This window comes from Pinus tabuliformis, chromosome Q (genome assembly GCF_031772625.1).
Source record: "Pinus tabuliformis cultivar Carrire ecotype Pingquan chromosome Q, CPIR1, whole genome shotgun sequence".
In the NCBI taxonomy this organism is placed as follows: domain Eukaryota; kingdom Viridiplantae; phylum Streptophyta; class Pinopsida; order Pinales; family Pinaceae; genus Pinus; species Pinus tabuliformis.
Genome location: NC_142296.1, coordinates 664,642,000 through 664,861,662, shown reverse-complemented (window position 1 = coordinate 664,861,662; position 219,663 = coordinate 664,642,000). Strand labels below are relative to the sequence as shown.

General features: G+C 36.2%; 1 protein-coding gene across 3 annotated transcripts; it reads right to left on the bottom strand.

The window, feature by feature from the left end:
- Positions 1–15,429: 15,429 nt before the first annotated feature.
- LOC149221297 (acyl carrier protein 1, chloroplastic-like) lies at positions 15,430–206,257 on the bottom strand. 3 transcript variants are annotated; one of them, XM_089382948.1, is made up of 4 exons: positions 205,986–206,257; positions 204,095–204,187; positions 203,753–203,890; positions 15,430–15,580 (listed from the first exon to the last, which is right to left on the bottom strand). In XM_089382948.1, the coding sequence occupies exons 1-4, from the start codon at positions 206,052–206,054 to the stop codon at positions 15,434–15,436; spliced, it is 447 nt and encodes a 148-aa protein (XP_089239074.1). In that variant the 5' UTR covers positions 206,055–206,257; the 3' UTR covers positions 15,430–15,433. The 3 variants fall into 3 exon arrangements, with proteins under 3 accessions (XP_089239074.1, XP_089239073.1, XP_089239075.1); XM_089382947.1 differs by lacking the exon at positions 15,430–15,580 and adding an exon at positions 203,333–203,656; XM_089382949.1 differs by lacking the exon at positions 15,430–15,580 and adding an exon at positions 203,333–203,656 and having other exon boundaries at positions 203,753–203,887.
- Between the last annotated feature and the right edge of the window lie 13,406 nt (positions 206,258–219,663).

Sequence of the window (219,663 nt, the reverse complement as noted above, 5' to 3'; positions counted from 1 at the left end):
AAAAAAAATTAAATAAATAAGGAAGTATAGAATAAGAGATTTTATTAATGTAAAAATTATTTGAAAAATATCATCATATAAATTTATTTTATTATTTTATATTAATTTTCATATTAAATAAAGAGTGTTTATTTTAGGTGTTTTAGAAAAATATTTGCATTTGCTCCATCTCAATACAATATTTGGATTCAATTTTTTTGTATGATAAGTTGTAATGAAAGTATTGTTTACATAATTTCTTAAAAATTTATATATATATATATATATATATATATATAATATAAAAATACTGGTCATAAACAAAAATCATATTCAATTTAAAATCAATTTTATTTTATATCCATAAAAATAAATCTATATAAAATCTCCATTCTCCAATCAATTCTAAAACAACCAAGATCTCTAACAAAATATCATAAATTAAAATACCATTAACTAACCCACATTCATCCATTTTAATAATTATACTGTTACTAGGTTTCCATTGAATCAGCCCACTTCATTCATGCACAGCTTAGGTGATGAGTCTTACCAATCCATTAGTAATTTACAAGAAAAAAAACTATAAATTAAAGTTTCAAATAATCATCCAAATAAATCAATAAAAACTTCGTAAAATTTATAATTTTATTATTTAAAAAATTAAAATTATATATATATATATATATATATATATATATATATATATATTAAAATATTTCAAAACTTAAAAAATAATAAAATTTATCCTTTTCAAGATATCGAATTTAATACATTAACAATGAAAAATCCATTTATTTATTCTACAAATAAATGCTTTTTCATGACTCCACTTGGACTATTTTAGAATAAATAAGATACAACTTTAATGTTCAAAAATGCCTAATTTTCATGATAGAGATATGCTTTAAAAATAAATATGACTTTAATATTTAAAAGTAATTAGATCATGATGTGTAATCTGATTTTGAAGATTTGATTCTGAAGGCTAGTTCTTATATTTTTTTAACTACTACTAGATATTGCCAGTAATACACGCTAGCTGCAACGATGTATTGATCAGCGCAACCAGGGTGACAAGTTCACTCAAACAACCTCTCAAAGCAGGATTCCCATTAGCGAAATTTCTGATTGGGTCATAGGTTCGATCCACTGACTGATGCTTCAATCCATACACCACGTTTCAAATACACCATGCAAACCATACAACCTCACCCAAATAAAAATTTGAGCTGAATGCGTTTTAGCAAACAATACCCAATCATCTTTGACCCAAAACCTCGATTACACATCAAATAAAAGGTTCAGAAACTCCAAGAAACCATGCAGAACGGAAGGTTCTAAACTTCATAAAACTACGCAAAATTTGAATCAAAATAGAACTACATATATTATAGATTGTGTTCTAATTCTTCAATTATTTTTCAATTATTTAAGAATGTCATTGACAAAATTCTTGCCTGGTTTTGGTGGGTGGAAGGAATCAGAGTAGCCCCGGTCCTGATCGAACTGGTCAAAGTAGTTGCCATGAATCTTCAGATAAAAAATCACAATATGAAAGTAATGAAAATAGAATGCCTGCAAGATCAGATACAAGGAACACGAATTGGACTTCAAGAAAATGAGCAGAACCAAGGACCAGCCAGAGAAACGCAGACGCTTCAGAGGTGAACTCGTTTGAGCTGCTAGGTACATGAATTCAATATAAATACACGCAGGCTTTTTCTGTTCATTTATTGCTGTGGGAGCGCGTTGCTGTCAGAGAGCGTTGGGCCAACCTGACAGTAACCCATTCCTACTAAATTGTCAATATAATCAATAAAAATTTGCATAGGGTGGTCCGGTTTGGAACACATGATCCTATAGCAGTTTATTTATTCATGTTGCAAAAGTCCCAGCTGATCAGCTATCGCTGTTTCGATACAATGAATATAATTTTGGCATGTTTGTAACTTAAAAAAATTCATTTAAACAATTTAATATTCATAATTAAAAAAATGGTAATTAAATTAATTGTAACATTGTAATTCTGACTACTAAAACTTACAATTTTAACAATTCATTTAAAAAAATTCAATCAATTTTCTTAAAATAATTATGTTGAAAGCTATATAATTGGAAGGGTTAAATTTGGTATAGTTATTATTACTAGCAAAATCAAATTAATTATGTGGTTGATAAGTAAGGATAAACCACATTTATAAATACATATCAATATACAATATTGTATATGAAGTTATACATTTATATGCAATGTATAACAATATATTGAAATGTGCATTAATGTACTTAAGAACATATACATTAATATTATGCACACAAATGTATATTAATGTATATACGTATAGTAATTTTACACAAGACAACAATAATGACAAGGGACATTATTGCAATATCAAAATCGCAATAAATTTAATATAGGGTTTAATATTATTCCCTTGAGTTTATAACATTGTTCTTTGGGATTTTTATACTAGAAACCCAATGGATTATAATACGAAGTGAAACACAAACCAAAGGGGTTTGTGAATGTCTAGTGTTAAAAACCCAGGGACAAGGGGTTAATAGCATTATAAACCCAAGTGAATAATAATAAACCTAAGGGAGAAAGATTATAAACCCAAGGTACATAAATCCTAAGATAAATATTATAAACCCTTAAATGAACATGCAAAGCCTTAAATATTTGCACAATCCTTCATAGGTTAACAAATGTTGGCTTTATAATACCATGTAGTTTTACAATATCAATCCCTTATGAAACCGTTGTTATTATTAATAAATATTATTAACCCAGTTGATTAAATCTACAACCCATACATTTTGTGAACCTAAGGAATTAATATTATAAAACCAAGCTATATAAACCATAGGATAAATATTATAAACCAAAATAAGTAATAAACCCAAGGGATCAAAACGAAAATAAATTATACTAAACCCAATGGATAAATGTGGAAAACCCAAGACATACATATTAAAACCCTTAAATTAACATGTTTGACCAGAGTTCACCATTGTAGATTTTGGACAACATAAGCCTTTTAAGAATGCAAAGGTTGCCTATTGTTGACCACCTTTGGGACAAGCTTTGTCACAATGCGACATCACAAAATGGTTGACCATGGTTGAGAATGTCAAGCTGTACAAAGATACAATCCTTCACACAATAACAAAAGTAGGGTTTATAATCCTTTGGAATTCTAATTCTAAAAACCCAAGGAATTATAAAACCAAGGGATTATAATCAAAAGGGAAATATAAACCGAAGATGTTGATAAAAACCCCTTTGCTTTACAATATAAATCTGTTGGGTTAGTAAATATATACTATTATAGAATTATTAATGCATGCAAATAATCATAAACCTAAGGGACAAATATTATAAACTCAAGGTATATAAACCCCAAGATAAAAGTAATAAACCCTTAAATGAACATGTAAACCCATAAATATTCGCACAATCCTTCACAGAATAACAAATGTTGGCTTTATAATACCTTACGGGTTAATAAACCCAACGGGTTAATAAAAGGACTGTAGGTTTACAATATCAATCCATTTGTTAACCACTATTATTATTAATAAATATTATAAACTAAATTGGTTAATTATACAACTCACATGTTTTGTGAACCCAAGGAATTAACATTATAAAACCAAGATATATAAACCCTTGAACAAATATTATAAACCCAAAGAAACTAGAAATGAAATGGATCAAAACCAAAAACCCAAGGGATTATAAACCCAAGCGAATAATACTAAGGCCAATGGATTTTTGTTATAAACCAAAGACCTAAATATTAAAACCATTAAATAAACATGTTTGACCAGAGTTTAGGATGACACATTTTGGGAAACATAAGCCTTTTTACAATGTAAAGGTGGGCCATGTTTGACTAAGGTTGACTACCTTTGGGACAAGCTTTATCAGAATGCAACATTAGAGAATGGTTGACCATGGTTAATTTTTCTACTGAGATAATCTTGGTCATTGTGTGACATTGAACCATGGTTGACCATGGTCAAGAATGTCAAGTTGTATAAAGAGACAATCCCTCTCACAATTAAAATAGTTCAGTTTATAATCTTTTGGCATTCTAATACTAAAAAGCCAAGGAATTATAAATCCGAGGGATTATAATGGAAACACCTTGGAATTATAATCCCAAGGGGTTGATAATAACCCCTTGGATTTACAATACCAATCCATTGGGTTAGTAAATATGCAGTAAAGATATTACTACTATAGCATTATAAACCCAAGCAAATAAAAATAAACCCAACAGACAAACATTATAACCCAATGTGTATAAACCCCAAGATAAATATTATCATCCCTTAAACAAACATGTAAACCCTGAAATATTCGTACAACCCTTCAAAGACTAAGAAATGTTGGCTTGATAATATGATGGGGTTAATAAACTGAATAGGTTAATAATAACCCTGTAGGTTTACAATATCAATGTCTTCGCTCACCAATATTACTATTAATAAATATTATTAACCCAAGTGATTAATTTTGCAATCCATACATTTTGTGCACTTAAGGAAATAATATTATAAAACCAAGCTATATAAACCCTTGGATAAATAATATAAAACCAAACAAATAATAAACCCAAAGGATCAAAACCAAAAACCCAAAGGATTATAAACCCAAGTGAATAATACTAAACCCAATCGACAAATCTTATAAACCCAAGACACAAATATTAAAACTATTAAATAAACATGATTGACAGAAGTTTAGCATGGTAGATTTAGGACTATAGAATCCTTTATACAATTCAAATCTCGGCTATGGTTGACTACCTTTGGGTCCAGCTTTGTCAAAATACGACATCAGACAACGTTTGACCATGGGTGATTTTGCTATTGAGACAATCTTTGTCATTATATGACATTGAACCATGGTTGACCATGGATGAGAATGTCAAGTTGTACAAAGAGGCAATCCTTTTTAGAACAAAAAAAGTTGGGTTTATTATCCTTTGGTATTTTAATACCAAAAATTGCAAGGAATTATAAACCCAAGGGATTATAATTGAAAGGGAAATAAAAACCCAAGGGATTGACAAAAATCCCTTGGCTTTACAATATCAATCCATTGGGGTAGTAAATATACAGTAAAGATATTACTACTATTAATAATAAATATTATTATTTATTACTACTAAAATTAAAGCAAGTTAGTTACCACAATAGCGCCAATGAATTATAAACAAAACAAAAAAATATTTAACCTAAGGGAGAGATATTATAAAGCCACGTATACGGACCAAAGCAAAAATAAAGAAAGCCCTTGCCTATTATAAACCAAAATGCATTCAGCAATACTAACAAGAAAGTAGAATGTTTCACAAACGCACGAAAACAATATTCAATAGAATGGAATAATATTAAACACTATGAAAAAATCAACTATGTAAATATAAAAAATCAAATAAAATTGACAAACCATATAACGCATGGCAACAACAATGACAAGGAAATCAAATTTCCTCACATTTAAAGCCAAAAAATAAATTTTTTATTGCCATTTTATTGAAATCTCTATATAGATAGAGATTTATTTCACATTTCTTATATCTGCAAATTGTACAACAAAAATGAAATCCAAATACTCAACCATAACAAAACTATTTCATGCGAACTTCTTCCAAAAGAGACCGTGAATGTTGAAAAAAGCATCACCAATTCAAATCAATAGGATAATGCTCATGATATTTAATGCTCTGCAACCAATCCCTTCTCGTTTTCCTCCAAGCTTCTCTTTGGTGCAAATGATACAAGCTTTCCACATATGGTTTCATTACATCCATCACGTGGATATGCTCATCATTAAAACAAGGATGGAAGACATGTTTCTTATCTAGCCTTTTGTGAATATATGAAACAAAACTTATGGTTGCAGCAATATATTTAATCATTTTAATGTAATAAATGTCATCATGGTTGTCTATATATACATTTCAATGATAGAAAGAAAGAATAAAAATTAGTATATAAAAAAGAAAGAAACAAATATATAGAAACACAAAATAGTTTGAGTTTTATCATTTTTATATTTACTTTTATAGCTAAAAAATAATTTATTGAACATAAATCTAATACAATTCAAAATAAGGAGAGAAGAAAGAAAAATGACATTATAATTATAAAACCAAGGTATATAAACCCTTATATCTTTTCTTTTAAAACCATAAAAAATTAACGGTAAAAAATGTAATAGCATTAAAAGAAAGGAGAAAAGATACTAGAAACATGTTAAATGTAATCAATCAAACACCCACAAAACCACCAACAAATTAAAGACCCATGCAATATCTTCCAAACACTCAATTTACTAACTTTATCAATCAACAAATCTATTCAAATGATGAGTAAGCAAGACAAAGAAATTAAAGTTGCATAAAAAAAATTGCAAAAAACAACACCAATTATATAGAACTAAAAACATTTTACTAAAAGGCATGCACATACACTAAACATTCGAACAATATTATAACCTTCGAATATGAACCATAACATTAATAAAAAAAACAAATTGATAATATAAAACAAGTTATATTAACCGTATGATAAATATTACAAATGCAAAGAAATAATAAACCAAAGGGGTTAGTAATAAAAACGCAAGGCATTGCAAATCGAAGGGAACTATATTAAACCAAAGGGACAAATATTACAAACCCAAGGTATATGAACCCCAAGGCGCACATGATATTTTTTCCAAGTATTCAACATGACAACTTTAACAAGAAAAAACATAAACTAATAACTAAATCATGGTATGAAAAAAAAAGCCATCAATAGAATTTCCAACCACTTTGCCACACCAGTGAACTCAGTTCTGGATCAAAATCCTCAAAATGATACAGACTTCAATCACTCCTTCTTCTTTTTTATCCATAGTGGAATAGAAGCATTGTTTTGCACGTTTCCATAACGTTTATAAGAAAAATGTTATGAAATATGTAAAGCATCAATTGATATCACTCTTGATATAGCTATAAATGTCAAACCCTGCCTCTTTCTCTCTCTCTCTCCAATATCTATGGTGGATCGTTGCAAAGTCAACCCTTCTGACTTGTGTATAGTCAAGCTCCATGCCATTTTTATAGGCATCTGTCTAAGGTTCCCTCTAACAACAGGTGTTATGGGCACAACATTAGGACACTTGTTTTCAAATGGAACAACAATATAATTCTAAAAAAAAACTATAGAAAACTGTGGAAGTTGAAGCCATTGTGTACCAAGTGAATAAAATATATCTTCTACAAACCCAACAACACCATTTACCAAACCAAATTCGACCCACAAATTACAAATAAGCATGACATGCTGACCATGATACAAAAAAACCTCACGATCCAAGACATCATCACACTGTCAACAATATCTGATCTCCTAGCACATTTTGAAACACATCTTGCAATTAGGCAATTCAAGGATTTGAACATTTTGCAATTGTGCAAATTAATGAGATCATTCGTTGCAAAAAGTGAACTAAAGAACCAAATAAATCATTTTCATCGCAATCCAAACAACTATCGACACACGTGATTGGAAGATCCCATTTATCCAAATAAGGCTCTGCAATTTTTATATTCATTAAAATATTGCAAAAAGATGTCTACCTAGGATCATCTCCCTATTGCCTATAAATTTTATCCAAAGTAACAACAATGTTGAATCTTTCCCACAACACTTTCCATGTTGTTCTTCCTACATACATGGGGTTTATCCTTAACTCGAGGAATCTTTCCAATATCACCCACAAGAATCAACAACCTGCCACCAAAAGGAGAATCTTTCTTTTTTGGAAAGGCTTCTCGCAAACGTGAATCTATTTGCATAAACAACCTTAGCCAAAAAAATCTTATTTCATGAATTAAAATATAACAAATGTGACTCATTTCTTCATGGAAACTTGATAGAGCTTGAACATTTAGTGGTTACATATCTTTAATATGTACTTTAAAAGCAGAGTGTATTGTTTTTCCATGTATATTAAAAGCAGCTAAACGAGTTGGAGCAAGAAATAATATTGGATTGTTTTCACCCATTGCTTAAGATGAAAGAGCAAGAAAAATACAATGAATATGAGCATACTTTCCAGTTCCAACAATTTCTTGGGCATTATAAAGTGGCAAAACAAAATTTTAAAAGCAACATGTTGTTTCTCTGATAAATAGAAAGGCAAGAAAATTGTCTCCCTAACATAATTCATATTTAGAACATTAGGCGACTTTGCACCTTGTATAAAATCGATTTCGTGTTCAATAATTTCATCTGACAACATTGTTTGCTACCAATTATGGTGAATATTAAAGTCCCTTCTACCAAGGTTATGAATATTTTAAATGTGCACATTGTTTGGGGAACTATTCAAGAAAAATTTCCACTCTTTAGAATCATGATAAACATTCTCCTCATGCACTACGGGCTCAACATCTTCTTCATTATTTTCATTTTGCAAAGGAGTAAGATAAACATTCCACACATTATATCTGATATTCCTCTAGTTCTCAATGATTATTTCTCTTGTGATCCCAATATCCAAAGCAGTGTTACGAAATGGCTTGCACAACAACAACTTTCTCCAACAAAATGTTTCAAACCCTTGAGAGTCTTCATCGGAAACAACATAAAAACATGACTAGACATGAACAACAACATGGGCATATCGTGTTTCCATTTCTCATGTCTATGCCTAACATCAAAACTCCATGATCTTGTCATTTCAATTAGGCACAAATGGGCCAAAAGAGGGGCCTCGTTTGATACATCTCGACAAAATTGTTCCCACAATAAATGTCATTAGAATGTACTATACGCCTTTGGTAAATGTTTTTTCCCAACGTTCAAAGGGAAGAATAAATGACTACAAACAACAAGAGGCAACTTTAATAACATATGGAAATTTTCATGTGCTCCAATATCATGCTCCATAAGTGTTTCAGTAAGGAACCTTCTCTATGCAGACAATGTAGCAACATCGCATGCACTACCAGAAGAAATTGTTTTCAACATATCACGATAGCTTTCATATCTTCTTTCTTCCTTTGAAGAATACTTTGCAAGATTGAACACATCATAAATAGAAACAAGCGGTTGACAATCAACATTTGCTTGCCACATAGTCAAAAGATTTGCATTGTGAACATTTAAACAATCATCGTTCTAAGAAGGTTCATATTTTTTTCCCTTTTCCATCAATATTAAAAAATTACTTTGCACGAATCTCCAATGGAGATTCATACCGATAGGAAAGGATCAACACTTTCTTCCTCAAACACAAATCTACACTAAATTTCATATGCCTATGCAGTCAATTGACCAAATGCTCATAATCTTCTTCAACATTGCAGGAAAAAAATTGATGGGTATTTAAGAGGCATGTATATTCATTTACACTTCAAGGTATCATGACATCCCAACAATGTATGCCATGTAGATTCAAAGTTGTCAGATCTTTTCCAAAAAACTTCTTTGTTGCGTCAAGACTCAAAGGGTTCGACAAATCCATTCTCTCCACATCAGGGGATCCATGAAACCATATGAACTTATGCATGTGTGCAAAGCCTCTATGTTTCCACTCATATCTGACAAAATGACACATGCAATCAAGAAATATAAACATAAAACAATTCAAAACATTATGTTCAAAATTCAGCTAATGACAAAACAAAAAGAAGCGAGAACAAACCTGTACCAAAAATCACTTGCCCCAATATATTAATGTAAGAAAAACTCACAAAAAATAGTGAATCTTTGGTGCATATAATTAGCAACAATATGCAGATACTGAATAACATTGGAAACTTTTCTCCCATGCTCATTTTGATGTCAACGTTGGTTATTCAAAGGCATAACCCTATGCAAGTTTGGCCAATTCGTGTCAACTGCAGTTACTGCAAACAACAAAGTAGGGAAACCCAACTAGGTTCTCATGTTAGTGAGCTTAGACCGACACCTTATCTAATATTGCCTTATACCCCTAAGAGATGAACCAAAATGCATCAATTTTTCTGCCAATTTATTGTTTGGCAAATCATGAAGTTCTTGACGCAATTTTTCAACGGTAGAAGGTGCATTTTCATGTAAACCCTTTATAGAAAGAAAACCTATTGTTCCCTGACTACGATGCTGAATAATCATATTCAAAAGAAAGTACTGAAGTCTAGGATGGTTTCCAAATATTTGATCATAATATCTAAGCATGTGAAAATGATATTGATGCATTTCAATGTTGCAAATACGTGGATGCAACCAATCAGAATCTCTAGTCAGGAAAAAATTTGGGAATGCCATGTCTAGTAACCCTTCCATATTGTATTCATTAACAGGAAACATTTCAATATCTAGCCATTCTAAAGATTTTGTGTCTATAGCTTCTACATTTTTGATCAATCTTCTTATTCGATCATCCTCCCTACAATCATTAGGCAAGCACAATGGAAATAATGATAGATGGAAACAAAAATAATTAGAACCCTCTCTTTCTATGTCCTCCTTAACCGTACTTGTTTCATCTAAATTTCTATTGACATGCTGTAGCATGATAGACACATCGGTAGGTCTTTCTGGGAGAGTTCCAACTGAATCCATATCAATTTCAACATCCCTATAATATTTATCCATTTGTATTTTGTAAATAAATACATCCATCACATGTTGTCTCGTCACGTCGCATTCATAATATCTCGATTAAACACCACATCTTCTCACAATACCATAATCAAGTTATTCAACATGTCGAGAAAGTTTCTTTGCAATCGTAGATATATTTTGCAGAAAACTTATTATATGAGCACTATATTTATATTGAACACCACGAGCATGTGACATTTGCAGCATTGGATTCACCCTTGTTATAATCATTTCTTCCACTTATGTTAAAACTCTTATAACTTCGGATTGCTCACCTATATCCATGTTGTTAAAATGAGAAAAAAGATTTGAGCCTTTTTCCCTATACACCCTTTTACACATGGGTCCTTCATGCCATCTTAGAACTTGTATACATGGATAGAATTCATTTCACACTTGGCACATTTGCACAATAGATGGATCCTCAAACCTGGAACGAAATTTTCTATGTGCTTCAAGCATGTCACCGCTAAAGAAAAAACAACAAACTATGTTCCACCTACGAAAAGGAATTAAAACATGTTGATGATCTGAAATAATGGGGATGGTTGTGACATGAGCAATGTCATTTTTTCCCATGGAATGATGAACATCCATTCCACAACTTCATTTAAAAAAAATTCATTCTGCAAACAAAAATATAAAAACCATTATGTAAAAACGAAGAACGTTAACAATGAAAACATAATTTCTCCAACTCAAAAACCATTTGAAAATAGAGAGAATATACATTTCAGTCATTACTACATTCCCAACCACAAGTTGAGGAACCGACATAGATTGTGATGCCTGGAAATAAGGTTGTTGTCACATATTGAATTCAACATTGTTATAAACAACATAAAATATTGATTAAACAAAACATACCAACTTCTTTATTGAAATATTCAAAACGCAAGAAAATCAAGAAAGCACTTTCACATTCCTCAAAGGACAAGTTTGGAAACTTTCTTTGTGGCGAACAACATTAGTAGAAAAGATACATGAAGGGACATTATGCTCAACATCCACAGTAGATTATCGAAAATTGTTAACCATCCTAGAAATCATGCTACTATCAACAAAGAAATCAGACCCAAGAAGTTGTTGAAGGCCTTCATTTCAGCCGCTTTCCATTATAGAAATTCCCCCATCATTTCCACACTATCGATAATTCCCACTTCTTTGAATGCAAGATTTGTAAAGATAACGCACCGAAATAACACAAAAAAGTGCAAAACAACATAGAAGTGGTAAAAAAATATGGAACGAAGCATGCACTAGAATGAATATTTCAAAAAATTATTGTCGTAAAAGGACACCAAAGCTTCTATACTCGCCATATTTAGCAGCACCAGGCTTACCATTTGTTGCTATTTCACAACCCAATCCACAAGGTTCAAATCTAACATATGATGCTCTCTACCACACCATTGAACACGAACAAACAACAAAATTCGTTACCAAAAAATTAAGGGAAAACAATTAAAGAGAAGAATACCACTCAATGGAAAATGTTTTTGATCAACACCAAATAAGAATTGAAAGTAAAAAAAATTGGACTACCTATACTGCTTTAATAGAGACATCATGCAAAGATTCAGGGAGACTGATAAAGTTGACTATATAACTACTATTAGCAACACCACAACCAACATTTCCAGTAGATTGCTCTAAATTGTAGCAAATTCGAGGAACCATATCGTTATCAACAAACAAACCAGGCGCCACAATTTTTTCCATTCGTAGCTGACAACTCTTCTGGCAATGATGAATTTCCTCAATTGTGTTCTGACAACGCTTCGTTGTTTGTCGCTTGGCCAGTTTCTTAGAGAATAGGAAGGTGCATAAATAAGTCAAATTTAAACAAAGTTATAAAGAGAAACAATTGTCCACAATAAAAATCAATGAAAGAAACATTCAAATAAATTATCATTTCAAACACAATTCTCCTATTTTGATACTCACGAACGTCAACCCCAACATCTCTATGGTTTGTTGAAGCATTTCTCCTTCGTTGGTAACCATCCTATTTGCGATAATTTATAATTTCCTTGTCTATTGATAATTGTGCCTCTAATATTCATTTTTTCTCTCACTAGAGGAGGGCAAGCAAACTCTTTTACCTACACATTTTCTCCTTTCTTCGCTCAACATTTCTACAACCATTTTAAACTCTATTTTCTCACTTTCTTTTTTAAAACACCCAACGACGGTAAAATAACCATATTCACAACATAATGAACCCCCAATAGTTTCAGAAAATAAATCTATAAATGAAACGAACACTTCCTAAATAGAAAAAAAAAACCAACAAACTAAGAAAGAAATGGAAAAAAAGTAAGGATATACTAAAAAACTCACAAAAAAATTGCCACCTTTTCTTTCCAAACAACTAATGCTCGAAAATATATTTTTCCTACAAAAATGTTAAGAGAGATTATAGAACATGAAAAGAACATATAAAGTAGTATTTATGTCCAAAATAAAAAATCAATGTCAACATAGATATGTGCTAAGTAAAACATGAGAATTCAAAACACAATGATTTCAAATTCAAATTTGAAAATATTGCACAAATATACCTTTTCAACAATATGTAATAACAAACATCTTCAACGCTCAAACACTATATAACGACATACACAGTTACAGGTGGTATGTCTACAATAGAATCAAAATTTGGAAGAAGCGAGAATACATTCCCATTTTCGATGTATTCATTAAAACGATTAATAGTGAAAATGGGACACTGATGTTCACAACATGGAGACACCATTAGCAATTGATTCTGTGCAAACCCCACTCACGAAATCATATAACTTTAATTGCACTTCCATGGAACCCAAAAGAAGCACTTCATCGTGCGCAACACGAAAAGGAAGGTACCCTGTGAATTTACTATTTATATCCACAAACATCTCTTCAAGAATGTCCAACTGAACCCCCAATCATCTTCAAAATACTGAATAGTTCGTTCATTTGAAGGTTGTCCAATTTTGAAATTATATATTTCTTTTAGCGACCAAACAGACATAACACCATTATTCACAAAACAAAGAAGTTGGTTCTTGTATTTCCCTATTGCGATATATCGTATGTCTGAAATACGCGCAATTGTAAAACCCCGACTATTCCTTTCTAGGCCTAGCTAATATATAGTGTACCCATATGTAGGATAATCATCATAATATTTGTCCAAATACAACAAAAAAAATCCCTTATAAAATATAGCCTGCTTCGATGATGGCACACCACCATAAGGAAGTATTGTTCTCCTCCAAACCAGTCACTCATTGCCATAAAGTAAAAAAATTGGATCCATCTCATAGGACACATGTTTTAAAACAACCCAAACATATTTCCAAGGGCTACATTTTTAAAAAATAGATAAGAATCCTTGCTTGCCAAGATGAAGAAAAATAATATTTCTATATGTCTTTGTAAAATGGTTGAAAAAAAAGAAACTTTTAAAACCTAAATAATTTTGAGGCGAACTAAATAGAATCGTCGATCCAACAACACTTTCAATTTGAAATCCAGATTCAAGAAAAGTGAAAAGCATGGAAGATATTACTCCCTTATCACTAAGATAAGACACAATAAAACAACCAGGGTCCATATGAATTGCTAAAGAAATAAAGCCAAATTCTTTGACACAACAATGATCGAAACGAGAAAGAAAGACCAGGTCCTCCAACAAAAGACACAATTGTGTGCAAACAAGATTAAATCTCACCAACATAGACAAAGGAAGGCAACAAAAACAAGTGCAATAATTTCAAACAATAAAAATTCCCAAATAGTCGCATCCATGGTTATAGGAAGAACTATTCTAAAAGCAAAGAAAATGTTGCAAGTTTTATGACATAATAAAACAAAAAGGATGTCAACAAAATGCAAAAAATATTCAACATTGAAACATCTTAAAATAACACTATAAACCCAAGGGTTAAACCGAAGAAATAAGAATAGTCAATAATACAACAATATAGCTATCTTTATAGCAATTTGAACCAAATGGATTGTAAATGTAAAGAAAATTAATATCTCTATTTCTCAATTTATATGATAAGTTAGTATGCCATTTCTCCATTGATATCATAATTTTCCAAATACATATTTCTTTACCACTTCCAAATATTATAAAATTTTGAATTTGTAGAAATTTCATATTTCATCTCAAATATTTCCTTTTTCAAGATTTAAATTTTTCAAAGTTGTCTACACATATTTAATATTTGATATATCAACTGTAATTTTGTTAAAGATATATTATACAATTGTAATAATTTTATAAGTTTTTATTTTGACTTTTGTTTAATTAATTAATTAAACATCAATTAATTAAAGAAAGACATTATGGCTCACAGGGGTTTGGTCTCGTGGTTAGCGAAGGGTCTGTTAAGTCATACGTGTTGTTGTGCGGGTCATGGGTTCAAGTCTCATCTTATCTTTAGGGGCCATTCTTTGCAGGTTGGGTGGTTCCTCCTAGCTGTTATTGCGGCAGCCAGTGGGATTCGACCCCGTGTAACGCGAGTATGATACCTCGACCCCGTGTAACGCGAGTATGATACCACTGCCGTTGCTGATTCAGCAAGATATCAAAAAAAGAAAAAAAGAAAAACATTATGAAAAATCAATAACATGCCATGTCAAGCACACACCTAAATGACATCAACATATATAAATTCATTAAAAATTAAGATGTATTTGAACTTTGTGTAAATCCCCTAAATAGCCCAACTCCCTAATAAATAGATAAAAAATAGTGTAAATCCCCTACTAAAGAGTGACGGTATTTGGGTGGCTATGCCCTCAAGCTACTTTTACTTTCTTCCAAATATTTCTCTATCTTATCCGCTACCGCCCGCACGGTTATGATATTGTCTGAACGTCCCTTCTCCTCCTGTACGATGATTTCAAATTCGTCCTCCAGAACCATTAGTATCTCCAGCTGAGAGTAGAACATGTGATTGTTAGTGCAGAAACACAAAATTATGGTCTAAAACACCAAATACTTGTTGTGCACAAAAGAAAAAAGATACCATACCAAGGGGATGGGCCCCCATTTCAGAAAAGTTAGATTCGGGTGTCACCGAGACATCGTCGGACAATGCCAACATCTTTTTCACAACTTCACATACTTTTCTCACTGTCTCCGGTTTGGCCTGTTCAAAAAGTGGAGCCGATCATTTTAAATTGAAAATTGAAATGAATTTAATTGTAAATTTTAGAGATATTTTGAAACTTGATTGATAAAAATCAAATCAAAATATTAATTTATCTATGTGATTTAAAAATATTTAGAAATCTACGCTTAAAATAAAAAATCAGTAAATGTAAATTCTGTTTAGAAATGGACAAATCATAATTGAAGAAGTGCAAAGGAACCACCATACAAATAAATAGTTAGAACAGGATAATTATAAGAGTACCACACAGAAAGGAAATAATTAATCATACCACACAAAACACACGGGAAGCAGAGGAAGAGGTTGAGGTCGATTGCAGTGAAGGAAAAGCCCGTTTTTGTGGAGTAAAAGACACCGCCTTCAGTCCCACGAATCTACTGCCAACCTGACAAGAAGTCATGAAGAATCTGTTAGAAAGTACTATGCACGGAGTAGCTTTTATGTAAATAGATACTTACAGATTCATAACAAAGAAAATCAAGAACAACAATGAATATAGAAACAAATGCCCTCTCAAAGATGACATAATTTCTAATGAAATCCTAGAAAATATATATTATTTTCTTAAATTTCTGTTAATAGTAAATTTCAATATCCAATTAAGAGGGAGAACAGTCAACCATTTACTTTAAATACACAAAAACTAATTTACATACGGCAAAAATGTAAATGATTTTTTTTCCGTGTACATGAAGTGTTTTTAGATTTATCATAATTAAAAAATCAATAGTAAAAATAAGCTTAGACTTTTAAAAAAGCTTCGAGGATAGACTTTAGTGATTTATTGTAATTAAATAATTCATTAAAAAAAATTAAATAAATAAGGAAGTATAGAATAAGAGATTTTATTAATTCATATTAAATAAAGAGTGTTTATTATAGGTGTTTTAGAAAAATATTTGCATTTGCTCCATCTCAATACAATATTTGGATTCAATTTTTATGTATGATAAGTTGTAATGAAAATATTGTTTACATAATTTCCTAAAATTTAATATATATATATATATATATATATTATAAAATATAAAAATACTGATCATAAACAAAAATCATATTCAATTTAAAATTAATTTTATTTTATATCCATAAAAATAAATCTATATAAAATCTCCATTCTCCAATCAATTCTAAAACAACCAAGATCTCTAACAAAATATCATAAATTAAAATACCATTAACTAACCCACATTCATCCATTTTAATAATTATACTGCTACTATGTTTCCATTGGATCAGCCCACTTCATTCATGCACAGCTTGAGGTGATGAGTCTTACCAATCCATTAGCAATTTAGAAGAAAAGAAAACTATAAATTAAAGTTTCAAATAATCATCCAAATAAATCAATAAATACTAAATAACTATACTTCATAAAATTTATGATTTTATTATTTAACAAATTAAAATTATATATATATATATATATATATATATATATATATATATATATATATATATATATATATATAATTTAAAATATTTCAAAACTTAAAAAATATTAAAATTTATCTTTTTCCAGATATCGAATTTAATACATTAACAATGAAAAATCCATTTATTTATTCTACAAATAAATGATTTTTCATGACTCCACTTGGACTATTTTAGAATAAATAAGATACAACTTTAATGTTCAAAGATGCCTAATTTTCATGATAGAAATATGCTTTAAAAGTAAATATGACTTTAATATTTAAAAGTAATTAGATCCTTATGTGTAATCTGATTTTGAAGATTTGATTATGAAGGCTAGCTCTTATATTTTTTTAGCTACTACTAGATATGGCCAGTAATACACGCTAGCTGCAACGATGTATTGAACAGCGCAACCAGGGTGACGAGTTCACTCAAACAACCTCTCAAAGCAGGATTCCCATTAGCGAAATTTCTGATTGGGTCATAGGTTCGATCCACATTGACTGATGCTTCAATCCATGCAGCACGTTTCAAATACACCATGCAAACCATACAACCTCACCCAAATAAAAATTTGAGCTAAATGCGTTTTTAGCAAACAATACCCAAGCATCTTTGACCCAAAACCTCGATTACACATCAAATAAAAGGTTCAGAAACTCCAAGAAATCATGCAGAATTTGAAACGGAAGGTTCTAAACTTCATGAAACTACGCAAAATTTGAATCAAAATAGAACTCCATATATGATATATTGTGTTCTAATTCTTCAATTATTTTTCAATTATTTAAGAATGTCATTGACAAAATTCTTGCCTGGTTTTGGTGGGTGGAAGGAATCAGAGTAGCCCCGGTCCTGATCGAACTGGTCAAAGTAGTTGCCATGAATCTTCAGATAAAAAATCACAATATGAAAGTAATGAAAATAGAATGCCTGCAAGATCAGATACAAGGAACACGAATTGGACTTCAAGAATATGAGCAGAACCAAGGACCAGCCAGAGAAACGCAGACGCTTCAGAGGTGAACTCGTTTGAGCTGCTAGTTACATGAATTCGATATAAATACACGCAGGCTTTTTCAGTTCATTTATTGCTGTGGGAGCGCGTTGCTGTCAGAAAGCGTTGGGCCAACCTGACAGTAACCCATTCCTACTAAATTGTCAATATAATCAATAAAAATTTGCCTGGGTTGGTCCGGTTTGAAACACATGATCCAATAGGAGTTTATTTATTCATGTTGCAAAAGTCCCAGCTGATCAGCTATCGCTGTTTCGATACTATGAAAATAATTTTGGTATGTTTGTAACTTAAAAAATTCATTTAAACAATTTAATATTCATAATTAAAAAAATGGTAATTAAATTAATTGTAATATTGTAATTCTGACTACTAAAACTTACAATTTTAACAATCCAATTAAAAAAATTCGATCAATTTTCTTAAAATAATTATGTTGAAAGCTATATAATTGAAAGATTTAAATTTGGTATAGTTATTATTACTAGCAGAATCACATTAATAATGTGGTTGATAAATAAGAATAGACCACATTTATAAATACATATCAATATACAATATTGTATATGAACTTATACATTTATATACAATGTATATCAATGTATTCAAATGTGCATTAATGTACTTAACTATATATACACTATTGTGTATATTAATGTACTTAAGAACATATACATTAGTATTATGCACACAAATGTATATTAATGTATATATGTATAGTAATTTTACACAAGACAACAATAATGACAAGGGACATTATTGCACTATCAAAATCGCAATAAATTTAATATAGGGTTTAATATTATTCCCTTGAGTTTATAACATCGTTCCTTGGGGTTTTTATACTAGAAACCCAACAGATTATAATATGAAGTGAAACACAAACCAAAGGGGTTTGTGAATGTCTAGCATTAAAAACCCAAGGGACAAGGGGTTAATAGCATTATAAACCCAAGTGAATAATAATAAACCTAAGGGAGAAAGATTATAAAACCAAGGTATATAAATCCTAAGATAAATATTATAAACCCTTAAATGAACATGCAAAGCCTTAAATATTTGCACAATCCTTCACAGGTTAACAAATGTTGGCTTTATAGCCAACCGCCTCAAAAAAATCCTACCTTCCATTATTCCGGAAAATCAAGGTGGTTTCATCAAAGGGAGGAAAATTCTTGACAATATAGTGCTGGTGCAAGAAGCTGTTCATTCAAGCTATCATCGAAAGGAGAAAGGTATGGTGATTAAGCTTGACCTGGCAAATGCGTTTGACAGGGTAAAACATGAATTCCTGTTTATGGTTATGGAAAAAATGGGCTTTTCTCCAGCTATCATTAATTGGATAAAAGCCTGCATTGCCTCTCCTTGGATTGCGCCTTTAGTAAATGGGCGTCCTTCAGACTTCTTCCAAGCCTCTAGGGGCCTCAGACAAGGTTGCCCTTTGTCCCCGCTTCTTTACGCGATCCAAGCCTCAGTTCTCAGCTTTCAACTGGACCATAACCTCCAGACTCAAATCCTTCCTGGACTCCGAATGGTTCATCAGGTCAAAGACATAAATCATGCTCAATTTGCCGATGATACGCTTTTGTTGGGTGGGGCAAGCATAAACTCTGCAAAATCCTTCAAGAAGGAGCTGGACAGCTACAGAGAAGTCTCGGGCAGCAAGATCAATTATACAAAAAGCACAGTCTATGGCTGGAATTGCTCGGTCAAGGAACTATCTGATATTGCAAGGATTCTCCATATGGAAGGGTCCTGGGACTGGGACTCCTTCAAATACCTGGGGATCCCTATCTTCAGGACCATTTCCAAAGTTTCCCATTGGACGCCCTTGCTGGACAAGATCAAAAACAGAATTCATGCCTGGGGAGCTTCATGGCTGAATAACGCGGGGACGATCATTTTGATGAAAGCGGTCCTCTCAAGTCTACTGTTATATCAGCACTCTATCCTCCTGGCCCCTAAAACCTTCATCAACAAGATGGAAGTTCTTCTCAGGCACTTCCTGTGGGAAGGGGGGAAAAACAACGAAAGAAGGCTGCACCTTGTTAAATGGGATACTATTAAAAAACCATTTATGGAAGGAGGATTACAAATCCGCGATCTGGCTGCTCAAAATCTGGCCTTGGGAACCAAGCTGCTCTGGGACATTATCTCTGGGAAAATTAGTTGGAGCAAGAAGGTCCTGTGGAGAAAATATTTCCATGGGAAGCGCCTCAGATGTCTGGATCATCCGCCTCGCTCCACCAAAGGTTCTCCTGTTTTTAATCTCTGCATCAAAGCTTGGGAACATTTTAGTCATAAACTGTATTGGATTCCAGGTAATGGGCGAAAAATAAGAATTTGGGATGATCCTATTCTAGGTGACCAACCGTTGAATCAGGAGGAAGAAATCTCCAATATCAGAGACTGGCTTCAAGATCGCAACCTGAACACTCTTTGGGATATCTCCTCTTGGTCGGAGGATGGTCTCTGGGAAAGCTGGCATTTGGGGGAGGTCCCTCAGTGGCTGGAGGGTGAAGCCTCTGTTCTATTGGATAAGCTACAAGGGAAAGCCCCTGTAAAAGCTTCAGCAAAAGACAAACGAGGGTGGGGATCTGTCACAGGCTCGTATTCTGCTGCTGAAGGATACAAAAGCATCATGGCCATCCCGAATGTTCCCCCAAACCCGGCTCAATGGCATTTTATTTGGGACTCCCCCTCTCTTCCCAAAATTGATTTCTTCTGCTGGACATTAGCCCACAATAGTATTCTCACTCGAGATAATCTCCGTAGGCGCGGAATGGAAGGACCATCCTGGTGTAATCTGTGTAAGTCAGAGGAAGAAACAGCTGATCACTTGTTCTTAACATGCCCTTTTGCATCAGAAGTCTGGAGGGGAGTCCTCATGCTAAATGCTGATAATTTCGAGCTCCCCAGGAACATCCAAAACCTTTTCCAGTCCTGGAGCAAATTGTCGCCGTATGGTCTCTCCAAAAATATCCTCCTCAAAAACTGCTGGCTCTGGATCCCCAAGTTCGTTTGTTGGAAGCTGTGGCTGGAAAGGAATAACAGACTTTTCAGAAATGAAAGCTGCAATCCGCTCAAAGTCATCACCAAAATTAAAGCTCTTTTAGGAGAAACTCTGGATGCCAACACTGCCAAAAAATCTGGGAAAGCCCTGAATAGAGAAGAGGAACTCTGGCTGAATGGTTTGGTCCCAAATCATAAAGATTGTGCTACCATCGCTATCAACGTTCCCTCCAATTGGGAAATCAGGCTGGAGGAGCAAGAGTTCATTAAATGGAGGTCGGCTCTGAATGAGCATTGCCTGTTTTTTGATGGGGCCTCCAAAGGCAACCCCGGTTTCGCAGGAGGAGGCGGAGTTCTATTGTGTCCGGATGGCTCTGAGAAGTTAAGGTTTGCTTGGGGATTAGGCAAGGAATCCAACAACAGAGCGGAGGCTCTGGCTCTGTGGCAGGGGCTCTCACAAGCGATCAAAGGCAACGTCCGTTCCATTTCAGTCTTCGGGGACTCCAGAATTATTATCCAGGCTCTGCATTCCAAAAAGAATCCTTCTCAGCTCCACTTATCAACCATCCTCAGGAGAATCAGATTTATTTTGCCCAAATTCCACAAGATCTCCTTCTATCACATCCTCAGGAATTTAAACTCCCAAGCAGATATGGAAGCCAACCAAGGCGTTTTGCGAAGCAAATGTTCGCTGTCAGTTAACCAGGTCGATTGTTTCTGCAACATCCCCTAAAAAGAGCTCTCTGGATTTTTGCTGCTGACTTGTCGCCCTGCGTTTTTTCTCTGCTGTAAGGGCATCCAAAGGATTAATAAGAAGAACGATTATTGAGGAGTTCTGGGACTGATGAATCCGACTGCGGCTATGGAGAGAGCTATTGCCTCCGGGCCCTTTCAGCAACCAGTGAACGGCTACAAATCCGAAAGGGCAGCGCTATTGGATCCGTTGATTTCTAACAGTGTTGTGTAATAGCTGGAGAAACAGGTCCTCGGTTATACTCCAGGAAAGCGTTGTATACACCAATTGCCTTATTGCTGGCGCCTGATAATAAAATTAACCGTTTTTGTCTAAAAAAAACAAATGTTGGCTTTATAATACCCTGTAGTTTTACAATATCAATCCCTTCTGAAACCGTTGTTATTATTAATAAATATTATTAACCCGATTGATTAAATCTACAACCCATATATTTTGTGAACCTAAGGAATTAATATTATAAAACCAAGCTATATAAACCATAGGATAAATATTATAAACCAAAATAAGTAATAAACCCAAGGGATCAAAACGAAAATAAACCGAAGTGAATTATACTAAACCCAATGGATAAATATAGAAAACCCAAGACATACATATTAAAACCCTTAAATTAACATGTTTGACCAGAGTTCACCATTGTAGATTTTGGACAACATAAGCCTTTTAAGAATGCAAAGGTTGCCTGTTATTGACCACCTTTGGGACAAGCTTTGTCACAATGCGACATCACACAATGGTTGACCATGGTTGAGAATGTCAAGTTGTACAAATATACAATCCTTCACACAATAACAAAAGTAGGGTTTATAATCCTTTGGAATTCTAATTCTAAAAACCCAAGGAATTATAAAACCAAGGGATTATAATCGAAAGGGAAATATAAACCGAAGATGTTGATAAAAACCCCTTTGCTTTACAATATCAATCTGTTGGGTTAGTAAATATATACTATTATAGAATTATAAATGCATGTGAATAATCATTAACCTAAAGGACAAATATTATAAACTCAAGGTATATAAACCCCAAGATAAAAGTAATAAACCCTTAAATGAACATGTAAACCCATAAATATTTGCACAATCCTTCACAGAATAACAAATGTTGGCTTTATAATACCTTCCGGGTTAATAAACCCAACGGGTTAATAAAAGGACTGTAGGTTTACAATATCAATCCATTCGGTAACCATTATTATTATTAATAAATATTATAAACTAAATTGGTTAATTATACAACTCACATGTTTTGTGAACCCAAGGAATTAACATTATAAAACCAAGATATATAAACCCTTGAACAAATATTATAAACCCAAAGAAACTAGAAATGAAAGGGATCAAAACCAAAAACCCAAGGGATTATAAACCCAAGCGAATAATACTAAGGCCAATGGATTTTTGTTATAAACCAAAGACCTAAATATTAAAACCATTAAATAAACATGTTTGACCAGAGTTTAGGATGACACATTTTGGGAAACATAAGCCTTTTTACAATGAAAAGGTGGGCCATGTTTGACTAAGGTTGACTACCTTTGGGACAAGCTTTGTCAGAATGCAACATTAGAGAATGGTTGACCATGGTTATTTTTTCTACTGAGATAATCTTGGTCATTATGTGACATTGAACCATGGTTGACCATGGTCAAGAATGTCAAGTTGTATAAAGAGACAATCCCTCTCACAATAAAAAAAGTTCAATTTATAATCTTTTGGCATTCTAATACTAAAAACCCAAGGAATTATAAATCCGAGGGATTATAATGGAAACCCCTTGGAATTATAATCCCAAGGGGTTGATAATAACCCCTTGGATTTACAATACCAATCCATTGGGTTAGTAAATATGCAGTAAAGATATTACTAATATAGCATTATAAACCCAAGCAAATAAAAATAAACCCAATAGACAAACATTATAACCCAATGTATATAAACCCCAAGATAAATATTATCAACCCTTAAACAAATATGTAAACCCTGAAATATTCGTACAACCCTTCAAAGAATAAGAAATGTTGGCTTGATAATATGACGGGGTTAATAAACTGAATAGGTTAATAATAACCCTGTAGGTTTACAATATCAATGCCTTCGCTCACCAATATTATTATTAATAAATATTATTAACCCAAGTGATTAATTTTGCAACCCATACATTTTGTGCATTGAAGGAAATAATATTATAAAACCAAGCTATATAAACCCTTGGATAAATAATATAAAACCAAACAAATAATAAACCCTAAGGATCAAAACCAAAAACCCAAGGGATTATAAACCCAAGTGAATAATACTAAACCCAATCGACAAATCTTATAAACCCAAGACACAAATATTAAAACTATTAAATAAACATGATTGACAGAAGTTTAGCATGGTAGATTTAGGACTATAGAATCCTTTATACAATGCAAATCTCGGCTATGGTTGACTACCTTTGGGTCCAGCTTTGTCAATATACGACATCAGACAATGTTTGACCATGGGTGATTTTTCTATTGAGACAATCTTTGTCATTATCTGACATTGAACCATGGTTGACCATTGATGAGAATGTCAAGTTGTACAAAGAGGAAATCCTTTTTAGAACAAAAAAAGTTGGGTTTATTATCCTTTGGTATTTTAATAGAAAAAATGCAAGGAATTATAAACCCAAGGGATTATAATTGAAAGGGAAATAAAAACCCAAGGGGTTGACAAAAATCCCTTGGCTTTACAATATCAATCCATTGGGGTAGTAAATATACAGTAAAGATATTACTACTATTAATAATAAATATTATTATTTATTACTACTAAAATTAAAGCATGTCAGTTACCACAATAGCGCCAATGAATTATAAACAAAACAAAAAAATATTTAACCTAAGGGAGAGATATTATAAAGCCACGTATATGGACCAAAGCAAAAATAAAGAAAAACTTGCCTATTATAAACCAAAATGCATTAAGCAATACTAACAAGAAAGTAGAATGTTTCACAAATGCACGAAAAAAATATTCAATAGAATGGAATAATATTAAACACTATGGAAAAATCAACTATGTAAATATAAAAAATCAAATAAAATTGACAAACCATATAACGCATGGCAACAACAATGACAAGGAAATCAAATTTCCTCACATTTAAAGCCAAAAAATAATTTTTTTATTGCCATTTTATTGAAATCTCTATATAGATAGAGATTTATTTCACATTTCTTAACATCTACAAATTGTACAACAAAAATGAAATCCAAATACTCAACCATAACAAAACTATTTCATGCGAACTTCTTCCAAAAGACACCGTGAATGTTGAAAAAAGCATCACCAATTCAAATCAACAGGATAATGCTCATGATATTTAATGCTCTGCAACCAATCCCTTCTCGTTTTCCTCCAAGCTTCTCTTTTGTGCAAATGATACAAGGTTTCCACATATGATTTCATTACATCCAACACGTGGATATGCTCATCATTAAAACAAGGATGGAAGCCATGTTTCTTATCTCGTCTTTTGTGAGTATATGAAACAAAACTTATGGTTGCAGCAATATATTTAATCATTTTAATGTAATAAATGTCATCATGGTTGTCTATATATACATTTCAGTGATAGAAAGACAGAATAAAAATTAGTATATAAAAAAGAAAGAAACAAATATATAGAAACACAAAATAGTTTGAGTTTTATCATTTTCATATTTACTTTTATAGCTAAAAAATAATTTATTGAACATAAATCTAATACAATTCAAAATAAGGAGAGAAGAAAGAAAAAATGGCATTATAATTATAAAACCAAGGTATAAAAACCCTTATATATTTTCTTTAAAAACCATAAAAAATTTAACGGTAAAAAATGTAATAGCATTAAAAGAAAGGAGAAAAGATACTAGAAACATGTTAAATGTAATCAATCAAACACCCACAAAACCACCAACAAATTAAAGACCCATGCAATATCTTCCAAACACTCAATTTACTAACTTTATCAATCAACAAATCTATTCAAATGATGAGTAAGCAAGACAAAGAAATTAAAGTTGCACAAAAAAAATTGCAAAAAACAACACCAATTGTATAGAACTAATAATCTTTTACTAAAAGGCATGCACAAACACTAAACATTCGAACACTATTATAACCTTCGAATATGAACCATAACATTAATAAACAAAACAAATTGATAATATAAAACAAGTTATATTAACCGTATGATAAATATTACAAATGCAAAGAAATAATAAACCAAAGGGGTTAGTAATAAAAAGGCAAGGCATTGTAAATCGAAGGGAACTATATTAAACCAAAGGGACAAATATTACAAACCCAAGGTACATGAACCCCAAGGCGCACATGATATTTTTTCCAAGTATTCAACATGACAACTTTAACAAGAAAAAACATAAACTAATAACTAAATCATGGTATGAAAAAAAAAAACATCAATAGAATTTCCAACCACTTTGCCACACCAGTGAACTCAGTTCTGGATCAGAATCCTCAAAATGTTATAGACTTCAATCGATCCTTTTTTTTTTTAATCCATAGTGGAATAAAGGCATTGTTTTGCACTTTTCCATAACATTTATAAGAAAAATGTTATGAAATATGTAAAGCATCAATCGATATCACTCTCGATATAGCTATAAATGTCAAACCCTGCCTCTCTCTCTCTCTCTCCAATATCTATGGTGGATCATTGCAAAGTCAGCCCTTGTGACTTGTGTATAGTCAAGCTCCATGCCATTTTAAAGGCATTTGTCTAAGGTTCCCTCTAACAACAGGTGTTATGGGCACAACATTAGGACACTCGTTTTCAAATGGAACAACAATATAATTCTCAAAAATAACTATAGAAAACTGTGGAAGTTGAGGCCATTGTGTACGAAGTGAATAAAATATATCTTCTACAAACCCAAAAAAACCATTTATCAAACCAAATTTGACCCAAGAATTACAAGTAAGCATGACATGCTGACCATGATACAAAAAAACCTCACGATCCAAGACATCATCACACTGTCAACAATATCCGATCTCCTAGCACATTTTGAAACACATCTTGCAATTAGGCAATTCAAGGATTTGAACATTTTGCAATTGTGCAAATTAATGAGATCATTCGTTGCAAAAAGTGAGCTAGAGAACCAAATAAATCATTTTCATCGAAATCCAAACAACTATCGACACACATCATCAGAAGATCCCATTTATCCAAATAAGGCTTTGCAATTCTTATATTCATTAAAAGATTGCAAAAAGATGTCTACCTAGGATCATCTCCCTATTGCCTACAAATTTTATCCAAAGTAACAACAATGTTGAATCTTTCCCACAACACTTTCCATGTTGTTCTTCCTACATACATGGGGTTTATCCTTAACTCAAGGAATCTTTCTAATATCACCCACAATAATCAACAACTTGCCACCAAAAGGAGAATCTTTCTTTTTTGGAAAGGCTTCTCGCAAACATGAATCTATTTGCATAAACAACCTTAGCCAAAAAAATCTTATTTCATGAATTAAAATATAACAAATGTGACTCATTTCTTCATGGAAACATGATAGAGCTTGAACATTTAGTGGTTACATATCTTTAATATGTACTTTTAAAGCAGAGTGTATTGTTTTTCCACGTATAGTAAAAGCAGCTAAATGAGTTGGATCAAGAAATAATATTGGATTGTTTTCACCCATTGCTTAAGCTGAAAGAGCAAGAAAAATAAAATGAATATGCGCATACTTTCCAGTTCCAACAATTTCTTGGGCATTATTAAGGTGGCAAAACAAAATTTTAAAAGCAACATGTTGTTTCTCTGATAAATACAAAGGCAAGAAAATTGTCTCCCTAACAGAATTCATATTTAGAACATTAGACGACTTTGCACCTTGTATAAAATCGATTTCCTGTTCAATAATTTCATCTGAAAACATTGTTTGCTACCAATTATGGTGAATATTAAAGTCCCTTCTACCAAGGTTATGAATATTTTAAATGTGCACATTTTTTGGGGGAACTATTCAAGAAAAATTTTCACTCTTTAGAATCATGATAAACATTCTCCTCATGCACTACGGGCTTAACATCTTCTTCATTATTTTCATTTTGCAAAGGAGTAAGATCACATTCCACACATTATATCTGATATTCCTCTAGTTCTCAATGATTATTTCTCTTGTGATCCCAATATCCAAAGTAGTGTTACGAAATGGCTTGCACAACAACAACTTTCTCCAACAAAATGTTTCAAACCCTTGAGAGTCTTCATCAGAAACAACATAAAAACATGACTAGACATGAACAACAACATGGGCATATCATGTTTCCATTTCTCATGTCTATGCCTAACATCAAAACTCCATGATCTTGTCGTTTCAATTAGGCACAAATGGGCCAAAAGAGGGGCCTCGTTTGATACATCTCGACAAAATTGTTCCCACAATAAATGTCATTAGAATGTACTATATGCCTTTGGTAAATGTTTTTTCCCAACTTTCAAAGGGATGAATAAATGACTACAAACAACAAGAGGCAACTTTAAAAACATATGAAAATTTTCATGTGCTCCAATATCATGCTCCATAAGTGTTTCAGCAAGGAACCTTCCCTATGCAGACAATGTAGCAACATCGTATGCACTACCAAAAGAAACTGTTTTCAACATATCACGATAGCTTTCATATCTTCTTTCTTCCTTTGAAGAATACTTTGCAAGATTGAACACATCATAAAAAGAAACAAGAGGTTGACAATCAACATTTGCTTGCCACATAGTCAAAAGATTTGCATTGTGAACATTTAAACAATCATCATTCTAAGAAGGTTCATATTTTTTTCCCTTTTCCATCAATATTGAAAAATTACTTTGCACGAATCTCCCATGGAGATTCATATCGATAGGAAAGGATTGACCCTTTCTTCCTCAAACACAAATCTACACTAAATTTCATATGTCTATGCAGTCAATTGACCAAATGCTCATAATCTTCTTCAACATTGCAGGAAAAAAATTGATGGGTATTTAAGAGGCATGTATATTAATTTACACTTCAACGTATCATGACATCCCTACAATGTATGCCATGTAGATTCAAAGTTGTCAGATATTTTCCAAAAAACTTCTTTGTTGCATCGAGACTCAAAGGGTTCGACAAATCCATTCTCTCCACATCAGGAGATCCATGAAACCATAGGAACTTATGCATGTGTGCAAAGCCTCTATGTTTCCACTCATATCTGACAAAATGACACATGCAATCAAGAAATATAAACATAAAAAAATTCAAAACATTATGTTCAAAATTCAGCTAATGACAAAACAAAAAGAAGCGAGAACAAACCTGTACCAAAAATCATTTGCCCGAATATATTTATGTAAGAAAAACTCACGAAAAATAGTGAATCTTTGGTGCATATAATTAGCAACAATATGCAGATACTGAATAACATTGGAAACTTTTCTCCCATGCTCATTTTGATGTCAACATTGGTTATTCAAAGGAATAACCCTGTGCAAGTTTGGCCAATTCGTGTCAACTGCAGTTACCGCAAACAACAAAGTATGGAAACCCAACTAGGTTCTCATGTTAGTGAGCTTAGACCGACACCTTATCTAATATTGCCTTGTACCCCTAAGAGATGAACCAAAATGCATCAATTTTTCTGCCAATTTATTGTTTGGCAAATCACGAAGTTCTTGACGCAATTTTTCAATAGTAAAAGGTGCATTTTCATGTAAACCCTTTATAAAAATAAAACCTATTGTTCCCTGACTACGATGCTGAATAATCATATTCAAAAGAAAGTACTGAAATCTAGGATGGCTTCCAAATCTTTGATCATAATATCTAAGCATGTGAAAATGATATTGATGCATTTCAATGTTGCAAATACGTGGATGCAACCAATCAGAATCTCTAGTCAAGAAAAATTTTGGGAATTCCATGTCTATTAACCCTTCCATATTATATTCATTAACATGAGACGTTTCAATATCTAGCCATTCTAAAGATTTTGTGTTTATAGCTTTTGCATTTTTGATCAATCTTCTTATTCGATCATCCTCGCTACAATCATTAGGCAAGCACAATGGAAATGATGATAGATGGAAACAAAAATAATTAGAACCCTCTCTTTCTATGTCCTCCTTAGCCGTACTTGTTTCATCTAAATTTCTATTGACATGTTGTAGCATGATAGACACATCGGTAGGCCTTTCTGGGAGAGTTCCAACTGAATCCATATCAATTTCAACATCCCTATAATATTTATCAATTTGTATTTTGTAAAGAAATACATCCATCACATGTTGTCTCGTCACGTCTCATTCATAATATCTCGATTAAACACCACATCTTCTCACAATAACATAATCAAGTTACTCAACATGTCGAGAAAGTTTCTTTGCAATCGTAGATATATCTTGCAGAAAACTTATTATATGAGCACTATATTTATATTGAACACCACGAGCATGTGACACTTGTAGTATTGGGTTCACCCTTGTTATAAGCATTTCTTCCACTTATGTTAAAACTCTTATAACTTCGGATTGCTCACCTATATCCATGTTGTTAAAATGAGAAAAATGATTTGAGCCTTTTTCCCCTATACACCCTTTTACACATGGGTCCTTCATGCCATCTTAGAACTTGTATACATGGATAGAATTCATTTCACAGTTGGCACATTTTCACAATAGATGGATCCTCAAACCTGGAACGAAATTTTCTATGTGCTTCAAGCATGTCGCCACTAAAGAAAAAACAACAAACTACGTCAAACCTACGAAAAGGAATTAAAACATGTTGATGATCTGAAATATTGGGGACGGTTGTGACATGAGCAATGTCATTTTTTCCCATGGAATGATGAACATCCATTCCACTTACTTCATTTAAAAAAAATTCATTCTGCAAACGAAAATATAAAATCCATTATGTAAAAACGAAGAACGTTAACAATGAAAACATAATTTCTTCAACTCAAAAACCATTTGAAAATAGAGAGAATATACATTTCAGTCATTACTACATTCTCCAACCACAAGTTGAGGAACTGACATAGATTGTGATGCCTGGAAATAAGGTTGTTGTCAAATATTGAATTCAACATTGTTATAAACAACATAAAATATTGATTAAACAGAACAAACCAACTTCTTTATTGAAATATTCAAAACGCAAGAAAATAGAGAAAGCACTTGCACATTCCTCAAAGGACAAGTTTGGAAACTTTCTTTGTGGCGAACAACATTAGTAGAAAAGCTACATGGAGGGACATTATGCTCAACATCCACAGTAGATTATCGAAAATTGTTAACCATCCTAGCAATCATGCTACTATCAACAAACAAATCAGACCCAAGAAGTTGTTGAAGGCCTTCATTTCAGCCGCTTTCCATTATAGAAATTCCCCCATCATTTCCAGACTATCGATAATTCCCACTTCTTTGAATGCAAGCTTTGTAAAGATAACACACCGAAATAACACAAAAAAGTGCAAAACAACATAGAAGTGGTAAAAAAATATGGAACGAAGCATGCACTAAAATGAATATTTCAAAAATTATTGTTGTAAAAGAACACCAAAGCTTCTATACTCACCATATTTAGCAGCACCAGGCTCACCATTTGTTACTATTTCACAACCCAATCCACAAGGTTCAAATCTAACATACAATGCTCTCTACCACACCATCGAACATGAACAAAAAACAAAATTCGTTACCAAAAAATTAAGGGAAAACAATTAAAGAGAAGAAGACCACTCAACGGAAAATGTTTTTGATCAACACTAAATAAGAATTGAAAGTAAAAAAAATTGGACTACCTATACTACTTCAATAGAGACATCATGCAAAGATTCAGGGAGACTGATAAAGTTTACTATATAACTACTATTAGCAACACCACAACCAACATTTCCAGTAGATTGCTCTAAATTGTAGCAAATTCGAGGAACCATATCGTTATCAACAAACAAACCAAGTGCCACAATTTTTTCCATTCGTAGCTGACAACTCTTCTGGCAATGATGAATTTCCTCAATTGTGTTCAAACAATGCTTCGTTGTTTGTCGCTTGGCCAGTTTCTTAGAGAACAGGAAGGTGCATAAATAAGTCAAATTTAAACAAAGTTATAAAGAGAAACAATTTTCCACAATAAAAATCAATGAAAGAAACATTCAAATAAATTATCATTTCAAACACAATTCTCCTATTTTGATACTCACGAATGTCAACCCCAACATCTCTATGGTTTTTTGAAGCATTTCTCCTTCGTTGGTAACCATCCCATGTGTGATCATTTATAATTTCCTTGTCTACTAATAATTGTGCCTCTGATATTCATTTGTTCTCTCACTAGAGGAGGGCAAGCAAACTCTTTTACCTACACATTTTCTCCTTTCTTCGCTCAACATTTCTACAACCATTCTAAACTCTATTTTCTCACTTTCTTTTTTAAAACACCCAACGACGGTAAAATAACCATATTCACAACATAATGAACCCCCAATAGTTTCAGAAAATAAATCTATAAATAAAACGAACACTTCCTAAATAGAAAAAAAAACAACCAACAAACTAAGAAAGAAATGGAAAAAAAGTCAGGATATACTAAAAAACTCACAAAAAAATTGCCACCTTTTCTTTCCAAACAACTAATGCTCGAAAATATATTTTTCCTACAAAAATGTTAAGAGAGATTATAGAACATGAAAATAACATATAAAGTAATATTTATGTCCGAAAGAAAAAATCAATGTCAACATAAATATGTGCTAAGTAAAACATGAGAATTCAAAACACAATGATTTCAAATTCAAATTTGAAAATATTGCACAAATATACCTTTTCAACAATATGTAATAACAAGCATCTTCAACGCTCAAACACTATATAACGACACCCATAGTTACAGGTGGTATGTCTACAATAGAATCAACATTTGGAAGAAGCGAGAATACATTCCCATTTTCGATGTATTCATTAAAACGATTAATAGTGAAAATGGGACACTGATGTTCACAACATGGAGACACCATTAGCAATTGATTCTGTGCAAACCCCACTCACCAAATCATATAACTTTAATTTCACTTCCATGGAACCCAAAAGAAGGACTTGATCCTGTGCAACACGAAAAGGAAGGTACCCTGGGAATTTACTCTTTATATCCACAAACATCTCTTCAAGAATGTCCAACTGAACCCCCAATCATCTTCAAAATACTGAATAGTTCGTTCATTTGAAGGCTACCCAATTTTGAAATTATATATTTCTTTTAGTGACCAAACAGACATAACACCATTATTCACAAAACAAAGAAGTTGGTTCTTGTATTTCCCTATTGCGATATATCGTATGTCTGAAATAGGCGCAATTGTAAAACCCCGACTATTCCTTTCTAGGTCTATATAGTGTACCCATATGTAGGATAATCATCATAATATTTGTCCAAATACAACAAAAAAAATCCCTTCTAAAATATAGCCTGCTTCGACGATGGCACACCACCATAAGGAAGTATTGTTCTCCTCCAAACCAGGCACTCATTGCTATAAAGTAAAAAAATTGGATCCATCTCATAGGACACATGTTTTAAAACAACCCAAACATATTTCCAAGGGTTACATTTTTAAAAAACAGATAAGAATCCTTGCTCACCAAGATGAAGAAAAACAATATTTCTATACGTCTTTGTAAAATGATTGAAAAAAAAAGAAACTTTTAAAACCTAAAGAATTTGGAGGCGAACTAAATAGAATCGTCGATCCAACAACACTTTCAATTTGAAACCCAGATTCAAGAAAAGCGAAAAGCATGGAAGATATTACTCCCTTATCACTAAGGTAAGACCCAATAAAATAACGAGGGTCCATATGAATTGCTAAAGAAATAAAACCAAATTCTTTGACACAACAATGATCAAAACGAGAAAGAAAGACCAGGTCTTCCAACAAAAGACACAATTGTGTGCAAACTAGATTAAATCTCATCAAGACAGACAAAGGAAGGCAACGAAAAACAAGTGCAATAATTTCAAACAATAAAAATTCCCAAATAGTCGCATCCATGGTTATAGGAAGAAATTTTCTAAAAGCAAAGAAAATGTTGCAAGTTTTATGACATAATAAAACAAAAAGGATGTCAACAAAATGCAAAAAATATTCAACATTGAAACATCTTAAAATAACACTATAAACCCAAGGGTTAAACCCAAGAAATAAGAATCGTTAATAATACAACAATATAGCTATCTTTATAGCAATTTGAACCAAATGGATTGTAAATGTAAAGAAAATTAATATCTCTATTTCTCAATTTATATGATAAGTTAGTATGCCATTTCTCAATTGATATCATAATTTTCCAGATACATATTTCTTTACCAGTTCCAAATATTATAAAATTTCGAATTTCTAGAAATTTCATATTTCATCTCAAATATTTCCTTTTTCAAGATTTAAATTTTTCAAATTTGTCTACACATATTTAATTTTTGATATATCAACCATAATTTTGTTAAAGATATATTATACCATTGTAATAATTTTATAAATTTTTATTTTGACTTTTGTTTAATTAATTAATTAAATATCAATTAATTAAAGAAAGACATTATGCCTGGCAGGGGTTTGGTCTCGTGGTTAGCGAACGGTCTGCTAAGTCGTACATGCCGTTGTGCAGGTCATGTGTTCAAGTCTCATCTTATCCTGAGGGGTTGTTCTTTGCAGGTTGGGTGGTTCCTCCTAGCTGTTATAACGGCAGCCGGTAGGATTCGACCTCGTGTAACGCGAGTATGATACCACTGCCGTTGTCAATTCAGCGAGATATCAAAAAAAAAAAAAAAAGAAGAAAGAAAGAAAAAAAGACATTATGAAAAATCAATAACACGCCATGTAAAGCACACACCTAAATGACATCAACATATATAAATTCATTAAAAATTAAGATGTATTTGAACTTTGTGTGTCTAAAAAATTATATATAAAGTTAATATACATAAATGGTTTATATATATATATATATAAGTGTTTGCTAACATGACATTCACCCAACATTATCCACCTTATTTATCACAAAGGTTCAATATTATTAAATGACTTTCTCTTTTTTAATAGGAACTGTTTGGTCAGTAATTATATAGTGCATTAATATTTTAACATTTTAAATTAATTCTTATTATATGTTTCTTAGTTTTGAATTGTTAACCACCTTTCCATGTTTATGGCATAGTAAAATAACTTTTTATCTAAATTTAAAATCAAATAGTAGTGAAAAGTGTTAATTGTAATTATATTTAAAGTTATTTTCAATTTTATAATATATTTTTAATAATATTTAATTTAAAAATAATTTTTTTTATGTTCCCAAAAATTAAATTATACTTACATATTTTTAATAGTATTTCGTTTGAAAAGTAAATTTTCATCTTCACTAGGAATTAAATAATACTTATACTTAAAATTATCATCATTTTGAAATATTATTAAATTTCATATATTAAAAATATCACATAATTTAGAAGTATTCTTTCTTATTGTACTTAAATTTATCATTAATTTGATTATATACCTTTCAGTAACATTAGTTTTATACAATATGTGAAAAATAAATATAATTCTAATCACTATTTAATATTATAAAAAATATAAATAAGATGTTAAAGTACATTAATTTGATGATTGACACTATGTGATTCATTTTACTAGTTTCAATCTCACTTTTTCATCCTTTGAGTATCACCGGATGCAATGAGTGTTAAGTGGACTATTCAAAATTCATGAGAAATTAGTGAGTTATGACTATTTCTTATGGAAATGGGCCTACATGAATGACTTACTTAAAGTAGTGGAATCCCAAAAATTGATCTAATATAATACACTGTGAAAACCCTTTAATACTTAAATACATTAATCTTATTTTCTTCATATTAAAAACTTAAGTATTTCAATTATTCAAATTATTACCAATATTATTAGTGATAAATAAATGTAAAAATTAATAAACGTTAGAACAATGAAATTGTTAATTATGATACTTGGTGTTGGCTTCGCCTCGACTTTTCTCAGAAACTCTCATATATAAAAAAAAAAAGGTTGAACACTAAGATGATGATAAAACCATATTTACTTTTAACAATCATATTATTCTAATACTACTGTATAATTATAAAATTTTAATTATAATATTGTTAATAATTTTTTATTAAAATTAAAAAATATATAATATAAAATATGTTTTTTTATGGAATTTAATTAAAATAGTTTTGCAATAAAATTATTTTATAAATGCTATAATCTATAGCATTTAATTTATGGTTCGTTATAAACAAATTGTTTATTAAACTATTTGAGTTAAAAACTTTTGGTTCAGAAAATATTATATAAAAATAATATAATTTTTTACATTTTACATATTTAAATATTATATCATCGTTTTAGTGGAAAATAGAAATAGACGAATCACACTCAAGTCAGCAAAATCTTTGACTTAAACTTATAATGTTTATCTAGACTTGAATTTATAATGTTTATTTAGAAACCAATTATATTACAATGTCATATGAGGGTGATTTTACTATGTCAGCATGATATTATCAATGTTATGCCATGGTATAGCACGATGATATTACATGCGCACCAGCTGTCTCATACTACAGACAAATTTCTTGAGAGTTGAGGTGAACTGATCATACGCGTCGATCCTCTAGGGTTAGGATCCTATAGTCAGCAATTTTCAGAAGGAGATAAGGGTAATCTCTAGTGTTTTTATCTCGTAGAGGTTCAGTGAGGGCTTTGTATTCCGCTTCGTAGAGGTAAACAGACCGTAATAGATGAAGCAGGAAATCTGCCAATTGCTCCATATGTCTTATTTAGAAACCAATGATATTACAAAATCTACCGCAATGTAGGTTGCGGTAGAGTTTGTTATATATATTAATCAATAGTTTTCTCCTTTGCGTTCCAATGGGATCATTTTTACTGTGTCGACCACGCCTTTGGTCTCTGTTCTTATTTTTACCAAACATTTGGGAGCAAAATTTTTGTAATATATGCGGTTCTTAATTCCCTGTGTTCCAGCGATAATTTCCATACTTTTTAATGTTAATATAGTTCGTTCGAACTATTGTTTCTTACTCAGTTTTGCATGCATGTTTTGATTCCATGCTTATCTCAATTTTCTTGCATTTCATAAGTTTTGAATATGTATAAATTTAAAAATGGTTTCATGTATATATACTGTATCTGTAAAATGATATTCTTTCCTGCCAAATTGCTTTAAATATATGGTTCCATTTTTTTTTGTCTATTCATTAGGTCAGTTTGTTGCTCCCTAGGTCAACATGATATTACCAATGTTATACCATGGTATAACATGATGATATTACATGCAATTCTCCCGAGTTGGGTGGGCACCAGCTATCCAGCACTATAGACAGAACTTCTGGAGAGTTTTTTGGACCCGACAGGTGGAACGATCATAGGTGTTGAACCTCTAGGGTTAGGATCCAATGGTCAACAATTTTCAGAATGAGATAAGGGTAATCTTTAGGGTTTTGTCTCGCATTGTAATGCTCAATTTCCCGAGGAACCATGACCACTCTGAAGCGAAAACCGAAGCTAGTTGTTCCAACGACAATTTACATACATTTTAATGTTAATACAGTTCGCTCGAACTATTAGTTCTTACTCAGTTTTGCATGCAGCTTTTCTTTTCATGCTTATGTTAATTTTCTTGTAGTTCGTAAGTTATGAATATGTATAAATTTTAAAAAGGGTTTCATGAATATATACTGTGGTCGTTTGTTGTTTTCACTTAAATTAGAGGACCGCTTTAGGATTCCCCCGCTGAACAAATACTGAGGCCTTGCCCAAGAACTAACTTAAAACTTGTGTCATAACATAGGGGCGAAATTGCAAGGAGACCTCCCCTTAATCTTACTCGCATTCGTCCAGCTCCACGTAAGCCGACTCTAAATCCTCATTTTAAAACAACGTTGTTAATACTTGTTTCGTGCTTGCGCAATATGAGCGTTTCTTATACTGTAATTGTTTATATGTGGGTTGCAGAGGTTCCATGATGGTTGTGCTTATGACATGCCAGAGGTAAACAATCCTCCTTATTCTCTTTTTTCTATTGTTATTTTTTCTCTCTAACATACTTGTACTACTACATAAAGGGGGTTTAAAAACAATTTTTGGGTAAATTGTTTTAACTTGACACAAAACAAAACTTGTGTATTGTCTTAAATATTGTCTTTAAGCTAGTGTATTAAAAATTATTGTCTTCAAGTTTATTGTCTTAAAGATTATTGTCTTAAACAACTCTATGTAAATACAATATATAACACAAGCATTATTGTCTCTTACCAGACAATTTCATTTTTGTCTCTCTAGAGACAACACTAGATTAGAGACAATATGTCTTTAATACTAGCTATTGTATCTCTAGAGACAATAAAATTTTTAAATATCACTTTTGTCACAATATAAAACAATGAATCTAGAAATATCTAATCTCATCATCTAAATAAACGAGTATAAAAAACATTTAATTAAAAATAAACTATAAAATCGTTGATTAATTCATGCTAGAGCACAGTGGAATCGAACCACCAACCTGCTTCTAAGGGAGGCACTCTCCCATTGACCTAGTACACTTTAAAGAATTACATGAAGAGTTATGTTTTTTCTATCTTGATTTATTAAAATATAATTCCAATCTTAATTTCATTTGAAATTTCAAGTTTCCTACTAATTTCATAAATTTCTAGCATATTTGGGATACAATTCTCTGTGGTGGTCCATTCATAGGAGAGTTCTTGAGAAGCACCATTTATAAATAATTCAATGTTTCCATAGCTTCAGACTCTTGTTTACAAATATTCTGTCATTGGGTATTGTGACCAACAAAAAAAGTGAAGGCAAAGATGAAAATTTTTAACAACTCCCCACTTCCATAAAAACGTTGTTTCACCTAAATTTGAGGATGTTGGGTCCCTATAATACTAGTGATTACCCCATTACTATTGTAGTTATACCCCTTATTTATATTGTTGTGCCCCTATTACCCCCATATTGTTATTTCTGTGCCCCATAGAATCCCTCTATTGTTATTTTTGTAGCTTTATATTATTATTGTTAGGTCGGCTCGATTATATTGTGACTCCTTAGACTCCTATATATAGAAATGAGGTTTTGTCATTTGAATCATCCAATAATTGTTCATTTATGTAATGTAAAGGAGGTTTCGAAGAGGCTGAATTCTAAGGTGTTGATCTATCTTTTCTATCTTTTCTTGAGCTGGTTTCATAACATTTGGGCTTTGGATTCTAGGGTTTCGCTGCTCGAAACAGGTCATCATGGAATTTTCGCTATAACGTTTTTTCTGTGATGTTTCAGAAGTCACAAAAAAAACCCATTTGAGAAGAAATCGCGTTGAACCTTGGGTCCGAATTTCAAAGCTTTTCGCGTGATATTTGCGGAGATATGATCTGAGGAAGTTGGTCTTTTTGCAGACTCCTGAATTACATTCAAAACAGGCGACCTGGGGAAAATCGTCATAACTTTCGCTCTATGTATCAGATTGAAATTTCGTAAGAAGGTACAGAAAGAGGACGGACTTTAGTTTCTTGTATATATTTTTTAGAACCAAAAATTGAAAATTGTACACGTGGCACCTCATACAAGTTCGCTCTTCTAGAAAGGTCTATAATGAGGTCACCTTGGGAGATTGTGCATAACTCTTTTTTGGAGAATCCAATTTGGATCAGACTAGTGGCATTGGAAAGAGGAAACATAGAGCTACTACAGGTCACAAATTCAGAACTAGATGATTGGAAAGTACAGAGATACATCAGAGGCAATATTGAGCTCCTACAAATTGAAAAAGGGTGTGTAGATTTTTTTAAATTTTTGCTTAAGCTTGGTTTGAAAATTTATTTTGAAGGAATTCAAAGGTCATAGTAGAGCATTATTATCAGTAACTAATGCCCGAGGAAATAAAATGCAAACACCTAGTAAGGAACCTGAAAGCTCTAGCATGACTCATGAAGAAGAGGAAGAAATGCTACATGATATATCAAAATTACAAGAACAAGTGCAACAAATGTCACGCTCACAAAAGTTAACAGAAGCTAAGAAAAATGGCGTGGAAGCTAAGATGAATGGCATGGAAGCTAAGATGGATAATTTGAAGATAGATTTGAACACAAATTTGAAGACAGGCATGGCAGATTTGAAAACAGATTTGACAAATTTTCTACAAGAAATACTTACTAATGGTGAAAAGGTAGTAAAGGAAACTCATGATGAGAACAAAAGAAATGTTAATCATGATTCCATAGACGCTAATGTTGGATCGAAGAATCACCATATTCCAAAAATCGATATGAGGAAGTTTGATGGCAAGGATCCCGCCACATGGATATTACAGATGGAGCAATTTTTCGATCTCAATAATGTACAAAACACACAAAAGGTACGTATGGCAACTGTATATTTGGAACCAAATCAGTTTGTATGGTATCAATGGTTTTGTTCTCGTAAACAATTTATCACTTGGGCAATTTTTACGGAATAATTGATAGCACATTACGAGGATACAAAAAGCAACACTTTTTTTAGCCAATTGATAAGTCTCAAACAAAAGGGTTCAATAATGGAGCACATTGAGGAGTTCCAAAAATTGAACATAAGGGTAAAATATATTCCAGAGGAGCATAGGATTGATGTGTTCATAGGGTCTTTAAAAGATAATATCCAACATGATGTTTGCCTTTGGGAACCTGATTCATTAGAGAAAGCATTCAGGTTAGCAAGAAAAATGGAAAGCAAAATTATGGCAACTAGGAAGCATACCACTCACAACTATAAAGAAGGAAGTGTTGTTGCCCCTAGTCTTCCACAACCTACAAGGTTGAAACCACAACAATTGGAAGAAAAAAGAGCAAAAGGGCTTTGTTACAGTTGTGATAGAAAATACACAAAAGGTCATAAGTGTGCTGAAAAGAAATTATTCTACATAGATTGTGAAGACGAAGAAGAAAAGGAGCAAGAAAGGTCAAAACAAGAGGATAAACTCCAGGAACAAAGCCTAGATGAAGAACAAATAAATCCGACCATATCTTGTAATGCATTGGCGGGAATTACCACTCCTCAAACCATCAAGATAGAATGAAAAATCAAGAAGAAAAAGGTAATAGTGTCGATTGATTCAGGAAGCACCCACAAATTTATTCATTGTAGGGTAGCAAAAAAATTGAATTGCTTCCTATATCCAGCACCAGAGTGTCAAGTGATGATTGCAAATGGAGGAACAACAAATTGCTCTGGAAAGTGCCATAATATCAAGCTATCCATGGGAGAATATGTATTGACTAGCCCAATGCTTTCCATTCCAATGGGAGGTGTTACGCAGTAATTTGTCACTGTCTCCATGTCAGTCACCCTACTGTGTCAGGAATTCACAATAATCAAGTCCATGCCTTCTGAACTAGCCGAAAACCCACTTTTCCAAAGTTTTCCTCATCAGCGCGTCTGTTTCTAAAATATCCGCGATGACTGGCGCTTCATAACAGACCACGTGCGCTGCCAGCGCGGAAGCACACGACTTTTCCGCGCTGATCGAATTTCATGACCAGCGCAGCCTCTGTTTGTATTTACCCGCGCTGACATGGCCTTTTCCATTATGTCTTTGCGACGTCAGTGCGCCAAACCAGTTATGCACCCGCGCTGATCCAGTTTAGGCGAATTTGTTCCAACAGCCAGCCTTCCAGATAACTCCAGAATTGGTTGTTGGCCTTGTGAGTATCGACTCCCTTCTATGGCATGTCTGTTCGACCCTTTGCAACTGCTTCCCTTGAAGATAAGCTCATCCTTCCACCCTTTTAGGAGGCTCCTTCTCCTATATAAACTTCCACCATTACCATGAGCAGCTAGTTTGGAATAGCTTGGATTGTGCAGAGCTTATAGTGCTTAGATTGCTGCTACTATAGGTAGTTGGTGTGATAAGTGTGGAAGTGTTTGATAGCTTAGGGAAGGTTGTTTTGTGTTGCTTGTGTGAGAGAGAGAGTTTCTTGTCTTGGGAGAATCTTTTCCAAAGGTGAATGCTTGAGACACTTGCTGTTTGGCCCCTCCTGAGAAGGATACCGACGTCAGAACATTTGGTTGTACTCTTCTCCGCTTGATTAATAATAGATGACTGCTATTATTGTTCCATTCTCATTTGTCTTTGCAATGGTTAAATGTGAATTACATCCTTTCTGACTGATGTATGGTTGCTTTTATTAGATTTCACGCTTGTGTTTGTTTCCTCTTCGTGTGTGCAGGTGTCTATTCGCGGAGATCGCGGAGGATCGTGACCAGCCAGAGCGAAGGAGCGAAGGTGGCATCTCTTCATCAAACAACAGCGCTGGAATCCAAGTAGGTGCTCTTTGCCTCTTGTTTAATTGCAATTAGGAACTTGCATAGTAGCATTGACTGATTGTTGCTAGACCCGTTCTGGGCTAGTAGGGATCGCCTCTATCCGTAGAGGGGATTTACCTCTCCAACAGGAGGTGTTGATGTTGTACTAGGAGTCCAATGGCTACAATCTTTGGGTATAATAGCTTTTAATTTTCAAGAACTTTTCATCAAATTTTCTATGGAAGGAAATGAAGTTGAATTAAGGGGTATTGCAGGGAAACCAGGAAAGATAATCAGCTCTAATGGCATGACAAAGCTTCTAAAAAAGGAGCAAAGAGGTGTAATTGCACAATTATGTTTGCTAGATGTTTCCACATTGGAATCATCTATTTCTCCAGATCTCCAAAAAGTCCTGGACAATCATTCCAAGGTATTTGAGACTCCCAAAGGTCTCCCACCTATGCGTGATCATCATCATGCTATCCATATGATTCCAGGAAGTGTTCCTCCAAACATCAGGCCGTACAGATATCCCTATGTCCAAAAAAGTGAAATTGAAAGTATGGTTGCAGAAATGGTAGAGGCTGGTATAATTCAACCGAGTCAAAGTTCTTTCTCAGCTCCAGTAGTATTGGTGCACAAGAAGGATGGATCATGGTGCATGTGTCCGAATTATAGGGAGCTCAACAAGCTCACTATTAAAGATAAGTTCCCCATTCCTGTCATTGATGAATTACTGGATGAATTGCATGGATCAATTTACTTCACCAAGTTGGATCTTCGTTCGGGATATCATCAAATCAGAATGAAGATTGAAGACATTCCGAAAACAACATTTAGAACTCATGAGGGTCATTATGAATTTTTGGTCATGCCTTTTGGCCTTACCAATGCACCTTCAACATTTCAAGGTTTGATGAATTCAATTTTCAAACCATTCCTTAGAAAATTTGTGTTAGTATTTTTTGATGATATACTAATCTACAACAAGTCTTGGAAGGATCATGTTGAACATGTTGACAGGGTGCTACAACTATTGGAGGAGAAACAATTATATGCAAAAAGATCCAAATGTTTTTTTGGAGTCCAGGAGGTGGAATATTTGGGTCATATTGTATCTCATGAAGGAGTTAAGGTAGACCCTAGCAAAATTAAAGCCATTAAGGAATGGAAAATCCCCACATCCATAAAGCATCTGCGAGGATTTCTTGGGTTGACAGGGTATTATTGCAAGTTTGTTAAGAATTATGGGAGAATAGCAGCACCTCTAACAACATTATTGAAGAAAGATTCATTTTCATGGACTCTGGAAGCAACAAAGGCCTTTAAACATCTTAAAGAGGCAATGTGCCAAGCACCGGTCTTAGCTACACCGGACTTCACAAAAACCTTTATTGTGGAATGTGATGCTTCAGGAAATGGAATTGGTGTTGTTCTAATGCAAGATGAAAGACCCATTGCTTTTGAAAGTCATCCAATCAAGGGAAAGTTTTTAAGCAAATCTATTTATGAGAAGGAAATGTTGGCAATACTCCATGCACTTAAGAAATGGCGACCCTACCTAATGGGAAGACACTTCAAGGTAAAAACGGATCATGATAGCCTTAAATACTTTTTAGAACAAAGATTATCCTCTGAAGAGCAACAAAAGTTGGTCACAAAGATGTTGGGTTATGACTTTGAAATCATCTACAAAAAAGGGAAGCAAAATGTGGTGGCAGATGCACTCTCAAGAAAGGATGAGGATGTGGAAGCATTGTTGTGCGCCATTTCTATTATCCAACTAGATTGGATAAACGAAGCAAGGGAGGAATGGAAAAATGACGAAGAAGTGTGGGCACTTATTCAAAAGTTAAAACAAGATTCCAGTATGTCTGATACATTTAGCTGGAAAAATGATTTGTTATGGTACAAAGATCGCTTATACCTTTGTAAGAATTCCCAGCTAAAACAAAAGATTCTTATGTAATTGCACACTTCTCCCTTAGGAGGGCACTCGAGATTTTTAAAAGCTTACCACAGGGTTAAGAAGGATTTTTTTTGGGATGGCCTTAAATCAGATATTCAAAAGTTTGTGGCAGAATGTTTGGTTTGCCAACAAAATAAAGTTGAAACAATTAAGACATCGGGTCTATTACAACCTTTATCCATTCCAAGCCAGCATTGGGAGGAGGTTTCAATGGATTTTATCACAGGTTTACCCAAGTCTGAGGGAAAGAGTGTCATCATGGTGGTAGTTGACAGACTTACCAAGTATGCACACTTTTGTGCATTATCACATCCATTGAAATCCAGTACAGTTTCTACTGCGTTTATGGAAACAATTCAAAAGCTACATGGAAACCTAAAGATAATTGTAAGTGACAGAGATCCCATTTTCACTGGAAATTTTTGGACAGAATTATTTTCTTGTCTTGGTACTCAGTTAGCTCATAGCTCATCTTATCATCCTCAATCTGATGGGCAAACTGAAATAGTAAACAAATTTTTGGAAGGATATCTTTGTTGCTTTGTATCTGATAAACAGACACAATGGGTCAAATGGTTGCCTCTAGCTGAATGGTGGTATAACACTTCCTTCCATACAGCAACAAAAATGACCCCATTTATGGCACTTTATGGGTATCAACCACCATCCATCACATAGAACATCAACAACAAGTCCTCCAACTCTTAAAGGATAACCTCGTGTTGGCACAAAATAGAATGAAACAATAGGCAAATCAACATCACAGTGAAATAAGTTTTGATGTAGGTGATTGGGTATTCCTACGGCTACAACCATATAAGCAAATGTCCCTAAAGCAAGCTAAGAAGGATAATAAATTATCACCAAAGTATTATGGTCCGTACAAGGTGTTGCAAAAGATTGGTACTATGGCATACAAATTGGAGCTTCCTGCAGCTTCTCGATTGCACCCAGTTTTCCATGTTTCATGTTTAAAGAAGGTTATGGGCGACAAGCTCCCAATTCAAACAATATTGCCAGAACTTGATGAGGAAGGAAAAATTATATTGGAACCGGAAGCAGTCACAGAAACAAGAACTCGACAGCTACGAAATCGATCAATTTCAGAGTATCTTATCAAGTGGAAGAACTTATCCGTTGAAGATTCCACATGGGAGGATGAGAATTTTATGCAGAAGTATCTAGAACTACTCAAGCGTTGAGGACAACACTTTTTTGAAGGAGAGGGGCATGTTGGGTCCCTATAATACTAGTGATTACTCCATTACTATTGTAGTTATACCCCTTATTTATATTGTTGTGCCCCTATTACCCCCATATTGTTATTTTTGTGCCCCATAGAATCCCTCTATTGTTATTTTTGAGGCTTTATATTATTATTGTTAGGTCGGCTGGATTATATTGTGACTCCTTAGACTCCTATATATAGAAAGGAGACTTTGTCATTTGAATCACCTAATAATTGTTCAATTACGTAATGTAAAGGAGGTTGCCCCCTCGAAGAGGCTGAATTCTAAGGCGTTGATCTATCTTTTCTATCTTTTCTTGAGCTGGTTTCATAATAGAGGACTATTTAAAACTGATATTCTAGCTTTGAAACAGAACATGCTAATTTGTTTGCAAACAATATATCACAAATTAGTTCAAAATATCAAGGAACAGATTGCATGTATGAACTTTATGCTAGTACCATGCTAAATTTGTAAAAGTCATATAATGATGTCTAAGACAAGTCAATTATGAGTTCTGAAATTACATCCTTCAGAATTTATTATCCCTCTTCTGCTTTCAAATAAATTTTCACTTCCTATCCTCTGCAATCAAGAGTAGTTTTAGTTATGACACAATTTTAATCTACCAGACTTAATCCTATCATAGCATGTATCCATATATTTTGTTACTTCACATCTGTTCATGAAATCGACATACACAACAAAATGCAGAGGCAACAAGTAGTTTACCTTGAGCAGAATGGGATGCAAGACTTATGTTTGTGCACTTGCATGCGACCGCCATCAAACCTGCACTCAACAGTAATTTCTTTCCCTTTCATCTAAAACATGGGACAAAATGATCAGAATGCCGAAAAATCCAATATATACTGGAACAAAGTTTAAACTGAGAATTTATACATTATAAGTTTTAAACACAATTTGTATTTGGGCAATATAAAACAAACATTCTTTACATAAACGATGCATACGAAAGGCCTTATTTCCAAGGGGAAGGTAGAAATCTCCATAGTAAGATTATTATAGGGAGTGACCACTGAAGGCATATTACACTTTGATACCAACTTTCAAGTTATGCCTTTGCAAAAAATGGGCAAAAGATTAATTATCTTTGTAGAAGAAGATGGGATGCTATTTCCAGCACATGTCTTCAATTAGCAACTTCACATGACAACTTGTACAATGTGATTCCATTCTGAATGTGGATCACAAGGTGGGAATGAGAAGATAATATTTCTAATCCACATAGACGTTAACAACTACCTTATGTAGTTCACTATACGCATAAACACTTGAATTTGAGAGCAAATTTACATCCACTTAATTTGCTTAGTTAAGGACCAGTTTTAAGGATGCTAGGATTTTCCACATTTGAAGTTTCATAGACTATTTGGTCTTGTAGATGCTAGTCAATCTAGTATTGGCATCCCCTCATTGAATTAGTAATGCACAACCATATATGTAACAACACATTGTGTGTGTATTTGATATCTATGCCTTGGGAGATAGCATGTGTTTTTGGTCCCAAAGGCATGCCCCCAAGACTTCTAGCAAATCATAGCTTACTGCTAATTTCTAACTGTTTTCATCAAAAGAAGAATGTTTTTCCTTTCCAATTTATCCTATATCCATTTGATGGAGGATTGGGTAGCCCTTCTACATCTGTGTGACGAAGGATCTTTCATCTTTGTGGTATGCCTAGACACCCCACTGACATTGCCCCTCACTTGGACAAACAATGGATTGCTAAGGATTCTATGGCTTGCTGGTTGACAAGGTACTAGTCCACCTCAAAATAACATTCTTATAAGCACAAAGTTTGGAGATAGATTCTACGACTACAAGGGTCAGTTGTCAAGAGGTTGGGGATGGATTTTTCTTGTGCTTTGTGTCACAAAGATGAAATGGAAGCTACAAAAATATTTATTTTGGACATGGTATCAAGCTGATTTTGATTTCTTTAGCCCTACCCTACTTTCGTGGAAAGATCCTCTTATGGGTGAGAGTTGGATTGCTCAGAATAGCTGCAAATCTCTATGGAATCTAACACAGTTGATTGTTATTTCCTTTCTGCCAAAGTATCTGTTGGAATTATGATACAGGTATGATAAAAGTGTTGTCCTTGATGGCAACTCTCTCAAAGGTATGATGCAGGTGTTGTCCTTGATGGCAACTCACTCAGATGACAGATCATAGTGTAACAGGTCAAGAGCAAAGAATTAATGATCAGAGAGAGGTATACGCATGTTAACCTTGATGAAAGTGTGTATACACGTAGGTTCACCATATACCAAGGCATGTATACATACACACGTTGTTTCACAGAAGGAAAGGCGCGTACATGTCGGAAAACTAACTTTTTGTCCGTGGTATTTGGTTCGAGGTATTGACCCCAGGTATTGGGTCCAAGGTATTGGTCCTATATGGTTTTGGACCATGGTATTGAGAGAGGTCAAAACCCATATAAGGAGAAGATCATTAGGCCAAGAAGTGAAGTGTGCAAGGATTGAATATCTGATGAAGTGTGAGATCTAGTATGTTGGTTATGGGTTTGTGATGCTTTGCTTGATATGAACCAAGGAAGCACTTATGCAGTTGATGATGGATCGGGATCATAAGGCTTGGAATGTATTATCATTATGTGGTTTGATCATGGATAGACTAGATTTGAATTATTGACACATGTTTTATTGTATAAATGCTATGATATACATATGACCGATGTCTGGTATAACTGCAAAGTTCTAAGTTAATATTTGCAGATGTTTATGCAGGTTCGCGTTGGTAAAAGCACATATACACCCAAGTTCGGCTCATCAGAGTCGCGTATACAGTATGAAGTATGATATTTGAAGTTTTAGTTGGGTCTAGTTGTTGTTGCAAAGTTCCGTGTTCTGCTCTATTTTTTGGTCACTATGTTTTGATGACAGGGTTTCAGTGATTCTGTTTTGGGTGATTCAGAGATTGATGATGTAGGTGTAGTTGATGATTGTCTTGCAGTAGTGATTGTTTTGTATTTATGGATCCAGTCTGAAAATTTATGAAACATGGTCCCTAGAAGAAAAGAGAAGGTAGTATCCTTTTGTAGGTCGGTGCTTACGTACTAGTAAACAGATCGACTAGTACAAGAGCTAGGGTGTTGCAACTCCCTTCCAGTGGTAGTTGGAGAATGAGAAATGGTTGTAGCCTTCTGCAGGTGGGTGCCTGCGTACTGGTATGAGTCTGCACTAGTACAAGATTGTAAACAGGTTTTTCTTATCCTAAAGAAAATAGCAGTAGGTGGTTTTTGTCACGCATTGGGTTTCCACTTTATATCATGGTGTTCATGTGTGCTTCTTATGTGTGATGATATGTTCTATTTTACTGCACCTGTTTACTATTCATATGGTGAATGAAGTTCTAATGCACTGATTAAAGATCAACATATCATGGATTAACTCAATCATAAGTTTACTGGATATATGATAGTTGCATTAAACAGAGTTGTGTGTACACGCGGGTTCCCTTAACTGAAGTAGTATATATGAATCTAAGTATGGAAAAGAAAAAGCTAGTGATTTGCTAATACTGATTCAGCCCCCCTCTCAGTATTGTTTCCAACAATTGGTATCAGAGCAGGTCCTTTGGTAGAAGCATGATCACTTGAAGGCGATTCGTAGAACAAGGGGAAAGAAAGCACGTCAGAAAAGGAAGATAGCTCAAAGGAATAGTGACAACCTACCATTAGGTGAACGTAAGTATTCAGATTCTGAATCACCTCAGATTGACGATGAACAAGCAAATGGAGTATCAAACAAAATCATAGATCAACAAGATCTACTTAGCAAAAGGGAGAGTGCCCTCAAAGAAGAAGTTATCAGCTTAAAAGCTCAGCTGGAATGTGCCTTCAGAATTTGTCAAATGCTGCAGGAGCTGAATGAAGAACAAGAAAAAGAGATTCTCAAACTAAGGCAACAAGTGGAAGAAGGAAGAAAGTCTGAAGAAATTTTGAAGAAGCAATGTCTGGAAAAGGAAGAACAACATCAGGTTGAGGTACATATCTTGAAAGGTAAATTAGAAGAAAAGGATAAACTATTATGATTTGGATTTTGGATAATATTCTTAGTAGTCAAAGGTCACCTGCTGTCAAAATTGGTCTTGGTTTTTATGAATCTGTTGAAGCTGAATCTAGCTCACAAGGTGAGGCAAGGACCTCAAATAAGAAATCTGAAATGCTCAAACAACCAAGGAAAGGAATTCCTCAAAGAAAATCTTTTGCTCCTAACTGTGGAAGTGATAGATGATTATTTCCTCCGATGAATAATGTTGAATGTTATGTATGTCATAATCTTGGACATGTTGCAGTCAGATGGAAAAGTAGAATGGTTCAAGACTATCACACAGAAAGATCATCACATTCTAGGTACTTCAAGGGATATTGTTTTGCTTGCAATATGTTTGGTCACAAAGCCATTAACCGCTATAGGAGGAATATGAGGCATGTAAGATGTTATGCATGTAAAAAGCTTGGACATATAACAAAGGAATGTAGGAGAAGATTTTGGACACCATACCAAAAGGAGAAAACATCATCACAATTGAAGATATGGAAGAAAAAGGAAGTACAGCGAGAAAGATGTGGCATAGCAAAATATACAAACATCACAGACTTAGAGGAAGCAGAGAGTGTGGAACATCCATGTTCTAAATCTCATACATATGTTTCATGAACAAAAGTCGTGTATATACGCGAGTTAGATGCTGCACAGTCGCATATATGATGTTCTGAAGAAAAGCAACAGTTCAGAAGTCTGATATGGTTCAGTCACTGTTTGATGATGGCATGACAACGGTTCAAGGGGAGCATATACTTCAAATAATGCATTGTTGGCATTATGGTTGGAAGTCTTTGGTGATGATACTTATGAGGCTAAACGATACATCTTGCTGGTTGGTCACAAGAATGGTATTGCAGGTTACAGGGTTGGATGCTGATGTTTATGGTGCAGATCATATATGGTGTATGATAGTTGCTAATGACTATCATGGTCTTGATTAGATTGCTGGTCTTTGATTTGTAACCCCACTATGCATGGGATGGATGATGTAATGTTTCTTATTTTTGAGTCATGTATAAACTTTTGGTATATCCCCACTTGGTTGGGTGGATAAGTAAAAAATGGTGTATTCCCACTTGATTGGGAGATTGATGTATGTATGAGTGTTTAGGAAGGTCATTCGCAATGTATGTATAGAGTCACGTTATACTTTTGCAGAACTTGCATGTGCTCAGGGGGAGCATGGATGGATTGGTACATCTTGGCATGTACAAAGCGGGAGCTGAATCAAAGATTTCAGTAGGTACTCAAGGGGAGTATGGACAGCAGAATGTATATCAAGGAAGAGAATATCTTGGTCTACCCTTTGCCCTTGATGTCAAAGGGGGAGAGTGACTTGGTGTGGTTGTTGCCTTCAAGTCCAAAGGGGGAGATTGTTGGCATTATGATACAGGTATGATACAAGTGTTGTCCTTGATGGCAACTCTCTCAAAGGTATGATACAGGTGTTGTCCTTGATGGCAACTCACTCAGATGAAAGATCATAGTGTAGCAGGTCAAGAGCAAAGAATTAATGATCAGAGAGAGGTATATGCATGTTAACCTTGATGAAAGTGCATATACACGCGGGTTCACCATATACCAAGGCACGTATATGTGCACATGTTGTTCCACAGAAGGAAAGGCATGTACATGTCGTAAAACTAAGTTTTTGTTCGTGGTATTTGGTCCGAGGTATTGACCCCAATCATTGGGTCCAAGGTATTGGTCTTATATTGTTTTGGACCATGTTATGGAGAGAGGCAAAAACTTATATAAGGAGAAGATCATTAGGCCAAGAAGTGAAGTGTGCAAGGATTGAATATCTGATGAAGTGGGAGATCTAGTATGCTGGTTATGGGTTTGTGATGCTTAGCTTGATCTGAACCAAGGAAGCACCTATGCGGTTGATGATGGATGATGGATTGGGATCATAAGGCTTCGAATGCATTATCATTATGTGGTTTGATCATGGATAGACTAGATTTGAATTATTGACACATGTTTTATTATATAAATGCTATGATATAGGTATGACCGATGTCTGGTATAGCTACAAAGTTCTAAGTTAGTATTTGCAGATGTGTATGGGGGTTCATGTTGGTAAAAGCACATATACACGTAGGTTTGGCTCATCAGAGTCGAGTATACAGTATGAAGTATGATATTTGAAGTTGCAGTTGGGTTTGGTTGTTGTTGCAGAGTTCTGTGTTTTGCTCTGTGTTCTGGTTACTGTGTTTTGATGATAAGGTTTCAGTGATTCAGTTTAGGTGATTCAGAGATTGATGATGGAGGTGTAGTTGATGATTGTATTGTAGTAGTGATTTTTTTATATTTATGGATCCAGTCTAAAAATTTATGAAACGTGGTCCCTGGAAGAAAATAGAAGGTAGTATCCTTCTGTAGGTCGGCGCTTACGTACTAGTAAACGGATTGGCTAGTACAAGAGCTAGGGGGTTGCAGCTCCCTTCCAGTAGTAGCTAGAGAACGATAAAAGGTTGTAGCCTTCTGCAGGTGGATGCCTGCGTACTGGTATGAGTCTGCACTAGTACAAGATTGTAAATAGGTTTTTCTTATCTTAATGAAAACAACAATAGGTGGTTTTTGTCCCGCATTGGGTTTCCACCTTATATCATGGTGTTCATGTGTGCTTCTTATGTGTGATGATTTGTTCTATTTTACTACACCTGTTTAATGTTCATATGGTGAATGAAGTTCTGATGCACTGATTAAAGATCAACATATAATGGATTAACTGAATAATAAGTTTACTGGATATATGCTAGTTGCATTAAACACAGTTGTGTGTACACGCAGGTTCCCTTAACTGAAGTAGCGTATATGAATCTAAGTATGGAAATGAAAAAGCTAGTGATTTGCTAACACTGATTCACCCCCCCTCTCAATATTATTTCCAACAGTACCATTGTAAAGTTATTATGTAGGACCCCTCTTCTTTTAGCCTAGGGGATTTTAGAAGCTTTAAACAAGAGTTGGCTCTGCTTATGAGAGTCACTCTATCCATGTCATGATGTTGAGTTTCTCTCTTGGTGTGCAAGCCCATATGCTTTCCTGTTTTGGCAATTTTTCTGGAAGGATTTTTATAAAATCAACAACTATCACATTGCACGCGAGAGAGAACTAGGAATGAGGTTGTTATCCCTCTGAAGTCCTTCCACTTTGCTGTAATCTAGAATATTGGGGAATTTTTAGTTATAACTACAAATTTCGTATGGCACATGTTATGGCCTGCTGATTCATGAGCTGCATGCTATAATTTGAAAACTAGATGGGTTTTTCATTCATTAGAAGGCTCACTACCTAATCCTATTTTCTTATAATCTCATGATATAATTTTCCTTCATCATTCTATGGTTGCACATTATCTTTTGGCTACATCTTCATAATGTCGACGGTGCATCTTACAAAAGGGCCCTCATGTACTCTTATTAACCTAAATGATCTACTTGCACTAGTCATGATATATCAGTGTGTGGCTTGACTACAACTTCTCCATATAAATGCAATCCCTCTTTGTTTGTATTACTTTACTTCATATCAGGAATTCGAGAGATGCCAATAAACAAAGACCACCATCCAAGCATCTGCCTGCTTCCTTTTTGTAATTCCAGAGGGTAAGGAGGGGTAGTGATATTGTCAGGGAGGGATAGGTAGCTTGGGATATAGTTGACAGAGAAAAAATACTGCATCACCGAGTACCCTGTGTCTTTTCTATCTTGATTTATTAAAATATAATTCCAATCTTAATTTCATTTGAAATTTCAAGTTTCCTACTAATTTCATAAACTTCCAGCACATTTGGGATACAATTCTCTATTGCTTCCAGCTGTAATTCTAGAGGGTAAGGAGGGTAGTGATAGGATTAGTGAGGGACATGATATGGTAGTTAGAACAGAAAGACTGCATCACTGAGTACCTTGTGTCTTTTCTATCTTGACTTATTAAAATATAATTCCAATCTTAATTTCATTTGAAATTTCAAGTATCCTACTAATTTCATAAATTTCCAGCATGTTTGGGATACAGTTCTCTGTTGTGGCCCATTCATAAGAGAGTTCTTGAGAAGCACCATTTATAAACAATTCAATGCTTCCATAGCTTAAGACTCTTGTTTACAAATATTTTGTCATTAGGTATTGTGACAAACAAAAAAAGTGAAGGCAAAGATGAAATTTTTTAACAACTCCCCCACTTCCATAAAAAATATGTTACACCTAAATTTGAGGACTATTTAAAATTGATATTCTAGCTTTGAAACAAAACATGCTAATTTGTTTGCAAACAATATATCGCAAATTACTTCAAAATATCAAGGCAAAGATTGCATGTATAAAATTTATGCCAGTACCATGCTATAAATTTGTCAAAATCATATAATGATGTCTAAGACAAGTCAATTATGAGTTCTGAAATCATATCCTTCAGAATTTATTATCGCATTCCTCTGTTGTCAAATAAATTTTCACTTCCTATCCTCTGCAATCAGGAATAGTTTTAGTTATGACACAATGTTCATCTGATAGACTTAATCCTATCATAGCATGTATCCATATATTTTTTTCACATCACATATGTTCCTAAAGATCGGCATACACAACAAAATGCATAGGCAGGAAGTAGTTTACCTTGACCAGAACTGGATGCAAGACTTATCTTTGTGCACTTGCATGTGATTGCCATCAAACTTGCACTCAACAATAATTTCTTTCCCTTTCATCTAAAACATGGGACAAAATGATCAGAATGCCTAAAAATCCAATATATAGTGGAACAAAGTTAAAACAGAGAATTTATACATTTTAAGTTTTTATAAACACAGTTTGTATTTGGGCAATAGAAAACAAACATTCTTTACATAAATGATGCATACAAAAGGCCTTATTTCCAAGGGGAAGGTAGAAATCTCCATAGTAAGATTACTATCAGGAGTGACCACTGAAGGCATATTACGATTTGATACCAACTTTCAAGTTATGCCTTTCCAAAAAATGGGCAAAAGATCAATTATCTTTGTAGAAGAAGGTGGGATGTTGTTTCTAGCAGAAGTCTTCAATTAGCAACTTCACATGACAACTTGTACAATGTGATTCCATTCTGAATGTGGCTCACAAGGCGAGGATAAGAAGATAACATTTCTTATCCACATAGAGGTTAACAGCTACCCTATGTAGTTCCCTATACAGATAAACATACGCTTGAATTTGAGAGAAAATTTACATCCACGTAATCTTCTTAGTTAAGAACTAGTTTCAAGGATGCTAGGATTGTCCACATTTGAACTTTCATAGACTAGTTGGTCTTGTACATGCTAGTCAATCCAGTATTGGCATCCCCTCATTGAATTTGTAATGCACAACCATAGATGTAACAACACATTGTGTGTGTTTGATATCTATGCCTTGGGAGATGGCATCTGTTTTTGGTCCCAAAGGCATGCCCCCTAAGACTTCTGGAAAATCACAGCTTACTGCTAAGTTGCTAACTTTTTTCATCAAAAGAAGAATGTTTTTCCTTCCCAATTTATGTTATATCACTCTAACTCACTACACAATAAAACTACTAGTAAACATTATACACGTATAGCATAATTGGTAAATATTATTCTCTATCTCTACATGCAAATTGAAAAGACAAAACAATCTAGATGTCATAACAATATTAGCATATATAATCACACTAGCCGTAAACAAAAAATAGGAAATAGTAGCATTATACAACAAAAAATAGCTACAATATTGGCTAAATTAAGCAATAAAGGTTTATGTCTTACAAATTCCCAAGTAGTGTCAGTAGAATTCATTCGCTTGGAGTGTTGAAACTTGTTTGTCTTGCCTACCACAAGATCTTGATGAAGCTTTGACAAGATAATATATTAACTCAAGAACAAAATATAATAAGATTGCAATTAATATGATAATGAACAACATGCCTTGTTTGAAACAGAAGGAAAACCTTTAAAATGAGCTAGAGAAAGCAAAAATAATGAAAATGGTGAACATCCACCACGACTTAAATGACTGGATCGAAGACATATTTATCGGTTTTGATGGGTCAAAAGAAGTGCTGATAGGTATCATTCATATCAAAGATCAATGGAAGATCCAAAACAAACCTGGCGCAGATATCGAACAGAATGACTTTGTAGACGTAAGCAGACATTTTTTAAATCTACACAAGCAACCATCATGTCCCGAGCATGAGGGTGAATCTCATCAAGAATAGAATTTTCTCCAAACCCAATCTTGTGGTTTGAAAATATGGATTTTGAGTAAGAGATTGGTTGGAAAAGAAGATATTAATAGAAACCAAAGACGATGACCTGATGAAATAAACACCATCTCTGCCTCCTGATTCGTAAAGAGTAAAATGCAGTTAAATATTACATAAGCCATGTCTGTTCTAGAGAGACTGGGGATGGAGGATTAGGTAGCCCTTCTACATCTACATGACTAAGGATCTTTCATCGTTGTCGTATCCCTAGACACTCCACTGACATTGCCCCTCACTTGGAAAAGCAATGGATGGCCAAGGATCTTATGGCCTGTTGGTTGACAAGGTACCAGTCTACTTGAAAATAACATTCTTATAAGCACAAAGTTTGGAGATAGATTCTACTCCTACAAGGGTGAGTTGTCAAGAGATTGGGGATGGCTTTTGCTTGTGCTTTGCATCGCAAGTATGAAATGGAAGCTGAGAAAATATTTAGTTTGGATGTGGTATCAGACTTATTTTGATTTCTTCAGCCCTACCCTGCTTTTTTGGAAAGGTCCTCTTATGGGTGAGACTTGGATTGTTCAAAACAACCACAAATCTCTATGGCATCTAACACAGTTGATTGTTATTGCCTTTTTCCGAAGCTGTTGGAAATAATACTGAGAGGGGGGGGGGGGGGTGAATTAGTATTATCAAATCAAACACTTTTTCATTTCCATATTCAGATTCATATACGCTACTTCAGTTAAGGAAACCCACGTGTATACACAACTGTGTTTAATGAAACAAGCGTATATCCAGTAAACTTCTGCTTCAGTTAGTTGATCTTTAATGAGTGCATCAGAACATTATTAACCATATAAACAGTAAATAGGTGCAGTAATACATAATAGATTATCACACATAAGAAGCACACATGAACACCATGATATAAGGTGGAAACCTAAAGCGGGACAAAAACCACCAGCTACTGTTTTCTTTAATATAAGAAAAACCTGTTTACAATCTTGTACTGGCACAGACTCATACCAGTACACAGGCACCCACCTGCAGAAGGCTACTACCTTCTCTCATTTTCCAGTTTCTACTGGAAGGGAGCTCCAACCCCTTAGCTCTTGTACTAGCCGATCCGTTTACTAGTACGTAGGTGCTGGCCTACAGAAGGCTACTACCTTCTCTTTTCTTCTAGGGACAACATTTCATAAATTTTCAGAGTGGATCCATAAATACAAAACAATCACCACTGCAGTACAATCATCAACTACACTTGCATCGTCAATCTCTGAATCACCCAATACTGAATCACTGAAACCCTGTCATCAAAACACAATAACCAAAACACAGAACTCTGCAACAACAACCAGATCCAACTGCAACTTCAAATATCATATCTCTCTATGTATACGCTACTATGATGAACCAAACCAGCATGTATAGGCGCTTTTACCAAAGCCAACCCGCATACATATCTGCAAATATTTACTCATAACTTTGCAGCTATTCCAAACATTAGTCATACCCAGATCATAACGTTTATACAATAAAACATGCATCGATAATTCAGATCTAGTCTATCCATGATCAAACCACATATTGATAATACATTCCAAGCCTCATGATCTCGATCCATCATCCATCATCAACCACATAGGTGCATCCTTGGTTTAGATCAAGCAAAGCATCACAAACCCATAATCAACATACTAGATCTCACACTTCATCAGATATTCATCACTTTCACACTTACCCCCTTGGCCTAATGATCTTCTCCTTATATAGGTTTAGGCTTCTCTCAATACCATGGTCCAAAACCATGTAGAACCAGTACCTTGGACCCAATACTTGGGGTCAACACTTCAGACCAAATACCATGGACCAATACCAAAATACCATGGACCAAAACTTAGTTTTCCGACATGTACACCTTTCCTTCTATGAACCTACGTGTGTACGTATACACGTCTTCTGTTATGCTCATGCGCATGTATACACACTTTCATCAAGGTTAACCTGCGTATACCTCTCTCTTGACCTGATGCACTATGATCTGTCATCTGATTGAGTTTCCACCTGTATCATACCTTAGAGTGAGTTTCCATCAAGGACAACACCTGTATCATAATGCCAACAATCTCCCCCTTTGGACTTGATGGCAACCACCACACCAAGTCACTCTCCCCCTTTGAAATCAAGGGCAAAGGGTGGACCAAGATATTCTCTTCTTTGATATACATTCTGCTGTCCATGCTCCCCCTGAGTACATGCTGGAGTTTTTGATTAAGCTCTCCCTTTGTACATGCCAGGTTGTACCAATCCGTCCATTCCCCCCCTAAGCACATGCAAGGTCTACAAAAGTATAACATGACCCTATGCATACATTGCCAATGACCTTCCTAAAGACTCATACATACATCAATCTCCCAACCAAGTGGGGATACACCATTTTTTACTCAAACACAAGAACCATTACATCATCCATCCCATGCATAGTGGGGTAACAAGATACATCATATGATTCACAAATATCAAGGATGTTATGAAACTAGCTCAAGAAAAGATAGAAAAGATAGATCAACGCCTTAGAATTCAGCCTCTTAGAGGGGGCAACCTCCTTTACGTTACATAAATGAACAATTCTTCGATGATACAAATGACAAAACCTCTTTTCTATATATAGGAGTCTAAGGAGTCACAACATAACCCAGCCGACCTAACAATAATAATATAAAGCCACAAAAGTAACAATAGAGGGATTCTATGGGGCACAGTATTAACAATATGGGGGCAATAAGGGCACAACAATATTAATAAGGGGTATAACTACAATAGTAATGGGGTAATCACTAGTATTATAGGGACCCAACATGCCCCTCTCCTTCAAAAAAGTGTTGTCCTCAACGCTTGAGTAGTTCTGGATACTTCTGTATAAAATTCTCATCCTCCCATGTGGAATCTTCAGCAGATAAGTTCTTCCACTTGATAAGATACTCTGAAATTGATCAATTTCGTAGCTGTTGAGTTCTTGTTTCTGTGACTGCTTCCGGTTCCAATATAATTTTTCCTTCCTCGTCAAGTTTTGGCAATATTGTTTGAACTGGGAGCTTGTCGCCTATAACCTTCTTTAAACATGAAACATGGAAAACTGGGTGTAATCGAGAAGCTGCAAGAAGCTCCAATTTGTATGCCATAGTACCAATCTTTTGCAACACCTTGTACGGACCATAATACTTTGGTGATAATTTATTATCCTTCTTAGCTTGATTGAGGGAAATTTGCTTATATGGTTGTAGCCATAGGAATACCCAATCACCTACATCAAAACTTCTTTCACTGCGATGTTGATCTGCCTGTTGTTTCATTCTATTATGTGCCAACACGAGGTTATCCTTTAAGAGTTGGAGGAATTGTTGTTGATGTTCGATGCGATGTTCCACTGCCTGAACTTTAGAATTTTCTCTTAAATATGATGTGATGGATGGTGGTTGATACCCATAAAGTGCCATAAATGGGGTCATTTTTTTTTTGTATGGAAGGAAGTGTTATACCACCATTTAGCCAGAGGCAACCATTTGACCCATTGTGTCTGTTTATCAGATACAAAGCAACGAAGATATCCTTCCAAACATTTGTTTACTATCTCAGTTTCCCATCAGATTGAGGATGATAAGATGAGCTATGAGCTAAATGAGTACCAAGACAAGAAAATAATTTTGTCCAAAAATTTCTAGTGAAAATGGGATCTCTGTCACTTACAATAATCTTTGGGTTTCCATGTAGCTTTTGAATTGTTTCCATAAATGCAGTAGAAACTGTATTGGCTTTAAATGGATGTGATAATGCACAAAAGTGTGCATACTTGGTAAGTCTATCAACTACCACCATGATGACACTCTTTCCCTCAGACTTGGGTAAACCTGTGATAAAATCCATTGAAACCTCCTCCCAACGTTGGCTTGGAATGGATAAAGGTTGTAATAGACTCGGTGTCTTAATTGTTTCAACTTTATTTTGTTGGCAAACCAAACATTCCGCCACAAACTTTTGAATATCTGATTTAAGGCCATCCCAAAAAAATTCCTTCATAACCTTGTGGTAAGTTTTTAAAAATCCTGAGTGCCCTCCTAAGGGAGAAGTGTGCAATTCCATAAGAATCTTTTGTTTTAGCTGGGAATTCTTACAGAGGTATAAGCGATCTTTGTACCATAACGAATCATTTTGCCAGCTAAATGTATCAGACGTACTAGAATCTTGTTGTAACTTTCGAATAAGTGCCCACACTTCTTCATCATTCTTCCATCCCTCCCTTGCTTCGTTTATCCAATCTGGTTGGATAATAGAAATGGCGCACAACAATGCTTCTACATCCTCATCCTTTCTTGAGAGTGCATCTGCCACCACATTTTGCTTCCCTTTTTTGTAGATGATTTCAAAGTCATAACCCAACATCTTTGTGACCCACTTTTGTTGCTCTGCAGAGGATAATCTTTGTTCTAAGAAGTATTTAAGGCTATCATGATCTGTTTTTACCTTGAAGTGTCTTCCCATTAGGTAGGGTCGCCATTTCTTAAGTGCATGGAGTATTGCCAACATTTCCTTCTCATAAATAGCTTTTCTTAAAAACTTTCCCTTGATTGGACGACTTTCAAAAGCAATGGGTCTTTCATCTTGCATTAGAACAGCACCAATTCCATTTCCTGAAGCATCACATTCCACAATAAAGGTTTTTGTGAAGTCCGGTGTAGCTAAGACCGGTGCTTGGCACATTGCCTCTTTAAGATGTTCAAAGGCCTTTGTTGCTTCCAGAGTCCATGAAAATGCATCTTTCTTCAATAATGCTGTTAGAGGTGCTGCTATTCTCCCATAATTATTAACAAACTTGCGATAATACCCTGTCAACCCGAGAAATCCTTGCAGATGCTTTATGGATGTGGGAATTTTCCATTCCTTAATGGCTTTAATTTTGCTAGGGTCTACCTTAACTCCTTCATGAGATACAATATGACCCAGGTATTCCACCTCCTGGACTCCAAAGAAACATTTGGATCTTTTTGCATATAATTGTTTCTCCTCCAATAGTTGTAGCACCTTGTCAACATGTTCAACATGATCCTTCTAAGACTTGCTGTAGATTAGTATATCATCAAAAAATACTAACACAAATTTTCTAAGGAATGGTTTGAAAATTGAATTCATCAAACCTTCAATGTTGAAGGTGCATTGGTAAGGCCAAAAGGCATGACCAAAAATTCATAATGACCCTCATGAGTTCTAAATGTTGTTTTCAGAATGTCTTCAGTCTTCATTCTGATTTGATGATATCCTGAACGAAGATCCAACTTGGTGAAGTAAATTGATCCATGCAATTCATCCAGTAATTCATCAATGATAGGAATGGGGAACTTATCTTTAATAGTGAGCTTGTTGAGCTCCCTATAATCCAGACACATGCGCCATGATCCATCCTTCTTGTGCACCAATACTACTGGAGTAGAGAAAGAACTTTGACTCGGTTGAATTATACTAGCCTCTAGCATTTCAGCAACCATACGTTCAATTTCACTCTTTTGGACATAGGGACCTTTGGGAGTCTCAAATACCTTGCAATGATTGTCCAGGACTTTTTGGAGATCTGGAGAAATAGATGATTCCGCTGTGGAAACATCTAACGAACATAATTGTGCAATTACACCTCTTCGTTCCTTTTTTAGAAGCTTTGTCATACCATTAGAGTTGATTATATTTCCTGGTTTCCCTGCAATACCCCTTAATTCAACTTCCTTTCCTTCCATAGAAAATTTGATGAAAATTTCTTGAAAATTAAAAGCTATTGTACCCAAGGATTGTAGCCATTGGACTCCTAGTACAACATCAGCACCTCCCATTGGAATGGAAAGCATTGGGCTAGTCAATACATATTCTCCCATGGATAGCTTGATATTATGGCACTTTCAAGAGCAATTATTGTTGCTCCATTTGGAATCATCACTTGACACTCTGGTGCTGGATATAGGAAGCAATTCAATTCTTTTGCTACCTTACAATGAATAAAATTGTGGGTGCTTCCTGAATCAATCAACACTATTACCTTTTTCTTCTTGATTTGTCCTTCTATCTTGTTGGTTTGAGGAGTGGTAATTCCCGCCAATGCATTACAAGATATGGTCGGATTTATTTGTTCTTCATCTAGGCTTTGTTGCTGGAGTATATCCTCTTCTTTTGACCTTTCTTGCTCCTTTTCTTCTTCCTCTTCACAATCTATGTAGAATAATTTCTTTTCAGCACACTTATGACCTTTAGTGTATTTGCTATCACAACTGTAACAAAGCCCTTTTGCTCTTTTTTCTTCCAATTGTTGAGGTGTCAACCTTATAGGTTGTGGAAGACTAGGGGCAACAACACTTCCGTCTTTATAGTTGTGAGTGGTATGCTTCCTGGTTGCCATAATTTTGCTTTCCATTTTTCTTGCTAACCTGAATGCCTTCTCTAATGAATCAGGTTCCCAAAGGTGAACATCATGTTGGATATTATCCTTTAAAGACCCTATGAACACATCAATCCTATGCTCCTCTGGAATATCTTTTACCCTTATGTTCAATTTTTGGAACTCCTCAATGTGCTCCATTATTGAACCCTTTTGTTTGAGACTTATCAATTGGCTAAAAGAAGTGTTGCTTTTTGTATCCTCATAATGTGCTATCAATTATTCCGTAAAAATTGCCCAAGTGATAAATTGTTTACAAGAGCAAAGCCATTGATACCATACAAACTAATTTGGTTGCAAATATAAAGTTTGCCATACGTACCTTTTGTGTGTTTTGCACATTATTGAGATCGAAAAATTGCTCCATCTGTAATATCCATGTTATGGGATCCTTGCCATCAAACTTCCTCATATAAATTTTTGGAATATGGTGGGTCTTCGATCCAACATTAGAATCTATGGAATCACGATTAACATTTCTTTTGTTCGCATCATGAGTTTCCTTTACAACCTTTTCACCATTAGTAAGTATTTCTTGTAGAAAATTTGTCAAATCTGTCTTCAAATCTGCCATGTCTGTCTTCAAATCTTCCATGTCTCTCTTCAAATCTGTCTTCGAATCATCCATCTTAGCTTCCATGCCCTTTATCTTAGATTCCACGCCATTTATCTTAGCTTCTGTTAGCTTTTGTGAGCGTGACATTTGTTGCACTTGTTCTTGTAATTTTGATATATCATGTAGCATTTCTTCCTCTTCTTCATGAGTCATGCTAGAGCTTTCAGGTTCATTACTAGGTGTTTGCATTTTCTTTCCTCGGGGCATCAGTTACCGATAATAATGCTTTACTATGCCCTTTGAATTCCTTCAAACCAAGCTTACGCAAAAATTTAAAAACAAAAACTACACACCTTTTTTCACTTCGTAGAAGCATGATATTGAATCTGATGTATCTCTGTAATTTCGGATCATCCAGTTCTGAAATTGTGACCTGTAGTATCCTTTTGCGTCTTCTTTCCAATGCCACCAGTCTGATCCAAATTGGATTCTCCAAGGAAGAGTTATGCAAAATCTCCCACAGTGACCTGCTTATAGACTAGTTCAGTAGAGCCAACTTTTATGACGAGCCACGAATCATTGTTTCAACCTTTGGCTCTGAAAAAATATATATAGGAAACTACAGTCCGTCCTATTTCTGTACCTTCTCACGAAATTTCAATCTAATGCTCAGAAAGAAAGTTATGACGATTTTCCCCAGGTCACTTGTTTGGAATGTAATTCAGGAGTCTGCAAGAAGACCAACTTCCTCAGATCATATCTTCGAAAATATAGTGCCCAAAGTTTTGAAATTTGGAACCAAGATTCAGAGCGATGTCTTCTCAAATGGGTTTTGTTTTTAGCTTATGAAACATCACAAAAAAAATGTTATCGTGAAAATGCCACGATGACCTGTTGGGAGCAGCGAAACCCTAGAATCCAAGGCTCTGATACCAAATGTAATGAAACCAGCTCAAGAAAAGATAGAAAAGATAGATCAACGCCTTAGAATTCAGCCTCTTCGAGGGGGCAACCTCCTTTACATTACATAAATGAACAATTCTTCGATGATACAAATGACAAAACCTCCTTTCTATATATAGGAGTCTAAGGAGTCACAATATAACCCAGCCGACCTAACAATAATAATATAAAGCCACAAAAATAACAATAGAGGGATTCTATGGGGCATAGTAATAACAATATGGGGGAAATAGGGGCAGAACAATATTAATAAGGGGTATAACTACAATAGTAATGGGGTAATCACTAGTATTATAGTGACCCAACAAAGGACCTCGACAAGACCATGATAGTTATCAGCAACTATCATACACTATATGATCTGCACTATAAGCATCTTAACCTGCAATCCATTCTCTTGGTTAATCAACAATTAGTAGAAAGATATGTCAATAAACATCATCACCAAGGACTTCTAACCATAATGCCAACAATGCATTATTCGAAGCATATGCTCCCCTTGAGCCTGTGCCAACCACCATTTCGTGAGTCTGTTCTGTTGTTTTTCTTCAGAGTTCCATATACGCAACTATGTAGCGTCTATCTCGTGTATATACGTGACTTATCTTCATGAAACCTGCGTATGATATTTAGAACACGAATGTTCCACACTTTCTGCTTCCTCTAAGTCTGTGATGCCACATCTTTCTGGCAGTATTTCCTTTTTCTTCCATATCTTCAACTATGATAACGTTTTCCCCTTTTGGTATGGTGTCCAAAATCTTCTCCTGCATTCCTTTGCTATATGTCCAAGCTTGTTACATACATAACATCTTACATGTCTCATATTCCTCCTATAGCAGTCAATGGCTTTGTGACCAAACATATTGTAAGCAAAACGATATCCCTTAAAATATCTAGAACGTGATGATCTTTCTGAGTGATGGTCTTGAACCATTCTACTTTTGCATCTGGCTGCAACATGTCCAAGATTATGACATACATAACATTCAGCATTATTCAGCGGAGGAAATAATTGTCTATCACTTCCAAAATTAGGAGCAAAAGATATTCTTTAAGGAATTTCTTTCCTTGGCTGTTGATGGGGTTGTCTTCTCATCTCCTTGTTGAGCATTTCAGATTTCTCATTAGAGTTCCTTGCCTCACCTTCAACAGATTCATAAAAACCAAGACTAATTTTGATAGCAGGCGACCTTTGACTACTAAGAATATCATCCAAAATCTTAGTACTGTCTTGAAATCGTAATAGTTTATCCTTTTCTTCTAATTTACCTTTCATGATACTTACCTCAACCTAATGTTGTTCTTCCTTTTCCAGACATTGTTTCTTCAAAATTTCCTCAGAATTTCTTCCTTCTTCCATTTGTTGCCTTAGTTTGAGAATCTCCTTTTCTTGTTCTTCATTCAGCTCCTGCAGCATTTGTCGAACTCTAAAGGCACATTCCAGCTGAGCTTTTAAGCTGATAATTTCTTCTTTAAGGGCACTCTCCCTTTTGCTAGGTAGATCTTGTTGATCTATGATTTTATCTGATGCTTCATTTGCTTGTCCATCTTCAATCTGAGGTGATTTAGGATCTGAATACTTTCTTCCACTCAATGGCAGGCTGTCATTGTTCCTTTGTGCTGTCTTCTTCTTTTGACGTGCTTTCTTTCCCATTGTTCTGCGGATCTCCTTCAAGTGATCAAGCTTCTACCAAAGGACCTGCTCTGATACCAATTGTTTGGAAATAATACTGAAAGGGGGGGGGTGAATTAGTATTATCAAATCAAACACTTTTTCATTTCCATATTCAGATTCATATATGCTACTTCAGTTAAGGAAACCCGCGTGTATACGCAACTGTGTTTAATGAAACAAGCGTATATCCAGTAAACTTCTGATTCAGTTAGTTGATCTTTAATGAGTGCATCAGAACATTATTAACCATATAAATAGTAAACAGGTGCAGTAAAATAGAACATATCATCACACATAAGAAGCACACATGAACACCATGATATAAGGTGGAAACCCAATGCGGGACAAAAACCACCTGCTGTTGTTTTCTTTAATATAAGAAAAACCTGTTTACAATCTTGTACTAGCACAGACTCATACCAGTACGCAGGCACCCACCTGCAGAAGGCTACTACCTTCTCTCGTTTTCTAGTTTCTACTGGAAGGGAGCTCCAACCCCCTAGCTCTTGTACTAGCCGATCTGTTTACTAGTACGTAGGCGCCGACCTACAGAAGGCTACTACCTTCTCTTTTCTTCCAGGGACCACATTTCATAAATTTTCATACTGGATCCATAAATACAAAACAATCACCACTGCAATACAATCATCAACTACACTTGCATCGTCAATCTCTGAATCACCCAATACTGAATCACTGAAACCCTGTCATCAAAACACAGTAACCAGAACACAAAACTCTGCAACAACAACCAGATCCAACTACAACTTCAAATATCATATCTCTCTATGTATATGCTACTATGATGAACCAAACCAGCGTGTATACGCACTTTTACCAAAGCCAACCCGCGTACAGATCTGCAAATATTTACTCATAACTTTGCAGCTATTCCAAACATTAGTCATACCTAGATCATAACATTTATACAATAAAACATGCATCAATAATTCAGATCTAGTCTATCCATGATCAAACCACATAATGATAATACATTCCAAGCCTTATGATCCCGATCCATCATCCATCATCAACCGCATAGGTGCATCCTTGGTTCAGATCAAGCAAAGCATCACAAACCCATAACCAGCATACTAGATCTCATACTTCATCAGATATTCATCACTTGTACACTTACCCCCTTGGCCTAATGATCTTCTCCTTATATAGGTTTAGGCTTCTCTCAATACCATGGTCCAAAACCAAGTAGAACCAATACCTTTGACCCAATACCTGGGGTCAACACTTCAGACCAAATACCATGGACCAAATACCACGGACCAAAACTTAGTTTTTTGACATGTATGCGCCTTTCCTTCTATGGACCTGCATGTGTACGCATACGCGTCTTCTGTTCTACTCATCTGCTTGTATAAGCACTTTCATCAAGGTTAACCTGCGTATACCTCTCTCTTGACCTGTTGTACTATGATCTGTCATCTGATTGAGTTGCCACCTGTATCATACCTCAGAGTGAGTTTCCATCAAGGACAACACCTGTATCATAATGCCAAGAGAAGCATCATTTTAAAGTTATTATTTAGGACCCCTATCCTTTTAGCCTAGGGGATTTGAGAAGCTTTAATCAGGGATTGGATCTACTTATGAGAGTCAAACTTTGTACATGTCATGATTTTGAGTCTCTGTCTTGTTGTGCAAGTGATGGGAATAAGACCACAAGCAACAGAACCCAGTTCACGGAGGTCACCAACCTATCTAGTTGTTAACCATGAGTTAGATTCTTAATTTTTGCGCATTTGTGCCTCAGACTAGTCGAACTGGGCATACCTGAGATAAAAGAAAACACTTGTGTCAGTAATATGATTGAAAAATGAAACTGACTAACGATGAAGAAATACAAACCCTATCCTAAGGGAGAAATCATGGGCAAAATGGGTTATCTGTAAAATCCATGTGAACATAGTGCCACCCATAAATCCTACATGATGAATCAAAGAGAAAAGGGTCAGAACGGTAATTAAAACAATTAGACGCCAGAAATGGATTTTCATAACTACCCGGGTAGTACTCACCTGAGTCTAGGAAAGCGCCTAACCAAGGAGAGACAGAATAGCGAGGAAGTCTGTGTATTCCTCTGTCAATAGAAGGAAAAAGAAATAATTAGCCAGAAGTGGATGTTAAACATTGCAGGGAAGAAAACATTAGAGTTCATGGATATAATGAATAAACAAACACAGAGTAAATGTATTACCTACTTCGCCTGGGGTGGTAACCTAGCAGAGCCATCGTGGGGATTATCTACACTCTGTTATACACCAAGGGTAGACAGAGGTCGGGTAGTTGTACACACAAGTCCAGCATTGTGACAAAAGTCGAACCTTCCTCTCCACTTCTGCACTGTAGATTGCAGCAAGAAGCCGAACCCTCCTCTCCACTTCTGCATTGTAGATTGTAGCGAGAATGACAACCTCAACACAGAAGATAGGCAAACAAGGGTAGGGTTTATTCAGTACAATTTGAACCGTAGATCGAGCATAGTGCATCCGGGTGATGAGAGGCTTCTCGACCAACTAAATGCTTGGGTTGTGTGCCCACTGGACAGGTGTACAACGTACAGGTCGGTGGAAATAAATGACAAAATAGTTGGTATGGAGGTAGTACACATCCTGCTAGGTTTGTGGTACAAGTTAAATAGATACAACAACTATGTACTAAATAGAGAGTAGTAGATCTCACTATCATTATAACTAAGGTATGGATGAGATACGGAGGGTATTTAGAGTAGTATACATGTCATTATTTATCAAGAGTGGTTGCACAGAAGCTAGTCCCTACCCTATGTTGTTGTTGGTTCAAGTTGTATTTAGCACAAGTAGCATAGAAAGCAAAAAAAATACTAGCTAGCTAGCTTTTATACTTGCAGGTTCATGCTCGTTGTCCTCGTTGCGTTGCATCAATTAAACTAATGGAAGCACGACTAATAGTAGAGTAAGTAGCAAGGGTTATAGTACCTATTGCAAGACCCATTCCAGAGGCTGTGAAAGAGAGTTTCTGAAGATAGCGAGTCTCTACAGTTCTCACCATGGTCCAAGTTGAGAGCAGGAGCATACTGGTTGTAGTTCTGGTGAAGCTCTGTGCTATGAAGCATGAACCTAGTACTTTGAACATTGAACTACCTATTTTTTTCACGAACCAACCATCTTACATGAGAAACTCCTTTATTAAACCAAAGGGCTTTTATAAGACTAACAAAAATGAGGAACCGGGTTATAAGAACTTTTGTATGCCCGGGTCTTAGAGAGGTATACCCAGCTTTTTAGCACCCACTAACAGCAGAGTAATTACAGTGCCCCAAAAATATCCAGGATACCTTCAGTCAGTTCAAGATAATGAGTGAAATCGTAGAAAAGGAGGCCGCTGGAATCTCGAAACCCTTGAGTTTCCTGTCCACGGTACTTGCCTATTGAATAGAGAAAGTCTGCAGCTGTGTGAGGCATAAGTATGTCATAATTGTACTCGTGAAAATGGGTAACAATATCAACATTGATTTTGTTTCCTCTACCTGTGTGACTATGCAAAGTTTACATTGACTTCTGCAGTTGAGATCCTTCAATCCAGCATTGTTGTCAAGGATAGTCGCCTTGTCCAAAAACTGAACCATCACGACAAACCTTATACGCATTAGGTATAGATTTTGTAAAACAAAATTACGCTTCAATTCATACATCGTTCACAAATAATTATTTTCCTGCTACATTGTGTTGTTATCTGCCAATATTTTATAACAATTGCGATTACGTTTAAAAAAGTATTTTTATTAGGGCAGATTTGGCAATATCTAGGAATTCCATGGATAGTAGTTAGGTTGAAAAATTGATCCACTATGAGAGCTTGTTCCCTCTATAAGCTTCTCTTAATGTTGAAGTTGTGGATGCTTTTAGGAAGGTAGGTTGGCTTGATTTCTTTGATAAGTTAGAAGGATATGACAATGCAGTAGCATTGGAGTTTGCCCAGAATTCTTAACATCCCCAAGAGAAAGACTCTAAAAACAATGAATTCTACATGACTTTTAGGGGATTTATGATATTTGTAAATGAAGAATTTCTCAGTGAAGTTACTAGAATTCCTAGGGTTCAGCCTTGGGATAAGGATGATAGAGTACTCAACCTCAGAGACAAGACCAACTTTTTACAGATCCTTTGATAAGCAATGTCACATGGCTCGGGTTCAAGTTCGGGTTCGACAATGATTAGGTTCGGTTTGAGTTTGAATGTTTTGATGAGGTTCGTCATTAGGTTCATATATATATATATATATATATATATATATATATATATATATATATATATATATATATATATATATATATATATATATATATATATTAATTTAAAATGAGTTGTACTATAAAATAGTAAGAAATCAACACTAGTAAACATAAAAATTCTATCACAAAAATGGAAACTGCAAGGATAAATTACAAGCTTGAGTTGTAACAAGAAGTTATGATTTTTGATCTATGGACTTGGTCAATGGCTATGAGGTTCAATGACATTCACTGAACCTCAAATTTTTTTAAGGTTTGCCAAAATTCGAACCTCAAGGTTAAAGTTCGATGAACCTTGTGACATAGATGATAAGTATGAAGAAAACAGAAATGGGGTGAAAAGGGAGTCTCTTCCATATGAACAGGGAGAGATAGCATATCATTTCATTAAATATTGAACCTATGAGGGAAGGCTAAGCATTGTATATGCTTACTATTTTTGAATTTTGCCTAAAATTTGAAACCTGAGCCATCAAAAACCACAACAAAGGATAAGTGTCCCCCATTTCCTACTCCATTCCCGGTAATAAATTTGTGTTAGAATTTGAAAGGGGAAATTGGATGTTGTAGCACATTGCTTCCTAGTTAAGTTGATCATTTGTCATGATTTACAGAAAAAAGTCCCTCATTTGTCATGGGACCAATTTGTAACTTTAGGGACAGGGCATTATAAAATCTAAGAAACAAAACACCCCACAACACCTCCTTTAGTGAGAGTAGAGGGTCATAAAAGTGGGAATATGTTTGGTCAGAAAGAGTCCAAAATGACAAGGGTAGCAGTTTCAAATGAATAAATTGCTCATACATTAATACATCTATCCACTCCAGGATTTATACACCCAAGATCCAAGAATCCCAAGGCTTTATTTTTGGTAGTTCAAATGCTCAGGAAAAGAAAAATGATTCTTTAAGCAACATAGAAAATGTCAACCTGATGACCAAACAAATTCAGTTCATACATTACCTGTTCATAAATTCAAATTGACCATTAGATTGAAGTACAATAAGAACTCAACAAATCATATCAATTAGACCATGTTAAATAAGGACCACATCCAAATGTAGATTAAAAAAGAAAGTGAAATTTGGGCAATTCTAGAACAAACTATCTTGAAAATTGGCCATGTGAAAATAAAATGACAGAACACAACTAGAATCTGAAAACTTTGAACTATTGTTTATTGGGAGTGCAAAATCATGTGCTTAATTGCATTATGAATAGAAAGTATGATAAGAAATCAATACCAAATCATATCAAGTGCAAAATCTTGTGCTTAATTGCACTATGAACAGAAGGTATGATAAGAATTCAATACCATATCATATTAATTAGACCATGTTAGATAAGGACCAGTTCCAGATGCAGATTAAGGAAGAAAGTGAAATAGGATTAATTCTGGAATCGGCTACATCGAAAATTGACCAAACTGAAAATAGAATAATGGTACAGGGTTTGAAATTGAAGAATTTGAGATATTGTTTATTTGGAGTGCAAAGTTTTGTGCTTAGTTGCACCATGAAGAGAAAGAAATTAAGGAGTTCCCTTTTGTACAAGAGATGTTGCTCTATCTCTAGTTGTAGATTTTGTACAAAAATTTCGGTTCTATTTCAGCCTGGTCTCTGAAATGGCAATAGCCACACTATATTTTCCATTCTATCACCTAACACTAAATATTAATTAACTCTTAACCATAAGTAAGGATCCCTTTCAATGCAGCGTCCTAACTCTCCAGGTTGTGGCAAAACCTCCATAACTGAAAAACTGCCAAAATGGTAATAATGGAAAACATAAAAGATGGTGCAAACAAGAAATAACAAACAATAGAACCTCTCACAGAAGCCCTCATATTTGGCACTTTAAACATACAATTTAGCAATGCATGTCTGCCAAGGATAATTTTAGGGGCGGATGTTCGCCATTTGCCGAAATTAAGGGGTTTTAAATTTTTAGTGGGCGAATATTTTGTATCATAGTACATTTTTACAAATCACCTCAAATAGCCCACCTTATTTTAAGGGAGAGGGTAAAAAAGGTAAATTTAGCCCTTGAAATTAGGACTTACAATCTTCCATTCGCCCATTTTCAAGAATAGGTTTTATTTAAGTGAATCCATTCGCCCATTTTTAAGAATAGGTTTTATTTAAGTGAATCCTATGGGCCAAATACCATATTTATAAAAGAGGTATGGTGAATTAATAAAAATATAAATAAATGAGAGGTATGGTAAATAAATAAAACATTTTTTATATTTACTCCATAAGTCACCTTATATACATGTAAGGGTGTAAACAAATAAAAATATAAGTAAAGTGGAGGTATGGTAAATAAATAAAACGTCTTTTTATACTTACTCAAAAGGTATCGTAAATAAATAAAAATATAAATAAACTAGACGTATCGTAAATAAATAAAACCTCTTTTTATATTTAGTCCATAACCCTCGTTCTATTTATGAAGGCTCAAGAAAGAGGTTTTATTTAAGTGAATCCTATGGGCCAAATACCATATTTGTAAAAGAGGTATGGTAAATTAATAAAAAATATAAATAAACGAGAGGTATGGTAAACATTTTTATATTTACTCCATAAGTCACCTTATATTTACGAACACTCAAAAAATGGGTTATATTTAGGTGAAACCTATGGCCAAAATACTATGGGACAAATACCATGGACTAGATTCTTATTAATACGATGCAAAAAACCATTATTAACCCTAATATTAGAATTAATAAAAATAAAAATGGCACATGGTATTGACCCATGGTATTCACCAAAATGGCACATGGTATTGACCCATGGTATTCACCTGGAATGTAGCCTATTTAAATGGGGGAATTAAACCAGCATGTAGCCTATGCTAAGATTCACTAGAACTTTACAAAGTTTTATTATTTAGTGAAAGACTCGCCAAGATCTTACAAGATTTTATAATTGAGTAAAATATTCGCCATGCCTGGTGAGAGATTCGCCAAAAAATTATATATACATATTATATTATTGATAAAATTGCCTTCCATTTTTCCTATATACCATGGAGATTCACCCATTTATTATATTTATAAATTTAGGGGGGGTTCTTAAAATTTTCCCTGATGTCTGCTTCTCTATATAGAAAATTTCAATAATACTACAAGAATGGAGTTGCCATGTGGGAAAGACAAGTCTATTAGCTTTTGAAGAATCTAAGCAACAATGAAGTTGATTAGGTTAGCTCAAAAACAAAATCTGTGGGGTGCAACATGATTGAAAGATCAAACATACAAGCTACTTTCCAGTTTGTCCAAAAATGCCCTCTTTCAAATGGTGCTATCTAGATCCTTTCAATGAGATACCTTATAGAACTGTTCTGCACAATAAATTACTCACTTTGTGCTGGATATGTGCTGAACAGTGAATAATGTCCATGGTTTGTTGATGGGGATGCACACTATGACATATATACCCAATGCAAATTAGAAATTTGGCCTCCTCTGCCACTATCATGGCTTGCATATAGGCATTTTGAAAATCATCAATGTTATGTCACATTTTTGAGCTCACACACATTTTTAGATACAATTAAGTTAACCACAAACTAATATTTTAAGTACAAAATCTAAACAATCTATACTCAGAGAGGGCTCTCTCTTTATGATTTAGTTATATTTGAAAAGATTTTAGACTAGATATAAATGCTCAGGATTGTTTTGTTTGAGAGTGGTGGAATTCTGAAACAAATGGGCAAACTAGGCTTCAGGCCATTGGGCTATGGAGTCAATCAGGGATAATTCACTAGATTAAGTCAAATTGTTGAGGTAGGATTTCAACAAGCATGATAACAGAGTAAAAACAAATCCAGGGCTTGAATGGATGATATTTATGTTCAAAACAAAAGGGTAATTAAGAATCCTCAAGTTAGGATTAGAAAGAAGAGGGGAAGATAGGTCAACCAGCATAAGGCAGTTAAGAATCTTGTACCAGGGACTTATTAAAGAAAACTACAGGGATAGAGGAGCAACTAAGGATTCCTTTACCGAAATAGTTTAGAAGAAAACATGTAAATGGCATACTGTTGATAGCAAAGATCAATGAAGGTAATTCTGATATACTTTGACTACTTTACCATTTAGTTTTAAGATGCATGGAACATTAAAACATGTATAGAACACATAAATCACAAGGATAGAATACTTATTTGCTATTAGACTGCAGATGAATATGACGAAATTTCCTCAACTTTTATTCCTTTTCCCGAAACATCCAGACTTGAGTACAAAATATTTCTTCGCTTCATAGTGTAGAGTTACAGAAATGTTATAGAATCCACCCTCAACACTTTGGATGGAGAAGTATTTATACAAAAATTATATCAAAATATCTCATAACTAAATGATATTTATTCTAGGAAATAGAAATATGTTTACAACAATATAAAGACAGATGGTCTAAAATATAGAGACAGATGGTAAACAAACTATTGTTGTCCCTTGATTTGCTGAAGGAGCTGGAGGTTGAAACTTGATTTTGGCTGTCGTTGTTGCTCTGGTAATTGTGTGTTGGATCTTGATTGACTTTTCCCTACTGACACTCTTTCACATGTTTCTGATACACTTTACCTGTCCACCAGCTTTCATATTTTTTACCAAAATTTAATGTCATAATTATTTCTATTTACCTTGCTGTTACCATAGTAATTTAAAGGATGCCTGTCATGTTAGTCCACCATTCTTCCTTTGGTATTTTCCTCCCTATCAACTTCCTGTAAATTTTATCGTCCTCAGTATATTTCACAAAATTAGGCTGGACTGTGAATAAGTGCTTTACTTCATGTTGAATGAAGAAGAGGTTCTCTAAACCATCATAAAGCACTTTTCCTATGGGTAGTGCCTTTGCTAAGGATGAACTAGCTTGACTATCATCTTGTTGATGTAGTTTGTTGATGTAGTCTATCTTAACCATTAGCCTATCATTGATGACTAAAGGGCTTGGGAGTCCTTTACCCCTTAAGATGTCAAACTTTCTCATGAACTCATCTATGTCTTCCTGCATACTTTGACATCTTCGCTCTAGGCCTTGCATTAAGTTCCTTTTTGTCAGAACTTTCTTTAGTTCGAGGATAGTAGCAGTCCTATCCTCAATGTCCAGTTGCTCCAACTGTTGCTTGCTTTTACTATTTAGAAAATTTATTAACTAGACTGCCTCTTCAGGTTTTCCACCCAGTTCTTCACTGGTCTTCTGAATTGCCTCAAGAGCAAGCTTAACCAAATCAATTTGTTCAAAAATAATTTGAATGGATGACCAAATATCATTGATGGAATCAATGATATTGGTCCACAATATTTTCTTGATCTCTGCTAAAGGCCTGTCAAATGTCATGTCCTTCTCTAATGTGTTGATTTGTTTAGCCATGCCTTTGTTTTTTCTTTTCTCCTCTACATAATTGATCTTTGAAAGATCATACTTTTGCTCCAAGCTAGTAAATTTCTCTTTTACCTTCTGTAGCTCTGTTACTTGGAGGTGCATTTCTTCCATTGACTTAATTAAGTCCTTAGCGCTTTGTGTTGATGTACCTACCTATGTTGTACCTGTTGCTTCCATTAGTGTGGCTGTTGCCAAAGGAATGCTTGGCGCTAAAATAGTTGCCATAGTGGAAGGGATTGTTGTGGAAACTATTGGCACTACAGTTTGAGGCTGGGAGGTTTCTTCACTTTGCCCTGACTACAATGATTTCTCTAATTCCTGCTCAGTTTCCTTTAATTGCTCATTCAACTTAAGGACCAAGTCCATAAGTTCCTCATCATTCTTTTTCTCAATAACCTCAGAAGTTTGAGGGTGTATGAGGGGTGGAAATTTCATTTGTTTTCTAAGTGCAGATATATCTTCATTTTTCTTATTGATTAAGCTTTCTATTGCCTTAACATCCTTTGGGTCATGACCCAATTCAATTACTAATTCTTCCAATGATTTTATTCTATTATCTTTAGCTTGTGATGAGGCTTTTTCCAGCTGCAATTGAGCTGTAGTGTTGCTCAATGAATTTTGCAACCTATGAGCCATCATTGCTTTGCTGGTCAGTGTTGAGTAGACCATCTCACCCGTTTGCTTATGAAGCTCAATCTGGTCGATTGGGTGGATGTCCTTAGCTAAAACTTCAAAATCAGTTTTAAGATAATCAACCAAGGATTTTGGCTGCTGCACTGTGGGCTTCAGGAAACTCATCTGCATTTTACCCTCTTTGATGTCAAAGGCTGACATCAGTGTGGTCTGGTTTGTGGGGACCATTTTTAAGTATTGAGCATAAGCTTAGGCCTTCAATTGCTCATTATTTGTTTTAATCTCCTTGTATTTCCCCTTTATATCTATGATCTTCTCTAAAAAATACCTAAAAGATGATACTTTGGTGCTGGGTTTCCTTTCCAGTTCTTGCCTGTGTGAACTAGAGGGTATCCCACCTGTTGAGGAAGTCTGTAAGTTATCTGTTGCTTCCCTCCTTATGATATATGTAGTTTATCCAATGAATTCTTCCTCCAAATGAGGATTAAACCTTTGCCTCTTAGCAAAGGGTTGATCTGTGGGTCTGCTAGAAGGGGTAGCTACTTCCCTTTCTCTTTTCAAGTTTCTTTCCTCATTTAGAGGAATCTGTAATACTGGAGGATCACCCATGTTTGTTTGAGCTAGATGTGGCTGTGATGGAGCTAAATCTACAGAGATTTCAAGCTTTTATGATCTCTCACGTTTTTCTTATGCTTGTGGTTGCCCTTATGTAGGGGCACTTATTTCCTGTGTTTGTCTCTATGATGGCCTGGTTGTAGGAGCTGTGGGTTCTTGTGTTGGCCTTTGAGAAGATTCAGCTGGCACCTATACAAAAGAGTCCAGGTCAAGTCTCTTCTCCAAATATTTCATCACATTTTCAACTTGCACCTCATCACTATCTTGTTCTATCAATGTCCCTTCCCTCCATTCATTTAAATTGGCATATTTTTCTATTTCAGGAATTCTGTGATGGAGATACGATGACAACTTGTGTTTCATCCTTCTATCACAGATGAAACTATGAGGATCATATGTCCAGATAAAACTTTTTTTCAATTTCATTCTCTTAAGGATTTCTTCTGCCTCTTTCCCTGGTTTTTTTTTGTTACAAACAAATGGTCCTAGGTGACCCTTTATCCTTAACTGAGCTTTCTTTAGGGCTTTCATGAAGTGTATTTCATCAGAGTTGATTATTTGTCTATAGTACTCCAGGGAAAATAATATCATGGGGACATACTTGGGCAATTTGTAGGGAGGCAATTCACACCCATAGACTCTGATCTCAGTATGATTCTTGTATAAGTACCAATCAACAATCCTATACTACTTTGACAACTGAAGGATTCTTTTGAAGTCATCACTGATTCTAGGGGGGACATCCTATCAGCATGGTAGTCACAGGATGGACAAATTGATCGATGAAATCTATATATGAATAAGGAGAAGAGGGCAAGTAGTGAAAAATAGACGTCTAGAAAATGGCTAACCTAGGGTTCCCTTTGGTATCAAGCTTATGCATAGAGAAGGGGAATTTGTCAGTTTGGTAGTAAAGGAAGAGGTGATATAGAACTGTGGAATATTTTCACACTCTCTCATTCTCTAGCCTCATGAATTGGTCATGCATCTTGTCAGCTATGAATGTAGCATAGTCATATTTGGCAACAAGAGGCTGACCAGGGGTAAATATAGTCATGTATGCAAAGGTCAGTTCATCTACATACTCATCAGTTGTAAAACCTAGAATGCAAGCAATCATGGAGATAATGTCCCTACCCAATCCAATAAAATCACATGTCATGTAAGGAGGGGGTTCCTTTGTTATGTATCTTTCTTTCATGAAGGTCTAACAAACTCAAGTGATCTCTGAGCTAGATAGTTTTGAGGATTTCTCCAGTAAATCAACAATGGATAGAGAGGCAAGGTCTTGGCCAGGCTGTAGTTGCAACATGTTATTGATAGATTCTGCTATAATGGTGAAAAGGATTTTTTGGTTGGGGGACATCACAACTATCAGATTAGGATTATAGTTTGCATAACATTGATGGACAATATCTCGGAAGATATGGACAGTGGGAAATTGGTATTTAGGGAGGTTTGATTCCCAAAGACCAATTTTATCATCTTTATTTAGATAATTGTCCCAGTATTTGCAGTGTAGCTTTAGGGGGGAGTCACCAAATGTAAGGTCTTTAATTTGGAAATCCTTATCAGCTAAGGGAAGGTGGTCCAAATCCCTGTGAGGAGTAGTGATTGGAGCAACGTTTAGGGAAACTGGGGTTTCCATCCCTGGTTCTTGTGTGTTTAGTGACAAAAATGGGATTTTCAATGAAATTGTTTAATACAGAGGTGCCTGGGAAGTTTTGGACTAAGCTTAGCAACTCAATTATACTAAAAACTTTGGGTTTTTAAGCAATTTCAGAGGAATTTCAGTATACAATAGGGTTTCCAGGAGAAAATATGGTAAATACTTGTTCCTGGGCAACTGGCTATGATGTTTATGCTCGCAGGATGCACACGGTGGACTGGAGTGGCGTTGAAAGGTAGTATTCAAGGTAGTTGACAATTGGGGGACGAGCTGGTTGATTTTGGACTTACTACATTCATGCATGGAATTGTTCTGGATAAATGGAAAAATAATAGATTACACTTGTTTTTTATGCAAAGTCAATGTTTTTTCGGGTTAGCGACAAGGACAGATGGTGTCAACTTGATGATATGACATTTTGTTGCTTATACGAGGCGGTAAGCGGGTTTCATCGCACCTGTTGGGTCCCTATAATACTAGTGATTACCCCATTACTATTGAAGTTGTACCCATTATTAATATTTTTGTGCCCCTATTATCCCCATATTTTTATTACTGTGCCCCATAGAATCCCTCTATTGTTATTTTTGTGGCTTTATATTATTATTGTTAGACTCCTATATATAGAAAGGAGGTTTTGTCATTCGAAACATCGAAGAATTGTTCATTTATGTAATGTAAAGGAGGTTTCCCCCTCGAAGAGGCTAAATTATAAGGCATTGATCTATCTTTTCTATCTTTTTCTTGAGCTGGTTCCATAACATTTGGTTTCAGAGCTTTGGATTCTAGGGTTTCATTGCTCCAAACAAGTCATCATGGAATTTTCGCTATAACTTTTTTTCTGCAACGTTTCAGAAGTTGAAAAAAAAACCCATTTGAGAAGGAATTGCGCTGAACCTCGGGTCCGAATTGCAGAGCTGTTTGCACTATATTTGCGGAGATGTGATCTGAGGAAGTTGGTCTTTTTGCAGAATCTTGAATTACATTCCAAACAGGTGACCTGGGGAAAAGTGTCATAACTTTCTCTCTGGGGATCGGATTGAAATTGCGTAAGAAGGTATAGAAAGAGGACGGACTCTAGTTTCCTATATGCATCTTTTGGATCCAAAGGTCGAAACAGTGACTCGGGGCACGTCGTACAAGTTCGCTCTACTAAACTAGTCTATAATCAAGTCACTGTGGGAGATTTCACATAACTCTTCCTTGGAGAATCCAATTTGGGTCATAATTGTGGCATTGGAAAGAGGACACAGAGGGCTACTACATGTCACAAATTTAGATCTAGATGATTGGAAAGTACAGAGATACATCGGAGGCAATATCGAGCTCCTACAAAGTGAAAAAAGGTGTGTAGATTTTCTTAAATTTTTACTTAAGCTTGGTTTGAAAATTTATTTTGAAGGAATTCAAAGGGCATAGTAGAGCATTATTATCGGTAACTGATGCCCTGAGGAAAGAAAATGCAAACACCTAGTAAGGAACCTGAAAGCTCTAGCATGACTCATGAAGAAGAGGAAGAAATGCAACATGATATATCAAAATTACAAGACCAAGTGCAACAACTGTCCCTTGCACAAAAAGCAGCAGAATCTAAGATGGATGGTGTAAAGAAAGGCATAGAAGCTAAGATGGATTGTTTAAAGAAAGGTGTAGAAGCTAAGATGAATGACATGGAAGCTATGATGGATGATTTGAAGATAGATTTGAAGACAGACATGGAAGAATTGAAGATAAATATGAATAAGTTGCTACAAGAAAGGGTCACTAATGGTGAAAGGGTAGTAAAGGAAACTCATGATGAGAACAAAAGAAATGTTAATCATGATTCCATAGACTCTAATGTTGGATCAAAGACCCACCATATTCCAAAAATCGATATGAGGAAGTTTGATGGCAAGGATCCCGCAACATGGATATTACAGATGGAGCAATGTTTCGATCTCAATAATGTGCAAAACACACAAAAGGTACGTATTGCAACTTTATATTTGGAACCAAATCAGTTTGTATGGTATCAATGGCTTTGCTCTCGTAAACAATTTATCACTTGGGCAATTTTTACGGAAGAATTGATAGCACATTATGAGGATACAAAAAGCAACACTTTTTTTAGCCAATTGATAAGTCTCAAACAAAAGGGTTCAATAATGGAGCACATTGAGGAGTTCCAAAAATTGAACATAAGGGTAAAAGATATTCCAGAGGAGCATAGGATTGATGTGTTCATAGGGTCTTTAAAGGATAATATCCAACATGATGTTCGCCTTTGGGAACCTGATTCATTAGAGAAGGCATTCAGGTTAGCAAGAAAAATGGAAAGCAAAATTATGGCAACCAGGAAGCATACCACTCACAACTATAAAGATAGAAGTGTTGTTGCCCCTAGTCTTCCACAACCTATAAGGTTGACACCACAAAAATTGGAAGAAAAAAGAGCAAAAGGGCTTTGTTACAGTTGTGATAGCAAATACACTAAAGGTCATAAGTGTGCTGAGAAGAAATTATTCTACATAGATTGTGAAGAGGAAGAAGAAAAGGAGCAAGAAAGGTCAAAAGAAGAGGATATACTCCAGGAACAAAGCCTAGATAAAGAAGAAATGAATCCGACCATATCTTGTAATGCATTGGCGGGAATTACCACTCCTCAAACCATCAAGATAGAAGGACAAATCAAGAAGAAAAAGGTAATAGTGTTGATTGATTCAGGAAGTACCCACAATTTTATTCATTGTAAGGTAGCAAAAGAATTGAATTGCTTCTTATATCCAGCACCAGAGTGTCAAGTGATGGTTGCAAATGGAGGAACAATAAATTTCTCTGGAAAGTGCCATAATATCAAGCTATCCATGGGAGAATATGTATTGACTAGCCCAATGCTTTCCATTCCAATGGGAGGTGCTGATGTTGTACTAGGAGTCCAATGGCTACAATCCTTGGGTACAATAGCTTTTAATTTTCAAGAACTTTTCATGAAATTTTCTGTGGAAGGAAAGGAAGTTGAATTAAGGGGTATTGCAGGGAAACCGGGAAAGATAATCAGCTCTAATGGTATGACAAAGCTTCTAAAAAAGGAACAAAGAGGTGTAATTGCACAATTATGTTCGCTAGATGTTTCCACATTGGAATCATCTATTTCTCCAGATCTCCAAAAAGTCTTGGACAATCATTCCAAGGTATTTGAGACTCCCAAAGGTCTCCCACCTATTTGTGATCATGATCATGCTATTCATCTGATTCCAGGAAGTGTTCCTCCAAACATCAGGCCGTACAGATATCCCTATGCCCAAAAGAGTGAAATTGAACGTATGGTTGCAGAAATGCTAGAGGCTGGTATAATTCAACCAAGTCAAAGTTCTTTCTCTGCTCCAGTAGTATTGGTGCACAAGAAGGATGGATCATGGCGCATGTGTCCGGATTATAGGGAGCTCAACAAGCTCACTATTAAAGATAAGTTTCCCATTCTGTCATTGATGAATTACTGGATGAATTGCATGGATCAATTTACTTCACCAAGTTGGATCTTCGTTCAGGATATCATCAAATCAGAATGAAGATTGAAGACATTTGAAAACAACATTTAGAACTCATGAGGGTCATTATGAATTTTTGGTCATGCCTTTTGGCCTTACCAATGCACCTTCAACATTTCAAGGTTTGATGAATTCAATTTTCAAACCATTCCTTAGAAAATTTGTGTTAGTATTTTTTGATGATATACTAATCTACAGCAAGTCTTGGAAGGATCATGTTGAACATGTTGACAGGGTGCTACAACTATTGGAGGAGAAACAATTATATGCAAAAAGATCCAAATGTTTCTTTGGAGTACAAGAGGTGGAATATCTGGGTCATATTGTATCTCATGAAGGAGTTAAGGTAGACCCTAGCAAAATTAAAGCCATTAAGGAATGGAAAATCCCACATCCATAAAGCATCTGCGAGGATTTCTTGGGTTGACAGGGTATTATCGCAAGTTTGTTAAGAATTATGGGAGAATAGCAGCACCTCTAACAACATTATTGAAGAAAGATGCATTTTCATGGACTCCAGAAGCAACAAAGGCCTTCGAACATCTTAAAGAGGCAATGTGCCAAGCACCGGTCTTAGCTACACCGGACTTCACAAAAACCTTTATTGTGGAATGTGATGCTTCAGGAAATGGAATTGGTGTTGTTTTAATGCAAGATGAAAGACCCATTGCTTTTGAAAGTCGTCCAATCAAGGGAAAGTTTTTACACAAAGCTATTTATGAGAAGGAAATGTTGGCAATACTCCATGCACTTAAGAAATGGCGACCCTACCTAATGGGAAGACACTTCAAGGTAAAAACGGATCATGATAGCCTTAAATACTTTTTAGAACAAAGATTATCCTCTGAAGAGCAACAAAAGTGGGTCACAAAGATGTTGGGTTATGACTTTGAAATCATCTACAAAAAAGGGAAGCAAAATGTGGTGGCAGATGCACTCTCAAGAAAGGATGAGGATGTGGAAGCATTGTTGTGCGCCATTTCTATTATCCAACCAGATTGGATAAACGAAGCAAGGGAGGAATGGAAGAATGACGAAGAAGTGTGGGCACTTATTCGAAAGTTACAACAAGATTCCAGTATGTCTGATACATTTAGCTGGAAAAATGATTCGTTATGGTACAAAGATCGCTTATACCTCTGTAAGAATTCCCAGCTAAAACAAAAGATTCTTATGGAATTGCACACTTCTCCCTTAGGAGGGCACTCAGATTTTTAAAAACTTACCACAGGGTTAAGAAGGAATTTTTTTGGGATGGCCTTAAATCAGATATTCAAAAGTTTGTGGCGGAATGTTTGGTTTGCCAACAAAATAAAGTTGAAACAATTAAGACACCGGGTCTATTACAACCTTTATCCATTCCAAGCCAACGTTGGGAGGAGGTTTCAATGGATTTTATCACAGGTTTACCCAAGTCTGAGGGAAAGAGTGTCATCATGGTGGTAGTTGACAGACTTACCAAGTATGCACACTTTTGTGCATTATCACATCCATTTAAAGCCAGTACAGTTTCTACTGCATTTATGGAAACAATTCAAAAGCTACATGGAAACCCAAAGATTATTGTAAGTGACAGAGATCCCATTTTCACTGGAAATTTTTGGACAGAATTATTTTCTTGTCTTGGTACTCAGTTAGCTCATAGCTCATCTTATCATCCTCAATCTGATGGGCAAACTGAGATAGTAAACAAATGTTTGGAAGGATATCTTCGTTGCTTTGTATCTGATAAACAGACACAATGGGTCAAATGGTTGCCTCTGGCTGAATGGTGGTATAACACTTCCTTCCATACAGCAACAAAAATGACCCCATTTATGGCACTTTATGGGTATCAACCACCATCCATCACATCATATTTAAGAGAAAATTCTAAGGTTCAAGCAGTGGAACATCACATCGAACATCAACAACAAGTCCTCCAACTCTTAAAGGATAACCTCGTGTTGGCACAAAATAGAATGAAACAACAGGCAGATCAACATCGCAGCGAAAGAAGTTTTGATGTAGGTGATTGGGTATTCCTACGGCTACAACCATATAAGAAAATGTCCCTCAAGCAAGCTAAGAAGGATAATAAATTATCACCAAAGTATTATGGTCCGTACAAGGTGTTGCAAAAGATTGGTACTATGGCATACAAATTGGAGCTTCCTGCAGCTTCTCGATTGCACCCAGTTTTCCATGTTTCATGTTTAAAGAAGGTTATAGGCGACAAGCTCCCAGTTCAAACAATATTGCCAGAACTTGACGAGGAAGGAAAAATTATATTGGAACCGGAAGCAGTCACAGAAACAAGAACTCGACAGCTACGAAATCGATCAATTTCAGAGTATCTTATCAAGTGGAAGAACTTATCCGCTGAAGATTCCACATGGGAGGATGAGAATTTTATACAGAAGCATCCAGAACTACTCAAGCGTTGAGGACAACACTTTTTTGAAGGAGAGGGGCATGTTGGGTCCCTATAATACTAGTGATTACCCCATTACTATTGTAGTTGTACCCCTTATTAATATTGTTGTGCCCCTATTATCCCCATATTGTTATTACTGTGCCCCATAGAATCCCTCTATTGTTATTTTTGTGGCTTTATATTATTATTGTTAGGTCGGCTGGGTTATATTGTGACTCCTTAGACTCCTATATATAGAAAGGAGGTTTTGTCATTTGAATCATCCAAGAATTGTTCATTTATGTAATGTAAAGGAGGTTGCCCCCTCGAAGAGGCTGAATTCTAAGGCATTGATCTATCTTTTCTATCTTTTTCTTGAGTTGGTTTCATAACAGCACCACTTATGGGAGGTTGGTGGTATTGAGGGAGGGCCGCGTGATTCCATTTATCAATTGACACGTAGCATCGGTGCTTTTTGGAAAACCACTCATATTGCACGCTTAACGTTCGACCGAAGGGCCCGCGCGATATGAGCGATGGCCATCAGATCTAGGAAATCTAATCGGATGGTAGTCGGTAAGGTGAAGTGGCAGGGAGTTAAATGGAGGAGGCCCGATGTTAATAAAAGGGGATTTAATTACATCGGGGGTGATGTGATTGGTCAAAAAGTTATTAATTAATCCTGTTGATTAATTAATCCTTTATTTAGCATGGCGGGGGTCGGGGTCCTTAATTAGTCACGGGTTGACTAATTAATCCCATTTATCAAACATTATTAAGGTTATTTCACAACCGCAGGGCACGATATATATTTACTGGGATTTTAATAATAATATGGATAATGGGTGATTTTTCAGGAGTTAAATAATAATACAAGTTAATGGTTAATATGACTTAGTAGGATACGAATATGTGCTAAGTTAAAATGTTTCCGAAAAAATTTCATCATACAACATTCATGACTTAGGCTAGTAGAACATGAGGGTTTTTATATAGAAAATGTTTTAATTTTCCTAAGTAAAATGAGATCTTACTTAGGAAAACATTATAAAGGGGATGGATGAATTTATGAAGGGGTAAATGTTGATGAAGGGGATTTAAGTACTTTAGGTATTTCAAAATATTGGGTTGAGGGTCCGGTCCCTCCAGAAATCATAGAAATGCTCTGATCGCCTCTAACTTTGTAAATACCTTTAGCAATTAGGGGAAATTATTGAAAATTTAGGGGAAAATGAGTGAGGAAGTTAATTAATTTGACTTTGGTTCCTAATGTAAAATGTCTTCATTGTCATCCATGCTTTTTCAAGGTGATGAAAGAAAGAGATTTAAGCTTTTAACTTAATCATTCATCATACATAATTCTGCAACCATCATCTACTTACCCTATCTACACATCCTACCATTTTTCCCACTTTTATTAGGGTGCAATTAAACTAGCAAACCCTTATCAAACTTTTCTTTTCTTTTACATATAGCAATCTATCTAAATTTACACTTATTACATCCAAGGGCTCAGATTAAACTATTGAGCTCCTTCTATTCACTTTACCAATCTACTTATTTGCCAAGATTAAACAGTTTGGTCAGATTTTACTCTCTATCTCTATAAACATGAAATTGAAACATGGATTAACCAAGATTACACTATTTGGTCACCATGGATTGTGGCCTAAGTAACAAGTTGCACACAATCATTATTATATATAAAAAGTAAATAGGATTGGCATTTTCACTTGCTCACTTTCATGGTCATTTTTATTTGTTGGGGTTCATTTTATTTTATTTTTTGACCTTTCTTTTTTCTTTTTGCCCTTTGATTTTTCTTTTAGGGCATACCCTCTTTACATTTTTTAATTTTTTTGATTTTTTTACAAATATGGAAAACATTTGCAACAAGCAAAGGTATTTACATATTTCAGAACCAAACCAAGTCAATCATGATATATGACACCTATTGGTATAGGAACCTAACAATGGCTCCACATGGGAATGGCTTTCCTTGGTGGAAAGTCAAGAACTGTAGACCAATGGCCCTTGAAAGATTTTGATTTTGCTCTACAATTTCCTTTTCCCTGTTGCTTTGTTGGTATGTATGACAGTAATATTTTTGAAGCTTAGGGCCTTCTCTTCAGGCTTCAACTTCAAAACTTTTACAATCCAATCAAAACTGAACATTATGAAGGATATAGTATGTACCACTGAACTTGTAAAATTAGTAAATGGCATCAATTTAGTGCTTCAAAATCCTACCATTGACTGGTCCTCCTTCAATCTCTTCACCATTCAATTCTTTCAAAAAATATGCATTATTTCCTCCGAAGGCATAAATTATATATGGTCCTTTCCACAGGAAGTCAAACTTCCCATGTTTCTCCTTGTCCTCTCTTCTTGAATCCCACTTTAACACTTTGTCTCCCAGATAAAGGTATTCTGTTTTGGTCCTTTTGTCAAAGATTTTATTAAGTTTTTCTTGTAGTACTTGGGATATTTGGTATACTTCCTCTCTGGTTTGTTGTAAATGGATAGTCTAGTTAATTCTTCTCTGTATATCATTTGGTTCCACTTGAGCTTCTTGAAGTAGTTTCATGATAGGAACTCCTAAAGATGAGGGGAAAACTGCCTCCATTCCATACACTAGCTCATAAGGACTCGTTCCAATGGATTTATTTGTTGTAAGCCTATCTTCCCACAAAGCATTGGTCAATTTTTTGTTCCAAGTTTTCTTATTTTCTTCCAATAGTTTTTTGATAATATTGATTAGACTTTTGTTGGAAGATTCTGCGAGTCCATTCCCTTGAGGATAGTAAGTTGTGGAATGACCAAGTGTTATATGATACTTGTGACATAAATCAATCATTTTCTTTGACTTGAAGGCTGCAACATTATATGTGATAATTTTGTCGGGACAACTAAACCTAGAAAGGATATTAGACTCTAGAAAACCTATTATCATAGTCTCAGTGGCCTGTCTAGAGGGAATGGCTTCTATCCATTTAGTGAAGTAATCAGTTGCAGTAAGGATCCATTTATGCTGAGCAAAAGAGGGTGGATGGATTTCTCCAATGAAGTCAAGACCCCATTGTTGAAAAGGTTTTTCTATGGAAATTGGTTTCAAAGGCAAGGGTAAAAGTTTTGTTTTGCCTTCGAAGATCTAGCATTTATGGTAGGAAGTTACAAATTTCTTCACATCTACAAACAAGGTTGGCCAATAAAATCCAGCTCTTAGAATTTTTTCAGTAGTTGACTTCCAATGTAGATGTCCACCACAATCCCTTGCAAGAAAATCTTGGAGTACTTTGTCAGATTCTTCTTTTAATAAACAGTTTAACAAAATGACTTCATGATTTTTCCAAAATAAAGTATTATCCATAACACAAAATTTTAATGCTTTCATTTTCAAAAACCTACTCTTAGTTCTGGATAGCCCTGGAGGAGCCTGTAAGTTTTGTAGAACATATATTATGTTAGCATACCAAGGCGAATCTAAAAAAGACTGGTTGATCTGTGGAGTCTCCATGTCTTGTTCGTTATCTAGCTCTGCAATAAGATTGATGTCTAGGGCTTGGCAATTTGTTTCTGCCATGAGTTTGGCCAACCCCTGACCTTTAATTAACTTGGTAGGTTTTATCTCTATATCATATTCTAAAATAGTAACTATCCATTTTCTCCTTTTTCCATCGACTCCATCCTGTGTCAGGATATCTTTGACTACATCATTTGTAACATAAGCTACTACATGAGAATACAAAATATAGACCCTGAAATCCTTAATAGCCTTTACCAAAGCAAAAGCTTGTTTCTCTATTATTTTATATTTTAATGAGGCATCTCTAAGAGCTTTACTAAAAAAGGCTATTGGTTTTTCACATCCTTGATCATCCTTTTGTAGTAAAACTGCAGCTATGGTGTGTTCTAATGCAAAAGAAAAATAATGAAGTCTCTATCAAATTTTGGACTTGTGAGGACTGGTGTTTGAGTTAAGGCTAGTTTAATTTCTTCAAATGATTGTTTAGCCTCAACTGTCCATTTAATGGTTGAATCTTTTTTCAACATGTTATTCAATAATCTAATTAATTCAGCTAAGTTAGAGATGAATCTTCTTAAAAAATTTATCTTTCCTAAAAATGCCTGAAGTTCTTTAATGTTTCTTGGGTGAGGTATTTGCAAAATAGCTTCAATCCTGGAGGGGTCAATTCGGATGCCATCTTTAGAAATGATGTGACCTAACAACTTTCCTTCTTCTAAACCAAATAAAGATTTCTTTGGATTTAAGGAAATACCATATTTTTTGCATTTTAGAAAAAAATTCCTGAGATGCTCTAAGTGTTGTTGATCTGATTTGGAAAAAACAATGAGATCATCAAGATATATAACAAGAAAATCATGAATCTCTTGTGTGAAGGCAATGTCCATTGCTCTTTGAAAAGTTGCTCCTGCATTTTTTAGTCCAAAGGGAATTTTAATGTACATGAAGGTACTCCATGTTGTAGTGAATGCAGTTTTCTCTTAGTCATCAGGATGAACTAATATTTGGTTATAACCTGAAAACCCATCTAAAAGTGAAATTCTAGTAGAACTCATGACCCTTTGTAGTATATGGTCCATTTTGGGTAAAGGATAGTTATCTTTAAGACCTTGTTCACATTTCTCAGGTCAACACACAATCTTATTTCCCCCATTTTCTTCCTAGTAGGTACTAGGTTAGATACCCATTCCGACAATCTAATAGGGGTAATGATTCCTACTTCATACATGCATTTGATTTCTTTGTCAATTGATGGTAATAACATAGGGTTAATTGTTCTGAGTTTTTTCTTAAAGGGTTTTTGATTTTCTTTCAAAGGGATAGTGTGATGAATGATAGATGTGTCATAGGATTTCAAATCTTCATAACCCCAGGAAAAGACATCTTGTAATTCCCTCATAAGTTCAACATACTTTAGCTTCTGATCAGGAGGTAAAGATTTGGACAATTTTATCAATTTGGGATTATCTTGTGTTCCTATGTTATACTCTTCAATGTATGCTTTTAAAGGCTTCATTTTAGGTTTCTTCAGAATGTCATTAGAGTCAAACAAATCCTCCAAAGGAGTCAATCCTTTGGGTAAATGATTATGCTTCAAATTTATAACCTATGTTTCTTCTTCAATTATCTCATCTAGGTCCATTTGTTTCAGGTCTTTGATTTCTGCTTGTGAGAATTTAGTAGGGTGAAGCATGTTTATTGAATTCTCTTCCAGATTGTTAATGTCTACCTCATTAGTGTGATGAAAATATGAAACTAGGTCTACATCTATATTAAGGTTAGAAAATTCCTCATTTAAAGTTAGAAAATTATTAATATTCTTATCACTATCAAAGACTTGCGAGTTCTTAAGATTATCAGGGATGGTTGGCCTATGCCTAATCTCAGTAGTATACTAGTGATTGGGCTGGAAAGGAAATTTGCAGGTGCTGGCAAACATAGCCAGGCTATGAGCTTGCATCTTGTGTTTTCTAGTAATAGTTGCAAGTTGGGTCTCTAAGAAAGTATTAAGGATTTCTATGACTGTACCTCTATAATGTCCTAATCAAGGATTCCTAGTTATGTAAACTCCTTTTATCTGTTTAACTATCATTTCAGAATTTCCCATGATTGATACCCTTATAGCTCCTAATTTTTTGACTAACTTGAGGCCTAGCAGGAGTGCTTCATATTCTTCCATATTGTTTGTACATTTAAAATTCAACCTATAGGCATGTTCTTCTGCATGATCATTCTGTAAGTTATAGATCCATACCCCTACACCTGCACCTAGTTTGTTTACCGAACCATCAAATTCTAAATACCATAAAATTTCATGTTCATAATTTGTATCTGGGGTAGTGTAGTCTTTCTTAACTAGGGCATCTGGATCTTTTTTATCATTTGGTTTTTCATTGTCATCATATATCCCTTGAATTTGAACAGTTGACCTTTCCTTTTTCAATTTCTTTTGGTTCTATAGCTAAATCTTTAGGATTATCAATTTCTGGATTTATTTCAGCTTTATAGAGAATAAAGGAATCCATATCAGAATGTACTGAGTAAATGGGAAAGTTTTGAGGCTTCTCCTGACTACTCACTACATACTTCATTAAAGTTTCTCTATATAACTTATTTGGTTGTCCAAAACCAGATATGGTAGTGTATGACATGTCTAGTTGTAGAGATCCTTGAAGTTTGGCACCCCAGAATCTGGACAAAAACATGCCATACTTGGGTAGAATATCTCCTATCACTATGTCCATAAGTATAGTTTTGGCAGGGTATTGAACCAATGAAACACATAAATCCTTTATAAGACCCAAAAATCTCACTTGACTCGAATAAAAGGAAAATAAATCCTTATAGGGTCTAGTGATGTCTAGGTTGATTCTCTCCATAACAGATTTGGGCATGAGGTTGTGAGAAGCACCAGAGTCAAACATGGCATTATGAAAAATCTTATCATGAATATTGAGACTGACATAGAAAGGTGGTATCCCTCCTTCCAGTGGTTTCCCATTTACTTCAGGGCCAAAAATCAACTTGGGCTGGTCATCAAAGAGATTTACAGAATCTGCATTTTCAATGATATTTAATGATTTTCTTATTTGAGACCTGTAAACATCATGTTTCACCAATTCTGTCAAAGGAACCGAAATTTTAAGCTTTGCTACTTCTTCTCCTAGATTAAAGGGCAGCACTGTTTTGTCAGTTCTCACCTTTGGGTTTCTGGCAGAAATGTTTTCTACGTTTTCTTCTATTTCAGGATTTGAAACATCCTTTGTTGATTTCTTTGATGTGATCTTTTGAGGTTCCTTCACTGTTTCATTGGAGGAATTGAAGTGGAAGGTTGTTCATTGCTGGGCTGGTTATCAACCACATCTTCTATGGTGGGGCTGGAAGGGTTTTGATTAGTTCTTGAAAGGATCTAAAGAATTTTCGTTACTAGACCTGTTTTACCCTTTTTAGGTTGATTAGGGGCTGTTTTCTGGTTTGTTTCAGGGTTATCAGTACTTTTTCTACTTCTCAAGTTATATTGCTTGTGCACCTCAAAGATGGCAGAGTCATACCCCTGTCTGAAATCAAATGATTCTCCTATTTGGGTTTTGAATTGTTGCAGCACATGGGATTCTTGGTCATCCTGACATAAAAATACATCTTTCTCTCCCTCTAGACCCATTAAATTTATCTGAGTGTCTTGCTCAGGGTCTTTTGATTGAGAGGCTTCTGCATAGTTTTCCTGGAAAGGTGGTCTGATATTCTAGTCAGGAATATTCTTACCAGTGTTTTGATTCTGATTTTTCATAAAATTGGGATTTCTCCCTAAATTGGCCTGATGGCCATCCCACGGGGATTTCCTTTCAATTGTATCAACTCTGTCAAAAAATTTGTCCATTCCTTTAACAATGGCATCAAGCTTTTGTTCAAAGGGTGAACTTTCGTCATTTGTAGGTATTCTTCTCTCATTTCTAGCTTTAGCTCTTTTGGAGGGCAGGTTGGCTTCAACACTTACAGCTACACTTTGCATTTCTTCCAAAGTGGGGGGGATTTCTTTCTCTCAGCTGAAAAGCCATGTCTGAATCAAATCCATCAGGAAATTTGATTAGGGCTAAACTAGGAGGGGGTCTAAGGTCAAGTGGAATGACACTATAAACACTACTAAATCTAGTGCAATAGTCCTAGACGGTTTCATGGGGTCCCATTCTAAGGTTCTCGTATTCAGATAAAATCTGAAGGGGATCTTTCCTTTTTTCCACCTGTTCAAGAATTGTTGGTAGAGATTTATTAGGCTATCTATGCTATTAGGTGTTAAGGCTCTAAACCAGGTTCTAAGTTTTCCAGGCAAACTTTGAACAAAAATTCGCATTTGAACATCAGCAGTGTCTATCTCATATATTTCAAGGTAATCGGTCATTTTCTTAGTGTGCCGCTGAGCAATGTAGGTTCCAGTGCCATCAAAGGTGGTAATATTACTCTGATAGTCTTGAGGCATTGCACCTAGGTTAGCAGGTAGCACAAGGGGAGCATATCTGTTGGACATTGTTCTGGGATGGGTGAGAGTAGAACTAGGGGTTGGGGTAATGGGAGGTGTTTGGGTCATGGAAGAAGAACTAAAGGTAGTAGCAGGTTGTTGAGTGATGATAGATTGAAGAGGGAGTGAAGGGATGAAAGGAGGAGTGCAATGGATTTCAGATGAATGAGGGAATAATGATGAACTAGCATAAAGAGAAGTAGTCTCAGAATGTTCGGGTGTTCTATCGGTGATAAGAGATGACTGAGTGGAATCCTCCAGATATTGATCAATTGACAAATTGGCTCTTTGGATTTCAAGTTCTCTGAAGAATTCTGGATCTTGGACTAGATCTAATAATTCATTGTCAGATGAGGTTCTAAACAGAGAGAGTTCGAAGTGTTCATCAAAAGGAAGATCTTCTAGGGAAATCCGTTTAACAGGACATGAATGTGATCTAAACAAAGGTCTGGGACTTACTGAGCTTTCTTACCTTCTAATGATTCTTGGAATCAGGTTAGGATTTTCAAACACAGGTGGTGGATTGGGATCAGGATTAGCCCTAGTGTAACAAGTCCTTTCTGAAGCCAGATTTTAAATTTTTATGAATTTTCTTATATAAACTTTCCAAAATAACTTCTAAAATCCTCTAAGATGCTTTAAATCAAACTTTTCAGTTTCTTAAAGGTTTATTTCAACTGAGGAATTATTCATTCCCCAGTATGGTCGCCACTATGTTATCACTCATATTTTCCTTAGAAGTTATGGGAAGAAGGAAAGGGGTCCGAGGTAACCACAAACCAATCTTTTAAGTATAGAATCTAGCCAATTTGTACTTAGAGAGGGATCTCTCTTTATGATTTAGCTATATTTGAAAAGATTTTAGGCTAGTTATAAATGCTCATGGTTGTTTTATTTGAGAGTGGTGGAATTCTGAAACAAATGGGAAAAATAGGCTTCAGGCCATTGGGATATGGAGTCAATCAGGGATAATTCACTGGATTAAGTCAAATTGCTGAGGTAGGAGCTCAACAAGTAGGATAATAGAGTAAAAACAAAATCAGGGCTTGAATGCATGATATTTCTATTCAAAACAAGAGGGAAATTAAGAATCCTCAAGTTAGGATTAGAAAGAAGAGGGGAAGATAGGTCAAACACCATAAGGAAACTAAGAATCCTATACCAGTGCCTTATTAAAGAAAACTACAGGGATAGAGGAGCAACTAAGAATTCCTTTACCGAAATAATTTAGAAGAAAACATGTAAATGGCATACTGTTGATAGCAGAGATCAATGAAGCTAATTATCATATACTTTGACTATTTTACCATTTAGTTTTAATATGCATGGAACATTAAAACATGTAGAAAACACAATAATCACAAGGATAGAATACTTATTTTCTATTAGACTGCACATGAATATGGTGAAATGTCCTTAGCTTTTATTCCTTTTCCAGCAAAAATCTACTCTTGAGTACAAAAGATTTCTTCGCTTGATAGTTTAGAGTTACAGAAATCTTATAGAATCCACCCTCAACACTTCAGATGGAGAAGTATTTATACAAAATTTATATAAAAATATCTCATAACTAAATGAGATTTATTCTAGGAAATACAAATATCTTTACAACAATATAGAGACAGATGGTTTAAAATATAGAGATAGATGGTAAACATATTGTTGTTGTCCCTTGATTTGTTGACAGAGCTGGAGGTTGAAACTTGATTTTGGCTCTCATTGTTGCTCTAGTAATTGTGTGCTGGATCTTGATTGACTTTTTCCTACTTATACTCTTTCACCTATTTCTAATACACTTTACCTGTCCACCAGCTTTCATCCTTTTTACCAAAGTTTATTGTGGTAAATATTTCTATTTACCTTGCTGTTACCATAGTAATTCAAAGGATTTATGTCATGTTAGTCCACCATGCTTCCTTTGGTATTTTCTTCCTTATCAACTTCCTGTAAATTTCATCGGCCTCAGTATATTTCACAAAATTAGGATGGACTGTGAATAAGTGCTTTACTTCATGTTCAATGAAGAAGAGGTTCTCTAAACCATCGTAAAGCACTTTTCCTGTGGTAGTGCCTTTGCTGAGGATGAACTAGCTTGACTATCAACTTGCCGATGTAGTTTGTTGATGTAGTCTATCTAAACCATTAGCCTATCATTGATGACTAGAGGGATTGGGAGTCCTTACCCGTTAAGATGTCAAACTTTCTCATGAACTCATCTATGTCTTCCTACATACATTGACATCTTTGCTCCAGGCCTTGCATTAAGTTCCTTTTTGTCAGAACTTTCTTTAGTTCGAGGATAGTAGCAGTCCTATCCTCAATGTCCAGTTTCTCCAACTGTTGCTTGCTTTTACTCTTTAGAAAGTTTATTAACTAGACTACCTCTTTAGGCTTTCCACCCAGTTCTTCTCTGGTCTTCTAAATTGGCTCAAGAGCAAGCTTAACCAAATCAATTTGTTCAAAAATAATTTGAATGGATGACCAAATATCATTGATGGAATCAATGATATTGGTCCACAATATTTTCTTGATCTCTGCTAAAGGCCTGTCAAATGTCAAGTCCTTCTCTAATGTCTTGATTTGTTCAACCATGCCTTTTTTTTTCTTTTCTCCTCTACATAATTGATCTTTGAAAGATCATACTTTTGCTCCAAGCTAATAAATTTGTCCTTTACCTTCTGTAGCTCTGTTACTTGGAGCTTCATTTATTCCATTGACTTAATTAAGTCCTCAGTGCTCTGTGGGTATGTACCTGCTTGTATTGTACCTGTTGCTTCCACTTGTGTGGTTGTTGCCAAGGGAATGCTTGGTGCTAAAACAGTTGATATAGTGGAAGGGACTGCTGTGGAAACTATTGGCACTACAGTTTGAGGCTAGGAGGTTGCTTCACTTTGCCCTGACTACAATGCTTTCTCTAATTCCTGCTCAGTTTCCTTTAATTGCTCATTCAACTTAAGGACCAAGTCCATAAGTTCCTCATCGTTCTTTTTCTCAATAACCTCAGTAGTTTAAGAGTGTATGAGGGGTGGCAATTTCATTTGTTTTCTAAGTGTAGCTATATCTTCATTTTTCTTCTTAATTAAGCTTTTTGCTGCCTTAACATCCTTTGGGTCATGACCCAACTCAATTACTAATTCTTCCAATGATTTTATTCTATTATCTTTAGCTTGTGATGAGGTGTTTTCTAGCTACAATTGAGCTGTAGTGTTGCTCAATGAATTTTACAACCTATGAGCCATCATTGCTTTGCTGGTCAGTGTTGAGTAGACCATCTTACCTGTTTTCTTATGAAGCTCAATCTGGTCGATTGGGTGGATGTCATTAGCTAAAACTTCAAAATCAGTTTTAAGATAATCAGCCAGGGATTTTGGCTGCTACATTGTGGGCTTCAAGAAACTCATCTGCATTTTACCCTCTTTGATGTCAAAGGTTGACATCAATGTGCTCTAGTTTGTGGGGGCCATTTTTAAGTATTAAGAATAGGCTTGGGCCTTTAGTTTCTCATTCTTTGTTTTAATCTCCTTTTATTTCCCCTTTATATCTATGATCTTCTCTGAAGAAGACTGAAAGATGATACTTTTGTGCTGGGTTTCCTTTCTAGTTCCTGCCTGTGTGAACTAGAGGGTGTCCCACCTGTTGGGGAAGTCTGTGAGCTATCTGTTGCTTCCCTCTTTATGCTCTATGTAGTTTCTCTAATGAATTCTTCCTCCAAATGAGGATTCAACCTTTTCCTCCTAGCAAAGGGTTGATCTGTGGGTTTGCTAGAAGGGGTAGCTACTTCCCTTTCTCTTTTCAAGTTTCTTTCCTCATTTAGAGGAGTCTGTAGTAATGGAGGATCACCCATGTTTGTTTGAGTTGGATGTGGTTGTGGTGGAGCTAACTCTCTAGAGATTTTAGGCTGTTATGATCTCTCGCATTGTTTTGATGCTTCTGGTTGCCCTGATGTAGGGGCACTCATTTTCTTTGTTTGTCTCTGTGATGGCCCGGCTGTAGGAGTAGTGGGTTCTTGTGTTGCCCTTTGAGAAGATTTAGCTGGCACCTATACAAAAGAGTACAGTTCAAGTCTCTTCTCCTAATATTTCATCACATTTTCAACTTCCACCTCATCACTATCTTGTTCTATCAATGTCCCTTCCCTCCATTCATTTAAATTGGCATATTGTTCTATTTCAGGAATTCTGTGATGGAGGTAGGGTGACAGCTTGTGTTTCATCCTTCTATCATAGATGAAACTGTGAGGATCATATGGCCAGATAAATTTTTTTTGAATTTCATTCTCTCAAGAATTTCTTTTGCCTCTTTCCCTAATTTTCTGTTGTTACAAGCAAATGGTCCTAGGTGATCCTTTATCCTTAACTGAGCTTTCTTCAAGGCTTTCATGAAGTGGATTTCTTCAAAGTTGATTATTTGTCTGTAGTAATCCAGGGCAAATAATCTCATGGGGACATACTTGGGCAATTTGTAGGGAGGCAGTTCACACCCATATACTCTAATCTCATTATGATTCTTGTATAAGTACCAGTCACCAATCCTATATTGCTTTGACAACTGAAGGATTCTTTTGATATCATCACTGATTCTAGGGGGGGGGATATCCTATCAGCATGGTAGTCACAGGATGGACAAACTGATCGATAAAATCTATATATGAATAAGGAGAAGAGCATAAGTAGTAAAAAATAGAGGTCGAGAAAATGACTGACCTAGAGTTCCTTTGGTATCAAGCTTATGCACAGAGAAGGGGAATTTGTCAGTTTGGTAGTAAAGGAAGAGGTGATACAGAAATGTGGAATATTTGAAAACTCTCTCATTCTCTAGCCTCATCTCTAGCCTCATGAATTGGTCATGCATCTTGTCAGCTATGAATGTAGCATAGTCATATTTGGCAGCAGGAGGCTGACCAGGGGTAAAGATAGTCATGTATGCAAAGGTTAGTTCATCTACATACTCATCAGTTGTAAAACCTAGAGTGCAAGCAATCATGGAGATAATGTCCCTACCCAAGCCGATAAAAGCACATGTCATGTAAGGAGGGGGGTCCTTTATTATGTATCTTTCTTCCATGAAGGTCTGATAGACTCGAGTGATCTCTGAGCTGGATAGTTTTGAAGATTTCTCCAGTAAATCAACAGTGGATAGAGAGGCAAGGTCTTAGCCAAGCTACAATTACAATATGTTATTGATAGATTCTGTTGTAATGGTGAAAAGGATTTGCTGGTTGGGGGACATCACAGCTCTGAGATTGGGACTATAATTTGCATAACATTCATGGACAATATCTGGGAAGATATGGACAGTGGGAAATTGGTATTTAGAGAGGTTTGATTTCCAAAGACCAATTTTATCAGCTTTATTTAGATAATTATCCCGGTATTTGCAGTGTAGCTTTAGGGGGGAGTCACCAAACGTAAGGTCTTTAATTTGGAAATCATTATCAATTAAGGGAAGGTGGTCCAAATCCATGTGAGGAGTAGTGATTGGAGCAACGTTTAACTGGGGTTTCCATCCCTGGTTCTTGTGTGTTCAGGGACAAAACTGGGATTTTCAATGAAATTGTTTAAAATAGAGGTGCCTTGGAAGTTTTGTACTAAGCTTAGCAGCTCAATTATACTAAAAACTTTGGGTTTTAATGCAATTTCAGAGGAATTTCAGTATACAACAGGGTTTCCAGGAGAAAATCTAGTAAATACCTGTTCCTGGTCAACAAGCTATGATTTTTACACTCACAGGATGCACATGGTGGATTGGAGCTGCGTTCAAAGGTAGAGTTTAAGGTAGTTGACAGTTGGGGAATGAGCTAGTTGATTTTGGACGTACTGCATGCATGCATGAAATTGTTCTGGATAAATGGACGAAGAATAGATTACACTTGCTTTTTATGCAAAGTCAATGTTTTGGTGGGTTAGCGACAAGGACAGATGGCGTCAACTTGATGATGTGACATTTTGTCACTTATGGGAGGCAGTAAGCGGGTTTCATCACACCGCTTATGGGAGGTTGGTGGTATTGAGGGAGGGCCGTGCGATTCCATTTATCAATTGACACGTAGCATCGACGATTTTTGGAAAATCGCTCATATCGCGTGCTTAACATTCGACCGGAGGGCCCGTGCGATATGAGCAATGGCTGTCGGATGTGGGAAATCTGATCAGACAATACTCGATAAGGTGAAGTGGTAGGGAGTTAAAGGGAGGGGGCCTGATGTTAATAAATGGGGCTTTAATTACATTGGGGGCGATGTGATTGGTCAAAAAGTTATTAATTAATCATGTTGATTAATTAATCCTTTATTTAGCATGGCAGGGGTCGGGGCTCTTAATTAGTCATGGGATGACTAATTAATCCCATTTATCAAACATTATTAAGGTTATTTCGCAACTGCAGGGTAGGATATATATTTACTGGGATTTTAATAATAATATGGGTAATGGGTGATTTTTCAGGAGTTAAATAATAATACAAGTTAATGGTTAATATGACTTAGTAGGATATGAATATGCACTAAGTTATAATGTTTCCGAAAACATTTCATCATACAATGTTCATGACTTAGGCTAGTAGAACATGAGGGTTTTTATATAGAGAATGTTTCAATTTTCCTAAGTAAAGTGGGATTTTACTTAGGAAAACATTATAAAGGGGATGGATGAATTTACGAAGGGGTAAATGTTGATGAAGGGGATTTAAGTACTTTAGGTATTTCAAAATATTGGGTCGAGGGTCCGGTCCCTCCAGAAGTCAAAGAAATGCTCTGAGTCCCTTTAACTTTGCAAATACCTTTAGCACTTAGGGGAAATTAGTGAAAATTTAGGGGAAAATGAGTGAGGAAGTTAATTAATTTGACTTTGGTTCCTAATGTAAAATATCTTCATTGTCATCCATGCTTTTTCCAGGTGATGAAAGAAAGAGATTTAAGCTTTTAACTTAATCATTTATCATACATAATTCTGCAACCATCATCTACTTACCCTATCTACACATCCTACCATTTTTTCCTCTTTTATTAGGGTGCACTTAAACTAGCAAACCCTTATCAAACTTTTCTTTTCTTTTACATACATCAATCTATCTAAATCTACACTTATTATACCCAAGGGCTCAGATTAAATTTTTGAGCTCCTTTTATTCACTCTACCTATCTACTTATCTGCCAAGATTAAACAGTTTGGTCAATTTTTATTCTCTATCTCTATAAACATGAAATTGAAACATGGATTAACCAAGATTACACTATTTGGTTACCATGGATTGTGGCCTAAGTAAAAAGTTTCACACAATCATTATTATATATAAAAAGTAAATAGGATTGGCATTTTGACTTGCTCACTTTCATGGTCTTTTTTATTTGTTGGGGTTCATTTTCTTTCATTTTTTGACCTTTCTTTATTCTTTTTGCCCTTTGATTTTTCTTTTAGGGCATACCCTCTTTACATTTTTTAATTTTTCTGATTTTTTTACAAATATGGAAAACATTTGCAACAAGAAAAGGTATTTACATATTTCAGAACCAAACCAAGTCAATCATGATATATGACACCTATTGGTATAGGAACCTAACAAAGTGTACCTTATAATTCAACTGTTTGGTGAATTACTTATGTCACTAGGGTGAGGAAATTTTGAAGTATTTTAGCCTCTTTGATTAGTTATTGAGCATTATAATTTCAGCCCTTCGAGAAGAAAAACAAAGGCTCTTTGATCATTTGTGGAATCTCTTCAGATCCACTGTCACATTAAGGCACTCTTGTATTTTGTTTACAACATAGTCATTATCTTAAGACTTTCATTAAGGAAGCACCCAGATCAATTCGACCCTCCTAATCCTCTGAGTTATTCAGTAGCAACGTTAGACTATTGATATCTTGTGAAGATGGAAATCTGTTCAGTGGCCCAAATTAATCCTGTGACTTTTTTAATTCTGACTCAAAGGATCCCCTTCATACTTAGAATCATTATTAAATGAAGATCTAATCAAAGACTTCTTCAACCTAAGAACTTAATGTCCAAGCATGCTCTTAGATCGTCAACCTTTGAAGAATTGAATGAATACGGTTCAGTATTGATTCTAAGAGACCAGTATGCACATAACTATGTGAAAGGCATTTGGCAGAGACAATATTTTCTTAATATTAATGAATACCTGGAATAGATAGGACCCATTTGTTAATAGACCTCATCATGGTCTTTGTTTGTGTTTTGTATACAACTTCCTTTTAAAATAATAATGTAATAGAAAACTTCAGGCTGCTAACTCCGTTGTCTATCTAGTGAAAGATCAGCTGCTTATATAGATAGTCCAGAAAGGCCCATCAATATACATATACTATTGCGAGAGAGCTTAAAGACTAGAAATTAGAAGCTGGACAGAAGGACGTCAATTGGAGCCCTATGAAGTTGGTGGCCAGCCCATCAATATACATATACCATTGCAAGAGAGCTTAAAGACTAGTAATTAGAACCTGGACAGAAGGACGTCAATTGGAACCCTATGAAGTTGGTGGCTAGCCTTCATGATAAAATTTCTTCCACATTAAAAATCAATGCCATGAAAGGTGGAATAAAATAAAAACAACCCGAGACATATGAGGATCATTATTTGAACGAACTATTATCTACTAACACTGGGATCATTAGTTAAGGATCTAGTGATCAGTAACAAATCTATGTTCTAACCAATTGTACAACTCTCTTTCACTTTCTTGTTCTTGTCCATAAGTTTGTGCATAGTGACACAAAGGAACTTCTTCAAATTATTCACCATCTATAGGTCTAGGAGGAGGATTTATCAAAATTTGAAAGAAAGGGGGCAGTGAAATTACTCACTATCCTTTGCAAAAAGGAATTCTTCAATTTAGCAACTACTCAGCTCCAATATAGTAAAGGCCATCAATTATACTCATGAATGGATTATATTTCAGGGATGCTTATGGATAGTAAGATAGTATGCCTACATACCCTTAAGGGTCTATTGTCAAACAAAGATCTTACTAACAATGGATCCTGTGATCAAGTGAAATAGTGCCAATTTCAATCATGAAGAGAGTGAACGAGTAAAGTGTGAACTAGGATTAATCTTGGGTTATATGCTTGTGATCTTACTAACATCAATTTAGTACACCTGAAGCATGGTTATCATAACATCTTGGTAAACATTGTAATAGAAAGAGAGCATAATAATTCAAGGTCATTTTTTCTTTTTTGTAAGTTGCGATGGTGCCTTTCTTTTTCTATTTATATAAAATCATGTTGATCCATATACATCATTTTGGTGGCCTCAACTTGCCCATATGGGAAACCAAGTCTGTTGGCCACTTGAAATTATTATAGGCCATCCAGTAGCAAAACTTCATAAGTCTTTCCATCCACGCTAATTAAACCTCACAACAAAATTCACTAATCAAGTTCCAACCTAACTTAAAACTATTGAAAAGAAAATGCTATCCTAAAAGATAAGCAGACTATAAACTACATGAATTAATCCTTTCAATCTTCCACATTTTCAGGTGCTGCTACAGAGTCCCCCAGTGCTAGAGATAGCTTCTTTAGTTGTTGCTGGATTTCATCCAGCTTGTTGTCCTGCATAATCATAATGATTTGTAGGTTTTTCAGATCTTTCTTGATATATGGCATACTTTGGGAGATTTTTGCCATTTCGCCCGCCACTTGCTCTAGTTCCCTGGCAAGTAAGTGCTTCAACACCCAATACACGTGTAAGGCTTGCTTGTAGAGTGTCATCCTTCCTCTAGTGTGCCCTGGGTCAGGGATGATATCTCCCCATTCCTCCATCTTGGGCTCAGAGTCTCCTTCCATGACATTGTCTTCCATTTCCTGTATGAGCTGATGAATCTCAGTGTCTATTCCTTATTTGTATGCACTTTTGGCCTCTTGCATAGTTGTCCTCATGGTTTTCCTACTACACCTCTGATATACAGGCGTGGAGGTTGCCGGGTCGTTTCTTCCTATCTGGCTTTGCCCCCCTCTTCCTCCACGACCCCTCCCTCTGTCCAGGCGAGTCATCTTTCCCTATACAGCTGCCTATTTACAATGAACAACATCAAAAGATAGTTTATCAGAAATTACACTTATCCCCAACGCCTACATATCCTTGTCGCTGGGCTTGCCCTCCCCACTCCGGTTTCTCCCGTTGGTCTGGATACTCCTTGGCCAATCTCCCCTTGGGCTAGACATCGGCAGGTCCTCAGTTGTCTTATCTCCCACCCAGATTGCATGCTTAACTTCCTCAGGCTGCCCCTTTGCCTTGCTCCTATAGTACCACGGCAAGCCATTGTTCTAGCCCTCGCGCTTCCTTACCATACAAACCTCTGCCCCGTTCAGAACCACCTCTTCCTCTGCATTTCCCATCTTGCCCCCCTCCGCCACCTTACTATGTGTTACAGGGTAAATTGTGGACCCGCTCAGATGCCTCCTTCCCTCAGCAATTCCTAGCTCCCCCCCTCCTCCAACATACTATGAATGGTCGAAAGAGATGCAGGAATTGATACTAAGAAAACATACCCGGACTTTCACTCAACCGCTGAAGAATCCGACTCCTGCTCAGCTCCGTTCTCCACCTTCCTTCACTGCACACTGATCTCTCTTCCCCCCTTAGCCACCCTCATTAACCCTTTCCCACCTGTCCTGCATCCCATCCCACTTCCACCGTTGTTTCCTCCTTCCTCTTCCCCCACTCTCCTGTCACCTCGATGCCTCAAAATTCCCTCAAGCATGCCAGTTGCCACCGCGTCCCTTTGAATTATTATGAGGGCAGTTGGTGGCCAGCGTAGCCAACCTCTCCCCTGCACTGTCATTCTGGTCGTACTGTCCACTTCTCTCACCCTGATCCGGGGCCACTTGTATCTACTAACTTGACATCATGTCCTCATGATAATCTTGGGTAATGATTTTTTTGAGGGGCTCTAATATTGGGTCCTCAAGATGTGTCGGCCATATACTATCTAGCTTGCCACCTTGTTCATTACTTCCCCAATTAGCTAGGAAATCTGCTGCTTTGTTACCATCCCTTCTGACATGTTTTATGATCTTATAATGAATTCTCTTCACGAGGGTTTCCAGATCCTGGATTAGGCTAGCCTTCCTCTAGATTTTCGCCACTTTTTCCCAAGCCTTGAATTCAAGGTCAAAATTTAACCTAAATCTCCTAAGTAGGAATAATGTTTGAGAAAGTATGAAGACCTAGAGTTGTTAGTCCAAGATAGAACTATGTAAAGATTCTTGGTTACCTTCACTATGTGTGGCTCTATCATGTATATGATATTAGCATCATTTATTCTCTCCTTTCATTCCAGCATTTTGAACAATTTCATTACAATCCTGTAGCTATGATTTTGTTCACAATCGAAGTTGTGAATAATACCACTTATCTTTTGGAAAGTTTCCTATTAAGAAGAAGCTTTAGTGATCTATCAGAAATAGATGGAGGTAATTGGGAAATAATTTTGCAACTAAGATGAGAGTTTATTCTAAAAATGTTACACATGATTTCTATCCATTCTCTTTTCATTTCAAGGAGCAATAACAAGTGGTAGCACAACAAAAAGAAGCAAGAATATTTCATTCACATCAATTACCATGTAGTTTTCATACTCTACGGACATCTTCTCATTGTCTGTCACAAAGTACAGAGAAATATATCCACAATCAAATTGCATTACCTCTACAACATATAGATTGTTTTATGCACTTTTCCCTCTTCAAGTGTCACAACACCTTTCCTTCCAACTTTACGCACCTTTGCTATCATGTTTCCTATTTCATAGTTATTACCAACACTTACTACAAAAATATCAGTTAATTCACTATCTTCAACTTGTAGAATAATGCCAATTACAGGGTGTTAAGTTTCAACATGTGTACTCCCTTACAGATAACATTTTTCCCAAATGTTTGAAAACTAACTCCTAAAAATTCTACCTTGTAGTCTTCAAGAAACTCTAGCTAATAGTTTTAAATCAACTATTCCCCTAATGAAAGTTCACCTCAACCATAGACTAAAACTGGCTCAAATGTATGCATTTAGCTCCTTTGAAAAATTATTGAGTTAAAAAATAAGAGCCTTAACTATCTTGTCAATGCCCCTTGTAATTTGAATAGGATTTGCTCCAACTCCAACCACCTAAACAGGCTTATGATTATAATTCTTATTCACAAATCTTTAAAAATACAAGCTAGATTTATCTGTTGGGATCTTCCTAACTAGGTCATACCAACTGATAACTCAATCACAATTCATCTTCAACAAGGCTATTTTTCCACTCAAATACTATCTTTATCCTCCCGAAGCCTTGAAATTCACAAATTAAATAACTAAACAACAACCACCAAAAGGGCCTATAAAAATGAATAAATACTTAAGCCAGTAATAGGGACAAATAAATTAGTAAAATTACCTTTACACCTTTAGCTAGTAAACCTTGCAAAAGTACAACAGATGTGGTAGCTCCACCACTTGCTAAATCATTTGTCTTTGCTGGATCCTGTCTTACCAACTTGGCCCAAATATTTTCAACTGGTTCCTCTAATTCAACCTATCAGAAGCAAGGTGCAACATTTAAATGCATTAACTAGATTGGATTAACTAGAATGGAAATAAAAATTTAACTTAACTCATCAACATCTTGAACACACGTATTTTTTTCAATTGTTTAAAGCATCATTCATTACTCTATTGTGGCTACTCCATAGACTAGGTACATCCTCAAAAGATAAATATGTTGTCTATGACTTGTGAGAAATTTTCCATCCAGGTCTAAGACAGTAAAACATTTAGGCAAGGAAAACTAATATAGAACATTAAAAATTTACAAACCACATCTACAATATACCTCCTTAGCTAATGTCACACCATCATTGACAATATTCTGAGAACCATACTTTCTCTTCAAAATAACATTTCTCCCCTTTGCTCCAAGGGTGACTCCGACAATATCGACAAGCTTGTTAACACCTGCTTGCAAGACAATTTGAAAATATTTTCAGTAGGTGCACAACAAAATGCTAGAATATATGTCATACCAAACCTACATACAAACCACACATTAACATCAAAGGTATATGGACAAGGAAAGATCTACCACAATAAAGTTTTATGTGAAAAGAATCTTCCTTTAGATGGACTTTTTTTTCTCTAACCTACAATTTAATAGTCACCAACCCATCTTGGTTGAATTACAACTCCTTTGACATAGATCTTGGATTGACTACCTTCTCTCTGCTACGTAATCTTGCAGTCTGCCTTCTTCTTAAATGATTAGAGGAGATGGGTGAAAAACTAACAAGAGAAGACAATTTCCTAACATTTTTGTTAGATACTGCACCCAACTTCCTTTCCTTTCTAATGTTACCCAATGAGGAAGATTGGCAATTGTTGTCATAATACCTATAGCATAGGCCATCTTCCCTTATTCTGAATAGACAATTACAATATCTTCATATTAGCTATCTCACAAACATGAATTCCATCTAGGTTTAATTCATATTAGCTATCCAATTGCCCATCTAGATTTAATTCACCACTGCTGTGTATAAACAATACTTTATATGCAAGCACCAAATATTGAAGAATCTGTTAGCACATACAAGTTTTTTCTTGAGCCCTCGCTAATTTCACTGTTTTTCTAGAGTGAGTGTTGCCTTCAGAATTGGTAGCACCTTTAGTTTGGATATTTCAGGCATTCACATGGAAATTTAGGAACCTAGGTTGTGTTCCTAGATGACCCACCATGCTTCTGGAACCCTTGCAATTCACCTAGCTTCATGGCAAATGTTTAAGGCAAATCTGCCCAAATTGACAAAACTGTTTTTAAGACTTCTTTTCATAAAATACAATAACTTTGGGAGCAATTTACGTGAAGGTGGTGATGAATTTCGGGAACATGCTGGTTTACAAAAATTTCTTTCAGTTTCTCAACATGTGTCATGGTTTGGAAGATTCGAATGGCTCTTTGAAGCATATTTTTTCAGAAAATCCCCAGATTTAATTTTTTATATTTTATAAAATTACCTAAGTGTGAACTGATGGTTATGCAAATATCCCAGTGTCAAAAAGCATTGGCAAAGAGCATATATGTCATTGATAATTTTTGACAAATTACACCCATAAGGTTCTAGTTGCTATGTCATCAAAAGTCGTTGTTGATATCAATTGAAAATTTTTATGGACAATAATACTATGACATTGGAGCATTCCTTATGCTATAGGAATAAACTACTGCATTCATGGACATCTGAATTGTATTTTTTAGTGATCCTAGAGGATCTTAACTACAAACAAAAAACATCAAACATAGACCATCTCGGAGCCAAAGGATTTCTTTTCAAGGGAATTTGTATTAGGTGTTTCAATTTGTATTTTTCAATTCATTTGGATAGGACAGTACACAATGGACAAATGTACAATAGAAACAAATGGAAAGGTTGTCGGTTATAGCAATCTTTTTCAAACACCCTGGTCATCGTTTATGGTTGAAGATAGTCCATACTTTATTAAGGACACTCTCCATTTTGCGGGTAGAGCCTACTATCAAATCATTGTGAGACAACATGATCATTTTCTTTTAAAAACCATTACCATTAAATGGGAAAAACATTGCAATTGTTTAACAAGTGAGAAAATTAAAGTCGACAAGATTGTAAAGTTCATTCCTGTGTTATGGTTTTGGAGGACGAAACCTGAAGAAATTAATTTCTCTTCTACTATTTAGAATTTCACTTGATTGTGGTGATGACAGATTTTTTTTATGCCCATCACTACTAGTCATGTTTTCAAACTATAAGTTGGAGATTTTTGGCAGCCTGTATCCAACACGAGGGCTTCTTGGAAAAACTCAATGATGTTTCACCTACTGCTATCATAATGGTTTACATAATGAACTACAGAGAATTTCCTCAGAAGAATTGGAATAGAATAATGATGGGAATATAGAAAGTGAGGCTATAATGATGGGAATAGAGAAAGTGAGGCCTTCTTAGATAGTGAATCTATGGAGGAATATAATCTCATTCCAGAAAATTTTGTGGTTACTATTAATGATGAACACCTATAAACATCTCGTAAGCATCATTATGCAAAATTAGTCACCATCCTTGAGACTTATGTTCTATATGATTCAAACATTGGAGACTGCCAACAAATGAGTGGTCTTTTGCCTCCTTTTATTGCATTAATAGGTGATGACAATGAATCATTTTTGTGCTCTATCTACTCTATACACATGGCATGTGATGATTTCAGATTGAATGAGGTGGAAGACTATTCTAAGGCATGGATCAACCAATTTGGGGCTATTGTAGATATTTAAGAAGTAAAATTGAGTATTTCAAAGGTAAATGGTAGAGTAGTCAAATAATAAGGGATTAATAACAATTGGAAGAGGTTTTGAAAGAAAGGAATCTACTCTTACTCGCTGAAGAATAACTATCATTTTCCTTTCCAGCTGGCAGATCGAACCTCACAACCTTTAGCATCTTCATCACGTCCAAAAATCATTCTTCTTTTACTCCTAAATTAATTCCTTGATGACAGGGATATCCCTATGATTTTTCTTCCCTTAGATTTCTTTTTGTAACTCACTAATACTTCATTTATTTCAACTCTGTTCTATTCATCCTACCTCATGACTAGGTTCTCTTCTAAAATTCTCATATTTTAGTTAAAGTTTTTAGAACCAGAACTGGAACCAGGCCCGAGGGTGAGACTGAGACTAAAATAGAACTGAACCTGTTGGGTCCCTATAATACTAGTGATTACCCCATTACTATTGTAGTTATCCCCTTATTTATATTGTTGTGCCCCTATTACCCCCATATTGTTATTTCTGTGCCCCATAGAATCCCTCTATTGTTATTTTTGTGGCTTTATATTATTATTGTTAGGTCGGCTGGATTATATTGTGACTCCTTAGACTCCTATATATAGAAAGGAGGTTTTGTCATTTGTATCATCCAAGAATTGTTCATTTATGTAATGTAAAGGAGGTTGCCCCCTCGAAGAGGCTGAATTCTAAGGCGTGGATCTCTCTTTTCTATCTTTTTGTGAGCTGGTTTCATAACATTTGGTATCAGAGCTTTGGATTCTAGGGTTTCGCTGCTCCAAACAGGTCATCGTGGAATTTTCGCTATAATTTTTTTTCTGTGACGTTTCAGAAGTCGCAAAAAAAACCCATTTGAGAAGAAATCGCGCTGAACCTTGGGTCCGAATTTCAGAGCTTTTTACGAGATATTTGTGGAGATATCACTTGAGGAAGTTGGTCTTTTTGCAGACTCCTGAATTACATTCAAAACAGGTGACCTGCGGAAAATCATCATAACTTTCTCTCTGGGGATTGGATTGAAATTTCGTAAGAAGGTACAGAAAGAGGACGGACGTAGTTTCTTGTGTGTTTGTTTCAGATTCAAAGGTTGCAACAGTGATGCGTGGCACGTCGTACAAGTTCGCTCTACTGAACCAGTCTAAAAGCAAGTCACTGTGGGAGATTTCACATAACTCTTCCTTGGAGAATCCAATTTGGCTCAGACTTGTGGCATTGGAAAGAGGACGCAGAAGGCTACTACAGGTAGCAATTTCAGAACTGGATGATCCGAAATTACAGAGATACATCAGATTCAATATCAGGCTTCTATAAAGTGAAAAAAGGTGTGTAGTTTTTTTTTTAAATTTTTGTGTAAGCTTGGTTTAACGGAATTCAAAGGGCATAGTAAAGCATTATTATCGGTAACTGATGCACCGAGGAAAGAAAATGCAAACACCTAGTAAGGAACCTGAAAGCTCTAGCATGACTCATGAAGAAGAGGAAGAAATGCTACATGATATATCAAAATTACAAGAACAAGTGCAACAAATGTCACGCTCACAAAAGCTAACAGAAGCTAAGATAAGTGGCGTGGAATCTAAGATAAATGGCGTGGAATCTAAGATAAAGGGCATGGAAGCTAAGATGGAGGATTCAATGGCAGATTTGAAGATAGATTTGAAGACATACATGGAATAATTGAAGAAGTTGCTACAAGAAAGGGTCACTAATGGTGAAAAGGTAGTAAAGGAAACTCATGATGAGAACAAAAGAAATGTTAATCATGATTCCATAGACGCTAATGTTGGATCGAAGAATCACCATATTCCAAAAATCGATATGAGGAAGTTTGATGGCAAGGATCCCGCCACATGGATATTACAGATGGAGCAATTCTTCGATCTCAATAATGTGCAAAACGCACAAAAGGTACGTATGGCAACTGTATATTTGGAACCAAATCAGTTTGTATGGTATCAATGGCTTTGCTCTCGTAAAAAATTTATCACTTGGGCAATTTTTACGGAAGAATTGATAGCACATTATGAATATACAAATTTTTAGCCAATTGATAAGTCTCAAACAAAAGGGTTCAGTAATGGAGCACATTGAGGAGTTCCAAAAATTGAACATAAGGGTAAAAGATATTCCAGAGGAGCATAGGATTGATGTGTTCATAGGGTCTTTAAAGGATAATATCCAACATGATGTTCGCCTTTGGGAACCTGATTCATTAGAGAAGGCATTCAGGTTAGCAAGAAAAATGGAAAGCAAAATTATGGCAACCAGGAAGCATACCACTCACAACTATAAAGATGGAAGTGTTGTTGCCCCTAGTCTTCCACAACCTATAAGGTTGACACCACAACAATTGGAAGAAAAAAGAGCAAAAGGGCTTTGTTACAGTTGTGATAGCAAATACACTAAAGGTCATAAGTGTGCTGAGAAGAAATTATTCTACATAGATTGTGAAGAGGAAGAAGAAAAGGAGCAAGAAAGGTCAAAAGAAGAAGATATACTCCTCAAACCATCAAGATAGAAGGACAAATCAAGAAGAAAAAGGTAATAGTGTTGATTGATTCAGGAAGCACCCACAATTTTATTCATTGTAGGGTAGCAAAAGAATTGAATTGCTTCCTATATCCAGCACCAGAGTGTCAAGTGATGATTGCAAATGGAGGAACAATAAATTGCTCTGGAAAGTGCCATAATATCAAGCTATCCATGGGAGAATATGTATTGACTAGCCCAATGCTTTCCATTCCAATGGGAGGTGCTGATGTTGTACTAGGAGTCCAATGGCTACAATCCTTGGGTACAATAGCTTTTAATTTTCAAGAACTTTTCATCAAATTTTCTACGGAAGGAAAGGAAGTTGAATTAAGGGGTATTGCAGGGAAACCAGGAAAGATAATCAGCTCTAATGGCATGACAAAGCTTCTAAAAAAGGAGCAAAGAGGTGTAATTGCACAATTATGTTCGCTAGATGTTTCCACATTGGAATCATCTATTTCTCCAGATCTCCAAAAAGTCCTGGACAATCATTCCAAGGTATTTGAGACTCCCAAAGGTCTCCCACCTATGCGTGATCATGATCATGCTATTCATCTGATTCCAGGAAGTGTTCCTCCAAACATCAGGCCGTACAGATATCCCTATGCCAAAAAAGTGAAATTGAACGTATGGTTGCAGAAATGCTAGAGGCTGGTATAATTCAACCAGTCAAAGTTCTTTCTCAGCTCCAGTAGTATTGGTGCACAAGAAGGATGGATCATGGCGCATGTGTCCGGATTATAGGGAGCTCAACAAGCTCACTATTAAAGATAAGTTCCCCATTCCTGTTATTGATGAATTACTGGATGAATTGCATGGATCAATTTACTTCACCAAGTTGGATCTTCGTTCAGGATATCATCAAATCAGAATGAAGATTGAAGACATTCCGAAAATGGCATTTAGAACTCATGAGGGTCATTATGAATTTTTGGTCATGCCTTTTGGCCTTACCAATGCACCTTCAACATTTCAAGGTTTGATGAATTCAATTTTCAAACCATTCCTTAGAAAATTTGTGTTAGTATTTTTTGATGATATACTAATCTACAGCAAGTCTTGGAAGGATCATGTTGAACATGTTGACAGGGTGCTACAACTATTGGAGGAGAAACAATTATATGCAAAAAGATCCAAATGTTTCTTTGGAGTCCAGGAGGTGGAATATTTGGGTCATATTGTATCTCATGAAGGAGTTAAGGTAGACCCTAGCAAAATTAAAGCCATTAAGGAATGGAAAATCCCCACATCCATAAAGCATCTGCGAGGATTTCTTGGGTTGACAGGGTATTATCGCAAGTTTGTTAAGAATTATGGGAGAATAGCAGCACCTCTAACAACATTATTGAAGAAAGATTCATTTTCATGGACTCCGGAAGCAACAAAGGCCTTTGAACATCTTAAAGAGGCAATGTGCCAAGCACCGGTCTTAGCTACACCGGACTTCACAAAAACCTTTATTGTGGAATGTGATGCTTCAGGAAATGGAATTGGTGTTGTTCTAATGCAAGATGAAAGACCCATTGCTTTTGAAAGTCGTCCAATCAAGGGAAAGTTTTTAAGCAAAGCTATTTATGAGAAGGAAATGTTGGCAATACTCCATGCACTTAAGAAATGGCGACCCTACCTAATGGGAAGACACTTCAAGGTAAAAACGGATCATGATAGCCTTAAATACTTTTTAGAACAAAGATTATCCTCTGAAGAGCAACAAAAGTGGGTCACAAAGATGTTGGGTTATGACTTTGAAATCATCTACAAAAAAGGGAAGCAAAATGTGGTGGCAGATGCACTCTCAAGAAAGGATGAGGATGTGGAAGCATTGTTGTGTGCCATTTCTATTATCCAACCAGATTGGATAAACGAAGCAAGGGAGGAATGGAAGAACGATGAAGAAGTGTGGGCACTTATTTGAAAGCTACAACAAGATTCCAGTACTTCTGATACATTTAGCTGGAAAAATGATTCGTTATGGTACAAAGATCGCTTATACCTCTGTAAGAATTCCCAGCTAAAACAAAAGATTCTTATGGAATTGCACACTTCTCCCTTAGGAGGGCACTCAGGATTTTTAAAAACTTACCACAGGGTTAAGAAGGAATTTTTTTGGGATGGCCTTAAATCAGATATTCAAAAGTTTGTGGCGGAATGTTTGGTTTGCCAGCAAAATAAAGTTGAAACAATTAAGACACCGGGTCTATTACAACCTTTATCCATTCCAAGCCAACATTGGGAGGAGGTTTCAATGGATTTTATCACAGGTTTACCCAAGTCTGAGGGAAAGAGTGTCATCATGGTGGTAGTTGACAGACTTACCAAGTATGCACACTTTTGTGCATTATCACATCCATTTAAAGCCAGTACAGTTTCTACTGCATTTATGGAAACAGTTCAAAAGCTACATGGAAACCCAAAGATTATTGTAAGTGACAGAGATCCCATTTTCACTGGAAATTTTTGGACAGAATTATTTTCTTGTCTTGGTACTCAGTTAGCTCATAGCTCATCTTATCATCCTCAATCTGATGGGAAAACTGAGATAGTAAACAAATGTTTGGAAGGATATCTTCGTTGCTTTGTATCTGATAAACAGACACAATGGGTCAAATGGTTGCCTCTGGCTGAATGGTGGTATAACACTTCCTTCCATACAGCAACAAAAATGACCCCATTTATGGCACTTTATGGGTATCAACCACCATCCATCACATCATATTTAAGAGAAAATTCTAAGGTTCAGGCAGTGGAACATCACATCGAACATCAACAACAAGTCCTCCAACTCTTAAAGGATAACCTCGTGTTGGCACAAAATAGAATGAAACAACAGGCAGATCAACATCGCAGTGAAAGAATTTTTGATGTAGGTGATTGGGTATTCCTACGGCTACAACCATATAAGCAAATGTCCCTAAAGCAAGCTAAGAAGGATAATAAATTATCACCAAAGTATTATGGTCCGTACAAGGTGTTGCAAAAGATTGGTACTATGGCATACAAATTGGAGCTTCCTGCAGCTTCTCGATTGCACCCAGTTTTCCATGTTTCATGTTTAAAGAAGGTTATAGGTGACAAGCTCCCAATTCAAACAATATTGCTAGAACTTGACGAGGAAGGAAAAATTATATTGGAACCAGAAGCAGTCACAGAAACAAGAACTCGACAGCTACGAAATCGATCAATTTCAGAGTATCTTATCAAGTGGAAGAACTTATCCGCTGAAGATTCCATGGGAGGATGAGAATTTTATGCAGAAGTATCCAGAACTACTCAAGCGTTGAGGACAACACTTTTTTTGAAGGAGAGGGGCATGTTGGGTCCCTATAATACTAGTGATTACCCCATTACTATTGTAGTTATACCCCTTATTTATATTGTTGTGCCCCTATTACCCCATATTGTTATTTCTGTGCCCCATAGAATCCCTCTATTGTTATTTTTGTGGCTTTATATTATTATTGTTAGGTCGGCTGGATCATATTGTGACTCCTTAGACTCCTATATATAGAAAGGAGGTTTTTTCATTTGTATCATCCAAGAATTGTTCATTTATGTAATGCAAAGGAGGTTGCCCCCTCGAAGAGGCTGAATTCTAAGGCTTGGATCTCTCTTTTCTATCTTTTTGTGAGATGGTTTCATAACAGAACCAAAACCAACTAGTGAATCTGGTCTATTATTAGTTGTCTAGAAAATTACAAATTTAAAGAAAAACTTATTTATGTATATCCATGTAAATCGAAACAATTATACACCAAATATCCAAATTTGCTCACGTATATAACATGTAAGGTTGAATATAGAAAAATGGCACCAAGTGTGATACATATGAAAAATAAAATACATATACATCAGGGTTCTAAATGGCCTCTAGATTCAAAAAACCATAAAGCGATGACCTACAACCTACAAGCTACACAAATAACTACATATCGTTAGATTCATCCCCACCTAATGGTGCCATTGTAAATAGCTTGCTCAATGCCATGCAGGTCAAAAGTGTAATATCATTGTACTATGCCATTGAAATTTTTATAATGGAAAGATATGTTGGCAATGCCACATAAGAATGACACCCCTTGCATAGTTGGATACATTTGTTCTGATCTGAGATCACTGATTGAGATTAGAAATCACAAGGGCTGGTGTGGAGTGGAGTTGTTGCTTAGGCTGTTAAAAGCCATTATTTCTTATTAGATGAAGGGAAGGCAAGCTTCTTTTTATTCCCCTTGAGTATCTAATTTAGGGTGCAAGTAATGGGTAGAAAACCAAGTAGGAGCTTTATTTAGAAGTTAGCAAGTTTGAGGAGGTTGTGGAGCTATATGAGGTATCTATGAGGAGGCTAATCTTAGATGATTTGTATCTTCTCTAGACCCAGGTATTCTTGAGTCATCAATGATGAAATTTAGATACAAAATTTCCTCTGTTACAAATGAACACTTTCCAGGGAAAGCATAGAACATATATTCCTAGAGAGTCTATAGAAATACTTGTCTAACATTGTAAAGGTGTTGTTATTAATTGTCATTGTAAACAAGGATGTCATCTGGGCTAAGTCATTTGGTTTGGTGAACTTGATTCTTTAAGATCAAAATTTCGAAATTTTGTTTGATCCCAATTTTGTTAGATTAAAATTTGAGATCGCTGAACCTCAAAGAAAACTTAAATATGTGAGTGAACTAGAAAAAATTCATCAAAATTCATTAGAGCTTGATTGGGGTTCAACTCATGAATATAAAACAATTAACAAAAGGAAAGGTCTTAGGTTCGAATAAAAGTCGCAAACTTCACTTTTATATTTCGAGCACTACAGTTGTTTTTAGCCATTAAGGATCTACCATATGGTTTTGGTTTTACCAAAGCATGATGTGGAACTCCAGGTCTACCAGAAGTTTTTGGGCATGAACTGCTACTGAGTTTGGTGTTCTCTTTGTCCCTCTCCATTGAAAAGAGGTCCTTTTTCAGGATAAATGGAATATCCCAGAGGTGTGAAGGATTTAACAAGACTGATGGGTGTCTCCATCTTGTGGAAAAAAAGGTGTCAAGCATGTCCTTTCATGAGACAGCTAAAGCACCATTCCATTGGGGAGATTAGAGGTCTTGGTATTAAGTGAAAACGTGGACTCTATTGGGGTCAAATGCTTTCCCTTCTTGCCTTTTTAGTGGTAGGATACTTTTGTGATGGCAATTTGGCTTCATAACGTATAATTCTCAAGGTATTTTTTTAAGTAGTGAAATATCTAATGCATTTTCAACAAACCAACCCAGTTCAACTGTTCAACTCGTATGGATGGTTAAATTCAACTATGCTAATCTTCCCTTCATTTCTTTTAATATTGAATCATCTTTACCATTCTTTTTTTGCCGGAAGATGAGAGAAGATGCATCATAAGCCTTCATAAAGGATGTATCCCAATGCTACTCTGTTTGCCTCAACGAAATTTGCAGTTTGGGTGCTACTTAATAGTAGCTTACAATCAACATGGCTTCTCAAAACACCAGTACTTCTGAAAATTTTGATGATAAAGATATAGCATATCTCAGACACCAAAGAAATTTTATGGCAAGCTAATCAATATATAGTTTGCAAATTTGAAAGAAATCATTCAGAGTTGTTATTATTTAAAATAGAAAATTCTGGCTACATAAGGGGTTTCAAGGACATTGCATAAAATAGAGACTTCAATTTTTAGGTAATGGAGGCTTTGCAACACTTACTCTGTATATATAATTGAAGAGAAACTAGGAAGAACCGAGAGGGGTGAAAAAGAAGGAATAATGAGACGAGAGGCTTTTTCTCAATCCCTTCCTTTCTGTTACACTAAAAAATGTCACCATGGCTATTTACAGTTAGTATGGCTCCATCAACAGTCATGCTATCCTCCTGGGCAAGTCTCATGCCTCTGATCTCCATGTCAAACTTCAAGAAAGAGAGAAAGTCTTTGTAAATGTGTTTATCTCTGGGTACGCAGATTCTCTCGGCCTTACCTGCGGGTACGCACCTAATGTTCACAAAAGCTGCGTACTTGTACGCTCTGTATGTAAAGGGGCAGGTGCATACCCCTGTAAAGGTCAAAAAGCGCAAGTTTCACTCCAAAAAAGTTACTTGTGGTCATTTCTAGAGGCTTCTAGAAGTATGTTTGACGTGTATGAAGCGCCTCCAGATGGTTCATGTACCCCTACCAAAGAGGAACTTATCCCATCAATAAGGGAGCTATCCCATCCAAAGAGGGGCTTATCCCATTGATGGTGGACCTGAATAACTTCCTCTAGAGCACTATAAATACAGGCATTGGGCCAGAAGGAGGGGACGTTGGAAGCCAAACATTTCTAAGGGTAGATGCTGCTGGAATTAGGACTCCCATTTAGAAGCTTGTGAGGAGAGATCACCATCTTTTCTTGTTCTATTTGGAAGTGGGTGAGCTTTGTCAAAGTAAAGGAGAACTCTTGATGGACCCTGGGAGGAACTTGCACAACACCAAGGCTCAGGTTGTAATTGTTCCTTTTGTTTCCTATTAATGCAAATGAGTCCATTCTTCTCAATAACTTGTTATTTATGAGTTGTTTCATGTACTCCTTGGTCTATGTGTTAAATATGTTTTATTTTATGAGATTATCAAGTGCTATTTAATCGTTTGATTGTTAGTGAATGCAGGTTTCGAAGTGAAGGAGGAGCTCATCCGGATCAGCGAGGCTGGACTGCTACAACAGCGTTGGACTACAGGTAGGATCTAAACACTTGATTTCTTATATAATAAATGCATGCTTAGAGAAGGATTGCTCTCATTTGTCTTGTTTGTCACTAGAGAGTCTTAGGCTCCTAGGGAGGTTGGTTGTGTCCGCACTATCGACTCTTTCCGCCTGACAAAATGGCGACTCCGTTGGGGACTCCATTGATGTGAATGTTTTTTCCTTTGTATCAAACTTTGATCTGAGAAAAGTCGTTTGTTTTCTGGTTTTTGGCTGTCTGACTGTGTATTTGGGTGGGATAGCTTAGGGTTAAATTAGATTTTAGTTTTTCTTTGTTTTGCTAGAAGTACGCAGCCTCTGAGTTGAGCATAGTGCGTACTTGTACGCACTGTCGCTTTGTGCACAGAGTGTACCCGCACCTGTGAAAACAGGCTGCCTGCGTACCCCTGTCAAAACTAAGAAAATTTCATTTTTCTTCTTTTTCTCCTTTTACTTTTTGTTTTTAATTTGTTTTTCTGCCCAGATCCACTGGTTTCCTGCCATAAATCTTCACCTAAGCTTGTTTCATTGGCATTCCTGCTCTAAGCTTTCATCAATTGGGTGTTTTGAGTCTCTTTTTTGAGAAATTCTTAATTTGATTTCTTTTGGTCATTACTTAGAGGTTTGTCTCAATCTTTTCACAATTTTGCATCTTTTTGCTTCTGTTTTTGCAAAAAAAAATTCCCCCTCATTCGCCAGGGGGGGCTAAATTGTGTATGAGTGTTAATCGCCTTTGAGTGTTTTTATATTTTGATCTTTGGAACTCTCACCCAATTTTCTCGACTTGCACTTGATTGGTTCTTAGATTACATTAGAATCATCTTGTGTTTGGGGATTCCCTTTCATAGATCACATTTGCATAATTAGAATTCTCATTTTCAGAATATGAATGAAAAATGTGCATAGATTACATTTGCATACTTTTCAAGTGAATTATTCATAGATTACAATTGCATAGTTTGCATTCTGAAAAATCAATCGTAGATTTAGATCAGTTTTCTTTGATTTGAATTTACACAAAAATAAAAAAATAAAAAAAATGGTTTGGAATTGATTTGCATTAGTTTTTCTTGATGAAATTAGTGCATTAGAGAATTTGTTATATTTTCTCTTAGTGATCAATTTTTTGCATTGTTGGAAGTGAATGGAAACTCTCTCCTTACTCTAGTTAGGATTCATCGAATTGAAAAGATTACATTATCATATTCGATTGCATTCAGTTGAGTCGGGTCATAACACCATTGGTTTCATATCCATTTACCCATTTGAGTAAAAACAGCCTTAATAACACAGCGCTTAATTAAAAATCATCTAGTAATTTTTACATTTCTAGGGCTCTGATACACCAACATAGATCAGGCTAGTGTCTTGGAGTAGGAGAGTAATTAACTCTCCAAGACAGTAAAACCAAACAAGTAGCTCATCTTGTGGTAGGATAAATCCAACTGTTACATTTATGCTCTGGGAAAGCTCCTCTTAAAGGAGAAGCACGAGACCGTGTCCGAACCAGTGAGGGGATCAATCCTCCTTCATTGGGAAAGACGCCAGATACGCACGTACTACAAACGGTAAACCTCGGATTATTGTCGAGGAGCCTGGGGTCACTTGTCGGTAAACCTTGGATTATTGTCAAGGAGCCGGCAAGGGGATTGAGCTTGTTACTCTGCCCTTGCGTGCTATCGGGTCGTAGACTATTCCCCAGGTGTATTTGTTGCTGTTGGTGACCTTAGTGACCATTATCTTTAGGGTTCTACCCAAGGTGACGGTGGAGGGAAGATCCCACTGTACCTGGAGCAGACGTCGGCTAGACTCACTTGGATTTTCTGGGGGGTTCACTTCACTCGAGACGGTTAAAGTGGAGGAACTTGGTCCAGTCTATTCATTAAGCAGGTTGCCGGGGTAACTGTTCCACCCGCCACTTCTGTACTGAATTCTGCGATGTTGGATTTCATCCCCAACTAGTGTTTTTGGTCCGGAAGGTTACTGTTTGTGTATGGTTTGACTCCTAGATTTGATAGCGCGTGTTAATTTGTTTGTTTTTACTTTTAGAGACCATAGGTGTGAATTGTGAATTTTAATTGTTAGGTGTGAATTGTTAATTTTAGTTTTAAATTGTTAATAAAATTCACTGAAGTTGAATATAATGGCAAATGTTCCGGAATTTACCAACCTAGGAACCCCTCCTAACGAGAATCCTAGTACTTTTCCTTACTTTGGAAATGTTGGTCCTCCTTATATGGCTACTTTGTCATTACCTGGATTTACAATAGGTTTACCGATATGGTTATTTTCAACTTCGTTGGCCCAAAATACTCCAATTGTTCCATCTCAACCGGATGCTTCACCTCAACAGAGTTCACCATCTCAACATCACCAACCTTCTGTTGACCCTTTACCTTCTTCGCCTAATTTTTCTTCCTCCATTTCTTCCTCTTCGCCTGGTAAAAGCCTTGATGCTAGTAACCAGGAGGCTAAGAAGAAGAAGAAAGGGAAGAAGAAGAAGAAGAAGAAGAAGAAGCAAGATAAGAAAGAAGTCAACCAACCAACCACGACTGTAAGTGTTAGTTGTGTTGAGGAAAACTCCGACATGCATCGTAAACCAAAATACCCTTGCAGACTTTGTAAGGGTGACCACTTCCTTGTCAATTGTCCTGGTATTCCAAAGGTCTTGGAAGTATGGTCAGAAAAATCACATCAACTTTCTATTGATCCATCAACCAGTGATAGTGAGGTTCCTGGGAAAAAGGGTAAAGTTAGGTTTCCTTGTAAGTTATGCAAAGGGAGTCATCAAACTCACATTTTCCCTCACATGGATGAAGCCTCAAAATTGTTGGAAAACCTTACTGTTCCACAGCAAGAATTTCCAACTGGTTACCGTAAACTTTCTCCCAACCTACCGTCAACTGACGGAGTGGTCGATTCAATTTCAAGTACAGTCGATCACACTCTTCCATTGGAGAGTGAAACTCATGTCACTCAGGTTGATGATCTATTAGTTGATCAAGTGGTCGATTCAATTTCACATTCGGTCGATCGCATTCTCCCTTTCGAGAGTAAATTTCATACCACTGATGTTCTTCTTGTTACATCAGATTCTTCTATGCCCGGGGGCATTTCACCTGTTTCTACAGAACCCCCTCCAAGCACTGAGGTCTTTTCCTTTGATTGGAATAGACTGACAGAACCTCGTCTTCCTTCCTCCATCCCTTTCCAAATAATTGTCAAAGCTAGTGATAGGGACATACATCGAGCACAGGTAGATGAAGGTGCTTCTGTTAGTATTTTATCGTCAACTGTTTGGAAAGCTTTGGGTTCCCCTCAGCTTGCGCCTATTACGCAAAATCTGAAAGCTTTTAACAGAACCATTAGTGAACCTTTAGGGATCCTTCCTAAGTTTTCTATTACCTTGGAAGGTAAAACTGTCTGTATTGATCTTATGGTAGTTCGAGGTCCCTTGGATTTCAATTTACTCCTTGGGCGAGACTATGTTTATGCAATGAAAGCTGTCGTATCGACACTCTTTCGCGTGATGTCTTTCCCTCACAATGGAAGTATTATGACTGTAGACCAGCTTTCGTTCCCTAGTCTTGTTTCAACTACCAATAATATGACACCCCTAAATGTTCCTGATTCTAAGGTGGTATCTACCCTGCCACGGGTTAATTATGTGGCAACTGGTCCCATGTTTTCAGTTACCGATGTAAGTGAGCCTCTCATTGTTTGCTCATCTTCCTTTGATTTAGATCCGGTAATTGACATGGAAAACGCTATGGGATTACTTGAACACGATGTTCTTATCCTTTTTGAGTCCCTTGACATGCGTTCCTTCCAGAGAACTATTCTTCCTTCTGATGAAGATCTCTTGGAAGCCATGATCAAGGTGTGTCCATTGACATGTCTTTCTTCCAGTTGGAAGCCATGATCAGTGTGTGCGAGGATAGTTCCTTTTCCTGTGCCAACCTCATTAAAAAATGAAACAGGTGTCAACGAGGAAAGTTCCTTTTACTGTGTCAACCTCGTTAAAAAATGAATCAGTGTGTGCGAGGATAGTTTTGTTCCTGTGTCAACCTCGTTAAAAAATGAAACAGGGTGTATGATCCGGATTTAGACAGGAACGCAATAGATTACAGAGATAACCATAAATACAGAGATGCAATAACCATAAACACATAGATGTAGCGGAAATAATGCTTCATTTCATTAATGGAAAATACTGAAATATGCTTACAACCAGAAATGGAGATAAACCAGCTAGGGCGATGGTAGCTTATCTCTGAGAAGAGATGTGCGGCTACATGCCTCTGAACTGTTCCGAACTGTGTTACAATGAGGCTCGAAGGCCTATTTATTGTTTGAGAAACAATGGAAAACCTTTCACATCCCGAAACCTAACCCTAGAAGATGAAACGCCAAATTGTGGGCCCCGTTTGGGTAAATTGGTACATCAATTTCCCGGGGTCGTAACTTTGGCATACGATCTCCGTTTGACGCGTACAATAGCTCGTTAGAAAGATCTATCCGAGTACTACCACTTTGGGAGACAACATGGGTCCATGGACCCATGTTGCCCCAGATTCACAAAAAAACGTCGTTTAGGGCCTCAAAACGGCTCCGGAAGTTCAGGACCCGAAAAACTGCTAAAAATAGTAAACTGTGCTACAATTTAGGAAATTGAAAAGACTGAAAGAGACAGTTGTGGGGGTCCAAATGGGTTGGTGGGTGGCCACCAACATCCACCTGGATCATTCCTCCCCCCTTAGGAAGCAATGGTCCCCATTGCGTTGAGTTCCTCCATCTGCTGAACTTGTCCTGCAATCTCTGATGTGTCCAGTGATGGTGGGAAGCATGGTTGACGATGGTCCACATTGAACATTTGGTGCCGGCGAAGGAATGGAGGAATGATGTGCTCCAAAGCATTGTTCCCCACAGCCTTGGTACTGCTGCAAGGACCATGTCGGAGTGGTCTAAGCTTCTGATGGGTTCTGGTAAGGCGTTCTCTCTGCAGATGTAACCAAACTTTGTCGCCCACCTGAAACTTGTGTGGTACCCCTGTGGGTGAGGAGAAGTTGTTTCTGTGTTTTGTCATGACCGTATCCCTTTGTTGCTGCTGCTGCGTGGAGGAACCCTTTGCAGGGGTCATGGATGTAGCAACGATCTTCCCCTTATTTTGGGAGTGAACCAGACAGATGAATTTCCTGGTCTGTGATATGAGCTTGCTGCCTTTCTTGGTAGTGATCAAGGATGTGGCAGTAGGTGGGGCTACCTCTAGTATCCTGTATAATGAATTATTCAAAGAAATAATGACAACGCGAGGCCTTGACTCATACACAGCATGTCGCCTCCACAAGTATGGCTGGCCTAATAGTACATCACAAACATCCAGAGGTGTAACATCACACAATACCTCGTCTGTGAAGGGTTTGATGCTGTAGGGAAGGCGGCATTGCTGGCGCACTTTGAGATCTCGTCCTTCATGAAGCCACCCGATATTGTATGGTTGTGGATGTGGTGTAGTTGGTAGGCCCAACCACTTCACGACCTCTGCTGAAACAAGGTTCTTTTGGCTACCACTGTCGACAATGAATCGCAGCGGTGAACCCTTCACCCACATCTGTGAGTGGAAAAGACGCTCCCCCTCCTCTGGATCTTCGGGCTCATTTTTCTTGATCTTGGCGGTGGCAACAGTGGCACTGGGATCCGCATCAATGATCTGCTTCCCTTTGCCATTCCCCTTGTCGGGTTCTGGCTCAGGATCAGAACATGCATCTGATTCGGAAGCCTTCAACTCAGCCACCAGCGACTGCTTGGTTCGACACTCACTTGTGTTATGAGTGGGACTCTTGTGGAACTCACACCACTTTCCTGTGTCCTTCTTCGGCTTTGTGGTATTGTTCTTTTCTTGCAACTTCGACGGGTTGCCTTGGGTCACCCCGCCTTGGCTTTGTACTTTGGGCTTTGGATTTGCAGGTCCAAAGTCTCGCTTCTTCTGTTTGAACTTTTGCTCGATTTTGACAGCGTATCGGTATGCTGTGCCGAGTGAGGAGATGTTCAAGAACACCATCTCTTCCTGGATGTACTTGTGCAGGCAGCCACGGTATTTGAGTACCAGATGCCGCTCAGTATCTTTGATACCCAACTGTGTGCGAAGGGTATGAAAAATGTTTGTGAACTCTGGCACATCTTGGTCTCGTCCCTGCCGCAGTGTGGTCCATTTGATGTATTTGTCCTCATAGCTTCCGACAGGGTAGTACTGCTCCTTTATGGCATCCCGGAAGTCATTCCAAGTGGGTGCGGCTGAAAATAGTGAGCCTGTACTTTCATCCTTCTGCTTGCAGTAGGTTTCCCACCAGTCCTTGACGTGGGGGGCTGCTTTGAGAAGAGCGAAAACAATCTTTTCCCGACTTGAAAATTCATGAACAGAAAAATACCCATCTAGCAGATTTAACCATTTATCTACGGCATCTGCGTCTATTTGACCCTCGAAGATGGGGATTTCAAAATTAACTTGTACCTTAAACGGTGTGGCGTTTCCAGAGTCGCTTTTGGAAGCCGATGCGTCGCCTCTGGGTAGTCGCTGAAGGATCTGCGCAAAGCTATCCATCATCGCGTTCCTTTGTCGCTCGAGGGCTTCTTCGAGCAAGATTTTGATAGGATCTCCTGCCCCCTCGTCTTTCTTCTCATCCGCCATGGGAGGCCGTCGGGATTTGCGAGGCTGGTCTTGCAAAGGTTCGACCAGTTCAAGCCCTAACTCCTTATATCCCGACCTCGTTGGGGACATGCAAAGAAAAACAGAAGAAAAGCAGACCGCTCTGATACCACTGATCCGGATTTAGACAGGAACGCAATAGATTACAGAGATAACCATAAATACAGAGATGCAATAACCATAAACACATAGATGCAGCGGAAATAATGCTTCATTTCATTAATGGAAAATACTGAAATATGCTTACAACCAGAAATGGAGATAAACCAGCTAGGGCGATGGTAGCTTATCTCTGAGAAGAGATGTGCGGCTACATGCCTCTGAACTGTTCCGAACTGTGTTACAATGAGGCTCGAAGGCCTATTTATTGTTTGAGAAACAATGGAAAACCTTTCACATCCCGAAACCTAACCCTAGAAGATGAAACGCCAAATTGTGGGCCCCGTTTGGGTAAATTGGTACATCAATTTCCCGGGGTCGTAACTTTGGCATACGATCTCCGTTTGACGCGTACAATAGCTCGTTAGAAAGATCTATCCGAGTACTACCACTTTGGGAGGCAACATCGGTCCATGTACCCATGTTGCCCCAGATTCCCAAAAAAACGTCGTTTAGGGCCTCAAAACGGCTCCGGAAGTTCAGGACCCGAAAAACTGCTAAAAATAGTAAACTGTGCTACAATTTAGGAAATTGAAAAGATTGAAAGAGACAGTTGTGGGGGTCCAAATGGGTTGGTGGGTGGCCACCAACATCCACCTGGATCAGTGTACGAGGATAGTTTTTTCCTGTATCAACCTCGTTAAAAAATGAAACAGGCACGAGGATAGTTTTTTCCTGTATCAACCTCGTTAAAAAATGAAACAGGCGTGAGGATAGTTTTTCCTGTATCAACCTCGTTAAAAAATGAATCAGGTAGGTTAAGTAGGTAGATTGTAGAAAGTAGGATTTTGAGGATAGTTCCTGTTACTGAGTCAACCTCGTTAAAAAATGAATCAGGTTTGAGGATAGTTCCTGTTACTGAGTCAACCTCGTTAAAAAATGAATCAGGTTTGAGGATAGTTCCTGTTACTGAGTCAACCTCGTTAAAAAATGAAACAAGGGTTTTGAGGATAGTTCCTGTTACTGAGTCAACCTCGTTAAAAAATGAATCAGGTATGAGGATAGTTCCTGTTACTGAGTCAACCTCGTTAAAAAAATGAATCAGGTATGAGGATAGTTCTTTTCTTGTGTCAACCTCCTTAAAAATGAAACAATTCCCTTTTCAAGTTAAATATTGAAAGTAAACCTTCATTCCATCCATCTGGTTGAGTGCAATGAAGCCTGGGGGGCATGTACCTCGCTTTGCATCATTATACTGGGGGCATGTGAACTTTTTGAGCATAGTTCCTTGTCTTGTGTCAAGCTCATTAAATAATGAAACAAGGATTTTAGAGCATAGTTCCTTGTCTTGTGTCAAGCTCATTAAAAAATGAATCAAGGTTTTTAGGGTATAGTTCTTTGTTAGGTAGATTGTAGAGTAGTTATGAGCATAGTTCCTTATCTTGTGTCAAGCTCGTTTAAAAAATGAAACAAGGGTTTTGAGGATAGTTCTTTTCCTGTGTCAACCTCACTAAAAAAATGAAACAGCTCCTACAAGTCTTTCCAAGATCTTGAAAGCAAAGCTTCATTCCATCCACCTCATTGAATGAAATGAAGCTTGGGGGGCATGTACCTCGTTTTGCGTCATTATGCTGGGGGCATGTGAACTTATAACAAGCATAGTTTTTCGTTTCAAGCTTGTGTAAACATGAAACTGAATCCGAGCATAGTTCTTTTCCTGTGTCAAGCTCGTTAAAAAATGAAACAAATCCTCCTCTACTTGAGTCGAGAGATTGACTAGATCTCATAAATGTTAAGTATTTAGGTTAGTTATTTCAGTGTTTTGCATAATTTTCTTACAGTTTTTAGGTCGAGTCTTTCAAATGATCTCGTAACTCAAGCTTTTGTAAAAATGAATGAAATGAAACTGGGGGGCATGCGCTCTAGCAGTTATGCTTAGGGGGCATCAAGCATAGTTTTCTCTCTGTTTCAAGCTTGTGAAAAAATGAAACTACTTTGAAGCATAGTTTTTCTCTGTTTCAAGCTTGTGAAAAAATGAAACTACTTTGAAGCATAGTTTTTCTCTGTTTCAAGCTTTTGTAAAAATGAAACCTATCTCGAGTCAATTTCAGTTATTTTCAAGACTCGTTAAACTCATGAAAATACTGAGATTATTTTGCTATCTTTCATTCTCGTAAAACAAATGAAAATGCCGAGTTCTTTCCGTCTTTTCCTGCTCGTAAATTAAATTGAAAGTCGGCCATATGAGTACATTTTTATCCCTTTTTCGAACTCATTAAAACTTACAAAAAAGTGAAAACCATGAGTACATTTTTGATCATTTTTTCGAGCTTGTTAAAACTTACGAAAAAGTGAAACCTCAGAGTCATCTTTTAAGCTCTTTTCTGACTCCTAAAACATGAAAAGATTGCCGAGCATTTCTTTTACACTCGTTAAAACGGAATTAAAAGACGGTCCCCTTATAGCTCTTTTCTGACCGTAAAAACGGGAAAAGATTGCCGGGTTTTTGTCGTTTCAAACTCGATACGGAAATAAAACGACGTGTCCTTGATCACTTTTTACTTTTCAGGTCAGAGACACTAATCATGAAAGTACTCCTTGGTCGCAAGATCAAGCGGTTCTCCCAGGTATTATTTTATACTTTTTCGGGCTTGGGGGACACAAATTTACGAAAAAGTTCAACCTAGAGTCTTCTTAAGTTTTTCAGACTCTCTAAAATTGAAAAACGCCGAGTTTCTCCTATACTGGGCTCGTTAAAATTTCACAGTAAAGGACCTGTTCAATTACAAACAGGAACGAACCACTCCTTCCTAGGGTTCGAATCAAAACTAGGTTGGATTCATCCGAAGGATGAGCTTATAATCAAGCATATGTTATCCTCCTCAAGCTTGTTAAAAATAAAGAGGTACTTGCCAGAAATGGTGGGGGAAAAGAGAGAAGAATGAGCCTATTTGTTATCCTTTGTCTCAGAAGAAACCTTATTACCCCTCTTGAACACGACACTTTTCATTCACCTGGGTTGGGAAATCCTTTGCCTCACAGTTGATCAAACCACATTGAAAGTCTTCAGCCGGGTTCCGGGGATTAACTTTGAGTCATTTGTTACCAAGCCATCTGTTGTGTCATTATGTGTTCAAGAGGTCTGCAAACAAAACTTTCATCTGCAAAATACTTTTCATCCATTTGACCATCCCTGAGTCAGTCCTTATAGCAACATTTCTTCAACTTGAACAATGATTTCGTGTTGTGGGCTTGCCTGCAACGGGTCGCTTTCTATCGACATCAGCACATTATCTAGAGAGATGACTTAGAAATCGTCAGTACCTTGAAGTCTGCATGCATCAATGGCAGTTCTCGCCTTTGACGTCAGTTTACATCATTGACTTTCGATCAAAGGATTCCGTGAAATGTTCGACATCAACTCATTCATTCACATCTCATGGATTGTACTGGGTACTTTGAGAACCATTGACATTACTGGTGGTCTCTCTCACACTTGTTAACAGTTTACATCATCGACTGGTAATCAAGTGGTTTCTACCATGTTCGACATCAACTCATTTATTCGCATGGCTAGAATCGTACCAATTCGGGAAGTAGAAATGAAGACCCTGGATCTAGTTCCCACCATCCAGGCTGCGAGGAGTTTTGTATTCATTATCTAGTAGACTAATCATAAACAGATGGTTGCGCCCATACTGTGTCTACAAAAGTCTATGATTATGATGTACTGCAAGATCATTCCTGTATCAGAGTAGTTAGTCTGTTAGTTAAAGTTTTGATCTGAGTATGGGAATGCCTACCTCAGCGATGATATAATCTTATACATGTATTTTGTGTTGAAAATTGCAGGTTCTGACCAGGCTCTCCACGAGATAATCCTTGAAATGATAAAGCGCTTCACCCTTCATAGATAATACAAAACCCTAATCTACTACAGGCTTCGCACTTTAGGGGGCAATCTGTTACACTAAAAAATGTCACCATGGCTATTTACAGTTAGTATGGCTCCATCAACAGTCATGCTATCCTCCTGGGCAAGTCTCATGCCTCTGCTCTCCATGTCAAACTTCAAGAAAGAGAGAAAGTCTTTGTAAATGTGTTTATCTCTAGGTACGCAGATTCTCTCGGCCTTACCTGCGGGTACGCACCTAATGTTCACAAAAGCTGCGTACTTGTACACTCTGTATGTAAAGGGGCAGGTGCATACCCCTGTAAAGGTCAAAAAGCGCAAGTTTCACTCCAAAAAAGTTACTTGTGGTCATTTCTAGAGGCTTCTAGAAGTATGTTTGACGTGTATGAAGCGCCTCCAGATGGTTCATGTACCCCTACCAAAGAGGAACTTATCCCATCAATAAGGGAGCTATCCCATCCAAAGAGGGGCTTATCCCATTGATGGTGGACATGAATAACTTCCTCTAGAGCACTATAAATACAGGCATTGGGCCAAAAGGAGGGGAGGTTGGAAGCCAAACATTTCTAAGGGTAGATGCTGCTGGAATTAGGACTCCCATTTAGAAGCTTGTGAGGAGAGATCACCATCTTTGCTTGTTCTATTTGGAAGTGGGTGAGCTTTGTCAAAGTAAAGGAGAACTCTTGATGGACCCTGGGAGGAACTTGCACAACACCAAGGCTCAGGTTGTAATTGTTCCTTTTGTTTCCTATTAATGCAAATGAGTCCATTCTTCTCAATAACTTGTTATTTATGAGTTGTTTCATGTACTCCTTGGTCTATGTGTTAAATATGTTTTATTTTATGAGATTATCAAGTGCTATTTAATCGTTTGATTGTTAGTGAATGCAGGTTTCAAAGTGAAGTAGGAGCTCATCCAGATCAGCGAGGCTGGACTGCTACAACAGCGTTGGACTACAGGTAGGATCTAAACACTTGATTTCTTATATAATAAATGCATGTTTAGAGAAGGATTGCTCTCATTTGTCTTGTTTGTCACTAGAGAGTCTTAGGCTCCTAGAGAGGTTGGTTGTGTCCGCACTATTGACTCTTTTCGCCTGACACTTTCCTAAGCCCTTGATTTAATCCAGGGTTACGGAGTTGTCATGCACCCCCAGCAATGGTAGAGGTCAATCATCCCATAGTTTCCTATTGCCTACAAGAAATAATTGGTCTACCCAACTAAAAATTGTTTGCCAAGGGATGGATGACATGTTCTAGAACTAATATTACTAAAGCAAAGAGGGAGGAGAAAAATTACAAACATATTCACATGATCATGATATAACCTTTATTTACAGTCACAATGTGTATGTATGTACACAAAGCATAATTTGATTTCCATCCTAGATGCAGCAAATGTTTTATGTATACTGAATAATCAATTGGCACTATACAAGGGATTACCAGATTCTTAGAGACTAGCAACAACACCAGGCTGAGACGGTGAGGAGGGGCCAATTTTGCTATGCCAAAGAGAGGAAACCTGAGGATTCATCTAGAGAATATGCTTCACAATAATTATAGAGAATAATTCGAGCTTGGCTTCTTACATAATGACTTAAATTGGTAAATTTGAATCCCGTTGATTCCATCAGAATACACCACTAATCCCTTCCTTCCAGTCTGATTTTTCTTTCGGCTCCCTCAAAAGCTACAATTCCCATTATTTTCTCTGCGAAGAAGAGATTCTCCACAGTCAGGCACTCTGCATTATCTCTTGCCATGTTGGGCTCCATAGATTCAAAAAATGCAGTGAAATATTCTAAAGAATTCCTAAATCGAACTTGGAACTAGCAAGCATTTAAGTGAGCTTCATATTCCCCAAGTGTTACAACTTTGTGGGATAGGGCATGGGCTAATTTGAGTATTTTCAGTAGGGGATCAAGGGAATCTCCTAAAATATTTTATGACTGTAACATAAAATTTACTGTAATGCATTCATCTTGCTCAATTTTCATGGTAGATAATTCCACCTAACTCATATGTTTTGACACTGGACAGAACTCAAACTCTAGGTCAAGCAATTTAGCAAACTTTGTGAGCCTCTTGCCAGTGGCCAGCAAAGAGGAAGTAGGGTTTTGGCCTAATGTTGGGGCAGGGATACCTGTGATCTTTATTTTGTGGGGTTTGCCACCTGGCCTCATTGCGAATGGATGCAATAAAGCTGCCCACTATACACCTTGCACAATGCTGAAGTCGACTATGTGAATTTTCTTTGCCTTGTCTTATAAAAGAAATTACTTTAATCACTAAAGTAATTTCTAGGGTTAATGGTATATTAGGAAACTTTCACAGGCCTACACACTTAGGTATGTGCAAAAGTACCTACTTGAGCTACAAAACATCAACACTTTATTGTCCAAATTTTGGACAAGGCCATCATGTTGGTTTTATGCTTTTGTATGTTGTGTGCTTAGCCATTTGTTTCATGTGCATGCATTTCAATTTTGATTCATGTCATCATTCCAAAACTCTTTCTTATTTTACTCTTAAATTAAGTCCTTGATGACAGGGATATCCCTATGATTTTGTTTCACTTAGAGTTTTGTCTGTAACTCACTAATACTTTATTTATCTCAATTCTTTTCTATTCATCCTACCTTGTGGTTAGGTTCTCTTATGAAATTCTCATATTTTAGTTAAAGTTATTAGAATCGAAGCTAGAACTAGCCCCACGGATTAGACTAGGACTGAAATAGAACTGGACCAGAACCAACCAACCCATGTAAATCGAAACAATTATACACCAAATATCCAAGTTTGTTCATGTATATAGCATGTAAGGTTGAAAATAGAAAAATGGCATTGAGTGTGGTACATATGAAAAACAAGATACATATACATCAAGCTTCTAAATGGCCTCTAGATTCCAAAAACCATAAAGTGACAGCCTACAACCTACAGGCTACACAAATAACTACATATCATCATATTCATCCCAACCTAATGGTGCCATTGTAAATAACGTGCTCAATGCCATGCAGGTCAAAAGTGTAATATCATTGTACTATGCCATTGAAAGTTTTATAATGGAAAGATATGCTGGCAATGCCACATAAGAATGATACCCCTTTCATAATTGGATACATTTGCTCAGGTCTGAGATCACTAGTTGAGATTAGAAATCACAAGGGCTGGTGTGGAGTGGAGTTGTTGCTTACGCTGTTAAAAGCCATTATTTCTTATTAGATGAAGGGAAGGCAAGCCACTTGTTATTCCCCTTGAGTATCTAACTTAGGGTCTAATTAATGGGTAGAAAACCAAGTAGGAGCTTTATTCAAAAGTTAGCAAGTCTCAGGAGGTTGTGGAGCTATATGAGGTATCTATGAGGAGGCTAATCTTGGATGATTTGTATCTTCTGTAGACCCAGGTATTCTTGAGTCATCAATGATGAAATTTAGTTACAAAATTTGCTCTGTTACAAATGAACACTTTCCAGGGAAAGCATAGAACCTATATTCCTAGAGAGTCTACAAAAATACTTGTCTAACATGGTAAAGGTGCTCTTATTAAGTGTCACTGTAAATAAGGATGTCATATAGGCTAAGTCACCAAGTTTGGTGAAGTTGATTCTTTAAGCTCAAAACTGCCAAATTTTGTCTGAGCCCAAATTTGGTAGATTAAAATTTGAGATTGCTGAACCTCATGACGAACTTGAATATGTGAGCAAACTAGAAAAAATTCATCAAAATTCATTGGAGTTTGATTGGGGTTCGGCTCATGAATATAAAACAATTAACAAGAAGAAAGGTAAAATCTTAAAAGACAACCCTAAGCTCAATTTTCACCTCTGCTAAGCTTCATTCCACATTTGAATCATGATTGTGGCCTCCAGACTCTTGGCATTTGTGACTTGAAAACTTGGCTGAGTTGTGAGTCTTGACTGCATCCCGCAAGTGGACTTGATGTCCCCTAAATTCATGCCTAAAAAGTCTAGCGAGTTGCCACAAATCTCAAACCCTACAGGTTGGTGTCATGGTGCGACCACAAGGTTGAATTGATTGTAGAACATTCCTGAGTCTGTTGACTAAATTGGAACAAATAAAAATGTCATATATAATTCCAGTTACCCACCTATGCAGGGGCCTTATTCAAGTTGATCCACTTATTACTACTTCAACACCACCAAGGCCTTAATACCTAAATCCTGCAAATTGGGTATGGAAGTGGAAACAACCTCCAACAAATTACATTTATTCACAAACCCTACAAACCCTAGATTTGAAATACATTCATCTGGTTGGTTAGGGTTCCCTAACTAGTTTTTTAAGGGATTTGGAGGCCAACTGGACATCTTGGTCCTGTAGTTGATCCATACAATTAGAAATATTTAAGTGCTTGACTGCGTGTTTGAAGAGGAAAAATGAGAGAAATGAGGAGTGCATGGGATCTGAGATTTTTGTATTTTTGCATGAGCACTTCGTTCCAAACTGCGCAAACCACAGATGCTGAGAGAAAATCCAGTAGTCTCGCTAATAGTGTGAAGATGAAGAGGGATAACTCCGGATTCTACGACTTTTGGCAATCTCCATGCTGCTCTCCATTTTTCCCTTTGGTTATGGGCTCCCCTCTGTTGAATCAAATTGAGCAAGTCGCATGAAGAGGAAATCCACCCTTTGGTTTTGGGCTCCCCTCAATCAATTGAGCAAGTAGAAAGAATGGGAAATCCAAAGGGGTATGGGAAATTTGTGTGCATTTGCAAAAACTATAGTTTTACTATAGGAAAAGACATTTAGACGATTTGAAACAAAACAAACTTTTTTATCGTGCAAAATATATAAAGGGAGCTAGAATTGGTTCTCATTTATATAAAGGGGTTAGAGTTACAATGGGTTTTTATTTTAAAGAATTAGATTACACAAAAATTATTAAACAATGATAAGAAAATATATTTAGACGATTTGGAACAAGTTTGAAATAAAACAATTTTTGATCATGCAAAATATATAAAGGGGGTTAGAGTTACAATTGGTTTTGATTTACAAGAATTAGAATTTTTCCAGTTGTATTTTTTATATCCATTATTATTATAAAAAAGGTTAATGCATATTTAATATTAAGATAATATGCACAAATCATTGAACAACTATAGGAAAATACATTTAGATGACTTGAAAAAGAGTTTGAAACAAAACAACTTTTGATCGTGCAAAATTTAGGAAGGGTTTTAGAGTTACAATTGGTTTTCATTTAGAAGAATTAGATTTTTTCCAATTGCATCTTTTATATCCATTACTATTATGGCAAAGTTTAATGAATATTTAATATTAAGATAGTACACACAAATTATTAAACAAATATAGGAAAATACATTTAGACAAATTGAAAAAGAGTTTGAAAAAAACTGTTTTGATCATGCAAAATATATAAAGGGTGTTAGAGTTAAAATTGGTTCTCATTTAGAAGGATTAGATTTTTTCCTGGTTATATTTTTTTATATCCATTACTATAATATTATTAGGAGGATGTATTAAGTTTGGGGTGACAAAAGATCCATAAGCATCAATAAAGAAAATATATGGAATATCACATAGTAGTGTGAGAGATCATGTTGGGATGAAGATACTTTTGACAAAGGGTGTTGTGCTTATTATTTGGGATGATCTTCTTTAATGGTTCCTCTAGGGGATTTTAACAATATATTAACCTATGGAATGGCCCTTTGCATGTCCACCCACTTCTCTAATGATTTTTCATAGAAAAACATAAAATATAGTCTACGTTGGGATACATGATTCACCATATCATAGGAGAAACTCCTAAGAAAATGAGGGTATAAGGCAGAGATCTCACACCCAGTCCAAGGTTTATCAATTTCATGGTATCTCATTTGGATTCCATTTCCATTCCTCAATTTTATGCTCATATTAATAAAAGACAACCAATAAACTAATGTGATAATGTATTTGGAATTTCCTTGCAAAAAAAAATAACTTCTTATTTGACCCCTTTTCGTAGTGAAAGTAGATTTCTTTCACTAAACTAGATTTCTAAACTAGATTTCTTTCTAAACTAGATCATGTTGGGATGAAGATACTTTGGACAAAGGGTGTTGTGGTTGTTATTTGGGATCATCTTCATTAATGGTTCCTCTAGGGGTTCTTAATAATATCTTCACCTATGGAATGGTATGTTGATATTTTTAGCACAAGACAAACTAGATAAAGTGATGAGTGACACTAATTCTCATCATCTATAGTTCATGTAATATATCACAAAAAAGGACCCGGATGTGGGTGTCAGCCTGAGGAGCGAGTAAATCATGCACAGAAGGCAGATGGCATTGGATCACATCACGACTGGACGGCTCTGGTTTCACATTAAGGATTATAAATGCTGATGAGATTGAAAGGAAGATGCGTAATGGTTTCAAGTATGGCGAATTTAATCGCTCTGTCCTCTGATCCGGCTGGCGATGCCCTGTCTCGTTCCAGATTATTCCATGTGGAAGTCTATTTAATGGAGTATTGGCTCCAGGTTTGCAATTCAGGATATGTTGTTTTGAGTTCAAGTGCCAATGGTAGGAAGTCGCCCAATTCTAGCTCTGTGAGGAGTCTCAGAGGTCTCACTTCCGACCAGCGCGTGCCCTCTGTCATTTTCAGGGTGGGAAATTCTTCGCTCTTGGTTGTGCAGGGGAAGGTGCGGTGCAAAAATCCTGTCTCGGGCTCTTTTTGGGATTTACTGAAAGATAAGGTCACTGAATTGTCTCTCAATTCAGGAATCACTGGTTCTGTGGCCAGCTTTGGCATCAAGTCTCTCTGTGTTAATCGTTTGTGGTCTCCCCTGCTCATGGCCCCCCGTCAGCGAGGTGTTCCGAGAAGGGGGGGTGTTTGGGGTGTAAGAAGAGGGCAGGAAGCTCGGGCCAGAGCAGTTCCCCCGCTAGCCATAGTTGTGCCACCCTCTTCCCCCTCAGAGGAGTCTGACCCCTCTGAGAACAACCATGTACACACCTCCAGATTCACCTTTAAGTGCAGGCGTAATCAACTGCTTATTTCAGTCATTGTAACGGTGATAGTTTCTGAGGAAGATGAGAAAACAGTCAGTCCGGAGGCGGACCACGGGGAGAAAGTTCGAACCCAGAACGCCCAGATGAATGACGAGGACGATAATGAAGAAGCCCCTCCTCAGGATGACATTATTCCAGTTGCTCCTGCTAATAGATTGGCTACTCATTCGCATCTGATTCCTCCACTGGAAGTTCGTCTGGAAGATATGGGAGATGAAATTATGCTCGATTGGCTTCCTCTCCCACACGAGGCCAATGATAACATACAAGAGCTCGTGGTGTCTCCAGAACTCTGGGATCTGACGGTCTCCTTACTCTTCTCTGTAACACTGCTATCAAGCAGCAAGCCACAAGCCACAAGCTTATGAGTTTCTGGATTCACAATTCTGCTTGTTGCTGTTCATTTTGATGGGGTCTCTTTTTGTAATTCAGGTGGCAACTTGCACCTGCTCTGTTTATGTTCATTTAGATGGGATCTCTTTTTGTAATTCAGGTGGCCACTTGCACCTGCTCTGCTTTTCTGATAGAGGGTGGGCTCATGCATCCTCAGAGGTTAAGTCCTCTTTGTAAATATTTTTCCACTTTTTAATACAATAGTTTAGTCTTTACACAGAAAAAAAAAAAAAAATATATATATATATATATATATCACAGAAAAGGCCCTTTACATGTCCACCCACTTCTCTAATGATTTTGCATAGAAAATGGAATGGTATGTTGATATTTTTAGCACAAGACAAACTAGCTAAAGCGATGAGTGACATTGATTTTCATCATCTATAGTTCATGTAATATATCATAGAAAGGCTCTTTGTGTGTCCATATCATAGGAGAAAATCCTAAGAAAATGACGGTATAAGGTAGAGATCTCACACCAAGTCCAAGGTTTGTTAATTTCATGGTCTCTCGTTTGGATGCCATTTCCATTCCTCAATTGCATGCTCATATTAATAAATGACAACCAATAAACTAATGTGATAATGTATTTGGAATTTCCTTGCAAAAAAAATAACTTCATGTTTGACCCCTTTCCGTAGTGAAAGTAGATTTCTTTCTCTAAACTAGATTTCTAAACTAGATTTCTTTCTAAACTAGATTTCTCTAAACTAGATTTCTTTCTCTAAATAAGGGGAAGGAAAAGTTACTTTGAATCCTAACACACCAATAGGATTAGCATTGAGGGACAAGCTCAGAAACATCTGATTGCAGAAAAGATAAATCATTTCACATTACTCTCCAGGTTCATTCAGTGTCGAGATGAGCTTGGAGGAGTTGGAGAAAATATTCCCTCTAGAGAACTAGTGATCCTAGCCCTCCTAGGGATTCTAAAATCCAGACATAGCTATTGGAACTTTGTAAATGGAAGGGAAAAATTACCAAATTGGGAGAGACTTCGGTCCGATTTGGTGTAGGAAGAAATTCAACGGAATACTAGAGATGGAATAACATCCAAATTTGAGGGGGAAGATAATTTTGCCTCGGTTGGAAATGGCAATAAGAGCAAGGGAAAGAAGGCCCAGATAAAACCAGATACTAGTCAGAACAATGGAAAGAAGAAGGACTTGAGCAAGATAAAAAGTTTTCACTGCCATGAATTTGGGCACTATGCAAGAAAGTGTTTGCACAAGAAGTATAAGAAGAAGCCTTCAAGAGGAGCAAGAGGTGAAGCACTTGCCCCACAATTCGAATCAAGCTTCACCCTGATTGCATGTATGGGAACCACTATAATGGGGAGTGCATGGTATCTATATTCAGATGCCTCGTTCCATACGAAATGATGTAAAGAATTATTTAGTAGCCTAGAGGAGAAGGATCTCCAAATGCGCATAGAAATTGGGGATGATGGGTGGTACAATACCAAAGGAATTGGTATCATAACCTTTAAGATTGAGTTAAATTCCCATATTCATCTAAAAGACATCATGTATGTACTTGGGATGGAGAGGAACCTGCTCTCTATAGTTGTATTGGAGGATCATGACTGTGATGTTTTTTTCAGTAAGGGGAAATCCTTTCTGAGACATGTAGATATCGGGCAAGTGAAACTTATTAGCTCGTTATCACTCGCAGCTCTTTTTTGGAGCAAGACCTCATAACTAGTTAAAACATTCTTTATCGCATTTAATGCCTCTTCATTTTTCTACTCTTTTTCCTTAGATTGTGATGACAACCCTGGATTGTCAAATACTTCATCATTTGTTCTCTTCCCTAATCGTGTCGATCCTCCTTTAAAGTTTGTTAAATCTTTTTCTTTTATTTTTCTATATATTACTTCGTACCAATTGGCCATGTCCTCAATGATAATTTTATTTTCCTCCACTAACCTTATCCAATCATTAATTACAGGATTAATTTCAATGCTTCCTATAGTGAAAAAACAAATGTTCTTGCAAAAATGTCCTTCAATTTGCAACTGGACCAGCTTGACGTAATACATTGAAATCATAAGTATGTTGCTCCTCACCATCCACCAAATGGTTCTCAAACCAATGAACCTACTTCATAACGACATCGAAAAATATATTATCTTCACCATCGCTTAAGCAAGAAGCACATATTCCCCATTCCCTATTTCACTCAATAATGGTGATCTTGAAGTTGTTTCGATGAGAATCGAAACCATGACCTCACATCGTCTACAGTTTTGAACTCTTCTTCCTAAAGAAGGTAGTCACCCTTTCACACATAGACTATTTTTCTATCCTTTCATGCCTAACCCCACACTTGGTGCCTATTGTGAGTAGGATGATGACAGTAGGTGCACAAGTGTCTTCCTTGTGACTCGGTAATAGAGGAAACTAGTGGCCTCAGACACAAATGGACAAGGCGAGAAGTATTTGAATGACCTAACACTACAAATTGAGAGACATTAGCAATATTAAAGTGGCGTATTGATAATCTTGAGGATATCTTGGAGGAAACGATTATATCCATGGAGGTGCTAGCTGATGCACATGACTTTCACAGTAAGTCCAAATGAATATTGTGGACAATATCATGTTAGAATGATTTGAGGACCATATAGGTGAATATATCACATACTAATTGTGTGATGAGGTGCATTTGCAGCTTTAGTATAGGCATGCCAAAGAGGAATTTGGATTGAGCACAAATATTAGAAACGTTGGCACCCAATCTTTGGGATTAGGAAAGCTTATGTAAATATTCTAAATAGAAAAAAATAAAGGAAGATAGAAGATGAAGAGACATTGGGAGATGAAATCCAATAGTCTCCCTCTCCTTGTATATAGTCATATTATCTTTTAATGCTAAACACAATTTGATTCAGAGTTATAAACTTGGCCTGACATGGTAAGAGAGCAATAGGTCCAAATTCAACTCTCTCCTCTTGTAACTCATATTCATTGACATATTCCCTACCATTATTTCCTTAATAAGGTTGAGAACAAAAAATGTGGTCATTTAAGGCCTTAAGATGGATCTTAAGGCTTTTCTTTGGAAATTTTCAAGGTGGGAGAAGTAGTAAAAATGACACATAAAGTTGATTCCTCCAAATATTTCGCTCTAAAATATGGCTAGAAAATAATATATTGATCCAACCACAATTATTTATACTTTCCTCTTGGATCGTATCTAATAACATATGAAAAAATTGCTTTACCTAGAAAATCTAAGTAAAAGGCCTACTCACATTGCTTAGCAGAACATAATATGCCATCCTCAAAATCCTCCACCTCCTCAAATTAAAAAATTATATTAGGGGAAGGAAAAATTACTTTGAATCTAAACACACCAATAGGATTTTTGCTACTTGTTTTATCAAGAAAGATAATTCTATTAATGAAACAATATGACTATGTAATCAACAAATGTTAACGCTCAAAATAGTTTTGTGAAAAAATTAGATCTCCCAAGGAGAACATATAGACAAAGGAGATACTAAAGAAGGAGATACCAAAGATGAGGCTCCAATAATAGGTACAACCTAACCTCCACCCATCAATATCCCATTCTAGTAGTTTGAGTTAATTCGATTGATCCTCTTTAATGCATCCATCACTACAACACATGAACTCTTGAAGCCTAATATTTTCATATATTGAAAAGGCTTGGTTGATCCAATCCCTCTACTCTAGTACTTCTCACATGGATACGTTGTCAATATATTGTGTGTAAACTTAAGATAATTTGTGATCCCATTTTTAGTATCATGAATTAAATATTCCCATCCATTCTCTACTTTATTTTGTATAAACATGAGAAGGAGACATGAAAACTTGACTTACTAGTGACGTGACTTCTAAATAGTCCACAAAATCATAAGATGATCCATAGAAACATCATTAAAAGTCAACCCATATTAAATAGTTATCAATTTAATAATTCATTATATATTTTAATATATGTTATTTTCTAAATAAACCATGGTTGATAATAATTTTGTTAACAATAACAAAAAATCTTATATAATAGAATATGTTTGTATGTTTTTTCGTTAGCAAAAATAAAGTTGATCATATTTCTATTCGATTTGAAAAAAATACACATAGTAGATACTTATAGCATTCACAAGGAATTGAGGTCATTATATTCTCGTTACAAATTTCTATCTCAATATTTAAAATTCTAGGAAAAAAATAAGAAGCCCATAACCCTTTATAAAATTGATTGTAAACATCTAGTATTTTAAATATTTATAATTAAATTATACCATGATAAAAGTTTAATTACTTCCAATAAGGAAATGATGTACTCTATCGTCACCTAGAATAGAGTACTCTCACAAAGGTTTATGCAAATATGACATTCTATTCACTCAAGGTTGATTATTGCAAAAAACATTTGGAGTTCTACTCTTCACCTAGCCATAGACCTTATTGCTCCAGATATTTCAAAAACAAGTCACGTGTGAGCCATCAATCCATTACTATGTTGTCTCTTCTTAGCATTGTCCTCAATTACACAAGAAAAAGTGATGTCATCTTCTCCTTCTTCTCCCTCCTTATATAGAATACATTGATGGTAAGGAACCCAACCCCTATGGTCCACCTATCATTATATAATTATTCCTTTGTCTTAACATTTTCCATTCACATAAACCTACATTATATATTATTCTTCCTTTGTCTTCAATTTTGTAATAATCAATATAATAATTAATTAGTAAAATTTATACTTGTTACAAATTTCAAATTTATGAATGGAATGTCAAGAAAATGTATCATGTAGATATTGAACATTGCATATCTTAAATCAATATAGAATTTGCATATCTTTAAAAATTGCACCACTAAAAGTTGCACCAATGCTCGTTTTGCACATACCAAAAAAAATTTGAGAAGGAGACCAAAATGCCAGATGAACACCATCAGTGTAGAAATTTAATTTGAAATTCCCAAAAACCCAACATTCCCAGTGAATAAGAAAATGATAGATAGGAAATGTAGGTGAAAATGTTGAAAAGCATAACCACTTGGTTCTTTCTCATAGAACTTTTCTTGATGAATTAAAATAGTGTATTTCGTTGTAGAAAAGTATGATATTTGAAATGATCCATGATAATTGCATATTATTGGGGCTTAGTTTTCAAGGCAAAGTCCAATGTTCACTCTAAACTAACTAAGATCATCAATAACCACTTGGTGAATGCTAATATTCAACCAGTAAACCAACCACACTAGAATTTCAAACCAAATAGGTGAAAATGAAAATTAAGTATGTTAACACAAGAGTTCAATAAGAACATGAATTTGGTTACTCATTCCTAATAGGGAGATATTTCCATAAAAGGAAATCATAACATAAGCAACAATACAATAAAGTATAAGTGATTCGAATGATGACATTACCAAAGATGTAAGTGAAGGACTAGGAAATTTATGGTGATCATGGGAATGATAGATCTCAAAGACAGCATCAAAAAAAATTATCCACCCTCAAAAACCCTACCCAAAGCATTGAAGTGTGGTACAAAACAAATTTTTGGTAGGCTATTAATGCTACCAACAATCATTCCCTCTCCAATTTCACAAGAAGATCCTACTCAAGCTACCTCCTCCACTATGGTTATAATAAGTTCTTGCAAATGTGTGAGCTACAAGAAATTAAAATTGCCTTGGAATCTCCACCAATCTTAGGGAACTCGACTTCTTTGCATGCCCTAACTATTTTGGGTTGATTGATCAGTTAACTAGATGATCACTGAGTTTGACTGAAGTCCCATTGCTTAAATGACCTTCCACTACTTCCTCCAAAAGTTAGGACTAGTTTAACTGACAACAACCTAAGATAATTGACCTTTATTGCCACAAATTAGCAATCACATATGTAGGACTAAACTCTAACTCCTCCAACTCAAATTTACTGAGTAAACTAGATGACACAAGCCATGTCACACAAGTTAACATCATCCAAGTTGTCTGTTGATGTGGAAATTTGAATTTTTCCAATTTAATCAAGGAAAAATCAAAATGAGAATTTCTTGTTGCATTTTTCAACACATAGTTCACTAGAATGTATTACTTTCACTATGAACTTGGCATTGTTCACATGTTAAGTTCATAAGGTTTTCAGCTGATGTGGGTCTATGTGTTGTGTTTATAAAGAATAGGTGTCCATCTCATGATATCAAAAACAAAACTCCCTATGAAATGTGGAATGGCCACATTCCTTCGGTGAGGCATCTCAAGGTTTTTGGTTCCTCCTATTATGCCTTCATACCTAAGGAACAGATAAAAAACTCAGTGCAAGGAGTCACAACTGTATCTTCTTTGGGGACTCATACCTCTAAAGAATACCATCTCTATGATGAAGTGAATAATAAGTTTATCTAGAGATGTTATCTTTCTTCAGTCTTCCAATACTGACAATGTTGTTGAGTGGCACCTTAATCGTTTGGATAGATTTGAACATGCAAAGTATTTTCAAGAGTTTGATAGTGAGATTCCACATCTCCTTTTCTTAGCTCTATAATTTCTATGAAGAAATTAGGTTGAAGGAAATTCCTTCCCCTGCTTTGTTAGGAAAGAGCTAAGAGACCACTGGGAGCAGGTAGCCAAATCTAACAAGCAGTGAGGGTACATGCAAGATACAAAGCAAGGATTAATGCAAAGGAGTGTACTGACTATATACATATCATCAAACATATTTCATCCAACTTAGGATGCCTTGCATTGTGCTTGGTTAGTCATAAGATCATCTTGGTCACAACCTTTGTAGCTTAAATAAACAAGTGGTAATACTCTTCATCTTCTAAGCTATGTAATAAACAAGTGAAATGGAGAAAGACACATAGAGGAAACACATGGAATGAATTTCAGTTCTTGCAACCATGCATGTCATTGAAGACAGAATGATATGACAATGATAAGCAATCTTTTAAGCTACACTAAGAGGTGTATTTCAAAACATGTGCTTTGTTTTCCATACCTAGCCTCCAAAGGGTTATGTATCAGATGGATTCTTCATGTGGTACTGATATTCTATCATACCTTGGGTTCCTTGGTCTCCTTATTTTTCTCCTCATCTCCTTGAGAGTCATCTATCATGTCATCCTTCTTCATGGCCCCTGAGAGACATAATTGTGTAGTTTCAGTGAGCAGTTACTATTGTGGGATGAGGTCCTGGGAGGACACATTTACATAGTTTTAGGATGTAAGGCACTACTATAATATGAGGCCCTGGGAGGACACATCTACATAGTTTCAGGATGCAAGGAAAACTGGGTAGTCAAGGGAAAAAACTGCACAGTTTCTGGAGATAGTGGGTTCCAATGGAGGGAAGGAGATTGGAGGAAGCCACTGCGTCGTTTTGAATGTTAAGGGAAGTTGGGATTTCTGTGCATTTCACAGTTCCAACAGGCAAGGGAAAATCTTCAGAGTTACATATGTGTAGTGCTAAGGAAACTCTGAAATTTGGCTAAGTGTGGGGTCCATAGAATTGATGTGAACAATGATAAAAATTGACTACGATCACACACTTGAAAACTTAGCGATACAACATAGACCATCCAGAACATATAACACATACCTTGCTTAATGCAACAAAATTTGTGGCAGCTTACGACAAGTGCGGCTCCGATGATAGACTTTGGGAGGATAAGGGTGACACTTGTGTAAGAGTGTGTGAAATGAGTGTGAAACATGTCTATGTGACAAGGATAACCCACTCTCATAAAGACTTTCCCTTGAAGCAAAACAAACCTCCCTTTGCATGATAAGCGATAACCCCCATGCCCAAAGATGACACATTCTATGTAAATATAAAAGCATGAACGACTCTTAAGATCGAAAAGAGGAGCTTGAGATCATCAAATTACCAATAAGTGACTAAGGAATGATCGATCACAATATCCATAGTAGGCTTCGAAATTTAAGTGCAGGAAAAAATTTTGGAGGGTGTTGTAGCCGCTACAATAGAGGGTTCACCTTCTTACTAGCTTTTTTTTCAACCAGTGTGTTGAATTCTATGAACTTGGAGAATGTCTCATCTTTCTTCCACATGAAGAAGATCCAACACTTCTGTGATAAGTCACCAATAAAAATGACAAAATATTTGTGTCTGACAGTGGAGGTTGTCTTGAAAGGTCCATAAACATGATAGTGGATCCTTTCTAGGACTACATGTGCTTTGTTGTCCTGATCATAGGTGGATTTTATTTACTTCCGCAACGTACATCCTTTGCATACATCCTACTGCTTAAGTGCTTCTTTAGGGAGACCAGTGGTTATTTGTTGTATAATATTCAAGGTACCATGATGCAAATGGCCAAGCATTTTGTGCCAAAGTTCATCAACATCGCAACCTGCACTTTCTCCACCTTAGTGCTTAATGCAACACAGTCTTCCACGTCTAGCTTATACAGGTTCTTCACATGAACCTCAATCTTCTTCACTTGTCCCATGGCTATGTGTCTTAGGAATGCTTTTCCCTTGATGGATATCACTTCACAACCATGGTCTTCCAAAACTGCAACAAAGATGAGATTTTTCTTTAGGCCTAGAACAAACATGACATCCTTGAGCCAAAGAGAGGAGCCTAACTCCCTCTGAAAGGTGACTATATCAATACGAGTCACATTGTACCTTTTTTCATCCCCTAGCTTAATGTGCATCTAGAGATATTTCTCCTCCAAGTCATTGAAAAAATATTTACACCTTGTCATGTGGAACGATGTACTTGAGTCCAAGTACCACACGCTCCCCATCATTGTGTTGGACATGCATACGATAAGGGTTAAGTCAAGCTCGAACTATGAGGCCAAGGTTAACATGTTGCTCCTCCTAAGGTCTTCTTGCTTGCATTTTTGTGTGGACACTTCATGGCATAGTGCTCGTATTCATGACAATGGAAGCATTTAATTTTTGACAAATCTTTCTTCTTCCCCCTTAACTGGATTCTGGTTTGGTTTGAGATTTATTCCCTTTTCCCTTATTTCCATTTCAAACAAATCCAAAGTTTTCTTTATCCTCACCCTTGGATGAGGTTCAATCTCTAGTATTCTGCCTTATTTCCTCTTGTACCAAATCAGACCATAAGTGTTCCCAATTCGATAGTTTCTCCCTTCCATTCACTGAATCTTGATAGTTATGCCAGCTCTTGGGAAGGCCCAGAAGGGCTAGGTTTACCAAGTCATCCTTTGAAACAATAACACCAACTATTGCAAGCTCATAATGAACTTGTGTGAACCTACTCAGATACTGTGCAATAGTGTCATTCTTCTACATATTGATATTTCAAAGTTTATTCTTAAGCTCTAGCTTCCCGTGGTCACTATAATTATGGAATAGATTTGTGAGTGCCTACCTCATTCCATAAGTATTTTCTTTCCCATGGAGGTTGGTGACAATGTGGTCTCTTACTCCCTCCAATACATCTAGCGCATACTCCCTCCAATATTATTCTCCTTGCCTTGGTTACATCTTTCTTCCACTGAGCAAGGTTTTCAGCATCATATTTCGCTAGTTTTGAAACATCTCCCTTGATGTATTCTAGAAATCCATTGTCATCAAATACATCCTCCATGCGATCCTTCCATGTAATGAAATTAGATTTTCATTCCAAAGCATACTCTAGCCTCAACCCATTGAAGGTCATCTTCTCAGCTCTGAAGAGATCTTGCTACATTGAACTACAAATTTGAACCTCCTGAGAAACAACTTTGAAATTCCTGCTCTAATGTGAATCTTTCTCTAATACCATGTAGAAATTATGGTGTAGATTTTCAACTTCTCATGAAGTTTTAATAAAAATTACAAGACAAAAACCTAGCCTACTACACTATGGAAGTTAATTCCCAACTTAGAACAAAAATTTGAGACATGCAATAAGAAATAACACACATGCACATTGTATCTTTCTTGGGGAAAGAAATATGGTAAAAACCACAATGTATGCTTGCCTTAATATGATGAACATAGATGTATTATAATTTCTTTGCTCAACTAGCACAACCTGCAAGTGAATAACCTCTCTCTCTACTCATTAAGAAGCTCTAACCCAGACTTAGTCAATTTATGCTTTTTCTTGAACCACTATTTCCTTACACAATTCCTTGAGAAATTATTCCCCTATTATTTAGGGAATTTTTCAAAAAGTATTGTGCAATTCCCAAGGTTGATCATCTGATTGCATGCAACACTTGTACACTCAATACTAGTCTACAACTAATGTTACACTGCCTTGGAATCTCCACCACAACTAGGGAACTCAAATTCTTTGCATGCACTAGTTATTTTGGGATGAATGATCAAAATTAGATGATGAGTGAGTTTGACTGAAGTCCCATTGTAGAACTGACCTTCCACGAGTTCCTCCAAGAATTAGAACTAGTTTACTTGAATACAACTCGAGATAACTAACTTTGATTGACACAAATTAGCAATCAAAAATACTTAACTAAACTCTAACTCCTCTAACTCGAATTTACTCAGTAAAATGGGTGACACAAGGCATGTCACACAAGTTAATTGCATCCAAGTTGTATGTTGATGTGGAAATTCATTTTTTCTCAATTTAATAAAGAAAAAATCAAATTAAGAATTTATTGCTACATTTTTCAACAATCCTTCAGGTGAATCTAATCCATGTTGTCGATGACAGTTAAGAGTTCCAGCACAATAATGTGCTTATAATAGCAACCAACAGATAGAAGTAGCATTCAAAATAAATGAAATAGTCAAAAAACAAATATTAAAACAAAATTGATGGAGACCCTGAAAAGTACTCCAACTATGATACTTCTTATCCACGTTCAGCAAAAGTTCCTCCATCACTCCTCTCATGAAGCACACCTCTGTTGTCGGTCCATTGCCCTAAATCCCATCAGTTTTTGACGACCTCCATCACTCCACTTCCTGAAAAACCCATCAACAACATAAAGATGGACCCGTAATCCTTTACCTTTACCTTTTTTTACTAGTGCCTCATATTGAAAACTTGAAGATAGAATATTTTTTTTCTCTTAAAAATTTGTCTTAAAATCCCCCTCCGTGTAGGAGTGTCGAATTCAACAATAGACAAGTTGTCTCTAATCGCATCAGTAGATATGAAAGGGACAAAAGAGGAGTTGATGTCCGATAAATCTTATCAGTAAAAGTTGTCGCATTCTTCTTAGTTGACTACCCCACAAAACAAAGAGCCCAACAAATGGTTGTCTTTATATAAGATAACGTGAATGGTAAGTAAAATAACAACCTCGGTATAGGCACAAGACAGTAGTTGCCTCCAAGATGGCAGACTTAGGGCACACTATGAGAGTCAATTTTGTAGTTGTTAGATAATATTGTTTTAAATTGATATGTTTGTGTCTTAATTGTTAATTGTCTTAAATAGGTTTCATCTAAAGTGGCCATTGTCTTAAATATAAAGTTTTGTCTTAAAATATTTTTGTCTCAAATTGTTTTTGTCTTAAATATAAAGTTTTGTCTTAAACAATTTTGTCTTAAATTGTTTTTGTCTTAAAATAATTTTGTCTTAAATTGTTTTTGTCTTAAATATAAAATTTTGTGTTTAAATGTTTGTCTCAAACTACTTTGTCTTATATACAATGTTTTGTCTCAAAATATTATTGTCTTAAATTGTTTTTGTTTTGTTTCAAACTACTTTTGTTTTAAAGTATTTTTGTATATTTAAGACAATTCAATTGATATTAAATTTTAATCTGAAATAAATAAAACAAAAAGTGAATTTTTAAGACAAAGGATTTCTTTGTCTTAAAAAAAAATGTCTTAAAAGTGGCCTTGGTGTAGTTGTGTTAAAAGTGGCCTTGGTGTAATTGTGTTGGCCTGCATTTTTTTCTGCTAACATATAAACATACATGTAAATTTTATGGAATACAACACTTGTTTCATTCCTCACAGAGCCCCTTCTTACAATGTTCAATGGACTAATACCCTGAGGCTTCCTTTCACCTTTCTTCAGGTACGCTGCTTCTAAGGGACTTCGGATGAAGAAAGAAATCTTCCAACTCTTTCATATGTCTTACAGCTACGTTTTGGCTGAATTCTTATTCTTTATATTTATATATATATATATATATATATCCCTTCTGTTCCAATGGGTTCCATTTTAGTGTCTCCACCATGGTTCTCGTTTTTGTTCTTGCTATTCTGCTAGAACATTGGGGACTTTCCCTAATTTTTTGTTATATGCGCGGTTATAAATTCTCTCTCTTCCCGTGACAATTTCAATACTTTTTAATGTAATTAGAGTTCGTTTGAATTCTTGGTTCTCAGTGCGTTTTCCATGAAAGTTTTCTTTTCATGGGTACGTCCAATTTCTTGCAGTTCATAACTTCTGATTATGTATAAATATATAAAGGGTTTCTCTGTTCAGTGTTAAGAAATTTCATGGATATTTACTGTAACCGTAAAATAAATTTATATTCCCCACCGAAGTGGTTTAAATATATGGTTCCAGTTTTGTTTTTTATTTTCATTAGGTTTGTTTGCTACTATCACTTTAATTAATAGGCTGGTTTAGGACTACTTCCTGCTGACCGACTGCTCAGGCTTGGCCAGGAACTAACCTAAATCGGAAACATGTGACTTATTTCATCATAGTATTTTTCATTTTTTCACAGTGACCATATGCTAATTGTATTAGAGGTGGAGGGATTTTTCTCTGGCTCACGTAAACGGCTGGGCCTAGGAACTAACCCTCCAACCCGGTTCGTTCTTTCCTACGTTACAACTACATTTTTTCACTATTTCAGTTTGCTCTTAACTATAATAGTATTCCACTAAAATTCTGACCCCGTTCTCCTAAATCTATGGTTTCCAATTTCTTAGAACGCCTCTCTTCCTGTAACAATTCCCTCTTTTCCCATGATGCTAAAGCATAATTTAAAAATAACCAATTTAGTTTCCATACCCACAATAGCTTATTCAACACTTAAGCATACTCTCTTTCTCCACTATTAAAAGAATAAAATTAAATTAAAAAAAACACATATATACAAATGATCACTAAACAGTATATTAAACAATTGAATATATATATAGCTACACATAAAAGATAATTTCGAAAGCATAGCAAGGGTCGCTCAACCTTTTAGCCCACAGAACACAAAAATCTCTGCAACTCAACCCCACTAACAATCTCCTACCTGACCAACAATCTTCAGCAATCTTTGAATTCAACTTGAAAACTATGTAGGAAAGTATAAGAAACTACATGAAAAGAACATGCACAAAGATATTATGCACAAAGAAGTTGTTCCAAAATGTCGCTCTATCAATGCAATTTTCTCCCACACCAATCATTTGAGTTTCAACTTCCCTTCCTCCACTTGCACTAATGAAATCAAGTCATCTCCCAACTGAACCAATTCCTTCTTGCAGGCCACACTTACTTTTTTCCTTCTTGGAAAAGAAAAATAAATTTTATCACCACTGTCTACTTAAATATTTCCATTGGATATTGGAATTTTTTATAGGTTTGAGTTCCATAATCGAATTTTAAATATTAACACGCTTAATTTTAAATGTTGAATTTTTAATTTTAAAATCTGATTGTTTAACCTATGTTTATATCTTTAATTTTTATAGGGGTAATGTTAAATTTTATATGTTAAATTTTTAAATTTGAATGTTGAACCTATGTTTATATCTTTTATTTTTATACGCGTAATGTTAAATTTTACATATTTAATTTTTAATTTTAAAATTTGAATGTTGAACCTATGTTCATATCTTTAATTTTTATGTGTAATGTTAAATTTTACATGTTAAATTTTTAATTTTTAAATGTTAAATGCTATTTTAAAATTTTATGTTTATATGTTTCATCTTTAAATTGCTTTTTTTAGATGCTTCCTATGTTTATCTTTCCATTCTTATATTAAATTTTATATGTTAAACCTTTGTTTACATGCATGATATTCATATGCTTAAAATTATATTTTAAATGCTCAATATTAAATTTTAACTGTTTTATATGTTAAATGCAAAATATTAAATTTTAAATGCTTCATTTACATTTACATTTCAATTTCTTTTTTTTGATTAGTAAGAGATGAACCTTCTATTAATTTGCTCAAATTACATAATATACAGGGTGCCCCACATAGTAGGAGCGACAAAAAACCAGGGACCAAAGCTCAAAGAGGTTCCTACAAACAGCTCAAAGTGGTATCTACTGCATCCACTATACGGACCCGGAGGCAACAATAAAAGTCCATGAAACCGAATCCTCGCCATTGAAAACATAACCCCGATCCAACGACCAACAATCAAAGGGACCCACAAAGAGACCCGCAATTGTGCAACAAGCATAACCAATCCCAGTCATTGAAAGCAAAGTCCCAAACCAACGGCCAATAGAGATATTGCATGGACGAGAAGCACGGAGGTTAACCACGCGATGAGAGTGGTTTTCTCTCACCTCTTGATGCCACGTGTTACCCCGTGAATGGAATCACATGCATCTATTACAATACCAGATACTAGCCATGTCCTGCGCGTTATACCATATACAGTTTTGGGATTTTGTGTTCATGGTTTCGTGGAAAGCCTGGGGCCCATACAGGGACCCACAGTGGACCCCACTACCCCTTGCACACAGACGTGACTGCAACTCTAAACTGGGTCCAATAAACAGCATCAGGTCCGTAACCCTAAAGCGACAAGCATGACCCATCTCAGTAGTTGAATACATACTCTAGATCCAATGGTCATCAGGGATATTGCACGGACGAGAAGTGTAGAGGATAATTGTGCGATGAGAGCGGTTTTCTCTCATTTCTCGATGCCATGTGTTACCCAATGAGTGGAATCGCATGCACCTGCTAGAATACCAGGTACTGTTTAAGTCCCGCGCAAAATACCACTTATGGTATTGAGTTCATGGTTTCAGGAAAAATCCAGAACTTTCCCGAAGCCCTTGCTGAGCCTTTTGCTTAGAGTCGCCAAGAGAAACCCGCTGTGCCAAATACACCCAGGTAGTCCGTTCTCCGTTGTTGTCCGACTTGAAACCTGCATCATTCCTCCAAAAGTTAACAAAATTGTGGAGAGCGACCATATCCCATAATTGTAGACAAATTAGGTGATATCATCCTCACTCCTATCTCTAGTCTCCCTTCGATCAACACTGTTCATCCATAAATCCCAATCTTTGTTTACCAGGATGAAACAGTCCTATCGCAGTTTCCTTCAGGTAACAACTCCCATGCCTGCTGAGAATCCCTATCCTTATCAGCCACACCTTCATTGGCCAGCTCATCTACAAGCATATTTGCCTTCCTTCTAACATGAACTAATCTAATTGTTTTAAGGGTTTGCAAGTGAAAGTGGATACAATGAAAAACCTGCAGCAGCTTCCAATGCTTCGACACTTTATCTGGCAAAGTTCCATTGTGAATCTTCTTGGTTGCTCTGATGATTAAATTTGAATCTGCTTCAATGATAACATTCTGTAAATTTTCCCCCACCAGGATTTCCAAGAATTGATCTAAAGCCAGCAATTCAGCCATGTTATTGGTACCCTTTTCCAAGTGGCCATGGAAGATGTATTTTATGTGCCCCTGAGCATCTCTTATTGCACCCCCAAAGCCAGCTTCCCCCGGATTGACCTTAGAAGCTACATCAATGTTTACTTTGAAAAATCCCTAAGGAGGGAGCTTCCATCTACTGGCCCTTGTGCTGATTGCTCTCACTTCCTTCCTTATTCCTTTAGGATTGATGGATTGAAGACCCAAATTAAGAATAATAATATCCTTGTGAGGCAGAGGAGGATTAGTGGGAATTGACCTCAAAAGGCTCTTCACTGTTTCTTTAAGCTGTATTAGAATTTGATTAATTATATGATGGGGTTTGCTAGCTTTATTTGTGAAGAATTGCCTATTGTGTTCTTTCCAAACATTCTAGCTAATAAAGCCTAGTACTAGCATCCAGGCTTTGTTGATAATCTCATTTTCTGAGAAGTTTTTTCCTCCAGTTCTTCAGGGTGTTGGATATGCTGAGCCTGTCCCTGTCAGTTTTGTCGGAAGCTTGAGGAGACCTAATCCCAAACCTTAGCAAAAATGGAGCAGAGATTGAGCAGGTGTTCAATCGTTTCCTCATGATAGCCACATAGGTGACATTTGGAAGGGCCAGTGAAAAATTTCTTTATGAGGTTGTCCCAAGTAAAGATCTTCCTTTGATGCACAAGCCAGATAAATAGCTGTATTTTCATCTAGTGAGGAGTTTTCCAAAGTTCCTTCCAGACTTTATTAGCATTTACAAAGTTGAAACCTGTGATTGCTTGTTTTTCCTCTTTAAGGTTAAAGTTACCTTTGTTATTCTTCCCCCATCTTAATTGGTCGTCTGAGTAGGAAACCTGAATTTGTATATGCTTTAAGTCCGAGATGAGAGCCTCTACCATGGCCTTCAAAGGATTCTCATCACTGTAACTTAGTTCCTTCCACTTCCTCCATTTTTTGTTGTTCCTTCCCTAGTCCCAGAAATCTTTTACCATAATTAAGCCTTTGCTTTTTGTGTCTCTCTTGAGGGCTGCCAGGTCAATCCTATTGAGGATGGGTTCCTGTTGCTAGCTGTCCTCCCAGAATTGAGCTCGGTCCGCTGCTCGGATTTTCGAAAAACAATGCTGCTGAACAATGCTTTTGTTCTTCCAAGCAAGTTTCCAAATGTGTGATCCTCTGATTTGTCTTGTCATTCTAATTAGATCATTTTCCTGCCATTGCTTGGCGTACTTTTGTTTCTAGAGCTTGGTTGAGGGGGAATTCAGCTTCTTGGTCCATTGCCACCAAAGCTTAGCTCCTGAAGCTTTACTTAGAGTTTCTGGATCATGCAGCCCCAAGCCACCATGGCTTTTGGGCTTGCAGATCTTGTCCTAAGAAACTAAGGCCCACTTTTTTTTTCTCTTCCCCTCTACCCCATATAAAGTCCCTTTGAATGTTCCTTATCTGTTGCTTAATACCTTCTGGAGCAGGGATATCTACAAACATGAAAATGGGAATGGCTTGCAAGATTGCCTGTGTGAGCACAAGTCGCCCTTCTAAGTTTAAAGATCTGCATGTCTATTTTCTGATTTTGTCCTGAAGTTTGTTTAAAATTGATTCCCATATTTTCTTACTGAGAGGTTTATCAGTAAGAGGAATGCCAAGATATTTTGAATGCAATTGAAAACCTAGAATTCTGGTAATGTTTCTCTGTATAGCAATATTTGTGTTAAAGAAAAAAACTTTGGACTTGTTTTGGCCTACCTCTGTGCCTGCTACCATAGCAAAGTCGTTTAAGATACCTTTGATTGCTCTTGCTTCCCTAACTATGGGTATGCCCTGAAGCATAGTGTCATCCACAAATTGCTGGTGAGTATTAGCCTCTCCATCCGTGGTGAGCTTGATCCCCTGAATTCGACCTTAAACATTTTCCCTTCTGGTTGCCCTGCCTAGCCCTTCCATCATGAGGACAAAGAGGAAAGGGGAGAGTGGATCGCCTTGTCTGATCCCTCTGGAAGGTGTGAGTGTATTTGAAGGGTCTGCATTAAACAAAATGGAGAAGTTGGTCATGGTGACTAGTGCCATAACCCATCTTATCCAATTTTGGTCAAAGCCATATGCTTTCAGAGTAGCTCTAATATAAGACGAGTTGAGTTTGTCATAGGCTTTAGCAGTGTCCAACTGAATAATCATGCCTGCTTGCTTGTTGCTTTTGAGAGAGCGTACCACCTCATGTGCTTGGATGATGTTGTTGAGAAATTTTCGCCCTTCCACATAGCCCGTTTTCTCTTTCGAGATGAGGGAAGGTAGTAGGGGCTTGAGTCTATTGGCTACTACTTTGGAGATGCTTTTATACACCACATTACATAAGGCTATAGGTCTAAATCCGTCTGGAGTCATAGCATTTTCCTTTTTGGGGATTAAAGCTATGATGGAAGCATTCAATGCTTTCATAATCTTTTTGTATTTTCTTGAGTCTTCCACAACTTCAAGGATATCATGTTTGATTGTATCCCAGCAGGCTTTGAAGAAATCAACATTAAAACCATTCAGGCCTGGTGCTTTTCCGCTTTGAATTTCCTTGATCACCTCACTGACCTCCTCTTCCGAGACTGGCCTATTGAGATTGTAGTTTTCCTCTCTAGTGACCAACTTGGCGATATACTTTGTAAACTGATTAATGAACCTAGATCTATCCTCCATTGGCTCCTTTGCAATATTAGAGAAGTGTTGTACTAGATTTGATTCCATGTCCTTGTGGGAGACAAGCTCAACACCCTGAGAATCCTTAATCTTTTTTATTCTATTATGTGCCCTATGGGCCATAGTGGATTTGTGGAAGAACTTAGTATTTCTTTCTCCCTCCTTGATCCATTGAATCCTGGAATTTTGTCTCTAGAAAGTTTCCTCTTGTAAGCATCGATCCTCCCATTCTTCTTGCAAAGAATTAGTTAGCTTTTGCCTCTCTTCATTGAAGCCCTTTGTGATATTTATCTGATTGATTTCCTGGAGTTTCTGTTCAGTCTCAATTCTAGCCTTCAGGATATCACCAAATTCCTTTTTGTTCCAAGCTTTAGGTTTGGATTTAATATATTTCAATCTCTGCTGGAGCATGTACATTTTAGTGCCTTGAATATTCAGATCCTCTTTCCTCCATTTGTTAATGTTACTGGTGAATTTGGGGTGTAAGAGCCAGGCATTCTCGAATCTGAAGGGCATGTTCCCCGAGGTGCCCATAAAGGTAGCTTCTAACTAAACTGGCAAATGATCTGAACCTCCAACGGGTAGAATGGATGCTATGATGGTTGGTCCTGTGAGGAGGAGATCCTCAGAGACGATAAATCTATCAAGTTTTGAAGTCACTTGAGAAGCCCCTCCCCTTTTGTTGTTCGACGTGAAGGTTCCATTTATTATCTCAATGTCCACTAGTCCTATGTTCATGATGAAATCTTGGAAGGCTTCAGAATCTATGCCTCACTGTCTAGTGCCTCCTTTTTTTCTAAAAGAGATCTTATCATGTTGAAATCACCTGTAACTATCCAAGGCATATTGGGATATCATGCTCTTTGATTTCTGAGGGAGTTGAGAAGCTTGAGTTTATCTACTTGCTTCTGAGGTCCATAAACATTTGTTATCATATATGTTTACTTATCACCTACCGGACTACACACCAAAGATAGATAGTTCCTGGAAGCTTCAGCATCCAGGATTCCAAATTTCTGTGGATCCCACATTGTAAGAATCCCACCTGCCGAGTTATTTGCCTTAACCTATAAATATTCATACTTGATTAAACATTTATTGTGAATTTCTCTTATTTTCTCCATTGAACATTTATTCTCTTGAATAAAGACCATGTCTGGTTTTTCTTCTTTAATTCTGTTACTCAGATTCATTTGTTTCCTTGTACTACCTAAACCTCTAATGTTCCATGTTGTAAGCTTCATTAAGAAAGGTTAGTAAAGGAATAGCTGGTAAGATCTTTCATCTTACCTGAGTTAATCACTAGTTTTCCACATTCGTTTAGCAATTCATTCTGTCTTTTCCTTCCTCTTTTCCTTCTTGAGTTCTTTGGAGATTGTGCCTATGAGTTCTCCATAGTTTGACCCCACTTTGCTCCTAGCTTTCGTGGCTTCTTTTGACACTAGTTCCCTTCGATTGTTCCCTCCATAGAAAGAGCTGTTGAATTCGATCATAATCTTCTTTTGCTAAGGAGTCCACTCCTTTATTCCTACCTTGTTCCAGAAATAGTTCTAGATCCAAATTTTCCTTGTCTAGAATCTCTTATAGTTCATGGTCCTCTGTTCTTGCCTCACTTGGAGTCATCTAATAGTCTTTACTAATTTCCATAAAGCTTGGTAGATCCTCCTTCTGATGGTTGTTTACTATGATGTCCTCCATTTTAGCTTGCGTTTCCTACTCCTTGGATGCGTTCTCCCTGTCCTGGACTATCTCCACATTCCCCTCTACTTCTTCTAGGATTTTGAAACTATTGTGTCTTGTATTTTTGTCTTCACTGCTTTTCTTATGTGTCCGTTTACCCCCTTTTTCTTTGGCCCCAACCTTGGTAAAACCCTCGTGATCTCTATCCAAAGATATTTTCCCATTGCCTTACATATTGTTTGTTGAGCGATCTCTAACCAGATGGTTGTGTTCATGACATTTGCGGAACCTGAAAGGTATGTGCTCATAGTCCACTGTTTGCACCCAATCTTCATCATATACCTCTAAAATTATTGCACCTGGAAGGGCTCCAGATAGATCCATTTCCACATATATTCAGGCAAAGGAGGTGTATTTACCTTTGAGAGTTGCCTCTGATATCTTTAGGAAATGCCCCAGTTTTTTGCCTATGGTTTTCAAAGATTCTGGAAGCCAGTAATCCAGAGGTAGTGAGTATAGTCTGATCCAAACCGGTACAGATGTAAAGGTTTCATGTTCTGGGACAAAGTTCATCATCCATGGCTGCATATAGAGTCCTGCCGCAGCCTAGAAATAAGGCCCCCTTTCAAACAGTCTATCTTTGTCCTTTAGGTTCGCGAACACCACCGTGAAGAAGCCCTTAGAACCCAGATGTAAATGTATTTCTCCCTTTGGCTTCCAGTGGCTCCTAATCCAGATGTGTAAAGCCCTCTCCATTGGCCATAACCCCATGAACTTGCAGATGATCACATGTTCTTTCATGCGGTCCCTCTGTGCTTGGATCATAGGATCACTCAATATGACCCAGGGAATGATGCTCGATTTGGGTTTGCAAAGTCTCGTAGTTCTTGTGGAAGTCGTTTTTCCATTACCACCTCCCTTCTCCTTTTCTTTACTTATTTCCTATTGATTCCCTTCCTAATCCTGGGATTCGTTTCTTCCAACTGTCTCCTTGCCTCTTTCTTCTAAAATCTTACCTGACGGTTTTGAAATGCTTTTCTCATGCTTCCTTGCCTCCTTCTATGACTACCTGACTATAGGAGGGAGCGACGCTCCCCCCCCCCCGCGCTTCCCGCCGTGGAACCCTAATGCAAAATCCTAACGTCAGCTTCGGTTCTCGTTCAAGTTGCAGAACCACTTACCATCATTTTCATTAGCTATCATTTACATTTCAATTTCAATTCACATATAAATTTAAATATAAATAATTTTTTTATTTTAAATTAAAAAAATTATTTTAAGTCTTAAATGATTAATATTAATATTTTATATTATTTTAGTATTATTATTTTTAAATTTAACTATTAAATTGAAATATTTAAAATTAAATATTCAATTTAAAATATTTAGTTTAAATTAAAAGTTTTTTTTGTTCAATTTTACATGTTAAATGATTAATATTAAAATTTAACTTTATATTTCAATTTTAAATTTATATTTTAATTGTCATTTTTTGGTCTCAGCGGATGTTAACCACCATCATCATCATCATCGTATATTTTCATTAATGTCAAAATTACAGCCCTACTCGCATCCAGGTAAAAAAAATTAAAGCTCAAAATTAAAACTTTTATGTTTACATTTTAAATTTATATTTAAAACTTTAATGTTTAAATATTGGCATTGTTGACAGCAGCCGCGCTTGCGTGGGGTAAAAAGATTAAAAGTTTTATGTTTGAAACTTTATTTTTTTGCTTATGTTTAAACCCTTAATATTCTACAATCTCTGACATTGTCGATTTGCCCAGGGTCGAATAATTTCCGCCCAATGCTTCACGCTTCCCATCGCCCAAGCCATTGATATGGCACTCAGACAAAGCAAATTCACTTCGGGTTCACTATAATATTTTATAATATTTTTTCAATATTATAATATTTATAGATAGTCATTATAATAATATTTTTCATTTTAATGTTATTTATAGCTAATTAAATTTGTGAAATAAATATCTTAATGTAATTATTTTGAAAGGTATATCACGGTAGGGTATTATTATATTTTTTAATACAATAATATTTTTTATAAGAGTGTAGTCATAATAATATTTCTCATCATGATGTTACTTAGAGAATTTGTCAAATAAATATCTTAAAATAATTATGGTGAAAGGTATATAATGGTAGGGTATAAGTATGTTTTTTAATATAATAATATTTATAGGTATGTAGTCAGAATAATATTTCTCATCATGATGTCACTCAAAGAATTTGTCAAATAAATATCTTAAAATAATTATGGCAAAGGGAATGTCTAAAAACCAAAATAGATACGTCTAACTTCAAAATTGAAGTTAGATAAAAAAAAAAATAACAACCATTTTGCTTAACAACCACATATAACCTTGATTAACATTTATAATAAAAATTTATAATTTTTTAATTTAATAATAATTTTCATAAAAATATTAATCTTTATTTTTAAAATATAATTTAATTTAAAATTATAATCAAATTTGATATATATTTATTTATATTTAAGATAAATAACAGTTAAATTTAAATATTTAATATAAATAACAGTTAAATATATATTTTATTTTTTTATAATAAAAAAAATAAAAAATAAAAAATAAAAAATAAAAAATAGTATCATACCATATATTTTATTTAGTTGATGTAAACCTTAATTTATAAAATCTTATTACAAACATAATCAAATATATAAATCAATTTTAATAATTTCCATTTGTAATCTAAAATTTAATTAAAATTTTAAAAATATATAAATCAATTTTAATAATTTCCATTTGTAATCTAAAATTTAATTAAAATTTTAAAAATAAAATTATTTGTTATATCTAAATTATTATTTTTAAGCGAACAAATTAATTTTGATAAATATTAATTAATAAAAAAAGTTTGGAAGGGTTGCGCCGGTTTGAAACACATGATTCAAGAACAATTTATTTATTCGTGTTGAAAAAGTCCGAGGTGATCAGCTATCGTTGTTGTGATACTATGAATATAATTTTGGTATATTTATAACTTTGGAAAAAAAAGTCATTTAAACAATTTAATATTTATAATTAAAATAATTGTAATTAAATTATTTGTAATATTGTATTTCTGACCATTAAAATTTACAATTTTAACAATCTATTTAAAAACGTGTCAAATAAATGTTTTGAAATAATTATGTTGAATGATTTATAATTTCAAGCATTAAAAATTGTATAATTTGCTTATTTTATCTAGTATAGATAACATAGAAGATCTCTATCATAATTTTACTACAACCTTCTCATATTTTATTAACAATTTCTCAATTGAAGTTTCAAGTAATAGAAGAAATAGCAAAACCAATCCATGGTATGACAAAGATTGTAAAAGTGGGATGAGAGCAATTAAGGAAGTTGTTGATGAATCTCTTAAAATTGGCAAGATAAAAATATACAAAGCCCTAACTAAAAGAAAAAAAGGCAATATATTCGTAAAAGACAAGAGAATCTCTTACACCTCTCTAAAGTAGCTCCTAAGAAATTTTGGAGGCAGATTCTAAGTAGGAAAACTAAAGGTAACTTTATGAAGCTATCTTAAAAAGCTTTATGAATCTCCAAATGTCATGGATAACTTTGAAACCCTGCTCACAACGAAAGAAGTTTTCTCATTAGAAGACATTGATTTTGGGGTTAATCGCTTGGCTAATGGGAAAGCTAAGGACATTGAAGGTTACCAGGAGGAAATCTTAAAAATTGGAGGTCCTTTCATCATCCCCCACATTCACAAGCTTTTCAATCCAGCGGTCAAGCAGGGGTTCCCTAAACCATGGAATCAAAGCCTCATTATCCCTATTTTTAAAAGTGGGGATACAAATAACCCCTCTAATTAGCGGACAATTATGATCAGTCCTCTCCTAGCCAAGTTATATGGCATTATTTTGGAAAGGAAGTTGAGCATATAGCTTGAAAGTGAAGGCAAGAGGGCTAAAGGCCAAGCGGCTTTTAGAAATGAGAACTCAACAACAGACCACCTCGTTACGCTCAGGATCATTATGGAGGAATGCCGCAATGATAAATCCAATTTCTTTTGTTGCTTTGTGGACTTTGGAAAGGCTTTTGATACGGTTCCTAGAAACAACCTTTGGAATAGATTAGAAGAGCTAAAGGTTACTTTTGAGTTGAGAGTTGCCACTATAAGGTTATACGAGAATGTAATTGCCAAGTTAAAGAGCAATGAGGGGTGGTTGAAATATATTAAGTGTAATATCGGAGTTAATCAAGGTTGCCTCCGCTCCCCTACCCTATTTGGCATTTACATCGACAAGCTAGAAGGTTGTTTAGAGGAAGCAGGATGTGCTGGCATGATCTTAGCTGGGATAGTCATCATCCCTCTTCTCTACGTTGACGATATTGTTCTTCTCGCAAGGTGCCCATATGACCTTCATAATAAACTTATACTTCTTAAGGATTTCTGCTCTACCATGGGTATCATTGTTAACACTGACAAAACAAAAGTTATGATTGTCAAATCCAAGAAGGACACTTACGCTAATTTTATGTATGATAATAGTAACTTGGAGGAAGTGTCTTCCTACAAGTATATAGGAATTGATATTCTTCACAAGCTCAAATGGAACTATAGCATTGAGAAAAGGATTAATGGGGGATGGAAAGCTTATTTTGGTCTTGAAAATAATTGTAAAACGACAAACCTCGTAATGTGGGATAGAAAGAAGTTCCTCTTTGAAACTTTAGTCACTCCGATTATCTTATATGGATGTGAGGTTTTGGGTTGTAGCATCTCTAGAAAATCCTAGAGAAAGATTGAGCAAATCTAGAAGGGTTTTATAATCTATAACCTAAAAATTAAAAGAAACACACCCTATCATATTCTCCTTATAGAAGTGAGTCTATCCCCTATCAAGAGCCTAGCTATGACTAGGCTTCTATTGTACAAGCACAAAATTCATAACATAAGAGACCATAGACTTCCTAAGCTAGCTTTCAATTCCAGCCAAAACCACCTAAGGCTCAAACGAGGTTGGTATAAAGAGACCAGGGCCTGGTTAAACCATTGGGAGATTGACGAGAATGTTGCATTGCAAAACATTAACAACATTAAAAATATTGTTAATTCTAAGTTCAAAGAAAAAACGTGGTGTGAGAAGGATTTAGCAGCTAAAAGAAAATTAAGATATTATAAGGAGGTCATCAACCCCACCCTAGAAGATCAAAAGTATCTATCGATTTTAACTATCTCACAGAAGAAAATAAATATATCCAAGATTAGAACGAACTCTCATGAGCTCCATAGTGAAACGGGTTGTTGGGCAGTTCCTAAAACACCATGGATGGAAAGGTTTTGCCATCTCTGTGAGAATATGAACATCGAGGATGAAAATCACTTCGTCTTAGAGTGCTCCGTGTATAACCACATTAGATATCAGTTTCAAAATCTTTGTTGCAATACTGACCTTCCTAGCCTTTTACGTTGTCAAAATTACAACGAGCTCGGGAGGCTTCTCCCCAAGCTTTTTGAGCATAGGAATAAAATCTTAAATCAAACTAAATAATTCGTTTCTTTAGGTCCGATAGACCAAAGTTTCGTCTCAGTGGACGTTAACCATCATCATCATCATCATCACTATTATTATATATTTTTAATACTTTTTTAATATAATATTTATTATTATTATATTTTTTAATACTTTTTTAGTATAATAATATTTATTATTATTATATTTTTTAATATAATAATATTTATTATTATTATATTTTTTAATATAATAATATTTACAGGTGTGTAATTATTGTAATAATATTTCTCATTATGATGTCATTTAGGAAGTTGAACCTGTGATATAAATGTCTTTAAAAAATTATGTTGAAATTTATATAATTGCATAGGTTAAATATTGTAGCGTCTAAATTATTATATTTTTTAATACAATTTTTTTTGTAACTGTTTTAAAACACTGTTTAGGGATTATATATATATATATATATAACACTAAACATTTATGTTTATTTTTTTCTAAGCCGTGGGAAAACAAAGTATGCATAAGTGTTGAATCTGCTACTATGGGTATTAGAAATAACTATATATATGCACGATTTTTTGTAAATGATTCTTTAGAATCGTGGGAGAATAGTGTATTGTTATAGGCACAGAGGCATTCTAAGAAGTTGAAATCCATATATTTAGGAGAACTAGGCCATAATTTTAGTGGAATACTATTATAGTTAAGAACAAACTGAAGTAGTGCAAAAGTGTAGTTGTGATGTAGGAAACAACAACCCAGGTTGGAGGGTTAGTTCCTAGACCCAACTATTTATGGAAACCCCAAAAGATTCCCTCCACCTATGATACAGTTGGCATATGGTCACCGTGAAAAAACAAAAAAGATTGTGATGAACTAAGTTAGAGGTTTCCAATTTAGGTTGGTTCCCGATTTAGGTTAGTTCCTGGGCACGCCTGAGCAATCCACTAGTAGGGAGCAGTCTGAACTAATCACTTAATTAAATTGACAACAACAAATAGACTTAATGAAGAGACAAAAGAAAACTAGAACCATATATTTAATCCACTTCAGCAGGGAATATAAATTAATTTTATGGTTACAGTAAATATCCATGAAATTTGTTAACACTGAACATATAAAACCTCTATAAATTTATACATAGTCAGAAGTTATGAACTACAGAACAACAAGAATTTATAATCGCGCATATAACAAAAAATTAGGGAAACTCCCAAATGTTTCGACAGAATAAAAAGAATAGAAATGAGAACCATGGTGGATACACTAAAAAGGACCCCATTGCAACATAAGGGATAAAACTATTGATGTATATATATAAAGAATTATGCCTCAACGTAGCTGTAATACATATGGAAGAGTGGGCATATTTCGTGCTTCATCCAAATTCGCTTACAAGCAGCATACCTGAAGAAAGGGGAAATGATGTCGCGTCAGGGTATTATTCCATTTGACATTGTAAGCAGGGGTTTCATGAGGAAAGAAACGAGGGTTGCATTCCATAAACGTTACCTGTCTATTCACCTGTAAGGAGAAGAAAATGTAGTTAGAGAGTTTATCCAGAGGGGCCAAGTCTGTTAGAGATGAATAATAATAATAAACAAAAGAGAAGGAGGGGTTTTTACTTGTGGGACGTCGTAAGTAGATCCTTGATCGAACCTCTGCAACCCACATATAAACAATTACAGTATCAGAAACACTCATATTGCACAAGCATGAACCAAGTATTATCAACGTTGTTTCAAAATGAAGATTTACAATCGGCTTACCTCGAGATGGATATATGTGAGGAAGATTAAAGGGAGGTATCCTTGAAATTTCATCCCTTTGTAATTTCTGGACCAAAGTATTTTAATGTCCTTACGCTAAAAATTTAATTAACTGACCATAAGAAACAACCACCTATGTGTCACATAGTTGATGAAAGAAGACAAATTACCTGCAGGGTTCAATGCAGAGCGATCATGGTGCATTGCTTCGACAAAAAAACATCAGAATGTAAGATTAAACTCGTGAGATCACCTTTATGTCCTTCTGAAGAATGGTGACAGTAGGATCATAACCCTAGAGGATCGACAACTATCGTCGTTTGACGTGTTTGGTCAAAAGAAATTTTGGGAAGTTATGTCTATACTATGGAACAATTGGTGCAACCTAGCACTATGGACTATTAAAAATCATTGAGTTCAAATAGTATTTAAAATTTTTTAAAACATTTCTTCCTATTATCAAAATAAAGTATTTTTTTTTTAGTTTTTCAATAAAATTTTAAATAAATAAATAAAACTCTTATGACATCAATGAAAATTGACTCCTTGTTGAACTTCAGAATTACCCTCTCCTTGACATCTTTTCTCACTTCTTTCCCTTTCTTTTACATAAGATTATAGATCCCCATCAATGATAAATGATAGGTTTTGTCTTAAGGAGGGCATTAAATGATTGACATGTTATATTTTTTTGTTTTTTCTATTTGAATAAATTTTTGCAAATTAGCTACAGAACGCAGCCTATTCTACAACTAACTATGTATTCCATAGCTACTTCCATGGTCTGAGAGGTTCCATGTGTCAAATGAAGAATCTGGCCACATGGGTAGCTCTAGAATCATCTCCACATGGATCCTATCCTAGTAACTTAGCCCAGATTTATAAGAAATCAAGCTCAAGATCGTAGTCAAAGGTCGAGTAAAACATATGATACCCGAAAGCAATAGGACTCTTGGTCTACTCTTTCGTGGTTAATAAATAAATCCAACAGTTCTATTGTAGCATTAACTGGGATCAACCGCCTGTGTTAACGGTTTTGTTGCAAACATCTCGGTTGAATTCAAGTCACCTATAGCTGATCAAACATTTATGCACTCATGTTGTAATACATATAGGCCACCTATAGCTAGTTTTTCTCGAAGATAGTTATGAATATTTCCTTTTAAATAATGGTTGTACAGAACCAAGAGGGGTTTGAATAATTTGATGTATTAAGTTCAGACTTTCAGCTTTGTATTTTTGGACTTCGTTCCTTTCTATAATATAGAATTGTGTGTTGACCAATGATTGTTTAAAAGAGAATTTTCAATTAATTAGTAGCTCAACCCAGTCAGTTGCAGAGGGCCCCTGCACTAAAGGAGGTTTTCTTTCCATTCGTTTTCTGTTTAGTTTTAATTTCACCATTTGCCTTTAGTAGTATTTCTAACTTAGGTTGATTTCTTTTAGTTTTGATCAATAGAATAATGTTAAAACTCAATTGTGCAGTCTTGTTTCTCTAACACATTTCATGAAAGGAAACAATTTTGTTTCTAAACAGAGTAAGGTTGAAGTAATGAGAATGCATTTTTGACTAGTTTACTCACTGTTTTGTTATTTATTTTATAGTTCAGATTGTCAATACACTGTGTTAATGAATGTTTTTTTATCACCATTTCAAGTTGATACCCATCTTAAACAAAATGGTTAAACATTCACTCCACACAATGGTTGAAATCAATCAGTTACCTTCTACACATTTTCATTTAGTTCTCTAGATCATAAAGTACAGAAAGTTGCTTGTATTCTATCTCAAGAAGGTTATCTTTCAAAATTGAAGGTTAGAGTAACTAGAAGTACTTCAGTTATTTCATTCTCTATATTTATTTCAACATGCATTACAACTTCACCTTTTAATTTTAAGAATTAGATTCATGACTTAGGATTAATGATAAGATAGGATATATGCTCTGTTTTTCCTTCCTTTAAATTACATTTTGACTAGTTTTAGCTCTTGGTTCACCATTAGGAAGTTTAGATTCAGTTTCTCATAGTTCAGATTGTACATCATTAGGAATCAAAGAACAGAAACCCCCAAAACAATATAAAAATACAAAAACAACGAAGTAAGAAGGGTTAACTAAGAACATATAGTGCACTACACTTCATCACCTTACAAACCTCGGTTGATAATTTAAGAAAGCAATTTAGGACACTAAATTGACTAAACATTTTGGTGCCATTACCGGGGAAGTGTAATTAGGTAACCTTATCTCTTACATTAAAGAAAAACTAAAAATAAATGATATGCATAGAGAAAGAGACTCTAGGGGTAGATTTATAGCTTGAGGCAGGAGTTCAATTCCTAAAACACCACCTACTCCACCAAGAATAAGAAGAGAAACACATCCATCTCAAGCTCATACTCCTAGCCATAGAAGTCTTGAAGTTCTAAGGTCAGAAATTCAATCAAAATGATGTCCTACTTCATCTACTGAGGTAGTCCAAGAGGAGGAAAATCTTGGATCTCCAACAAAAGGAGTAGCCTTTTTCACCTCCATAGGGGAGCATATTTTAGTTGAAGAATTAAGAATACCTAGTGGGGAAGAAGAAGTAGAACCTCTCTCCCACATACCATTAATAGAGGCAATAGAGGAAGAGAAATTAACCTTGCAGGTTGAACCTTATACTGACTCTGAAGAAACTATAATGGCAGAAGAAGGAGAGGTTGGACAATTCACATTGTTTGGAGGAGGGGTTAGAGGAAGAGGTAGAGTAAATAATGGATGAGGCAGAGGAAATAATGGAGAAGGCAGAGGAAATAGGGAAATAGATAATTATTTTGAATTCCCTATAGTTGATGAAGAAACGAATGCCACAATGGAAAATATCTCACCTTCTTTCCTCTCAAATTTCCATGGGTTAAAAAGTGAGGATCCTGAAACATTTTTATTTGAGTTTGAAGTCTTCTGTAGAACCTATGATTACTTAGAAGACTCTAAGAAACATAAGTTGTTTCCTTCAACATTGAAAGGAGCTACTTTGAAGTGGTTCATGGGGTTGGTCACTTACTCCATTAGAACATGGAATGACATGAAGAAAGTGTTTTTGGACAGGTATTTGGATTATTGCATGCCTACCAATCACAAGGATGAAGTGTTCAAAATGATGCAAAGAGAGGATGATATTTTAGAGGATTTAATTGAGAGATTCAACTATAACTTGAAAAGAGCAAAGATGGATAATTTATATGAAGATACCTTAAAAGCTCTTATATTAAAAGCCATTAGAGATGAGCGGATATATATCCTTAATGTGATGAGGAAGGGAGATATCTCTCAACTCCCATTAAGTGACATACGAGAATTATGTGTTCATCTCTCATGAGGGAAATCCAAAACTCAGAAAGGTCCAAGAGATCCTTCTCTTGTTAGAGTAAATAAATCTTCAACTGGATCAGTGAGTAGGGCAGAAATTGGGAATATGCTTGATGAATTCAAAACATATATTCTAGGGAGCCTTAGTGAGAAAATAGACACCCTTAAGATGAAAAACAAGTAGAAAACTGAGGCTAATGCTTTAGCTATTTTCTGTCCCAAATGTAGAAAAAACACACTTTAAGAGAATTCCCTTTGGATGCAAAAATCATAGAGACTTGTGTGATTTTTTCAGAAAACCATGAGACCAAGGGTTGTCCTTCAATTCTAGGTCTTAAGGCTATTTTTCAAGAAGAAACAATTCCAAATTCAACAGAATATCTTTGCTTTGTCTCTAGAAGACCTTGGCTGGGGCCATAAAATCAGGGATTTAACAATCAAATGTATCTTCAGCCCCCACCAAATTGGAATTCTTGGCAACAACCTTGGCCTCAAACTCAACCTCAACCTTAATCTCAATCTCAACCTTGGGCTCAAGAAATACAAAATCCTTATGGAAGACTTTCTCAATATTATCAATATCCTCCATCATATCAGAATTATCCTCCCCCACAAATTCCACAACAAAATCCGCAGCCACAACTTCAAAATCATAACCCTTAACTTTCACTACCGTTTCCACAACAAAACCAACAACCTCAACTTCAAAACCAAAATCTTCAACTCTTACTACCATTTCAGCAGGGACCAAATCAGCTACTTGCCCAACCATTACCAAACACCAACAATAATAATCCTAAGAATACTTACATGGTGGAAGGACAAAAATTTCCAACTTATATGATCACTTCTCTAGATCTCAATGATATTTAGCTAAGATCTGGTAGGATATTAGAAAAGGAAAGGCCTCCTGTAGTTATTCAGGGACAAGACAATTTTGAGGAAGATTCTCTACAACCCAATAAAAGTTTTGAAGGAACATCTATCCAAAACCAAAATACTGAAAATGAAAAATAGAAGAACTAATGAACTCAACTCCTATCATTAAGCAAGCAGTATCTACTTGTGCACCTCCTTTTCCTGAAAGATTACAAGTTGATAGAGGGGTAGAAAAGCATATTATGTTGCATAATTATGATTTTCTAGATGAATTGAAAAATGTCTTTATCAAGATCCCTTTGTTACAAGCAATTAAGGATATTCCAATCCTTGCTAAAACAATAAAGGAGCTTAGCATAAAGAAACTAGGAAGAAAAGAAAAATAAACAAAAATAATTCACTTGGGAGGAAAAATAGCAAACATAATGATGGGAAAAATTGCCATACAAAAATATGTAATTCCAGGAAGTCCAATTGTGAAAACACATATCAATGGAGTTGAAATTCTGAATACATTAATTGATTTAGGAGCAGCAATAAACATCATGAGAAAACAAACCATGGAACAACTCAAGCTTCCTAACATTATTTACACACCTACATTATCGCAATTAGCAGATGGATCTGTAATCAAACCAAATGGTGTGTTAGAAGATATTTCAGTGTCCTTAGATTCTTACGAATACCTTGTTGATTTTATGATCTTAACCCCCAAGAACAATCTAGGAGGACATCCACTGATATTAGGAAGACCTTGGCTGGCCACAACTGATGCTTTCATTAGCTATAGATCTGGTGACATTTACATTACTGATGGGAATTCAACAAAGAAATTCACTCTATATCCTACAACAAGAACAATCACAAAAATAGATGACAAAGAATTTATTGATAATGACAATGACATTCAACCTCTTTTTACTATTTTAGATATTAGTGAAGATAGTCAAATCTTGAATACAATAGAAAATTTTGAATCATCCCCAGAATATGAACATGATTAATTCCAAGAAAAATCCAATATTGAATATTTGTCATCTAGGCAGATGTCTCTTTATTCTATGGAAGAATTTGGTAGCTCTACAATTGAAATCTTTCGAGGGAGAACATTGAACATTTATAATAACTTGGAGAAATTACAACAGGAAAAGATAATCAAAGCATTACAACAACATTCTACTGCATATGCATGGGAATATACTGACATGTGTTGGATTCTATGGGCCTGACCCAGGTTCAGAGGTGATTTAGCCAAGCAAATCCTGGTACTACTGGCCCTTTCGGCAACAGTCCGTAGAGCACGGACTGAGGTCTCACCCAAAGTAGTATAGGAGGGTGCTAGAACCGGGTTTCTACACCTTGCGGATGTCTAATATGTTGGGATTGGTACGCGGTCCAACCTTCGCTATCACTATTCTACACGCACCAGTGGGCACCTCGTGGCCTACGATGTTGTCTTCGCGCAATCCTATTCACATAGCAATCCTTGTTATTTACCCAAGGTTTTCCTAATTATGCACTGTTATCTGATTACTTGGATTATTTTCATATATAATTATTCTGAACCATACAATCATTTACTCAACCACATGCAGTAAATAATCAGAGTAAAAGTAATACATAACAATAGAATAACGATTCAAGACTAGATGCACAAGATTAGGATAAACTTCTCTTTATTAGCTTTCTGTCCCGATTATAGTCTCGACTCCGCCTTGCGCACATAGCTATAGGGGTTCACACACTCAGCTGTGGACTCTACTAGGCCTTTACGCACTCAGCTGCAAAGCCTCTTCCTACTACTACAACCCAAGACACTTAGAATTCTACTCTAAGTTGGAACCATTCCTACGCTACTCTCCATTATTAACTACCTTCACAACTTAGAGCCCCGCTCTATTTATACAATCCCATGGTTCGTAGACCATGGGTAGGCCGACATGACTTTATATTACATTACATTATTTTAGGGTGAACAACCCTATGACTTAAGCTCTACTTTGTGCTCCACGCCCGCAATTTATAGAGTTTTACAACACCTTTGACCAAAGCTTGGGCTTTGAGCCCCAAAACCTATTGTTGGGGGATTCCATGCCCAACAGGCCGCCAACACAATCATCATGACTCATCTCGAGTCACTCTTCTAGTGCGGCGATCTTGGCATGGAGCCCTTCCAACCGATCCTGCGCTGTGCAGAGGTTCGCAGTGCACTGTTCTGTAGTCTGCTGGATCTTCTCCACTCTTTCAGCCGAAGCCTTGCTGTCAGGGGAAAATTCCTGTCTTAAGGCATGCATCGCCTTCATCTGTGCAAGCTTTCCTTTGATGTCTACAGTGATGAGGAAGGCCTCATTAATCCAATGTTGGACGCACACTTTAAGGACTGCCTCTTTCTACCGCGTGGCATCCACCTGTTCCTTCAACGCCTTTGCCTGTTGTAGCTTTGCAAGCCATTGGGTCAGGACAACTGTCTACGTCATTCCACGCAAACTGTCATACTGCACCTAAAGCTCTCGTGCCTCCGTTTCCAGGAGCTGTATGTTAGGTTCCTCCTATAATGAAGTGAGGACTGCGAAGGATTCTTCCAACATAGCGATGCAGTTCTATATTGCTTGTCCTATTTCATTCAACCCTTTTTGAATAGCGCTAGCGCGCTGTCACTAACTTCCAGGGGCATAGAGGGTTGCACCTTTAATCGTAGCTTGACAATCTAAAGGTTGAGGTCCAGCTGTACCCTCGTTGCTTCCTCCTTTGCCTTGTGGCATCCACTGGCTAATTTGTGGATTCACACGCCAACTAGTAGGTCTGTCACGATTTCTAGCTCCTGAATGTGGTGACATGCTTCCTATACCATTTTCTCTAGCTGCTAATTCTACGAAAGCACTTCATCGTGCTGTAGACTAAGCTGCTCAATGTTGATTCTCTATTTGCTGAGCATCTACACTGCGCGTCCTTCCCTAGCACGGAGTTCTTCTGTCACTCCGTCCTGCAGCTGATATAATGTATCCCACAGAAGGGCAGCCAAGTTTAGGCCAAGTCCCTTGATCCTACCCACCACTGCTCTATCCTCCTCACTTTCCACTGTTAGCGCTCCTTCCGGTAGCACTATGGTGTTAGCCATTTTTGCGTGCAGCATCTACTCCGCTACTGATGTACCTGCGGCACCGTAGGCGGCTACTGCTCCTTCCTGTGGGGGCTGCACCTAAAGTTCTTGCAGCTGTGCCCTGAGGGCCCCTAACACATTCTGTTGCTTCGTCATAGCTTCCTGGAGTGCTTCCCTGCTGACCTCGCGAACTGTGTCCTGATGTCGTAGATGTCACCCTTTGTCAATGTAATTGGTTCACTATCCAGTTTGGAAGCCTTGGTCTTCTTTCATGGGCCTACTCTTTCCATACTATGCGGCCATTTCAGCTGTGTAGATGTTGTGCTTGGGTTCACGCCTTCTGTTGTGTCCTCTACTCCTTGTCTTGTGGTCAAGTTCAGGCCTCCTTCCTCCTGCATCGTGGTGGCCCCTGTTGCCTGTGCTGCTACTACTCTATCGACGGCCTTAGACTGTTCTACAGCTACCTTTGCTACTTCAGGGGTGGCCCTCACCTCCATGGCCGCTTGTTCGTTGCGCCTCTACTGGGCCAACTTCGTGACATGCAACTTGGTTGCATCCTTCTGCTTTTGTGCTACTGTTCTAACCCTTTCTTCTAGATTCGGGGCACGCCACTCAGGAGGCCATGATTCAAGTATGGAGAAGATGGCATCGTCAATTGCGATGAAAGGAAGTTTGGTCCAAGTCTGTGCCAGATCCTTACGTGCCTTGATATACACATTGTGCATATTTTCCTTGAAGTCTACAAAGATCCGCAGGTTGTTGTACATTTCGGGGATAGGCATGGACTCCTCTTAATCAACATCTAGACGCTCGCCTCCATGAGCACCCAGATTATTTTAGTCTTGCGGATCCATGTGGCATCCTTTTTAGCCCAGAGCGACGCATATTTTGCAGCCTCTGGTAAGTCCTATTCAATATGAGGGAACTGACTGTCCTTAGATAGTTCCCCTATCACCAATAAAATAGACAAGAGAAACCACGCGTAGTGGAAGGTCTTGCCCTGCTTTTGAGCTTCCTTGCAGTTGGTTAGGAATTCTTCATAGAGGAATTTGGTTCAGTTTAATTGGACCCCCTCCGCGCATTGTTTTACCAGTGCAATGACTGGCACTGGTACCTCGTCTTTGTGGCATTTTCTCATCACCTTCCCAGCCAACAATTAGGTGGCTACACATACCCCTTTGTCTTTAATGCTACTGATTACGTAGCCTCTCTTCTTATTTTCCAATTTGTACTTCTTCTTCATGGCCTCTGCGAGTGCCAAATCTCCACTTTTGCAAGCTATCTTTGCAGGGTCCTTTCCCTTATAGGGGAGCCGAGAAATCTTGTGGATAAGCTTCGCCGTGATGGGAATAGCCTCCTCCAGCCATAAGTACCCATCATGCACCAAGCAAAGCAGCTGCCTGATGACAAAGATTGTGATAGGTGTGCGGTGAAAATGTGGAACCCATAGTAGGTGGCGTAGCCCAACCTTCTCCATACCACATAGCCATTTCTACGGCTCTAGTGCTATAACTGACCCCTCCTTGCTCTGTTTCATGAGGTTCTCAGTCTGTAAATGTGGGAACTTTTCGCTGTCCATGAGGTCTTGGTCTTCAAATTTCATTGTGGGCACAGAGCCCAGGGCCGAGCCCTAAAAAAAAATTCCATCTGGGAGGAGTGGGGTTTGGAGTGCACTCTTAGCGGCATCTAAATCCTTGGGTACCTTAGCTTTCCCTTTCCACGGAGGAACATACTCAGGCAGTTTTGCGGCAGCGTGCATCGGTTGGATGTCTTCTTCCATTTCTTCATCCACCTATATCTCATCTACGAGAGCCTAGAGGTCCTCCTCCTCATTATCTGTCTCAAGGTTGATAACCTTGCCCTTTTCTTCCATGGAAAGTTTACTAGATCGCAGATTTCGTGGGGACATGCTAACTCATCCCACTGCCTGTTTATCCTTCTTGGGCCTCGGCATCTGAGGTGATTTCGGAATTTCCGGCGCATCCCCCACCTGCACCATAGGGCTCTACGTGGCTTCCTCGGCAGTACTCTCTACAAAACCCACACCTCTCCTGCTAGTTGTCATCTTGTTTGAACTGTCTGTGGTTGTTCACGAACTTGGGGGCTCAAATACTGCTTGGCGCTCAACACTTTGTGCTCTTTGTAATAGCTCAATTCTAAAAAAATCAAGTGTTGTCTCATGGCTAGCCTTGGGATTTTTATAGCATCGTTTGAATTTAAATTTGACCACTCCCCCACTTTTGATTCATTAATTCATTTTTGGTGGGAGATCGTTCCAAATCTAGCTCTTAATTTGTGTCTTAATTGCCTGTTGCCCACTCCCTTTTGCCTTAAATTGGACATCTCGTCATGAATAGTGACATCAACGGTTACTTCCCAGTTGACCCGTGCGGTAGCGCAACCCCCCTTGCAAAGGCACAAACCTTGTACCATGATGATTCTGCGCACACCTCCTTCACCGCGCAGTTCCCAAACAAACTCTTTTAGAGTCCAGCGCTCTCTTTCAACTGTCTAGAGCGCTGAGACTGTGCTCCCTACGACTAGTCAGGTGGTCGCACCATCTGTGTGAGACTTCAATTCACCTTCCAATATAGTCCGTGGACACTCCTCAATTTCCCTTGTGACACCCGCCGTCGCGTGTTTTATCTTATGTGGTGCGCTTCCCTTGTTACTCCATTTGGTATGGTGTGGTCTCAGCCATGGTAACAGAATCATAAATTCTCAGCGAAAATCTTCCAGTTTATTGGTATGACCATCCATATCTTGACTTTTCATCCTTGGTTTATCGACGAGACATGCTTGCGTGAACTCGTTTTCCAGTCTTTTGATCTCAACATCCTTCAACATGATTTTCTTCCTTAATCATACCCGATCTTCTTCGAGTTCACAAAGTCTAAGGTTCCCTCGAATAGCTTCTTGAATCCTTATATGGTCATCCTCACGTAGCTATGTGATTCCTTCATCCTGGTCTTCGCGTGCTACCATAATTGCGGGAGATATTACATGTGGATCCCTTTTGGTATTCGCTTCAAAAATCTCGGGTTCTACTCTGTTTCGCACCTTTGGAATCATCTTTGCACTAAGGTTTTTGCACATGGTCCTATAAGCCCATCGAACTGCTAGCACGTGCAGGTCCCAATCAGTTTGTCTCGTCTGGTGAACCTTGTTTAGTACTCCATGCACCCAATGGAATTCCTCGTCGTGGAGAATTGGTAAAGCGTGTCAGACTTCCTGCTGCTATGGTTTGTTCTGATTCTCTATGTTGGGGGTGCGGTGCGCTTATGTGAATTGTACAGCATATGTCTATACCCATCGGGAAAGGTAGGCGTGCATGTTGTTCCACCCCAGATAAGTGGCTTTCATTCGAAGTTGGGGTTTTCGAAAACGTAGGCGCATCATCCTTCTGCATCTATGCTAGTCTTCAAAATTTCCTTGATGTGTACCCCACCATTATGCGGGTGTTGTGCGCAGTGCCTACTTCAGCAGATCGAACTGTTGCTGCTTTGGTATTGCACTTTCCAATTTTCTTAGAAATTGATACACCACTGACAATCCATCATATGTTGGCAGCTCCCTTACCTCTATTGTTACGCAATGCAATGATCTGATCATCATGTTGTAGTTTAGTGTTGTTACTTCATGTAGCTGATTCTACCATCACTCTATCTCTCCGTCTGAATCCGAAGTATAGAAGCTTTCGCGCTCCCACGAAATCCTTCCATTTGCAGTCGAATTCACCCAATCCTATCCTTTTTCAATTATCTTGTAGATACATTCGAGATCGTCATCACTATCATCATTGCGCACTAGTTTAGTGTATCGCGCTCCTTCAGCTGGGTCGAGTGGTACTACTACACATAGCGACTTTTTCTCAAAGGTCATTTTGCGCTTCTTCAGATTTATGACTCCATTCATATTGGTAGCCTAGTCTATTCCTAGTAGCGTGGGATACGGATTTTTGTCATTGACAATCTCTATCACTTCAAAATCCACCTGCATGCTCATGCCTTCAATGTCAACTGCCACCCCTTGCAATCTTCCCATGGGCAAAATCTTCTATTAGTTTTCCATTCGTAATTGAATAGGGGACCATTGTAACGTGGGTCTGCCCATGCATTCCTATGTTTTCTTTGGTATTAGTTTCGGGTACGAACCCAAATCCAGGATTACCTTATCCATTTTGTACTCACATATTTGCGCAATCAACCTCATTTCCCTTCCTATGTGTAATGCATGCTTTCTAACTTTCCAGACCACGCACAGTTCTCTTGACCCTGCACACCAAGTGATAAGATCCTATAGCCCTTTGATTGCCTTGTTGTGATGCAACAATTTCATGCATGTCTCCAAAAAGGTAGTGAGCATTGGAGTATCCATCCCTGGTTCTAGTTGATCCTTACTACCTGAAGTGGAGGCCTCCGTGAACCTCTTCTTAGCTTCCATGAATGTCTCCTTCGCGCGTTCTAAATCAAACTCGGGTCCCTTTGTAGGAGCCTTGCGAACCCACACGCTGTCTTCTGGATGCTTCCATTTATCATCTCCCGTGGCCATACCACTCCTGAGAATCATGTTTACATTTGGGTCTTCTTCATGTGGTTTAGACCTCATCATTTGTAAAGTCTAGGTTGGAGGGGGCTGGAGTACCCCCTTTTCGCGCATCTTTGCTATCAGCAAAGGGTAATCTTCTGCCTCATGATCAAACTGATTACAGTACCAACATGATATCCTAGTCATATTTGTACAATAGCGGGCATAATGTCCTGGCCCTCCGCAATTGTAACAAATTATCTGGCCGTGACTCCCTCCTGGTCCCATTCCACCTTGACCCCAACCGCGTCCCTGAAACCCAATGCGCCCCATCCCTGCATTTGGGTCGAGGTCTTGCATTTCAGTCTGTAACCTATAGTTAGGAATCCAATCCATCATTAGTTCATAGCTTTGGCAGGTGGGTTCGTCATGGCCTAATGACTTGCAGAAATTACAAAACAATTGTTGGCACGTCCGTGTATACTTCTGCAACAGATGACAATTATTCATGGTACGTTTTCCTCCTATCTGGCAGATCACGCACCATAATTCAAACATCACACTTGGCCCCACTTGTGCCTCCGGTCTTAATGGCATTGACCCTCTCCCTGGCAAGTAGTTTGCAAACACTGGATAGTGGTCCTTGTCATGCCCTTGGCCTTTGCATTTTATGCACCATACTTCCTCGCGCACCTCCGGCCAAGTTGTCCTGTCTTGTTTCAAACTTTGCATCTCCAAACACAGATTCTGCAGTTGTGCATGGATTTGTTGGACTCCCAAACCAGGGTCTTGTATAGGGTTCTCATGCAATCTCATTGCCATCTCCAATGCTTCGGCTTGGGTGGAAAGTTTTTGTTGTGATAGCGTCATCCTTAAGTGTGGTGTAAGTGAGGCCACAAACCATGCACAATGTTGTGCATCTGTTAACGTCATATTGGCTTCGCAGATCATACTCTTCAGCCTTTGGTCTAGATCCCAAGGGGTCTCACTCGGGAGCATCGCAATCTCCTTAAACCCGATGATTGATTATGTCTCTGATTTTGGCCTACTAAATTCCGTGTTCAGCGCGGTCTAGATCTCTGCAATTCCTGTGTTTGGGTGGTCATTAGAATTCTTGATATACCACGTTAATGCGTGATCCTGCAGTGCGCTCACCAGCGTAGCCTTTCTAATATTATCATCCATGATGCACTGTTCTTCCCATACTACTCTTACTACGAACTATAATTGGTCCAGATCTTCATTACCTACTCCTTTGAATACTGGTAGTTTTATCGAACTCGCCATACTGAATTGTGAAGGTGGTGGAGGTGGAGTGACTGGAGATGGAGGTGATGGCGGTGAAGCAGGTGGCAGTGTGGGTGGAGGTGGTAAACACGGAATTCGATGCCTTATCAAACTGACTGCGCTTCTTGGAGAAGCCTTCGCGAGCTTGTCCACGCTCTTCTGCGAGGGTGAAATTAAGGGACTATTTTCTAATTCTTCACTACTTCCGCTTCTGTAGATCTTTCTGCTTCACGTAGTCCCAAACATTAATTTATTCACATAACCTGCTTTTCACACAATATCATCTTAATGCAAGTGTTCAAAGATTTAAGATACTTACCTCGCGGTCCCTTAAGAAAACATCACTCGGCCTCACTGTAGCTGACGGTCGTGTCTACCGCAAACTTATTGATAAATCCTCCTATTATTTGGTCACACCAGTGGTCCACAGCTCACGCTATCTTATCTTCTGAGGCTTCTAGTCTATGCACTAGTTCCAGAGTCGACACTATTGGTTTGTCGACCCTACACCTTCCCTGGCTATCTGCTAACTTTGTGATCCACTCATATAGCCTAGACGGAAAATATGAAAAGAAAATTTCGGGGGTTTCAATGTACAAGTAGCAATCCAACCATTATTCCTCAGATATCTCATGGATTTTTGTTTTCCTGTGCCATGAACTCGCGAATATTCTTGTCCAACAACTCTTCAATTTCTTTCTTTGTAGGGTTCTAGTGGCACGACATCAGAAATCCCTTATGCAGATCCCAGTCCCAACAACTAAACCATTTGTTGGCTTCTATGGGCCTATCCCAGGTTCAAAGGTAATTTAGCTAAGCAAATCCCGGTACTACTGGCCCTTTAAACAATAGTCCACTGAACACGGACTGAGGTCTCACCCGAAGTAGTATGGGAGGGTGCTAGAACCAGTTTTCCGCACCCTGGGGATGTCTGATATGTTGGGATTGGTACGCGGTCCAACCTTCGTGCTCACTGCGCTATGCACACTAGTGGGCACCTCGCAACCTGCGATGTTGTCTTCGCACAATCCTATTTACAGCGCGATCCTTGTTATTTACCCAAATCTTTCCTACTTATGCACTGTTAGCTGATTACTTAGATTGTTTTCATATATAAATATTATGAACCATACAAGCATTTACTCAACTGTGCGCAGTAAATAATCAGAGTAAAAGTAATACATAACAACAGAATAAAGATTCAAGACTAGATTTATAGAATTAGGATAAACTTCTCTTTATTAGCTTTCTGCCTCGATTATAGAGTCGACTCCACACTATGCACTCAGCTGTAGGGGTCCATGCACTCAGCTGCAGACTCTAATAGGCCTCTGCGCACTTAGCTGCAGAGCCTCTTCCTACTACTACAACCCAAGACACTTAGAATTCTACTCTAAGCTCGAACCATTCCTTCGCTACTGTCTATTATTAACTACCTCTACAACTTAGAGCCTCGCTCTATTTATACAATCCCATGGTTCGTGGACCATGGGTAGGATGACATGATTTTACATTACATTACATTATTTTAGGGTGGACAACCCTATGACTTAACCTCTACTTCGCGCTCCGTGCCCACAATTCACAGATTTTTACAACACCCTTGACCAAAACTTTGGCTTTGAGCACCAAAACATGCTATGGGGGGATTCCATGCCCAACAACATGAAAGTAATTAATCCTAAGACTTGTACACATCACATCTACATTGGGGAAAATTGTAAACCTATCAGACAACCTCAAAGAAGGATGAATCCAAATCTTAGGGAAATTTTGAAAGAAGAGCTGCAAAAACTGCTGAATGTAAACTTCATTTACCTAATTTCAGACAGCTAATGGGTTTCCCATTTAGTGATTGTTCCTATAAATATTGGTAAATGAAGGGTATGCATTGATTATCGAGAATTGAATAAATCTGCCCTTAAAGATGATTTTCCTTTGCCCTTTATAGATCAAGTGTTAGATACATTAGTAGGTAAGAAATATTTCTCATTCTTGGATGGTTTTAGTGGTTATAATCAAATTCAAGTGGCACCTCAAGATCAAAATAAAACCACATTTACTTTTCCATGGGGAACCTATGCCTACCCATTACTTCCTTTTGGATTATGTAATGCACCTGTAACATTCCAAAGAGCAGTACTAGGAATTTTTTCTAATCTAATACATGATTGTGTAGAGGTATATATGGATGACTTTACAGTCTATGGGAATACATTTGAAGAAGCTTTGGAAAATTTGGAAAAAGTTCTTCAAAGATGTAAGGAAGCAAACCTTTCACTAAGCCATGAAAAATGTTTTATGATGTTTACAGAAGGGATTGTTTTAGGACATCACATTTCAGGAGATGGAATTAAATTTCATAAATCTAAAGTTGAAGTTATCTCTAAATTATCAATTCCAAAATGTCAAAAGGATATTAGAAGTTTTCTAGGATTTACAAGATACTATATAAGATTTATAGAAAATTTCACTAAAATTGCATCCCCACTCTTCAAATTACTCACAAAGGATTGTGAATTCAACTGGAATCCTCATTGCCAATTATAATTTGAGACTTTAAAAGCAAGAATTTCTGAAGCACACATCTTGAGAGGTCAAAATTGGAAACTACCTTTTCACATTTCAATAGATGCTTCAGATACAGCTCTGGGAGCTATATTAGAACAAAAATATTTGATTCCCTATGCCATCTACTATACAAGTAAGAATTTGACTCCCACTGAGTTAATTATACTATAACTGAAAAGGAATTTTTAGCTGTTGTTCATGCCATCAACAAGTTCAGACATTATATAACAGGCTATGAAACCTTTGTTCATATAGATCACTCTGCAATTAGATACTTAATGAATAAACCTATTAATAATGGCAGAGTTACAAGATGTCTATTACTCTTGCAAGAATTCAATATTACTATGCTAGATAGACCTGGAAAACAAAACACAGTTGCTGATTTCTTGTCTAGAATTCAAAATATCAAAGATGACACTCCGGTTGAAGATAAGTTTCATGATGAATATCTTTTTGAAGTGACTACTCAGACCCCTTGGTTTGCAGATATTGCCAATTACTTAGTCACGGGGAAATTGCCTTCACATTTGTTTCCTAGAGAGAAAAGAAAAATCATTCAAATAAGTGCAAGATACTCATGGATCACTAATGAATTTTATAAAACAGCTCCAGAACTCATGATCAAAAGACTTGTTAGGGAAGATGAAATGCCTAAGATTCTTAAGGCATGTCATGATGAACCGTGTGGTGGACACTTTGCTGACAAGAGGAAAACCTATAAAATCCTTTCTTTAAGATATTATTGGCCATCCATCTTCAAAGATGCCAAAGAATATGTCAAGAGGTGTGACAACTACCATAGGGTAGGAAAACCTACTTTTTCAAATGAAATTCCACTACAAATTCAGGTACTCATTAAAACTTTTAAAAAATGGGCCTTTGATTTTGTTGGACCAATTAATCCCCCATCTAAGCAAAAGAAGTATATATTGGTATGTATTGATTATGTCACTAAATGGGTAGAGGCTAAAGCATTACCTTTCACTAATGAAAAATCTGTATTTAATTTTATTTTTGAGGACATCTTCACTCGTTTTGGTGTTCCAAGAGAAATTGTGACAGATCAGGGATCTCAATTTACATCTAAAATGGTGAAAAGTCTTGTGGAAGATTACAAGATCAAACATAGGAAAACTACCCCTATCATCCGCAAGAAAATGATCAAGTTGAATCTACAAATAAGGTGATTGAAGGAATTCTCACTAAGACTGTGCATCTACATAGAAGAGATTGGGCAGAAAGACTTCCTGAAGCCTTATGGGCTTATAGAACTACATGGAGGAATGTAACGGGACACACACCCTATGAACTTGTTTATGGGTAACAATTTCTCTTCCCTATATAGTTTTAAATCAAAACCTTCAATATGGCAGTCCAATTGGGACTGGATTTATCAGAGGCACAAAAACATAGATTGGAGCAACTCAATGAGCTTGATGAAATCAAGCAAGATGCAGTTCAAAGAACCAGTATAGTTCAACCACAAAGGGCTAAATGGCATAATAAATATATCAAGGAGAAGAAGTTTCAAGCAGAAGATTGGTCACTTTTGTTCTATTCAAAATTCAAAGATTTTCAATGGAAGTTTCAGAGTCACTGGCTTGGGCCATATGAGATTGAAGAAGTCTTTAATAACAGAGCAGTAAGAATAAGAACAATAGATGGAAGCAAAATGCATCTTCTTGTGAATGGTCATCGGTTGAAGATATATCAAAAACCAATTTCAAAAGAGGAGTTCATTAAGATTTTCTAAAATAACTCTGAAATGAAGTTAGTGAAGAAGAATTCTTATTCTCCACTAACTTAGCCTTTACTTTTCCTAAAAAAAATGAAAAAAATATAAAAATAATAAAAATAAAAATAAATTAAATTGTATGAGTTTGAAAACCAATCATTGATTGGCATACTTATACAAAAAATACAGGGTGAAAATCAGAGATTTCTAACATCCTATATTTTCCATTTCCTTTATGTAATAAGTAGTGACAAAAAGCTACATTCATTTGTAGTTTAGAATCTGCAAATTCATAGTCTCATTCCATCTCATTCTGTTTTCATTTTATTTTACAGGTCCATTTCATCTCACTGTCATATTTCATTTACATTTTATTTTTACAGTTTTACTCCATTTCACCCTATTTCCCATTTTATTTTACATCTCATTCCATCTCACTGTCATAACCCATTTCCATTTCATTTTTGCACTCATATTCCATAAGCCATACTTCACTTTTCCTTCTTTTCGCATTCTGCAGTTGATTCCATTCTGCAACTAATCTTCTTTTGCAGCTACAACTTACTTATCAGCTCTCGCACAATTGTACAACTCACAAATAAACCATGAATGAAGGAAATTGAAGAATCAAGTTTTGGAGAGAAAACATGCTAAAAGGTACCTACGGATCAACACCAAAAGAGTTATCAAGAAAAAGGTTAAGTTCTAAAGGTAAAATGCAAAATTTATTTCAAAGAGCAAGTTAAAAACACAAGGCATGTATAATATGAATAATCATGTGTCTCCCTAACGAGTCATCATTTGATTTGACTACCACGTCATCATACCACATCTCCACCACATCTTCCATACTTGGTACCAAACGGTCCATAATAACTTCATTATACCACATCTCCGCTACACTCCCCATACTCTATACCTAAACAATCCCTAATAACTCCATCTGTTAATGATCATGTCTACAATGCGACCAACTTATCCACGTCTCTTCAAACCCTCACCATCTACTTATTCCACGCAAACCCGTAGTTCCTTTTCACCATACCCAGAGTCAGTCCATTTCATAGAATAGGAGAGTAATTATGAAGGTTAAGAAATTTTACGAAATAGAAGTCATGGGACTCATTGTCGGGACAGAGCCAGTAGGAGTAAAATATATGAAGGGATATGCACAACTCAAGGAAATGCTGCAGAAAGCTGGATGGCACAATTTCATTGAAAAATTTGATGGCTTCCATAAAGTGATCATAAAATCTTTTTCTAGATCATTAGATGGTACAAAAGTAGAAATTTGAGACATTAAGTTTGCAGTAATAGAATCCTACATAACAGAGGCTACAAAACTACCAAGACATGGTGAAAGATGGTTCAAAAAAAAGGAATTCCACAGTGAATCATGGAAAGTAATCCCCAGGAACCCAGGTATGGATATCTCTGTGTTTAGAAAATGAATTCCTATTTCAGCACTTAAAAGTAAATGGAGAAGCATGCTTTTGATATTACAGAAATTCATTACCTATGAGGGGAGATTCGGGTGCATGTATGTCTACCATATACGTTTATTGATGAACTTTCTAGAAAATAGAGAAATCAATCTCCCTTTCTTCTTGTTAAACAATTTAAGAAGGATGGCTTCAAATGCATAGAAGAAAATAGAATTCATAGACACAACCATGTACCATCATGGATTGGTAAAGATACTGGTTGAGTTTCATTTGAAAAGAATAATAGATACTTGGGAAAATTTCCTGATAAGAAACTATTTCCAAGAGGCACCAGAGTCACCTAAAGAGGGTAACGTTAGAAGGAGTAGGAGAAAGAAGACCGGTATAACCATTCAAAGCAAACCCAAACCCTCAACGCAGAAAAATGATGAAGAGCTAGTCTCTGAAAAATTGATAGAGATCAGAGAACAAATCAAACAAAAAGGGAAGATGAAAAAGAAAGCTGGTGAAACCACTGGAAACAAACTTGATTCTTCATTACAACAAGATGATGAAAAATTAATCTCCGAAGAATTGACATAGATTAGGAAACAAATCAAGAGAAAAGAAAAGATAAGAAAGGAGAAAAAGGGTACAAAAGAGGAGAACATAAGCCCTCTACAACTTAGAAGGAGCTCTATACTCCAAGGTATGGTAAAGAAGATATCATCAAAAGGAAAAAAGTTCATAAATTTAGAAGAAGAAACCTCAGTACCATCTCCTGATAATGTTCCATTTGCACACAGTCCTCAAAATTCTCCTAAACATTATTTCAAAGGCAGTGTCAGCAGAGAATCTCCAAGAATAGACCCAATCCAACAACAAATATATGATTATATAGAATCACTGGAGAAGAAAAGTGCCTCAATGGATCTAGAATCCTTTGTTAATCCAAAACCCTCTGTCAATCCACAAGAACCTCTAATTGACTCTCTCAAACAGGAAATCTATGAGTTAGAGATATTGAACAGACATATCAAGAAAGAAAATGAAACCTTGAGGGAACAAAGTAAATTGGATAAGGCTATTTATGATAATACAGTTATGCATCTAGGGCTATGGTATAAGAATAATAGGAAGTTGAAGAGGAAGAATAGAAGCTTGAATAGAACAATCGTCAACCTTAAATACAGGATTCTTCTAAAGAAACCCAGAAGTGTCTAAGCAAATGCAGTAGGAAAGAAAAATTCACATTTTTGACAAATTGCATGAGGACATGCAATGATTTTGCAGTGGGGGTATGTTGAACCTCAGAATTACCCTCTCCTTCACAAATTTTCTCACTTCTTTCTCTTGCTTTTCCATAAGATTACAGATCTCCATGAATGATAAATGATAGGTTTCGCTTTAAGGAGGGCATTAAATGATTGACATGTTATATTTTTATGTTTTTTCTATTTGAATAATTTTTTGCAAATTAGCTACAGAACGTAGCCTATTCTGCAGCTAACTGTGTATTCCATAGCTACTTCCATGGTCTGACAGGTTCCAGGTGTCAAATGAAGAATCTAGCCACATGGGCAGCTCTAGAATCGTCTCCACATGGATCCTATTCTAGTCACTCAGCCCAGATCAATAAGAAAGCAAGCTCAAGATCATAGTCAAAGGTGGAGTCAATCATATGATACCTAGAAGCAATAGGACTCTCCGTCTACTCTTTTGTGGTTAATCAGTAAATCCAGCAGTTCTGTTGTAGCATTAACTCAGATCAGCCACCAGTGTTAATGATTATGTTGCAACCATCTCACTCGAATTCAAGTCACCTGTAGTTGATCAACCATTTACGTAGTCCTGTTGTAATATGTATAGGCCACCTGCAGCTAGTTTTCCTCAAAGACAGTTATTATTATTTCCTTTTAAATACTGGTTGTACAGAACCGAGAGGGGTTCAAAGAATTTGATGTATTAAGTTCAGACTTCCAGATTTGTATTTTTGGACTTTGTTCCTATCTATAATATAAAATCATGTTGACCAATGATTTGAAAGAGCATTTTCAATTAGTTAGTAGCTCAACCCACTGAGTTGCCTAGGGCCCCTGCATTGAAGGAGGTTTTCTTTCCATTCGTTTCTGTTTAGTTTTAATTTCACCATTTGCTTTTAGTAGTATCTCTAACTTATGTTGATTTCTTTTAGTTTGATTTATTTTAGTTTTGATCAATAGCATAATGTTAAAACTCAATTGTGCGGTCTTGTTTCTTCAACACATTTCATGAAAGGAAACAATTTTGTTTCTAAACAGAGTAAGGTTGAAGTAATGAGAATGCATTGTTGACTAGTTTACTCACTGTTTTGTTATTTTTTTTCTAGTTCATATTGTCAATACACTGTGTTAATGAATTTTTTTGATCGCCATTTCAAGTTGATACCCATCCTAAACTAAATGGTTAAACATTTACTTCACACAATAGTTGAAATCAATCAGTTACCTTCTGGATATTTTCATTTAGTTCTCTAAATCATAAAGTACAGAAAGTTGCTTGTATTCCATCTCAAGAAGGTTATTTTTCAAAATTGAAGTTTAGAGTAACTAGAAGTACTTCAGTTGATTTGATTTTCTATATTTATTTCAACATGCATTACAACTTCACCTTTTAATTTTAAGAATTATATTCATGACTTAGGATTAATGATAAGATAGGACAGATGTTATATTTTTTCTTCCTTTAAATTAGATTTTAACTAGTTTTAGCTCTTGGTTCACCATTAGGAAGTTTAGATGTAGTTTCTCATAGTCCAGATTGTAGATCATTAGGAATCAAAGATCAAAACCCCTAAAACAATATAAAAATACAAAAACAATGAAGTAAGAAGGGTTAAGTAAGCACATATAGTGCACTACACTTCATCAGCTTACAAACCTCGGTTGATAATTTATGAAAGCAATTTAGAACACTAAATTTATTAAACACTCCTTTCTACTGGAAAGTATTAATAATACTTACAAATTAAAATATTACTTTATAGTTAAGTTATAAAACATTGTATTAAAGTTATGACAAATTAGTATAATTTGTATTTCTATAGTACGTAATGTGAAAATTTAAAAATATCATTAAAAAAAATTCAAAATTAGAATGCCATGTAACCAATGACATACTGAATACCAGAAATAGGGTTCAAGTGTTCTTTATATATAAAGAAATTTATGTTATAAGCATTCAAAAAAATCATATAAATCTGGGTTATATTAAAGCCATCCCAGCCATATAATTATCAAATTGAGATGTATTCAACAATAATAAAATTCTAATCAACAAATTTGTTTGACACGAGTTGTCTAGACTTTCCAATACCCATAAATCGTGTTATCATATGAAACACCGAGGCAGGTTGGAGGGTTAGTTCATGAGCCTAGCCGTTTCGGGTAGCCCCAAAACAGTCCCTCCACCTCTGATGGGGTAGCGAGATGGAATCTTTGAAAATTTTAATTTCAGAAAAGGAATCATGTTCCAGGTTCAAGACTGGGAGGGTTTTTCCATTTTTAGGTTAGTTCTCGGGCAAGGCCTTAGTATTCAGCCAGCAGGGGCAGTCCTAAAGAGGCCTGTTCTATTGCTATTTTCCAACTAAAATTATGATATAATATTTAAATATGTGAAATGTAATTGTTTTTCGTTTTTAATTTTAAGTTTTTAGTTATTAGAGATATTAATATAAATAATTTTTTTATGTTATTTTAATATAATATTTTCTAAGCCAAAGGTTTTTAAAGGCTTTTAACTCAAATGGTTTAATAAACATTTCTTTTTAAACTAACCATAAATTAAATGCTATAAATTATAGCATTTATAAAAAGAAATATTGCAAAACAATTTTAATTAAATTCAGGAAAAAATAATATTTTATATTATAAACTATTTTTTTAATTTTAATAATAATTTTATTAACAATATTATAATCAAAATTTTATAATTGATATTATAATTGATAGTAGTATTAAAATATTAGGATGGTTAGCAATAAATATTGTTTTATCCTCATCTTAGAGTTAAACATGTTTTATATGAGAGTTTCTAATAAAAATCGAGGTGAAGTTAGAAATATTAATTTTCATAATTAACAATTTCGTTGTTTTAGCATTGGGGTTGCTTAAGGTGAATGTTCAAAATGCAACAAGAAAATCCTAATTTAATTTTGTTCTTGAATTAAATTAGGAATTAAATTGTAATTCCACATCTCATGACAACTTGTAATAGTTAACTAAGTTAATTTGACTTAGTTGGCTCAATTAATTTGAGTTGAGGGTATAATTTAAGTCATGTAGAGTGCCTCCTACTTTATAGGAGTCCTAGTTGAGTTTATTTTGAGTTGCAATTAATTAATTCAGTTTAACAGAGTTAGACTCAATTAAACTAGTTTCAACTGATGGAAAAACTAGTAGGAGGTCAGATAGTGGGGTGTTGCTTCATGTGTTCAACTAGTTAATTGATGATTCACTCATAATTAACACATGCATGTTAGATCAGAGAAAGGCCCAGTTGAAATTGGAGTTGAAGGACAATGTATTATCGGTTGTTTAATCATCTGAATTGTACATATGGTGCATCTAATCAGAGGAAGGCCTATGAGGATTGTGAAATTCGTAATTGTGGAATTTTACAATTAAATATAGGCTAATTCCCAATGGAACATCACAAGGAAATAGGGACTTGGCAAAGAAAGATATTGGCTAAGTATTGGCTTGAGCTTGTCTGGGAAGTGGTGAGATAGATAGAGATAGTGTAGAGGTTGATCGGGCTTGAGAAAAGCATTGTGATCTTCTCACATTTTTTTATTAATGCAATATACAAATAGAAGGATTTTTTAGCTGTGGCTTTCCCTAGAAAATCGTTGTGTTATGTGTGATTGAATTATTTATCTTATATGCTTTGTTATTTCATCGATCGTTTATTGTTTTCGCTGATGAGTAGAGTCGATTCAAGTCAATTATTTCAACATATTACAATATGCAGTTTGAATCTACAAGGAATTTACATATGGTATCGGGGCTGAAATCACTATAGAAGAGGAGAATATGAGTTTGTATTTTGCAGGAGAAATTGAATTTGTAGTATAATACTTTAGAGCCTACATGATGTCTTTCTACAGATTGAGACTTGAATATGCCCTTTAGGGTAGTTCGAATTATATTTCTTGGAAGGATAGGATGGAGGCGGTGTTGGAAGATAACGGGCTTAAGGAATTTATAGACAAGGATATTCCTAAGCCAGTTGAGGCTGAGGATATGGGAGAGTGGAAAAAATGTGTGGCAAAGGTGAGAACTATTATCTTATAAGGAGTTCAAGATCATATTGTCTCAAACCTCCATGGTAAGGAAAATCTGTTTGCAATGTGGAAGGCCTTAAGATACCTGTTTCAAAATAGAAGTGACCACAGGAGGTTGACACTGAAGGAAAAGCTCAAAAAGATCAAGATGGAGAAGGGAGACTCAATACTAAAGTACTTTTCCAAGTTCACCCAATGTCAAGATTAGCTTGGAAGTGTCATTTTTGCAATTTTTGGAGACAATTTGGTGAGCCTATCACTTCTAGGCCTTCCTAAGAGATGGCACAACTACTAGGAATTATTTAATGGGAGGGAGAGGCTACTAGAGTGGGAATGATTGTGGTTCGACTTGGTACAAGAAGAGATTCAAAGGAACACCAGAGATGGATCTGCATCCAATCATGATTATGAGGAGAATTGCGCCTTAGTTGGAAAGGAAAAGAAAGGGAAGGGGAAGTCATCCCATTCCAAATCAGATTCCAGTCAAGGTGACAAGAAGAAAAAAATGTCAAATATTAAATTTTTTCACTCTCACGAGCTAGGACATTATGCCACAAAGTGCCTACACAATAAGGCTGGTAAGATGCTCTTAGGAGGAACGATAGGTGAATATCTTTCTTCACAATTTTAGTTGGATTTCACCCTCGTTTCTTGCGTGGTGACATTGGAGATGGGTAGTGTGTGGTACCTAGATAATAGTGCCTCATTCCATATGACTAACGACAAGGAGTTCTTCAGTGACTTGGAGGAGAAGGACCCCTAGATGCACATAGAGATGGGAGATGATGGGAGGTATAGTGCAACCAAGATGGATACTGTTACCTTTTAGAGGGAGTCTAGTTCTCCTCTCACATTAAAATATCTCATGTATGTTACGGGTTTGAAGAAGAATGTTGTTTGAGTTTTCATGTTAGAGGACCATGGCTACGATGTGATATTTAGCAAGGGAAAGGCTTTGTTTTGTCACATAGTGATATAAAAATGGGGCTCTTAAGCTTCTTGTCTAGCTCACAAGAACCTCTCCCACTTCCAAAGCTTGAATATTCCCAAGCCTTTAATGATTAACCAATGTGGAATTAAGAAAAGATAGAAAACATGGGTGTATGCTTGTATTTGTTTTATACTAATTATGTGTTGTAAATTAATGTGCTGAAACTGATATATAAATGCATATAACAGTAAATAAAGAAGCAAATATAATGAAACAATAAAGCAAACACATAAACAACAATATTAATTTGGAGTTCATCCACAACTCTTGGGCTACGCCTCCGTGAGCTCTTGTCAATTTGACTTGGCTCTCTCGGATTATGGTGTAAGTATTTTTACAAGCTGTTTGGCTCAACTCATACTATTCTACACATAAACACTGGGTTTAGACACCTTTTTATTTCTTCTGGCTCTTGAAGCTTTGGATTTTGGCTCTTGGCTCTGACTCTAGCTCTTTGGCTCTGGTTCTAGCTCTTGGCTCTTTGGCTCTGGTTCTTGGCTTTCTGGTTCTCCACTATGGCTTCTTTGGCCCTTTGGATGTTTACAGCTCTCTTTAGGCTTTTGACTTGAACTCCAAGTGACTCCCTTGGCTTTTGCGCTATCCCTTTGGCTTCAACTTCCCCTTTGGCTTCTACTCCCGCAGTAAACTGCTCAAGGATTAATAATAGCCCCCTCAACAACCCAACAACCCTATGTCCTTGACATTTCATGGCTTAAAAGCCAAATTGGCCCTGCCCATTGGTTTTTCCATTTTAGGCTCTCGGTCTTCCAGCCATTGTCCCTTCATTTTCCTCCTCTAAGCATTAGCAATCATTTCTAAATGCTTCCTCGGATGGATGCCACCTATTTGGTAACGGACAGGGAAATTAGTGCTTAAAATTCCTTTGGAACAGTCGTTTTTTGCTACACAGGAAAATGTTGCAAACACACGGGAAAAATCCACAGAACACACAGTTCCGGACTTCAAAGTTTTATAATCCCATTTTATATCCCTATCGAGTCTGCTTGGGGATCGCTTATCGCAATTGTAACTGGCCTGCCCCTTTGTTTTTCGTTTAATAAACGAAATAGGCGAAATACATTAAAAATCGCATTTGGTGGATTTCAAAATATATATGTTTCCATTTCGGAACCCTATCGAGTCCGGCCATATCGCATCGATAGTTGCAATGGCCCTTTGGCTTCCCCTTTCGTATCGCTGATGCAGAACCACTGATATCACCGATCGCAGTCAGACTATCACACATATACATATAATATGGGCGCTCCATTGTTTCCTGATGGTGATCCGCCAATTTTGGCGATCGTTCCATCGCATCACCCCGGTCCATTGCACCATGCCTCTGCTCTGACCCGCCGATCACCGCTGATGTGATATGCCGATCGGATTTGGACCGTTGATCTGCCAAATCTGACGGCCCCTGTGCAACCATTCCTTTGACCTCTGATTAGGCTCATTTTCGTTGTTTTCTCATGGTTTTCTCATGTTTCTTTTTAAGGATCAATAGTTTAACGCGATAAGTCCAAGACTTCTCCTCTCTTGGTGGTCTCACCCTTTAGGGAGATTTGGAAGACTTAGAGGGTTTTTAGACCCATTTAGCAAGGGATTTTACCTCTTTTTCCTTTGAAAAAGGGCAGCCTCATTTTATGATATCTTTCCCATCTGAAGTCTGTTTTCGCCCATTTAAGTTGTGTTGGATTCAGAATGGAGGGATCCCTACAATGAGACTATTTCTAAGAGTAGCTTGTGACTTTCATTTTCCTCTGATTTACAAAGGATAAGTACCATTTGGCACTTTTCACCTCTTGCATGAAGTCTTTTAGACTTAGAGGTTTATCCAAGATCCATTTTTGGATCACGCCTTCCCATTGAAAGAACTTTTGGTCTCCAAAAGACTGATATACTGATCTGAACAATAAATGAGAGTGACTCACCCTCTTCTTTAAGCATCCCTACACTTGCCTTTGCATAGTGCCTCTGAACCAAATTTTCTGACCACTTCCCTCCTTTGGATGGGCTGGTCTTCCTGAGAAGAACTGTCTTCCTCATTGCCTTCCTGTAGAACTTCTATTGAAATGGCCATAGAAGGTGGTTTGAGCTTCTTTTGCCTTGATCATTGATCCAAAGTGGCTCAAACAAGTGTGAAGTACATCTGCTCCACAAAAATTTCATTTGTACCTATTTGACAAGCTGCTAACAACAACTATTAACAACAACATGCATATAGACAAAAACTGGATGGACTAAACTCTTGCTTCAACAAAAGAAACAGATTTTCATAGCTTGTGAACACCTCCATGTCTTACATCTGCATACAAATGATGGACTAGATAACAAGCCCACAAAAAATGCCTTTAAACAAATGACCCTTCAAGTCAAGCATGTTGAAAAAGACCATTAGGACTCTTTTTCAAAAGATGAAACTTTCATCATTATCTCCATTTGGAGACCAAGTTAACTTCTTTCAAGTCAGCATGGCATCACATTCAATGCATGCATTTCATCCCTCAACTTTCACTTAAGTACACTATACTTTCGAAGCTGAAATGAAATATAATGTAGATGCATCAATAGACATGCAATTTTAATTGGATAAGAACTCTAATTATTCCTTACCAATCCCTTTCAAAGGTACTACCCTTTGCTTGCACATCAACATCAACATTTGAATCATTTTGAGACACATTATTCATGGAATCTTCACTTCCATTTCTACCATAGCCTCTTTCCACTTTCTTCAGCTTTAGTTGAAGAATTGTTGGATTCAGTGTCCAACACTTTGTGGCAAGATGTCCTTTATTATGGCAGTAAGTGCACTGCATGTGCATCCTCTTGATAGCATGATTTTCCTTGTCCAATGGACCTTTGGATTCTTGCTTCTTTTCCTTCTTCTGCTTCCTGCGTGTGGCCATTTTCTTCCAACATCTAGAAAAACCACAAAAGGAACATGCAACTATTTTCCCATACATATGTTGAAATTCATCATGCTTTGCAAAAGCAAAAGGAATGTGTTCAGAACCAGATTTATACCTACCTCATCCACCTTTATTACCTTCATGAGGAGGTGAAGAAAATAAAGAAGTGGATCCCTTTGGAACACCATCAAACTCTTCAAGGCTGTTAGAGTCTCCCCAACTCTCTGGTTCAAGTGTGTGCTTCTGAACACCTGCATCCTGTAGTTGATATTTCAAGCTATTGTTTTCCTATTGGATACAACCTTCACACTTCTGAGGTAGAGGACATGAAATAAAACTCCTTGGAATGTTTCAATGGATTTCATGTCAGTTTTTTAATTCTCTCCATAAGATTGTTCATAGCCAAGACCCAAATATTTAGGCCTTTCCTCAACCATTATTGGTTCAAGAATACCTTGTGCATGCTTTCCCAAGCCCTTTCATTCATAGGACATCTTGGACATTAGCTTGGAACCTATGCCTTTAGTATGTTTCGCAAAAGAACCAACACAAGCATTCTTAGAGGACTTTGAAGACAAATTGGGATGGCTTAACTCTTATTCAAGCTGGTACTTGACTAAGACTTCTTTGGCAACAAAGAGTTCTGTTTCCAACTCATGCATCCTCTTCAGGTTCATATTTGCAATACGAAGTTGCCTCTACATTTCCTGCAATTTTTCAACAAGCAACTTCTTCTCTTCCTTCATAGAATTCAACTGCTTTCTAAGCATGCTACTCTTTCTTCCATCCTCATACATTTCTCTCACCATATCCATCATGGTGGACAATTCTTCCTTCATGTCTTCATCAAAGAGTCTTGTGAAGAGAGAAGAATTCAAGGACTCATTCGTAGAAGTTGTCATTATGCCAATGACTTCTTCTTTCTTCTTGTCCTTCCTGGACTAAGCTGTCAATATATTTCTCTTTGCCTCTGCAAACTTAAACAATAGTCAGTCTGCAAAAAAAGCATACAATTAGCCTCTTGCTATTCAAACACTTTTCAGACAAGCAATGTTTTCTCTGTCAATCAAGCATTTTAATATAACCTTCTTAAAGGTGTGGTTAATCAAACTTAAGGTCTGATAACACTTGATCTGAAAATGGGGCTCTTATGCTTCTTGTCTAGCTCACAACAACCTCTCCCACTTCCAAAGCTTGAATATTCCCAAGTCTTTAATGATTAACCAATGCGAAATTAAGAAAATCTTGAAAACATGGGTGTATGATTGTATTTTTTTTAAACTGAGTATGTGTTGTAAATTAATGTGCTAAAATTGATATATAAATGCATATAACAGTAACGAAAGCAATAGATATAATGTGGCAATAAAGCAAACACATAAACAACAATATTAATTTGGATCACCCACAACTCTTGGGATACGTGTCCGTGAGCTCTTGTCAATTTGACTTGGCTCTATGGGATTATGGTGTAAGTCTTTTTACAACCTCTTTGGCTCAACTCCTACTGTTCTACACATAAACACTGGGTTCAGACACCTTTTTATCTCTTCTGGCTCTTGAAGCTATGGCTTTTGGGTCTTGGGTCTTGGGTCTGGCTCTTTAGCTCTTGGTTTGGGCTCTTAGCTCTGGCTCTGGCTCTTTGGCTCTGGTTCAGGCTCTTGGGTTTGATTCTTGGCTCTTTGGCTCTGGCTCTTGGCTTTCTGGCTCTTCGCTCTAGCTTCTTTGGCCCTCTAGCTATTTACAACTCTCTTTGGGATTTTCACTTGAACTTCAAGTGACTCCCTTGGCTTCTGCGTTGTCCCTTTGGCTTCAACTTCCTCTTTGGCTTCCGCTCCCACAAAAAACCCCTCAAGGATTAACAAACCCCTCAACAACAAAGTAGCCCTCTGTCTTTGACATTTCATGGCTTAAAAGCGAATTCGGTGCTACTCGTTTGTTTTTCCTTTCCAGGCTCTTGGTATTCTAGCCACTATCCCTTCATTTTCCTCCTTTGACCGTTAGCAATCATTGCTAAACGATTCCTGGGATGGATGCCATCTATTTGGTAACAGAAAGGGAAATCGGTGCTTAAAATTCTTTTGGAACAGTCATTTTTTGCTACACAAGAAAACGCGGCAAACACATGGGAAAAATCCGCAGAACACACAATTCCATACTTCAAAGTTTTATAATCCTATTTTATATCCCTATCGAGTCCTCTTGGGGATCACTTATCGCAATCACAATTGGTCTGCCCCTTTGTTTTTCATTTAATAAACGAAACAGGCGGAATACATTAAAAATCACATTTGGCGGATTTCAAAATATATATATGTTTCCATTCCAGAAAACTATCGGGTCTAGCCATATCGCATTGCTAGTCGCAACGGTCCTTTGTCTTCCCCTTTCATATCACCGACGTTGATCCATCGATATCGGCGATCGCAGTCGGACTATCGCATATATACATATAATATGGCTGCTCCATTGTTCGTCGATGGCGATTCGCCGATTTCGTCAATCGCTCCATCACATCACCCCGGTCCATCATGGTATGCCTCTTCTCTGACCCACTGATCACCACCAATGCGATATGCCGATCAGATATGAACCATTGATTGGCCATATTTGACGACCCTTGTGCAGCCATTCCTTTGACCTCCGATTAGGTTCATTTTCATTGTTTTCTCATGGTTTTCTTATGTTTTTTTTAAGGCTTGATAGTGTAATGTGATAAGTCCAAGAATTCTCCTCTCTCGTTGGTCTCACCCTTTATGGAGATTTGGAAGACTTAGAGGGTTTTTAGATCTATTTAGCAAGGGATTTTGCCTCTTTTTCCTTTGAAAAAGGGTAGCTTCATTTTATGATAGCTTTCCCATCTGAATTCTGTTTTCGCCCATTTAAGTTGCGTTGGATTCATGATGGAGGGATCCTGACAATGAGACTATTTTTTAGAGGAGCTTGTGACATTCATTTTCCTCTAATTTACAAAGGATAAGTACCATTTGGCATGAAGTCTTTTAGACTTAGAGGTTTATCCTGGATCCATTTTTGGATCACATAACCTCGGGATAGTGAAGTGGATTGGGGTTTGTGTGAAAACCTCTACAAATTAGATGTAGAAGACTATTTTGCTTTGAGAAGAAAATAATAGAAGGTGCAAAGCTGATACTTCAGTGAGTTGTGGCATAGAATATTGGGTCTCTTGCGCCACGGTGCTTTGAAACTCATCCAATAAATTTATACAGGACTTCTGAAGGGTACACTAGAGCAGAGAGACACATGCAAAGGGTGTACAATGGGGCAGTACACCAAATCTTCATTTCATGATAAAGACAGTTGAGCGCAAGTGATTCTTGATAGAGTTTGCTTAGATGTGTGTGGACCAGTCGTGACAATATCCACGACCAAGCACAGGTATTATGTAACATTTTATAATGATTTTCCTTGTAAGTGCTAGATTTTCTTCATGCAGAAGAAAGATCATACATTTTCTAAATTTTGTGAAATTAAAGAACTCTTCGAGAAGGATATTGGTAGGAATTTTAAATATATTAGAAGCGATGATGATGGAGAATATGTGTCGAATAAATTCAAGAACTTTTGTGCATCAAAAGGAATTCAAAAATATTTAATAACATCTCATAGCCCAAAGAAGAATGGGATGGCTAAAAGGACGAACAAAAGTATTGTGGGAGATGCATGGGTGATGTTAAAAGATCATGGTATACCGTTTCACTTATGGGTTGAAGCATGCAACACAATTGTTTATTTGCAAAATATATGTCCTCATCGAGCTCTCGGTATGATTACACCACAAGACATTTTTGTAGGTAAGAAACAAAATGTGGCACACTTCAAGATCACCACAACACGTTTTTGTAGGTAAGAAACCAAATGTGGCACACTTCAAGATCTTTGGTTCATCAGTCTACTATCATGTTACCAAGGATGCACAGAAAAAGCTATAGCCAATAGCTAAGTTGGGCATATTTGTGGGGTACACTATACACCTCACAACTATCGGGTGTAATTTCCATCCAACAGGATGACACTGGTTCGTAGAGATGTGAAGTTCAATGAAGAGAAGGCCATGAGATGTTCCCTTGAGAGGGAGATTCAATTACATGTAGATTAGGAGATTTTAGCTCCAAAGGAGGAACCTGAAGATGATGTGGAGCAACCACATGCAGAGGAGTAGGGAGTGGAAGCACCCACTCATGCAGAGAATTCCATATATGGAAGGAAGTGCACCATAGAGGCTAACAAATTGATGCAAGATGTTAGAGAGTATGTTGGAGCACCCACATCACAACACAGGCAGAGGAGGTCACTAGATCAATACAATGGCTACATGGCTTTGATGCAAAAGAGTGTCGATGTTGAGCCATAATAATTCGAGGAAGTAGTGTAGCAACGAGTATGGGTTGATGCCATGGTTGAGGAATATGACTCCATTTCCCAAAAAAATGTTTGGGAAGTGGTACCAAGACCAACAGACAAGTCAGTGGTGAGTTATAGATGGCTTTACAAGGTAAATCAAGCAGCATAGGGAGTGTGGAGAAACACAAGGCCATATTTGTGGCCAGAGGGTTCTCTTAGGTGAAGAGAATTGATTAGAATTAGACCTTTTCTCTAGTAACAAGGTACGCTTTAATTAGATATATTCTAGCATTGTTAGCACAAATTGGATGGAAGATACATCAGATGGATGTGAATACAACATTCCTCAATGATATGATTGAGGAAGAGGTGTTTATTAAGTTGTTGGAAGGATATGAGACCTTCAACAGAAAGTTGCATGTGTGCAGATTCAAGCAAGCGCTATATGGACTGAAACTATTATGAAACTAGCTCACAAAAAGATAGAAAATATAGATCAATGCCTTAAGAACAAGCCTCTTCAAGGAGGAAATCTCCTTTACATTACACAAATGAACAATTCTTGGATGATACAAATGACAATACCTCCTTTCTATATATACGAGTCTAAGGGGTCATAATATAATCAGAGCCGACATGACAAGAATAATGTAAGGACACAATAATAACAATAGTGGGCTTCTATGGGGCACAATAGTAACAATATGGGGACTACATGGGTACAACAATATAATAAGGGGGTTGTAATTATAACAATAAGGGGTTACACTAGTAGTATAGGGGCCTAACATGCCCCTCTCCTTCAAAAAGTGTTGTCCTCAACGCTTGAGTAGTTCTTGTTGCTTATGTATAAAATTCTTGTCCTCCCATTTGGAATATTCAGCGGGTAAGTTCTTCCACTTGATGAGATACTTTGAAATTGATCGATTTCATAGCTATTGGGTTCTTGTTTCTGTCACTGCTCCAGGTTCCAATATGATTTTTCGTTCCTATTCAAGTTTTGGCAATATTTTTTGAATTGGAATCTTCTGCAACTTTTGAATGAGTGGCCACACTTCTTTGTCCTTCATCTATTTATCCCTTGCTTCATTTATCCAATTTGGTTGGATAATAGAAATAGCACAAAACAATGATTCCACATCCTCATCATTTCTTGAGAGTGCATTTGCAACAAAATTTTGCTTCGCTTTTCTATAGATGATGTCAAAGTCATAACCCAACATATCTACGACCCGTCTTTTCTATTCTTCTAAGGATAATATTTGTTCTAAAAAGTATTTAAGACTATGATGATCCATTTTTACCTTGAATTGTTTTCCCATTGGGTAAGGTCGCCATTTATTAAGTGCATGTAGTATTGCCAACATTTCCTTCTCTAAATAGCTTTCTTGAGATGTAGCCGTAAAAATACCCAATCACCTACATCAAAACATTTTTCACTGCGATGTTGACCTACCTATTGTTTCCTTCGATTCTGCACCAAAGTGGCATTATCCTTTAAAAGTTGGAGAACTTGTTGTTGATGCTCAATGTGATATTTCACTACTTGAACCTTTTTCTTCTTGATATTTCCTTCTATCTTTAGAGTTTTGGGAGTGGTAATTTCTTCCAATCCTTTACAAGATATGGTCGGATTCATTTCCTGATGCTTGATGTGATCTTTCACTTCTTAAACATTTTTCTTCTTGATATGTCCTTCTATCTTGATAGTTTGAGTGGTAATTTCGACAATGCATGACAAGATATCATTGGATTCATTTCTTCTTTCTTGATGTGATCTTTCACTTCTTGAACCTTTTTCTTCTTGATATGTCCTTCTATATTGAGAGTTTGAGGAGTGGTAATTCTTGCCAATACTTTACAAGATATGATTGTGATTTCAGAACTAAAAGATCTGAAATTATAAAGTTACAATCATTTCAAGATCAAGCTCCTAAAATCAAGAAAAAATGAGATGAGGAAGTTTGATGGTAAGTATTTGGTTAATTGGATATTACAGATCGAGAAATATTTTGATCTACATGGTGTACCACTATTACAAAAGGTATGTATTGCATCTAATTATTTGTAACCGAATCAATTTTTATGGTATAAAGGGATTTGTTTTTGTAAACCACTTGTCACGTGGTCAATTTTCACGGAGGAAATGATAACACAATATGAGGATACAAAGAGAAACACCTTCCTTAGCCAATTGATAAATCTGAAACAAAAGTGCTCAATGGCAGAGCACATCGAGGACTTTCAAAAATTGAATATAAGGGAAAATCATATTCCAGAGAAGTAGAGGATTGATGTCTCCATAGGGACTTTAAAGGATAACATTCAACATGATGTTCGTCTTTAAGAACCTAATTCATTGGAGAAGGCATTTAGGTTGGCAAGAAAAGTGGAAAGAAAAATTATGGAAACAAGGAATTCTACCCCTCACAACTATAAACATGGAAATGTTGTTTCTCCTAGCCATCCACAACCTACAAGGGTGACACCACAAAAATTGTAAGAAAAAAGAGAAAAATGGCTTTGTTACAATTTTGATAGTAAATGCACTAAAGGTCATAAGTGTGTTGAGAAGAAATTATTTTACATAGATTATGAAGAGGAGGAAGACAAGGATCAAGAAACATCAAAAGAAGAGGATATACACCAGGAATCAACCCTAGAGAAAGAAGAAATGAATCTAACCATATCTTGTAAAGCACTCGCAAGAATTACCACTCCTCAAGCTCTCAAGATAGAAGGAAAGATCAAGAAGTGAAATATCACATCGAGCAAGAAGAAATGAATCCAACCATATCTTGTAATGCATTGGCCAGAATTACCAACCCTCAAACTATTGGGTTACACTAGTAGTATAGGGACCTAACAAAAACAAACACCATGTGCTTGGTACACCAGAATTGACATCTATTTGATTGGGTTGGGCTTCACCAAAATTGAAGTAGATGGGAACCTTTACCATATTCTGGTTGAAGGCAAATTGTTGATTATAGTATTATATGTCGATGATTTGATTCTAACAGGTGATGAGAAGCTGATAAAATATTGCAAAGAGGATCTTGCAAGTGAAATCGAGATGAAGGACCTGGGGCTTATGCATTACCTTCTTAGTATGTAAGTACGACAAGGAGATGAGGAACTATTTGTATCTTAGGGAAAGTAAGCCAACAACATACTGAAGAAGTTCCACATGGAGAGAAGAAACCCATGGAGACTCCTCTAGCAGGTGATTAGAGGAAGGAAGATGATACTTCAGGTGGAGTAGTGGAGGAAACTATTTACGGACAACTTGTGGGTTCACTTATTTATTTGGTGAACACACGACTAGACATGTGCTTTGTAGTTAACCAACCTACTCAAGACATGGTTAAGCCATCAAAACTTTATTGGAAAGTAGCTAAACATGTCTTGAGATACCTTGGAGGCACCACTTAGTTTGATATTTGGTATACATGGATAGATGGTGTGAAGCTTCAAGTCTTCACAGATGTAGATTGGCAGGGAGTCCATCCGAAAGGAATATCACATTAGGGGGGATCTTCAGTACTAATTCAATAGTTGTTTCTTGCTACAGCAGGAAGTAGAGATTAGTTGCACTCAGTTCAGCAGAAGAAAATACATGGCTAACAGTCCAACAACTTGTGAGGCTATCTAGATGAGGAAGATCCTTGTTGGTTTACTTGCTCAGTAGATGGATCCTACAATGATTCACTGTGATAATCGAAGTTGTATCAAACTCTTTGAGAATCCAATTTTTCATGATCGGTCAAAGAATATTGACATCCAATATCACCATTTACGATATTGTATGCATATGGGAATCATGTTGCTGGAGTACATTCCTACAGAGGAGAAGGATGCATATATTTTTTTAAAGGAATTGTCAAGATGAAAATTCAAGTTTCACAGAGGCAGGATCGAGGTAGCATATAATCCTGTTCTTGTTGAGAGGGAGTGTTGAAAATGCAACAAGAAAATCCTTATTTAATTTTGTCCTTGAATTAAATTAGGAATTAAGTTGTAATTCCACATCTCATGACAACTTGTAATGGTTAACTAAGTTAATTTGACTTAGTTAGATTAGTTAATTTGATTTGAGGGTCTAACTTGAGTCATGTAGAGTGTCTCCTACTTTATAGGATCCCTCGTTTAGTTGATTTTGAGTTGTAATTAATTAATTTAGTTTAACTTAGTTAAAGTAAGTTAAACTAGTTCCAACTAATGGAGGAACTAGTAGGAGGTCAGATACTGGGGTGCTACTTCATGTGTTCCACTAGTTAACTAATGATTCACTCATAATTAACTTATGCACGTTAGATTAGAGAAAGAACTAGTTGAGATTGGAGTTCAAAGACAATGTATTATCAGTTTCTAATTATCTGAATTGTACAAGTGGTGCATGAAATGAGAGGAAGGCCTATGAGGATTGCACAATTCACCATTATGGAATTTCCAAATTAAATATGGGCTAATTCCCAAGGGAACAATGGAAGGAAATAGGGACTTGGGCAAGAAATAAATTGGATAAGTATTGACTTGAGATTGACTAGGACATAGTGAGATAGATAGAGATAGTGCAGAGGTTGCTCAAGCATGAGAAAATCATTGTAATCTTCTCATATTTTCTGATTAATTCAATATACATATAACATGGGTTTTTTAGCTATGGCTTTCCCCAAAAAGACATTTTGTTAGTGTGTGATTAAATTATTTCTCTTATATGCTTCGTCATTTCAATGATCGATTATTTTTTCCACTCATGAGTAGAGTAGATTCAAGTCAATTGTTATAGCATATTACAATCTGCAGTTTGAATCTACTAGGAATTTCTACAGTGAAGACATTTTTTTTATAAGTTTAAGATGAAATAAATTTTATTAAGTTTTACATATATCCACCATTAATAACATCTATGGAAATCAAAATAATTGACATACTTAAGCCCTTAATAATAAAATAAGATCAATTTACCTTAGCGCCTTATATTTTTTTATAACATTAAATGGTGGTTAGAATTCTATTTAATTTTTATAGATTGTATTAAAACTAAATGTTATTGAAAGATATATAATCAAATTGATGAAAAATTTAATCATAATAAGGAAGAACACTTCTAAGTATTATTTTATATTCGAAATATATAATTTTATGTTTTTTAATATATGAAATTTTATAATTTGAAATTTAATACTATTTCAAAATGATTATAACTTTAAGTATAAGTATTATTTAATTTTTGGGTAATATGAAAAAATATTTTTTAAACTAAATACTATTAAAAGTATATTCTGAGCTTGAAAATAACTTCAAATATAAATACAATTAACATTGTTAGACACCTACATGGCAACACACATGGAAAAGGCAGAATATGAATGATAAGCATGAGATTACCTTTACTATTCACAAGATGTTCATTTATAATACGTTGTACATGATTGTTGAATTCATCTTCCAATGTCTCCTGGAATCCTTTGACTGCTCAAATTCCACACTAACCCATAGAGGATTAGGTGTCCAACATACCCCCTTAATCCGAAGGGTTATGTATGAGTCCAAGAAGAAAGATGTAATACTAAATGTGAAAACATGCATGGAAACACTAAGTTGAATGTGTTCTCTGAAATGTTTGTATAAGGGAGGTGGTTTAAGGATGACCACCAACAATGGAACACTTAGGGCGATTGCTAGAACTCTTTGAAGTCTAGCAAGAAGCTGAGGTCTTCTACAAGAGGAAGTGCTCCTAATGTTTTGAAGAGGGAAACCTTCAACCTTGAAAGGGAGGTCTCACCCCGCATAAAAAGGGAGAACCTCACCCTGAAAAGGGAGGTCTCAACCTGCAATGGTTTAAGGATGACCACCAACTCTAGAATGCTAAATTCAATTCTTGGAACTCTTCCAAAATTGGTAAGAAGATAAAGTATTCTGCTAGAGGAAGTGTCCCAAATTCTTTGAAGAAGCATCATTAACTGAAGGCATGCTCAGGGGCATCTTTCTCCCTGGCTACAACTCCGAGTCTGGTATGGTAGGTTGTGGCGTAGGCTCACTTGATGTGGCTTTGAAGCTTATAGATGACCATCACTTCCCCCCCTCTCAATTATAAGGTGAGATGATGAAGAAAACTCAGCTGAAAGATTGTTCAATACTCTAGAACAAGTTTTGACGTATGACTGAAGTATTGTTTTTGGTGTTGAAGCCCATTGCCAAGAAGCGATCCATTTGCCTCTTTTTCCATCTGGTCCATTCTGTGTCAAAATATCTTTAACTATAACATTTGGTACATAAGAAATTATGTGAGAATGAAGGATATATACTCTGAAATCTTTAATTGCTTTTATCAATGCCAAAGCCTATTTTTCCATTATATTATAGATGAGCACGACATCACTCAAAGACTTGCTAAAGAAAGCAATGGGTTGTTGAGATCCCTCGTCGTTTTTCTGTAAAAGGACATCTGCAGTAGTATGTTTAGAAGAAAATGAAAAAATTATAAAATCCTTAGTAAAATCGGGACTTGTAAGGGATAGTGGTTTTTTCAACGCTTGTTTAACTTGGTCAGATGATTTCCTATCTTCAATGTTGCATCTGATTTCAAAATTCTGTTTTATCATGTTTGTGATGTTTGTGATAAGTTCTGTAAGGTTACGGATAAATCTTCTTAGGAAGTTTATTCTACCAATAAATGATTGAAGTTCCTTAATGTTTCTTGGATGATTGATTTTCAGAATAACTTCAATCCTTTTAGGATCAATTTTAACACCTTCCTTAGATATGATATGACCAAGAAGTTTCCCGTCTTCAAGGCCAAACTCTTTTTTCTTAGGATTTAGTGAAATCCCAAACCTCCTACATTTTTCAAATACTCTTCTCAGATGTGACAAATGTTCTTCATCAGTTTTAGAATATACAGTGATGCCATCTACATAGATCACAATAAATCTGTCAATTTCATCAACAAAAGAAATATATGTTGCTCTTTGAAATGTGGCTCCAGGATTCATTAACGCAAAGCGCATCTTCACATACATGAAAGTATCACATGGAGTAGTAAATGTTGTTTTATCTTGATCCTCTGGATGGACTAAAACCTGATTATAACCTAAGAAACTATCTAATAAAGAAATCCTAGAAGATCCAACTACCTTTCGCAGAATATGATCCATTTTAGGTAAAGGATAGTTGTCCTTTAGGGAGACTTTGTTAAGGTTTCTAAAGTCTATGCACAATCTGATTTCACCTATTTTTTTCCAATTGGCACAATATTGGAAACCCATTTAGAGTACCTAAGAGGAACTATGTTTTTAGAATCATACATTCTTTTGATTTGCTTCTCAATTAAAGGCATGAGAACCGATTTATTCTTCGAATTTTTTGTTTAGCTGGTTTCTCATCTTATTTAATTGGAATTTTGTGTTTTATAACCTCTGTGTCATATGTTTTAAGATCTTCATAGCTCGAGGAAAAAACATCACTAAATTCCTTGAATAAAGTAATGCACTTTTGTTTTTCTGCAACTGGGATAGATTTACACAGTTTTATGATTTTGGGGTCTTTTTCAGTACCTAAATTACATTCTTCAACTACTTTTCCTTTGGGCTCAATCTTAGGCTTTTTAGCCACATCATCGAAATCAAATAATTCTTCTAATGGAACTCGACCTCTAGGTAAAATGTTATATTTTAGCCTAAGTGTTTCAAACCCTTCCTTTTCTGGGTCTATCTCAATCAATTCTAACTTATTTACAACTTTATCTATGAGTGTATTTACATCTGAATTTTCTAATTGGCTCTCTAGATTAGAGTGTACAACTATTTGATTATCTACTTTAGATTCCAAATCAATATTATCATTTTGAAATTATAGGATCTTTACATGGGATCTTAAGCCTCTATGTGGGATATGGTTTCCACCAATCGGTTTTGGGTATTCATGATGGGTCTATGCATCTAGACCATGGTTGAAGAGGAAAACAAGGGCATTATGCATGAAAATGAACATTCTAGGACTCAAGCATGACAATCAGGACACATACCTTGGGGAACTTTGAAGCCCAAGTGGTATTCGACCGGCCATTAAGCTATTTTTGAAAAAGAGGATGTGCTTAGGAGCCTTGATTGTGCTTTGGAGAAGAGAATAAGTCCTAATGCTTAAATTTTCATTTTGAAATATTACCAATTAAATAAGTCATGATACTAATGATGAAAGAACTTTTGCATAGTTGTACATGGCTACGTGTTTTTCTATGTATGTTGGATGAATTGGTTTGTTTACTTTTATGGTAATAGGAAATACATAAACAAAAACATATCTATCCTTTTAGCTCCCTATTTTGACCAACATTTTAAACCACTTATCTCATATAATACACATATTCATCTCTAATAAAACCAATGAAACTCCACAGTTATATAGTTCTCAATACATATATGTCTTATATTTTATTGATTTTATTTGTATGTATAATTCTTAAATATAAAGATTTTTATATATATCATAAATTTTTATTGCAATATACATCATCAAAACAAATTGTAGAATAAATAAATATAAATAATTACCTTAAAAATAATAAAAAATTAAAAAAAATAGAAAATTAAACTGTGATAAAATTCTCAATCATAATCTTAATAATTAAATTCATAATTTAGAAACAAAATAAAAAATAATGGTTAAAAGCATCCAAAAATAACACACATGAACCACTTGTATCCGTATAACTATACAGATTTGTTTCCAGTAGCACATCATTCTCCATATTAAAATTGTCTTTATTTATATGTCAGGAGTTCTAAAGTCATAAAGACTTGATAAATAGAAAAATAACAATTTGTATGTTCGAGGTTCTAATCTCCTAACTCCCTAATAAATAAACAAAAAAAAATATAAATCCCCTACTAAAGAGTGAGGGGATTTGGGTAGCTATGCCCTCAAGCTACTTTTACTTTCTTCCAAATATTTCTCTATCTTATCGGCTACTGCCCGCACGGTTATGATATTTTCTGAACGTCCTTTCTCCTCCTGTACGATGATTTCAAATTCTTCCTCCAGAACCATTAGGATCTCCAGCTGAAAGTAAAGTAAAAGATGTGACTGTGAGTGCACAAACGGAAAATAATGAGCTAAAACACCAAATACTTGTTGTGCACGAAAGAAGAAAGATACCATATCAAGGGGATGGGCCCCCATTTCAGAAAAGTTAGACTCGGGTGTCACCGGGACATCGTCGGACAATGCCAACATCTTTTTCACAACTTTACATACTTTTCTCACTGTCTGGGGTTTGGCCTTGGCCTTGGCCTGCTAAAAAATGGATACGATGATTTTTTAATTAATATGAATTTTGTTATAAAATTTCAAAATATTTTGAAATTTGATTAACAGAAACCAAATAAATTATTAATTTATTTGTTTTATAAACCAACTATAATTAAACAAATACAAATGAACCACGAAAGAAAGAAAAATTAGAACAGGATTACACAGAAAGAGAATAATTAATCATACAACACAAAACACATGGGAAGCAGAGGAAGAGGTTGGGGTCCATTGCAGTGGAGTCAAGGACACCGCCTTGAGTCCAAGGAATTTGCAGGCAACCTGACAAAAAGTCATGAAGAATCTGTTAGAGAGAACTATGCACGGAGTAACTTTTCTGCAAACATATACATAAAATAATTACAGATTCATAACAAAGAAAATCCGGAACAACAATGAAGATAGAGGCAAATGCTCTCTCAAAGATGTCAGAATTTCTAAGGAAATCCTTGAACAAATTCCTGTATATATAAAGTTCTGTAAGACAAAACCAACTTAAGTTTCTTAAATCTTTGTCAATGGTAAATTTCAATATCAAATTAGTAAGAAGCAAAGTCAGCCATTAATTTTAAATACACAAAACCTAATCTACACATGCCAAAAATGTAAATGAATTCCTCTTCCATTCAAACTGGAGTGTTCTTATATTACAATTAAATAATCAAGAGTAAATATAAGCCTAGACTGGGAGATTTCAGCCATTTATTATAATTAAACCATCAATTACCAAAAAAAATATTTTTAAATAGCCAAGAAAATAAAGAATATGGGATTTTATTAATGTAAAAGTTATTAAAATGCATCGTAAGATAAATTTATTTTATTATTTTGTTTAATTTTATATTAATTTTTATATTAAATAAATAGAATTTATGTTTGCTGTTTGAGAGAAATATTGTTATTTTTTCCACCTTAAATTAATATTGAAATTCTATTCTTATATATTACATTTTGTAGTAGAAATATTGTTTAAATAATTTCTAAAAAACTAAAATATTTTTCATAAACAAAAACATACTAATTCATAATCAATAGTTTTTATATCGATAAAAATAAAATTATATAAAATTTCCATTCTCAGTGAATTCTAGAATAACCAAGATCTCTAACAAATATCATAACTGAAAATACCACTAATCAAACTAAGGCAGATTCATCATTTCTATTGATTATAGAACTGCTTTTACATTATAGAGCAATCCCACTTCATTCATTACAACTTGAGGGGATAAGACTTCGCAATCAGTCACCAATTTAAAGGAAAAAAATAAAAATAAACACTAAACTTGAAAACTATGAATCTTAGCCCTCCATTACCAATTTGAAAAGAAAAACAAAACATCAACAATAAGCTTAAATCAACAGGATCACAATTATCATATTTCACAAATCAATCAATAAGATGTGAATTAAAATTTCAAATTATCATCCATATAAATCGATAAAAACTACATAGCTATAATTAATAATTTTATTATTTAAAAATTATATATATATATATATATATATATATATTAAAACTCAAAAAAATTAGATTTATCCGTTACTACATTAGCCATGAAACTCCATTGGTTTATTCTACAAATAAATGTTTTTTCATGACTCCTCTTGGGCTATTCCAGAATAAATATATCTTTGTCGTAATAGATATAACTTTAATGTTCAAAAATATCTAATTTTCATGATAGAGATACGTTTTAAAACAAAACTGACTTTAATATTTAAAAGTAATCAGATTATGTGTAATCTGATTTGATTATGAAGGGTGCTTATTATCATCTTTCCAACGACTACTATAAATATGACAGTAAGACACGCTAGCTGCAACGATGGATTGATCAGCGCCACCGGGGTGACGAAAGCGTTCAGAAATTATGGTTTCGATATGTACAGAATGCGAACTGAATGAATTTTATCAAACAAGAAACCAAACATTCATTACACATCAAATGAAAAGGTTACTCAACTCCAGGAAACCATGCAGAATTTGAAATTCTATACTTATTGAAACTACGCAGAACTTGAATCAACGTAGTTAGTATATATATATATATATATATATAATCGACAAAATTCTTGCCTGGTTTTGGTGACTGGAAGGAATGAGAGTAGCCCCGATCCTGATCGAACTGGTCAGAGCAGTCGCCATGAATCTTCAGAGAAAAAATAAGAATGTTGCAGTAATGAAAATAGAATCCGGTCAAGGTGAAAAGCAAGGAACACAAATTAAAATGAAGCCGAAGAAGGAGCAACCAGAGAAACTCAAACGCTTCAGAGGTGAACAGGTGAACTCATTTATTCAGAGGTGAACAGGTGAACGCTTCAGAGGTGAACAGGTGAACAATATTTCACTTGAGCTGCTAGTTACATGAATTCAATATAAATACACGCAGGCTTCTTCTGTCTTCATTTATTGCCGTCGGAGAGCGTTCCTGTCGGAGAGCGTTGGGCCAACCTGACAGTGACCCATTCCTACTACATTCTCAATATAATCAATAGAAAATTGCAAGAGTTTGTCGGGTTGGAAACACATGATCCAAGTTGGAAACACATGATCCAATAGCAGTTTATTCATTCATGTTGCAAAAATACCAGGTCATCAGCTACGGGTGTTTTGAGTCAATGATGTATATCTCGGGTGGTTAGGAAGGGATCACCTAGACGTGCTTTGAGTCAATGATGTATATTTCAGGTGGTTAGGTAGTTAGCGAGGGTTTAATGATAACTTCTTTATTAGAGTTCTCATGATATGATTATGTTAGAAATTTTTTGAAAAGGATTCTATATACCATTACTATAAACTAAATTTCCTTGGCACTAAAAAAAAATATGAATATTCATACTATGAATATATTTTTAGTGTTTTTATGATTAAAAGTTTTCATTTAAAATTATTTAATATTCATAATTAGTATTCATAACTAGAAAACTTTGGATTAAAATTATTCTGACTACTAAAATTTACAATTTTAACAATCCATTAAAAAAACTTGTCAAATAAATATCTTAAAATAACTATGTTGAAAGGTTTATAATTGCAGGGGTTAAACATGGTATAGTTCTTATTATTCTATTTTTTAGTTAAACATGGCATAATTATAATTGCAGGAGATAAACATGGTATAATAATCATAATCATTAGTGTATTGTTTTTTTTTTCTAAGTAAAATTAATCTATTGATATAGGCAAAATGTACCAGGAGGCTCTAGCCTCAGCGGTACTAGGTCAATGGAATGACCATTTTGTTCTTCCAAACTTGAAAATGAGACTGCCCCAGAAGGGGAAACCAAACCCAACCCAAAATTGAAAAGTTTCAACTGCCCACGTAGGGACTATAGTTCTCATATACAAAAAATTGGAGTTAAGATTGAGTAAATCAAAACTCGATTCAGACTTGATCATGTTTAGTAGACCTGTAGGGACAAAAATCCAAGCTATTGCAACCAAGAAGGAAAAAGACTATAAAAAGACTAGGCACGATGCGAAACAACAAAAGGCATTTGTCAAAGCTGAACAGAACCAGGTTACTCCTCGTGACGTGATTTTTGGTTTCCTCTATAGGTTCTTCCTCCACTATCGGACACAATGCGTAGACTTCAGAGTCTATGTATTCTGCATGTCCCGCCACCTGCGCTATCCTCAAGTTGAATGCCCTTATCCTTTTAGTGGGTTTTGTTTTCCATAGTTCGCGGATTGTTGCTTGAGGGGAGGTCCTTATCTGTTTTCGGAAGTTTGGAGCTTGGCTCCCCTGGTTCAAATTTAAAAGAAGGAACTTGGCTGAAATCCCTGCTGGGTGAAGGTTCTGAATTGGACGTAGAGAATTCCTTGAAGCCCAAAGTGATGGTGACCATAATTCTCAGCTTGTTCAAGTTGCTTTGAAAGTGGAAGTGGACTTGCTGGGAGGAGGTGTTGATCGCTAAGTACAGGGGGATGCTTCCAGAGCTAGTTCTTCCTCGCCTGCTTCTCATGTTCAGATATCTTCCATGGGGACTGGGATTAGAGAGGGTAGGGGACAGGAAACAGAAGGGGAAGAAGAGGCAGAGGGAGGACGATAGCCGGCACGTGGAGCACCACCGTGATTGCCTCCGTTCCTGTTGCTCAATCTATGGCGATATCTCGTGGGGCAGATGGAGAGAGGCTACGCTCGAGAAAGAAGACGAGGTTTCATTGAATTCACACACATTGCAGAGGAAGGAGATGGGAACTCAGAGACCGGTGATGGTAGAGAGGGGATTGGGAGTGGTGAATACCAGTGCCCAGGTCTACAGAACATAATAATCTACATCTCCTTCCAGTATTAGTGTGGAGGCTCGGTTCAGAGATGGAGGGAGGATAGGAACAATTGAGGGGTTGAATGAAGCTGGGTGGAGTCTCATGATCCATATTTTGGGAGTTGCTAGGAATGTCTTGAAGTTTCCAAGTGGTTAACGCTACTAGCCTGAGAGCCATTATTTGCTTTGCAATCACACAGCGGTGGCACAGATGGCTATACGGATGGGCTTCCTATTTGCCCACCTGCTTGTGCGCCATAAATGTCTATCTGCCACCCGCATCCGGGGAATCATTAGTGTATTGTTATTATTATTATATTTTTTAATATAATGGTATTTATAAGCATTAGTCATTATAATAATATTTCAGATCATGATTTTATATGTGAAGGGAATTATTCTTGTCAAATAAATGTTTTAAAATAATTATGTTGAAATGTATACCATTGTAGGGTTTATATATTGTATAGTCTTTATAATAATATTTCTCATGATGCCATCCATAGGGAATTGAATTTGTCACACAAATATCTTTAAATAATTATGTTGAAAGGTATATAATGGCAAGGGGTTAAACATTGTATTGTTTTTATTAGTGTATTTTAATACCATAATATTTGTAGACATGTAGTCATTACAATGATGTTTCTCATCATGATGTCACATACTCGAACTCAACTTATTCGAAAAAAGATAACCCCAATTAAAATTTCTATTATAAATTTATTAACAATTTTCACAAAAATGTTTTTTTTTATATAATAATTTAATTTTAAAATCATAATAAAATTAGGTATATATTTTATTTATATATAATATAAATAAAAGAAAAAGACAAAATTTAGCATAATTAAATATATATAATTTAGTTTATGCAGAATTTGATCTTTTTTGTGTAAGTCAACAATCTATTCATTCAGAAAAATGATATACATCCGAGACTTCAAAAATCATGTGGTCTCACCTCGATTAGGTGTGTTGACCATGATCTACAGAAGGTGACAAAAATACAAAACGGTACTGGTTCGAGTGTCCACAAATGAGAAGGCCATAGGTTCCAATAGGAAAACAAAACATAAAGAAAACAAGAGGACATAGTAGTCATTTGAGGTAAATGAGGCTCTATTGTCTCGAGCAGTTCCTAGAGGAGGTGAAGGATGGAAGGTGCACTTAATGTGCCCTTTAGAGTGCACCATCCAAGTATCTAGTTGTTCCACTTTCTCCGCTATAGTGTTTTGTCCCCGCGAAACTACCACCACTCACTCGCTCACGTGGCACTGGAAATAATGCATGTGTTCTAGTGTAGCCATCAACTCATCATGCTTTTCTCAATTACTTTGTTTTTCCACATTTGCTAAGTCCACCAAGGATTGGATTAGGTCTCGGTAGTTTTTCAAGAAGCAGTGCGGCAATCCCTTTGTGTATGAGGCATCGCAACGACCATCGTTTGTAGCTGCATGAGCCCTCTTGCATGCACCACCTATCTGAGAGCCAAGAGTCCGTGAACTATTACCAATACGAGGTGTCTTCATGTCGTCGTTGTCACCATGCTGATTCAACCACCCCTGACTTTGGCCACACTGTGAACCACCGCGAAGTTTGGCACCCCACCCTCTGGCGCTCCAGAAGCTTCACCCCGAGCCTTGCTCATCGGCTTACTACTGCTTTCGTTCACCATGGTTGCCCATGTAAGGGCTTCCTCCCTTCCTGTCCCTAGATAGACTTGGAGGTTAGACCACCCCCATCAAGGATTAAGATGCATTTTTCAACGTCCAATCATGCCCAATTCCGCTGGATATGCTTCCTCGTCTGCTGCAATGAATTTCTACCCTCCCGCCCACCAAACCGAACTTAAGGCAGTGTCATTAGCATCACCATCCCATTCCCCACCACACTAGTCACTCCATTGTATAGATCCAACCACTAGAAGGATGAGAGTTCTACAGAAACAAGATGCCTCCTCAACGCCACCCTCAACTTGGCACTACTAGCTTTTACAGAGACACTCCTTACCCCCAATGAACAAAAAATAACGTTTGCCTTCACACCGCACCTACCAACCCAGTCTGACCCTGGAAGGCCTGAGAAAAACTAGGAATTGGCCTCCTTTATACACAATAAGGCATAATTTCCAGACGAAAATTAAGAAACCACCAATTATGTCACACCTCTCACGCCTCTTTCACTCTCGAGCAGGAGGCCAAGTATAGTTCCACCACCAAACCTGACCACTGAACCAAAATCCCGACACCTTCCTCATCCCACTTATCAACCCATTGTCACTTCCCTTTCCCAATGCATCGTAAATACTCACACACCTAAGAGCAAATGTTCGTGTATGCCATTCCCTCCTTCACCTGGTATGATGGGGCTTAGAGGTATGACCCACCCCTCCAACCCATTTGTCACTACCCATGGGGTTGGATGGCCATGTTTGTCTCGGTTCTCACCCCCGTAGGGGAAATGGCCTCCTCATGCACTCTTGTCTGTAGCTTTTCTAGGTGGTTATCTCCACGAAAGGGAGGCCATTCTTGCTGCATTTCCTATCCCTGTAACCCACAACCTTGATTTGTGAAGAGGTTCACTACCTTGTTACCTTTTCTATCAACGTGATCACATAATCAAAAGATGAGAGGTGTGACTAGATGTATTCCCCTATCAATTCCAAGCCTCTGCTTTTAATTAACTTGTCTAGGAATGAGTCGTTGATAATGCGTTGAAGCTTAGAAATTGTTATTTGAGAGTCCTCAGTGACCTGTAGTTTTGTGATTCTGAGATCCTTGGCCATATTTAATCATCTGTCAAGGGAAAGATACTCTACCATGTTGTTTGTTTTGTGTCCACGTGAAGCTACATATAATCTAGTCTCCTGCCCTTTTTCATTGTGAATGATTCCTTGAAGGGTCGCTTTCCTAGGGTTTCCCTTGGATGCTCCATCGAGGTTAAGTTTGTGGAATCCTCATGGGGGGAATTTGAACATGTTGGAGGACACCTTCTTTGATTGCAAACATCGAGGTGGAGAAGGGATATAGGACTTTTGAGAGATACCTAATACGAAGAGGATGGCTCGCTCCCGTCCCTTCACTTTCCAATCTTCCTCCACCCATTGGGCGATGGTGATGGTCTATTGGATGTTGCGCTTGATAGTCGTCCAAATAGTGAGGGGATGGAAAGGTTCTGAATGAAATACTACTCTCTTCATTTCTTTCAAGATGTTTCATAGTATTAAACCCCATTAGAGGCACTAGGTTCTGTTAACGATAGGGTTACTGAAAAGGGACCATCACCTTATTTTGATTGTTTCCCTAAGGCTATTTACAGACCTATATAAAGCTCCAAAGAGCTTCGAGTGATGCCCCCAAACTTTCAGTCCCTTTGGGCATGAATTTAAGAGATGGTCTATTGTTTCCTCCTCATTGTGACATAGTGGGAAACATGATGGTTCACTCAAGCCTTTCTTTCTTATTTTGTCCCATGTTAAAATTTTACCCAACCTTGCAAACGACATGAAGAATGGTACTCTTGGCCACAGTTAAGAATACCATATTCGTTTTTATATGGAGTCCAGCTCCGAATTCCCTTCTGTTGACAGGAGGAGTAGGCTTCCTTTAAGGTGAAAATTCCTTGCGTCCTCTATGCCCATCACAACTTATTTGGTTCCCCATTGTTGAGGATGGGTTATTGCCATAGAGTTTCAAGGAGGCCCTCCCATGCCCTATGGGGAATCTTATGGGGCCGATCCTCAGAGGTCTTCGATTCCATCCATTCTGATTCTAGGATTGAATCCTTCCATAAATCCTTGATTAATTTTTCTCCTAAAGGATAGGTGAAATCCCTGACCATTGAGAATTCCTAGTCTTAATCTAGTCAAGTATGCTGCATCCAATGATCACTCTAGAATCTGGTGCTTCCACCATTCCTCATTTCATAAAATCCATGAGTTTGGATGAAGGCTTGTTGGGTTTTAGGCTAATTCCAGATCGAGGATCAATTTGTGAGGTATGGGTGTTGTTGCAATGGCTGTGATCCACCCTTGACCCCATATTTGGAGTTCCACATTTGTTTCCATGTCTCATGTCCCCCTTGTATCCAATGCCACCACACATTGGCACCAAGGGCCTGGGGTAAGGTCTCTGGGTCTTTAAGGGCTAGGCATCCTTGGAGTTTTTGTTTACATAGCTTATCCCATGCCACCAATGCCCATTTTCTCCCGATCTGCGTTCCAGACCAGATAAATTTATATAATTTTGTCGTGAATTCTTTGTAGATTCTTTTGGGTGCAAGAACTGCCGAGAGTTGATATATTGGGATTGCTTGCAAAACCGGTTTCAACAAAACCAACCACCCTGCTCAGTTAAGAGACTTGAATGTTTATCTAGAAAGTTTCTTATTGATAAGGGGCAATACCTCTTTCCAAATTTAAGTTGAAGGTAATTGGAAACCAGGGGAACCCCTAGATAAGTATTGGGAAGCACCCCCTAGATAAGTATTTGAATCTGAAGGTTCTATCTAGGTGATTTCAAACTCGTGGATGTGTACTGAATATATCCAACTTTTCTGCATTTATCTGGGTGCTTGAAACCCATTGGAACGTCTTCAGGATATCACTAATTTGCTTCGCCTCTGAGAGTGATGACTTTCCAAACATCATGTTGTCATCTACAAATTGTTGATGTGTTATCGATGGGGTTCCATGGGATATTTTGGTGCCCATAAGATCTGTAGAGACAACTATAGCTTGAATTAGGTGGCTCAGGCCTTCAGCAGCAATGATGAAAAGGAAAGGGGATAAAGGGTCACCCTTCTTAAGCCCTCGCGATCCATGAAAGAGTTAGGAGGGTGCCCCGTTCACCAAGATTGAGAAGAACGAAATTGTTATTAATGATTTGACCCATCTGATCCAAGACGGGGAGAAGCCGAATGTTGTAAGGATCGTTAACAAGAATTCCCAATTTAATCTATCATATACTTTACAGAGATCTAGATTAATGATCATACCTAGAGTGTGTGCTGATATTAAGGTATCCGCTACCTCATGGGCCATGAGAATTACATCCAATATCTGCTGGCCTTCAACAAAATCGATTTTCTCTGGTCCTATGATAGTCTTCAACAAGGGTTTGGTTTTTCTAATGAGGATCCCTAAGAGAAACTTGTAGATGATGTTGCATAGGGCAATTGGGTGGAACCCGCTCGGATATAGGGCCTCACCCTTCTTGGGGATGAGGGAAAGAAATGTTGTGTTCAGGCTCACCCATAACCATTGGTATTGTGAGGAGTATTCCACAATCTCTAGGATTTCTTCCAGTAAGAATTTCCATCCCGCCTTGAAGAACTCAGCTGTGAGCCCATTTGGGCCTGGTGCCTTGTTTCTCGCAACTTCCTCTAGGGAGATTTCTCACACGACCTGGCTACATTTTATTCCTCTGAGATGAGGGAAGGAATGTGTTGTTGAATGTTGAATATAGCAACAAGAAATGATAAAAGTAGAATCCATAAATTCTAGTTTAATTTGTCCTTGAATTAAACTTAGAATTAAAATCAAATTTTATTCTCATAGCAACTTGTAATAGTTAACTAGAGTGAGTTGACTTAGTTAACTTAGGAATTTTGAGTTGGAAGTCTTTCTGAAGTCATGTATATGTTTTCCCTATATTATAGGGGTCTAGGATGAGTTAAGTATGAGTGGAAATTAGTTAACTCAATTTATTGAGTTAAGTCCAGATAAATTAGTTCCAAAATATTTAAAGAATTAATAGTGAGTTAACACTCAGTTGATGCATTAGTGCACTCAACTAGTGTTACTCTAGTTCACTGAATATTCCCTCATCAGAAACTCATGCATGTCAATTCTGAGAAAGATCTAGTTGAGACTAGAGTGCAAGGTTAACTAGAGTGAGTTGATTTAGTTAACTTAAGAATTTTTAGTTGGAAGTCTTTCTGAAGTCATGTATATGTTCTCCCTATATTATAGTTAATTCAGTTTATTAGGTTAAGTCCAGTTAAATTAGTTGCAAATTATTTGAGGAACTAATAATGAGTTAACCTTTAGTTGATGCATTACTGCATTCCACTAGCGCTACTCCAGTTAACTAAATATTCCCTCATTAGAAATTCTTCCATGTCGATTCTGAGAAAGACCCAGTTGAGACTAGAGTGCAAGGATAGTGTACTATTTGTTGTATAATTTTCTGAGTTGTATAGATGGAGCAGGCAATCACGAACTGAACCTAGAAGGGATTGCATAGTTATGGATGAGGAATTTCCCTTTAAATACGAGCTAATTCTATCAAGAATTGTGTAAAGATTTAGAAGCTTGGAGGCTTGGAAATTTGGCTAAGTATTGGCCAAAGGAAGTACTTGGATAGGAAATACTTGTGCAGGTTAAGCTCAAGGTTTAGCAGATCATATTGTATTCATCCAAATGCTTTAACCAAGGGTGCAAGGAAATATGTACTTGGAGGGTTGGAGAATTGGCTAAGGGTTGGCCAAGAGTTTGCTTGTGAGTTGGAGATTGATTTTATTGAGTGATGTGATTGTTCTTGAGAGAAAAAAATTGTATTATCATCTTGGATTTCTGATTAATGCAACACAAATAGTGGGGTTTTGAGTTGTAGCTTTCCTCAGATATTTATTATGTTATGTGCCATTAATTTGTCTTCCTCTTATCGATTATTGTTTTGCTCGATATTTATGTGCTTCCACTATAAAGAGTAGAAGTATATCCTTGTCTCTTGTTCTATTAGATTACATGACCCTATGAATCTACAAGATTTTCTACATGGTATCATAGCTCAGAACAATATACTAGAGGAGATTTCGAAGTTTTGAGTTTTGGGCCGCGAGTTTGGAGAGAATACCTGAAAAAATTTGTGAAAAATTTTCCTAAATGAATAGCATATTTGGATTTTTTACCAACAAATACCCAAATTCAAAAAAAAAATCCGCTGAATCGGAGTTCGGATGAGGGAGATATCACTGATTTAAAATTGGTTCTTTTTCTAGAAAATTCCATGATGTGAGGACACAAGAAGATAAGGTGAGCCTTGCTCTTCTTGGACTCCCAAAGACTTGGAATAGTTACAAGGACTCCGTTAATGGTCATGAGAGGCTATCAGATTGGGAACAATTGCAGTCGGATTTGATGCAGGAGGTGATCAAGAGGAACACTAGAGATGGGACCTCTTCCAAGGAAGTGGAAGAGGATTGTGGCTTAGCGAGTAAAGCAAAGTGGGCCAAGGGAAAGAAGTCCCAAGGCAAGGAGGGTGGAAAGAATATGGACTTGAAGAAAATCAATTGTTTTCATTGTCACGAGCATGGGCATGATGCCAAGAATTTCCCGCAGAAGAAAGCAAGCAAGAAGGAGCTGACAATAGCGGTAGCAGGTGAGGCTCTAGCTTCACAATTCGAACTTAACTCCACTATCATTGCTTGCATGGCCGATACTATCATGGGAGGCATGTGGTATCTTGACAACGGTGCCTCATTCCATATGATGGGGAATACAGACCTATTTAGTGATTTTGAGGAGAATGACGTCAAGTAGACCATAGACTTTGGAGATGATGAGAGGTATAGAGCTAGCGAGATCAATACAGTGACCTTTCAAAGGGATTTTGGCTCGCCTCTCAGGATCACAGATGTGACGTATGTTCCAGGACTAAAAAATAATCTTGTTTTAGTCGTGGTATTGCAAGACCTTGACTATGATGTGGTCTTTTGTAAGGGAAAGGTTTTCCTTAGACACATCACCATGGGACAGGTGAAATAGATCGGTGCATGGGTCAAGAACCTGTATGCTCTTGAGGTTCAAGATGAATGAAAAGCCTTGTGGAGAAAGGAAAATGTTAGAGATTTGGTGGTTGAGAGGGAGAGTAAATTACCTCTCAACATGCAGCCCTTAGAGAAGCCTCAGAAGTAGCTTCAAGAAGTTGTGGTGCAGGCACAAGTAGAGAATCTGAGAGGAGATCGAGTCGAGAGATCCACTCAAGTAGATAAGGAGTCCCGGAAGTTGTCTCAAACAATTATGGAGCAGCGACAATTGGAGAATCCAAGAGGAGACCAAGTGGAAGCATCCAATCATGCAAATACCTCTAGTAGGGGGAAATTTCTAGCCAAATGGGTAGAGGGTTCACATGCATCTTGTGTTTATCTTAGAGTCTATAACTACCATGCAATATGTGTTTATCTTGGAGTTTATTTTGTGCCTATTTTTATTTTTATTTTTTTTTCTACTCTAGATTGGAATTTCTTATATCTAAAATATAGAGTGCTAAATATATATGCAATAAATATATCTCTATCATGTACACACACAAATAAACATAGATAAAATTTGTATCTCACTCATGAAATTAACAGGTTTAAAAATTAACTAGGGGTTAATTATTATCCACCTTGGTTTCTTATTATTTTCTTGCATTTATAATGTTATTAACCCCTTGTCCTTTAGGTTTTTAATGCTAGAAAGTCACAAACCCATTAGTTTGTATCAAGGAAAAATTTAGGGATGGAAATTTATCTTAATGTTTAGAAACCTTGGCGAATCCCACTAGTCCATAATATGAAATCTATAAAATGTTTGGAGATACTTTTGTAAAAATATTCAAATTTTTAATTTTTTTATATAGTTTATATATAATTTTTTGGCGATTTTTAGGATAAAATAATTTCATTCTATAAAATTTGGGCAAATTATTTTTACAAAAAAATGGAAATTAACGAATCTTGTTTTTGGAAAAAGTATAGAAATTTAGCCCATGGGCGAATATTAGCCCCTAAAATTTTCCCTGGTTTGTATTTATCTTCGTATTATAATATGTTGGGTTTCTAGTATAAAAATCCCAAGGACCAATGTCATAAACTCAACAGATTAATGTTAAACCCTACTTTAAATTTATTATGTTTTTTGTAGTGCAATAATATCCCTTATCATTGTCATTGTCATGTGAAAACATTACTATACATCTATACATTAATATACATTTGTGTGCATAATAATAATGTGTATGTACTTAATTATATTAATATACACAATAGTCTATGTATATTTAAGTACATTAATGTACATTTCAATGCATTTATATACATTCTACATAGTGAAGTTCATATAAATGTATAGGCTCTTTTCATGTGTAAACAGTACAATACATCTATACCTTAATATTCATTATTGTGCATAATAGTAATGTATATTACTATTGTACATTAATATAGATAATAGCGTGTATATAGTTAAGTACGTTAATGTACATTTCAATAAATTTCAATAGATTGTATATAGTGAAGGTCATATAAAATGTTTTATATTGATGTGTATTTATAAATGTGGTTAATATATGCCTATCAACCACACTTATTAGTGTGGTTGTGCTAGTAGGTATGTAGTCAATATAATAATATTTCTCATCATGTTGTCACTCGCATGTAATTGAACTTGTCAAACAAATATTTTAGAATAATTACAGTGAAGGGAATGTTTTAAAACCAACATAGATCTATATAACTATCGAATTAGCCCTCATGAAAAATAGCAACCATTTTACATAGGAGATAACTCCAAATGACATCTATATTATAAATTTAGTATTTACAACTTTATTTGTAATTTTCATAAAGATTTTTTTTGAACGCTAATTTAATTTTAAAATCATAACCTAATAAAGGAAAGAAACAAAAAATAGTATCGTAAAGTATATGTTTTTTAGACTTTGTAGACCTTAATCTTATTTTAATTTTTAGTTGAAATCTTATTAAAAAAATCAAATATGTAAATCAATTTTAATAATTTCAATTTGTATTATAAAATTGAATTTAAATTTGTAAAATAACTTTATTTGTTATATTTATATTATTATTTTTAAGTCATCATATTAATTTAGATAAATATTAATTAAATATTTTAAATTTAATAAAATAGTAAAAATAATATTTGAATAATTTTAATAAATTTTAATTAATCCAACTCTTAAAATAACAATATTTTATTTATTGACTTGTTGAAATTAGTGTATACTCTTACCCATCAAGTAAATTTGTTATGACGGTTTTTTTTTTCAAACTACCTTCACATGATGTTATTTTTTTATTCATATAAGTTTTATGTTTTATCCTATCAATTCCAAGTTAACCATAAAATAAAATGAAACCAAGTAAAATCATGGATATACACATTAAATAAAAAGCATATTGAATCATTTTCTACTAGAGAACTAGCAAATCATATAGGAAAAACACGTTAAATTATTGTGCATAGGTTTTAGACTCGTGTGTTCAAACCCATTACCTCCAATGTACTTTAAAAAGGAGAAATTTATCTGAACATTCAACGTGACAAGTTTATTGAAAAATGAACTTATAAATAGTAAAACAAATTTGAACTCATTTTTACTTTTAGATAGGGATTTGGGAGGATTTTAATGTGTAACACCCCTCGCATATTTACCTACTTTCAATGGCTTGCCGAGGGTAAACATGAGCTAAGGATCACTATGATATGACTCAACCTCCTATGTGGCCTTAAGGAGATGGAGTCGACAATTGAATACCTTACTAACTCCCCTTCGGTGCCACAGGACTTCCAAGAGTAATCCAAGCTCTACAGGTATCCAACCCTTGAGACAACTTACCTTTTCCCTAACCTTGAGCCCCAGTCGTTCCATTGGCATGGCCTCCATGCGACTACGGGTTCCTAGTCTCCCCCATAAGCCTACATCAGTGTGACTGTGGCCTTTTTCTACTAGTGTTGTGCCATTGACTACGATATTTAAGGCTACTTTCTGGGGTTGGGGCTAAGCCTCTTCCCAGAAATCGATTAAACTTCCAGAAATCATAAAAGACATGAAGACCATGATTACAAGCCAAAACTGGTACTAGGACTTGACTAGACCATCCCCAACTGAGACTAGAATTTTGTCAAACACTTGGTAGATATGCAACCTAGAGGTCATGAATGCATGTCTGAACATAAGGGACCAAAAACTTAACTGATATTTAACATGAAGGGTCTTTACCTTCTAACATTAGCTGTCATATCATCAGTTAGGTCTTCCATTCATTATTTTGTTCAGCTACAAGTAAAAACATGAATAAAGCCATGACTGAGAATTATCATATAACCGTGCTTATGACTAGAATACAACCAGATAAATAACTATAAGAGAACAACCATTAAAGCCATATAATAACCACTACATTTCCTTATCAAATGTACTTAGCTTTTATTAAACATATAATAACTTAGCTTTTACTAAATTTAGGCAAATAATGATTGGGTTTGGGACTTCCGCGTTCCACTTGACTATAGATTGGTTGAGCCAAATCTCTCTTCAACCAATCACCCCCGTGCCATATTCCAAGCATGAATGTGGGATATCATGGGATAAACCAATCCAAAGACAACAAAGGGAATCCAACACCTCCACCCTCTCCATACCATGATCACACATGAACCAATTTCAAGATCCCAAAACCAAACTACGCTTGGA

Coding starts and splice junctions, on each gene's coding strand:
- LOC149221297 (XM_089382948.1), bottom strand. CDS start 206,054: ATGGCGACTGCTCTGACCAGTTCGATCAGGATCGGGGCTACTCTCATT. Junction 203,891..204,094: donor CTTCCCATGTGTTTTGTGTT/GTATGATTAATT, acceptor TCCATTTTTTAG/CAGGCCAAGGCCAAGGCCAA. Junction 15,581..203,752: donor GGGCCCATCCCCTTGATATG/GTATCTTTCTTC, acceptor TTCTACTCTCAG/CTGGAGATACTAATGGTTCT.